The sequence below is a fragment of the Lissotriton helveticus genome, chromosome 1_1 (genome assembly GCF_964261635.1).
Source record: "Lissotriton helveticus chromosome 1_1, aLisHel1.1, whole genome shotgun sequence".
Classification (NCBI taxonomy): Eukaryota; Metazoa; Chordata; class Amphibia; order Caudata; family Salamandridae; genus Lissotriton; species Lissotriton helveticus.
In genome coordinates this window covers 992,393,748-992,682,105 of record NC_136057.1, presented here as the reverse complement: position 1 = coordinate 992,682,105, position 288,358 = coordinate 992,393,748, and positions in this window count along the sequence as shown.

Below are 288,358 nucleotides of genomic sequence, written 5' to 3'. Positions count from 1 at the left end.
AGGCTCCTCCTATACCCCTCCTCTCAGACCACACCCAATCTGACTAGGCTCCTCCTATACCCCTCCTCTCAGACCCCACCCAATCTGACTAGACTCCTCCTATACCCCTCCTTTCAGACCCCTCCTCTCTGACCCCACCCAATCTGTCTAGGCTCCTCCAATACCCCTCCTCTCTGACACCACCCAATCTGACTAGGCTCCTCCTATACCCCTCCTCTCTGACTAGGCTCCTCCTATACCCCTCCTCTCTGACCCCACCCAATCTGACTAGGCTCCTCCTATACCCCTCCTCTCAGACCCCTCCTCTCTGACACCACCCAATCTGACTAGGCCCCTCCTATACCCCTCTGACCAGGCTCCTCTTATACCCCTCCTCTCTGACACCACCCAATCTGACTAGACTCCTCCTATACCCCTCCGCTCCCCACCCAATCTGACTAGGCTCCTCCTATACCCCTCCTCTCTGACCCCACCCAATCTGACTAGGCTCCTCCTATACCCCTCCTCTCTGACCCCACCCAATCTGTCTAGGCTCCTCCACCCTCTCTGACCCCACCCAATCTGTCTAGGCTCCTCCTATACCCCTCCTCTCTGACTAGGCTCCTCCTATACGCCTCCTTTCTGAACCCACCACCCAATCTGACTGGGCTCCTCCTATACCCCGCCTCCTCTACCCCTCCTCTCAGACCCCACCCAATCTGACTAGGCTCCTCCTATACCCCTCCTCTCTGACTAGGCTCCTCCTATACCCCTCCTCTCTGACACCACCCAATCTGACTAGGCCCCTCCTCTCAGACCCCTCCTCTCTGACCCCACCCAATCTGTCTAGGCTCCTCCTATACCCCTCCTCTCTGACCCCACCCAATCTGACTAGGCTCCTCTTATACCCCTCCTCTCTGACACCACCCAATCTGACTAGGCTCCTCCTATACCCCTCCTTTCTGACCCCACCACCCAATCTGACTAGACTCCTCCTATACCCCTCCTCTCTGACCCCACCCAATCTGTCTAGGCTCCTCCTATACCCCTCCGACTAGGCTCCTCTATAGCCCTCCACTCTAACCCCACCCACCACGACTAGGCTCCTCCTATATCCCTCCTCTCTGACCCCATCCAATCTGACTGGGTTCCTCATATACCCCTCCTCTCTGACTAGGCTCCTCCTATACCCATCCTCTCTGACCCCACCCAATCTGACTAAGCTCCTCCTATACCCCTCCTCTCTGACTAGGCTCCTCCTATACCCCTCCTCTGCTGACCACACCCGACTACGCTCCTCCTATACCCCTCCTCTCTGACACCACCCAATCTGACTAGGCTCTTCCTAAACCCCTCCTCTCTGACCCTACCCACCACCCAATCTGACTCGGCTCCTCCTATACCCATCCTCTCAGAACCCACCCAATCTGACTAGGCTCCTCCTATACCCCTCCTCTCTGACCCCACCCAATAGGCTCCTCCTATACCCCGCCTCCTCTCTGACTAGGCTCCTCCTATACCCCTCCTCTCTGACACCACCCAATCTGACTAGGCTCCTCCTATTCCCCTCCTCTCTGACACCACCCAATCTGACTAGGCTCCTCCTATACCCCTCCTCTCAGACCCCACCCAATCTGACTAGGCTCCTCCTATATCCTCTCAACCCCTCCTCTCTGACCCCACCCTATCTGTCTAGGCTCCTCCTATACCCCTCCTCTCTGACACCACCCAATCTGACTAGGCTCCTCCTATACCCCTCCTCTCTGACTAGGCTCCTCCTATACCCCTCCTCTCTGACCCCACCCACCACCCAATCTGACTAGGCTCCTCCTATACCCCTCCTCTCTGACTAGGCTCCTCCTATACCCCTCCTCTCTGACCCCACCCACCACCCAATCTGACTAGGCTCCTCCTATACCCATCCTCTCAGACCCCTCCTCTCTGACCCCACCCAATCTGTCTAGGCTCCTCCTATACCCCTCCTCTCTGACACCACCCAATCTGACTAGGCTCCTCCTATACCCCTCCTCTCTGACTAGGCTCCTCCTATACCCCTCCTTTCTGACCCCACCCACCACCCAATCTGACTAGGCTCCTCCTATACCCCTCCTCTCTGACCCCACCCAATCTGACTAGGCTCCTCCTATACCCCGCCTCCTCTCTGACTAGGCTCCTCCTATACCCCTCCTCTCAGACCCCACCCAATCTGACTAGGCTCCTCCTATACCCCTCCTCTCAGACCCCTCGTCTCTGACCCCACCCAATCTGTCTAGGTTCCTCCTATACCCCTCCTCTCTGACACCAACCAATCTGACTAGGCTCCTCCTATACCCCTCCTCTCTGACTAGGCTCCTTCTATACCCCTCCTCTCTGACACCATTCAATCTGACTAGGCTCCTCCTATACCCCTCCTCTCTGACTAGGCTCCTCCTATACCCCTCCTCTCTGACCCCACCCACCACTTAATCTGACTAGGCTCCTCCTATACCCATCCTCTCAGAACCCACCCAATCTGACTAGGCTCCTCCTATACCCCTCCTCTCTGACACCACCCATTCTGACTAGGCTCCTCCTATACCCCTCCTCTCTGACTAGGCTCCTCTATAGCCCTCCTCTCTGACCCCACCCACCACCCAATCTGACTAGGCTCCTACTATACCCATCCTCTCAGAACCCACCCAATCTGACTAGGCTCCTCCTATTCCCCTCCACTCAGACACCACCCAATCTGACTAGGCTCCTCCTATACCCCTCCTCTCAGACCCCACCCAATCTGACTAGGCTCCTCCTATACCCCTCCTCTCTGACCCCACCCACCACCCAATCTGACTAGGCTCCTCCTATACCCCTCCTCTCTGACTAGGCTCCTCCTATACCCCTCCTCTCTGACCCCACCCACCACCCAATCTGACTAGGCTCCTCCTATACCCATCCTCTCTGACCCCACCCAATCTGTCTAGGCTCCTCCTATTCCCCTCCTCTCTGACACCACCCAATCTGACTAGGCTCCTCCTATACCCCCTCCTCTCAGACCCCACCCAATCTGACTAGGCTCCTCCTATACCCCGCCTCCTCTCTGACTAGGCTCCTCCTATACCCCTCCTCTCAGACCCCACCCAATCTGACTAGGCTCCTCCTATACCCCTCCTCTCAGACCCCTCCTCTCTGACCCCACCCAATCTGTCTAGGTTCCTCCTATACCCCTCCTCTCTGACACCAACCAATCTGACTAGGCTCCTCCTATACCCCTCCTCTCTGACTAGGCTCCTTCTATACCCCTCCTCTCTGACACCATTCAATCTGACTAGGCTCCTCCTATACCCCTCCTCTCTGACTAGGCTCCTCCTATACCCCTCCTCTCTGACCCCACCCACCACTTAATCTGACTAGGCTCCTCCTATACCCATCCTCTCAGAACCCACCCAATCTGACTAGGCTCCTCCTATACCCCTCCTCTCTGACACCACCCATTCTGACTAGGCTCCTCCTATACCCCTCCTCTCTGACTAGGCTCCTCTATAGCCCTCCTCTCTGACCCCACCCACCACCCAATCTGACTAGGCTCCTACTATACCCATCCTCTCAGAACCCACCCAATCTGACTAGGCTCCTCCTATTCCCCTCCACTCAGACACCACCCAATCTGACTAGGCTCCTCCTATACCCCTCCTCTCAGACCCCACCCAATCTGACTAGGCTCCTCCTATACCCCTCCTCTCTGACCCCACCCACCACCCAATCTGACTAGGCTCCTCCTATACCCCTCCTCTCTGACTAGGCTCCTCCTATACCCCTCCTCTCTGACCCCACCCACCACCCAATCTGACTAGGCTCCTCCTATACCCATCCTCTCTGACCCCACCCAATCTGTCTAGGCTCCTCCTATTCCCCTCCTCTCTGACACCACCCAATCTGACTAGGCTCCTCCTATACCCCCTCCTCTCAGACCCCACCCAATCTGACTAGGCTCCTCCTATACCCCTCCTCTCAGAAGCCATCCAATCTCAATAGGATCCTCCTATACCCCTCCTCTCAGACCCCTCCTCTCTGACCCCACCCAATCTGACTAGGCTCCTCCTATACCCCTCCTCTCTGACTAGGCTCCTCCTATACCCCTCCTCTCTGACTAGGCTCCTCCTATACCCCTCCTCTCTGACCCCCACCCACCACCCACCACCCAATCTGACTAGGCTCCTCCTATACCCATCCTCTCAGACCCCTCCTCTCTGACCCCACCCAATCTGTCTAGGCTCCTCCTATACCCCTCCTCTCTGACACCACCCAATCTGACTAGGCTCCTCCTATACCCCTCCTCTCTGACTAGGCTCCTCCTATACCCCTCCTTTCTGACCCCACCCACCACCCAATCTGACTAGGCTCCTCCTATACCCCTCCTCTCTGACCAGGCTCCTCCTATACCCCGCCTCCTCTCTGACTAGGCTCCTCCTATACCCCTCCTCTCAGACCCCACCCAATCTGACTAGGCTCCTCCTATACCCCTCCTCTCAGACCCCCCCTCTCTGACCAGGCTCCTCCTATACCCCTCCTCTCAGACCCCTCCTCTCTGACCAGGCTCCTCCTATACCCCGCCTCCTCTCTGACTAGGCTCCTCCTATACCCCTCCTCTCAGACCCCACCCAATCTGACTAGGCTCCTCCTATACCCCTCCTCTCAGACCCCTCCTCTCTCACCCCACCCAATCTGTCTAGGTTCCTCCTATACCCCTCCTCTCTGACACCACCCAATCTGACTAGGCTCCTCCTATACCCCTCTTATCTGACTAGGCTCCTCCTATACCCCTCCTCTCTGACACCATCCAATCTGACTAGGCTCCTCCTATACCCCTCCTCTCTGACTAGGCTCCTCCTATACCCCTCCTCTCTGACCCCACCAACCACTTAATCTGACTAGGCTCCTCCTATACCCATCCTCTCAGAACCCACCCAATCTGACTAGGCTCCTCCTATACCCCTCCTCTCTGACACCACCCATTCTGACTAGGCTCCTCCTATACCCATCCTCTCTGACCCCATCCAATCTGACTCGGTTCCTCCTATACCCCGCCTCCTCTCTGACTAGGCTCCTCCTATACCCCTCCTCTTTGACACCACCCAATCTGACTAGGCTCCTCCTATACCCCTCCTCTCTGACCCCACCCAATCTGACTAGGCCCCCTCCTATACCCCTCCTCTCTGACCCCACCCAATCTGACTAGGCCCCCTCCTATACCCCTCCTCTCTGACCCACCCAATCTGACTAGGCTCCTCTTATACCCATCCTCTCTGACCCCACCCAATCTGACTAGGCTCCTCCTATACCTCTCCTCTCTGACCCCACCAACCACTTAATCTGACTAGGCTCCTCCTATACCCATCCTCTCAGAACCCACCCAATCTGACTAGGCTCCTCCTATACCCCTCCTCTCTGACACCACCCATTCTGACTAGGCTCCTCCTATACCCCTCCTCTCTGACTAGGCTCCTCTATAGCCCTCCTCTCTGACCCCACCCAATCTGACTAGGCTCCTCCTATACCCATCCTCTCTGACCCCACCCAATCTGTCTAGGCTCCTCCTATACCCCTCCTCTCTGACTAGGCTCCTCCTATACCCCTCCTCTCTGACCCCACCCACCACCCAATCTGACTAGGCTCCTCCTATACCCATCCTCTCTGACCCCACCCAATCTGACTAGGCTCCTCCTATACCCATCCTCTCAGAACCCACCCAATCTGACTAGGCTCCTCCTATACCCCTCCTCTCTGACTAGGCTCCTCCTATACCCCTCCTCTCAGACCCCTCCTCTCTGACCCCACCCAATCTGACTAGGCTCCTCCTATACCCCTCCTCTCTGACTAGGCTCCTCCTATACCCATCCTCTCAGAACCCACCCAATCTGACTAGGCTCCTCCTATACCCCTCCTCTCTGACACCACCCAATCTGTCTAGGCTCCTCCTATACCCCTCCTCTCTGACTAGGCTCCTCCTATACCCCTCCTCTCTGACCCCACCCACCACCCATTCTGACTAGGCTCCTCCTATACCCATCCTCTCTGACCCCATCCAATCTGACTCGGTTCCTCCTATACCCCGCCTCCTCTCTGACTAGGCTCCTCCTATACCCCTCCTCTTTGACACCACCCAATCTGACTAGGCTCCTCCTATACCCCTCCTCTCTGACACCACCCAATCTGACTAGGCCCCCTCCTATACCCCTCCTCTCTGACCCCACCCAATCTGACTAGGCCCCTCCTAAACCCCTCCTCTCTGACCCACCCAATCTGACTAGGCTCCTCTTATACCCATCCTCTCTGACCCCACCCAATCTGACTAGGCTCCTCCTATACCCCGCCTCCTCTCTGACTAGGCTCCTCCTATACCTCTCCTCTCTGACCCCACCAACCACTTAATCTGACTAGGCTCCTCCTATACCCATCCTCTCAGAACCCACCCAATCTGACTAGGCTCCTCCTATACCCCTCCTCTCTGACTAGGCTCCTCCTATACCCCTCCTCTCTGACTAGGCTCCTCCTATACGCCTCCTTTCTGACCCCACCCACCACCCAATCTGACTAGGCTCCTCCTATACCCCTCCTCTCTGACCCCAACCCAATCTGACTAGGCTCCTCCTATACCCCTCCTCTCTGACTAGGCTCCTCCTATACCCCTCCTCTCTGACCCCACCAACCACTTAATCTGACTAGGCTCCTCCTATACCCATCCTCTCAGAACCCACCCAATCTGACTAGGCTCCTCCTATAGCCCTCCTCTCTGACCCCACCCAATCTGGGCTCCTACTATACCCATCCTCTCAGAACCCACCCAATCTGACTAGGCTCCTCCTATACCCCGCCTCCTCTCTAGGCTCCTCCTATACCCCTCCTCTCTGACACCACCCAATCTGACTAGGCTCCTCCTATACCCCTCCTCTCTGACTAGGCTCCTCCTATACCCCTCCTCTCTGACACCACCCAATCTGACTAGGCCCCTCCTCTCAGACCCCTCCTCTCTGACCCCACCCAATCTGTCTAGGCTCCTCTTATACCCCTCCTCTCTGACACCACCCAATCTGACTAGGCTCCTCCTATACCCCTCCTTTCTGACCCCACCCAATCTGACTAGACTCCTCCTATACCCCTCCTCTCTGACCCCACCCAATCTGTCTAGGCTCCTCCTATACCCCTCCTCTCTGACACCACCCAATCTGACTAGGCTCCTCCTATACCCATCCTCTCAGAACCCACCCAATCTGACTAGGCTCCTCCTATACCCCTCCTCTCTGACTAGGCTCCTCCTATACCCCTCCTTTCTGACCCCACCCAATCTGACTAGACTCCTCCTATACCCCTCCTCTCTGACCCCACCCAATCTGTCTAGGCTCCTCCTATACCCCTCCTTTCTGACCCCACCCAATCTGACTAGACTCCTCCTATACCCCTCCTCTCAGAACCCACCCAATCTGTCTAGCCTCCTCCCCCTCTCTGACCCCACCCAATCTGACTGGGCTCCTCCTATACCCCGCCTCCTCTACCCCTCCTCTCATACCCCACCCAATCTGACTAGGCTCCTCCTATACCCCTCCGACACCACCCAATCTGACTAGGCTCCTCCTATACCCCTCCTTTCTGACCCCACCACCCAATCTGACTAGACTCCTCCTATACCCCTCCTCTCTGACCCCACCCACCACCCAATCTGACTTGGCTCCTCCTATACCCATCCTCTCAGACCCCTCCTCTCTGACCCCACCCAATCTGTCTAGGCTCCTCCTATACCCCTCCGACTAGGCTCCTCTATAGCCCTCCACTCTAACCCCACCCACCACGACTAGGCTCCTCCTATATCCCTCCTCTCTGACCCCATCCAATCTGACTGGGTTCCTCATATACCCCTCCTCTCTGACTAGGCTTCTCCTATACCCCTCCTCTGCTGACCACACCCGACTACGCTCCTCCTATACCCCTCCTCTCTGACCCTACCCACCACCCAATCTGACTAGGCTCCTCCTATACCCCTCCTCTCTGACCCTACCCACCATCATCTCTGACCAGGCTCCTCCTGAACTCTTCCTATGTGACCACACCCATTCTGAGTTCGCTCCTCCTACACACAACACCTGTTACTCTTTCACCTGTCTCTGTTCAGGCCACACCTATTTTACTTATCAACCAATCTGCTATCCCTTATTCGGTTGACATGATTCCACTCTCACACAACACACATTTTACTTACCAATTGGCCATTTAGGCCCACCTCCAACTAACCTCTGCTCTGCCACCATCAGTCACCTGGTGCCGAACACGGGATTTGAACCCTGGTTGCCTGGATGGAATGCAGGAACTTACCCACTGTACCACACTGGTTTCCATGTAAGAAGCTTATCAAATTGTCCTTATGTCATGGTCATCCTTTTCATGTGCAATGGAAGCTGCAGGGAATGACACCAAGGCCTGTATGTTGCTTATAGTTACTACTGCAATCCTACATGCCAACAAAGAGCTATAGCTCAAAGGTAAGTCTTGTACCTTTGGTGTGGACAGTCCTCACAGGCCAGGGTTCGAATCCTGCCAAAGCTGTAGAATTATTCCAAGGTGGGAAATTTTCAAACGGGGATTTTTTTTTTTGCTAAGTTTTTTTTATACTTTCTAAAAGAATAGAAACGTGGGCACTCTTTTTGGCACGTGTGTCCCAAAATTTCAAATGTTTTCCCTCATGACCTTCTACCAACTGCCCTATTTCTCAAGTAGATCTTCCTTTATGGAAGCTGCAAGGAATGACACCAAGGCCTGTATGTTGCTTATAGTTACTACTGCAATCTTTCATACCAACAATGAGCTATAGCTCAAAGGTATGTCTTCTACCTTTGGTGTGGACAGCCCTCACAGACCAGGGTTCGAATCCTGCCAATGCTGTAGAATTATTCCACAGTGGGAAATTTTCAAACAGGGATTTTTTTCTTCTTTGCTAAGTTTTTTTATACTTTCTAAAAGAATAGAAAAGTGGGCACTCTTTTTGGCACGTGTGTCCCAAAATTTCAAATGTTTTCCCTCATGACCTTCTACCAACTGCCCTATTTCTCAAGTAGATCTTCCTTTATGGAAGCTGCAAGGAATGACACCAAGGCCTGTATGTTGCTTATAGTTACTACTGCAATCTTTCATACCAACAATGAGCTATAGCTCAAAGGTAACTCTTGTACCTTTGGTGTGGACAGCCCTCACAGGCCAGGGTTCAAATGCTGTAGAATTATTCCATGGTGGGAAATTTTCAAACAGGGATTTTTTTCTTTTTTGCTAAGTTTTTTTATACTTTCTAAAAGAATAGAAAAGTGGGCACTCTTTTTGGCACGTGTGTCCCAAAATTTCAAATGTTTTCCCTCATGACCTTCTACCAACCGCTCTATTTCTCAAGTAGATCTTCCTTTATGGAAGCTGCAGGAAATGACACCAAGGCCTGTATGTTGCTTATAGTTACTACTGCAATCCTCCATACCAACAAGGAGCTATAGCTCAAAGGTAAGTCTCGTACCTTTGGGGTAGACAGCCCTCACAGGCCAGGGTTCGAATCCTGACCAAGGTGGGAAATTTTCAAACGGGGATTTTTTTATTGTTTGCTAATTTTATTATACTTTTTAAAAGAATAGAAAAGTGGGCACTCTTTTTGGCACGTGTGTCCCAAAATTTCAAATGTTTTCCCTCATGACCTTCTACCAACTGCCCTATTTCTCAAGTAGATCTTCCTTTATGGAAGCTGCAAGGAATGACACCAAGGCCTGTATGTTGCTTATAGTTACTACTGCAATCTTTCATGACAACAATGAGCTATAGCTCGAAGGTAACTCTTGTACCTTTGGTGTGGACAGCCCTCACAGGCCAGGGTTCGAATCCTGCCAATGCTGTAGAATTATTCCATGGTGGGAAATTTTCAAACAGGTATTTTTTTCTTTTTTGCTAAGTTTTTTGATACTTTCTAAAAGAATAGAAAAGTGGGCACTCTTTTTGGCACGTGTGTCCCAAAATTTCAAATGTTTTCCCTCATGACCTTCTACCAACTGCCCTATTTCTCAAGTAGATCTTCCTTTATGGAAGCTGCAAGGAATGACACCAAGGTCTGTATGTTGCTTATAGTTACTACTGCAATCTTTCATACCAACAATGAGCTATAGCTCAAAGGTAACTCTTGTACATTTGGTGTGGACAGCCCTCACAGGCCAGGGTTCGAATCCTGCCAATGCTGTAGAATTATTCCATGGTGGGAAATTTTCAAACAGGGATTTTTTTCTATTTTGCTAAGTTTTTTTATACTTTCTAAAAGAATAGAAAAGTGGGCACTCTTTTTGGCACGTGTGTCCCAAAATTTCAAATGTTTTCCCTCATGACCTTCTACCAACCGCTCTATTTCTCAAGTAGATCTTCCTTTATGGAAGCTGCAGGAAATGACACCAAGGCCTGTATGTTGCTTATAGTTACTACTGCAATCCTCCATACCAACAAGGAGCTATAGCTCAAAGGTAAGTCTCGTTCCTTTGGGGTGGACAACCCTCACAGGCCAGGGTTCGAATCCTGACAAAGCTGTAGAATTATTCCAAGGTGGGAAATTTTCAAACAGGATTTTTTTCTTGTTTGCTAATTTTATTATACTTTTTAAAAGAATAGAAAAGTGGGCACTCTTTTTGGCACGTGTGTCCCAAAATTTCAAATGTTTTCCCTCATGACCTTCTACCAACTGCCCTATTTCTCAAGTAGATGTTCCTTTATGGAAGCTGCAAGGAATGACACCAAGGCCTGTATGTTGCTTATAGTTACTACTGCAAACCTCCATACCAGCAAGGAGCTATAGCTCAAAGGTAACTCTTGTACCTTTGGTGTGGACAGCCCTCACAGGCCAGGGTTCGAATCCGGCCAATGCTGTAGAATTATTCCACGGTGGGAAATTTTCAAACAGGTATTTTTTTCTTTTTTGCTAAGTTTTTTGATACTTTCTAAAAGAATAGAAAAGTGGGCACTCTTTTTGGCAGGTGTGTCCCAAAATTTCAAATGTTTTCCCTCATGACCTTCTACCAACCGCTCTATTTCTCAAGTAGATCTTCCTTTATGGAAGCTGCAGGGAATGACACCAAGGCCTGTATGTTGCTTATAGTTACTACTGCAATCCTCCATACCAACAATGCGCTATAGCTCAAAGGTAAGTCTCGTACCTTTGGGGTGGACAGCCCTCACAGGCCAGGGTTCGAATCCTGACAAAGCTGTAGAATTATTCCAAGGTGGGAAATTTTCAAACAGGATTTTTTTCTTGTTTGCTAATTTTATTATACTTTTTAAAAGAATAGAAAAGTGGGCACTCTTTTTGGCACGTGTGTCCCAAAATTTCAAATGTTTTCCCTCATGACCTTCTACCAACTGCCCTATTTATCAAGTAGATCTTCCTTTATGGAAGCTGCAAGGAATGACACCAAGGCCTGTATGTTGCTTATAGTTACTACTGCAAACCTCCATACCAGCAAGGAGGTATAGCTCAAAGGTAACTCTTGTACCTTTGGTGTGGACAGCCCTCACAGGCCAGGGTTCGAATCCTGCCAATGCTGTAGAATTATTCCAAGGTGGGAAATTTTCAAACGGGGATTTTTTTCTTTTTTGCTAATTTTTTTATACTTTTTAAAAGAATAGAAAAGTGGGCACTCTTTTTGGCACGTGTGTCCCAAAATTTCAAATGTTTTCCCTCATGACCTTCTACCAACCGCCCTATTTCTCAAGTAGATGCAATAGGGACAAGGCCGTATCTTCCTTTATCAATGTCTTAATTCTTTGTCCTTTAAGTTTGGTGAATTGAAGAGTGCAATTGTGGTATTGGGGGTTATAACTGAGCACAAGAATGCGAGGTAGGTGCTACACTTATTGTAAAATAGGTTGGATGATGGTGATTTTTCATTTTGGTGTGAGCCACTCGCTCAAATCAGGGGTTTGGTGCCAGTGAGCTTGGATAGAAATAAAGGTCAAGTACGAGCTCTGGCTAATGAAATGATGGGTCAAGTTTGAGGCAAGCTAGAGTCCATTTATTAATTGCAATAAGAAGCTAGAAAGATTGTTTTCTTTAAGAGACAGACAAGGGCAGAGTCAAGCCTTTGTTCTAGTAGGTCTGCCTCATGCCTGCTGCAGGATTTGAAGGAATGGACCTCCACAGCAGTGCGATGTGCTGGGCTGGGCCGCGCTGGGCTGGGCCACGCTGGGCTGGGCCTGCCCTGGCACTGTGGATTTAATCACCCACCTCCTTCCTTTGAGGAACATTCATGAACGCCCACAAACGCCCTTGTTCTGTATACAGGCTGACAGCAGGCAATTTGGGACCCTGCTAAATAAGGGTGATGTCCCCATGTACTTCCTTCGAGTGGCAAAATCCTTCGTCTAAGGCAGGTTGGCTTTTTAAAAATTTGGTTGAAGACCATATGTTGGAGGCGGTATCACGGCACAAACCGCCGACCGTCTCAGAAGAAAGTATGCATGAGAGGACATTATTTGCATAGGACAGCCCTCTTCTCAGTCCCATTCTTATGCTGCAGTTGCCATGAAGTGTTACCAGAGGGCAGCAGTGTGAACAAAAGAGCACACTGAGGCTTTTCTTCTGCTTGCTAACATGATTCTTGTCCATAGTGGTCTTGCAGGGCCTAAGGAGTGTAGTACTGCGATGACTGAGGGGATGAGGAATGGCTGGCCTGTATTTGTGGTGAAGGGGGAATATTTGGAAGGTAAACAGCAAGATGAAAGCATCGAAGAATATATGTTTGCTGAGTGATTGAGTCTGTGTGTCACTTGTCTATTTGAAGGGACATGTGAGAAAGGAACAGCAGCACCATAGACTTCAGATGGGAGAGCAAGCAAGGATGAATATTTCCCTCAAATCCAAATACTTACTGCACCTCAAAGATGACAAGTGCGATATGATGTTCTGCAATTGTAAGGATTTACCATGTGTGGTGCATAAATATGCATGGTTAGTGAGGGTTTTCCTAGAATGTCAGTAGCGCACCCTTTGTGAGTATCATTAGGCTGGGAAATGTCAGGCACTCCTTTGGGGGTATGAGGCCAAGAAAACATTTGGGAAGTTTGCTCCAGTCATCTGTAGGATCCAAAGACACTGGGGAATCATTACAGAGGGAGCCAGGCTGCACAAAATGTGGTCACAGTTGGACAGAAATCTTTAGCAGGGTCTTTTGACTACCCCCAATGTGGGACCAGGGCCGTGATACCTCTGTGTCTCTGAAACTTATTTTGACCTCTGGACACCACCATCTCAATACCCCTCAAATGTTCCTTCCTGGTACCCCGGCTTTGGTAGTGCATCAACCAGGTTTCAATCGTTTGAGTGACCACAAACACCCTTCCTATGTGCCTTCCATTTACATTTAGTCAGTAACCCAGCTGCTTCGTTCGCTGTTCAATCTCAAGTGACAGTTGGATGCACATTGCAGGGGTATACAGGCATTTACCGTACTGTACAGCCCCTCTCAGTACAGCCAGACTATACTTCTTAAAATCATAAATACATGTTTTGCCCAACAGTAAGGCCAGGCCTTTCCTCTGTAGTTCATAGCCAACGTAAGCAGGAAAAAATAAACTGAAGAGCATGCCAAAATTCTCTACAGACACTGTCAATCCTCACACTTCTGCCTATTTGCATGCCGAGGTTATTCACTAAGACCCACTAAACCAATTGCCAACAGTAGCCTCTCCCTGCCTCATTGGTATGCTCCGATGCCACCTTTATTTTGCAAATGTTAGTGCTCTCAGATTTCATAGCGTGATTCGCTATAGCCTCTGTTTTTAACAGAAATGTCCTAAAGATACCTACACCAATCTGCAGGGTGGGGAGGAGGGGGGCTGCTGCTGCTGGCAGTAACATTGTTGGGCACCACACCTGCAAAATTACAGCCACATGCTCCTTGTTGTACCTTTCAATACCATAACTGCAGCAGAATTGTATGGTGACCCCTGTTGGTAATAGAAACTGTGAAACAGCTTTTTGCCTCCCACCCCATTGCCCCTAACCATTTAGGGTACACCCCATGAGGGAGGATCAGAGCAATAAATACTAATGGCAGCCCCCCAAAAAGTACCTGGAAGCCATGCCATTCTGTGAACCTCATCGCCCTTCACGTTACGCCCAAGCACCTTTTAATACTGCTCCCCCAAATTTTGCCTGCCCCCCCCAACAGAAATCAGAGAGTATAGGGGGTGCAGTAAAAAAATTATTTGTAGTTCCCCACCATAAGTCTGAGCCAATTTAATCATCCCATCTGAGGGCTAAGTAACCACTTCATGAGCACCCACTTTTGGCCCCATACTGCTCTGTCCACTCCTCTACCTCAGGATCCTCCTCCATCTATGATCCCTTCTTAGTCCCTCAGACCCTACACCTATTCCTCTGCTCCCACCTAATCTGCCCAGGCTCACCCTTTACCCCTCCTCTCTGACCCCATTCAATCTGACTAGGCTTATCCCGAACCCCTCTTTTCAGACCCCACCCAATGTGACTAGGCTCCTCCTATACCACTCCACTCTGACCCCACCCAATCTGACTAGGCTCTTCCTATACCCCTCCTCTCTGACCCCACCCAATCTGACTAGGCTCCTCCTATACCCCTCCTCTCTGACCCCACCCAATCTGACTAGGCTCCACCTATACCCCTCCTCTCTGACACCACCCAATCTGACTAGGTTCCTCCTATACCCCTCCTCTCGGACTAGGCTCCTCCTATACCCCTCCTCTCTGACCCCACCCACCACCCAATCTGACTAGGCTCCTCCTATACCCATCCTCTCAGAACCTACCCAATCTGACTAGGCTCCTCCTATACCCCTCCTCTCAGACCCCTCCTCTCTGACCCCACCCAATCTGTCTAGGCTCCTCCTATACCCCTCCTCTCTGACCCCACCCAATCTGACTAGGCTTCTCCTATACCCTGCCTGCTCTCTGACTAGGCTCCTCCTATACCCCCTCCTCTCTGACCACACCCAATCTGACTAGGCTCCTCCTATACCCATCCTCTCAGACCCCACCCACCACCCACCACCCAATCTGACTCGGCTCCTCCTATACCCATCCTCTCAGAACCCACCCAATCTGACTAGGCTCCTCCTATACCCCTCCTCTCTGACCCCACCCAATAGGCTCCTCCTATACCCCGCCTCCTCTCTGACTAGGCTCCTCCTATACCCCTCCTCTCTGACACCACCCAATCTGACTAGGCTCCTCCTATTCCCCTCCTCTCTGACACCACCCAATCTGACTAGGCTCCTCCTATACCCCTCCTCTCAGACCCCACCCAATCTGACTAGGCTCCTCCTATACCCCTCCTCTCAGACCCCTCCTCTCTGACCCCACCCAATCTGTCTAGGCTCCTCCTATACCCCTCCTCTCTGACACCACCCAATCTGACTAGGCTCCTCCTATACCCCTCCTCTCTGACTAGGCTCCTCCTATACCCCTCCTCTCTGACCCCACCCACCACCCAATCTGACTAGGCTCCTCCTATACCCCTCCTCTCTGACTAGGCTCCTCCTATACCCCTCCTCTCTGACCCCACCCACCACCCAATCTGACTAGGCTCCTCCTATACCCATCCTCTCAGACCCCTCCTCTCTGACCCCACCCAATCTGTCTAGGCTCCTCCTATACCCCTCCTCTCTGACACCACCCAATCTGACTAGGCTCCTCCTATACCCCTCCTCTCTGACTAGGCTCCTCCTATACCCCTCCTTTCTGACCCCACCCACCACCCAATCTGACTAGGCTCCTCCTATACCCCTCCTCTCTGACCCCACCCAATCTGACTAGGCTCCTCCTATACCCCGCCTCCTCTCTGACTAGGCTCCTCCTATACCCCTCCTCTCAGACCCCACCCAATCTGACTAGGCTCCTCCTATACCCCTCCTCTCAGACCCCTCCTCTCTGACCCCACCCAATCTGTCTAGGTTCCTCCTATACCCCTCCTCTCTGACACCAACCAATCTGACTAGGCTCCTCCTATACCCCTCCTCTCTGACTAGGCTCCTCCTATACCCCTCCTCTCTGACACCATTCAATCTGACTAGGCTCCTCCTATACCCCTCCTCTCTGACTAGGCTCCTCCTATACCCCTCCTCTCTGACCCCACCCACCACTTAATCTGACTAGGCTCCTCCTATACCCATCCTCTCAGAACCCACCCAATCTGACTAGGCTCCTCCTATACCCCTCCTCTCTGACACCACCCATTCTGACTAGGCTCCTCCTATACCCCTCCTCTCTGACTAGGCTCCTCTATAGCCCTCCTCTCTGACCCCACCCACCACCCAATCTGACTAGGCTCCTACTATACCCATCCTCTCAGAACCCACCCAATCTGACTAGGCTCCTCCTATTCCCCTCCACTCAGACACCACCCAATCTGACTAGGCTCCTCCTATACCCCTCCTCTCAGACCCCACCCAATCTGACTAGGCTCCTCCTATACCCCTCCTCTCTGACCCCACCCACCACCCAATCTGACTAGGCTCCTCCTATACCCCTCCTCTCTGACTAGGCTCCTCCTATACCCCTCCTCTCTGACCCCACCCACCACCCAATCTGACTAGGCTCCTCCTATACCCATCCTCTCTGACCCCACCCAATCTGTCTAGGCTCCTCCTATTCCCCTCCTCTCTGACACCACCCAATCTGAGTAGGCTCCTCCTATACCCCTCCTCTCAGACCCCACCCAATCTGACTAGGCTCCTCCTATACCCCTCCTCTCAGACCCCTCCTCTCTGACCCCACCCAATCTGACTAGGCTCCTCCTATACCCCTCCTCTCTGACTAGGCTCCTCCTATACCCCTCCTCTCTGACACCACCCAATCTGACTAGGCTCCTCCTATACCCCTCCTCTCAGACCCCACCCAATCTCAATAGGACCCTCCTATACCCCTCCTCTCAGACCCCTCCTCTCTGACCCCACCCAATCTGACTAGGCTCCTCCTATACCCCTCCTCTCTGACTAGGCTCCTCCTATACCCCTCCTCTCTGACCCCCACCCACCACCCAATCTGACTAGGCTCCTCCTATACCCATCCTCTCAGACCCCTCCTCTCTGACCCCACCCAATCTGTCTAGGCTCCTCCTATACCCCTCCTCTCTGACACCACCCAATCTGACTAGGCTCCTCCTATACCCCTCCTCTCTGACTAGGCTCCTCCTATACCCCTCCTTTCTGACCCCACCCACCACCCAATCTGACTAGGCTCCTCCTATACCCCTCCTCTCTGACCAGGCTCCTCCTATACCCCGCCTCCTCTCTGACTAGGCTCCTCCTATACCCCTCCTCTCAGACCCCACCCAATCTGACTAGGCTCCTCCTATACCCCTCCTCTCAGACCCCTCCTCTCTGACCCCACCCAATCTGTCTAGGTTCCTCCTATACCCCTCCTCTCTGACACCACCCAATCTGACTAGGCTCCTCCTATACCCCTCTTATCTGACTAGGCTCCTCCTATACCCCTCCTCTCTGACACCATCCAATCTGACTAGGCTCCTCCTATACCCCTCCTCTCTGACTAGGCTCCTCCTATACCCCTCCTCTCTGACCCCACCAACCACTTAATCTGACTAGGCTCCTCCTATACCCATCCTCTCAGAACCCACCCAATCTGACTAGGCTCCTCCTATACCCCTCCTCTCTGACACCACCCATTCTGACTAGGCTCCTCCTATACCCCTCCTCTCTGACTAGGCTCCTCTATAGCCCTCCTCTCTGACCCCACCCACCACCCAATCTGACTAGGCTCCTACTATACCCATCCTCTCAGAACCCACCCAATCTGACTAGGCTCCTCCTATACCCATCCTCTCTGACCCCATCCAATCTGACTGGGTTCCTCCTATACCCCGCCTCCTCTCTGACTAGGCTCCTCCTATACCCCTCCTCTTTGACACCACCCAATCTGACTAGGCTCCTCCTATACCCCTCCTCTCTGACACCACCCAATCTGACTAGGCCCCCTCCTATACCCCTCCTCTCTGACCCCACCCAATCTGACTAGGCCCCTCCTATACCCCTCCTCTCTGACCCCACCCAATCTGACTAGGCTCCTCTTATACCCATCCTCTCTGACCCCACCCAATCTGACTAGGCTCCTCCTATACCCCGCCTCCTCTCTGACTAGGCTCCTCCTATACCTCTCCTCTGCTGACCCCACCCAATCTGACTAGGCTCCTCCTATACCCCTCCTCTTTGACACCACCCAATCTGACTAGGCTCCTCCTATACCCCGCCTCCTCTCTGACTAGGCTCCTCCTATACCTCTCCTCTGCTGACCCCACCCAATCTGACTAGGCTCCTCCTATACCCCTCCTCTCTGACACCACCCAATCTGACTAGGCTCCTCCTATACCCTGCCTCCTCTCTCACTAGGCTCCTCCTATACCCCTCCTCTCTGACCCCACCCAATCTGTCTAGGCTCCTCCTATACCCCTCCTCTCTGACTAGGCTCCTCCTATACCCCTCCTCTCTGTCCCCACCCACCACCCAATAGGCTCCTCCTATACCCCTCCTCTCTGACACCACCCAATCTGTCTAGGCTCCTCCTATACCCCTCCTCTCTGACTAGGCTCCTCCTATACCCCTCCTCTCTGACACCACCCACCACCCAATTTGACTAGGCTCCTCCTATACCCCTCCTCTCAGACCCCTCCCAATCTGTCTAGGCTCCTCCTATACCCCTCCGACACCACCCAATCTGACTAGGCTCCTCCTATACCCCTCCTTTCTGACCCCCACCCACCACCCAATCTGACTAGGCTCCTCCTATACCCTGCCTCCTCTCTGACTAGGCTCCTCCTATACCCCTCCTCTCTGACACCACCCAATCTGACTAGGCTCCTCCTATACCCCTCCTCTCAGACCCCACCCAATCTGACTAGGCTCCTCCTATACCCCTCCTTTCAGACCCCTCCTCATCTGTCTAGGCTCCTCCAATACCCCTCCTCTCTGACACCACCCAATCTGACTAGGCTCCTCCTATACCCCTCCTCTCTGACTAGGCTCCTCCTATACCCCTCCTCTCAGACCCCTCCTCTCTGACCCCTCCCAATCTGTCTAGGCTCCTCCTATACCCCTCCTCTCAGACCCCTCCTCTCTGACCCCACCCAATCTGACTAGGCTCCTCCTATACCCCTCCTCTCTGACTAGGCTCCTCCTATACCCCTCCTCTCTGACCCCCACCCACCACCCAATCTGACTAGGCTCCTCCTATACCCATCCTCTCAGACCCCTCCTCTCTGACCCCACCCAATCTGTCTAGGCTCCTCCTATACCCCTCCTCTCTGACACCACCCAATCTGACTAGGCTCCTCCTATACCCCTCCTCTCTGACTAGGCTCCTCCTATACCCCTCCTTTCTGACCCCACCCACCACCCAATCTGACTAGGCTCCTCCTATACCCCTCCTCTCTGACCAGGCTCCTCCTATACCCCGCCTCCTCTCTGACTAGGCTCCTCCTATACCCCTCCTCTCAGACCCCACCCAATCTGACTAGGCTCCTCCTATACCCCTCCTCTCAGACCCCTCCTCTCTGACCCCACCCAATCTGTCTAGGCTCCTCCTATACCCCTCCTCTCTGACTAGGCTCCTCCTATACCCCTCCTCTCTGACTAGGCTCCTCCTATACCCCTCCTCTCTGACCCCACCCACCACCCAATAGGCTCCTCCTATACCCCTCCACTCTGACTAGGCTCCTCCTATACCCCTCCTCTCTGACACCACCCACCACCCAATCTGACTAGGCTCCTCCTATACCCCTCCTCTCAGACCCCTCCCAATCTGTCTAGGCTCCTCCTATACCCCTCTGACACCACCCAATCTGACTAGGCTCCTCCTATACCCCTCCTTTCTGACCACCACCCACCACCCACCACCCAATCTGACTAGGCTCCTCCTATACCCTGCCTCCTCTCTGACTAGGCTCCTCCTATACCCCTCCTCTCTGACACCACCCAATCTGACTAGGCTCCTCCTATACCCCTCCTCTCAGACCCCAACCAATCTGACTAGGCTCCTCCTATACCCCTCCTTCCAGACCCCTCCTCATCTGTCTAGGCTCCTCCAATACCCCTCCTCTCTGACACCACCCAATCTGACTAGGCTCCTCCTATACCCCTCCTCTCTGACTAGGCTCCTCCTATACCCCTCCTCTCAGACCCCTCCTCTCTGACCCCACCCAATCTGTCTAGGCTCCTCCTATACCCCTCCTCTCAGACCCCTCCTCTCTGACACCACCCAATCTGACTAGGCCCCTCCTATACCCCTCCGACCAGGCTCCTCTTATACCCCTCCTCTCTGACACCACCCAATCTGACTAGGCTCCTCCTATACCCCTCCCCTCTCTGACTAGGCTCCTCCTATACCCCTCCTTTCTGACCCCACCCACCACCCACCACCCAATCTGACTAGGCCCCTCCTATACCCCTCCGACCAGGCTCCTCTTATACCCCTCCTCTCTGACACCACCCAATCTGACTAGGCTCCTCCTATACCCCTCCCCTCTCTGACTAGGCTCCTCCTATACCCCTCCTCTCAGACCCCTCCTCTCTGACCCCACCCAATCTGTCTAGGCTCCTCCTATACCCCTCCGACCAGGCTCCTCCTATACCCCTCCTCTCTGACTAGGCTCCTCCTATACCCCTCCGCTCTGACCCCCACCCAATCTGACTAGGCTCCTCCTATACCCCTCCTCTCTGACCCCACCCAATCTGACTAGGTGCCTCCTATACCCCTCCTCTCAGACCCCACCCAATCTGTCTAGGCTCCTCCTATACCCCTCCTCTCTGACTAGGCTCCTCCTATACGCCTCCTTTCTGACCCCACCCACCACCCAATCTGACTGGGCTCCTCCTATACCCCGCCTCCTCTCTGACTAGGCTCCTCCTATACCCCTCCTCTCTGACACCACCCAATCTGACTAGGCCCCTCCTCTCAGACCCCTCCTCTCTGACCCCACCCAATCTGACTAGGCTCCTCCTATACCCCTCCTCTCTGACTAGGCCCCTCCTCTCAGACCCCTCCTCTCTGACCCCACCCAATCTGTCTAGGCTCCTCCTATACCCCTCCTCTCTGACCCCACCCAATCTGACTAGGCTCCTCCTATACCCCTCCTCTCTGACTAGGCTCCTCTATAGCCCTCCTCTCTGACCCCACCCACCACCCAATCTGACTAGGCTCCTACTATACCCATCCTCTCAGAACCCACCCAATCTGACTAGGCTCCTCCTATACCCATCCTCTCTGACCCCATCCAATCTGACTGGGTTCCTCCTATACCCCGCCTCCTCTCTGACTAGGCTCCTCCTATACCCCTCCTCTTTGACACCACCCAATCTGACTAGGCTCCTCCTATACCCCTCCTCTCTGACACCACCCAATCTGACTAGGCCCCCTCCTATACCCCTCCTCTCTGACCCCACCCAATCTGACTAGGCCCCTCCTATACCCCTCCTCTCTGACCCCACCCAATCTGACTAGGCTCCTCTTATACCCATCCTCTCTGACCCCACCCAATCTGACTAGGCTCCTCCTATACCCCGCCTCCTCTCTGACTAGGCTCCTCCTATACCTCTCCTCTGCTGACCCCACCCAATCTGACTAGGCTCCTCCTATACCCCTCCTCTTTGACACCACCCAATCTGACTAGGCTCCTCCTATACCCCGCCTCCTCTCTGACTAGGCTCCTCCTATACCTCTCCTCTGCTGACCCCACCCAATCTGACTAGGCTCCTCCTATACCCCTCCTCTCTGACACCACCCAATCTGACTAGGCTCCTCCTATACCCTGCCTCCTCTCTCACTAGGCTCCTCCTATACCCCTCCTCTCTGACCCCACCCAATCTGTCTAGGCTCCTCCTATACCCCTCCTCTCTGACTAGGCTCCTCCTATACCCCTCCTCTCTGTCCCCACCCACCACCCAATAGGCTCCTCCTATACCCCTCCTCTCTGACACCACCCAATCTGTCTAGGCTCCTCCTATACCCCTCCTCTCTGACTAGGCTCCTCCTATACCCCTCCTCTCTGACACCACCCACCACCCAATCTGACTAGGCTCCTCCTATACCCCTCCTCTCAGACCCCTCCCAATCTGTCTAGGCTCCTCCTATACCCCTCCGACACCACCCAATCTGACTAGGCTCCTCCTATACCCCTCCTTTCTGACCCCCACCCACCACCCAATCTGACTAGGCTCCTCCTATACCCTGCCTCCTCTCTGACTAGGCTCCTCCTATACCCCTCCTCTCTGACACCACCCAATCTGACTAGGCTCCTCCTATACCCCTCCTCTCAGACCCCACCCAATCTGACTAGGCTCCTCCTATACCCCTCCTTTCAGACCCCTCCTCATCTGTCTAGGCTCCTCCAATACCCCTCCTCTCTGACACCACCCAATCTGACTAGGCTCCTCCTATACCCCTCCTCTCTGACTAGGCTCCTCCTATACCCCTCCTCTCAGACCCCTCCTCTCTGACCCCTCCCAATCTGTCTAGGATCCTCCTATACCCCTCCTCTCAGACCCCTCCTCTCTGACCCCACCCAATCTGACTAGGCTCCTCCTATACCCCTCCTCTCTGACTAGGCTCCTCCTATACCCCTCCTTTCTGACCCCCACCCACCACCCAATCTGACTAGGCTCCTCCTATACCCTGCCTCCTCTCTGACTAGGCTCCTCCTATACCCCTCCTCTCTGACACCACCCAATCTGACTAGGCTCCTCCTATACCCCTCCTCTCAGACCCCACCCAATCTGACTAGGCTCCTCCTATACCCCTCCTTTCAGACCCCTCCTCATCTGTCTAGGCTCCTCCAATACCCCTCCTCTCTGACACCACCCAATCTGACTAGGCTCCTCCTATACCCCTCCTCTCTGACTAGGATCCTCCTATACCCCTCCTCTCAGACCCCTCCTCTCTGACCCCACCCAATCTGTCTAGGCTCCTCCTATACCCCTCCTCTCTGACACCACCCAATCTGACTAGGCTCCTCCTATACCCCTCCTCTCTGACTAGGCTCCTCCTATACCCCTCCTTTCTGACCCCACCCACCACCCAATCTGACTAGGCTCCTCCTATACCCCTCCTCTCTGACCAGGCTCCTCCTATACCCCGCCTCCTCTCTGACTAGGCTCCTCCTATACCCCTCCTCTCAGACCCCACCCAATCTGACTAGGCTCCTCCTATACCCCTCCTCTCAGACCCCTCCTCTCTGACCCCACCCAATCTGTCTAGGTTCCTCCTATACCCCTCCTCTCTGACACCACCCAATCTGAATAGGCTCCTCCTATACCCCTCTTATCTGACTAGGCTCCTCCTATACCCCTCCTCTCTGACACCATCCAATCTGACTAGGCTCCTCCTATACCCCTCCTCTCTGACTAGGCTCCTCCTATACCCCTCCTCTCTGACCCCACCAACCACTTAATCTGACTAGGCTCCTCCTATACCCATCCTCTCAGAACCCACCCAATCTGACTAGGCTCCTCCTATACCCCTCCTCTCTGACACCACCCATTCTGACTAGGCTCCTCCTATACCCCTCCTCTCTGACTAGGCTCCTCTATAGCCCTACTCTCTGACCCCACCCACCACCCAATCTGACTAGGCTCCTACTATACCCATCCTCTCAGAACCCACCCAATCTGACTAGGCTCCTCCTATACCCATCCTCTCTGACCCCATCCAATCTGACTGGGTTCCTCCTATACCCCGCCTCCTCTCTGACTAGGCTCCTCCTATACCCCTCCTCTTTGACACCACCCAATCTGACTAGGCTCCTCCTATACCCCTCCTCTCTGACACCACCCAATCTGACTAGGCCCCCTCCTATACCCCTCCTCTCTGACCCCACCCAATCTGACTAGGCCCCTCCTATACCCCTCCTCTCTGACCCCACCCAATCTGACTAGGCTCCTCTTATACCCATCCTCTCTGACCCCACCCAATCTGACTAGGCTCCTCCTATACCCCGCCTCCTCTCTGACTAGGCTCCTCCTATACCTCTCCTCTGCTGACCCCACCCAATCTGACTAGGCTCCTCCTATACCCCTCCTCTTTGACACCACCCAATCTGACTAGGCTCCTCCTATACCCTGCCTCCTCTCTCACTAGGCTCCTCCTATACCCCTCCTCTCAGACCCCTCCTCTCTGACCCCACCCAATCTGTCTAGGCTCCTCCTATACCCCTCCTCTCTGACTAGGCTCCTCCTATACCCCTCCTCTCTGACTAGGCTCCTCCTATACCCCTCCTCTCTGACCCCACCCACCACCCAATAGGCTCCTCCTATACCCCTCCACTCTGACTAGGCTCCTCCTATACCCCTTCTCTCTGACACCACCCACCACCCAATCTGACTAGGCTCCTCCTATACCCCTCCTCTCAGACCCCTCCCAATCTGTCTAGGCTCCTCCTATACCCCTCTGACACCACCCAATCTGACTAGGCTCCTCCTATACCCCTCCTTTCTGACCACCACCCACCACCCACCACCCAATCTGACTAGGCTCCTCCTATACCCTGCCTCCTCTCTGACTAGGCTCCTGCTATACCCCTCCTCTCTGACACCACCCAATCTGACTAGGCTCCTCCTATACCCCTCCTCTCAGACCCCACCCAATCTGACTAGGCTCCTCCTATACCCCTCCTTCCAGACCCCTCCTCATCTGTCTAGGCTCCTCCAATACCCCTCCTCTCTGACTAGGCTCCTCCTATACCCCTCCTCTCTGACCCCACCCACCACCCAATAGGCTCCTCCTATACCCCTCCACTCTGACTAGGCTCCTCCTATACCCCTCCTCTATGACACCACCCACCACCCAATCTGACTAGGCTCCTCCTATACCCCTCCTCTCAGACCCCTCCCAATCTATCTAGGCTCCTCCTATACCCCTCTGACACCACCCAATCTGACTAGGCTCCTCCTATACCCCTCCTTTCTGACCACCACCCACCACCCACCACCCAATCTGACTAGGCTCCTCCTATACCCTGCCTCCTCTCTGACTAGGCTCCTCCTATACCCCTCCTCTCTGACACCACCCAATCTGACTAGGCTCCTCCTATACCCCTCCTCTCAGACCCCACCCAATCTGACTAGGCTCCTCCTATACCCCTCCTTCCAGACCCCTCCTCATCTGTCTAGGCTCCTCCAATACCCCTCCTCTCTGACACCACCCAATCTGACTAGGCTCCTCCTATATCCCTCCTCTCTGACTAGGCTCCTCCTATACCCCTCCTCTCAGACCCCTCCTCTCTGACCCCACCCAATCTGTCTAGGCTCCTCCTATACCCCTCCTCTCAGACCCCTCCTCTCTGACACCACCCAATCTGACTAGGCCCCTCCTATACCCCTCCGACCAGGCTCCTCTTATACCCCTCCTCTCTGACACCACCCAATCTGACTAGGCTCCTCCTATACCCCTCCCCTCTCTGACTAGGCTCCTCCTATACCCCTCCTTTCTGACCCCACCCACCACCCACCACCCAATCTGACTAGGCCCCTCCTATACCCCTCCGACCAGGCTCCTCTTATACCCCTCCTCTCTGACACCACCCAATCTGACTAGGCTCCTCCTATACCCCTCCCCTCTCTGACTAGGCTCCTCCTATACCCCTCCTCTCAGACCCCTCCTCTCTGACCCCACCCAATCTGTCTAGGCTCCTCCTATACCCCTCCGACCAGGCTCCTCCTATACCCCTCCTCTCTGACTAGGCTCCTCCTATACCCCTCCGCTCTGACCCCCACCCAATCTGACTAGGCTCCTCCTATACCCCTCCTCTCTGACCCCACCCAATCTGACTAGGTGCCTCCTATACCCCTCCTCTCAGACCCCACCCAATCTGTCTAGGCTCCTCCTATACCCCTCCTCTCTGACTAGGCTCCTCCTATACGCCTCCTTTCTGACCCCACCCACCACCCAATCTGACTGGGCTCCTCCTATACCCCGCCTCCTCTCTGACTAGGCTCCTCCTATACCCCTCCTCTCTGACCCCACCCAATCTGACTAGGCCCCTCCTCTCAGACCCCTCCTCTCTGACCCCACCCAATCTGACTAGGCTCCTCCTATACCCCTCCTCTCTGACTAGGCCCCTCCTCTCAGACCCCTCCTCTCTGACCCCACCCAATCTGACTAGGCTCCTCTTATACCCCTCCTCTCTGACACCACCCAATCTGACTAGGCTCTTCCTATACCCCTCCTTTCTGACCCCACCACCCAATCTGACTAGACTCCTCCTATACCCCTCCTCTCTGACCCCACCCAATCTGTCTAGGCTCCTCCTATACCCCTCCTCTCTGACACCACCCAATCTGACTAGGCTCCTCCTATACCCCCTCCTCTCTGACTAGGCTCCTCCCATACCCCTCCGACTAGGCTCCTCTATAGCCCTCCACTAACCCCACCCACCACGACTAGGCTCCTCCTATACCCATCCTCTCTGACCCCACCCAATCTGACTAAGCTCCTCCTATACCCCTCCTCTCTGACTAGGCTCCTCCTATACCCCTCCTCTGCTGACCACACCCGACTACGCCCCTCCACTCTGACACCACCCAATCTGACTAGGCTCTTCCTAAACCCCTCCTCTCTGACCCTACCCACCACCCAATCTGACTAGGCTCCTCCTATACCCCTCCTCTCTGACTAGGCTCCTCCTATACCCCTCCTCTCTGACTAGGCTCCTCCTATACCCCTCCTCTCTGACCCCACCCACCACCCAATAGGCTCCTCCTATACCCCCTCCTCTCTGACACCACCCAATCTGTCTAGGCTCCTCCTATACCCCTCCTCTCTGACTAGGCTCCTCCTATTCCCCTCCCACCCAATCTGACTAGGCTCCTCCTATACCCCTCCGACACCACCCAATCTGACTAGGCTCCTCCTATACTCCTCCTTTCTGACCCCCACCCACCACCCAATCTGACCCCCACCCACCACCCAATCTGACCCCCACCCACCACCCAATCTGACCCCCACCCACCACCCAATCTGACCCCCACCCACCACCCAATCTGACCCCCACCACCACCCAATCTGACTAGGCTCCTCCTATACCCATCCTCTCAGAACCCACCCAATCTGACTAGGCTCCTCCTATACCCCTCCTCTCTGACTAGGCTCCTCCTATACCCCTCTGACCCCCACCCACCACCCAATCTGACTAGGCTCCTCCTATACCCATCCTCTCAGACCCCTCCTCTCTGACCCCACCCAATCTGTCTAGGATCTCTATATTCTCAGTAGGCGTAGGTTGAACGGTTTGTATAGAAGGTAAACCCCTCAGGCTCATGTCATCTAGATCACTCTGCAGATCAAGAGTGTCTTCCGGAATATCGTTTGTGGCGTCCGGAGGGTGACATATTACCCGATCCGAACTGGAAGACATTGGTATTATTGAACTGTTATCTGGGGTTCTAGCTTGGGCCATTGGGCCCAACGAAGATCTCCTTACCCAGTCTATTTCTTGGGATATTCTACGTTCCAAAACCTGAATTTCCTCGATCAGGAGGGATCCCGCTTTGGCAAAGTAGGTGTCGATTGGGCCTTTGACCGCTCCAGCCGCGGCAAGCAGGGATGTTTTGCTCCTGGTTTCCCGTGTACACATTACGGAAAATATTCAGGAGTGTCAAAATGCAGGCGAAAGAGAAGAGGCCCGGACCGGACTCTCACGTACTCTAACGGCCTCAAACGGCCCAGTCTTTGCCCTGTCTTCGCCCGGGCTGCGTCCCGCGCTGCGGGAGGCGGAAGTTTAGATATAGGGGGCGTGGGGGGCGGGCCAGCAGGGAGAGCGGACCGGAAGCTCTTCCTTGGTCTTGCAGGGACTTCTGGGTGATGAAGTCCCCGCACACTCGCAGCCCCGCTGGCGCCTCGCACCCACTGCCGCCTTACCTCCACAAGATGGCCCTGGAGTGACTGTGTCCACCGCTCCCTCGAAGCGGCACCCGCGGAGCGGGTGCTGCGAGATGTAGGCTGAGAGCAGGGACGCTGATGACGCTATTGACTGTTCGCAGGAATACCGCTGTGGCTTGGAACTTGATACAGGAACTGGTGCTCAGGCAGAAGTAAGTCTCCCACCCGTTTCAGGGCTAGTCGCCGTTTAAAAAGCCTCGTGTGGGGGGCGGGGGGCGGGCCAGCAGGGAGAGCGGACCGGAAGCTCTTCCTTGGTCTTGCAGGGACTTCTGGGTGATTAAGTCCCCGCACACTCGCAGCCCCGCTGGCGCCTCGCACCCACTGCCGCCTTACCTCCACAAGATGGCCCTGGAGTGACTGTGTCCACCGCTCCCTCGAAGCGGCACCCGCGGAGCGGGTGCTGCGAGATGTAGGCTGAGAGCAGGGACGCTGATGACGCTATTGACTGTTCGCAGGAATACCGCTGTGGCTTGGAACTTGATACAGGAACTGGTGCTCAGGCAGAAGTAAGTCTCCCACCCGTTTCAGGGCTAGTCGCCGTTTAAAAAGCCTCGTGTGGGGGGCGGGGGGCGGGCCAGCAGGGAGAGCGGACCGGAAGCTCTTCCTTGGTCTTGCAGGGACTTCTGGGTGATGAAGTCCCCGCACACTCGCAGCCCCGCTGGCGCCTCGCACCCACTGCCGCCTTACCTCCACAAGATGGCCCTGGAGTGACTGTGTCCACCGCTCCCTCGAAGCGGCACCCGCGGAGCGGGTGCTGCGAGATGTAGGCTGAGAGCAGGGACGCTGATGACGCTATTGACTGTTCGCAGGAATACCGCTGTGGCTTGGAACTTGATACAGGAACTGGTGCTCAGGCAGAAGTAAGTCTCCCACCCGTTTCAGGGCTAGTCGCCGTTTAAAAAGCCTCGTGTGGGGGGCGGGGGGCGGGCCAGCAGGGAGAGCGGACCGGAAGCTCTTCCTTGGTCTTGCAGGGACTTCTGGGTGATGAAGTCCCCGCACACTCGCAGCCCCGCTGGCGCCTCGCACCCACTGCCGCCTTACCTCCACAAGATGGCCCTGGAGTGACTGTGTCCACCGCTCCCTCGAAGCGCCACCCGCGGAGCGGGTGCTGCGAGATGTAGGCTGAGAGCAGGGACGCTGATGACGCTATTGACTGTTCGCAGGAATACCGCTGTGGCTTGGAACTTGATACAGGAACTGGTGCTCAGGCAGAAGTAAGTCTCCCACCCGTTTCAGGGCTAGTCGCCGTTTAAAAAGCCTCATGTGGGGGGCGGGGGGCGGGCCAGCAGGGAGAGCGGACCGGAAGCTCTTCCTTGGTCTTGCAGGGACTTCTGGGTGATGAAGTCCCCGCACACTCGCAGCCCCGCTGGCGCCTCGCACCCACTGCCGCCTTACCTCCACAAGATGGCCCTGGAGTGACTGTGTCCACCGCTCCCTCGAAGCGGCACCCGCGGAGCGGGTGCTGCGAGATGTAGGCTGAGAGCAGGGACGCTGATGACGCTATTGACTATTCGCAGGAATACCGCTGTGGCTTGGAACTTGATACAGGAACTGGTGCTCAGGCAGAAGTAAGTCTCCCACCCGTTTCAGGGCTAGTCGCCGTTTAAAAAGCCTCGTGTGGGGGGCGGGGGGCGGGCCAGCAGGGAGAGCGGACCGGAAGCTCTTCCTTGGTCTTGCAGGGACTTCTGGGTGATTAAGTCCCCGCACACTCGCAGCCCCGCTGGCGCCTCGCACCCACTGCCGCCTTACCTCCACAAGATGGCCCTGGAGTGACTGTGTCCACCGCTCCCTCGAAGCGGCACCCGCGGAGCGGGTGCTGCGAGATGTAGGCTGAGAGCAGGGACGCTGATGACGCTATTGACTATTCGCAGGAATACCGCTGTGGCTTGGAACTTGATACAGGAACTGGTGCTCAGGCAGAAGTAAGTCTCCCACCCGTTTCAGGGCTAGTCGCCGTTTAAAAAGCCTCGTGTGGGGGGCGGGGGGCGGGCCAGCAGGGAGAGCGGACCGGAAGCTCTTCCTTGGTCTTGCAGGGACTTCTGGGTGATGAAGTCCCCGCACACTCGCAGCCCCGCTGGCGCCTCGCACCCACTGCCGCCTTACCTCCACAAGATGGCCCTGGAGTGACTGTGTCCACCGCTCCCTCGAAGCGGCACCCGCGGAGCGGGTGCTGCGAGATGTAGGCTGAGAGCAGGGACGCTGATGACGCTATTGACTGTTCGCAGGAATACCGCTGTGGCTTGGAACTTGATACAGGAACTGGTGCTCAGGCAGAAGTAAGTCTCCCACCCGTTTCAGGGCTAGTCGCCGTTTAAAAAGCCTCGTGTGGGGGGCGGGGGGCGGGCCAGCAGGGAGAGCGGACCGGAAGCTCTTCCTTGGTCTTGCAGGGACTTCTGGGTGATGAAGTCCCCGCACACTCGCAGCCCCGCTGGCGCCTCGCACCCACTGCCGCCTTACCTCCACAAGATGGCCCTGGAGTGACTGTGTCCACCGCTCCCTCGAAGCGCCACCCGCGGAGCGGGTGCTGCGAGATGTAGGCTGAGAGCAGGGACGCTGATGACGCTATTGACTGTTCGCAGGAATACCGCTGTGGCTTGGAACTTGATACAGGAACTGGTGCTCAGGCAGAAGTAAGTCTCCCACCCGTTTCAGGGCTAGTCGCCGTTTAAAAAGCCTCGTGTGGGGGGCGGGGGGCGGGCCAGCAGGGAGAGCGGACCGGAAGCTCTTCCTTGGTCTTGCAGGGACTTCTGGGTGATGAAGTCCCCGCACACTCGCAGCCCCGCTGGCGCCTCGCACCCACTGCCGCCTTACCTCCACAAGATGGCCCTGGAGTGACTGTGTCCACCGCTCCCTCGAAGCGGCACCCGCGGAGCGGGTGCTGCGAGATGTAGGCTGAGAGCAGGGACGCTGATGACGCTATTGACTATTCGCAGGAATACCGCTGTGGCTTAGAACTTGATACAGGAACTGGTGCTCAGGCAGAAGTAAGTCTCCCACCCGTTTCAGGGCTAGTCGCCGTTTAAAAAGCCTCGTGTGGGGGGCGGGGGGCGGGCCAGCAGGGAGAGCGGACCGGAAGCTCTTCCTTGGTCTTGCAGGGACTTCTGGGTGATGAAGTCCCCGCACACTCGCAGCCCCGCTGGCGCCTCGCACCCACTGCCGCCTTACCTCCACAAGATGGCCCTGGAGTGACTGTGTCCACCGCTCCCTCGAAGCGGCACCCGCGGAGCGGGTGCTGCGAGATGTAGGCTGAGAGCAGGGACGCTGATGACGCTATTGACTGTTCGCAGGAATACCGCTGTGGCTTGGAACTTGATACAGGAACTGGTGCTCAGGCAGAAGTAAGTCTCCCACCCGTTTCAGGGCTAGTCGCCGTTTAAAAAGCCTCGTGTGGGGGGCGGGGGGCGGGCCAGCAGGGAGAGCGGACCGGAAGCTCTTCCTTGGTCTTGCAGGGACTTCTGGGTGATGAAGTCCCCGCACACTCGCAGCCCCGCTGGCGCCTCGCACCCACTGCCGCCTTACCTCCACAAGATGGCCCTGGAGTGACTGTGTCCACCGCTCCCTCGAAGCGGCACCCGCGGAGCGGGTGCTGTGAGATGTAGGCTGAGAGCAGGGATGCTGATGACGCTATTGACTATTCGCAGGAATACCGCTGTGGCTTGGAACTTGATACAGGAACTGGTGCTCAGGCAGAAGTAAATCATCCCATCTGAGGGCTAAGTAACCACTTCATGAGCACCCACTTTTGGCCCCATACTGCTCTGTCCACTCCTCTGCCTCAGGATCCTCCTCCATCTATGATCCCTTCTTAGTCCCTCAGACCCTACACCTATTCCTCTGCTCCCACCTAATCTGCCCAGGCTCACCCTTTACCCCTCCTCTCTGACCCCATTCAATCTGACTAGGCTTATCCTGAACCCCTCTTTTCAGACCCCACCCAATGTGACTAGGCTCCTCCTATACCACTCCACTCTGACCCCACCCAATCTGACTAGGCTCTTCCTATACCCCTCCTCTCTGACCCCACCCAATCTGACTAGGCTCCTCCTATACCCCTCCTCTCTGACCCCACCCAATCTGACTAGGCTCCACCTATACCCCTCCTCTCTGACACCACCCAATCTGACTAGGTTCCTCCTATACCCCTCCTCTCGGACTAGGCTCCTCCTATACCCCTCCTCTCTGACCCCACCCACCACCCAATCTGACTAGGCTCCTCCTATACCCATCCTCTCAGAACCTACCCAATCTGACTAGGCTCCTCCTATACCCCTCCTCTCAGACCCCTCCTCTCTGACCCCACCCAATCTGTCTAGGCTCCTCCTATACCCCTCCTCTCTGACCCCACCCAATCTGACTAGGCTCCTCCTATACCCTGCCTCCTCTCTGACTAGGCTCCTCCTATACCCCCTCCTCTCTGACCACACCCAATCTGACTAGGCTCCTCCTATACCCATCCTCTCAGACCCCACCCACCACCCACCACCCAATCTGACTCGGCTCCTCCTATACCCATCCTCTCAGAACCCACCCAATCTGACTAGGCTCCTCCTATACCCCTCCTCTCTGACCCCACCCAATAGGCTCCTCCTATACCCCGCCTCCTCTCTGACTAGGCTCCTCCTATACCCCTCCTCTCTGACACCACCCAATCTGACTAGGCTCCTCCTATTCCCCTCCTCTCTGACACCACCCAATCTGACTAGGCTCCTCCTATACCCCTCCTCTCAGACCCCACCCAATCTGACTAGGCTCCTCCTATACCCCTCCTCTCAGACCCCTCCTCTCTGACCCCACCCTATCTGTCTAGGCTCCTCCTATACCCCTCCTCTCTGACACCACCCAATCTGACTAGGCTCCTCCTATACCCCTCCTCTCTGACTAGGCTCCTCCTATACCCCTCCTCTCTGACCCCACCCACCACCCAATCTGACTAGGCTCCTCCTATACCCCTCCTCTCTGACTAGGCTCCTCCTATACCCCTCCTCTCTGACCCCACCCACCACCCAATCTGACTAGGCTCCTCCTATACCCATCCTCTCAGACCCCTCCTCTCTGACCCCACCCAATCTGTCTAGGCTCCTCCTATACCCCTCCTCTCTGACACCACCCAATCTGACTAGGCTCCTCCTATACCCCTCCTCTCTGACTAGGCTCCTCCTATACCCCTCCTTTCTGACCCCACCCACCACCCAATCTGACTAGGCTCCTCCTATACCCCTCCTCTCTGACCCCACCCAATCTGACTAGGCTCCTCCTATACCCCGCCTCCTCTCTGACTAGGCTCCTCCTATACCCCTCCTCTCAGACCCCACCCAATCTGACTAGGCTCCTCCTATACCCCTCCTCTCAGACCCCTCCTCTCTGACCCCACCCAATCTGTCTAGGTTCCTCCTATATCCCTCCTCTCTGACACCAACCAATCTGACTAGGCTCCTCCTATACCCCTCCTCTCTGACTAGGCTCCTTCTATACCCCTCCTCTCTGACACCATTCAATCTGACTAGGCTCCTCCTATACCCCTCCTCTCTGACTAGGCTCCTCCTATACCCCTCCTCTCTGACCCCACCCACCACTTAATCTGACTAGGCTCCTCCTATACCCATCCTCTCAGAACCCACCCAATCTGACTAGGCTCCTCCTATACCCCTCCTCTCTGACACCACCCATTCTGACTAGGCTCCTCCTATACCCCTCCTCTCTGACTAGGCTCCTCTATAGCCCTCCTCTCTGACCCCATCCACCACCCAATCTGACTAGGCTCCTACTATACCCATCCTCTCAGAACCCACCCAATCTGACTAGGCTCCTCCTATTCCCCTCCACTCAGACACCACCCAATCTGACTAGGCTCCTCCTATACCCCTCCTCTCAGACCCCACCCAATCTGACTAGGCTCCTCCTATACCCCTCCTCTCTGACCCCACCCACCACCCAATCTGACTAGGCTCCTCCTATACCCCTCCTCTCTGACTAGGCTCCTCCTATACCCCTCCTCTCTGACCCCACCCACCACCCAATCTGACTAGGCTCCTCCTATACCCATCCTCTCTGACCCCACCCAATCTGTCTAGGCTCCTCCTATTCCCCTCCTCTCTGACACCACCCAATCTGACTAGGCTCCTCCTATACCCCCTCCTCTCAGACCCCACCCAATCTGACTAGGCTCCTCCTATACCCCTCCTCTCAGACCCCTCCTCTCTGACCCCACCTAATCTGGCTAGGCTCCTCCTATACCCCTCCTCTCTGACTAGGCTCCTCCTATACCCCTCCTCTCTGACACCACCCAATCTGACTAGGCTCCTCCTATACCCCTCCTCTCAGACCCCACCCAATCTCAATAGGATCCTCCTATACCCCTCCTCTCAGACCCCTCCTCTCTGACCCCACCCAATCTGACTAGGCTCCTCCTATACCCCTCCTCTCTGACTAGGCTCCTCCTATACCCCTCCTCTCTGACTAGGCTCCTCCTATACCCCTCCTCTCTGACCCCCACCCACCACCCAATCTGACTAGTCTCCTCCTATACCCATCCTCTCAGACCCCTCCTCTCTGACCCCACCCAATCTGTCTAGGCTCCTCCTATACCCCTCCTCTCTGACACCACCCAATCTGACTAGGCTCCTCCTATACCCCTCCTCTCTGACTAGGCTCCTCCTATACCCCTCCTTTCTGACCCCACCCACCACCCAATCTGACTAGGCTCCTCCTATACCCCTCCTCTCTGACCAGGCTCCTCCTATACCCCGCCTCCTCTCTGACTAGGCTCCTCCTATACCCCTCCTCTCAGACCCCACCCAATCTGACTAGGCTCCTCCTATACCCCTCCTCTCAGACCCCTCCTCTCTGACCAGGCTCCTCCTATACCCCTCCTCTCAGACCCCTCCTCTCTGACCAGGCTCCTCCTATACCCCGCCTCCTCTCTGACTAGGCTCCTCCTATACCCCTCCTCTCAGACCCCACCCAATCTGACTAGGCTCCTCCTATACCCCTCCTCTCAGACCCCTCCTCTCTGACCCCACCCAATCTGTCTAGGTTCCTCCTATACCCCTCCTCTCTGACACCACCCAATCTGACTAGGCTCCTCCTATACCCCTCTTATCTGACTAGGCTCCTCCTATACCCCTCCTCTCTGACACCATCCAATCTGACTAGGCTCCTCCTATACCCCTCCTCTCTGACTAGGCTCCTCCTATACCCCTCCTCTCTGACCCCACCAACCACTTAATCTGACTAGGCTCCTCCTATACCCATCCTCTCAGAACCCACCCAATCTGACTAGGCTCCTCCTATACCCCTCCTCTCTGACACCACCCATTCTGACTAGGCTCCTCCTATACCCCTCCTCTCTGACTAGGCTCCTCTATAGCCCTCCTCTCTGACCCCACCCAATCTGACTAGGCTCCTACTATACCCATCCTCTCAGAACCCACCCAATCTGACTAGGCTCCTCCTATACCCATCCTCTCTGACCCCATCCAATCTGACTGGGTTCCTCCTATACCCCGCCTCCTCTCTGACTAGGCTCCCCCTATACCCCTCCTCTTTGACACCACCCAATCTGACTAGGCTCCTCCTATACCCCTCCTCTCTGACACCACCCAATCTGACTAGGCCCCCTCCTATACCCCTCCTCTCTGACCCCACCCAATCTGACTAGGCCCCTCCTATACCCCTCCTCTCTGACCCCACCCAATCTGACTAGGCTCCTCTTATACCCATCCTCTCTGACCCCACCCAATCTGACTAGGCTCCTCCTATACCCCGCCTCCTCTCTGACTAGGCTCCTCCTATACCTCTCCTCTGCTGACCCCACCCAATCTGACTAGGCTCCTCCTATACCCCTCCTCTTTGACACCACCCAATCTGACTAGGCTCCTCCTATACCCCGCCTCCTCTCTGACTAGGCTCCTCCTATACCTCTCCTCTGCTGACCCCACCCAATCTGACTAGGCTCCTCCTATACCCCTCCTCTTTGACACCACCCAATCTGACTAGGCTCCTCCTATACCCCTCCTCTCTGACACCACCCAATCTGACTAGGCTCCTCCTATACCCTGCCTCCTCTCTCACTAGGCTCCTCCTATACCCCTCCTCTCAGACCCCTCCTCTCTGACCCCACCCAATCTGTCTAGGCTCCTCCTATACCCCTCCTCTCTGACTAGGCTCCTCCTATACCCCTCCTCTCTGACCCCACCCACCACCCAATAGGCTCCTCCTATACCCCTCCTCTCTGACACCACCCAATCTGTCTAGGCTCCTCCTATACCCCTCCTCTCTGACTAGGCTCCTCCTATACCCCTCCTTTCTGACACCACCCACCACCCAATCTGACTAGGCTCCTCCTATACCCCTCCTCTCAGACCCCTCCCAATCTGTCTAGGCTCCTCCTATACCCCTCCAACACCACCCAATCTGACTAGGCTCCTCCTATACCCCTCCTTTCTGACCCCCACCCACCACCCAATCTGACTAGGCTCCTCCTATACCCTGCCTCCTCTCTGACTAGGCTCCTCCTATACCCCTCCTCTCTGACACCACCCAATCTGACTAGGCTCCTCCTATACCCCTCCTCTCTGACTAGGCTCCTCCTATACCCCTCCTCTCAGACCCCTCCTCTCTGACCCCACCCAATCTGTCTAGGCTCCTCCTATACCCCTCCTCTCAGACCCCTCCTCTCTGACACCACCCAATCTGACTAGGCCCCTCCTATACCCCTCCGACCAGGCTCCTCTTATACCCCTCCTCTCTGACACCACCCAATCTGACTAGGCTCCTCCTATACCCTCCCCTCTCTGACTAGGCTCCTCCTATACCCCTCCTTTCTGACCCCACCCACCACCCAATCTGACTAGGCTCCTCCTATACCCCTCCGCTCTGACCCCCACCCAATCTGACTAGGCTCCTCCTATACCCCTCCTCTCTGACCCCACCCAATCTGACTAGGTGCCTCCTATACCCCTCCTCTCAGACACCTCCTCTCTGACCCCACCCAATCTGTCTAGGCTCCTCCTATACCCCTCCTCTCTGACTAGGCTCCTCCTATACGCCTCCTTTCTGACCCCACCCACCACCCAATCTGACTGGGCTCCTCCTATACCCCGCCTCCTCTCTGACTAGGCTCCTGCTATACCCCTCCTCTCTGACACCACCCAATCTGACTAGGCCCCTCCTCTCAGACCCCTCCTCTCTGACCCCACCCAATCTGTCTAGGCTCCTCTTATACCCCTCCTCTCTGACACCACCCAATCTGACTAGGCTCCTCCTATACCCCTCCTCTCTGACCCCACCCAATCTGACTAGGCTCCTCTTATACCCCTCCTCTCTGACACCACCCAATCTGACTAGGCTCCTCCTATACCCCTCCTTTCTGACCCCACCTAATCTGACTAGACTCCTCCTATACCCCTCCTCTCTGACCCCACCCAATCTGTCTAGGCTCCTCCTATACCCCTCCTCTCTGACACCACCCAATCTGACTAGGCTCCTCCTATACCCCCTCCTCTCTGACTAGGCTCCTCCCATACCCCTCCGACTAGGCTCCTCTATAGCCCTCCACTAACCCCACCCACCACGACTAGGCTCCTCCTATACCCATCCTCTCTGACCCCACCCAATCTGACTAAGCTCCTCCTATACCCCTCCTCTCTGACTAGGCTCCTCCTATGCTGACCACACCCGACTACGCTCCTCCTATACCCCTCCTCTCTGACACCACCCAATCTGACTAGGCTCTTCCTAAACCCCTCCTCTCTGACCCTACCCACCACCTAATCTGACTAGGCTCCTCCTATACCCCTCCTCTCTGACTAGGCTCCTCCTATACCCCTCCTCTCTGACCCCACCCCCCACCCAATAGGCTCCTCCTATACCCCTCCTCTCTGACACCACCCAATCTGTCTAGGCTCCTCCTATACCCCTCCTCTCTGACTAGGCTCCTCCTATACCCCTCCTCTCTGACACCACCCACCACCCAATCTGACTAGGCTCCTCCTATACCCCTCCTCTCTGACTAGGCTCCTCCTATTCCCCTCCCACCCAATCTGACTAGGCTCCTCCTATACCCCTCCGACACCACCCAATCTGACTAGGCTCCTCCTATACCCCTCCTTTCTGACCCCCACCCACCACCCAATCTGACTAGGCTCCTCCTATACCCTGCCTCCTCTCTGACTAGGCTCCTCCTATACCCCTCCTCTCTGACTAGGCTCCTCCTATACCCCTCCTCTCTGACTAGGCTCCTCCTATACCCCTCCTCTCTGACCCCCACCCACCACCCAATCTGACTAGGCTCCTCCTATACCCATCCTCTCAGACCCCTCCTCTCTGACCCCACCCAATCTGTCTAGGCTCCTCCTATACCCCTCCTCTCTGACTAGGCTCCTCCTATACCCCTCCTCTCTGACACCACCCACCACCCAATCTGACTAGGCTCCTCCTATACCCCTCCTCTCTGACTAGGCTCCTCCTATTCCCCTCCCACCCAATCTGACTAGGCTCCTCCTATACCCCTCCTCTCAGACCCCACCCAATCTGACTAGGCTCCTCCTATACCCCTCCTCTCAGACCCCACCCAATCTGACTAGACTCCTCCTATACCCCTCCTTTCAGACCCCTCCTCTCTGACCCCACCCAATCTGTCTAGGCTCCTCCAATACCCCTCCTCTCTGACACCACCCAATCTGACTAGGCTCCTCCTATACCCCTCCTCTCTGACTAGGCTCCTCCTATACCCCTCCTCTCTGACCCCACCCAATCTGACTAGGCTCCTCCTATACCCCTCCTCTCAGACCCCTCCTCTCTGACACCACCCAATCTGACTAGGCCCCTCCTATACCCCTCTGACCAGGCTCCTCTTATACCCCTCCTCTCTGACACCACCCAATCTGACTAGGCTCCTCCTATACCCCTCCGCTCCCCACCCAATCTGACTAGGCTCCTCCTATACCCCTCCTCTCTGACCCCACCCAATCTGACTAGGCTCCTCCTATACCCCTCCTCTCTGACCCCACCCAATCTGTCTAGGCTCCTCCACCCTCTCTGACCCCACCCAATCTGTCTAGGCTCCTCCTATACCCCTCCTCTCTGACTAGGCTCCTCCTATACGCCTCCTTTCTGAACCCACCACCCAATCTGACTGGGCTCCTCCTATACCCCGCCTCCTCTACCCCTCCTCTCAGACCCCACCCAATCTGACTAGGCTCCTCCTATACCCCTCCTCTCTGACTAGGCTCCTCCTATACCCCTCCTCTCTGACACCACCCAATCTGACTAGGCCCCTCCTCTCAGACCCCTCCTCTCTGACCCCACCCAATCTGTCTAGGCTCCTCCTATACCCCTCCTCTCTGACCCCACCCAATCTGACTAGGCTCCTCTTATACCCCTCCTCTCTGACACCACCCAATCTGACTAGGCTCCTCCTATACCCCTCCTTTCTGACCCCACCACCCAATCTGACTAGACTCCTCCTATACCCCTCCTCTCTGACCCCACCCAATCTGTCTAGGCTCCTCCTATACCCCTCCGACTAGGCTCCTCTATAGCCCTCCACTCTAACCCCACCCACCACGACTAGGCTCCTCCTATATCCCTCCTCTCTGACCCCATCCAATCTGACTGGGTTCCTCATATACCCCTCCTCTCTGACTAGGCTCCTCCTATACCCATCCTCTCTGACCCCACCCAATCTGACTAAGCTCCTCCTATACCCCTCCTCTCTGACTAGGCTCCTCCTATACCCCTCCTCTGCTGACCACACCCGACTACGCTCCTCCTATACCCCTCCTCTCTGACACCACCCAATCTGACTAGGCTCTTCCTAAACCCCTCCTCTCTGACCCTACCCACCACCCAATCTGACTCGGCTCCTCCTATACCCATCCTCTCAGAACCCACCCAATCTGACTAGGCTCCTCCTATACCCCTCCTCTCTGACCCCACCCAATAGGCTCCTCCTATACCCCGCCTCCTCTCTGACTAGGCTCCTCCTATACCCCTCCTCTCTGACACCACCCAATCTGACTAGGCTCCTCCTATTCCCCTCCTCTCTGACACCACCCAATCTGACTAGGCTCCTCCTATACCCCTCCTCTCAGACCCCACCCAATCTGACTAGGCTCCTCCTATACCCCTCCTCTCAGACCCCTCCTCTCTGACCCCACCCTATCTGTCTAGGCTCCTCCTATACCCCTCCTCTCTGACACCACCCAATCTGACTAGGCTCCTCCTATACCCCTCCTCTCTGACTAGGCTCCTCCTATACCCCTCCTCTCTGACCCCACCCACCACCCAATCTGACTAGGCTCCTCCTATACCCCTCCTCTCTGACTAGGCTCCTCCTATACCCCTCCTCTCTGACCCCACCCACCACCCAATCTGACTAGGCTCCTCCTATACCCCTCCTCTCTGACTAGGCTCCTCCTATACCCCTCCTCTCTGACACCACCCAATCTGACTAGGCTCCTCCTATTCCCCTCCTCTCTGACACCACCCAATCTGACTAGGCTCCTCCTATACCCCTCCTCTCAGACCCCACCCAATCTGACTAGGCTCCTCCTATACCCATCCTCTCAGACCCCTCCTCTCTGACCCCACCCAATCTGTCTAGGCTCCTCCTATACCCCTCCTCTCTGACACCACCCAATCTGACTAGGCTCCTCCTATACCCCTCCTCTCTGACTAGGCTCCTCCTATACCCCTCCTTTCTGACCCCACCCACCACCCAATCTGACTAGGCTCCTCCTATACCCCTCCTCTCTGACCCCACCCAATCTGACTAGGCTCCTCCTATACCCCGCCTCCTCTCTGACTAGGCTCCTCCTATACCCCTCCTCTCAGACCCCACCCAATCTGACTAGGCTCCTCCTATACCCCTCCTCTCAGACCCCTCCTCTCTGACCCCACCCAATCTGTCTAGGTTCCTCCTATACCCCTCCTCTCTGACACCAACCAATCTGACTAGGCTCCTCCTATACCCCTCCTCTCTGACTAGGCTCCTTCTATACCCCTCCTCTCTGACACCATTCAATCTGACTAGGCTCATCCTATACCCCTCCTCTCTGACTAGGCTCCTCCTATACCCCTCCTCTCTGACTAGGCTCCTCCTATACCCCTCCTCTCTGACACCACCCATCACCCAATCTGACTAGGCTCCTCCTATACCCCTCCTCTCTGACTAGGCTCCTCCTATTCCCCTCCCACCCAATCTGACTAGGCTCCTCCTATACCCCTCCTCTCAGACCCCACCCAATCTGACTAGGCTCCTCCTATACCCCTCCTCTCAGACCCCACCCAATCTGACTAGACTCCTCCTATACCCCTCCTTTCAGACCCCTCCTCTCTGACCCCACCCAATCTGTCTAGGCTCCTCCAATACCCCTCCTCTCTGACACCACCCAATCTGACTAGGCTCCTCCTATACCCCTCCTCTCTGACTAGGCTCCTCCTATACCCCTCCTCTCTGACCCCACCCAATCTGACTAGGCTCCTCCTATACCCCTCCTCTCAGACCCCTCCTCTCTGACACCACCCAATCTGACTAGGCCCCTCCTATACCCCTCTGACCAGGCTCCTCTTATACCCCTCCTCTCTGACACCACCCAATCTGACTAGACTCCTCCTATACCCCTCCGCTCCCCACCCAATCTGACTAGGCTCCTCCTATACCCCTCCTCTCTGACCCCACCCAATCTGACTAGGCTCCTCCTATACCCCTCCTCTCTGACCCCACCCAATCTGTCTAGGCTCCTCCACCCTCTCTGACCCCACCCAATCTGTCTAGGCTCCTCCTATACCCCTCCTCTCTGACTAGGCTCCTCCTATACGCCTCCTTTCTGAACCCACCACCCAATCTGACTGGGCTCCTCCTATACCCCGCCTCCTCTACCCCTCCTCTCAGACCCCACCCAATCTGACTAGGCTCCTCCTATACCCCTCCTCTCTGACTAGGCTCCTCCTATACCCCTCCTCTCTGACACCACCCAATCTGACTAGGCCCCTCCTCTCAGACCCCTCCTCTCTGACCCCACCCAATCTGTCTAGGCTCCTCCTATACCCCTCCTCTCTGACCCCACCCAATCTGACTAGGCTCCTCTTATACCCCTCCTCTCTGACACCACCCAATCTGACTAGGCTCCTCCTATACCCCTCCTTTCTGACCCCACCACCCAATCTGACTAGACTCCTCCTATACCCCTCCTCTCTGACCCCACCCAATCTGTCTAGGCTCCTCCTATACCCCTCCGACTAGGCTCCTCTATAGCCCTCCACTCTAACCCCACCCACCACGACTAGGCTCCTCCTATATCCCTCCTCTCTGACCCCATCCAATCTGACTGGGTTCCTCATATACCCCTCCTCTCTGACTAGGCTCCTCCTATACCCATCCTCTCTGACCCCACCCAATCTGACTAAGCTCCTCCTATACCCCTCCTCTCTGACTAGGCTCCTCCTATACCCCTCCTCTGCTGACCACACCCGACTACGCTCCTCCTATACCCCTCCTCTCTGACACCACCCAATCTGACTAGGCTCTTCCTAAACCCCTCCTCTCTGACCCTACCCACCACCCAATCTGACTCGGCTCCTCCTATACCCATCCTCTCAGAACCCACCCAATCTGACTAGGCTCCTCCTATACCCCTCCTCTCTGACCCCACCCAATAGGCTCCTCCTATACCCCGCCTCCTCTCTGACTAGGCTCCTCCTATACCCCTCCTCTCTGACACCACCCAATCTGACTAGGCTCCTCCTATTCCCCTCCTCTCTGACACCACCCAATCTGACTAGGCTCCTCCTATACCCCTCCTCTCAGACCCCACCCAATCTGACTAGGCTCCTCCTATACCCCTCCTCTCAGACCCCTCCTCTCTGACCCCACCCTATCTGTCTAGGCTCCTCCTATACCCCTCCTCTCTGACACCACCCAATCTGACTAGGCTCCTCCTATACCCCTCCTCTCTGACTAGGCTCCTCCTATACCCCTCCTCTCTGACCCCACCCACCACCCAATCTGACTAGGCTCCTCCTATACCCCTCCTCTCTGACTAGGCTCCTCCTATACCCCTCCTCTCTGACCCCACCCACCACCCAATCTGACTAGGCTCCTCCTATACCCATCCTCTCAGACCCCTCCTCTCTGACCCCACCCAATCTGTCTAGGCTCCTCCTATACCCCTCCTCTCTGACACCACCCAATCTGACTAGGCTCCTCCTATACCCCTCCTCTCTGACTAGGCTCCTCCTATACCCCTCCTTTCTGACCCCACCCACCACCCAATCTGACTAGGCTCCTCCTATACCCCTCCTCTCTGACCCCACCCAATCTGACTAGGCTCCTCCTATACCCCGCCTCCTCTCTGACTAGGCTCCTCCTATACCCCTCCTCTCAGACCCCACCCAATCTGACTAGGCTCCTCCTATACCCCTCCTCTCAGACCCCTCCTCTCTGACCCCACCCAATCTGTCTAGGTTCCTCCTATACCCCTCCTCTCTGACACCAACCAATCTGACTAGGCTCCTCCTATACCCCTCCTCTCTGACTAGGCTCCTTCTATACCCCTCCTCTCTGACACCATTCAATCTGACTAGGCTCCTCCTATACCCCTCCTCTCTGACTAGGCTCCTCCTATACCCCTCCTCTCTGACCCCACCCACCACTTAATCTGACTAGGCTCCTCTTATACCCATCCTCTCAGAACCCACCCAATCTGACTAGGCTCCTCCTATACCCCTCCTCTCTGACACCACCCATTCTGACTAGGCTCCTCCTATACCCCTCCTCTCTGACTAGGCTCCTCTATAGCCCTCCTCTCTGACCCCACCCACCACCCAATCTGACTAGGCTCCTACTATACCCATCCTCTCAGAACCCACCCAATCTGACTAGGCTCCTCCTATTCCCCTCCACTCAGACACCACCCAATCTGACTAGGCTCCTCCTATACCCCTCCTCTCAGACCCCACCCAATCTGACTAGGCTCCTCCTATACCCCTCCTCTCTGACCCCACCCACCACCCAATCTGACTAGGCTCCTCCTATACCCCTCCTCTCTGACTAGGCTCCTCCTATACCCCTCGTCTCTGACCCCACCCACCACCCAATCTGACTAGGCTCCTCCTATACCCATCCTCTCTGACCCCACCCAATCTGTCTAGGCTCCTCCTATTCCCCTCCTCTCTGACACCACCCAATCTGACTAGGCTCCTCCTATACCCCCTCCTCTCAGACCCCACCCAATCTGACTAGGCTCCTCCTATACCCCGCCTCCTCTCTGACTAGGCTCCTCCTATACCCCTCCTCTCAGACCCCACCCAATCTGACTAGGCTCCTCCTATACCCCTCCTCTCAGACCCCTCCTCTCTGACCCCACCCAATCTGTCTAGGTTCCTCCTATACCCCTCCTCTCTGACACCAACCAATCTGACTAGGCTCCTCCTATACCCCTCCTCTCTGACACCACCCAATCTGACTAGGCTCCTCCTATACCCTGCCTCCTCTCTCACTAGGCTCCTCCTATACCCCTCCTCTCAGACCCCTCCTCTCTGACCCCACCCAATCTGTCTAGGCTCCTCCTATACCCCTCCTCTCTGACTAGGCTCCTCCTATACCCCTCCTCTCTGACCCCACCCACCACCCAATAGGCTCCTCCTATACCCCTCCTCTCTGACACCACCCAATCTGTCTAGGCTCCTCCTATACCCCTCCTCTCTGACTAGGCTCCTCCTATACCCCTCCTCTCTGACACCACCCACCACCCAATCTGACTAGGCTCCTCCTATACCCCTCCTCTCAGACCCCTCCCAATCTGTCTAGGCTCCTCCTATACCCCTCCAACACCACCCAATCTGACTAGGCTCCTCCTATACCCCTCCTTTCTGACCCCCACCCACCACCCAATCTGACTAGGCTCCTCCTATACCCTGCCTCCTCTCTGACTAGGCTCCTCCTATACCCCTCCTCTCTGACACCACCCAATCTGACTAGGCTCCTCCTATACCCCTCCTCTCTGACTAGGCTCCTCCTATACCCCTCCTCTCAGACCCCTCCTCTCTGACCCCACCCAATCTGTCTAGGCTCCTCCTATACCCCTCCTCTCAGACCCCTCCTCTCTGACACCACCCAATCTGACTAGGCCCCTCCTATACCCCTCCAACCAGGCTCCTCTTATACCCCTCCTCTCTGACACCACCCAATCTGACTAGGCTCCTCCTATACCCTCCCCTCTCTGACTAGGCTCCTCCTATACCCCTCCTTTCTGACCCCACCCACCACCCAATCTGACTAGGCTCCTCCTATACCCCTCCGCTCTGACCCCCACCCAATCTGACTAGGCTCCTCCTATACCCCTCCTCTCTGACCCCACCCAATCTGACTAGGTGCCTCCTATACCCCTCCTCTCAGACACCTCCTCTCTGACCCCACCCAATCTGTCTAGGCTCCTCCTATACCCCTCCTCTCTGACTAGGCTCCTCCTATACGCCTCCTTTCTGACCCCACCCACCACCCAATCTGACTGGGCTCCTCCTATACCCCGCCTCCTCTCTGACTAGGCTCCTCCTATACCCCTCCTCTCTGACACCACCCAATCTGACTAGGCCCCTCCTCTCAGACCCCTCCTCTCTGACCCCACCCAATCTGTCTAGGCTCCTCTTATACCCCTCCTCTCTGACACCACCCAATCTGACTAGGCTCCTCCTATACCCCTCCTCTCTGACCCCACCCAATCTGACTAGGCTCCTCTTATACCCCTCCTCTCTGACACCACCCAATCTGACTAGGCTCCTCCTATACCCCTCCTTTCTGACCCCACCTAATCTGACTAGACTCCTCCTATACCCCTCCTCTCTGACCCCACCCAATCTGTCTAGGCTCCTCCTATACCCCTCCTCTCTGACACCACCCAATCTGACTAGGCTCCTCCTATACCCCCTCCTCTCTGACTAGGCTCCTCCCATACCCCTCCGACTAGGCTCCTCTATAGCCCTCCACTAACCCCACCCACCACGACTAGGCTCCTCCTATACCCATCCTCTCTGACCCCACCCAATCTGACTAAGCTCCTCCTATACCCCTCCTCTCTGACTAGGCTCCTCCTATGCTGACCACACCCGACTACGCTCCTCCTATACCCCTCCTCTCTGACACCACCCAATCTGACTAGGCTCTTCCTAAACCCCTCCTCTCTGACCCTACCCACCACCTAATCTGACTAGGCTCCTCCTATACCCCTCCTCTCTGACTAGGCTCCTCCTATACCCCTCCTCTCTGACCCCACCCCCCACCCAATAGGCTCCTCCTATACCCCTCCTCTCTGACACCACCCAATCTGTCTAGGCTCCTCCTATACCCCTCCTCTCTGACTAGGCTCCTCCTATACCCCTCCTCTCTGACACCACCCACCACCCAATCTGACTAGGCTCCTCCTATACCCCTCCTCTCTGACTAGGCTCCTCCTATTCCCCTCCCACCCAATCTGACTAGGCTCCTCCTATACCCCTCCGACACCACCCAATCTGACTAGGCTCCTCCTATACCCCTCCTTTCTGACCCCCACCCACCACCCAATCTGACTAGGCTCCTCCTATACCCTGCCTCCTCTCTGACTAGGCTCCTCCTATACCCCTCCTCTCTGACTAGGCTCCTCCTATACCCCTCCTCTCTGACTAGGCTCCTCCTATACCCCTCCTCTCTGACCCCCACCCACCACCCAATCTGACTAGGCTCCTCCTATACCCATCCTCTCAGACCCCTCCTCTCTGACCCCACCCAATCTGTCTAGGCTCCTCCTATACCCCTCCTCTCTGACTAGGCTCCTCCTATACCCCTCCTCTCTGACACCACCCACCACCCAATCTGACTAGGCTCCTCCTATACCCCTCCTCTCTGACTAGGCTCCTCCTATTCCCCTCCCACCCAATCTGACTAGGCTCCTCCTATACCCCTCCTCTCAGACCCCACCCAATCTGACTAGGCTCCTCCTATACCCCTCCTCTCAGACCCCACCCAATCTGACTAGACTCCTCCTATACCCCTCCTTTCAGACCCCTCCTCTCTGACCCCACCCAATCTGTCTAGGCTCCTCCAATACCCCTCCTCTCTGACACCACCCAATCTGACTAGGCTCCTCCTATACCCCTCCTCTCTGACTAGGCTCCTCCTATACCCCTCCTCTCTGACCCCACCCAATCTGACTAGGCTCCTCCTATACCCCTCCTCTCAGACCCCTCCTCTCTGACACCACCCAATCTGACTAGGCCCCTCCTATACCCCTCTGACCAGGCTCCTCTTATACCCCTCCTCTCTGACACCACCCAATCTGACTAGGCTCCTCCTATACCCCTCCGCTCCCCACCCAATCTGACTAGGCTCCTCCTATACCCCTCCTCTCTGACCCCACCCAATCTGACTAGGCTCCTCCTATACCCCTCCTCTCTGACCCCACCCAATCTGTCTAGGCTCCTCCACCCTCTCTGACCCCACCCAATCTGTCTAGGCTCCTCCTATACCCCTCCTCTCTGACTAGGCTCCTCCTATACGCCTCCTTTCTGAACCCACCACCCAATCTGACTGGGCTCCTCCTATACCCCGTCTCCTCTACCCCTCCTCTCAGAGCCCACCCAATCTGACTAGGCTCCTCCTATACCCCTCCTCTCTGACTAGGCTCCTCCTATACCCCTCCTCTCTGACACCACCCAATCTGACTAGGCCCCTCCTCTCAGACCCCTCCTCTCTGACCCCACCCAATCTGTCTAGGCTCCTCCTATACCCCTCCTCTCTGACCCCACCCAATCTGACTAGGCTCCTCTTATACCCCTCCTCTCTGACACCACCCAATCTGACTAGGCTCCTCCTATACCCCTCCTTTCTGACCCCACCACCCAATCTGACTAGACTCCTCCTATACCCCTCCTCTCTGACCCCACCCAATCTGTCTAGGCTCCTCCTATACCCCTCCGACTAGGCTCCTCTATAGCCCTCCACTCTAACCCCACCCACCACGACTAGGCTCCTCCTATATCCCTCCTCTCTGACCCCATCCAATCTGACTGGGTTCCTCATATACCCCTCCTCTCTGACTAGGCTCCTCCTATACCCATCCTCTCTGACCCCACCCAATCTGACTAAGCTCCTCCTATACCCCTCCTCTCTGACTAGGCTCCTCCTATACCCCTCCTCTGCTGACCACACCCGACTACGCTCCTCCTATACCCCTCCTCTCTGACACCACCCAATCTGACTAGGCTCTTCCTAAACCCCTCCTCTCTGACCCTACCCACCACCCAATCTGACTCGGCTCCTCCTATACCCATCCTCTCAGAACCCACCCAATCTGACTAGGCTCCTCCTATACCCCTCCTCTCTGACCCCACCCAATAGGCTCCTCCTATACCCCGCCTCCTCTCTGACTAGGCTCCTCCTATACCCCTCCTCTCTGACACCACCCAATCTGACTAGGCTCCTCCTATTCCCCTCCTCTCTGACACCACCCAATCTGACTAGGCTCCTCCTATACCCCTCCTCTCAGACCCCACCCAATCTGACTAGGCTCCTCCTATACCCCTCCTCTCAGACCCCTCCTCTCTGACCCCACCCTATCTGTCTAGGCTCCTCCTATACCCCTCCTCTCTGACACCACCCAATCTGACTAGGCTCCTCCTATACCCCTCCTCTCTGACTAGGCTCCTCCTATACCCCTCCTCTCTGACCCCACCCACCACCCAATCTGACTAGGCTCCTCCTATACCCCTCCTCTCTGACTAGGCTCCTCCTATACCCCTCCTCTCTGACCCCACCCACCACCCAATCTGACTAGGCTCCTCCTATACCCATCCTCTCAGACCCCTCCTCTCTGACCCCACCCAATCTGTCTAGGCTCCTCCTATACCCCTCCTCTCTGACACCACCCAATCTGACTAGGCTCCTCCTATACCCCTCCTCTCTGACTAGGCTCCTCCTATACCCCTCCTTTCTGACCCCACCCACCACCCAATCTGACTAGGCTCCTCCTATACCCCTCCTCTCTGACCCCACCCAATCTGACTAGGCTCCTCCTATACCCCGCCTCCTCTCTGACTAGGCTCCTCCTATACCCCTCCTCTCAGACCCCACCCAATCTGACTAGGCTCCTCCTATACCCCTCCTCTCAGACCCCTCCTCTCTGACCCCACCCAATCTGTCTAGGTTCCTCCTATACCCCTCCTCTCTGACACCAACCAATCTGACTAGGCTCCTCCTATACCCCTCCTCTCTGACTAGGCTCCTTCTATACCCCTCCTCTCTGACACCATTCAATCTGACTAGGCTCCTCCTATACCCCTCCTCTCTGACTAGGCTCCTCCTATACCCCTCCTCTCTGACTAGGCTCCTCCTATACCCCTCCTCTCTGACACCACCCATCACCCAATCTGACTAGGCTCCTCCTATACCCCTCCTCTCTGACTAGGCTCCTCCTATTCCCCTCCCACCCAATCTGACTAGGCTCCTCCTATACCCCTCCTCTCAGACCCCACCCAATCTGACTAGGCTCCTCCTATACCCCTCCTCTCAGACCCCACCCAATCTGACTAGACTCCTCCTATACCCCTCCTTTCAGACCCCTCCTCTCTGACCCCACCCAATCTGTCTAGGCTCCTCCAATACCCCTCCTCTCTGACACCACCCAATCTGACTAGGCTCCTCCTATACCCCTCCTCTCTGACTAGGCTCCTCCTATACCCCTCCTCTCTGACCCCACCCAATCTGACTAGGCTCCTCCTATACCCCTCCTCTCAGACCCCTCCTCTCTGACACCACCCAATCTGACTAGGCCCCTCCTATACCCCTCTGACCAGGCTCCTCTTATACCCCTCCTCTCTGACACCACCCAATCTGACTAGACTCCTCCTATACCCCTCCGCTCCCCACCCAATCTGACTAGGCTCCTCCTATACCCCTCCTCTCTGACCCCACCCAATCTGACTAGGCTCCTCCTATACCCCTCCTCTCTGACCCCACCCAATCTGTCTAGGCTCCTCCACCCTCTCTGACCCCACCCAATCTGTCTAGGCTCCTCCTATACCCCTCCTCTCTGACTAGGCTCCTCCTATACGCCTCCTTTCTGAACCCACCACCCAATCTGACTGGGCTCCTCCTATACCCCGCCTCCTCTACCCCTCCTCTCAGACCCCACCCAATCTGACTAGGCTCCTCCTATACCCCTCCTCTCTGACTAGGCTCCTCCTATACCCCTCCTCTCTGACACCACCCAATCTGACTAGGCCCCTCCTCTCAGACCCCTCCTCTCTGACCCCACCCAATCTGTCTAGGCTCCTCCTATACCCCTCCTCTCTGACCCCACCCAATCTGACTAGGCTCCTCTTATACCCCTCCTCTCTGACACCACCCAATCTGACTAGGCTCCTCCTATACCCCTCCTTTCTGACCCCACCACCCAATCTGACTAGACTCCTCCTATACCCCTCCTCTCTGACCCCACCCAATCTGTCTAGGCTCCTCCTATACCCCTCCGACTAGGCTCCTCTATAGCCCTCCACTCTAACCCCACCCACCACGACTAGGCTCCTCCTATATCCCTCCTCTCTGACCCCATCCAATCTGACTGGGTTCCTCATATACCCCTCCTCTCTGACTAGGCTCCTCCTATACCCATCCTCTCTGACCCCACCCAATCTGACTAAGCTCCTCCTATACCCCTCCTCTCTGACTAGGCTCCTCCTATACCCCTCCTCTGCTGACCACACCCGACTACGCTCCTCCTATACCCCTCCTCTCTGACACCACCCAATCTGACTAGGCTCTTCCTAAACCCCTCCTCTCTGACCCTACCCACCACCCAATCTGACTCGGCTCCTCCTATACCCATCCTCTCAGAACCTACCCAATCTGACTAGGCTCCTCCTATACCCCTCCTCTCTGACCCCACCCAATAGGCTCCTCCTATACCCCGCCTCCTCTCTGACTAGGCTCCTCCTATACCCCTCCTCTCTGACACCACCCAATCTGACTAGGCTCCTCCTATTCCCCTCCTCTCTGACACCACCCAATCTGACTAGGCTCCTCCTATACCCCTCCTCTCAGACCCCACCCAATCTGACTAGGCTCCTCCTATACCCCTCCTCTCAGACCCCTCCTCTCTGACCCCACCCTATCTGTCTAGGCTCCTCCTATACCCCTCCTCTCTGACACCACCCAATCTGACTAGGCTCCTCCTATACCCCTCCTCTCTGACTAGGCTCCTCCTATACCCCTCCTCTCTGACCCCACCCACCACCCAATCTGACTAGGCTCCTCCTATACCCCTCCTCTCTGACTAGGCTCCTCCTATACCCCTCCTCTCTGACCCCACCCACCACCCAATCTGACTAGGCTCCTCCTATACCCATCCTCTCAGACCCCTCCTCTCTGACCCCACCCAATCTGTCTAGGCTCCTCCTATACCCCTCCTCTCTGACACCACCCAATCTGACTAGGCTCCTCCTATACCCCTCCTCTCTGACTAGGCTCCTCCTATACCCCTCCTTTCTGACCCCACCCACCACCCAATCTGACTAGGCTCCTCCTATACCCCTCCTCTCTGACCCCACCCAATCTGACTAGGCTCCTCCTATACCCCGCCTCCTCTCTGACTAGGCTCCTCCTATACCCCTCCTCTCAGACCCCACCCAATCTGACTAGGCTCCTCCTATACCCCTCCTCTCAGACCCCTCCTCTCTGACCCCACCCAATCTGTCTAGGTTCCTCCTATACCCCTCCTCTCTGACACCAACCAATCTGACTAGGCTCCTCCTATACCCCTCCTCTCTGACTAGGCTCCTTCTATACCCCTCCTCTCTGACACCATTCAATCTGACTAGGCTCCTCCTATACCCCTCCTCTCTGACTAGGCTCCTCCTATACCCCTCCTCTCTGACCCCACCCACCACTTAATCTGACTAGGCTCCTCCTATACCCATCCTCTCAGAACCCACCCAATCTGAATAGGCTCCTCCTATACCCCTCCTCTCTGACACCACCCATTCTGACTAGGCTCCTCCTATACCCCTCCTCTCTGACTAGGCTCCTCTATAGCCCTCCTCTCTGACCCCACCCACCACCCAATCTGACTAGGCTCCTACTATACCCATCCTCTCAGAACCCACCCAATCTGACTAGGCTCCTCCTATTCCCCTCCACTCAGACACCACCCAATCTGACTAGGCTCCTCCTATACCCCTCCTCTCAGACCCCACCCAATCTGACTAGGCTCCTCCTATACCCCTCCTCTCTGACCCCACCCACCACCCAATCTGACTAGGCTCCTCCTATACCCCTCCTCTCTGACTAGGCTCCTCCTATACCCCTCCTCTCTGACCCCACCCACCACCCAATCTGACTAGGCTCCTCCTATACCCATCCTCTCTGACCCCACCCAATCTGTCTAGGCTCCTCCTATTCCCCTCCTCTCTGACACCACCCAATCTGACTAGGCTCCTCCTATACCCCCTCCTCTCAGACCCCACCCAATCTGACTAGGCTCCTCCTATACCCCGCCTCCTCTCTGACTAGGCTCCTCCTATACCCCTCCTCTCAGACCCCACCCAATCTGACTAGGCTCCTCCTATACCCTGTGGTATATAAATAAATAATACCGGATCTATTTTTGAATGAATGAATGAATAACAGATAGCTCAATAAAATAAGAGTCAAGATTCGAGGTAGTAGGAGTTTCTGCAGGTTTATTACAGCATAAGGACAGGATCAGGACAACCTGCATAGAATGACCCAGCAGCTGCTGGGGCTTGGTCTGGGATGAGCGCGCTAACTTTTAATAACAATACATGGACTTATATACATAGCGCGAACACATAGCATTACATTGCAGTAGGCGTAGCAGTGGGTGGAGCAGTCGCGAAAGATAACAGTAAAAAGAGGTGTAACTGGGAGTATACTTAGGCATGTGATGCAAACGTAACAGAATATGTCATGAATGGGGCGGAAACATTGGAGGGGGCTACCTAAGGAGCCGGGACCTCTAACCTAATGGTGCGCGAAAACTGGCAATGACGTATTACTAGGAGAAGCTGGGGGCTATGAACTCTGTGCTAGGAGCAGAGACTAGAGTCTGGAGGGTCGGAGCGACATGTACCTAAACCCTATCTGGTATCTGGTGTTTAGGGAACATGTTGATATAAACTAGAAGTCATGAGGGGAAAAGCTAACTTGACTCTAAGACTGGACCATACATTATTCTACATGAAGTGCGTGATGAAGAATACTAAATGACCAGTAAATGCAGTATTTCTCTAACGTGGAGCCGAATAGGCTAGACAATGACGGAAACTATTGATGCAGTTCAGTAGCTTAGGAATGCAGAGAAGGAGGACTGAACTGATAGCTGGAACTATAACATACTTTTGGCAGACTCAGAGGCAGAGCCAAGCTGCACCGGGCACTGCGAGGCAGGAAGTAAGTGAAAGGTCGAGGATACAGGTGGGGGCTGTATCGCTCCTCAGCGAGGCTTTCAGGAGACAGGAGCTGAATCTGATGTCCGGGCCCTTTTGAGGCCTGGAAACGGGGACTTTATAATGGAATAACGTGCACACTGAGAAACGTGGCAGCGTAGCTTTACATAGGCCTGATATTCGTATTATTCACGAGGACTGGAAACTAACATACTAGAGGTGGACACAACTGGAATTGCGTCATTAATCGGACATGGGGAATAACATATGCATATTGGTCATGCACACATAACATATGATGGATGAGGCGTAGGGACACAGAACATGGCAAAATTTACTTTTCCACATTCCCTCCTTGTCACTACGTTTCATCAGGAAACATCAATTTTCATGATACCATCTATCATTTCATACAGTACCATTTGCTCGTCTCGAATTGTCTTGGAACGGGATTTAGAACGGGGCTTGGGACTAGGAATACAAGAGGTAGCACACATGCTGCAAATCGCAGGGCCACATTGTATACAGAGGCAGCAGCTAAATATGATCGCTACTGCAATACCTAAAAAGGACAGGACTTTCCATCCCCATGCGGAAATTATATTCCAGAACCAACCGGACCATGTCCAGGTGCCTGGATCTTGATGTAACAGATGGGCAATTTTATGGAGTCTGGTTATAGCTGAATAGACAGACGGCGCGTTATTTGGAATGAAAATGCAGCAACTAGATCCGATGACTCTACAGGCCCCGCCCCTATCGGCCAGTATGACGTCAAGGACGAGACGATTTTGCAAAACGACAAATCTCATAGCAGATTGTTCTTCGGTTAGGTTACCTAGAGCAGAGGCAGTCTCATTTACTACAGCTTCAAGGGTTCTTGTTAACCTACGGATCAGTTTACTATTCTGGACAGGTCCTACAAAGAAGAAGAAACCTTTATTGAAATCTGTATACTGTTCTAGAGTAGTTTCAGTATAATCGACAATTGGGGACTCCCTTCTATGTCTAATGTGTACTAGATGTGTGTTTCTGTGATAATCAGATGGGGCTAGGAAAACAGGTGGCAGTAGGAAAGCAATGTAACAGGTTCCCTCCCAATCGAGGGGCAGACGGACATATGCGGTTTGACCACAAATAAAATAAGAATGGCGTGAAGCTTTAAAAATAGATTTCCTACTGTCACTATACTTGACAACAGTAGTACATTCACTATGTCCTACGTGTACGGAACCATAATTACGGACACATAATTCGCCTTTGACAGGTAGTACTGAAATAGCAGGTAAGTCTGGAGTAGTATCAGACTGAACATTCAGGACCATGAAATTCGACGAATAATTACCTAAATTATATACTTCATTTTCTAGATCTAAACCTGTTCTGTGGGGGAGACCTTGCTTGTCTGGGAAACATGTACTGTTAAGAAAAGACATATCTGTTGAGGATGACGTTAACGTGGACCATGCTCCACACGAACCATTATGTGAGAATGGATAAGGAAAGAGTGGCAGAACTCCCTTCGGTGTCTGGAAAGGGGGGAGTCGACCACACACCCAACAATTAGTGGCATTGCTGGTCTGGTGTGAGTAATGTAACATACGGATAAATGAGTTGTTGCGCATAGCGAGGCGGTATGAATATTCGTGAGGAGGCAGATCACTAAACGTGTGCTCTACTGTAGCATTAGCAGACATATTTACATGAGGAACTGGAAAATACAGATAGAATGCATAGCTGGTGCAGGAAATCAAAATGCTGATGAATAATATGAAACTCAGAAAAACGATACATCGGTTTGCGTTTAGACTGACTCTCTCACTATGGGGGTCTATTTTATACATGTCAGAAACAGTCTAACCGTTTCACCTAGGGGAGGACTTATACAATCAAACTGACTGACTTATTTTACTAGACCTGAGCTTTAACTTATACTCCTGCTGCGGAGTTTTCTCTAACCAGGGAGGGGTTGTAATAATGTCTTTTGCGGGACAGTCCTTAAGAGCAATATTCTGGCAGTCTTTCAAATCCTGGGAAATGTTTTTAGAGACTGGTTTCAATCCTTTAAAAAGTTTAATATGAGAAAGGTGGATCCATCCTTTTCTGCCTTCCAACTTGACGGCAGTACGGGTGGTCAAGAGGACCTGACGTGGCTCCTTCCAACGAGGCTCCAGCGGACTTGATCTGTCGAAATTCCGGACCATCACTAGGGAACCTGGAACGATCTCGTGCGGTGCCACCTCGGTATTGTCTGGAAATGCGGCGGCAACCTGTGAACGACATGAGTTGAGGGCAGACATCAAGGAAGCTAGGTAATCTGTCAGCATATTACATGAAACATCGGTAATACTTCGGGGTCTAGGAGTACCCCACATGTTAGGGGGGCGGCCGAATACGACCTCATACGGGGACAGACCTGATCTAGAATGTGCGACCATGCGCATATAAAACAAAGCGACTGGCAGAGCTACTAGCCAGTCCACACCTTTTTCTTTACAAACTTTGGCAATACGGATTTTCAGGGTCTGATTATGTCTCTCGACCAGACCGGCTGCTTCAGGATGGCGTACACAATGGAACTTCCACTGGTACCCTAACAAAAGGGAAACGTGCTTCATTAACTCTGAGGAGAATGGCTGACCGTTATCAGAATATACGACTCTAGGGAGTCCATACCTAGGGAAAAATTCACGAACCAACTGTTTGGCAGTGGTCGCGGCTGTGTAATCTGGGACTGGATATGCTTCTGTCCATCTGGACAAAGCGCATACAACTACAAGGACATACTTGAAACCTCGACATCGCTCCATCTGAATATAATCCATCTGGAGGACTTCAAAAGGGTGGTCAGGGGGCTGGAAACCACCTTGTTCCACCGGGACACTTTTACCTGGATTAAACTGACAACATATCATACAGGTACGGACTTTCTGCTTGGCTGCAGCTCGTAAATGCTTGTTGAACCAAATGTTCTGGATACTGTCTAACATAGCTTTTTCTCCTAAATGTGCTGGACTATGTGCGGTATTGATAATGACTTGAACCATAGAATCGGGGAGAAACCATGTGGCTCTACCCTTCGTTAACCATCCTTGATCTGTCTGGACCCCTCCTTGTTCAGACCATTTCTTGATTTCATCGGGGGTAGCATGTAACTGGATATCTATGACATCTTGTGTAGGGTCCTTAACTGTCATGCATGTAGTCAGGTCTGGAATATGTGTCAGGTTAACTGGAATGTCTGGAGTCTGTGCTGTAAGCTTGGCTGTGCGGTCTGCTAGATCATTACCTTGGGAAATAATGTCAGTAACTTTCGTATGTGCTTTGCACTTCATGATAGCGATAGATGTCGGTAAATGTATGGCATCTAACAGGGCTTGAATAAGGAGACCATGCTGAATCTTGGTTCCATGAGAAGTCATAAAACCTCTCTCCTCCCAGAGCACTCCGAAGTCGTGTACAACTCCGAATGCGTAACGTGAATCTGTGTAAACATTAACTTTCAGGTTCTTGGCATGTATACAGGCTTGTGTCAGAGCGACTAGCTCTGCTGCTTGAGCAGACAGGGTATCAATACGGTGTGTTTCAATAACTTCGGTGTCAGTAGTCACTGCATACGCGGCGACTAGTTCTCCTGTACTAGTTCTCATACATGAACCATCCACATAAAGTGTCAGGTCAGGATCTGGTAACGGAATGTCTGTCAGGTCTTGTCTTGGCTTTGTCGTAATGTTAACAACTTCCACACAGTCATGTGTGTCAGGGTTCAAACTGACTGATGGTAACAGTGTAGCAGGATTCAGGACGTTGCAGCGTCTAATTTCTATGTGTGGCTGGAACAGTGTCAATTCATAACCTGTTAAACGTGCAATTGTCAAGTGCTGTGTTTGTGTTCGGTTTAAAAGAACTTCTACTGAATGTGGGACTTGTACGGTCAGGGAATGCCCTAAAACTATGGAATCACTTTGTCTGATAGCTAGTGCTGTGGCTGCAACTGACTTGAGGCACGCAGGCAACGCCTGGGCGACTGGATCTAATGTGCTCGAAAAATAAGCACAGGGCTTGTATTGTCCTGCTTGATCTTGTGTGAGAACAGATAATGCTGTACCTTCGCGTTCAGTAACGAAAAGTGTAAAAGGCTTACTGTAGTTCGGTGTGGCTAGAACTGGAGCTTGACATAGGGCTTTCTTTAACTCATTGAAACTAAGTGTATGGTCAGATGTCCAAGGGAGGACAGTCGATACGGCTGCCTCCTGTGTCGTTAACTGTATCAGTGGCTTAGCTAGAAATGCATACTGGGGAATCCATTGTCTACAATAAGAAGTAAGGCCGATAAAGGCACGTACCTCCTTCTGGGTTCTGGGCTGGGGAAGACTCGCTATTAACTGGATACGGTCAGGTGTCAACTGCCTACCCCTCTTGGACAGTAAGTGTCCTAAGTATACCACTTGCTGGACACAGAATTGAAGCTTCGAAGGGGACACCTTGTGCCCCATCTCGGCTAGAAAATACAAAACTGTCAGTGACGCTCGCTCGCAGTCACGTTCAGAACGGGCTGTGATCAGTAGATCATCGACATACTGGAGCAGGGCAGTGTCAGTTGGCATGTGAATATTATCAAGTTGTCTCTTAAGTGCTTGACTGTAAATACTAGGACTTTCTGTGAAACCTTGAGGAGCGCGTGTAAACATATAGCTCCTTCCATTTAAACAAAGTCCGAAAAGAAACTGGCTGTCTGGATGAATTGGAACACTAAAAAATGCATTCTTGAGGTCTATGACAGTGAAAAACATGGCTTCGGAATCAATAGCAGTTAACAGGGAAGAAATATCTGGGACAACTGGGTACTGCGGAATAATACATTTATTAATCTCTCGTAAATCAATCACTAATCGATATACTGGGGGTGCATTTGGATCAGTACGTTTCATGACTGGAATGATCGGAGAATTACATACATTGGAGTCAGTTTCTACAACTACTCCTTGAGCCATGAGCTCGTCAATAATTTTGGATAAGGCTGCTACAGCCTCGGGTGGCAATCTGTACTGTCTGATTCGTGGTAGCACTACACCTGGTTTGAGAGTCACACGATGGGGTGTGATTTGCATGTAACCTACATCAGTGTGACCTTGCGCCCATAAGTGCTGTGGAACATTAGACAATCTTGAATCAAAATCTCGTAATACATAGTGACCCTTAAAGTCACGTAGGAACAGACGTATTCCCTCTGGGGAACAGCAAATAACTGCACCTAACTCTTTCAGTGTCTTAATGCCTAACAGATTTTCCGGACATGACTTAGTAAGTAACAGATCAGTAGTACGGGACAATGGACCTACTTCTAGAGTAACTGGCTTTGATATCTCGTTAACGATGGGTTTTCCTGAAAATCCAAGGGAAACATTTCTTGAGCCTGAGAGCGGAGCCCCTGGGACTTCGGCATGACTAATTGTGGTCCTACTTGCCCCTGTATCGATCAAAAACTTTCTGTCTTTCCCTAATACTTGACTGTGAACATAGGGACCTTCTTGATCTACAGGTATCTCGATGAGAGGCAAGCCTACCTCCCTCTCTAGGCTGTTTCATGAATATGGCTGGTACTCTGGATACTCGGACTGTGCATACTGGTACATCTGTGATGTGACATGCTGTGTTGCAGCAATGGGCTGCGGTGCGGGAACTGTATGTTGTGCATTCTGTGACTGAGGAATCTGTGAAACTTGTTCTTGTCTAGGCGGACGTGGTCTTTCTTTAGTCTTACCAGTAGCTATGTTATGTTTCAGAACTGCACACTCGTTTATAAAATGACCTGGCTGTTTACAATAATTGCAGTTCCCTTTAACGGGAGCTGCAGGATGACTGGCTTGATTCGGACCCCTCTTCTGACTGTCTTGAGGAACAGATTGTGCAACTAGCACTTTCATTTTCGTGTCTTTCATACGTTTTCTCTCGTGTTCTTGCTCTTCCCTGATTCTATTCTGGTGGTACTGGAGCATCTGGAGCATCTGGGACGGAGTATTTGCTTGCCAGGTGCTTTCGACTTTCAAAACTCGATTTTTAATTTGTGGACTTGAATTCTCGACTAATTTGGTAACGAAAAGGTGAGGGTATGACTCACTACTTGTCTTGAGACCACTATTGATACTGAAACATTTCTCAAATCTAGAATAAAAATCACTAATATCTTCGTCTTGTTTCTGTTTACAGGCTGAGATTGCATCCCAGTCTTCTTTTCTCGTTGTCAATAATCTGGGTAAAACTTGAATCAATAATTCTGGTAATTCTTTACATTTATCTCCAAGACCGGTACCTGGTACTCGTGCCTTGTCTTCAGCTTCTAGGACTGCCCAATCGATCTTTTTCTCTCCCACCTCCCATTCCTTTTCCTTTAGCTTTTCATACACCCCTGCGGGTAGCAGGACCTTTAACATTTTAATGATATCTGGGTAAGTGTATTCTCCCATACGGAGCATGTCTTTTAATTCTCTATGGAACCCTGCTGGATCTTTGTCATGACAGGGAATTAATTTCTTCATTTCAAGAAGTTCCATCTTTGAAATCGGAGTGTATACAAACACTCGTTGCATTTCGCCACCCGTCCCTCTGACTGGGTGGACTTCTCGTAACGGATTCTGTCTGTCTATGTAGAATGATTTACTTTCTGGGGGTGAGACATGAACAAAATGCGGGTTCAGGAACGTTCTATATTTGTGGCGCTGTTCTAGAATGACACTAATTAAATCGGTACCTAGACCTCTCCATCTATACTGGAGTAACTCGTTCAGGACATCGTGTAACGGGCCTGGATCAGAATGTTGACCCTCATACAGAGTAATGAGGTACTGAATCATATACATTCCCACCAGTCGTTGCTCGGCTGGGGGCAGTTTCAGAAACATTTGTGCCACTATTTCGTCTGGAAAAGTGGTAGAATCAGTAATCCATCGGACTGCTGATCGGGCTAGTTCTTGTTCATGCATGGTACTTAATTCACTATAACCGATTCGTGATTTCAGAATGTGATCGGTAGCTTGAAATACTTGTTCTAGGGAACCTTGTTCTGGTGCTTGATGAAAAATAGACTTGGGTTCTAGGCGTAAATGGCGATCTGGAAATCTGGATTTTCCTACATACGCTATTCTGGCGGGATTCTCGTTCTCTTCCTCTTCAGGATCAGAGATACTTTCTTTCTCGCTTACTTGTGCTGCTTTACGCTGTTCGTGTATCTTTATTATTTCTTTACGGATTTTCTTGTACATACTCTCCATAGCACTAATGGTCTTGTGCTTACCCTCGGCTATATTATCACTCCACCTTGTCAGGATTCTCATTTCGGCGGAATCTTTAGACGGGTAATCTTGTTCTCTTATTAGACAATTGATCAGGAACTTTAATATCATGAGCTGGATCTCGGCTTTCCTTTGCGACATAATCTCGCCAATACTTTCTGGATCATCCCCTGTACGGATGAAACGATATATTCTGTCTAGATCTTCTTTCATATTCGGTAAGGTGACTAGATACTCGGTCACCCTCCTTACGCGTACGGAATATAAAACCATATTATACTCGCCTGGGACTGCGTCATAGACACATTCGCCAAGGGCTTGTCTGATTTCTGTGACAGACTTATTACTTTTAGGAGTACGCTGTGATGCTTGAGCATGTAATTCGAGTAATGTTAAACGCTTGTGTGGCGGCGGGGTTTGAGGAGTAGCTCCTCCTGCGGCCCCTAGACTGGAGTCGTCTACTGAGGCTCTACGTCCTGGCAGAGTGGGAAATGGAACTGTAGGCTGGACCGGGGGTACCGTAACAGGTACTCCGGTGTCTGGAGGAGCGGGAAGTGCCTGATTTGCAGGGACTGGCGGAGCGCGAACAGGATTCGCATATTCTGGGACTGTGTCGTCCAAATAGGACGAAATAAAAATATCAGCTGCGGTCTGTTTGTGACGTAGCTTAGTCGGAACTAATGGTGGCGGGAAATTACTGGATGCCTCTGGGGTCGCTTTTGGCAAGCCCTCGGCAAGGAGAGGATACATACCCTTAATGAGGGCATGCCTCTGTCTGTCTGACTGTTCGGTTTTGACTTGTTCACCTATCTCGATTAATTCTCTTTCTTGGGCTCGTTCCTGGGATTCTCTACTTAACTCCGACTTTCTGACTTCCTTTTCGGTTCTTCTATGCGCTTCTTTACGCCATAACTCGATGGCATCTTTCTGTGACTGTCTGGCTTTCTTTTTCCATAATGCTTCTTCTACTCGCATGATACATTCGGCATCCCATGTACCCGATACGGGCCATCTATACTTTTCTTCTAACTGTTTGGTATACTCTACCCATAAATCTAGATATAATATGGCGCTTATGCCATGTTTCTGATACATAAAATGACCTGGACTGTCCCTGGGCGGGACAGGAACTGCTTCTTCTAATAAACCCTTTCTAGTTTTTAACTGACGTAACTTGGAAAAGAGCGGCATTGTAAACTTGAATCAGAACACAATACAATACACAAAGAACAATAACAATTGGGAAAACAATTCAGGCATACCACGATATTGGAAATACATTGAACAACATCATAACATAACAGTTCGGACAGAATACTACCTGAAAATACTGAGAACAGAAACAGAACAGATTTTCTCGAGAACGGAACAGACTAGAGTTACTGGATGCACTGCTGTAACAGTACGGAACATACCGGTCCCATAAAGGGACGCATCAAGACCCGTATCCACCTAGGTGAACACTTCGTTTGTGAGTCTGGGCACCACCAACCCACGGACCAGGAGTCAATTTAGATTGGTCCTGTCTAGATACTACCCCAGCAATGGTACTCACCGGGCAGCACGGAACGGAAGGCCTCGGACGGGACTGGACTGCTACAACGACGAACTTCGGACTTCGGACTTCAGTTACGGGTGGGCCTCCGGATACCTCGGACCTTGGACTCTCGGCTTGGGCTCTGGTCGGGACTCGCCGCGTTCCTCCACCGTCTCGTTCGGATGCTGGACCGCCTCCTCCGTCTCCTCCGTGGGCCTGAGGGATACTTGAGCAGAAATATCTGCCACTGCGCAGAAGAGTTCCGTCACGACTGCAGAGGGTCAGGGGGTCGGCGTGGCTTCACCGACGCGTGGGGAAAGGGCAAGTCCCTATTCGGGCGCCATTATGTGGTATATAAATAAATAATACCGGATCTATTTTTGAATGAATGAATGAATAAAAGATAGCTCAATAAAATAAGAGTCAAGATTCGAGGTAGTAGGAGTTTCTGCAGGTTTATTACAGCATAAGGACAGGATCAGGACAACCTGCATAGAATGACCCAGCAGCTGCTGGGGCTTGGTCTGGGATGAGCGCGCTAACTTTTAATAACAATACATGGACTTATATACATAGCGCGAACACATAGCATTACATTGCAGTAGGCGTAGCAGTGGGTGGAGCAGTCGCGAAAGATAACAGTAAAAAGAGGTGTAACTGGGAGTATACTTAGGCATGTGATGCAAACGTAACAGAATATGTCATGAATGGGGCGGAAACATTGGAGGGGGCTACCTAAGGAGCCGGGACCTCTAACCTAATGGTGCGCGAAAACTGGCAATGACGTATTACTAGGAGAAGCTGGGGGCTATGAACTCTGTGCTAGGAGCAGAGACTAGAGTCTGGAGGGTCGGAGCGACATGTACCTAAACCCTATCTGGTATCTGGTGTTTAGGGAACATGTTGATATAAACTAGAAGTCATGAGGGGAAAAGCTAACTTGACTCTAAGACTGGACCATACATTATTCTACATGAAGTGCGTGATGAAGAATACTAAATGACCAGTAAATGCAGTATTTCTCTAACGTGGAGCCGAATAGGCTAGACAATGACGGAAACTATTGATGCAGTTCAGTAGCTTAGGAATGCAGAGAAGGAGGACTGAACTGATAGCTGGAACTATAACATACTTTTGGCAGACTCAGAGGCAGAGCCAAGCTGCACCGGGCACTGCGAGGCAGGAAGTAAGTGAAAGGTCGAGGATACAGGTGGGGGCTGTATCGCTCCTCAGCGAGGCTTTCAGGAGACAGGAGCTGAATCTGATGTCCGGGCCCTTTTGAGGCCTGGAAACGGGGACTTTATAATGGAATAACGTGCACACTGAGAAACGTGGCAGCGTAGCTTTACATAGGCCTGATATTCGTATTATTCACGAGGACTGGAAACTAACATACTAGAGGTGGACACAACTGGAATTGCGTCATTAATCGGACATGGGGAATAACATATGCATATTGGTCATGCACACATAACATATGATGGATGAGGCGTAGGGACACAGAACATGGCAAAATTTACTTTTCCACAACCCCTCCTCTCAGACCCCTCCTCTCTGACCCCACCCAATCTGTCTAGGTTCCTCCTATACCCCTCCTCTCTGACACCAACCAATCTGACTAGGCTCCTCCTATACCCCTCCTCTCTGACTAGGCTCCTTCTATACCCCTCCTCTCTGACACCATTCAATCTGACTAGGCTCCTCCTATACCCCTCCTCTCTGACTAGGCTCCTCCTATACCCCTCCTCTCTGACCCCACCCACCACTTAATCTGACTAGGCTCCTCCTATACCCATCCTCTCAGAACCCACCCAATCTGACTAGGCTCCTCCTATACCCCTCCTCTCTGACACCACCCATTCTGACTAGGCTCCTCCTATACCCCTCCTCTCTGACTAGGCTCCTCTATAGCCCTCCTCTCTGACCCCACCCACCACCCAATCTGACTAGGCTCCTACTATACCCATCCTCTCAGAACCCACCCAATCTGACTAGGCTCCTCCTATTCCCCTCCACTCAGACACCACCCAATCTGACTAGGCTCCTCCTATACCCCTCCTCTCAGACCCCACCCAATCTGACTAGGCTCCTCCTATACCCCTCCTCTCTGACCCCACCCACCACCCAATCTGACTAGGCTCCTCCTATACCCCTCCTCTCTGACTAGGCTCCTCCTATACCCCTCCTCTCTGACCCCACCCACCACCCAATCTGACTAGGCTCCTCCTATACCCATCCTCTCTGACCCCACCCAATCTGTCTAGGCTCCTCCTATTCCCCTCCTCTCTGACACCACCCAATCTGACTAGGCTCCTCCTATACCCCCTCCTCTCAGACCCCACCCAATCCGACTAGGCTCCTCCTATACCCCTCCTCTCAGAAGCCACCCAATCTCAATAGGATCCTCCTATACCCCTCCTCTCAGACCCCTCCTCTCTGACCCCACCCAATCTGACTAGGCTCCTCCTATACCCCTCCTCTCTGACTAGGCTCCTCCTATACCCCTCCTCTCTGACCCCCACCCACCACCCAATCTGACTAGGCTCCTCCTATACCCATCCTCTCAGACCCCTCCTCTCTGACCCCACCCAATCTGTCTAGGCTCCTCCTATACCCCTCCTCTCTGACACCACCCAATCTGACTAGGCTCCTCCTATACCCCTCCTCTCTGACTAGGCTCCTCCTATACCCCTCCTTTCTGACCCCACCCACCCTGACTAGGCTCCTCCTATACCCCTCCTCTCTGACCAGGCTCCTCCTATACCCCGCCTCCTCTCTGACTAGGCTCCTCCTATACCCCTCCTCTCAGACCCCACCCAATCTGACTAGGCTCCTCCTATACCCCTCCTCTCAGACCCCTCCTCTCTGACCAGGCTCCTCCTATACCCCGCCTCCTCTCTGACTAGGCTCCTCCTATACCCCTCCTCTCAGACCCCACCCAATCTGACTAGGCTCCTCCTATACCCCTCCTCTCAGACCCCTCCTCTCTCACCCCACCCAATCTGTCTAGGTTCCTCCTATACCCCTCCTCTCTGACACCACCCAATCTGACTAGGCTCCTCCTATACCCCTCTTATCTGACTAGGCTCCTCCTATACCCCTCCTCTCTGACACCATCCAATCTGACTAGGCTCCTCCTATACCCCTCCTCTCTGACTAGGCTCCTCCTATACCCCTCCTCTCTGACCCCACCAACCACTTAATCTGACTAGGCTCCTCCTATACCCATCCTCTCAGAACCCACCCAATCTGACTAGGCTCCTCCTATACCCCTCCTCTCTGACACCACCCATTCTGACTAGGCTCCTCCTATACCCCTCCTCTCTGACTAGGCTCCTCTATAGCCCTCCTCTCTGACCCCACCCAATAGGCTCCTCCTATACCCCGCCTCCTCTCTGACTAGGCTCCTCCTATACCCCTCCTCTTTGACACCACCCAATCTGACTAGGCTCCTCCTATACCCATCCTCTCTGACCCCATCCAATCTGACTCGGTTCCTCATATACCCCGCCTCCTCTCTGACTAGGCTCCTCCTATACCCCTCCTCTTTGACACCACCCAATCTGACTAGGCTCCTCCTATACCCCTCCTCTCTGACACCACCCAATCTGACTAGGCCCCCTCCTATACCCCTCCTCTCTGACCCCACCCAATCTGACTAGGCTCCTCTTATACCCATCCTCTCTGACCCCACCCAATCTGACTAGGCTCCTCCTATACCCCGCCTCCTCTCTGACTAGGCTCCTCCTATACCTCTCCTCTGCTGACCCCACCCAATCTGACTAGGCTCCTCCTATACCCCTCCTCTTTGACACCACCCAATCTGACTAGGCTCCTCCTATACCCCGCCTCCTCTCTGACTAGGCTCCTCCTATACCTCTCCTCTGCTGACCCCACCCAATCTGACTAGGCTCCTCCTATACCCCTCCTCTCTGACACCACCCAATCTGACTAGGCTCCTCCTATACCCCTCCTCTCTGACACCACCCAATCTGACTAGGCTCCTCCTATACCATGCCTCCTCTCTCACTAGGCTCCTCCTATACCCCTCCTCCTATACCCCTCCTCTCTGACACCACCCAATCTGACTAGGCTCCTCCTATACCCCTCCTCTCTGACACCACCCAATCTGACTAGGCTCCTCCTATACCATGCCTCCTCTCTCACTAGGCCCCTCCTATACCCCTCCTCTCTGACTAGGCTCCTCCTATACCCCTCCTCTCTGACCCCACCCACCACCCAATAGGCTCCTCCTATACCCCTCCTCTCTGACACCACCCAATCTGTCTAGGCTCCTCCTATACCCCTCCTCTCTGACTAGGCTCCTCCTATACCCCTCCTCTCTGACACCACCCACCACCCAATCTGACTAGGCTCCTCCTATACCCCTCCTCTCAGACCCCTCCCAATCTGTCTAGGCTCCTCCTATACCCCTCCTTTCTGACCCCCACCCACCACCCAATCTGACTAGGCTCCTTCTATACCCTGCCTCCTCCTATACCCCTCCTCTCTGACACCACCCAATCTGACTAGGCTCCTCCTATACCCTCCCCTCTCTGACTAGGCTCCTCCTATACCCCTCCTCTCTGACACCACCCACCACCCAATAGGCTCCTCCTATACCCCTCCTCTCTGACACCACCCAATCTGTCTAGGCTCCTCCTATACCCCTCCTCTCTGACTAGGCTCCTCCTATACCCCTCCTCTCTGACACCACCCACCACCCAATCGGACTAGGCTCCTCCTATACCCCTCCTCTCTGACTAGGCTCCTCCTATACCCCTCCTCTCTGACCCCACCCAATCTGACTAGGCTCCTCCTATACCCTGCCTCTTCTCTGACTAGGCTCCTCCTATACCCCCTCCTCTCAGACCCCACCCACCACCCAATCTGACTCGGCTCCTCCTATACCCATCCTCTCAGACCCCTCCTCTCTGACCCCACCCAATCTGTCTAGGCTCCTCCTATACCCCTCCTCTCTGACTAGGCTCCTCCTATACCCCTCCTCTCTGACTAGGCTCCTCCTATACCCCTCCTCTCTGACTAGGCTCCTCCTATTCCCCTCCCACCCAATCTGACTAGGCTCCTCCTATACCCCTCCTCTCAGACCCCACCCAATCTGACTAGGCTCCTCCTATACCCCTCCTCTCAGGCTCCTCCTATTCCCCTCCCACCCAATCTGACTAGGCTCCTCCTATACCCCTCCTCTCAGACCCCACCCAATCTGACTAGACTCCTCCTATACCCCTCCTTTCAGACCCCTCCTCTCTGACCCCACCTAATCTGTCTAGGCTCCTCCAATACCCCTCCTCTCTGACACCACCCAATCTGACTAGGCTCCTCCTATACCCCTCCTCTCTGACTAGGCTCCTCCTATTCCCCTCCCACCCAATCTGACTAGGCTCCTCCTATACCCCTCCTCTCTGACCCCACCCAATCTGACTAGGCTCCTCCTATACCCCTCCTCTCTGACTAGGCTCCTCCTATACCCCTCCTCTCTGACTAGGCTTCTCCTATACCCCTCCTCTCAGACCCCACCCAATCTGACTAGGCTCCTCCTATACCCATCCTCTCAGACCCCTCCTCTCTGACCCCACCCAATCTGTCTAGGCTCCTCCTATACCCCTCCTCTCTGACTAGGCTCCTCCTATACCCCTCCTCTCTGACACCACCCACCACCCAATCTGACTAGGCTCCTCCTATACCCCTCCTCTCTGACCCCTCCTCTCTGACCCCACCCAATCTGTTTAGGCTCCTCCTATACCCCTCCTCTCTGACACCACCCAATCTGACTAGGCTCCTCCTATACCCCTCCTCTCTGACTAGGCTCCTCCTATACCCCTCCTTTCTGACCCCACCCACCCTGACTAGGCTCCTCCTATACCCCTCCTCTCTGACCAGGCTCCTCCTATACCCCGCCTCCTCTCTGACTAGGCTCCTCCTATACCCCTCCTCTCAGACCCCACCCAATCTGACTAGGCTCCTCCTATACCCCTCCTCTCAGACCCCTCCTCTCTGACCAGGCTCCTCCTATACCCCGCCTCCTCTCTGACTAGGCTCCTCCTATACCCCTCCTCTCAGACCCCACCCAATCTGACTAGGCTCCTCCTATACCCCTCCTCTCAGACCCCTCCTCTCTCACCCCACCCAATCTGTCTAGGTTCCTCCTATACCCCTCCTCTCTGACACCACCCAATCTGACTAGGCTCCTCCTATACCCCTCTTATCTGACTAGGCTCCTCCTATACCCCTCCTCTCTGACACCATCCAATCTGACTAGGCTCCTCCTATACCCCTCCTCTCTGACTAGGCTCCTCCTATACCCCTCCTCTCTGACCCCACCAACCACTTAATCTGACTAGGCTCCTCCTATACCCATCCTCTCAGAACCCACCCAATCTGACTAGGCTCCTCCTATACCCCTCCTCTCTGACACCACCCATTCTGACTAGGCTCCTCCTATACCCCTCCTCTCTGACTAGGCTCCTCTATAGCCCTCCTCTCTGACCCCACCCAATAGGCTCCTCCTATACCCCGCCTCCTCTCTGACTAGGCTCCTCCTATACCCCTCCTCTTTGACACCACCCAATCTGACTAGGCTCCTCCTATACCCATCCTCTCTGACCCCATCCAATCTGACTCGGTTCCTCATATACCCCGCCTCCTCTCTGACTAGGCTCCTCCTATACCCCTCCTCTTTGACACCACCCAATCTGACTAGGCTCCTCCTATACCCCTCCTCTCTGACACCACCCAATCTGACTAGGCCCCCTCCTATACCCCTCCTCTCTGACCCCACCCAATCTGACTAGGCTCCTCTTATACCCATCCTCTCTGACCCCACCCAATCTGACTAGGCTCCTACTATACCCCGCCTCCTCTCTGACTAGGCTCCTCCTATACCTCTCCTCTGCTGACCCCACCCAATCTGACTAGGCTCCTCCTATACCCCTCCTCTTTGACACCACCCAATCTGACTAGGCTCCTCCTATACCCCGCCTCCTCTCTGACTAGGCTCCTCCTATACCTCTCCTCTGCTCACCCCACCCAATCTGACTAGGCTCCTCCTATACCCCTCCTCTCTGACACCACCCAATCTGACTAGGCTCCTCCTATACCCCTCCTCTCTGACACCACCCAATCTGACTAGGCTCCTCCTATACCATGCCTCCTCTCTCACTAGGCTCCTCCTATACCCCTCCTCCTATACCCCTCCTCTCTGACACCACCCAATCTGACTAGGCTCCTCCTATACCCCTCCTCTCTGACACCACCCAATCTGACTAGGCTCCTCCTATACCATGCCTCCTCTCTCACTAGGCCCCTCCTATACCCCTCCTCTCTGACTAGGCTCCTCCTATACCCCTCCTCTCTGACCCCACCCACCACCCAATAGGCTCCTCCTATACCCCTCCTCTCTGACACCACCCAATCTGTCTAGGCTCCTCCTATACCCCTCCTCTCTGACTAGGCTCCTCCTATACCCCTCCTCTCTGACACCACCCACCACCCAATCTGACTAGGCTCCTCCTATACCCCTCCTCTCAGACCCCTCCCAATCTGTCTAGGCTCCTCCTATACCCCTCCTTTCTGACCCCCACCCACCACCCAATCTGACTAGGCTCCTTCTATACCCTGCCTCCTCCTATACCCCTCCTCTCTGACACCACCCAATCTGACTAGGCTCCTCCTATACCCTCCCCTCTCTGACTAGGCTCCTCCTATACCCCTCCTCTCTGACACCACCCACCACCCAATAGGCTCCTCCTATACCCCTCCTCTCTGACACCACCCAATCTGTCTAGGCTCCTCCTATACCCCTCCTCTCTGACTAGGCTCCTCCTATACCCCTCCTCTCTGACACCACCCACCACCCAATCGGACTAGGCTCCTCCTATACCCCTCCTCTCTGACTAGGCTCCTCCTATACCCCTCCTCTCTGACCCCACCCAATCTGACTAGGCTCCTCCTATACCCTGCCTCTTCTCTGACTAGGCTCCTCCTATACCCCCTCCTCTCAGACCCCACCCACCACCCAATCTGACTCGGCTCCTCCTATACCCATCCTCTCAGACCCCTCCTCTCTGACCCCACCCAATCTGTCTAGGCTCCTCCTATACCCCTCCTCTCTGACTAGGCTCCTCCTATACCCCTCCTCTCTGACTAGGCTCCTCCTATACCCCTCCTCTCTGACTAGGCTCCTCCTATTCCCCTCCCACCCAATCTGACTAGGCTCCTCCTATACCCCTCCTCTCAGACCCCACCCAATCTGACTAGGCTCCTCCTATACCCCTCCTCTCAGGCTCCTCCTATTCCCCTCCCACCCAATCTGACTAGGCTCCTCCTATACCCCTCCTCTCAGACCCCACCCAATCTGACTAGACTCCTCCTATACCCCTCCTTTCAGACCCCTCCTCTCTGACCCCACCTAATCTGTCTAGGCTCCTCCAATACCCCTCCTCTCTGACACCACCCAATCTGACTAGGCTCCTCCTATACCCCTCCTCTCTGACTAGGCTCCTCCTATTCCCCTCCCACCCAATCTGACTAGGCTCCTCCTATACCCCTCCTCTCTGACCCCACCCAATCTGACTAGGCTCCTCCTATACCCCTCCTCTCTGACTAGGCTCCTCCTATACCCCTCCTCTCAGGCTTCTCCTATACCCCTCCTCTCAGACCCCACCCAATCTGACTAGGCTCCTCCTATACCCATCCTCTCAGACCCCTCCTCTCTGACCCCACCCAATCTGTCTAGGCTCCTCCTATACCCCTCCTCTCTGACTAGGCTCCTCCTATACCCCTCCTCTCTGACACCACCCACCACCCAATCTGACTAGGCTCCTCCTATACCCCTCCTCTCTGACTAGGCTCCTCCTATTCCCCTCCCACCCAATCTGACTAGGCTCCTCCTATACCCCTCCTCTCAGACCCCACCCAATCTGACTAGGCTCCTCCTATACCCCTCCTCTCAGACCCCACCCAATCTGACTAGGCTCCTCCTATACCCCTCCTCTCAGACCCCACCCAATCTGACTAGACTCCTCCTATACCCCTCCTTTCAGACCCCTCCTCTCTGACCCCACCTAATCTGACTAGGCTCCTCCTATACCCCTCCTCTCTGACTAGGCTCCTCCTATACCCCTCCTCTCTGACTAGGCTCCTCCTATACCCCTCCTCTCTGACCCCACCCAATCTGACTAGGCTCCTCCTATACCCCCTCCTCTCAGACCCCTCCTCTCTGAGGCCACCCAATCTGACTAGGCCCCTCCTATACCCCTCTGACCAGGCTCCTCCTATACCCCTCCGCTCCCCACCCAATCTGACTAGGCTCCTCCTATACCCCTCCTCTCTGACCCCACCCAATCTGACTAGGCTCCTCCAATACCCCTCCTCTCTGACTAGGCTCCTCCTATACCCCTCCTCTCTGACACCACCCAATCTGACTAGGCCCCCTCCTATACCCCTCCTCTCTGACCCCACCCAATCTGACTAGGCTCCTCCTATACCCCGCCTCCTCTCTGACTAGGCTCCTCCTATACCTCTCCTCTGCTGACCCCACCCAATCTGACTAGGCTCCTCCTATACCCCTCCTCTCAGACCCCTCCTCTCTGACACCACCCAGTCTGACTAGGCCCCTCCTATACCCCTCTGACCAGGCTCCTCCTATACCCCTCCGCTCCCCACCCAATCTGACTAGGCTCCTCCTATACCCCTCCTCTCTGACCCCACCCAATCTGACTAGGCTCCTCCAATACCCCTCCTCTCTGACCCCACCCAATCTGTCTAGGCTCCTCCCCCCTCTCTGACCCCACCCAATCTGTCTAGGCTCCTCCTATACCCCTCCTTTCTGAACCCACCACCCAATCTGACTGGGCTCCTCCTATACCCCGCCTCCTCTACCCCTCCTCTCATACCCCACCCAATCTGACTAGGCTCCTCCTATACCCCTCCTCTCTGACTAGGCTCCTCCTATACCCCTCCTCTCTGACACCACCCAATCTGACTAGGCTCCTCCTATACCCCTCCTTTCTGACCCCACCACCCAATCTGACTAGACTCCTCCTATACCCCTCCTCTCTGACCCCATCCAATCTGACTGGGTTCCTCATATACCCCTCCTCTCTGACTAGGCTCCTCCTATACCCATCCTCTCTGACCCCACCCAATCTGACTAAGCTCCTCCTATACCCCTCCTCTCTGACTAGGCTCCTCCTATACCCCTCCTCTCTGACCCTACCCACCACCCAATCTGACTAGGCTTCTCCTATACCCCTCCTCTCTGACCCTACCCACCATCATCTCTGACCAGGCTCCTCCTGAACTCTTCCTATGTGACCACACCCATTCTGAGTTCGCTCCTCCTACACACAACACCTGTTACTCTTTCACCTGTCTCTGTTCAGGCCACACCTATTTTACTTATCAACCAATCTGCTATCCCTTATTCGGTTGACATGATTCCACTCTCACACAACACACAGACACATTTTACTTACCAATTGGCCATTTAGGCCCACCTCCAACTAACCTCTGCTCTGCCACCATCAGTCACCTGGTGCCGAACACAGGATTTGAACCCTGGTTGCCTGGATGGAATGCAGGAACTTACCCACTGTACCACACTGGTTTCCATGTAAGAAGCTTATCAAATTGTCCTTATGTCATGGTCATCCTTTTCATGTGCAATGGAAGCTGCAGGGAATGACACCAAGGCCTGTATGTTGCTTATAGTTACTACTGCAATCCTACATGCCAACAAAGAGCTATAGCTCAAAGGTAAGTCTTGTACCTTTGGTGTGGACAGTCCTCACAGGCCAGGGTTCGAATCCTGCCAAAGCTGTAGAATTATTCCAAGGTGGGAAATTTTCAAACGGGGATTTTTTTTTTGCTAAGTTTTTTTTATACTTTCTAAAAGAATAGAAACGTGGGCACTCTTTTTGGCACGTGTGTCCCAAAATTTCAAATGTTTTCCCTCATGACCTTCTACCAACTGCCCTATTTCTCAAGTAGATCTTCCTTTATGGAAGCTGCAAGGAATGACACCAAGGCCTGTATGTTGCTTATAGTTACTACTGCAATCTTTTATACCAACAATGAGCTATAGCTCAAAGGTATGTCTTCTACCTTTGGTGTGGACAGCCCTCACAGACCAGGGTTCGAATCCTGCCAATGCTGTAGAATTATTCCACAGTGGGAAATTTTCAAACAGGGATTTTTTTCTTCTTTGCTAAGTTTTTTTATACTTTCTAAAAGAATAGAAAAGTGGGCACTCTTTTTGGCACGTGTGTCCCAAAATTTCAAATGTTTTCCCTCATGACCTTCTACCAACTGCCCTATTTCTCAAGTAGATCTTCCTTTATGGAAGCTGCAAGGAATGACACCAAGGCCTGTATGTTGCTTATAGTTACTACTGCAATCTTTCATACCAACAATGAGCTATAGCTCAAAGGTAACTCTTGTACCTTTGGTGTGGACAGCCCTCACAGGCCAGGGTTCGAATCCTGCAAATGCTGTAGAATTATTCCATGGTGGGAAATTTTCAAACAGGGATTTTTTTCTTTTTTGCTAAGTTTTTTTATACTTTCTAAAAGAATAGAAAAGTGGGCACTCTTTTTGGCACGTGTGTCCCAAAATTTCAAATGTTTTCCCTCATGACCTTCTACCAACCGCTCTATTTCTCAAGTAGATCTTCCTTTATGGAAGCTGCAGGAAATGACACCAAGGCCTGTATGTTGCTTATAGTTACTACTGCAATCCTCCATACCAACAAGGAGCTATAGCTCAAAGGTAAGTCTCGTACCTTTGGGGTAGACAGCCCTCACAGGCCAGGGTTCGAATCCTGACAAATCTGTAGAATTATTCCAAGGTGGGAAATTTTCAAACGGGGATTTTTTTATTGTTTGCTAATTTTATTATACTTTTTAAAAGAATAGAAAAGTGGGCACTCTTTTTGGCACGTGTGTCCCAAAATTTCAAATGTTTTCCCTCATGACCTTCTACCAACTGCCCTATTTCTCAAGTAGATCTTCCTTTATGGAAGCTGCAAGGAATGACACCAAGGCCTGTATGTTGCTTATAGTTACTACTGCAATCTTTCATGCCAACAATGAGCTATAGCTCGAAGGTAACTCTTGTACCTTTGGTGTGGACAGCCCTCACAGGCCAGGGTTCGAATCCTGCCAATGCTGTAGAATTATTCCATGGTGGGAAATTTTCAAACAGGTATTTTTTTCTTTTTTGCTAAGTTTTTTGATACTTTCTAAAAGAATAGAAAAGTGGGCACTCTTTTTGGCACGTGTGTCCCAAAATTTCAAATGTTTTCCCTCATGACCTTCTACCAACTGCCCTATTTCTCAAGTAGATCTTCCTTTATGGAAGCTGCAAGGAATGACACCAAGGTCTGTATGTTGCTTATAGTTACTACTGCAATCTTTCATACCAACAATGAGCTATAGCTCAAAGGTAACTCTTGTACCTTTGGTGTGGACAGCCCTCACAGGCCAGGGTTCGAATCCTGCCAATGCTGTAGAATTATTCCATGGTGGGAAATTTTCAAACAGGGATTTTTTTCTATTTTGCTAAGTTTTTTTATACTTTCTAAAAGAATAGAAAAGTGGGCACTCTTTTTGGCACGTGTGTCCCAAAATTTCAAATGTTTTCCCTCATGACCTTCTACCAACCGCTCTATTTCTCAAGTAGATCTTCCTTTATGGAAGCTGCAGGAAATGACACCAAGGCCTGTATGTTGCTTATAGTTACTACTGCAATCCTCCATACCAACAAGGAGCTATAGCTCAAAGGTAAGTCTCGTTCCTTTGGGGTGGACAACCCTCACAGGCCAGGGTTCGAATCCTGACAAAGCTGTAGAATTATTCCAAGGTGGGAAATTTTCAAACGGGATTTTTTTCTTGTTTGCTAATTTTATTATACTTTTTAAAAGAATAGAAAAGTGGGCACTCTTTTTGGCACGTGTGTCCCAAAATTTCAAATGTTTTCCCTCATGACCTTCTACCAACTGCCCTATTTCTCAAGTAGATGTTCCTTTATGGAAGCTGCAAGGAATGACACCAAGGCCTGTATGTTGCTTATAGTTACTACTGCAAACCTCCATACCAGCAAGGAGCTATAGCTCAAAGGTAACTCTTGTACCTTTGGTGTGGACAGCCCTCACAGGCCAGGGTTCGAATCCGGCCAATGCTGTAGAATTATTCCATGGTGGGAAATTTTCAAACAGGTATTTTTTTCTTTTTTGCTAAGTTTTTTGATACTTTCTAAAAGAATAGAAAAGTGGGCACTCTTTTTGGCACGTGTGTCCCAAAATTTCAAATGTTTTCCCTCATGACCTTCTACCAACCGCTCTATTTCTCAAGTAGATCTTCCTTTATGGAAGCTGCAGGGAATGACACCAAGGCCTGTATGTTGCTTATAGTTACTACTGCAATCCTCCATACCAACAATGCGCTATAGCTCAAAGGTAAGTCTCGTACCTTTGGGGTGGACAGCCCTCACAGGCCAGGGTTCGAATCCTGACAAAGCTGTAGAATTATTCCAAGGTGGGAAATTTTCAAACAGGATTTTTTTCTTGTTTGCTAATTTTATTATACTTTTTAAAAGAATAGAAAAGTGGGCACTCTTTTTGGCACGTGTGTCCCAAAATTTCAAATGTTTTCCCTCATGACCTTCTACCAACTGCCCTATTTATCAAGTAGATCTTCCTTTATGGAAGCTGCAAGGAATGACACCAAGGCCTGTATGTTGCTTATAGTTACTACTGCAAACCTCCATACCAGCAAGGAGGTATAGCTCAAAGGTAACTCTTGTACCTTTGGTGTGGACAGCCCTCACAGGCCAGGGTTCGAATCCTGCCAATGCTGTAGAATTATTCCAAGGTGGGAAATTTTCAAACGCGGATTTTTTTCTTTTTTGCTAATTTTTTTATACTTTTTAAAAGAATAGAAAAGTGGGCACTCTTTTTGGCACGTGTGTCCCAAAATTTCAAATGTTTTCCCTCATGACCTTCTACCAACTGCCCTATTTCTCAAGTAGATCTTCCTTTATGGAAGCTGCAAGGAATGACACCAAGGCCTGTATGTTGCTTATAGTTACTACTGCAAACCTCCATACCAGCAAGGAGCTATAGCTCAAAGGTAACTCTTGTACCTTTGGTGTGGACAGCCCTCACATGCCAGGGTTCGAATCCTGCCAATGCTGTAGAATAATTCCATGGTGGGAAATTTTCAAACAGGTATTTTTTTCTTTTTTGCTAAGTTTTTTGATACTTTCTAAAAGAATAGAAAAGTGGGCACTCTTTTTGGCACGTGTGTCCCAAAATTTCAAATGTTTTCCCTCATGACCTTCTACCAACCGCCCTATTTCTCAAGTAGATGCAATAGGGACAAGGCCGTATCTTCCTTTATCAATGTCTTAATTCTTTGTCCTTTAAGTTTGGTGAATTGAAGAGTGCAATTGTGGTATTGGGGGTTATAACTGAGCACAAGAATGCGAGGTAGGTGCTACACTTATTGTAAAATAGGTTGGATGATGGTGATTTTTCATTTTGGTGTGAGCCACTCGCTCAAATCAGGGGTTTGGTGCCAGTGAGCTTGGATAGAAATAAAGGTCAAGTACGAGCTCTGGCTAATGAAATGATGGGTCAAGATTGAGGCAAGCTAGAGTCCATTTATTAATTGCAATAAGAAGCTAGAAAGATTGTTTTCTTTAAGAGACAGACAAGGGCAGAGTCAAGCCTTTGTTCTAGTAGGTCTGCCTCATGCCTGCTGCAGGATTTGAAGGAATGGACCTCCACAGCAGTGCGATGTGCTGGGCTGGGCCGCGCTGGGCTGGGCCACGCTGGGCTGGGCCTGCCCTGGCACTGTGGATTTAATCACCCACCTCCTTCCTTTGAGGAACATTCATGAACGCCCACAAACGCCCTTGTTCTGTATACAGGCTGACAGCAGGCAATTTGGGACCCTGCTAAATAAGGGTGATGTCCCCATGTACTTCCTTCGAGTGGCAAAATCCTTCGTCTAAGGCAGGTTGGCTTTTTAAAAATTTGGTTGAAGACCATATGTTGGAGGCGGTATCACGGCACAAACCGCCGACCGTCTCAGAAGAAAGTATGCATGAGAGGACATTATTTGCATAGGACAGCCCTCTTCTCAGTTCCATTCTTATGCTGCAGTTGCCATGAAGTGTTACTAGAGGGCAGCAGTGTGAACAAAAGAGCACACTGAGGCTTTTCTTCTGCTTGCTAACATGATTCTTGTCCATGGTGGTCTTGCAGGGCCTAAGGAGTGTAGTACTGCGATGACTGAGGGGATGAGGAATGGCTGGCCTGTATTTGTGGTGAAGGGGGAATATTTGGAAGGTAAACAGCAAGATGAAAGCATCGAAGAATATATGTTTGCTGAGTGATTGAGTCTGTGTGTCACTTGTCTATTTGAAGGGACATGTGAGAAAGGAACAGCAGCACCATAGACTTCAGATGGGAGAGCAAGCAAGGATGAATATTTCCCTCAAATCCAAATACTTACTGCACCTCAAAGATGACAAGTGCGATATGATGTTCTGCAATTGTAAGGATTTACCATGTGTGGTGCATAAATATGCATGGTTAGTGAGGGTTTTCCTAGAATGTCAGTAGCGCACCCTTTGTGAGTATCATTAGGCTGGGAAATGTCAGGCACTCCTTTGGGGGTATGAGGCCAAGAAAACATTTGGGAAGTTTGCTCCAGTCATCTGTAGGATCCAAAGACACTGGGGAATCATTACAGAGGGAGCCAGGCTGCACAAAATGTGGTCACAGTTGGACAGAAATCTTTAGCAGGGTCTTTTGACTACCCCCAATGTGGGACCAGGGCCGTGATACCTCTGTGTCTCTGAAACTTATTTTGACCTCTGGACACCACCATCTCAATACCCCTCAAATGTTCCTTCCTGGTACCCCAGCTTTGGTAGTGCATCAACCAGGTTTCAATCATTTGAGTGACCACAAACACCCTTCCTATGTGCCTTCCATTTACATTTAGTCAGTAACCCAGCTGCTTCGTTCGCTGTTCAATCTCAAGTGACAGTTGGATGCACATTGCAGGGGTATACAGGCATTTACCGTACTGTACAGCCCCTCTCAGTACAGCCAGACTATACTTCTTAAAATCATAAATACATGTTTTGCCCAACAGTAAGGCCAGGCCTTTCCTCTGTAGTTCATAGCCAACGTAAGCAGGAAAAAATAAACTGAAGAGCATGCCAAAATTCTCTACAGACACTGTCAATCCTCACACTTCTGCCTATTTGCATGCCGAGGTTATTCACTAAGACCCACTAAACCAATTGCCAACAGTAGCCTCTCCCTGCCTCATTGGTATGCTCCGATGCCACCTTTATTTTGCAAATGTTAGTGCTCTCAGATTTCATAGCGTGATTCGCTATAGCCTCTGTTTTTAACAGAAATGTCCTAAAGATACCTACACCAATCTGCAGGGTGGGGAGGAGGGGGGCTGCTGCTGCTGGCAGTAACATTGTTGGGCACCACACCTGCAAAATTACAGCCACATGCTCCTTGTTGTACCTTTCAATACCATAACTGCAGCAGAATTGTATGGTGACCCCTGTTGGTAATAGAAACTGTGAAACAGCTTTTTGCCTCCCACCCCATTGCCCCTAACCATTTAGGGTACACCCCATGAGGGAGGATCAGAGCAATAAATACTAATGGCAGCCCCCCAAAAAGTACCTGGAAGCCATGCCATTCTGCGAACCTCATCGCCCTTCACGTTACGCCCAAGCACCTTTTAATACTGCTCCCCCAAATTTTGCCTGCCCCCCCCAACAGAAATCAGAGAGTATAGGGGGTGCAGTAAAAACATTATTTGTAGTTCCCCACCATAAGTCTGAGCCAATTTAATCATCCCATCTGAGGGCTAAGTAACCACTTCATGAGCACCCACTTTTGGCCCCATACTGCTCTGTCCACTCCTCTGCCTCAGGATCCTCCTCCATCTATGATCCCTTCTTAGTCCCTCAGACCCTACACCTATTCCTCTGCTCCCACCTAATCTGCCCAGGCTCACCCTTTACCCCTCCTCTCTGACCCCATTCAATCTGACTAGGCTTATCCCGAACCCCTCTTTTCAGACCCCACCCAATGTGACTAGGCTCCTCCTATACCACTCCACTCTGACCCCACCCAATCTGACTAGGCTCTTCCTATACCCCTCCTCTCTGACCCCACCCAATCTGTCTAGGCTCCTCCTATACCCCTCCTCTCTGACACCACCCAATCTGACTAGGCTCCTCCTATACCCCTCCTCTCTGACTAGGCTCCTCCTATACCCCTCCTCTCTGACCCCACCCACCACCCAATCTGACTAGGCTCCTCCTATACCCCTCCTCTCTGACTAGGCTCCTCCTATACCCCTCCTCTCTGACCCCACCCAATCTGACTAGGCTCCTCCTATACCCCTCCTCTCTGACTAGGCTCCTCCTATACCCCTCCTCTCTGACCCCACCCACCACCCAATCTGACTAGGCTCCTCCTATACCCCTCCTCTCTGACTAGGCTCCTCCTATACCCCTCCTCTCTGACCCCACCCACCACCCAATCTGACTAGGCTCCTCCTATACCCCTCCTCTCTGACTAGGCTCCTCCTATACCCCTCCTCTCTGACCCCACCCACCACCCAATCTGACTAGGCTCCTCCTATACCATTCCTCTCAGACCCCTCCTCTCTGACCCCACCCAATCTGTCTAGGCTCCTCCTATACCCCTCCTCTCTGACACCACCCAATCTGACTAGGCTCCTCCTATACCCCTCCTCTCTGACTAGGCTCCTCCTATACCCCTCCTCTCTGACCCCACCCACCACCCAATCTGACTAGGCTCCTCCTATACCCCTCCTCTCTGACTAGGCTCCTCCTATACCCCTCCTCTCTGACCCCACCCACCACCCAATCTGACTAGGCTCCTCCTATACCCATCCTCTCAGACCCCTCCTCTCTGACCCCACCCAATCTGTCTAGGCTCCTCCTATACCCCTCCTCTCTGACACCACCCAATCTGACTAGGCTCCTCCTATACCCCTCCTCTCTGACTAGGCTCCTCCTATACCCCTCCTTTCTGACCCCACCCACCACCCAATCTGTCTAGGCTCCTCCTATACCCCTCCTCTCTGACCCCACCCAATCTGACTAGGCTCCTCCTATACCCCGCCTCCTCTCTGACTAGGCTCCTCCTATACCCCTCCTCTCAGACCCCACCCAATCTGACTAGGCTCCTCCTATACCCCTCCTCTCAGACCCCTCCTCTCTGACCCCACCCAATCTGTCTAGGTTCCTCCTATACCCCTCCTCTCTGACACCAACCAATCTGACTAGGCTCCTCCTATACCCCTCCTCTCTGACTAGGCTCCTCCTATACCCCTCCTCTCTGACACCATTCAATCTGACTAGGCTCCTCCTATACCCCTCCTCTCTGACTAGGCTCCTCCTATACCCCTCCTCTCTGACCCCACCCACCACTTAATCTGACTAGGCTCCTCCTATACCCATCCTCTCAGAACCCACCCAATCTGACTAGGCTCCTCCTATACCCCTCCTCTCTGACACCACCCATTCTGACTAGGCTCCTCCTATACCCCTCCTCTCTGACTAGGCTCCTCTATAGCCCTCCTCTCTGACCCCACCCACCACCCAATCTGACTAGGCTCCTACTATACCCCTCCTCTCAGACCCCACCCAATCTGACTAGGCTCCTCCTATACCCCTCCTCTCAGACCCCACCCAATCTGACTAGGCTCCTCCTATACCCCTCCTCTCTGACCCCACCCACCACCCAATCTGACTAGGCTCCTCCTATACCCCTCCTCTCTGACTAGGCTCCTCCTATACCCCTCCTCTCTGACCCCACCCACCACCCAATCTGACTAGGCTCCTCCTATACCCATCCTCTCTGACCCCACCCAATCTGTCTAGGCTCCTCCTATTCCCCTCCTCTCTGACACCACCCAATCTGACTAGGCTCCTCCTATACCCCTCCTCTCAGACCCCACCCAATCTGACTAGGCTCCTCCTATACCCCTCCTCTCAGACCCCTCCTCTCTGACCCCACCCAATCTGACTAGGCTCCTCCTATACCCCTCCTCTCTGACTAGGCTCCTCCTATACCCCTCCTCTCTGACACCACCCAATCTGACTAGGCTCCTCCTATACCCCTCCTCTCAGACCCCACCCAATCTCAATAGGACCCTCCTATACCCCTCCTCTCAGACCCCTCCTCTCTGACCCCACCCAATCTGACTAGGCTCCTCCTATACCCCTCCTCTCTGACTAGGCTCCTCCTATACCCCTCCTCTCTGACCCCCACCCACCACCCAATCTGACTAGGCTCCTCCTATACCCATCCTCTCAGACCCCTCCTCTCTGACCCCACCCAATCTGTCTAGGCTCCTCCTATACCCCTCCTCTCTGACACCACCCAATCTGACTAGGCTCCTCCTATACCCCTCCTCTCTGACTAGGCTCCTCCTATACCCCTCCTTTCTGACCCCACCCACCACCCAATCTGACTAGGCTCCTCCTATACCCCTCCTCTCTGACCAGGCTCCTCCTATACCCCGCCTCCTCTCTGACTAGGCTCCTCCTATACCCCTCCTCTCAGACCCCACCCAATCTGACTAGGCTCCTCCTATACCCCTCCTCTCAGACCCCTCCTCTCTGACCCCACCCAATCTGTCTAGGTTCCTCCTATACCCCTCCTCTCTGACACCACCCAATCTGACTAGGCTCCTCCTATACCCCTCTTATCTGACTAGGCTCCTCCTATACCCCTCCTCTCTGACACCATCCAATCTGACTAGGCTCCTCCTATACCCCTCCTCTCTGACTAGGCTCCTCCTATACCCCTCCTCTCTGACCCCACCAACCACTTAATCTGACTAGGCTCCTCCTATACCCATCCTCTCAGAACCCACCCAATCTGACTAGGCTCCTCCTATACCCCTCCTCTCTGACACCACCCATTCTGACTAGGCTCCTCCTATACCCCTCCTCTCTGACTAGGCTCCTCTATAGCCCTCCTCTCTGACCCCACCCACCACCCAATCTGACTAGGCTCCTACTATACCCATCCTCTCAGAACCCACCCAATCTGACTAGGCTCCTCCTATACCCATCCTCTCTGACCCCATCCAATCTGACTGGGTTCCTCCTATACCCCGCCTCCTCTCTGACTAGGCTCCTCCTATACCCCTCCTCTTTGACACCACCCAATCTGACTAGGCTCCTCCTATACCCCTCCTCTCTGACACCACCCAATCTGACTAGGCCCCCTCCTATACCCCTCCTCTCTGACCCCACCCAATCTGACTAGGCCCCTCCTATACCCCTCCTCTCTGACCCCACCCAATCTGACTAGGCTCCTCTTATACCCATCCTCTCTGACCCCACCCAATCTGACTAGGCTCCTCCTATACCCCGCCTCCTCTCTGACTAGGCTCCTCCTATACCTCTCCTCTGCTGACCCCACCCAATCTGACTAGGCTCCTCCTATACCCCTCCTCTTTGACACCACCCAATCTGACTAGGCTCCTCCTATACCCCGCCTCCTCTCTGACTAGGCTCCTCCTATACCTCTCCTCTGCTGACCCCACCCAATCTGACTAGGCTCCTCCTATACCCCTCCTCTCTGACACCACCCAATCTGACTAGGCTCCTCCTATACCCTGCCTCCTCTCTCACTAGGCTCCTCCTATACCCCTCCTCTCAGACCCCTCCTCTCTGACCCCACCCAATCTGTCTAGGCTCCTCCTATACCCCTCCTCTCTGACTAGGCTCCTCCTATACCCCTCCTCTCTGACTAGGCTCCTCCTATACCCCTCCTCTCTGACCCCACCCACCACCCAATAGGCTCCTCCTATACCCCTCCACTCTGACTAGGCTCCTCCTATACCCCTCCTCTCTGACACCACCCACCACCCAATCTGACTAGGCTCCTCCTATACCCCTCCTCTCAGACCCCTCCCAATCTGTCTAGGCTCCTCCTATACCCCTCTGACGCCACCCAATCTGACTAGGCTCCTCCTATACCCCTCCTTTCTGACCACCACCCACCACCCACCACCCAATCTGACTAGGCTCCTCCTATACCCTGCCTCCTCTCTGACTAGGCTCCTCCTATACCCCTCCTCTCTGACACCACCCAATCTGACTAGGCTCCTCCTATACCCCTCCTCTCAGACCCCACCCAATCTGACTAGGCTCCTCCTATACCCCTCCTTCCAGACCCCTCCTCATCTGTCTAGGCTCCTCCAATACCCCTCCTCTCTGACACCACCCAATCTGACTAGGCTCCTCCTATACCCCTCCTCTCTGACTAGGCTCCTCCTATACCCCTCCTCTCAGACCCCTCCTCTCTGACCCCACCCAATCTGTCTAGGCTCCTCCTATACCCCTCCTCTCAGACCCCTCCTCTCTGACACCACCCAATCTGACTAGGCCCCTCCTATACCCCTCCGACCAGGCTCCTCTTATACCCCTCCTCTCTGACACCACCCAATCTGACTAGGCTCCTCCTATATCCCTCCCCTCTCTGACTAGGCTCCTCCTATACCCCTCCTTTCTGACCCCACCCACCACCCACCACCCAATCTGACTAGGCCCCTCCTATACCCCCCGACCAGGCTCCTCTTATACCCCTCCTCTCTGACACCACCCAATCTGACTAGGCTCCTCCTATACCCCTCCCCTCTCTGACTAGGCTCCTCCTATACCCCTCCTCTCAGACCCCTCCTCTCTGACCCCACCCAATCTGTCTAGGCTCCTCCTATACCCCTCCGACCAGGCTCCTCCTATACCCCTCCTCTCTGACTAGGCTCCTCCTATACCCCTCCGCTCTGACCCCCACCCAATCTGACTAGGCTCCTCCTATACCCCTCCTCTCTGACCCCACCCAATCTGTCTAGGCTCCTCCTATACCCCTCCGACCAGGCTCCTCCTATACCCCTCCTCTCTGACTAGGCTCCTCCTATACCCCTCCGCTCTGACCCCCACCCAATCTGACTAGGCTCCTCCTATACCCCTCCTCTCTGACCCCACCCAATCTGACTAGGTGCCTCCTATACCCCTCCTCTCAGACCCCACCCAATCTGTCTAGGCTCCTCCTATACCCCTCCTCTCTGACTAGGCTCCTCCTATACGCCTCCTTTCTGACCCCACCCACCACCCAATCTGACTGGGCTCCTCCTATACCCCGCCTCCTCTCTGACTAGGCTCCTCCTATACCCCTCCTCTCTGACACCACCCAATCTGACTAGGCCCCTCCTCTCAGACCCCTCCTCTCTGACCCCACCCAATCTGACTAGGCTCCTCCTATACCCCTCCTCTCTGACTAGGCCCCTCCTCTCAGACCCCTCCTCTCTGACCCCACCCAATCTGTCTAGGCTCCTCCTATACCCCTCCTCTCTGACCCCACCCAATCTGACTAGGCTCCTCCTATACCCCTCCTCTCTGACTAGGCTCCTCTATAGCCCTCCTCTCTGACCCCACCCACCACCCAATCTGACTAGGCTCCTACTATACCCATCCTCTCAGAACCCACCCAATCTGACTAGGCTCCTCCTATACCCATCCTCTCTGACCCCATCCAATCTGACTGGGTTCCTCCTATACCCCGCCTCCTCTCTGACTAGGCTCCTCCTATACCCCTCCTCTTTGACACCACCCAATCTGACTAGGCTCCTCCTATACCCCTCCTCTCTGACACCACCCAATCTGACTAGGCCCCCTCCTATACCCCTCCTCTCTGACCCCACCCAATCTGACTAGGCCCCTCCTATACCCCTCCTCTCTGACACCACCCAATCTGACTAGGCTCCTCCTATACCCTGCCTCCTCTCTCACTAGGCTCCTCCTATACCCCTCCTCTCTGACCCCACCCAATCTGTCTAGGCTCCTCCTATACCCCTCCTCTCTGACTAGGCTCCTCCTATACCCCTCCTCTCTGTCCCCACCCACCACCCAATAGGCTCCTCCTATACCCCTCCTCTCTGACACCACCCAATCTGTCTAGGCTCCTCCTATACCCCTCCTCTCTGACTAGGCTCCTCCTATACCCCTCCTTTCTGACACCACCCACCACCCAATCTGACTAGGCTCCTCCTATACCCCTCCTCTCAGACCCCTCCCAATCTGTCTAGGCTCCTCCTATACCCCTCCGACACCACCCAATCTGACTAGGCTCCTCCTATACCCCTCCTTTCTGACCCCCACCCACCACCCAATCTGACTAGGCTCCTCCTATACCCTGCCTCCTCTCTGACTAGGCTCCTCCTATACCCCTCCTCTCTGACACCACCCAATCTGACTAGGCTCCTCCTATACCCCTCCTCTCAGACCCCACCCAATCTGACTAGGCTCCTCCTATACCCCTCCTTTCAGACCCCTCCTCATCTGTCTAGGCTCCTCCAATACCCCTCCTCTCTGACACCACCCAATCTGACTAGGCTCCTCCTATACCCCTCCTCTCTGACTAGGCTCCTCCTATACCCCTCCTCTCAGACCCCTCCTCTCTGACCCCTCCCAATCTGTCTAGGCTCCTCCTATACCCCTCCTCTCAGACCCCTCCTCTCTGACCCCACCCAATCTGACTAGGCTCCTCCTATACCCCTCCTCTCTGACTAGGCTCCTCCTATACCCCTCCTCTCTGACCCCCACCCAATCTGACTAGGCTCCTCCTATACCCATCCTCTCAGACCCCTCCTCTCTGACCCCACCCAATCTGTCTAGGCTCCTCCTATACCCCTCCTCTCTGACACCACCCAATCTGACTAGGCTCCTCCTATACCCCCTCCTCTCTGACTAGGCTCCTCCTATACCCCTCCTTTCTGACCCCACCCACCACCCAATCTGACTAGGCTCCTCCTATACCCCTCCTCTCTGACCAGGCTCCTCCTATACCCCGCCTCCTCTCTGACTAGGCTCCTCCTATACCCCTCCTCTCAGACCCCACCCAATCTGACTAGGCTCCTCCTATACCCCTCCTCTCTGACCCCACCCAATCTGTCTAGGTTCCTCCTATACCCCTCCTCTCTGACACCACCCAATCTGACTAGGCTCCTCCTATACCCCTCCTCTCTGACTAGGCTCCTCCTATACCCCTCCTTTCTGACCCCACCCACCACCCAATCTGACTAGGCTCCTCCTATACCCCTCCTCTCTGACCAGGCTCCTCCTATACCCCGCCTCCTCTCTGACTAGGCTCCTCCTATACCTCTCCTCTGCTGACCCCACCCAATCTGACTAGGCTCCTCCTATACCCCTCCTCTCTGACACCACCCAATCTGACTAGGCTCCTCCTATACCCTGCCTCCTCTCTCACTAGGCTCCTCCTATACCCCTCCTCTCTGACCCCACCCAATCTGTCTAGGCTCCTCCTATACCCCTCCTCTCTGACTAGGCTCCTCCTATACCCCTCCTCTCTGTCCCCACCCACCACCCAATAGGCTCCTCCTATACCCCTCCTCTCTGACACCACCCAATCTGTCTAGGCTCCTCCTATACCCCTCCTCTCTGACTAGGCTCCTCCTATACCCCTCCTCTCTGACACCACCCACCACCCAATCTGACTAGGCTCCTCCTATACCCCTCCTCTCAGACCCCTCCCAATCTGTCTAGGCTCCTCCTATACCCCTCCGACACCACCCAATCTGACTAGGCTTCTCCTATACCCCTCCTTTCTGACCCCCACCCACCACCCAATCTGACTAGGCTCCTCCTATACCCTGCCTCCTCTCTGACTAGGCTCCTCCTATACCCCTCCTCTCTGACACCACCCAATCTGACTAGGCTCCTCCTATACCCCTCCTCTCAGACCCCACCCAATCTGACTAGGCTCCTCCTATACCCCTCCTTTCAGACCCCTCCTCATCTGTCTAGGCTCCTCCAATACCCCTCCTCTCTGACACCACCCAATCTGACTAGGCTCCTCCTATACCCCTCCTCTCTGACTAGGCTCCTCCTATACCCCTCCTCTCAGACCCCTCCTCTCTGACCCCTCCCAATCTGTCTAGGCTCCTCCTATACCCCTCCTCTCAGACCCCTCCTCTCTGACCCCACCCAATCTGACTAGGCTCCTCCTATACCCCTCCTCTCTGACTAGGCTCCTCCTATACCCCTCCTCTCTGACCCCCACCCAATCTGACTAGGCTCCTCCTATACCCATCCTCTCAGACCCCTCCTCTCTGACCCCTCCCAATCTGTCTAGGCTCCTCCTATACCCCTCCTCTCAGACCCCACCCAATCTGACTAGGCTCCTCCTATACCCCTCCTCTCTGACACCACCCAATCTGACTAGGCTCCTCCTATACCCCTCCTCTCAGACCCCACCCAATCTGACTAGGCTCCTCCTATACCCCTCCTTTCAGACCCCTCCTCATCTGTCTAGGCTCCTCCAATACCCCTCCTCTCTGACACCACCCAATCTGACTAGGCTCCTCCTATACCCCTCCTCTCTGACTAGGCTCCTCCTATACCCCTCCTCTCAGACCCCTCCTCTCTGACCCCTCCCAATCTGTCTAGGCTCCTCCTATACCCCTCCTCTCAGACCCCTCCTCTCTGACCCCACCCAATCTGACTAGGCTCCTCCTATACCCCTCCTCTCTGACTAGGCTCCTCCTATACCCCTCCTCTCTGACCCCCACCCAATCTGACTAGGCTCCTCCTATACCCATCCTCTCAGACCCCTCCTCTCTGACCCCACCCAATCTGTCTAGGCTCCTCCTATACCCCTCCTCTCTGACACCACCCAATCTGACTAGGCTCCTCCTATACCCCCTCCTCTCTGACTAGGCTCCTCCTATACCCCTCCTTTCTGACCCCACCCACCACCCAATCTGACTAGGCTCCTCCTATACCCCTCCTCTCTGACCAGGCTCCTCCTATACCCCGCCTCCTCTCTGACTAGGCTCCTCCTATACCCCTCCTCTCAGACCCCACCCAATCTGACTAGGCTCCTCCTATACCCCTCCTCTCTGACCCCACCCAATCTGTCTAGGTTCCTCCTATACCCCTCCTCTCTGACACCACCCAATCTGACTAGGCTCCTCCTATACCCCTCCTCTCTGACTAGGCTCCTCCTATACCCCTCCTTTCTGACCCCACCCACCACCCAATCTGACTAGGCTCCTCCTATACCCCTCCTCTCTGACCAGGCTCCTCCTATACCCCGCCTCCTCTCTGACTAGGCTCCTCCTATACCTCTCCTCTGCTGACCCCACCCAATCTGACTAGGCTCCTCCTATACCCCTCCTCTCTGACACCACCCAATCTGACTAGGCTCCTCCTATACCCTGCCTCCTCTCTCACTAGGCTCCTCCTATACCCCTCCTCTCTGACCCCACCCAATCTGTCTAGGCTCCTCCTATACCCCTCCTCTCTGACTAGGCTCCTCCTATACCCCTCCTCTCTGTCCCCACCCACCACCCAATAGGCTCCTCCTATACCCCTCCTCTCTGACACCACCCAATCTGTCTAGGCTCCTCCTATACCCCTCCTCTCTGACTAGGCTCCTCCTATACCCCTCCTCTCTGACACCACCCACCACCCAATCTGACTAGGCTCCTCCTATACCCCTCCTCTCAGACCCCTCCCAATCTGTCTAGGCTCCTCCTATACCCCTCCGACACCACCCAATCTGACTAGGCTCCTCCTATACCCCTCCTTTCTGACCCCCACCCACCACCCAATCTGACTAGGCTCCTCCTATACCCTGCCTCCTCTCTGACTAGGCTCCTCCTATACCCCTCCTCTCTGACACCACCCAATCTGACTAGGCTCCTCCTATACCCCTCCTCTCAGACCCCACCCAATCTGACTAGGCTCCTCCTATACCCCTCCTTTCAGACCCCTCCTCATCTGTCTAGGCTCCTCCAATACCCCTCCTCTCTGACACCACCCAATCTGACTAGGCTCCTCCTATACCCCTCCTCTCTGACTAGGCTCCTCCTATACCCCTCCTCTCAGACCCCTCCTCTCTGACCCCTCCCAATCTGTCTAGGCTCCTCCTATACCCCTCCTCTCAGACCCCTCCTCTCTGACCCCACCCAATCTGACTAGGCTCCTCCTATACCCCTCCTCTCTGACTAGGCTCCTCCTATACCCCTCCTCTCTGACCCCCACCCAATCTGACTAGGCTCCTCCTATACCCATCCTCTCAGACCCCTCCTCTCTGACCCCTCCCAATCTGTCTAGGCTCCTCCTATACCCCTCCTCTCAGACCCCTCCTCTCTGACCCCACCCAATCTGACTAGGCTCCTCCTATACCCCTCCTCTCTGACTAGGCTCCTCCTATACCCCTCCTCTCTGACACCACCCAATCTGTCTAGGCTCCTCCTATACCCCTCCTCTCTGACTAGGCTCCTCCTATACCCCTCCTCTCTGACACCACCCACCACCCAATCTGACTAGGCTCCTCCTATACCCCTCCTCTCAGACCCCTCCCAATCTGTCTAGGCTCCTCCTATACCCCTCCGACACCACCCAATCTGACTAGGCTCCTCCTATACCCCTCCTTTCTGACCCCCACCCACCACCCAATCTGACTAGGCTCCTCCTATACCCTGCCTCCTCTCTGACTAGGCTCCTCCTATACCCCTCCTCTCTGACACCACCCAATCTGACTAGGCTCCTCCTATACCCCTCCTCTCAGACCCCACCCAATCTGACTAGGCTCCTCCTATACCCCTCCTTTCAGACCCCTCCTCATCTGTCTAGGCTCCTCCAATACCCCTCCTCTCTGACACCACCCAATCTGACTAGGCTCCTCCTATACCCCTCCTCTCTGACTAGGCTCCTCCTATACCCCTCCTCTCAGACCCCTCCTCTCTGACCCCTCCCAATCTGTCTAGGCTCCTCCTATACCCCTCCTCTCAGACCCCTCCTCTCTGACCCCACCCAATCTGACTAGGCTCCTCCTATACCCCTCCTCTCTGTCTAGGCTCCTCCTATACCCCTCCTCTCAGACCCCTCCTCTCTGACCCCACCCAATCTGTCTAGGCTCCTCCTATACCCCTCCTCTCTGACCCCCACCCAATCTGACTAGGCTCCTCCTATACCCATCCTCTCAGACCCCTCCTCTCTGACCCCACCCAATCTGACTAGGCTCCTCCTATACCCCCTCCTCTCTGACTAGGCTCCTCCTATACCCCTCCTTTCTGACCCCACCCACCACCCAATCTGACTAGGCTCCTCCTATACCCCTCCTCTCTGACCAGGCTCCTCCTATACCCCGCCTCCTCTCTGACTAGGCTCCTCCTATACCCCTCCTCTCAGACCCCACCCAATCTGACTAGGCTCCTCCTATACCCCTCCTCTCAGACCCCTCCTCTCTGACCCCACCCAATCTGTCTAGGTTCCTCCTATACCCCTCCTCTCTGACACCACCCAATCTGACTAGGCTCCTCCTATACCCCTCCTCTCTGACTAGGCTCCTCCTATACCCCTCCGACCAGGCTCCTCCTATACCCCGCCTCCTCTCTGACTAGGCTCCTCCTATACCCCTCCTCTCAGACCCCACCCAATCTGACTAGGCTCCTCCTATACCTCTCCTCTCAGACCCCTCCTCTCTGACCCCACCCAATCTGTCTAGGTTCCTCCTATAACCCTCCTCTCTGACACCACCCAATCTGACTAGGCTCCTCCTATACCCCTCTTATCTGACTAGGCTCCTCCTCCTATACCCCTCCTCTCTGACACCATCCAATCTGACTAGGCTCCTCCTATACCCCTCCTCTCTGACTAGGCTCCTCCTATACCCCTCCTCTCTGACCCCACCAACCACTTAATCTGACTAGGCTCCTCCTATACCCATCCTCTCAGAACCCACCCAATCTGACTAGGCTCCTCCTATACCCCTCCTCTCTGACTAGGCTCCTCCTATACCCCTCCTCTCTGACCCCACCAACCACTTAATCTGACTAGGCTCCTCCTATACCCATCCTCTCAGAACCCACCCAATCTGACTAGGCTCCTCCTATACCCCTCCTCTCTGACTAGGCTCCTCCTATACCCCTCCTCTCTGACCCCCACCCACCACCCAATCTGACTAGGCTCCTCCTATACCCATCCTCTCAGACCCCTCCTCTCTGACCCCACCCAATCTGTCTAGGCTCCTCCTATACCCCTCCTCTCTGACACCACCCAATCTGACTAGGCTCCTCCTATACCCCTCCTCTCTGACTAGGCTCCTCCTATACCCCTCCTTTCTGACCCCACCACCCAATCTGACTAGGCTCCTCCTATACCCCTCCTCTCTGACCAGGCTCCTCCTATACCCCGCCTCCTCTCTGACTAGGCTCCTCCTATACCCCTCCTCTCAGACCCCACCCAATCTGACTAGGCTCCTCCTATACCCCTCCTCTCAGACCCCTCCCAATCTGTCTAGGTTCCTCCTATACCCCTCCTCTCTGACACCACCCAATCTGACTAGGCTCCTCCTATACCCCTCCTCTCTGACACCATCCAATCTGACTAGGCTCCTCCTATACCCATTCTCTCAGACCCCTCCTCTCTGACCCCACCCAATCTGTCTAGGCTCCTCCTATACCCATCCTCTCAGAACCCACCCAATCTGACTAGGCTCCTCCTATACCCATCCTCTCAGAACCCACCCAATCTGACTAGGCTCCTCCTATACCCCTCCTCTCTGACTAGGCTCCTCCTATACCCCTCCTCTCTGACCCCACCCAATCTGACTAGGCTCCTCCTATACCCCTCCTCTCAGACCCCACCCAATCTGTCTAGGCTCCTCCTATACCCCTCCTCTCTGACACCACCCAATCTGACTAGGCTCCTCCTATACCCCTCCTCTCAGACCCCACCCAATCTGACTAGGCTCCTCCTATACCCCTCCTCTCAGACCCCACCCAATCTGACTAGGCTCCTCCTATACCCCTCCTCTCAGACCCCACCCAATCTGACTAGGCTCCTCCTATACCCCTCCAAATCTGTCTAGGCTCCTCCCCCCTCTCTGACCCCACCCAATCTGACTAGGCTCCTCCTATACGCCTCCTTTCTGAACCCACCACCCAATCTGACTGGGCTCCTCCTATACCCCGCCTCCTCTACCCCTCCTCTCAGACCCCACCCAATCTGACTAGGCTCCTCCTATATCCCTCCAACTACACTCCTCCTATACCCCTCCTCTCTGACACCACCCAATCTGACTAGGCCCCTCCTCTCTGACCCCACCCAATCTTTCTAGGCTCCTCCTATACCCCTCCTCTCTGACACCACCCAATCTGACTAGGCTCCTCCTATACCCCCTCCTCTCTGACTAGGCTTCTCCCATACCCCTCCGACTAGGCTCCTCTATAGCCCTCCACTCTAACCCCACCCACCACGACTAGGCTCCTCCTATATCCCTCCTCTCTGACCCTATCCAATCTGACTGGGTTCCTCATATACCCATCCTCTCTGACTAGGCTCCTCATATACCCATCCTCTCTGACTAGGCTCCTCCTATACCCCTCCTCTGCTGACCACACCCGACTACGCTCCTCCTATACCCCTCCTCTCTGACACCACCCAATCTGACTAGGCTCTTCCTAAACCCCTCTGACCCTACCCACCATCCTCTCTGACCAGGCTCCTCCTGAACTCTTCCTATGTGACCACACCCATTCTGAGTTCGCTCCTCCTACACACAACACCTGTTACTCTTTCACCTGTCTCTGTTCAGGCCACACCTATTTTACTTATCAACCAATCTGCTATCCCTTATTCGGTTGACATGATTCCACTCTCACACAACACACAGACACATTTTACTTACCAATTGGCCATTTAGGCCCACCTCCAACTAACCTCTGCTCTGCCACCATCAGTCACCTGGTGCCGAACACGGGATTTGAACCCTGGTTGCCTGGATGGAAGGCAGGAACTTACCCACTGTACCACACTGGTTTCCATGTAAGAAGCTTATCAAATTGTCCTTATGTCATGGTCATCCTTTTCATGTGCAATGGAAGCTGCAGGGAATGACACCAAGGCCTGTATGTTGCTTATAGTTACTACTGCAATCCTCCATGCCAGCAAAGAGCTATAGCTCAAAGGTAAGTCTTGTACCTTTGGTGTGGACAGTCCTCACAGGCCAGGGTTCGAATCCTGCCAAAGCTGTAGAATTATTCCAAGGTGGGAAATTTTCAAACGGGGATTTTTTTTTTTGCTAAGTTTTTTTTATACTTTCTAAAAGAATAGAAACGTGGGCACTCTTTTTGGCACGTGTGTCCCAAAATTTCAAATGTTTTCCCTCATGACCTTCTACCAACTGCCCTATTTCTCAAGTAGATCTTCCTTTATGGAAGCTGCAAGGAATGACACCAAGGCCTGTATGTTGCTTATAGTTACTACTGCAATCTTTCATACCAACAATGAGCTATAGCTCAAAGGTATGTCTTCTACCTTTGGTGTGGACAGCCCTCACAGACCATGGTTTGAATCCTGCCAATGCTGTAGAATTATTCCACAGTGGGAAATTTTCAAACAGGGATTTTTTTCTTTTTTGCTAAGTTTTTTTATACTTTCTAAAAGAATAGAAAAGTGGGCACTCTTTTTGGCACGTGTGTCCCAAAATTTCAAATGTTTTCCCTCATGACCTTCTACCAACTGCCCTATTTCTCAAGTAGATCTTCCTTTATGGAAGCTGCAAGGAATGACACCAAGGCCTGTATGTTGCTTATAGTTACTACTGCAATCTTTCATACCAACAATGAGCTATAGCTCAAAGGTAACTCTTGTACCTTTGGTGTGGACAGCATTCACAGGCCAGGGTTCGAATCCTGCCAATGCTGTAGAATTATTCCATGGTGGGAAATTTTCAAACAGGGATTTTTTTCTTTTTTGCTAAGTTTTTTTATACTTTCTAAAAGAATAGAAAAGTGGGCACTCTTTTTGGCACGTGTGTCCCAAAATTTCAAATGTTTTCCCTCATGACCTTCTACCAACCGCTCTATTTCTCAAGTAGATCTTCCTTTATGGAAGCTGCAGGAAATGACACCAAGGCCTGTATGTTGCTTATAGTTACTACTGCAATCCTCCTACCAACAAGGAGCTATAGCTCAAAGGTAAGTCTCGTACCTTTGGGGTAGTCAGCCCTCACAGGCCAGGGTTCAAATCCTGACAAAGCTGTAGAATTATTCCAAGGTGGGAAATTTTCAAACGGGGATTTTTTTCTTGTTTGCTAATTTTATTATACTTTTTAAAAGAATAGAAAAGTGGGCACTCTTTTTGGCACGTGTGTCCCAAAATTTCAAATGTTTTCCCTCATGACCTTCTACCAACTGCCCTATTTCTCAAGTAGATCTTACTTTATGGAAGCTGCAAGGAATGACACCAAGGCCTGTATGTTGCTTATAGTTACTACTGCAATCTTTCATGCCAACAATGAGCTATAGCTCGAAGGTAACTCTTGTACCTTTGGTGTGGACAGCCCTCACAGACCAGGGTTCGAATCCTGCCAATGCTGTAGAATTATTCCATGGTGGGAAATTTTCAAACAGGTCTTTTTTTCTTTTTTGCTAAGTTTTTTGATACTTTCTAAAAGAATAGAAAAGTGGGCACTCTTTTTGGCACGTGTGTCCCAAAATTTCAAATGTTTTCCCTCATGACCTTCTACCAACTGCCCTATTTCTCAAGTAGATCTTCCTTTATGGAAGCTGCAAGGAATGACACCAAGGCCTGTATGTTGCTTATAGTTACTACTGCAATCTTTCATACCAACAATGAGCTATAGCTCAAAGGTATGTCTTCTACCTTTGGTGTGGACAGCCTTCACAGACCAGGGTTCGAATCCTGCCAATGCTGTAGAATTATTCCACGGTGGGAAATTTTCAAACAGGGATATTTTTCTTTTTTGCTAAGTTTTTTTATACTTTCTAAAAGAATAGAAAAGTGGGCACTCTTTTTGGCACGTGTGTCCCAAAATTTCAAATGTTTTCCCTCATGACCTTCTACCAACTGCCCTATTTCTCAAGTAGATCTTCCTTTATGGAAGCTGCAAGGAATGACACCAAGGCCTGTATGTTGCTTATAGTTACTACTGCAATCTTTCATACCAACAATGAGCTATAGCTCAAAGGTATGTCTTCTACCTTTGGTGTGGACAGCCTTCACAGACCAGGGTTCGAATCCTGCCAATGCTGTAGAATTATTCCACGGTGGGAAATTTTCAAACAGGGATATTTTTCTTTTTTGCTAAGTTTTTTTATACTTTCTAAAAGAATAGAAAAGTGGGCACTCTTTTTGGCACGTGTGTCCCAAAATTTCAAATGTTTTCCCTCATGACCTTCTACCAACTGCCCTATTTCTCAAGTAGATCTTCCTTTATGGAAGCTGCAAGGAATGACACCAAGGTCTGTATGTTGCTTATAGTTACTACCGCAATCTTTCATTACAACAATTAGCTATAGCTCAAAGGTAACTCTTGTACCTTTGGTGTGGACAGCCCTCACAGGCCAGGGTTTGAATCCTGCCAATGCTGTAGAATTATTCCATGGTGGGAAATTTTCAAACAGAGATTTTTTTCTTTTTTGCTAAGTTTTTTTATACTTTCTAAAAGAATAGAAAAATGGGCACTCTTTTTGGCACGTGTGTCCCAAAATTTCAAATGTTTTCCCTCATGACCTTCTACCAACCGCTCTATTTCTCAAGTAGATCTTCCTTTATGGAAGCTGCAGGAAATGACACCAAGGCCTGTATGTTGCTTATAGTTACTACTGCAATCCTCCATACCAGCAAGGAGCTATAGCTCAAAGGTAAGTCTCGTACCTTTGGTGTGAACAGCCTTCACAGGCCAGGGTTCGAATCCTGACAAAGCTGTAGAATTATTCCAAGGTGGGAAATTTTCAAACGGGGATTTTTTTCTTTTTTGCTAATTTTTTTATACTTTTTAAAAGAATAGAAAAGTGGGCACTCTTTTTGGCACGTGTGTCCCAAAATTTCAAATGTTTTCCCTCATGACCTTCTACCAACTGCCCTATTTCTCAAGTAGATCTTCCTTTATGGAAGCTGCAAGGAATGACACCAAGGCCTGTATGTCGCTTATAGTTACTACTGCAAACCTTCATACCAGCAAGGAGCTATAGCTCAAAGGTAACTCTTGTACCTTTGGTGTGGACAGCCCTCACAGGCCAGGGTTCGAATCCTGCCAATGCTGTAGAATTATTCCATGGTGGGAAATTTTCAAACAGGTATTTTTTTCTTTTTTGCTAAGTTTTTTGATACTTTCTAAAAGAATAGAAAAGTGGGCACTCTTTTTGGCACGTGTGTCCCAAAATTTCAAATGTTTTCCCTCATGACCTTCTACCAACTGCCCTATTTCTCAAGTAGATCTTCCTTTATGGAAGCTGCAAGGAATGACACCAAGGCCTGTATGTTGCTTATAGTTACTACTGCAAACCTCCATACCAGCAAGGAGCTTTAGCTCAAAGGTAACTCTTGTACCTTTGGTGTGGACAGCCCTCACAGGCCAGGGTTCGAATCCTGCCAATGCTGTAGAATTATTCCAAAGTGGGAAATTTTCAAACGGGGATTGTTTTCTTTTTTGCTAATTTTTTATACTTTTTAAAAGAATAGAAAAGTGGGCACTCTTTTTGGCACGTGTGTCCCAAAATTTCAAATGTTTTCCCTCATGACCTTCTACCAACCGCCCTATTTCTCAAGTAGATGCAATAGGGACAAGGCCGTATCTTCCTTTATCAATGTCTTAATTCTTTGTCCTTTAAGTTTGGTGAATTGAAGAGTGCAATTGTGGTATTGGGGGTTATAACTGAGCACAAGAATGCGAGGTAGGTGCTACACTTATTGTAAAATAGGTTGGATGATGGTGATTTTTCATTTTGGTGTGAGCCACTCGCTCAAATCAGGGGTTTGGTGCCAGTGAGCTTGGATAGAAATAAAGGTCAAGTATGAGCTCTGGCTAATGAAATGATGGGTCAAGTTTGAGGCAAGCTAGAGTCCATTTATTAATTGCAATAAGAAGCTAGAAAGATTGTTTTCTTTAAGAGACAGACAAGGGCAGAGTCAAGCCTTTGTTCTAGTAGGTCTGCCTCATGCCTGCTGCAGGATTTGAAGGAATGGACCTCCACAGCAGTGCGATGTGCCGGGCTGGGCCGCGCTGGGCTGGGCCACGCTGGGCTGGGCCTGCCCTGGCACTGTGGATTTAATCACCCACCTCCTTCCTTTGAGGAACATTCATGAACGCCCACAAACGCCCTTGTTCTGTATACAGGCTGACAGCAGGCAATTTGGGACCCTGCTAAATAAGGGTGATGTCCCCATGTACTTCCTTCGAGTGGCAAAATCCTTCGTCTAATGCAGGTTGGCTTTTTAAAAATTTGGTTGAAGACCATATGTTGGAGGCGGTATCACGGCACAAACCGCCGACCGTCTCAGAAGAAAGTATGCATGAGAGGACATTATTTGCATAGGACAGCCCTCTTCTCAGTCCCATTCTTATGCTGCAGTTGCCATGAAGTGTTACTAGAGGGCAGCAGTGTGAACAAAAGAGCACACTGAGGCTTTTCTTCTGCTTGCTAACATGATTCTTGTCCATGGTGGTCTTGCAGGGCCTTAGGTGTGTAGGACTGCGATGACTGAGGGGATGAGGAATGGCTGGCCTGTATTTGTGGTGAAGGGGGAATATTTGGAAGGTAAACAGCAAGATGAAAGCATCGAAGAATATATGTTTGCTGAGTGATTGAGTCTGTGTGTCACTTGTCTATTTGAAGGGAGATGTGAGAAAGGAACAGCAGCACCATAGACTTCAGATGGGAGAGCAAGCAAGGATGAATATTTCCCTCAAATCCAAATACTTACTGCACCTCAAAGATGACAAGTGCGATATGATGTTCTGCAATTGTAAGGATTTACCATGTGTGGTGCATAAATATGCATGGTTAGTGAGGGTTTTCCTAGAATGTCAGTAGCGCACCCTTTGTGAGTATCATTAGGCTGGGAAATGTCAGGCACTCCTTTGGGGGTATGAGGCCAAGAAAACATTTGGGAAGTTTGCTCCAGTCATCTGTAGGATCCAAAGACACTGGGGAATCATTACAGAGGGAGCCAGGCTGCACAAAATGTGGTCACAGTTGGACAGAAATCTTTAGCAGGGTCTTTTGACTACCCCCAATGTGGGACCAGGGCCGTGATACCTCTGTGTCTCTGAAACTTATTTTGACCTCTGGACACCACCATCTCAATACCCCTCAAATGTTCCTTCCTGGTACCCCAGCTTTGGTAGTGCATCAACCAGGTTTCAATTGTTTGAGTGACCACAAACACCCTTCCTATGTGCCTTCCATTTACATTTAGTCAGTAACCCAGCTGCTTCGTTCGCTGTTCAATCTCAAGTGACAGTTGGATGCACATTGCAGGGGTATACAGGCATTTACCGTACTGTACAGCCCCTCTCAGTACAGCCAGACTATACTTCTTAAAATCATAAATACATGTTTTGCCCAACAGTAAGGCCAGGCCTTTCCTCTGTAGTTCATAGCCAACGTAAGCAGGAAAAAATAAACTGAATAGCATTCCAAAATTCTCTACATACACTGTCAATCCTCACACTTCTGCCTATTTGCATGCCGAGGTTATTCACTAAGACCCACTAAACCAATTGCCAACAGTAGCCTCTCCCTGCCTCATTGGTATGCTCCGATGCCACCTTTATTTTGCAAATGTTAGTGCTCTCAGATTTCATAGCGTGATTCGCTATAGCCTCTGTTTTTAACAGAAATGTCCTAAAGATACCTACACCAATCTGCAGGGTGGGGAGGAGGGGGGCTGCTGCTGCTGGCAGTAACATTTTTGGGCACCACACATGCAAAATTACAGCCACATGCTCCTTGTTGTACCTTTCAATACCATAACTGCAGCAGAATTGTATGGTGACCCCTGTTGGTAATAGAAACTGTGAAACAGCTTTTTGCCTCCCACCCCATTGCCCCTAACCATTTAGGGTACACCCCATGAGGGAGGATCAGAGCAATAAATACTAATGGCAGCCCCCCAAAAAGTACCTGGAAGCCATGCCATTCTGTGAACCTCATCGCCCTTCACGTTACGCCCAAGCACCTTTTAATACTGCTCCCCCAAATTTTGCCTGCCCCCCCCAACAGAAATCAGAGAGTATAGGGGGTGCAGTAAAAAAATTATTTGTAGTTCCCCACCATAAGTCTGAGCCAATTTAATCATCCCATCTGAGGGCTAAGTAACCACTTCATGAGCACCCACTTTTGGCCCCATACTGCTCTGTCCACTCCTCTGCCTCAGGATCCTCCTCCATCTATGATCCCTTCTTAGTCCCTCAGACCCTACACCTATTCCTCTGCTCCCACCTAATCTGCCCAGGCTCACCCTTTACCCCTCCTCTCTGACCCCATTCAATCTGACTAGGCTTAACCTGAACCCCTCTTTTCAGACCCCACCCAATGTGACTAGGCTCCTCCTATACCACTCCACTCTGACCCCACCCAATCTGACTAGGCTCTTCCTATACCCCTCCTCTCTGACCCCACCCAATCTGACTAGGCTCCTCCTATACCCCTCCTCTCTGACCCCACCCAATCTGACTAGGCTCCACCTATACCCCTCCTCTCTGACACCACCCAATCTGACTAGGTTCCTCCTATACCCCTCCTCTCGGACTAGGCTCCTCCTATACCCCTCCTCTCTGACCCCACCCACCACCCAATCTGACTAGGCTCCTCCTATACCCATCCTCTCAGAACCTACCCAATCTGACTAGGCTCCTCCTATACCCCTCCTCTCAGACCCCTCCTCTCTGACCCCACCCAATCTGTTTAGGCTCCTCCTATACCCCTCCTCTCTGACCCCACCCAATCTGACTAGGCTCCTCCTATACCCTGCCTCCTCTCTGACTAGGCTCCTCCTATACCCCCTCCTCTCTGACCACACCCAATCTGACTAGGCTCCTCCTATACCCCTCCTCTCTGACCCCACCCAATAGGCTCCTCCTATACCCCGCCTCCTCTCTGACTAGGCTCCTCCTATACCCCTCCTCTCAGACCCCTCCTCTCTGACCCCACCCAATCTGTCTAGGCTCCTCCTATACCCCTCCTCTCTGACACCACCCAATCTGACTAGGCTCCTCCTATACCCCTCCTCTCTGACTAGGCTCCTCCTATACCCCTCCTCTCTGACCCCACCCACCACCCAATCTGACTAGGCTCCTCCTATACCCCTCCTCTCTGACTAGGCTCCTCCTATACCCCTCCTCTCTGACCCCACCCACCACCCAATCTGACTAGGCTCCTCCTATACCCATCCTCTCAGACCCCTCCTCTCTGACCCCACCCAATCTGTCTAGGCTCCTCCTATACCCCTCCTCTCTGACACCACCCAATCTGACTAGGCTCCTCCTATACCCCTCCTCTCTGACTAGGCTCCTCCTATACCCCTACTTTCTGACCCCACCCACCACCCAATCTGACTAGGCTCCTCCTATACCCCTCCTCTCTGACCCCACCCAATCTGACTAGGCTCCTCCTATACCCCGCCTCCTCTCTGACTAGGCTCCTCCTATACCCCTCCTCTCAGACCCCACCCAATCTGACTAGGCTCCTCCTATACCCCTCCTCTCAGACCCCTCCTCTCTGACCCCACCCAATCTGTCTAGGTTCCTCCTATACCCCTCCTCTCTGACACCACCCAATCTGACTAGGCTCCTCCTATACCCCTCCTCTCTGACTAGGCTCCTCCTATACCCCTCCTCTCTGACACCATTCAATCTGACTAGGCTCCTCCTATACCCCTCCTCTCTGACTAGGCTCCTCCTATACCCCTCCTCTCTGACCCCACCCACCACTTAATCTGACTAGGCTCCTCCTATACCCATCCTCTCAGAACCCACCCAATCTGACTAGGCTCCTCCTATACCCCTCCTCTCTGACACCACCCATTCTGACTAGGCTCCTCCTATACCCCTCCTCTCTGACTAGGCTCCTCTATAGCCCTCCTCTCTGACCCCACCCACCACCCAACACCCAATCTGACTAGGCTCCTACTATACCCATCCTCTCAGAACCCACCCAATCTGACTAGGCTCCTCCTATTCCCCTCCACTCAGACACCACCCAATCTGACTAGGCTCCTCCTATATCCCTCCTCTCTGACACCACCCATTCTGACTAGGCTCCTCCTATACCCCTCCTCTCTGACTAGGCTCCTCTATAGCCCTCCTCTCTGACCCCACCCACCACCCAATCTGACTAGGCTCCTACTATACCCATCCTCTCAGAACCCACCCAATCTGACTAGGCTCCTCCTATTCCCCTCCACTCAGACACCACCCAATCTGACTAGGCTCCTCCTATACCCCTCCTCTCAGACCCCACCCAATCTGACTAGGCTCCTCCTATACCCCTCCTCTCTGACCCCACCCACCACCCAATCTGACTAGGCTCCTCCTATACCCCTCCTCTCTGACCCCACCCACCACCCAATCTGACTAGGCTCCTCCTATACCCATCCTCTCAGACCCCTCCTCTCTGACCCCACCCAATCTGTCTAGGCTCCTCCTATTCCCCTCCTCTCTGACACCACCCAATCTGACTAGGCTCCTCCTATACCCCTCCTCTCAGACCCCACCCAATCTGACTAGGCTCCTCCTATACCCCTCCTCTCAGACCCCTCCTCTCTGACCCCACCCAATCTGACTAGGCTCCTCCTATACCCCTCCTCCCTGACTAGGCTCCTCCTATACCCCTCCTCTCTGACACCACCCAATCTGACTAGGCTCCTCCTATACCCCTCCTCTCAGACCCCTCCTCTCTGACCCCACCCAATCTGACTAGGCTCCTCCTATACCCCTCCTCCCTGACTAGGCTCCTCCTATACCCCTCCTCTCTGACACCACCCAATCTGACTAGGCTCCTCCTATACCCCTCCTCTCAGACCCCACCCAATCTGACTAGGCTCCTCCTATACCCCTCCTCTCAGACCCCACCCAATCTGAATAGGCTCCATCTATACCCCTCCTCTCAGACCCGGCTCCTCCTATACCCCTCCTCTCTGACTAGGCTCCTCCTATACCCCTCCTCTCTGACTAGGCTCCTCCTATACCCCTCCTCTCTGACCCCCACCCAATCTGACTAGGCTCCTCCTATACCCATCCTCTCAGACCCCTCCTCTCTGACCCCACCCAATCTGTCTAGGCTCCTCCTATACCCCTCCTTTCTGACACCACCCAATCTGACTAGGCTCCTCCTATACCCCTCCTTTCTGACCCCACCCACCACCCAATCTGACTAGGCTCCTCCTATACCCCTCCTCTCTGACCAGGCTCCTCCTATACCCCGCCTCCTCTCTGACTAGGCTCCTCCTATACCCCTCCTCTCAGACCCCACCCAATCTGACTAGGCTCCTCCTATACCCCTCCTCTCTGACACCACCCAATCTGTCTAGGTTTCTCCTATACCCCTCCTCTCTGACACCACCCAATCTGACTAGGCTCCTCCTATACCCCTCCTCTCTGACTAGGCTCCTCTATAGCCCTCCTCTCTGACCCCACCCACCACCCAACACCCAATCTGACTAGGCTCCTACTATACCCATCCTCTCAGAACCCACCCAATCTGACTAGGCTCCTCCTATTCCCCTCCACTCAGACACCACCCAATCTGACTAGGCTCCTCCTATATCCCTCCTCTCTGACACCACCCATTCTGACTAGGCTCCTCCTATACCCCTCCTCTCTGACTAGGCTCCTCTATAGCCCTCCTCTCTGACCCCACCCACCACCCAATCTGACTAGGCTCCTACTATACCCATCCTCTCAGAACCCACCCAATCTGACTAGGCTCCTCCTATTCCCCTCCACTCAGACACCACCCAATCTGACTAGGCTCCTCCTATACCCCTCCTCTCAGACCCCACCCAATCTGACTAGGCTCCTCCTATACCCCTCCTCTCTGACCCCACCCACCACCCAATCTGACTAGGCTCCTCCTATACCCCTCCTCTCTGACCCCACCCACCACCCAATCTGACTAGGCTCCTCCTATACCCATCCTCTCAGACCCCTCCTCTCTGACCCCACCCAATCTGTCTAGGCTCCTCCTATTCCCCTCCTCTCTGACACCACCCAATCTGACTAGGCTCCTCCTATACCCCTCCTCTCAGACCCCACCCAATCTGACTAGGCTCCTCCTATACCCCTCCTCTCAGACCCCTCCTCTCTGACCCCACCCAATCTGACTAGGCTCCTCCTATACCCCTCCTCCCTGACTAGGCTCCTCCTATACCCCTCCTCTCTGACACCACCCAATCTGACTAGGCTCCTCCTATACCCCTCCTCTCAGACCCCTCCTCTCTGACCCCACCCAATCTGACTAGGCTCCTCCTATACCCCTCCTCCCTGACTAGGCTCCTCCTATACCCCTCCTCTCTGACACCACCCAATCTGACTAGGCTCCTCCTATACCCCTCCTCTCAGACCCCACCCAATCTGACTAGGCTCCTCCTATACCCCTCCTCTCAGACCCCACCCAATCTGAATAGGCTCCATCTATACCCCTCCTCTCAGACCCGGCTCCTCCTATACCCCTCCTCTCTGACTAGGCTCCTCCTATACCCCTCCTCTCTGACTAGGCTCCTCCTATACCCCTCCTCTCTGACCCCCACCCAATCTGACTAGGCTCCTCCTATACCCATCCTCTCAGACCCCTCCTCTCTGACCCCACCCAATCTGTCTAGGCTCCTCCTATACCCCTCCTTTCTGACACCACCCAATCTGACTAGGCTCCTCCTATACCCCTCCTTTCTGACCCCACCCACCACCCAATCTGACTAGGCTCCTCCTATACCCCTCCTCTCTGACCAGGCTCCTCCTATACCCCGCCTCCTCTCTGACTAGGCTCCTCCTATACCCCTCCTCTCAGACCCCACCCAATCTGACTAGGCTCCTCCTATACCCCTCCTCTCTGACACCACCCAATCTGTCTAGGTTTCTCCTATACCCCTCCTCTCTGACACCACCCAATCTGACTAGGCTCCTCCTATACCCCTCCTCTCTGACTAGGCTCCTCTATAGCCCTCCTCTCTGACCCCACCCACCACCCAACACCCAATCTGACTAGGCTCCTACTATACCCATCCTCTCAGAACCCACCCAATCTGACTAGGCTCCTCCTATTCCCCTCCACTCAGACACCACCCAATCTGACTAGGCTCCTCCTATATCCCTCCTCTCTGACACCACCCATTCTGACTAGGCTCCTCCTATACCCCTCCTCTCTGACTAGGCTCCTCTATAGCCCTCCTCTCTGACCCCACCCACCACCCAATCTGACTAGGCTCCTACTATACCCATCCTCTCAGAACCCACCCAATCTGACTAGGCTCCTCCTATTCCCCTCCACTCAGACACCACCCAATCTGACTAGGCTCCTCCTATACCCCTCCTCTCAGACCCCACCCAATCTGACTAGGCTCCTCCTATACCCCTCCTCTCTGACCCCACCCACCACCCAATCTGACTAGGCTCCTCCTATACCCCTCCTCTCTGACCCCACCCACCACCCAATCTGACTAGGCTCCTCCTATACCCATCCTCTCAGACCCCTCCTCTCTGACCCCACCCAATCTGTCTAGGCTCCTCCTATTCCCCTCCTCTCTGACACCACCCAATCTGACTAGGCTCCTCCTATACCCCTCCTCTCAGACCCCACCCAATCTGACTAGGCTCCTCCTATACCCCTCCTCTCAGACCCCTCCTCTCTGACCCCACCCAATCTGACTAGGCTCCTCCTATACCCCTCCTCCCTGACTAGGCTCCTCCTATACCCCTCCTCTCTGACACCACCCAATCTGACTAGGCTCCTCCTATACCCCTCCTCTCAGACCCCTCCTCTCTGACCCCACCCAATCTGACTAGGCTCCTCCTATACCCCTCCTCCCTGACTAGGCTCCTCCTATACCCCTCCTCTCTGACACCACCCAATCTGACTAGGCTCCTCCTATACCCCTCCTCTCAGACCCCACCCAATCTGACTAGGCTCCTCCTATACCCCTCCTCTCAGACCCCACCCAATCTGAATAGGCTCCATCTATACCCCTCCTCTCAGACCCGGCTCCTCCTATACCCCTCCTCTCTGACTAGGCTCCTCCTATACCCCTCCTCTCTGACTAGGCTCCTCCTATACCCCTCCTCTCTGACCCCCACCCAATCTGACTAGGCTCCTCCTATACCCATCCTCTCAGACCCCTCCTCTCTGACCCCACCCAATCTGTCTAGGCTCCTCCTATACCCCTCCTTTCTGACACCACCCAATCTGACTAGGCTCCTCCTATACCCCTCCTTTCTGACCCCACCCACCACCCAATCTGACTAGGCTCCTCCTATACCCCTCCTCTCTGACCAGGCTCCTCCTATACCCCGCCTCCTCTCTGACTAGGCTCCTCCTATACCCCTCCTCTCAGACCCCACCCAATCTGACTAGGCTCCTCCTATACCCCTCCTCTCTGACACCACCCAATCTGTCTAGGTTTCTCCTATACCCCTCCTCTCTGACACCACCCAATCTGACTAGGCTCCTCCTATACCCCTCTTATCTGACTAGGCTCCTCCTATACCCCTCCTCTCTGACACCACCCAATCTGACTAGGCTCCTCCTATACCCATCCTCTCAGAACCCACCCAATCTGACTAGGCTCCTCCTATACCCCTCCTCTCTGACACCACCCATTCTGACTAGGCTCCTCCTATACCCCTCCTCTCTGACTAGGCTCCTCTATACCCCTCCTCTCTGACCCCACCCACCACCCAATCTGACTAGGCTCCTACTATACCCATCCTCTCAGAACCTACCCAATCTGACTAGGCTCCTCCTATACCCCTCCTCTCTGACCCCACCCACCACCCAATCTGACTAGGCTCCTACTATACCCATCCTCTCAGAACCCACCCAATCTGACTAGGCTCCTCCTATACCCCTCCTCTCTGACTAGGCTCCTCCTATACCCCTCCTCTCAGACCCCACCCAATCTGACTAGGCTCCTCCTATACCCCTCCTCTCTGACCCCCACCCAATCTGACTAGGCTCCTCCTATACCCCTCCTCTCAGACCCCTCCTCTCTGACCCCACCCAATCTGTCTAGGCTCCTCCTATACCCCTCCTCTCTGACACCACCCAATCTGACTAGGCTCCTCCTATACCCCTCCTCTCTGACACCACCCAATCTGACTAGGCCCCCTCCTATACCCCTCCTCTCTGACCCCACCCAATCTGACTAGGCCCCTCCTATACCCCTCCTCTCTGACCCCACCCAATCTGACTAGGCTCCTCTTATACCCATCCTCTCTGACCCCACCCAATCTGACTAGGCTCCTCCTATACCCCTCCTCTTTGACACCACCCAATCTGACTAGGCTCCTCCTATACCCCTCCTCTCTGACACCACCCAATCTGACTAGGCTCCTCCTATACCCTGCCTCCTCTCTCACTAGGCTCCTCCTATACCCCTCCTCTCAGACCCCTCCTCTCTGACCCCACCCAATCTGTCTAGGCTCCTCCTATACCCCTCCTCTCTGACTAGGCTCCTCCTATACGCCTCCTTTCTGACCCCACCCACCACCCAATCTGACTGGGCTCCTCCTATACCCCTCCTCTCAGACCCCTCCTCTCTGACCCCACCCAATCTGTCTAGGCTCCTCCTATACCCCTCCTCTCTGACACCACCCAATCTGACTAGGCTCCTCCTATACCCCTCCTCTCTGACTAGGCTCCTCCTATACCCCTCCTCTCTGACCCCACCCACCACCCAATCTGACTAGGCTCCTCCTATACCCCTCCTCTCTGACTAGGCTCCTCCTATACCCCTCCTCTCTGACCCCACCCACCACCCAATCTGACTAGGCTCCTCCTATACCCATCCTCTCAGAACCTACCCAATCTGACTAGGCTCCTCCTATACCCCTCCGACACCACCCAATCTGTCTAGGCTCCTCCTATACCCCTCCTCTCTGACTAGGCTCCTCCTATACCCCTCCTCTCTGACTAGGCTCCTCCTATTCCCCTCCCACCCAATCTGACTAGGCTTCTCCTATACCCCTCCGACACCACCCAATCTGACTAGGCTCCTCCTATACCCCTCCTTTCTGACCCCCACCACCCAATCTGACTAGGCTCCTCCTATACCCTGCCTCCTCTCTGACTAGGCTCCTCCTATACCCCTCCTCTCTGACACCACCCAATCTGACTAGGCTCCTCCTATACCCCTCCTCTCAGACCCCACCCAATCTGACTAGGCTCCTCCTATACCCATCCTTTCAGACCCCTCCTCTCTGACCCCACCCAATCAATCTAGGCTCCTCCTATACCCCTCCTCTCTGACTAGGCTCCTCCTATACCCCTCCTCTCAGACCCCTCCTCTCTGACACCACCCAATCTGTCTAGGCTCCTCCTATACCCCTCCTCTCAGACCCCTCCTCTCTGACACCACCCAATCTGACTAGGCCCCTCCTATACCCCTCCGACCAGGCTCCTCTTATACCCCTCCTCTCTGACACCACCCAATCTGACTAGGCTCCTCCTATACCCCTCCCCGACTAGGCTCCTCCTATACCCCTCCTTTCTGACCCCACCCACCACCCAATCTGACTAGGCTCCTCCTATACCCCTCCGCTCCGACCCCACCCAATCTGACTAGGTGCCTCCTATACCCCTCCTCTCAGACCCCACCCAATCTGTCTAGGCTCCTCCCCCCTCTCTGACCCCACCCAATCTGTCTAGGCTCCTCCTATACCCCTCCTCTCTGACTAGGCTCCTCCTATACCCCTCCTCTCAGACCCCACCCAATCTGACTAGGCTCCTCCTATACCCCTCCTCTCAGACCCCATCCAATCTGACTGGGTTCCTCCTATACCCCTCCTCTCTGACCCCACCCACCACCCAATCTGACTAGGCTCCTCCTATACCCCTCCTTTCTGACCCCACCCACCACCCAATCTGACTAGGCTCCTCCTATACCCCTCCTCTCTGACCCCACCCAATCTGACTAGGTGCCTCCTATACCCCTCCTCTCAGACCCCACCCAATCTGTCTAGGCTCCTCCCCCCTCTCTGACCCCACCCAATCTGTCTAGGCTCCTCCTATACCCCTCCTCTCTGACTAGGCTCCTCCTATACCCCTCCTCTCAGACCCCACCCAATCTGACTAGGCTCCTCCTATACCCCTCCTCTCAGACCCCATCCAATCTGACTGGGTTCCTCCTATACCCCTCCTCTCTGACCCCACCCACCACCCAATCTGACTAGGCTCCTCCTATACCCCTCCTCTTTGACACCACCCAATCTGACTAGGCTCCTCCTATACCCCTCCTCTCTGACACCACCCAATCTGACTAGGCCCCCTCCTATACCCCTCCTCTCTGACCCCACCCAATCTGACTAGGCCCCTCCTATACCCCTCCTCTCTGACCCCACCCAATCTGACTAGGCTCCTCTTATACCCATCCTCTCTGACCCCACCCAATCTGACTAGGCTCCTCCTATACCCCTCCTCTTTGACACCACCCAATTTGACTAGGCTCCTCCTATACCCCTCCTCTCTGACACCACCCAATCTGACTAGGCTCCTCCTATACCCTGCCTCCTCTCTCACTAGGCTCCTCCTATACCCCTCCTCTCAGACCCCTCCTCTCTGACCCCACCCAATCTGTCTAGGCTCCTCCTATACCCCTCCTCTCTGACTAGGCTCCTCTATAGCCCTCCTCTCTGACCCCACCCACCACCCAACACCCAATCTGACTAGGCTCCTACTATACCCATCCTCTCAGAACCCACCCAATCTGACTAGGCTCCTCCTATTCCCCTCCACTCAGACACCACCCAATCTGACTAGGCTCCTCCTATACCCCTCCTCTCTGACACCACCCATTCTGACTAGGCTCCTCCTATACCCCTCCTCTCTGACTAGGCTCCTCTATAGCCCTCCTCTCTGACCCCACCCACCACCCAATCTGACTAGGCTCCTACTATACCCATCCTCTCAGAACCCACCCAATCTGACTAGGCTCCTCCTATTCCCCTCCACTCAGACACCACCCAATCTGACTAGGCTCCTCCTATACCCCTCCTCTCAGACCCCACCCAATCTGACTAGGCTCCTCCTATACCCCTCCTCTCTGACCCCACCCACCACCCAATCTGACTAGGCTCCTCCTATACCCCTCCTCTCTGACCCCACCCACCACCCAATCTGACTAGGCTCCTCCTATACCCATCCTCTCAGACCCCTCCTCTCTGACCCCACCCAATCTGTCTAGGCTCCTCCTATTCCCCTCCTCTCTGACACCACCCAATCTGACTAGGCTCCTCCTATACCCCTCCTCTCAGACCCCACCCAATCTGACTAGGCTCCTCCTATACCCCTCCTCTCAGACCCCTCCTCTCTGACCCCACCCAATCTGACTAGGCTCCTCCTATACCCCTCCTCCCTGACTAGGCTCCTCCTATACCCCTCCTCTCTGACACCACCCAATCTGACTAGGCTCCTCCTATACCCCTCCTCTCAGACCCCTCCTCTCTGACCCCACCAACCACTTAATCTGACTAGGCTCCTCCTATACCCATCCTCTCAGAACCCACCCAATCTGACTAGGCTCCTCCTATACCCCTCCTCTCTGACACCACCCATTCTGACTAGGCTCCTCCTATACCCCTCCTCTCTGACTAGGCTCCTCTATAGCCCTCCTCTCTGACCCCACCCACCACCCAATCTGACTAGGCTCCTACTATACCCATCCTCTCAGAACCCACCCAATCTGACTAGGCTCCTCCTATACCCATCCTCTCTGACCCCATCCAATCTGACTGGGTTCCTCCTATACCCCGCCTCCTCTCTGACTAGGCTCCTCCTATACCCCTCCTCTTTGACACCACCCAATCTGACTAGGCTCCTCCTATACCCCTCCTCTCTGACACCACCCAATCTGACTAGGCCCCCTCCTATACCCCTCCTCTCTGACCCCACCCAATCTGACTAGGCCCCTCCTATACCCCTCCTCTCTGACCCCACCCAATCTGACTAGGCTCCTCTTATACCCATCCTCTCTGACCCCACCCAATCTGACTAGGCTCCTCCTATACCCCGCCTCCTCTCTGACTAGGCTCCTCCTATACCTCTCCTCTGCTGACCCCACCCAATCTGACTAGGCTCCTCCTATACCCCTCCTCTTTGACACCACCCAATCTGACTAGGCTCCTCCTATACCCCGCCTCCTCTCTGACTAGGCTCCTCCTATACCTCTCCTCTGCTGACCCCACCCAATCTGACTAGGCTCCTCCTATACCCCTCCTCTCTGACACCACCCAATCTGACTAGGCTCCTCCTATACCCTGCCTCCTCTCTCACTAGGCTCCTCCTATACCCCTCCTCTCTGACCCCACCCAATCTGTCTAGGCTCCTCCTATACCCCTCCTCTCTGACTAGGCTCCTCCTATACCCCTCCTCTCTGTCCCCACCCACCACCCAATAGGCTCCTCCTATACCCCTCCTCTCTGACACCACCCAATCTGTCTAGGCTCCTCCTATACCCCTCCTCTCTGACTAGGCTCCTCCTATACCCCTCCTCTCTGACACCACCCACCACCCAATCTGACTAGGCTCCTCCTATACCCCTCCTCTCAGACCCCTCCCAATCTGTCTAGGCTCCTCCTATACCCCTCCGACACCACCCAATCTGACTAGGCTCCTCCTATACCCCTCCTTTCTGACCCCCACCCACCAGCCAATCTGACTAGGCTCCTCCTATACCCTGCCTCCTCTCTGACTAGGCTCCTCCTATACCCCTCCTCTCTGACACCACCCAATCTGACTAGGCTCCTCCTATACCCCTCCTCTCAGACCCCACCCAATCTGACTAGGCTCCTCCTATACCCCTCCTTTCAGACCCCTCCTCATCTGTCTAGGCTCCTCCAATACCCCTCCTCTCTGACACCACCCAATCTGACTAGGCTCCTCCTATACCCCTCCTCTCTGACTAGGCTCCTCCTATACCCCTCCTCTCAGACCCCTCCTCTCTGACCCCTCCCAATCTGTCTAGGCTCCTCCTATACCCCTCCTCTCAGACCCCTCCTCTCTGACCCCACCCAATCTGACTAGGCTCCTCCTATACCCCTCCTCTCTGACTAGGCTCCTCCTATACCCCTCCTCTCTGACCCCCACCCACCACCCAATCTGACTAGGCTCCTCCTATACCCATCCTCTCAGACCCCTCCTCTCTGACCCCACCCAATCTGTCTAGGCTCCTCCTATACCCCTCCTCTCTGACACCACCCAATCTGACTAGGCTCCTCCTATACCCCTCCTCTCTGACTAGGCTCCTCCTATACCCCTCCTTTCTGACCCCACCCACCACCCAATCTGACTAGGCTCCTCCTATACCCCTCCTCTCTGACCAGGCTCCTCCTATACCCCGCCTCCTCTCTGACTAGGCTCCTCCTATACCCCTCCTCTCAGACCCCACCCAATCTGACTAGGCTCCTCCTATACCCCTCCTCTCAGACCCCTCCTCTCTGACCCCACCCAATCTGTCTAGGTTCCTCCTATACCCCTCCTCTCTGACACCACCCAATCTGACTAGGCTCCTCCTATACCCCTCTTATCTGACTAGGCTCCTCCTATACCCCTCCTCTCTGACACCATCCAATCTGACTAGGCTCCTCCTATACCCCTCCTCTCTGACTAGGCTCCTCCTATACCCCTCCTCTCTGACCCCACCAACCACTTAATCTGACTAGGCTCCTCCTATACCCATCCTCTCAGAACCCACCCAATCTGACTAGGCTCCTCCTATACCCCTCCTCTCTGACACCACCCATTCTGACTAGGCTCCTCCTATACCCCTCCTCTCTGACTAGGCTCCTCTATATCCCTCCTCTCTGACCCCACCCACCACCCAATCTGACTAGGCTCCTACTATACCCATCCTCTCAGAACCCACCCAATCTGACTAGGCTCCTCCTATACCCATCCTCTCTGACCCCATCCAATCTGACTGGGTTCCTCCTATACCCCGCCTCCTCTCTGACTAGGCTCCTCCTATACCCCTCCTCTTTGACACCACCCAATCTGACTAGGCTCCTCCTATACCCCTCCTCTCTGACACCACCCAATCTGACTAGGCCCCCTCCTATACCCCTCCTCTCTGACCCCACCCAATCTGACTAGGCCCCTCCTATACCCCTCCTCTCTGACCCCACCCAATCTGACTAGGCTCCTCTTATACCCATCCTCTCTGACCCCACCCAATCTGACTAGGCTCCTCCTATACCCCGCCTCCTCTCTGACTAGGCTCCTCCTATACCTCTCCTCTGCTGACCCCACCCAATCTGACTAGGCTCCTCCTATACCCCTCCTCTTTGACACCACCCAATCTGACTAGGCTCCTCCTATACCCCGCCTCCTCTCTGACTAGGCTCCTCCTATACCTCTCCTCTGCTGACCCCACCCAATCTGACTAGGCTCCTCCTATACCCCTCCTCTTTGACACCACCCAATCTGACTAGGCTCCTCCTATACCCTGCCTCCTCTCTCACTAGGCTCCTCCTATACCCCTCCTCTCAGACCCCTCCTCTCTGACCCCACCCAATCTGTCTAGGCTCCTCCTATACCCCTCCTCTCTGACTAGGCTCCTCCTATACCCCTCCTCTCTGACTAGGCTCCTCCTATACCCCTCCTCTCTGACCCCACCCACCACCCAATAGGCTCCTCCTATACCCCTCCACTCTGACTAGGCTCCTCCTATACCCCTCCTCTCTGACACCACCCACCACCCAATCTGACTAGGCTCCTCCTATACCCCTCCTCTCAGACCCCTCCCAATCTGTCTAGGCTCCTCCTATACCCCTCTGACACCACCCAATCTGACTAGGCTCCTCCTATACCCCTCCTTTCTGACCCCCACCCACCACCCACCACCCAATCTGACTAGGCTCCTCCTATACCCTGCCTCCTCTCTGACTAGGCTCCTCCTATACCCCTCCTCTCTGACACCACCCAATCTGACTAGGCTCCTCCTATACCCCTCCTCTCAGACCCCACCCAATCTGACTAGGCTCCTCCTATACCCCTCCTTCCAGACCCCTCCTCATCTGTCTAGGCTCCTCCAATACCCCTCCTCTCTGACACCACCCAATCTGACTAGGCTCCTCCTATACCCCTCCTCTCTGACTAGGCTCCTCCTATACCCCTCCTCTCAGACCCCTCCTCTCTGACCCCACCCAATCTGTCTAGGCTCCTCCTATACCCCTCCTCTCAGACCCCTCCTCTCTGACACCACCCAATCTGACTAGGCCCCTACTATACCCCTCCGACCAGGCTCCTCTTATACCCCTCCTCTCTGACACCACCCAATCTGACTAGGCTCCTCCTATACCCCTCCCCTCTCTGACTAGGCTCCTCCTATACCCCTCCTTTCTGACCCCACCCACCACCCACCACCCAATCTGACTAGGCCCCTCCTATACCCCTCCGACCAGGCTCCTCTTATACCCCTCCTCTCTGACACCACCCAATCTGACTAGGCTCCTCCTATACCCCTCCCCTCTCTGACTAGGCTCCTCCTATACCCCTCCTCTCAGACCCCTCCTCTCTGACCCCACCCAATCTGTCTAGGCTCCTCCTATACCCCTCCGACCAGGCTCCTCCTATACCCCTCCTCTCTGACTAGGCTCCTCCTATACCCCTCCGCTCTGACCCCCACCCAATCTGACTAGGCTCCTCCTATACCCCTCCTCTCTGACCCCACCCAATCTGACTAGGTGCCTCCTATACCCCTCCTCTCAGACCCCACCCAATCTGTCTAGGCTCCTCCTATACCCCTCCTCTCTGACTAGGCTCCTCCTATACGCCTCCTTTCTGACCCCACCCACCACCCAATCTGACTGGGCTCCTCCTATACCCGCCTCCTCTCTGACTAGGCTCCTCCTATACCCCTCCTCTCTGACACCACCCAATCTGACTAGGCCCCTCCTCTCAGGCCCCTCCTCTCTGACCCCACCCAATCTGACTAGGCTCCTCCTATACCCCTCCTCTCTGACTAGGCCCCTCCTCTCAGACCCCTCCTCTCTGACCCCACCCAATCTGTCTAGGCTCCTCCTATACCCCTCCTCTCTGACTAGGCTCCTCCTATACGCCTCCTTTCTGACCCCACCCACCACCCAATCTGACTGGGCTCCTCCTATACCCCGCCTCCTCTCTGACTAGGCTCCTCCTATACCCCTCCTCTCTGACACCACCCAATCTGACTAGGCCCCTCCTCTCAGGCCCCTCCTCTCTGACCCCACCCAATCTGACTAGGCTCCTCCTATACCCCTCCTCTCTGACTAGGCCCCTCCTCTCAGACCCCTCCTCTCTGACCCCACCCAATCTGACTAGGCTCCTCTTATACCCCTCCTCTCTGACACCACCCAATCTGACTAGGCTACTCCTATACCCCTCCTTTCTGACCCCACCACCCAATCTGACTAGACTCCTCCTATACCCCTCCTCTCTGACGCCACCCAATCTGTCTAGGCTCCTCCTATACCCCTCCTCTCTGACACCACCCAATCTGACTAGGCTCCTCCTATACCCCCTCCTCTCTGACTAGGCTCCTCCCATACCCCTCCGACTAGGCTCCTCTATAGCCCTCCACTAACCCCACCCACCACGACTAGGCTCCTCCTATACCCATCCTCTCTGACCCCACCCAATCTGACTAAGCTCCTCCTATACCCCTCCTCTCTGACTAGGCTCCTCCTATACCCCTCCTCTGCTGACCACACCCGACTACGCCCCTCCACTCTGACACCACCCAATCTGACTAGGCTCTTCCTAAACCCCTCCTCTCTGACCCTACCCACCACCCAATCTGACTAGGCTCCTCCTATACCCCTCCTCTCTGACTAGGCTCCTCCTATACCCCTCCTCTCTGACTAGGCTCCTCCTATACCACTCCTCTCTGACCCCACCCACCACCCAATAGGCTCCTCCTATACCCCCTCCTCTCTGACACCACCCAATCTGTCTAGGCTCCTCCTATACCCCTCCTCTCTGACTAGGCTCCTCCTATTCCCCCTCCCACCCAATCTGACTAGGCTCCTCCTATACCCCTCCGACACCACCCAATCTGACTAGGCTCCTCCTATACCCCTCCTCTCTGACCCCACCCACCACCCAATAGGCTCCTCCTATACCCCTCCTCTCTGACTAGGCTCCTCCTATACACCTCCTTTCTGACCCCACCCACCACCCAATCTGACTGGGCTCCTCCTATACCCCGCCTCCTCTCTGACTAGGCTCCTCCTATACCCCTCCTCTCTGACACCACCCAATCTGACTAGGCCCCTCCTCTCAGACCCCTCCTCTCTGACCCCACCCAATCTGACTAGGCTCCTCCTATACCCCTCCTCTCTGGCTAGGCCCCTCCTCTCAGACCCCTCCTCTCTGACCCCACCCAATCTGTCTAGGCTCCTCCTATACCCCTCCTCTCTGACCCCACCCAATCTGACTAGGCTCCTCTTATACCCCTCCTCTCTGACACCACCCAATCTGACTAGGCTCCTCCTATACCCCTACTTTCTGACCCCACCACCCAATCTGACTAGACTCCTCCTATACCCCTCCTCTCTGACCCCACCCAATCTGTCTAGGCTCCTCCTATACCCCTCCTCTCTGACACCACCCAATCTGACTAGGCTCCTCCTATACCCCCTCCTCTCTGACTAGGCTCCTCCCATACCCCTCCGACTAGGCTCCTCTATAGCCCTCCACTAACCCCACCCACCACGACTAGGCTCCTCCTATACCCATCCTCTCTGACCCCACCCAATCTGACTAAGCTCCTCCTATACCCCTCCTCTCTGACTAGGCTCCTCCTATACCCCTCCTCTGCTGACCACACCCGACTACGCCCCTCCACTCTGACACCACCCAATCTGACTAGGCTCTTCCTAAACCCCTCCTCTCTGACCCTACCCACCACCCAATCTGACTAGGCTCCTCCTATACCCCTCCTCTCTGACTAGGCTCCTCCTATACCCCTCCTCTCTGACTAGGCTCCTCCTATACCCCTCCTCTCTGACCCCACCCACCACCCAATAGGCTCCTCCTATACCCCCTCCTCTCTGACACCACCCAATCTGTCTAGGCTCCTCCTATACCCCTCCTCTCTGACTAGGCTCCTCCTATTCCCCTCCCACCCAATCTGACTAGGCTCCTCCTATACCCCTCCGACACCACCCAATCTGACTAGGCTCCTCCTATACCCCTCCTCTCTGACCCCACCCACCACCCAATAGGCTCCTCCTATACCCCTCCTCTCTGACTAGGCTCCTCCTATACGCCCCCTTTCTGACCCCACCCACCACCCAATCTGACTGGGCTCCTCCTATACCCCGCCTCCTCTCTGACTAGGCTCCTCCTATACCCCTCCTCTCTGACACCACCCAATCTGACTAGGCCCCTCCTCTCAGACCCCTCCTCTCTGACCCCACCCAATCTGACTAGGCTCCTCCTATACCCCTCCTCTCTGACTAGGCCCCTCCTCTCAGACCCCTCCTCTCTGACCCCACCCAATCTGTCTAGGCTCCTCCTATACCCCTCCTCTCTGACACCACCCAATCTGACTAGGCTCCTCCTCTACCCCCTCCTCTCTGACTAGGCTCCTCCCATACCCCTCCGACTAGGCTCCTCTATAGCCCTCCACTAACCCCACCCACCACGACTAGGCTCCTCCTATACCCATCCTCTCTGACCCCACCCAATCTGACTAGGCTCCTCCTATACCCCTCCTCTCTGACACCACCCAATCTGACTAGGCTCCTCCTATACCCCTCCTCTCTGACTAGGCTCCTCTATAGCCCTCCTCTCTGACCCCACCCACCACCCAATCTGACTAGGCTCCTCCTATACCCCTCCTCTCAGACCCCTCCTCTCTGACCCCTCCCAATCTGTCTAGGCTCCTCCTATACCCCTCCTCTCAGACCCCTCCTCTCTGACCCCACCCAATCTGACTAGGCTCCTCCTATACCCCTCCTCTCTGACTAGGCTCCTCCTATACCCCTCCTCTCTGACCCCCACCCACCACCCAATCTGACTAGGCTCCTCCTATACCCATCCTCTCAGACCCCTCCTCTCTGACCCCACCCAATCTGTCTAGGCTCCTCCTATACCCCTCCTCTCTGACACCACCCAATCTGACTAGGCTCCTCCTATACCCCTCCTCTCTGACTAGGCTCCTCCTATACCCCTCCTTTCTGACCCCACCCACCACCCAATCTGACTAGGCTCCTCCTATACCCCTCCTCTCTGACCAGGCTCCTCCTATACCCCGCCTCCTCTCTGACTAGGCTCCTCCTATACCCCTCCTCTCAGACCCCACCCAATCTGACTAGGCTCCTCCTATACCCCTCCTCTCAGACCCCTCCTCTCTGACCCCACCCAATCTGTCTAGGTTCCTCCTATACCCCTCCTCTCTGACACCACCCAATCTGACTAGGCTCCTCCTATACCCCTCTTATCTGACTAGGCTCCTCCTATACCCCTCCTCTCTGACACCATCCAATCTGACTAGGCTCCTCCTATACCCCTCCTCTCTGACTAGGCTCCTCCTATACCCCTCCTCTCTGACCCCACCAACCACTTAATCTGACTAGGCTCCTCCTATACCCATCCTCTCAGAACCCACCCAATCTGACTAGGCTCCTCCTATACCCCTCCTCTCTGACACCACCCATTCTGACTAGGCTCCTCCTATACCCCTCCTCTCTGACTAGGCTCCTCTATATCCCTCCTCTCTGACCCCACCCACCACCCAATCTGACTAGGCTCCTACTATACCCATCCTCTCAGAACCCACCCAATCTGACTAGGCTCCTCCTATACCCATCCTCTCTGACCCCATCCAATCTGACTGGGTTCCTCCTATACCCCGCCTCCTCTCTGACTAGGCTCCTCCTATACCCCTCCTCTTTGACACCACCCAATCTGACTAGGCTCCTCCTATACCCCTCCTCTCTGACACCACCCAATCTGACTAGGCCCCCTCCTATACCCCTCCTCTCTGACCCCACCCAATCTGACTAGGCCCCTCCTATACCCCTCCTCTCTGACCCCACCCAATCTGACTAGGCTCCTCTTATACCCATCCTCTCTGACCCCACCCAATCTGACTAGGCTCCTCCTATACCCCGCCTCCTCTCTGACTAGGCTCCTCCTATACCTCTCCTCTGCTGACCCCACCCAATCTGACTAGGCTCCTCCTATACCCCTCCTCTTTGACACCACCCAATCTGACTAGGCTCCTCCTATACCCCGCCTCCTCTCTGACTAGGCTCCTCCTATACCTCTCCTCTGCTGACCCCACCCAATCTGACTAGGCTCCTCCTATACCCCTCCTCTTTGACACCACCCAATCTGACTAGGCTCCTCCTATACCCTGCCTCCTCTCTCACTAGGCTCCTCCTATACCCCTCCTCTCAGACCCCTCCTCTCTGACCCCACCCAATCTGTCTAGGCTCCTCCTATACCCCTCCTCTCTGACTAGGCTCCTCCTATACCCCTCCTCTCTGACTAGGCTCCTCCTATACCCCTCCTCTCTGACCCCACCCACCACCCAATAGGCTCCTCCTATACCCCTCCACTCTGACTAGGCTCCTCCTATACCCCTCCTCTCTGACACCACCCACCACCCAATCTGACTAGGCTCCTCCTATACCCCTCCTCTCAGACCCCTCCCAATCTGTCTAGGCTCCTCCTATACCCCTCTGACACCACCCAATCTGACTAGGCTCCTCCTATACCCCTCCTTTCTGACCCCCACCCACCACCCACCACCCACCACCCAATCTGACTAGGCTCCTCCTATACCCTGCCTCCTCTCTGACTAGGCTCCTCCTATACCCCTCCTCTCTGACACCACCCAATCTGACTAGGCTCCTCCTATACCCCTCCTCTCAGACCCCACCCAATCTGACTAGGCTCCTCCTATACCCCTCCTTCCAGACCCCTCCTCATCTGTCTAGGCTCCTCCAATACCCCTCCTCTCTGACACCACCCAATCTGACTAGGCTCCTCCTATACCCCTCCTCTCTGACTAGGCTCCTCCTATACCCCTCCTCTCAGACCCCTCCTCTCTGACCCCACCCAATCTGTCTAGGCTCCTCCTATACCCCTCCTCTCAGACCCCTCCTCTCTGACACCACCCAATCTGACTAGGCCCCTACTATACCCCTCCGACCAGGCTCCTCTTATACCCCTCCTCTCTGACACCACCCAATCTGACTAGGCTCCTCCTATACCCCTCCCCTCTCTGACTAGGCTCCTCCTATACCCCTCCTTTCTGACCCCACCCACCACCCACCACCCAATCTGACTAGGCCCCTCCTATACCCCTCCGACCAGGCTCCTCTTATACCCCTCCTCTCTGACACCACCCAATCTGACTAGGCTCCTCCTATACCCCTCCCCTCTCTGACTAGGCTCCTCCTATACCCCTCCTCTCAGACCCCTCCTCTCTGACCCCACCCAATCTGTCTAGGCTCCTCCTATACCCCTCCGACCAGGCTCCTCCTATACCCCTCCTCTCTGACTAGGCTCCTCCTATACCCCTCCGCTCTGACCCCCACCCAATCTGACTAGGCTCCTCCTATACCCCTCCTCTCTGACCCCACCCAATCTGACTAGGTGCCTCCTATACCCCTCCTCTCAGACCCCACCCAATCTGTCTAGGCTCCTCCTATACCCCTCCTCTCTGACTAGGCTCCTCCTATACGCCTCCTTTCTGACCCCACCCACCACCCAATCTGACTGGGCTCCTCCTATACCCGCCTCCTCTCTGACTAGGCTCCTCCTATACCCCTCCTCTCTGACACCACCCAATCTGACTAGGCCCCTCCTCTCAGGCCCCTCCTCTCTGACCCCACCCAATCTGACTAGGCTCCTCCTATACCCCTCCTCTCTGACTAGGCCCCTCCTCTCAGACCCCTCCTCTCTGACCCCACCCAATCTGTCTAGGCTCCTCCTATACCCCTCCTCTCTGACTAGGCTCCTCCTATACGCCTCCTTTCTGACCCCACCCACCACCCAATCTGACTGGGCTCCTCCTATACCCCGCCTCCTCTCTGACTAGGCTCCTCCTATACCCCTCCTCTCTGACACCACCCAATCTGACTAGGCCCCTCCTCTCAGGCCCCTCCTCTCTGACCCCACCCAATCTGACTAGGCTCCTCCTATACCCCTCCTCTCTGACTAGGCCCCTCCTCTCAGACCCCTCCTCTCTGACCCCACCCAATCTGACTAGGCTCCTCTTATACCCCTCCTCTCTGACACCACCCAATCTGACTAGGCTCCTCCTATACCCCTCCTTTCTGACCCCACCACCCAATCTGACTAGACTCCTCCTATACCCCTCCTCTCTGACGCCACCCAATCTGTCTAGGCTCCTCCTATACCCCTCCTCTCTGACACCACCCAATCTGACTAGGCTCCTCCTATACCCCCTCCTCTCTGACTAGGCTCCTCCCATACCCCTCCGACTAGGCTCCTCTATAGCCCTCCACTAACCCCACCCACCACGACTAGGCTCCTCCTATACCCATCCTCTCTGACCCCACCCAATCTGACTAAGCTCCTCCTATACCCCTCCTCTCTGACTAGGCTCCTCCTATACCCCTCCTCTGCTGACCACACCCGACTACGCCCCTCCACTCTGACACCACCCAATCTGACTAGGCTCTTCCTAAACCCCTCCTCTCTGACCCTACCCACCACCCAATCTGACTAGGCTCCTCCTATACCCCTCCTCTCTGACTAGGCTCCTCCTATACCCCTCCTCTCTGACTAGGCTCCTCCTATACCACTCCTCTCTGACCCCACCCACCACCCAATAGGCTCCTCCTATACCCCCTCCTCTCTGACACCACCCAATCTGTCTAGGCTCCTCCTATACCCCTCCTCTCTGACTAGGCTCCTCCTATTCCCCCTCCCACCCAATCTGACTAGGCTCCTCCTATACCCCTCCGACACCACCCAATCTGACTAGGCTCCTCCTATACCCCTCCTCTCTGACCCCACTCACCACCCAATAGGCTCCTCCTATACCCCTCCTCTCTGACTAGGCTCCTCCTATACACCTCCTTTCTGACCCCACCCACCACCCAATCTGACTGGGCTCCTCCTATACCCCGCCTCCTCTCTGACTAGGCTCCTCCTATACCCCTCCTCTCTGACACCACCCAATCTGACTAGGCCCCTCCTCTCAGACCCCTCCTCTCTGACCCCACCCAATCTGACTAGGCTCCTCCTATACCCCTCCTCTCTGACTAGGCCCCTCCTCTCAGACCCCTCCTCTCTGACCCCACCCAATCTGTCTAGGCTCCTCCTATACCCCTCCTCTCTGACCCCACCCAATCTGACTAGGCTCCTCTTATACCCCTCCTCTCTGACACCACCCAATCTGACTAGGCTCCTCCTATACCCCTACTTTCTGACCCCACCACCCAATCTGACTAGACTCCTCCTATACCCCTCCTCTCTGACCCCACCCAATCTGTCTAGGCTCCTCCTATACCCCTCCTCTCTGACACCACCCAATCTGACTAGGCTCCTCCTATACCCCCTCCTCTCTGACTAGGCTCCTCCCATACCCCTCCGACTAGGCTCCTCTATAGCCCTCCACTAACCCCACCCACCACGACTAGGCTCCTCCTATACCCATCCTCTCTGACCCCACCCAATCTGACTAAGCTCCTCCTATACCCCTCCTCTCTGACTAGGCTCCTCCTATACCCCTCCTCTGCTGACCACACCCGACTACGCCCCTCCACTCTGACACCACCCAATCTGACTAGGCTCTTCCTAAACCCCTCCTCTCTGACCCTACCCACCACCCAATCTGACTAGGCTCCTCCTATACCCCTCCTCTCTGACTAGGCTCCTCCTATACCCCTCCTCTCTGACTAGGCTCCTCCTATACCCCTCCTCTCTGACCCCACCCACCACCCAATAGGCTCCTCCTATACCCCCTCCTCTCTGACACCACCCAATCTGTCTAGGCTCCTCCTATACCCCTCCTCTCTGACTAGGCTCCTCCTATTCCCCTCCCACCCAATCTGACTAGGCTCCTCCTATACCCCTCCGACACCACCCAATCTGACTAGGCTCCTCCTATACCCCTCCTCTCTGACCCCACCCACCACCCAATAGGCTCCTCCTATACCCCTCCTCTCTGACTAGGCTCCTCCTATACGCCCCCTTTCTGACCCCACCCACCACCCAATCTGACTGGGCTCCTCCTATACCCCGCCTCCTCTCTGACTAGGCTCCTCCTATACCCCTCCTCTCTGACACCACCCAATCTGACTAGGCCCCTCCTCTCAGACCCCTCCTCTCTGACCCCACCCAATCTGACTAGGCTCCTCCTATACCCCTCCTCTCTGACTAGGCCCCTCCTCTCAGACCCCTCCTCTCTGACCCCACCCAATCTGTCTAGGCTCCTCCTATACCCCTCCTCTCTGACACCACCCAATCTGACTAGGCTCCTCCTCTACCCCCTCCTCTCTGACTAGGCTCCTCCCATACCCCTCCGACTAGGCTCCTCTATAGCCCTCCACTAACCCCACCCACCACGACTAGGCTCCTCCTATACCCATCCTCTCTGACCCCACCCAATCTGACTAGGCTCCTCCTATACCCCTCCTCTCTGACACCACCCAATCTGACTAGGCTCCTCCTATACCCCTCCTCTCTGACTAGGCTCCTCCTATACCCCTCCTCTGCTGACCACACCCGACTACGCCCCTCCACTCTGACACCACCCAATCTGACTAGGCTCTTCCTAAACCCCTCCTCTCTGACCCTACCCATCACCCAATCTGACTAGGCTCCTCCTATACCCCTCCTCTCTGACTAGGCTCCTCCTATACCCCTCCTCTCTGACCCCACCCACCAATAGGCTCCTCCTATACCCCCTCCTCTCTGACACCACCCAATCTGTCTAGGCTCCTCCTATACCCCTCCTCTCTGACTAGGCTCCTCCTATTCCCCTTCCACCCAATCTGACTAGGCTCCTCCTATACCCCTCCTCTCTGCCTAGGCTCCTCCTATACCCCTCCTCTCTGACCCCACCCACCACCCAATAGGCTCCTCCTATACCCCCTCCTCTCTGACACCACCCAATCTGACTAGACTCCTCCTATACCCCTCCTCTCTGACACCACCCAATCTGACTAGGCCCCTCCTCTCAGACCCCTCCTCTCTGACCCCACCCAATCTGACTAGGCTCCTCCTATACCCCTCCTCTCTGACTAGGCCCCTCCTCTCAGACCCCTCCTCTCTGACCCCACCCAATCTGTCTAGGCTCCTCCTATACCCCTCCTCTCTGACCACACCCAATCTGACTAGGCTCCTCTTATACCCCTCCTCTCTGACACCACCCAATCTGACTAGGCTCCTCCTATACCCCTCCTTTCTGACCCCACCACCCAATCTGACTAGACTCCTCCTATACCCCTCCTCTCTGACCCCACCCAATCTGTCTAGGCTCCTCCTATACCCCTCCTCTCTGACTAGGCTCCTCCCATACCCCTCCGACTAGGCTCCTCTATAGCCCTCCACTAACCCCACCCACCACGACTAGGCTCCTCCTATACCCATCCTCTCTGACCCCACCCAATCTGACTAGGCTCCTCCTATACCCCTCCAACACCACCCAATCTGACTAGGCTCCTCCTATACCCCTCCTTTCTGACCCCACCACCCAATCTGACTAGACTCCTCCTATACCCCTCCTCTCTGACCCCACCCAATCTGTCTAGGCTCCTCCTATACCCCTCCTCTCTGACACCACCCAATCTGACTAGGCTCCTCCTCTACCCCCTCCTCTCTGACTAGGCTCCTCCCATACCCCTCCGACTAGGCTCCTCTATAGCCCTCTACTAACCCCACCCACCACGACTAGGCTCCTCCTATACCCATCCTCTCTGACCCCACCCAATCTGACTAGGCTCCTCCTATACCCCTCCTCTCTGACACCACCCAATCTGACTAGGCTCCTCCTATACCCCTCCTCTCTGACTAGGCTCCTCCTATACCCCTCCTCTGCTGACCACACCCGACTACGCCCCTCCACTCTGACACCACCCAATCTGACTAGGCTCTTCCTAAACCCCTCCTCTCTGACCCTACCCATCACCCAATCTGACTAGGCTCCTCCTATACCCCTCCTCTCTGACTAGGCTCCTCCTATACCCCTCCTCTCTGACCCCACCCACCAATAGGCTCCTCCTATACCCCCTCCTCTCTGACACCACCCAATCTGTCTAGGCTCCTCCTATACCCCTCCTCTCTGACTAGGCTCCTCCTATTCCCCTCCCACCCAATCTGACTAGGCTCCTCCTATACCCCTCCTCTCTGCCTAGGCTCCTCCTATACCCCTCCTCTCTGACCCCACCCACCACCCAATAGGCTCCTCCTATACCCCCTCCTCTCTGACACCACCCAATCTGACTAGGCTCCTCCTATACCCCTCCTCTCTGACACCACCCAATCTGACTAGGCCCCTCCTCTCAGACCCCTCCTCTCTGACCCCACCCAATCTGACTAGGCTCCTCCTATACCCCTCCTCTCTGACTAGGCCCCTCCTCTCAGACCCCTCCTCTCTGACCCCACCCAATCTGTCTAGGCTCCTCCTATACCCCTCCTCTCTGACCACACCCAATCTGACTAGGCTCCTCTTATACCCCTCCTCTCTGACACCACCCAATCTGACTAGGCTCCTCCTATACCCCTCCTTTCTGACCCCACCACCCAATCTGACTAGACTCCTCCTATACCCCTCCTCTCTGACCCCACCCAATCTGTCTAGGCTCCTCCTATACCCCTCCTCTCTGACTAGGCTCCTCCCATACCCCTCCGACTAGGCTCCTCTATAGCCCTCCACTAACCCCACCCACCACGACTAGGCTCCTCCTATACCCATCCTCTCTGACCCCACCCAATCTGACTAGGCTCCTCCTATACCCCTCCAACACCACCCAATCTGACTAGGCTCCTCCTATACCCCTCCTCTCTGACCCCACCCAATCTCTCTAGGCTCCTCCAATACCCCTCCTCTCTGACACCACCCAATCTGACTAGGCTCCTCCTATACCCCTCCTCTCTGACTAGGCTCCTCCTATACCCCTCCTCTGCTGACCACACCCGACTACGCCCTTCCACTCTGACACCACCCAATCTGACTAGGCTCTTCCTAAACCCCTCCTCTCTGACCCTACCCACCACCCAATCTGACTAGGCTCCTCCTATACCCCTCCTCTCTGACTAGGCTCCTCCTATACCCCTCCTCTCTGACCCCACCCACCAATAGGCTCCTCCTATACCCCCTCCTCTCTGACACCACCCAATCTGTCTAGGCTCCTCCTAAACCCCTCCTCTCTGACTAGGCTCCTCCTATTCCCCTCCCACCCAATCTGACTAGGCTCCTCCTATACCCCTCCTCTCTGACCCCACCCAATCTGACTAAGCTCCTCCTATACCCCTCCTCTCTGACTAGGCTCCTCCTATACCCCTCCTCTGCTGACCACACCCGACTACGCCCCTCCACTCTGACACCACCCAATCTGACTAGGCTCTTCCTAAACCCCTCCTCTCTGACCCTACCCACCACCCAATCTGACTAGGCTCCTCCTATACCCCTCCTCTCTGACTAGGCTCCTCCTATACCCCTCCTCTCTGACCCCACCCACCACCCAATAGGCTCCTCCTATACCCCCTCCTCTCTGACACCACCCAATCTGTCTAGGCTCCTCCTATACCCCTCCTCTCTGACTAGGCTCCTCCTATTCCCCTCCCACCCAATCTGACTAGGCTCCTCCTATACCCCTCCGACACCACCCAATCTGACTAGGCTCCTCCTATACCCCTCCTCTCTGACCCCACCCACCACCCAATAGGCTCCTCCTATACCCCTCCTCTCTGACTAGGCTCCTCCTATACGCCTCCTTTCTGACCCCACCCACCACCCAATCTGACTGGGCTCCTCCTATACCCCGCCTCCTCTCTGACTAGGCTCCTCCTATACCCCTCCTCTCTGACACCACCCAATCTGACTAGGCCCCTCCTCTCAGACCCCTCCTCTTTGACCCCACCCAATCTGACTAGGCTCCTCCTATACCCCTCCTCTCTGACTAGGCCCCTCCTCTCAGACCCCTCCTCATCTGTCTAGGCTCCTCCTATACCCCTCCTCTCTGACCACACCCAATCTGACTAGGCTCCTCTTATACCCCTCCTCTCTGACACCACCCAATCTGACTAGGCTCCTCCTATACCCCTCCTTTCTGACCCCACCACCCAATCTGACTAGACTCCTCCTATACCCCTCCTCTCTGACCCCACCCAATCTGTCTAGGCTCCTCCTATACCCCTCCTCTCTGACACCACCCAATCTGACTAGGCTCCTCCTCTACCCCCTCCTCTCTGACTAGGCTCCTCCCATACCCCTCCGACTAGGCTCCTCTATAGCCCTCCACTAACCCCACCCACCACGACTAGGCTCCTCCTATACCCATCCTCTCTGACCCCACCCAATCTGACTAGGCTCCTCCTATACCCCTCCTCTCTGACACCACCCAATCTGACTAGGCTCCTCCTATACCCCTCCTCTCTGACTAGGCTCCTCCTATAACCCTCCTCTGCTGACCACACCCAACTACGCCCCTCCACTCTGACACCACCCAATCTGACTAGGCTCTTCCTAAACCCCTCCTCTCTGACCCTACCCATCACCCAATCTGACTAGGCTCCTCCTATACCCCTCCTCTCTGACTAGGCTCCTCCTATACCCCTCCTCTCTGACCCCACCCACCAATAGGCTCCTCCTATACCCCCTCCTCTCTGACACCACCCAATCTGTCTAGGCTCCTCCTATACCCCTCCTCTCTGACTAGGCTCCTCCTATTCCCCTCCCACCCAATCTGACTAGGCTCCTCCTATACCCCTCCTCTCTGCCTATGCTCCTCCTATACCCCTCCTCTCTGACCCCACCCAATCTGTCTAGGCTCCTCCTATACCCCTCCTCTCTGACCACACCCAATCTGACTAGGCTCCTCTTATACCCCTCCTCTCTGACACCACCCAATCTGACTAGACTCCTCCTATACCCCTCCTTTCTGACCCCACCACCCAATCTGACTAGACTCCTCCTATACCCCTCCTCTCTGACCCCACCCAATCTGTCTAGGCTCCTCCTATACCCCTCCTCTCTGACTAGGCTCCTCCCATACCCCTCCGACTAGGCTCCTCTATAGCCCTCCACTAACCCCACCCACCACGACTAGGCTCCTCCTATACCCATCCTCTCTGACCCCACCCAATCTGACTAGGCTCCTCCTATACCCCTCCAACACCACCCAATCTGACTAGGCTCCTCCTATACCCCTCCTCTCTGACCCCACCCAATCTCTCTAGGCTCCTCCAATACCCCTCCTCTCTGACACCACCCAATCTGACTAGGCTCCTCCTATACCCCTCCTCTCTGACTAGGCTCCTCCTATACCCCTCCTCTGCTGACCACACCCGACTACGCCCCTCCACTCTGACACCACCCAATCTGACTAGGCTCTTCCTAAACCCCTCCTCTCTGACCCTACCCACCACCCAATCTGACTAGGCTCCTCCTATACCCCTCCTCTCTGACTAGGCTCCTCCTATACCCCTCCTCTCTGACTAGGCTCCTCCTATACCCCTCCTCTCTGACCCCACCCACCAATAGGCTCCTCCTATACCCCCTCCTCTCTGACACCACCCAATCTGTCTAGGCTCCTCCTATACCCCTCCTCTCTGACTAGGCTCCTCCTATTCCCCTCCCACCCAATCTGACTAGGCTCCTCCTATACCCCTCCTCTCTGACCCCACCCAATCTGACTAAGCTCCTCCTATACCCCTCCTCTCTGACTAGGCTCCTCCTATACCCCTCCTCTGCTGACCACACCCGACTACGCCCCTCCACTCTGACACCACCCAATCTGACTAGGCTCTTCCTAAACCCCTCCTCTCTGACCCTACCCACCACCCAATCTGACTAGGCTCCTCCTATACCCCTCCTCTCTGACTAGGCTCCTCCTATACCCCTCCTCTCTGACCCCACCCACCACCCAATAGGCTCCTCCTATACCCCCTCCTCTCTGACACCACCCAATCTGTCTAGGCTCCTCCTATACCCCTCCTCTCTGACTAGGCTCCTCCTATTCCCCTCCCACCCAATCTGACTAGGCTCCTCCTATACCCCTCCGACACCACCCAATCTGACTAGGCTCCTCCTATACCCCTCCTCTCTGACCCCACCCACCACCCAATAGGCTCCTCCTATACCCCTCCTCTCTGACTAGGCTCCTCCTATACGCCTCCTTTCTGACCCCACCCACCACCCAATCTGACTGGGCTCCTCCTATACCCCGCCTCCTCTCTGACTAGGCTCCTCCTATACCCCTCCTCTCTGACACCACCCAATCTGACTAGGCTCCTCCTATACCCCTCCTCTCAGACCCCACCCAATCTGACTAGGCTCCTCCTATACCCCTCCTTCCAGACCCCTCCTCATCTGTCTAGGCTCCTCCAATACCCCTCCTCTCTGACACCACCCAATCTGACTAGGCTCCTCCTATACCCCTCCTCTCTGACTAGGCTCCTCCTATACCCCTCCTCTCAGACCCCTCCTCTCTGACCCCACCCAATCTGTCTAGGCTCCTCCTATACCCCTCCTCTCAGACCCCTCCTCTCTGACACCACCCAATCTGACTAGGCCCCTACTATACCCCTCCGACCAGGCTCCTCTTATACCCCTCCTCTCTGACACCACCCAATCTGACTAGGCTCCTCCTATACCCCTCCCCTCTCTGACTAGGCTCCTCCTATACCCCTCCTTTCTGACCCCACCCACCACCCACCACCCAATCTGACTAGGCCCCTCCTATACCCCTCCGACCAGGCTCCTCTTATACCCCTCCTCTCTGACACCACCCAATCTGACTAGGCTCCTCCTATACCCCTCCCCTCTCTGACTAGGCTCCTCCTATACCCCTCCTCTCAGACCCCTCCTCTCTGACCCCACCCAATCTGTCTAGGCTCCTCCTATACCCCTCCGACCAGGCTCCTCCTATACCCCTCCTCTCTGACTAGGCTCCTCCTATACCCCTCCGCTCTGACCCCCACCCAATCTGACTAGGCTCCTCCTATACCCCTCCTCTCTGACCCCACCCAATCTGACTAGGTGCCTCCTATACCCCTCCTCTCAGACCCCACCCAATCTGTCTAGGCTCCTCCTATACCCCTCCTCTCTGACTAGGCTCCTCCTATACGCCTCCTTTCTGACCCCACCCACCACCCAATCTGACTGGGCTCCTCCTATACCCGCCTCCTCTCTGACTAGGCTCCTCCTATACCCCTCCTCTCTGACACCACCCAATCTGACTAGGCCCCTCCTCTCAGGCCCCTCCTCTCTGACCCCACCCAATCTGACTAGGCTCCTCCTATACCCCTCCTCTCTGACTAGGCCCCTCCTCTCAGACCCCTCCTCTCTGACCCCACCCAATCTGTCTAGGCTCCTCCTATACCCCTCCTCTCTGACTAGGCTCCTCCTATACGCCTCCTTTCTGACCCCACCCACCACCCAATCTGACTGGGCTCCTCCTATACCCCGCCTCCTCTCTGACTAGGCTCCTCCTATACCCCTCCTCTCTGACACCACCCAATCTGACTAGGCCCCTCCTCTCAGGCCCCTCCTCTCTGACCCCACCCAATCTGACTAGGCTCCTCCTATACCCCTCCTCTCTGACTAGGCCCCTCCTCTCAGACCCCTCCTCTCTGACCCCACCCAATCTGACTAGGCTCCTCTTATACCCCTCCTCTCTGACACCACCCAATCTGACTAGGCTCCTCCTATACCCCTCCTTTCTGACCCCACCACCCAATCTGACTAGACTCCTCCTATACCCCTCCTCTCTGACCCCACCCAATCTGTCTAGGCTCCTCCTATACCCCTCCTCTCTGACACCACCCAATCTGACTAGGCTCCTCCTATACCCCCTCCTCTCTGACTAGGCTCCTCCCATACCCCTCCGACTAGGCTCCTCTATAGCCCTCCACTAACCCCACCCACCACGACTAGGCTCCTCCTATACCCATCCTCTCTGACCCCACCCAATCTGACTAAGCTCCTCCTATACCCCTCCTCTCTGACTAGGCTCCTCCTATACCCCTCCTCTGCTGACCACACCCGACTACGCCCCTCCACTCTGACACCACCCAATCTGACTAGGCTCTTCCTAAACCCCTCCTCTCTGACCCTACCCACCACCCAATCTGACTAGGCTCCTCCTATACCCCTCCTCTCTGACTAGGCTCCTCCTATACCCCTCCTCTCTGACTAGGCTCCTCCTATACCACTCCTCTCTGACCCCACCCACCACCCAATAGGCTCCTCCTATACCCCCTCCTCTCTGACACCACCCAATCTGTCTAGGCTCCTCCTATACCCCTCCTCTCTGACTAGGCTCCTCCTATTCCCCCTCCCACCCAATCTGACTAGGCTCCTCCTATACCCCTCCGACACCACCCAATCTGACTAGGCTCCTCCTATACCCCTCCTCTCTGACCCCACCCACCACCCAATAGGCTCCTCCTATACCCCTCCTCTCTGACTAGGCTCCTCCTATACACCTCCTTTCTGACCCCACCCACCACCCAATCTGACTGGGCTCCTCCTATACCCCGCCTCCTCTCTGACTAGGCTCCTCCTATACCCCTCCTCTCTGACACCACCCAATCTGACTAGGCCCCTCCTCTCAGACCCCTCCTCTCTGACCCCACCCAATCTGACTAGGCTCCTCCTATACCCCTCCTCTCTGACTAGGCCCCTCCTCTCAGACCCCTCCTCTCTGACCCCACCCAATCTGTCTAGGCTCCTCCTATACCCCTCCTCTCTGACCCCACCCAATCTGACTAGGCTCCTCTTATACCCCTCCTCTCTGACACCACCCAATCTGACTAGGCTCCTCCTATACCCCTACTTTCTGACCCCACCACCCAATCTGACTAGACTCCTCCTATACCCCTCCTCTCTGACCCCACCCAATCTGTCTAGGCTCCTCCTATACCCCTCCTCTCTGACACCACCCAATCTGACTAGGCTCCTCCTATACCCCCTCCTCTCTGACTAGGCTCCTCCCATACCCCTCCGACTAGGCTCCTCTATAGCCCTCCACTAACCCCACCCACCACGACTAGGCTCCTCCTATACCCATCCTCTCTGACCCCACCCAATCTGACTAAGCTCCTCCTATACCCCTCCTCTCTGACTAGGCTCCTCCTATACCCCTCCTCTGCTGACCACACCCGACTACGCCCCTCCACTCTGACACCACCCAATCTGACTAGGCTCTTCCTAAACCCCTCCTCTCTGACCCTACCCACCACCCAATCTGACTAGGCTCCTCCTATACCCCTCCTCTCTGACTAGGCTCCTCCTATACCCCTCCTCTCTGACTAGGCTCCTCCTATACCCCTCCTCTCTGACCCCACCCACCACCCAATAGGCTCCTCCTATACCCCCTCCTCTCTGACACCACCCAATCTGTCTAGGCTCCTCCTATACCCCTCCTCTCTGACTAGGCTCCTCCTATTCCCCTCCCACCCAATCTGACTAGGCTCCTCCTATACCCCTCCGACACCACCCAATCTGACTAGGCTCCTCCTATACCCCTCCTCTCTGACCCCACCCACCACCCAATAGGCTCCTCCTATACCCCTCCTCTCTGACTAGGCTCCTCCTATACGCCCCCTTTCTGACCCCACCCACCACCCAATCTGACTGGGCTCCTCCTATACCCCGCCTCCTCTCTGACTAGGCTCCTCCTATACCCCTCCTCTCTGACACCACCCAATCTGACTAGGCCCCTCCTCTCAGACCCCTCCTCTCTGACCCCACCCAATCTGACTAGGCTCCTCCTATACCCCTCCTCTCTGACTAGGCCCCTCCTCTCAGACCCCTCCTCTCTGACCCCACCCAATCTGTCTAGGCTCCTCCTATACCCCTCCTCTCTGACACCACCCAATCTGACTAGGCTCCTCCTCTACCCCCTCCTCTCTGACTAGGCTCCTCCCATACCCCTCCGACTAGGCTCCTCTATAGCCCTCCACTAACCCCACCCACCACGACTAGGCTCCTCCTATACCCATCCTCTCTGACCCCACCCAATCTGACTAGGCTCCTCCTATACCCCTCCTCTCTGACACCACCCAATCTGACTAGGCTCCTCCTATACCCCTCCTCTCTGACTAGGCTCCTCCTATACCCCTCCTCTGCTGACCACACCCGACTACGCCCCTCCACTCTGACACCACCCAATCTGACTAGGCTCTTCCTAAACCCCTCCTCTCTGACCCTACCCATCACCCAATCTGACTAGGCTCCTCCTATACCCCTCCTCTCTGACTAGGCTCCTCCTATACCCCTCCTCTCTGACCCCACCCACCAATAGGCTCCTCCTATACCCCCTCCTCTCTGACACCACCCAATCTGTCTAGGCTCCTCCTATACCCCTCCTCTCTGACTAGGCTCCTCCTATTCCCCTCCCACCCAATCTGACTAGGCTCCTCCTATACCCCTCCTCTCTGCCTAGGCTCCTCCTATACCCCTCCTCTCTGACCCCACCCACCACCCAATAGGCTCCTCCTATACCCCCTCCTCTCTGACACCACCCAATCTGACTAGACTCCTCCTATACCCCTCCTCTCTGACACCACCCAATCTGACTAGGCCCCTCCTCTCAGACCCCTCCTCTCTGACCCCACCCAATCTGACTAGGCTCCTCCTATACCCCTCCTCTCTGACTAGGCCCCTCCTCTCAGACCCCTCCTCTCTGACCCCACCCAATCTGTCTAGGCTCCTCCTATACCCCTCCTCTCTGACCACACCCAATCTGACTAGGCTCCTCTTATACCCCTCCTCTCTGACACCACCCAATCTGACTAGGCTCCTCCTATACCCCTCCTTTCTGACCCCACCACCCAATCTGACTAGACTCCTCCTATACCCCTCCTCTCTGACCCCACCCAATCTGTCTAGGCTCCTCCTATACCCCTCCTCTCTGACTAGGCTCCTCCCATACCCCTCCGACTAGGCTCCTCTATAGCCCTCCACTAACCCCACCCACCACGACTAGGCTCCTCCTATACCCATCCTCTCTGACCCCACCCAATCTGACTAGGCTCCTCCTATACCCCTCCAACACCACCCAATCTGACTAGGCTCCTCCTATACCCCTCCTTTCTGACCCCACCACCCAATCTGACTAGACTCCTCCTATACCCCTCCTCTCTGACCCCACCCAATCTGTCTAGGCTCCTCCTATACCCCTCCTCTCTGACACCACCCAATCTGACTAGGCTCCTCCTCTACCCCCTCCTCTCTGACTAGGCTCCTCCCATACCCCTCCGACTAGGCTCCTCTATAGCCCTCTACTAACCCCACCCACCACGACTAGGCTCCTCCTATACCCATCCTCTCTGACCCCACCCAATCTGACTAGGCTCCTCCTATACCCCTCCTCTCTGACACCACCCAATCTGACTAGGCTCCTCCTATACCCCTCCTCTCTGACTAGGCTCCTCCTATACCCCTCCTCTGCTGACCACACCCGACTACGCCCCTCCACTCTGACACCACCCAATCTGACTAGGCTCTTCCTAAACCCCTCCTCTCTGACCCTACCCATCACCCAATCTGACTAGGCTCCTCCTATACCCCTCCTCTCTGACTAGGCTCCTCCTATACCCCTCCTCTCTGACCCCACCCACCAATAGGCTCCTCCTATACCCCCTCCTCTCTGACACCACCCAATCTGTCTAGGCTCCTCCTATACCCCTCCTCTCTGACTAGGCTCCTCCTATTCCCCTCCCACCCAATCTGACTAGGCTCCTCCTATACCCCTCCTCTCTGCCTAGGCTCCTCCTATACCCCTCCTCTCTGACCCCACCCACCACCCAATAGGCTCCTCCTATACCCCCTCCTCTCTGACACCACCCAATCTGACTAGGCTCCTCCTATACCCCTCCTCTCTGACACCACCCAATCTGACTAGGCCCCTCCTCTCAGACCCCTCCTCTCTGACCCCACCCAATCTGACTAGGCTCCTCCTATACCCCTCCTCTCTGACTAGGCCCCTCCTCTCAGACCCCTCCTCTCTGACCCCACCCAATCTGTCTAGGCTCCTCCTATACCCCTCCTCTCTGACCACACCCAATCTGACTAGGCTCCTCTTATACCCCTCCTCTCTGACACCACCCAATCTGACTAGGCTCCTCCTATACCCCTCCTTTCTGACCCCACCACCCAATCTGACTAGACTCCTCCTATACCCCTCCTCTCTGACCCCACCCAATCTGTCTAGGCTCCTCCTATACCCCTCCTCTCTGACTAGGCTCCTCCCATACCCCTCCGACTAGGCTCCTCTATAGCCCTCCACTAACCCCACCCACCACGACTAGGCTCCTCCTATACCCATCCTCTCTGACCCCACCCAATCTGACTAGGCTCCTCCTATACCCCTCCAACACCACCCAATCTGACTAGGCTCCTCCTATACCCCTCCTCTCTGACCCCACCCAATCTCTCTAGGCTCCTCCAATACCCCTCCTCTCTGACACCACCCAATCTGACTAGGCTCCTCCTATACCCCTCCTCTCTGACTAGGCTCCTCCTATACCCCTCCTCTGCTGACCACACCCGACTACGCCCCTCCACTCTGACACCACCCAATCTGACTAGGCTCTTCCTAAACCCCTCCTCTCTGACCCTACCCACCACCCAATCTGACTAGGCTCCTCCTATACCCCTCCTCTCTGACTAGGCTCCTCCTATACCCCTCCTCTCTGACCCCACCCACCAATAGGCTCCTCCTATACCCCCTCCTCTCTGACACCACCCAATCTGTCTAGGCTCCTCCTAAACCCCTCCTCTCTGACTAGGCTCCTCCTATTCCCCTCCCACCCAATCTGACTAGGCTCCTCCTATACCCCTCCTCTCTGACCCCACCCAATCTGACTAAGCTCCTCCTATACCCCTCCTCTCTGACTAGGCTCCTCCTATACCCCTCCTCTGCTGACCACACCCGACTACGCCCCTCCACTCTGACACCACCCAATCTGACTAGGCTCTTCCTAAACCCCTCCTCTCTGACCCTACCCACCACCCAATCTGACTAGGCTCCTCCTATACCCCTCCTCTCTGACTAGGCTCCTCCTATACCCCTCCTCTCTGACCCCACCCACCACCCAATAGGCTCCTCCTATACCCCCTCCTCTCTGACACCACCCAATCTGTCTAGGCTCCTCCTATACCCCTCCTCTCTGACTAGGCTCCTCCTATTCCCCTCCCACCCAATCTGACTAGGCTCCTCCTATACCCCTCCGACACCACCCAATCTGACTAGGCTCCTCCTATACCCCTCCGACACCACCCAATCTGACTAGGCTCCTCCTATACCCCTCCTCTCTGACCCCACCCACCACCCAATAGGCTCCTCCTATACCCCTCCTCTCTGACTAGGCTCCTCCTATACGCCTCCTTTCTGACCCCACCCACCACCCAATCTGACTGGGCTCCTCCTATACCCCGCCTCCTCTCTGACTAGGCTCCTCCTATACCCCTCCTCTCTGACACCACCCAATCTGACTAGGCCCCTCCTCTCAGACCCCTCCTCTTTGACCCCACCCAATCTGACTAGGCTCCTCCTATACCCCTCCTCTCTGACTAGGCCCCTCCTCTCAGACCCCTCCTCATCTGTCTAGGCTCCTCCTATACCCCTCCTCTCTGACCACACCCAATCTGACTAGGCTCCTCTTATACCCCTCCTCTCTGACACCACCCAATCTGACTAGGCTCCTCCTATACCCCTCCTTTCTGACCCCACCACCCAATCTGACTAGACTCCTCCTATACCCCTCCTCTCTGACCCCACCCAATCTGTCTAGGCTCCTCCTATACCCCTCCTCTCTGACACCACCCAATCTGACTAGGCTCCTCCTCTACCCCCTCCTCTCTGACTAGGCTCCTCCCATACCCCTCCGACTAGGCTCCTCTATAGCCCTCCACTAACCCCACCCACCACGACTAGGCTCCTCCTATACCCATCCTCTCTGACCCCACCCAATCTGACTAGGCTCCTCCTATACCCCTCCTCTCTGACACCACCCAATCTGACTAGGCTCCTCCTATACCCCTCCTCTCTGACTAGGCTCCTCCTATACCCCTCCTCTGCTGACCACACCCAACTACGCCCCTCCACTCTGACACCACCCAATCTGACTAGGCTCTTCCTAAACCCCTCCTCTCTGACCCTACCCATCACCCAATCTGACTAGGCTCCTCCTATACCCCTCCTCTCTGACTAGGCTCCTCCTATACCCCTCCTCTCTGACCCCACCCACCAATAGGCTCCTCCTATACCCCCTCCTCTCTGACACCACCCAATCTGTCTAGGCTCCTCCTATACCCCTCCTCTCTGACTAGGCTCCTCCTATTCCCCTCCCACCCAATCTGACTAGGCTCCTCCTATACCCCTCCTCTCTGCCTATGCTCCTCCTATACCCCTCCTCTCTGACCCCACCCAATCTGTCTAGGCTCCTCCTATACCCCTCCTCTCTGACCACACCCAATCTGACTAGGCTCCTCTTATACCCCTCCTCTCTGACACCACCCAATCTGACTAGGCTCCTCCTATACCCCTCCTTTCTGACCCCACCACCCAATCTGACTAGACTCCTCCTATACCCCTCCTCTCTGACCCCACCCAATCTGTCTAGGCTCCTCCTATACCCCTCCTCTCTGACTAGGCTCCTCCCATACCCCTCCGACTAGGCTCCTCTATAGCCCTCCACTAACCCCACCCACCACGACTAGGCTCCTCCTATACCCATCCTCTCTGACCCCACCCAATCTGACTAGGCTCCTCCTATACCCCTCCAACACCACCCAATCTGACTAGGCTCCTCCTATACCCCTCCTCTCTGACCCCACCCAATCTCTCTAGGCTCCTCCAATACCCCTCCTCTCTGACACCACCCAATCTGACTAGGCTCCTCCTATACCCCTCCTCTCTGACTAGGCTCCTCCTATACCCCTCCTCTGCTGACCACACCCGACTACGCCCCTCCACTCTGACACCACCCAATCTGACTAGGCTCTTCCTAAACCCCTCCTCTCTGACCCTACCCACCACCCAATCTGACTAGGCTCCTCCTATACCCCTCCTCTCTGACTAGGCTCCTCCTATACCCCTCCTCTCTGACTAGGCTCCTCCTATACCCCTCCTCTCTGACCCCACCCACCAATAGGCTCCTCCTATACCCCCTCCTCTCTGACACCACCCAATCTGTCTAGGCTCCTCCTATACCCCTCCTCTCTGACTAGGCTCCTCCTATTCCCCTCCCACCCAATCTGACTAGGCTCCTCCTATACCCCTCCTCTCTGACCCCACCCAATCTGACTAAGCTCCTCCTATACCCCTCCTCTCTGACTAGGCTCCTCCTATACCCCTCCTCTGCTGACCACACCCGACTACGCCCCTCCACTCTGACACCACCCAATCTGACTAGGCTCTTCCTAAACCCCTCCTCTCTGACCCTACCCACCACCCAATCTGACTAGGCTCCTCCTATACCCCTCCTCTCTGACTAGGCTCCTCCTATACCCCTCCTCTCTGACCCCACCCACCACCCAATAGGCTCCTCCTATACCCCCTCCTCTCTGACACCACCCAATCTGTCTAGGCTCCTCCTATACCCCTCCTCTCTGACTAGGCTCCTCCTATTCCCCTCCCACCCAATCTGACTAGGCTCCTCCTATACCCCTCTGACACCACCCAATCTGACTAGGCTCCTCCTATACCCCTCCTCTCTGACCCCACCCACCACCCAATAGGCTCCTCCTATACCCCTCCTCTCTGACTAGGCTCCTCCTATACGCCTCCTTTCTGACCCCACCCACCACCCAATCTGACTGGGCTCCTCCTATACCCCGCCTCCTCTCTGACTAGGCTCCTCCTATACCCCTCCTCTCTGACACCACCCAATCTGACTAGGCCCCTCCTCTCAGACCCCTCCTCTTTGACCCCACCCAATCTGACTAGGCTCCTCCTATACCCCTCCTCTCTGACTAGGCCCCTCCTCTCAGACCCCTCCTCATCTGTCTAGGCTCCTCCTATACCCCTCCTCTCTGACCACACCCAATCTGACTAGGCTCCTCTTATACCCCTCCTCTCTGACACCACCCAATCTGACTAGGCTCCTCCTATACCCCCTCCTCTCTGACACCACCCAATCTGTCTAGGCTCCTCCTATACCCCTCCTCTCTGACTAGGCTCCTCCTATTCCCCTCCCACCCAATCTGACTAGGCTCCTCCTATACCCCTCCTCTCTGACCCCACCCAATCTGACTAAGCTCCTCCTATACCCCTCCTCTCTGACTAGGCTCCTCCTATACCCCTCCTCTGCTGACCACACCCGACTACGCCCCTCCACTCTGACACCACCCAATCTGACTAGGCTCTTCCTAAACCCCTCCTCTCTGACCCTACCCACCACCCAATCTGACTAGGCTCCTCCTATACCCCTCCTCTCTGACTAGGCTCCTCCTATACCCCTCCTCTCTGACCCCACCCACCACCCAATAGGCTCCTCCTATACCCCCTCCTCTCTGACACCACCCAATCTGTCTAGGCTCCTCCTATACCCCTCCTCTCTGACTAGGCTCCTCCTATTCCCCTCCCACCCAATCTGACTAGGCTCCTCCTATACCCCTCCGACACCACCCAATCTGACTAGGCTCCTCCTATACCCCTCCTCTCTGACCCCACCCACCACCCAATAGGCTCCTCCTATACCCCTCCTCTCTGACTAGGCTCCTCCTATACGCCTCCTTTCTGACCCCACCCACCACCCAATCTGACTGGGCTCCTCCTATACCCCGCCTCCTCTCTGACTAGGCTCCTCCTATACCCCTCCTCTCTGACACCACCCAATCTGACTAGGCCCCTCCTCTCAGACCCCTCCTCTTTGACCCCACCCAATCTGACTAGGCTCCTCCTATACCCCTCCTCTCTGACTAGGCCCCTCCTCTCAGACCCCTCCTCATCTGTCTAGGCTCCTCCTATACCCCTCCTCTCTGACCACACCCAATCTGACTAGGCTCCTCTTATACCCCTCCTCTCTGACACCACCCAATCTGACTAGGCTCCTCCTATACCCCTCCTTTCTGACCCCACCACCCAATCTGACTAGACTCCTCCTATACCCCTCCTCTCTGACCCCACCCAATCTGTCTAGGCTCCTCCTATACCCCTCCTCTCTGACACCACCCAATCTGACTAGGCTCCTCCTCTACCCCCTCCTCTCTGACTAGGCTCCTCCCATACCCCTCCGACTAGGCTCCTCTATAGCCCTCCACTAACCCCACCCACCACGACTAGGCTCCTCCTATACCCATCCTCTCTGACCCCACCCAATCTGACTAGGCTCCTCCTATACCCCTCCTCTCTGACACCACCCAATCTGACTAGGCTCCTCCTATACCCCTCCTCTGCTGACCACACCCAACTACGCCCCTCCACTCTGACACCACCCAATCTGACTAGGCTCTTCCTAAACCCCTCCTCTCTGACCCTACCCATCACCCAATCTGACTAGGCTCCTCCTATACCCCTCCTCTCTGACTAGGCTCCTCCTATACCCCTCCTCTCTGACCCCACCCACCAATAGGCTCCTCCTATACCCCCTCCTCTCTGACACCACCCAATCTGTCTAGGCTCCTCCTATACCCCTCCTCTCTGACTAGGCTCCTCCTATTCCCCTCCCACCCAATCTGACTAGGCTCCTCCTATACCCCTCCTCTCTGCCTAGGCTCCTCCTATACCCCTCCTCTCTGACCCCACCCAATCTGTCTAGGCTCCTCCTATACCCCTCCTCTCTGACCACACCCAATCTGACTAGGCTCCTCTTATACCCCTCCTCTCTGACACCACCCAATCTGACTAGGCTCCTCCTATACCCCTCCTTTCTGACCCCACCACCCAATCTGACTAGACTCCTCCTATACCCCTCCTCTCTGACCCCACCCAATCTGTCTAGGCTCCTCCTATACCCCTCCTCTCTGACTAGGCTCCTCCCATACCCCTCCGACTAGGCTCCTCTATAGCCCTCCACTAACCCCACCCACCACGACTAGGCTCCTCCTATACCCATCCTCTCTGACCCCACCCAATCTGACTAGGCTCCTCCTATACCCCTCCAACACCACCCAATCTGACTAGGCTCCTCCTATACCCCTCCTCTCTGACCCCACCCAATCTCTCTAGGCTCCTCCAATACCCCTCCTCTCTGACACCACCCAATCTGACTAGGCTCCTCCTATACCCCTCCTCTCTGACTAGGCTCCTCCTATACCCCTCCTCTGCTGACCACACCCGACTACGCCCCTCCACTCTGACACCACCCAATCTGACTAGGCTCTTCCTAAACCCCTCCTCTCTGACCCTACCCACCACCCAATCTGACTAGGCTCCTCCTATACCCCTCCTCTCTGACTAGGCTCCTCCTATACCCCTCCTCTCTGACTAGGCTCCTCCTATACCCCTCCTCTCTGACTAGGCTCCTCCTATACCCCTCCTCTCTGACCCCACCCAATCTGTCTAGGCTCCTCCTATACCCCTCCTCTCTGACTGGGCTCCTCCTATACCCCGCCTCCTCTCTGACTAGGCTCCTCCTATACCCCTCCTCTCTGACACCACCCAATCTGACTAGGCCCCTCCTCTCAGACCCCTCCTCTTTGACCCCACCCAATCTGACTAGGCTCCTCCTATACCCCTCCTCTCTGACTAGGCCCCTCCTCTCAGACCCCTCCTCTCTGACCACACCCAATCTGACTAGGCTCCTCTTATACCCCTCCTCTCTGACACCACCCAATCTGACTAGGCTCCTCCTATACCCCCTCCTCTCTGACCCCACCCAATCTGTCTAGGCTCCTCCTATACCCCTCCTCTCTGACTAGGCTCCTCCTATTCCCCTCCCACCCAATCTGACTAGGCTCCTCCTATACCCCTCCTCTCTGACCCCACCCAATCTGACTAAGCTCCTCCTATACCCCTCCTCTCTGACTAGGCTCCTCCTATACCCCTCCTCTGCTGACCACACCCGACTACGCCCCTCCACTCTGACACCACCCAATCTGACTAGGCTCTTCCTAAACCCCTCCTCTCTGACCCTACCCACCACCCAATCTGACTAGGCTCCTCCTATACCCCTCCTCTCTGACTAGGCTCCTCCTATACCCCTCCTCTCTGACCCCACCCACCACCCAATAGGCTCCTCCTATACCCCCTCCTCTCTGACACCACCCAATCTGTCTAGGCTCCTCCTATACCCCTCCTCTCTGACTAGGCTCCTCCTATTCCCCTCCCACCCAATCTGACTAGGCTCCTCCTATACCCCTCCGACACCACCCAATCTGACTAGGCTCCTCCTATACCCCTCCTCTCTGACCCCACCCACCACCCAATAGGCTCCTCCTATACCCCTCCTCTCTGACTAGGCTCCTCCTATACGCCTCCTTTCTGACCCCACCCACCACCCAATCTGACTGGGCTCCTCCTATACCCCTCCTCTCTGACACCACCCAATCTGACTAGGCCCCTCCTCTCAGACCCCTCCTCTTTGACCCCACCCAATCTGACTAGGCTCCTCCTATACCCCTCCTCTCTGACTAGGCCCCTCCTCTCAGACCCCTCCTCATCTGTCTAGGCTCCTCCTATACCCCTCCTCTCTGACCACACCCAATCTGACTAGGCTCCTCTTATACCCCTCCTCTCTGACACCACCCAATCTGACTAGGCTCCTCCTATACCCCTCCTTTCTGACCCCACCACCCAATCTGACTAGACTCCTCCTATACCCCTCCTCTCTGACCCCACCCAATCTGTCTAGGCTCCTCCTATACCCCCCCTCTCTGACACCACCCAATCTGACTAGGCTCCTCCTCTACCCCCTCCTCTCTGACTAGGCTCCTCCCATACCCCTCCGACTAGGCTCCTCTATAGCCCTCCACTAACCCCACCCACCACGACTAGGCTCCTCCTATACCCATCCTCTCTGACCCCACCCAATCTGACTAGGCTCCTCCTATACCCCTCCTCTCTGACACCACCCAATCTGACTAGGCTCCTCCTATACCCCTCCTCTGCTGACCACACCCAACTACGCCCCTCCACTCTGACACCACCCAATCTGACTAGGCTCTTCCTAAACCCCTCCTCTCTGACCCTACCCATCACCCAATCTGACTAGGCTCCTCCTATACCCCTCCTCTCTGACTAGGCTCCTCCTATACCCCTCCTCTCTGACCCCACCCACAGGCTCCTCCTATACCCCCTCCTCTCTGACACCACCCAATCTGTCTAGGCTCCTCCTATACCCCTCCTCTCTGACTAGGCTCCTCCTATACCCCACCCACCACCCTATCTGAGTTGGCCCCTCCTATACCCCTCCTCTCTGACCCCACCCAATCTGACTAGGCTCCTCCTATACCCCTCCTCTCTGCCTAGGCTCCTCCTATACCCCTCCTCTCTGACCCCACCCAATCTGTCTAGGCTCCTCCTATACCCCTCCTCTCTGACCCCACCCACCACCCAATAGGCTCCTCCTATACCCCTCCTCTCTGACTAGGCTCCTCCTATACGCCTCCTTTCTGACCCCACCCACCACCCAATCTGACTGGGCTCCTCCTATACCCCGCCTCCTCTCTGACTAGGCTCCTCCTATACCCCTCCTCTCTGACACCACCCAATCTGACTAGGCCCCTCCTCTCAGACCCCTCCTCTTTGACCCCACCCAATCTGACTAGGCTCCTCCTATACCCCTCCTCTCTGACTAGGCCCCTCCTCTCAGACCCCTCCTCATCTGTCTAGGCTCCTCCTATACCCCTCCTCTCTGACCACACCCAATCTGACTAGGCTCCTCTTATACCCCTCCTCTCTGACACCACCCAATCTGACTAGGCTCCTCCTATACCCCTCCTTTCTGACCCCACCACCCAATCTGACTAGACTCCTCCTATACCCCTCCTCTCTGACCCCACCCAATCTGTCTAGGCTCCTCCTATACCCCTCCTCTCTGACACCACCCAATCTGACTAGGCTCCTCCTCTACCCCCTCCTCTCTGACTAGGCTCCTCCCATACCCCTCCGACTAGGCTCCTCTATAGCCCTCCACTAACCCCACCCACCACGACTAGGCTCCTCCTATACCCATCCTCTCTGACCCCACCCAATCTGACTAGGCTCCTCCTATACCCCTCCTCTCTGACACCACCCAATCTGACTAGGCTCCTCCTATACCCCTCCTCTGCTGACCACACCCAACTACGCCCCTCCACTCTGACACCACCCAATCTGACTAGGCTCCTCCTATACCCCTCCTTTCTGACCCCACCACCCAATCTGTCTAGGCTCCTCCCATACCCCTCCGACTAGGCTCCTCTATAGCCCTCCACTAACCCCACCCACCACGACTAGGCTCCTCCTATACCCATCCTCTCTGACCCCACCCAATCTGACTAGGCTCCTCCTATACCCCTCCAACACCACCCAATCTGACTAGGCTCCTCCTATACCCCTCCTCTCTGACCCCACCCAATCTCTCTAGGCTCCTCCAATACCCCTCCTCTCTGACCCTACCCACCACCCAATCTGACTAGGCTCCTCCTATACCCCTCCTCTCTGACTAGGCTCCTCCTATACCCCTCCTCTCTGACTAGGCTCCTCCTATACCCCTCCTCTCTGACCCCACCCAATCTGTCTAGGCTCCTCCTATACCCCTCCTCTCTGACTAGGCTCCTCCTATTCCCCTCCCACCCAATCTGACTAGGCTCCTCCTATACCCCTCCTCTCTGACCCCACCCAATCTGACTAAGCTCCTCCTATACCCCTCCTCTCTGACTAGGCTCCTCCTATACCCCTCCTCTGCTGACCACACCCGACTACGCCCCTCCACTCTGACACCACCCAATCTGACTAGGCTCTTCCTAAACCCCTCCTCTCTGACCCTACCCACCACCCAATCTGACTAGGCTCCTCCTATACCCCTCCTCTCTGACTAGGCTCCTCCTATACCCCTCCTCTCTGACCCCACCCACCACCCAATAGGCTCCTCCTATACCCCCTCCTCTCTGACACCACCCAATCTGTCTAGGCTCCTCCTATACCCCTCCTCTCTGACTAGGCTCCTCCTATTCCCCTCCCACCCAATCTGACTAGGCTCCTCCTATACCCCTCCGACCCCACCCACCACCCAATAGGCTCCTCCTATACCCCTCCTCTCTGACTAGGCTCCTCCTATACGCCTCCTTTCTGACCCCACCCACCACCCAATCTGACTGGGCTCCTCCTATACCCCGCCTCCTCTCTGACTAGGCTCCTCCTATACCCCTCCTCTCTGACACCACCCAATCTGACTAGGCCCCTCCTCTCAGACCCCTCCTCTTTGACCCCACCCAATCTGACTAGGCTCCTCCTATACCCCTCCTTTCTGACCCCACCACCCAATCTGACTAGACTCCTCCTATACCCCTCCTCTCTGACCCCACCCAATCTGTCTAGGCTCCTCCTATACCCCTCCTCTCTGACCCCACCCAATCTGTCTAGGCTCCTCCTATACCCCTCCTCTCTGACACCACCCAATCTGACTAGGCTCCTCCTCTACCCCCTCCTCTCTGACTAGGCTCCTCCCATACCCCTCCGACTAGGCTCCTCTATAGCCCTCCACTAACCCCACCCACCACGACTAGGCTCCTCCTATACCCCTCCTCTGCTGACCACACCCAACTACGCCCCTCCACTCTGACCCTACCCATCACCCAATCTGACTAGGCTCCTCCTATACCCCTCCTCTCTGACCCCACCCACCAATAGGCTCCTCCTATACCCCCTCCTCTCTGACACCACCCAATCTGTCTAGGCTCCTCCTATACCCCTCCTCTCTGACTAGGCTCCTCCTATTCCCCTCCCACCCAATCTGACTAGGCTCCTCCTATACCCCTCCTCTCTGCCTAGGCTCCTCCTATACCCCTCCTCTCTGACCCCACCCACCACCCACCACCCACCACCCACCACCCAATAGGCTCCTCCTATACCCCCTCCTCTCTGACACCACCCAATCTGACTAGGCTCCTCCTATACCCCTCCTTTCTGACCCCCACCCACCACCCAATCTGACCCCCACCCACCACCCAATTTGACTAGGCTCCTCCTATACCCCTCCTCTCTGACTAGGCTCCTCCTATACCCCTCTGACCCCCACCCAATCTGACTAGGCTCCTCCTATACCCCCTCCTCTCAGGCTCCTCCTATACCCCTCCTCTCTGACACCACCCACCACCCAATCTGACTAGGCTCCTCCTATACCCCTCCGACTAGGCTCCTCCTATACCCCTCCAACACCACCCAATCTGACTAGGCTCCTCCTATACCCCTCCTCTCTGACTAGGCTCCTCCTATACCCCTCCTCTCTGACCCCACCCAATCTGACTAGGCTCCTCCTATACCCCTCCTCTCAAACCCCACCCAATCTGACTAGGCTCCTCCTATACCCCTCCTCTCAGACCCCACCCAATCTGACTAGGCTCCTCCTATACCCCTCCTCTCAGACCCCACCCAATCTGACTAGGCTCCTCCTATACCCCTCCTCTCTGACCCCACCCAATCTGTCTAGGCTCCTCCCCCCTCTCTGACCCCACCCAATCTGACTAGGCTCCTCCTATATTCCTCCTTTCTGAACCCACCACCCAATCTGACTGGGCTCCTCCTATACCCCGCCTCCTCTACCCCTCCTCTCAGACCCCACCCAATCTGACTAGGCTCCTCCTATACCCCTCCAACTAGGCTCCTCCTATACCCCTCCTCTCTGACACCACCCAATCTGACTAGGCCCCTCCTCTCAGACCCCTCCCAATCTTTCTAGGCTCCTCCTATACCCCTCCTCTCTGACACCACCCAATCTGACTAGGCTCCTCCTATACCCCCTCCTCTCTGACTAGGCTCCTCCCATACCCCTCCGACTAGGCTCCTCTATAGCCCTCCACTCTAACCCCACCCACCACAACTAGGCTCCTCCTATATCCCTCCTCTCTGACCCCATCCAATCTGACTGGGTTCCTCATATACCCCTCCTCTCTGACTAGGCTCCTCCTATACCCCTCCTCTGCTGACCACACCCGACTACGCTCCTCCTATACCCCTCCTCTCTGACACCACCCAATCTTACTAGGCTCTTCCTAAACCCCTCTGACCCTACCCACCATCCTCTCTGACCAGGCTCCTCCTATACCCCTCCTCTCTGACCCTCCCCACCATCCTCTCTGACCAGGCTCCTCCTGAACTCTTCCTATGTGACCACACCCATTCTGAGTTCGCTCCTCCTACACACAACACCTGTTACTCTTTCACCTGTCTCTGTTCAGGCCACACCTATTTTACTTATCAACCAATCTGCTATCCCTTATTCGGTTGACATGATTCCACTCTCACACAACACACAGACACATTTTGCTTACCAATTGGCCATTTAGGCCCACCTCCAACTAACCTCTGCTCTGCCACCATCAGTCACCTGGTGCCGAACACGGGATTTGAACCCTGGTTGCCTGGATGGAAGGCAGGAACTTACCCACTGTACCACACTGGTTTCCATGTAAGAAGCTTATCAAATTGTCCTTATGTCATGGTCATCCTTTTCATGTGCAATGGAAGCTGCAGGGAATGACACCAAGGCCTGTATGTTGCTTATAGTTACTACTGCAATCCTCCATGCCAGCAAAGAGCTATAGCTCAAAGGTAAGTCTTGTACCTTTGGTGTGGACAGTCCTCACAGGCCAGGGTTCGAATCCTGCCAAAGCTGTAGAATTATTCCAAGGTGGGAAATTTTCAAACGGGGATTTTTTTTTTTGCTAAGTTTTTTTTATACTTTCTAAAAGAATAGAAACGTGGGCACTCTTTTTGGCACGTGTGTCCCAAAATTTCAAATGTTTTCCCTCATGACCTTCTACCAACTGCCCTATTTCTCAAGTAGATCTTCCTTTATGGAAGCTGCAAGGAATGACACCAAGGCCTGTATGTTGCTTATAGTTCCTACTGCAATCTTTCATACCAACAATGAGCTATAGCTCAAAGGTATGTCTTCTACCTTTGGTGTGGACAGCCCTCACAGACCAGGGTTTGAATCCTGCCAATGCTGTAGAATTATTCCACAGTGGGAAATTTTCAAACAGGGATTTTTTTCTTTTTTGCTAAGTTTTTTTATACTTTCTAAAAGAATAGAAAAGTGGGCACTCTTTTTGGCACGTGTGTCCCAAAATTTCAAATGTTTTCCCTCATGACCTTCTACCAACTGCCCTATTTCTCAAGTAGATCTTCCTTTATGGAAGCTGCAAGGAATGACACCAAGGCCTGTATGTTGCTTATAGTTACTACTGCAATCATTCATACCAATAATGAGCTATAGCTCAAAGGTAACTCTTGTACATTTGGTGTGGACAGCCCTCACAGGCCAGGGTTTGAATCCTGCCAATGCTGTAGAATTATTCCATGGTGGGAAATTTTCAAACAGGGATTTTTTTCTTTTTTGCTAAGTTTTTTTATACTTTCTAAAAGAATAGAAAAGTGGGCACTCTTTTTGGCACGTGTGTCCCAAAATTTCAAATGTTTTCCCTCATGACATTCTACCAACCGCTCTATTTCTCAAGTAGATCTTCCTTTATGGAAGCTGCAGGAAATGACACCAAGGCCTGTATGTTGCTTATAGTTACTACTGCAATCCTCCATACCAACAAGGAGCTATAGCTCAAAGGTAAGTCTCCTACCTTTGGGGTGGACAGCCCTCACAGGCCAGGGTTCGAATCCTGACAAAGCTATAGAATTATTCCAAGGTGGGAAATTTTCAAACGTGGATTTTTTTCTTGTTTGCTAATTTTATTATACTTTTTAAAAGAATAGAAAAGTGGGCACTCTTTTTGGCACGTGTGTCCCAAAATTTCTATTTGTTTTCCCTCATGACCTTCTACCAACTGCCCTATTTCTCAAGTAGATCTTCCTTTATGGAAGCTGCAAGGAATGACACCAAGGCCTGTATGTTGCTTATAGTTACTACTGCAATCTTTCATGCCAACAATGAGCTATAGCTCGAAGGTAACTCTTGTACCTTTGGTGTGGACAGCCCTCACAGGCCAGGGTTCGAATCCTGCCAATGCTGTAGAATTATTCCAAGGTGGGAAATTTTCAAACAGGTATTTTTTTCTTTTTTGATAAGTTTTTTGATACTTTCTAAAAGAATAGAAAAGTGGGCACTCTTTTTGGCACGTGTGTCCCAAAATTTCAAATGTTTTCCCTCATGACCTTCTACCAACTGCCCTATTTCTCAAGTAGATCTTCCTTTATGGAAGCGGCAAGGAATGACACCAAGGCCTGTATGCTGCTTATAGTTACTACTGCAATCTTTCATACCAACAATGAGCTATAGCTCAAAGGTATGTCTTCTACCTTTGGTGTGGACAGCCCTCACAGACCAGGGTTCGAATCCTGCCAATGCTGTAGAATTATTCCACGGTGGGAAATTTTCAAACAGGGATATTTTTCTTTTTTGCTAAGTTTTTTTATACTTTCTAAAAGAATAGAAAAGTGGGCACTCTTTTTGGCACGTGTGTCCCAAAATTTCAAATGTTTTCCCTCATGACCTTCTACCAACTGCCCTATTTCTCAAGTAGATCTTCCTTTATGGAAGCTGCAAGGAATGACACCAAGGTCTGTATGTTGCTTATAGTTACTACTGCAATCTTTCATACCAACAATGAGCTATAGCTCAAAGGTAACTCTTGTACCTTTGGTGTGGACAGCCCTCACAGGCCAGGGTTCGAATCCTGCCAATGCTGAAGAATTATTCCATGGTGGGAAATTTTCAAACAGGGATTTTTTTCTTTTTTGCTAAGTTTTTTTATACTTTCTAAAAGAATAGAAAAGTGGGCACTCTTTTTGGCACGTGTGTCCCAAAATTTCAAATGTTTTCCCTCATGACCTTCTACCAACCGCTCTATTTCTCAAGTAGATCTTCCTTTATGGAAGCTGCAGGAAATGACACCAAGGCCTGTATGTTGCTTATAGTTACTACTGCAATCCTCCATACCAACAAGGAGCTATAGCTCAAAGGTAAGTCTCGTACCTTTGGGGTGGACAGCCCTCACAGGCCAGGGTTCGAATCCTGACAAAGCTGTAGAATTATTCCAAGGTGGGAAATTTTCAAACGGGATTTTTTTCTTGTTTGCTAATTTTATTATACTTTTTAAAAGAATAGAAAAGTGGGCACTCTTTTTGGCACGTGTGTCCCAAAATTTCAAATGTTTTCCCTCATGACCTTCTACCAACTGCCCTATTTCTCAAGTAGATCTTCCTTTATGGAAGCTGCAAGGAATGACACCAAGGCCTGTAAGTTGCTTATAGTTACTACTGCAATCTCTCATACCAACAATGAGCTATAGCTCAAAGGTAACTCTTGTACCTTTGGTGTGGACAGCCTTCACAGGCCAGGGTTCGAATCCTGCCAATGCTGTAGAATTATTCCATGGTGGGAAATTTTCAAACAGGGATTTTTTTCTTTTTTGCTAAGTTTTTTTATACTTTCTAAAAGAATAGAAAAGTGGGCACTCTTTTTGGCACGTGTGTCCCAAAATTTCAAATGTTTTCCCTCATGACCTTCTACCAACCGCTCTATTTCTCAAGTAGATCTTCCTTTATGGAAGCTGCAGGAAATGACACCAAGGCCTGTATGTTGCTTATAGTTACTACTGCAATCCTCCATACCAACAAGGAGCTATAGCTCAAAGGTAAGTCTCGTACCTTTGGGGTAGACAGCCCTCACAGGCCAGGGTTCAAATCCTGACAAAGCTGTAGAATTATTCCAAGGTGGGAAATTTTCAAACGGGGAATTTTTTCTTGTTTGCTAATTTTATTATACTTTTTAAAAGAATAGAAAAGTGGGCACTCTTTTTGGCACGTGTGTCCCAAAATTTCAAATGTTTTCCCTCATGACCTTCTACCAACTGCCCTATTTCTCAAGTAGATCTTCCTTTATGGAAGCTGCAAGGAATGACACCAAGGCCTGTATGTTGCTTATAGTTACTACTGCAATCTTTCATGCCAACAATGAGCTATAGCTCGAAGGTAACTCTTGTACCTTTGGTGTGGACAGCCCTCACAGACCAGGGTTCGAATCCTGCCAATGCTGTAGAATTATTCCATGGTGGGAAATTTTCAAACAGGTATTTTTTTCTTTTTTGCTAAGTTTTTTGATACTTTCTAAAAGAATAGAAAAGTGGGCACTCTTTTTGGCACGTGTGTCCCAAAATTTCAAATGTTTTCCCTCATGACCTTCTACCAACTGCCCTATTTCTCAAGTAGATCTTCCTTTATGGAAGCTGCAAGGAATGACACCAAGGCCTGTATGTTGCTTATAGTTACTACTGCAATCTTTCATACCAACAATGAGCTATAGCTCAAAGGTATGTCTTCTACCTTTGGTGTGGACATCCTTCACAGACCAGGGTTTGAATCCTGCCAATGCTGTAGAATTATTCCACGGTGGGAAATTTTCAAACAGGGATATTTTTCTTTTTTGCTAAGTTTTTTTATACTTTCTAAAAGAATAGAAAAGTGGGCACTCTTTTTGGCACGTGTGTCCCAAAATTTCAAATGTTTTCCCTCATGACCTTCTACCAACTGCCCTATTTCTCAAGTAGATCTTCCTTTATGGAAGCTGCAAGGAATGACACCAAGGTCTGTATGTTGCTTATAGTTACTACTGCAATCTTTCATACCAACAATGAGCTATAGCTCAAAGGTAACTCTTGTACCTTTGGTGTGGACAGCCCTCACAGGCCAGGGTTCGAATCCTGCCAATGCTGTAGAATTATTCCATGGTGGGAAATTTTCAAACAGAGATTTTTTTCTTTTTTGCTAAGTTTTTTTATACTTTCTAAAAGAATAGAAAAATGGGCACTCTTTTTGGCACGTGTGTCCCAAAATTTCAAATTTTTTCCCTCATGACCTTCTACCAACCGCTCTATTTCTCAAGTAGATCTTCCTTTATGGAAGCAGCAGGAGATGACACCAAGGCCTGTATGTTGCTTATAGTTACTACTGCAATCCTCCATACCAGCAAGGAGCTATAGCTCAAAGGTAAGTCTCGTACCTTTGGGGTGGACAGCCCTCACAGGCCAGGGTTCGAATCCTGACAAAGCTGTAGAATTGGTGGGAAATTTTCAAACGGGATTTTTTTCTTGTTTGCTAATTTTATTATACTTTTTAAAAGAATAGAAAAGTGGGCACTCTTTTTGGCACGTGTGTCCCACAGGCCAGGGTTCGAATCCTGACATAGCTGTAGAATTATTCCAAGGTGGGAAATTTTCAAACGGGATTTTTTTCTTGTTTGCTAATTTTATTATACTTTTTAAAAGAATAGAAAAGTGGGCACTCTTTTTGGCATGTGTGTCCCAAAATTTCAAATGTTTTCCCTCATGACCTTCTACCAACTGCCCTATTTCTCAAGTAGATCTTCCTTTATGGAAGCTGCAAGGAATGACACCAAGGCCTGTATGTTGCTTATAGTTACTACTGCAAACCTCCATACCAGCAAGGAGCTATGTCTCAAAGGTAACTCTTGTACCTACGGTGTGGACAGCCCTCACAGGCCAGGGTTCGAATCCTGCCAATGCTGTAGAATTATTCCATGGTGGGAAATTTTCAAACAGGTATTTTTTTCTTTTTTGCTAAGTTTTTTGATACTTTCTAAAAGAATAGAAAAGTGGGCACTCTTTTTGGCATGTGTGTCCCAAAATTTCAAATGTTTTCCCTCATGACCTTCTACCAACCGCTCTATTTCTCAAGTAGATCTTCCTTTATGGAAGCTGCAGGGAATGACACCAAGGCCTGTATGTTGCTTATAGTTACTGCTGCAATCCTCCATACCAACAAGGAGCTATAGCTCAAAGGTAAGTCTCGTACCTTTGGGGTGGACAGCCCTCACAGGCCAGGGTTCGAATCCTGACAAAGCTGTAGAATTATTCCAAGGTGGGAAATTTTCAAACAGGATTTTTTTCTTGTTTGCTAATTTTATTATACTTTTTAAAAGAATAGAAAAGTGGGCACTCTTTTTGGCACGTGTGTCCCAAAATTTCAAATGTTTTCCCTCGTGACCTTCTACCAACTGCCCTATTTCTCAAGTAGATCTTCCTTTATGGAAGCTGCAAGGAATGACACCAAGGCCTGTATGTTACTTATAGTTACTACTGCAAACCTCCATACCAGCAAGGAGCTATAGCTCAAAGGTAACTCTTGTACCTTTGGTGTGGACAGCCCTCACAGGCCAGGGTTCGAATCCTGCCAATGCTGTAGAATTATTCCATGGTGGGAAATTTTCAAACAGGTATTTTTTTCTTTTTTGCTAAGTTTTTTGATACTTTCTAAAAGAATAGAAAAGTGGGCACTCTTTTTGGCACGTGTGTCCCAAAATTTCAAATGTTTTCCCTCATGACCTTCTACCAACTGCCCTATTTCTCAAGTAGATCTTCCTTTATGGAAGCTGCAAGGAATGACACCAAGGCCTGTATGTTGCTTATAGTTACTACTGCAAACCTCCATACCAGCAAGGAGCTTTAGCTCAAAGGTAACTCTTGTACCTTTGGTGTGGACAGCCCTCACAGGCCAGGGTTCGAATCCTGCCAATGCTGTAGAATTATTCCAAAGTGGGAAATTTTCAAACGGGGATTGTTTTCTTTTTTGCTAATTTTTTATACTTTTTAAAAGAATAGAAAAGTGGGCACTCTTTTTGGCATGTGTGTCCCAAAATTTCAAATGTTTTCCCTCATGACCTTCTACCAACCGCCCTATTTCTCAAGTAGATGCAATATTGACAAGGCCGTATCTTCCTTTATCAATGTCTTAATTCTTTGTCCTTTAAGTTTGGTGAATTGAAGAGTGCAATTGTGGTATTGGGGGTTATAACTGAGCACAAGAATGCGAGGTAGGTGCTACACTTATTGTAAAATAGGTTGGATGATGGTGATTTTTCATTTTGGTGTGAGCCACTCGCTCAAATCAGGGGTTTGGTGCCAGTGAGCTTGGATAGAAATAAAGGTCAAGTACGAGCTCTGGCTAATGAAATGATGGGTCAAGTTTGGTGTGGACAGCCCTCACAGGCCAGGGTTCGAATCCTGCCAATGCTGTAGAATTATTCCATGGTGGGAAATTTTCAAACAGGTATTTTTTTCTTTTTTGCTAAGTTTTTTGATACTTTCTAAAAGAATAGAAAAGTGGGCACTCTTTTTGGCATGTGTGTCCCAAAATTTCAAATGTTTTCCCTCATGACCTTCTACCAACCGCTCTATTTCTCAAGTAGATCTTCCTTTATGGAAGCTGCAGGGAATGACACCAAGGCCTGTATGTTGCTTATAGTTACTACTGCAATCCTCCATACCAACAAGGAGCTATAGCTCAAAGGTAAGTCTCGTACCTTTGGGGTGGACAGCCCTCACAGGCCAGGGTTCGAATCCTGACAAAGCTGTAGAATTATTCCAAGGTGGGAAATTTTCAAACAGGATTTTTTTCTTGTTTGCTAATTTTATTATACTTTTTAAAAGAATAGAAAAGTGGGCACTCTTTTTGGCACGTGTGTCCCAAAATTTCAAATGTTTTCCCTCGTGACCTTCTACCAACTGCCCTATTTCTCAAGTAGATCTTCCTTTATGGAAGCTGCAAGGAATGACACCAAGGCCTGTATGTTACTTATAGTTACTACTGCAAACCTCCATACCAGCAAGGAGCTATAGCTCAAAGGTAACTCTTGTACCTTTGGTGTGGACAGCCCTCACAGGCCAGGGTTCGAATCCTGCCAATGCTGTAGAATTATTCCATGGTGGGAAATTTTCAAACAGGTATTTTTTTCTTTTTTGCTAAGTTTTTTGATACTTTCTAAAAGAATAGAAAAGTGGGCACTCTTTTTGGCACGTGTGTCCCAAAATTTCAAATGTTTTCCCTCATGACCTTCTACCAACTGCCCTATTTCTCAAGTAGATCTTCCTTTATGGAAGCTGCAAGGAATGACACCAAGGCCTGTATGTTGCTTATAGTTACTACTGCAAACCTCCATACCAGCAAGGAGCTTTAGCTCAAAGGTAACTCTTGTACCTTTGGTGTGGACAGCCCTCACAGGCCAGGGTTCGAATCCTGCCAATGCTGTAGAATTATTCCAAAGTGGGAAATTTTCAAACGGGGATTGTTTTCTTTTTTGCTAATTTTTTATACTTTTTAAAAGAATAGAAAAGTGGGCACTCTTTTTGGCATGTGTGTCCCAAAATTTCAAATGTTTTCCCTCATGACCTTCTACCAACCGCCCTATTTCTCAAGTAGATGCAATATTGACAAGGCCGTATCTTCCTTTATCAATGTCTTAATTCTTTGTCCTTTAAGTTTGGTGAATTGAAGAGTGCAATTGTGGTATTGGGGGTTATAACTGAGCACAAGAATGCGAGGTAGGTGCTACACTTATTGTAAAATAGGTTGGATGATGGTGATTTTTCATTTTGGTGTGAGCCACTCGCTCAAATCAGGGGTTTGGTGCCAGTGAGCTTGGATAGAAATAAAGGTCAAGTACGAGCTCTGGCTAATGAAATGATGGGTCAAGTTTGAGGCAAGCTAGAGTCCATTTATTAATTGCAATAAGAAGCTAGAAAGATTGTTTTCTTTAAGAGACAGACAAGGGCAGAGTCAAGCCTTTGTTCTAGTAGGTCTGCCTCATGCCTGCTGCAGGATTTGAAGGAATGGACCTCCACAGCAGTGCGATGTGCCGGGCTGGGCCGCGCTGGGCTGGGCCACGCTGGGCTGGGCCTGCCCTGGCACTGTGGATTTAATCACCCACCTCCTTCCTTTGAGGAACATTCATGAACGCCCACAAACACCCTTGTTCTGTATACAGGCTGACAGCAGGCAATTTGGGACCCTGCTAAATAAGGGTGATGTCCCCATGTACTTCCTTCGAGTGGCAAAATCCTTCGTCTAATGCAGGTTGGCTTTTTAAAAATTTGAAGTGTTACTAGAGGGCAGCAGTGTGAACAAAAGAGCACACTGAGGCTTTTCTTCTGCTTGCTAACATGATTCTTGTCCATGGTGGTCTTGCAGGGCCTTAGGTGTGTAGGACTGCGATGACTGAGGGGATGAGGAATGGCTGGCCTGTATTTGTGGTGAAGGGGGAATATTTGGAAGGTAAACAGCAAGATGAAAGCATCGAAGAATATATGTTTGCTGAGTGATTGAGTCTGTGTGTCACTTGTCTATTTGAAGGGACATGTGAGAAAGGAACAGCAGCACCATAGACTTCAGATGGGAGAGCAAGCAAGGATGAATATTTCCCTCAAATCCAAATACTTACTGCACCTCAAAGATGACAAGTGCGATATGATGTTCTGCAATTGTAAGGATTTACCATGTGTGGTGCATAAATATGCATGGTTAGTGAGGGTTTTCCTAGAATGTCAGTAGCGCACCCTTTGTGAGTATCATTAGGCTGGGAAATGTCAGGCACTCCTTTGGGGGTATGAGGCCAAGAAAACATTTGGGAAGTTTGCTCCAGTCATCTGTAGGATCCAAAGACACTGGGGAATCATTACAGAGGGAGCCAGGCTGCACAAAATGTGGTCACAGTTGGACAGAAATCTTTAGCAGGGTCTTTTGACTACCCCCAATGTGGGACCAGGGCCGTGATACCTCTGTGTCTCTGAAACTTATTTTGACCTCTGGACACCACCATCTCAATACCCCTCAAATGTTCCTTCCTGGTACCCCAGCTTTGGTAGTGCATCAACCAGGTTTCAATCGTTTGAGTGACCACAAACACCCTTCCTATGTGCCTTCCATTTACATTTAGTCAGTAACCCAGCTGCTTCGTTCGCTGTTCAATCTCAAGTGACAGTTGGATGCACATTGCAGGGGTATACAGGCATTTACCGTACTGTATAGCCCCTCTCAGTACAGCCAGACTATACTTCTTAAAATCATAAATACATGTTTTGCCCAACAGTAAGGCCAGGCCTTTCCTCTGTAGTTCATAGCCAACGTAAGCAGGAAAAAATAAACTGAATAGCATTCCAAAATTCTCTACATACACTGTCAATCCTCACACTTCTGCCTATTTGCATGCCGAGGTTATTCACTAAGACCCACTAAACCAATTGCCAACAGTAGCCTCTCCCTGCCTCATTGGTATGCTCCGATGCCACCTTTATTTTGCAAATGTTAGTGCTCTCAGATTTCATAGCGTGATTCGCTATAGCCTCTGTTTTTAACAGAAATGTCCTAAAGATACCTACACCAATCTGCAGGGTGGGGAGGAGGGGGGCTGCTGCTGCTGGCAGTAACATTTTTGGGCACCACACCTGCAAAATTACAGCCACATGCTCCTTGTTGTACCTTTCAATACCATAACTGCAGCAGAATTGTATGGTGACCCCTGTTGGTAATAGAAACTGTGAAACAGCTTTTTGCCTCCCACCCCATTGCCCCTAACCATTTAGGGTACACCCCATGAGGGAGGATCAGAGCAATAAATACTAATGGCAGCCCCCCAAAAAGTACCTGGAAGCCATGCCATTCTGTGAACCTCATCGCCCTTCACGTTACGCCCAAGCACCTTTTAATACTGCTCCCCCAAATTTTGCCTGCCCCCCCCCAACAGAAATCAGAGAGTATAGGGGGTGCAGTAAAAAAATTATTTGTAGTTCCCCACCATAAGTCTGAGCCAATTTAATCATCCCATCTGAGGGCTAAGTAACCACTTCATGAGCACCCACTTTTGGCCCCATACTGCTCTGTCCACTCCTCTGCCTCAGGATCCTCCTCCATCTATGATCCCTTCTTAGTCCCTCAGACCCTACACCTATTCCTCTGCTCCCACCTAATCTGCCCAGGCTCACCCTTTACCCCTCCTCTCTGACCCCATTCAATCTGACTAGGCTTAACCTGAACCCCTCTTTTCAGACCCCACCCAATGTGACTAGGCTCCTCCTATACCACTCCACTCTGACACCACCCAATCTGACTAGGTTCCTCCTATACCCCTCCTCTCGGACTAGGCACCTCCTATACCCCTCCTCTCTGACCCCACCCACCACCCAATCTGACTAGGCTCCTCCTATACCCCTCCTCTCAGACCCCTCCTCTCTGACCCCACCCAATCTGTCTAGGCTCCTCCTATACCCCTCCTCTCTGACCCCACCCAATCTGACTAGGCTCCTCCTATACCCTGCCTCCTCTCTGACTAGGCTCCTCCTATACCCCCTCCTCTCTGACCACACCCAATCTGACTAGGCTCCTCCTATACCCCTCCTCTCTGACCCCACCCAATAGGCTCCTCCTATACCCCTCCTCTCAGACCCCACCCAATCTGTCTAGGTTCCTCCTATACCCCTCCTCTCTGACACCACCCAATCTGACTAGGCTCCTCCTATACCCCTCCTCTCTGACTAGGCTCCTCCTATACCCCTCCTCTCTGACCCCACCCACCACTTAATCTGACTAGGCTCCTCCTATACCCCTCCTCTCTGACACCACCCATTCTGACTAGGCTCCTCCTATACCCCTCCTCTCTGACACCACCCATTCTGACTAGGCTCCTCCTATACCCCTCCTCTCAGAACCCACCCAATCTGACTAGGCTCCTCCTATACCCCTCCTCTCTGACACCACCCATTCTGACTAGGCTCCTCCTATACCCCTCCTCTCTGACTAGGCTCCTCTATAGCCCTCCTCTCTGACCCCACCCACCACCCAACACCCAATCTGACTAGGCTCCTACTATACCCATCCTCTCAGAACCCACCCAATCTGACTAGGCTCCTCCTATACCCCTCCTCTCTGACACCACCCATTCTGACTAGGCTCCTCCTATACCCCTCCTCTCTGACTAGGCTCCTCTATAGCCCTCCTCTCTGACCCCACCCACCACCCAACACCCAACACCCAATCTGACTAGGCTCCTACTATACCCATCCTCTCAGAACCTACCCAATCTGACTAGGCTCCTCCTATTCCCCTCCACTCAGACACCACCCAATCTGACTAGGCTCCTCCTATACCCCTCCTCTCAGACCCCACCCAATCTGACTAGGCTCCTCCTATACCCCTCCTCTCTGACCCCACCCAATCTGACTAGGCTCCTCCTATACCCCTCCTCTCTGACCCCCCCCAATCTGACTAGGCTCCTCCTATACCCCTCCTCTCTGACCCCACCCAATCTGACTAGGCTCCTCTTATACCCATCCTCTCTGACACCACCCAATCTGACTAGGCTCCTCCTATACCCCTCCTCTCTGACTAGGCTCCTCCTATACCCCTCCTCTCTGACACCACCCAATCTGACTAGGCTCCTCCTATACCTCTCCTCTCTGACTAGGCTCCTCCTATACCCCTCCTCTCTGACTAGGCTCCTCCTATACCCCTCCTCTCTGACTAGGCTCCTCCTATTCCCCTCCCACCCAATCTGACTAGGCTCCTCCTATACCCCTCCGACACCACCCAATCTGACTAGGCTCCTCCTATACCCTGCCTCCTCTCTGACTAGGCTCCTCCTATACCCCTCCTCTCTGACACCACCCAATCTGACTAGGCTCCTCCTATACCCCTCCTCTCAGACCCCACCCAATAGGCTCCTCCTATACCCCTCCTCTCAGACCCCACCCAATCTGTCTAGGTTCCTCCTATACCCATCCTTTCAGACCCCTCCTCTCTGACCCCACCCAATCTGTCTAGGCTCCTCCTATACCCCTCCTCTCTGACCCCCACCCAATCTGTCTAGGCTCCTCCTATACCCCTCCTTTCTGACCCCACCACCCAATCTGACTAGGCTCCTCCTATACCCCTCCGCTCTGACCCCGACCCAATCTGACTAGGCTCCTCCTATACCCCTCCTCTCTGACTAGGTGCCTCCTATACCCCTCCTCTCAGACCCCACCCAATCTGACTAGGCTCCTCCTATACCCCTCCTCTCAGACCCCTCCTCTCTGACCCCACCCAATCTGACTGGGCTCCTCCTATACCCCGCCTCCTCTCTGACTAGACTCCTCCTATACCCCTCCTCTCTGACACCACCCAATCTGACTAGGCTCCTCCCATACCCCTCTGACTAGGCTCCTCTATAGCCCTCCACTCTAACCCCACCCACCACGACTAGGCTCCTCCTATATCCCTCCTCTCTGACCCCATCCAATCTGACTAGGCTCCTCCTATACCCCTCCTCTCTGACTAGGCTGCTCCTATACACCTCCTCTCAGACCCCACCCAATCTGACTAGGCTCCTCCTAGACCCCTCCTCTCTGACCCCACCCAATCTGTCTAGGCTCCTCCCCCCCTCTCTGACCCCACCTAATCTGACTGGGCTCCTCCTATACCCCGCCTCCTCTCTGACTAGGCTCCTCCTATACCCCTCCTCTCTGACTAGGCTCCTCCTATACCCCTCCTCTCTGACTAGGCTCCTCCTATACCCCTCCTCTCTGACCCCACCCAATCTGACTAGGCCCCTCCTCTCAGACCCCTCCTCTCTGACCCCACCCAATCTGACTAGGCTCCTCCTATACCCCTCCTCTCTGACCCCACCCAATCTGACTAGGCTCCTCCTATACCCCTCCTTTCTGACCCCACCACCCAATCTGACTAGACTCCTCCTATACCCCTCCTCTCTGACCCCACCCAATCTGACTAGGCTCCTCCTATATCCCTCCTCTCTGACCCCATCCAATCTGACTGGGTTCCTCATTACCCCTCCTCTCTGACTAGGCTCCTCCTATACCCATCCTCTCTGACCCCACCCAATCTGACTAGGCTCCTCCTATACCCCTCCTCTGCTGACCACACCCGACTACGCTCCTCCTATACCCCTCCTCACCACCCAATCTGACTAGGCTCCTCCTATACCCCTCCTCTCTGACCAGGCTCCTCCTGAACTCTTCCTATGTGACCACACCCATTCTGAGTTCGCTCCTCCTACACACAACACCTGTTACTCTTTCACCTGTCTCTGTTCAGGCCACACCTATTTTACTTCTCAACCAATCTGCTATCCCTTATTCGGTTGACATGATTCCACTCTCACACAACACACAGACACATTTTACTTACCAAATGGCCATTTAGGCCCACCTCCAACTTACCTCTGCTCTGCCACCATCAGTCACCTGGTGCCGAACCCGGGATTTGAACCCTGGTTGCCTGGAAGGCAGGAACTTACCCACTGTACCACACTGGTTTCCATGTAAGAAGCTTATCAAATTGTCCTTATGTCATGGTCATCCTTTTCATGTGCAATGGAAGCTGCAGGGAATGACACCAAGGCCTGTATGTTGCTTATAGTTACTACTGCAATCCTCCATACCAACAAAGAGCTATAGGTCAAAGGTAAGTCTTGTACCTTTGGTGTGGACAGTCCTCACAGGCCAGGGTTCGAATCCTGCCAAAGCTGTAGAATTATTCCAAGGTGGGAAATTTTCAAACTGGGTTTTTTTTTTTTGCTAAGTTTTTTTTATACTTTCTAAAAGAATAGAAACGTGGGCACTCTTTTTGGCACGTGTGTCCCAAAATTTCAAATGTTTTCCCTCATGACCTTCTACCAACTGCCCTATTTCTCAAGTAGATCTTCCTTTATGGAAGCTGCAAGGAATGACACCAAGGCCTGTATGTTGCTTATAGTTACTACTGCAATCTTTCATACCAACAATGAGCTATAGCTCAAAGGTATGTCTTCTACCTTTGGTGTGGACAGCCCTCACAGGCCAGGGTTCGAATCCTGACAAAGCTATAGAATATTCCAAGGTGGGAAATTTTCAAACGTGGATTTTTTTCTTGTTTGCTAATTTTATTATACTTTTTAAAAGAATAGAAAAGTGGGCACTCTTTTTGGCACGTGTGTCCCAAAATTTCAAATGTTTTCCCTCATGACCTTCTACCAACTGCCCTATTTCTCAAGTAGATCTTCCTTTATGGAAGCTGCAAGGAATGACACCAAGGCCTGTATGTTGCTTATAGTTACTACTGCAATCTTTCATGCCAACAATGAGCTATAGCTCGAAGGTAATTCTTGTACCTTTGGTGTAGACAGCCCTCACAGGCCAGGGTTCGAATCCTGCCAATGCTGTAGAATTATTCCAAGGTGGGAAATTTTCAAACAGGTATTTTTTTCTTTTTTGCTAAGTTTTTTGATACTTTCTAAAAGAATAGAAAAGTGGGCACTCTTTTTGGCACGTGTGTCCCAAAATTTCAAATGTTTTCCCTCATGACCTTCTACCAACTGCCCTATTTCTCAAGTAGATCTTCCTTTATGGAAGCTGCAAGGAATGACACCAAGGCCTGTATGTTGCTTATAGTTACTACTGCAATCTTTCATACCAACAATGAGCTATAGCTCAAAGGTATGTCTTCTACCTTTGGTGTGGACAGCCCTCACAGACCAGGGTTCGAATCCTGCCAATGCTGTAGAATTATTCCACGGTGGGAAATTTTCAAACAGGGATATTTTTCTTTTTTGCTAAGTTTTTTTATACTTTCTAAAAGAATAGAAAAGTGGGCACTCTTTTTGGCACGTGTGTCCCAAAATTTCAAATGTTTTCCCTCATGACCTTCTACCAACTGCCCTATTTCTCAAGTAGATCTTCCTTTATGGAAGCTGCAAGGAATGACACCAAGGTCTATATGTTGCTTATAGTTACTACTGCAATCTTTCATACCAACAATGAGCTATAGCTCAAAGGTAACTCTTGTACCTTTGGTGTGGACCGCCCTCACAGGCCAGGGTTCGAATCCTGCCAATGCTGAAGAATTATTCCATGGTGGGAAATTTTCAAACAGGGATTTTTTTCTTTTTTGCTAAGTTTTTTTATACTTTCTAAAAGAATAGAAAAGTGGGCACTCTTTTTGGCACGTGTGTCCCAAAATTTCAAATGTTTTCCCTCATGACCTTCTACCAACCGCTCTATTTCTCAAGTAGATCTTCCTTTATGGAAGCTGCAGGAAATGACACCAAGGCCTGTATGTTGCTTATAGTTACTACTGCAATCCTCCATACCAACAAGGAGCTATAGCTCAAAGGTAAGTCTCGTACCTTTGGGGTGGACAGCCCTCACGGGCCAGGGTTCGAATCCTGACAAAGCTGTAGAATTATTCCAAGGTGGGAAATTTTCAAACGGGATTTTTTTCTTGTTTGCTAATTTTATTATACTTTTTAAAAGAATAGAAAAGTGGGCACTCTTTTTGGCACGTGTGTCCCAAAATTTCAAATGTTTTCCCTCATGACCTTCTACCAACTGCCCTATTTCTCAAGTAGATCTTCCTTTATGGAAGCTGCAAGGAATGACACCAAGGCCTGTATGTTGCTTATAGTTACTACTGCAAACCTCCATACCAGCAAGGAGCTATAGCTCAAAGGTAACTCTTGTACCTTTGGTGTGGACAGCCCTCACAGACCAGGGTTCGAATCCTGCCAATGCTGTAGAATTATTCCATGGTGGGAAATTTTCAAACAGGTATTTTTTTCTTTTTTGCTAAGTTTTTTGATACTTTCTAAAAGAATAGAAAAGTGGGCACTCTTTTTGGCACGTGTGTCCCAAAATTTCAAATGTTTTCCCTCATGACCTTCTACCAACCGCTCTATTTCTCAAGTAGATCTTCCTTTATGGAAGCTGCAGGGAATGACACCAAGGCCTGTATGTTGCTTATAGTTACTACTGCAATCCTCCATACCAACAAGGAGCTATAGCTCAAAGGTAAGTCTCGTACCTTTGGGGTGGACAGCCCTCACAGGCCAGGGTTCGAATCCTGACAAAGCTGAAGAATTATTCCAAGGTGGGAAATTTTCAAACGGGGATTTTTTTCTTTTTTGCTAATTTTTTTATACTTTTTAAAAGAATAGAAAAGTGGGCACTCTTTTTGGCACGTGTGTCCCAAAATTTCAAATGTTTTCCCTCATGACCTACTACCAACCGCCCTATTTCTCAAGTAGATGCAATAGGGACAAGGCCGTATCTTCCTTTATCAATGTCTTAATTCTTTGTCCTTTAAGTTTGGTGAATTGAAGAGTGCAATTGTGGTATTGGGGGTTATAACTGAGCACAAGAATGTGAGGTAGGTGCTACACTTATTGTAAAATAGGTTGGATGATGGTGATTTTTCATTTTGGTGTGAGCCACTCGCTCAAATCAGGGGTTTGGTGCCAGTGAGCTTGGATAGAAATAAAGGTCAAGTACGAGCTCTGGCTAATGAAATGATGGGTCAAGTTTGAGGCAAGCTAGAGTCCATTTATTAATTGCAATAAGAAGCTAGAAAGATTGTTTTCTTTAAGAGACAGACAAGGGCAGAGTCAAGCCTTTGTTCTAGTAGGTCTGCCTCATGCCTGCTGCAGGATTTGAAGGAATGGACCTCCACAGCAGTGCGATGTGCCGGGCTGGGCCGCGCTGGGCTGGGCCACGCTGGGCTGGGCCTGCCTGGCACTGTGGATTTAATCACCCACCTCCTTCCTTTGAGGAACATTCATGAACGCCCACAAACGCCCTTGTTCTGTATACAGGCTGACAGCAGGCAATTTGGGACCCTGCTAAATAAGGGTGATGTCCCCATGTACTTCCTTCGAGTGGCAAAATCCTTCGTCTAAGGCAGGTTGGCTTTTTTAAAATTTGGTTGAAGACCATATGTTGGAGGCGGTATCACGGCACAAACCGCCGACCGTCTCAGAAGAAAGTATGCATGAGAGGACATTATTTGCATAGGACAGCCCTCTTCTCAGTCCCATTCTTATGCTGCAGTTGCCATGAAGTGTTACTAGAGGGCAGCAGTGTGAACAAAAGAGCACACTGAGGCTTTTCTTCTGCTTGCTGACATGATTCTTGTCCATGGTGGTCTTGCAGGGCCTAAGGAGTGTAGGACTGCGATGACTGAGGGGATGAGGAATGGCTGGCCTGTATTTGTGGTGAAGGGGGAATATTTGGAAGGTAAACAGCAAGATGAAAGCATCGAAGAATATATGTTTGCTGAGTGATTGAGTCTGTGTGTCACTTGTCTATTTGAAGGGACATGTGAGAAAGGAACAGCAGCACCATAGACTTCAGATGGGAAAGCAAGCAAGGATGAATATTTCCCTCAAATCCAAATACTTACTGCACCTCAAAGATGACAAGTGCGATATGATGTTCTGCAATTGTAAGGATTTACCATGTGTGGTGCATAAATATGCATGGTTAGTGAGGGTTTTCCTAGAATGTCAGTAGCGCACCCTTTGTGAGTATCATTAGGCTGGGAAATGTCAGGCACTCCTTTGGGGGTATGAGGCCAAGAAAACATTTGGGAAGTTTGCTCCAGTCATCTGTAGGATCCAAAGACACTGGGGAATCATTACAGAGGGAGCCAGGCTGCACAAAATGTGGTCACAGTTGGACAGAAATCTTTAGCAGGGTCTTTTGACTACCCCCAATGTGGGACCAGGGCCGTGATACCTCTGTGTCTCTGAAACTTATTTTGACCTCTGGACACCACCATCTCAATACCCCTCAAATGTTCCCTCCTGGTACCCCAGCTTTGGTAGTGCATCAACCAGGTTTCAATCGTTTGAGTGACCACAAACACCCTTCCTATGTGCCTTCCATTTACATTTAGTCAGTAACCCAGCTGCTTCGTTCGCTGTTCAATCTCAAGTGACAGTTGGATGCACATTGCAGGGGTATACAGGCATTTACCGTACTGTACAGCCCCTCTCAGTACAGCCAGACTATACTTCTTAAAATCATAAATACATGTTTTGCCCAACAGTAAGGCCAGGCCTTTCCTCTGTAGTTCATAGCCAACGTAAGCAGGAAAAAATAAACTGAAGAGCATGCCAAAATTCTCTACAGACACTGTCAATCCTAACACTTCTGCCTATTTGCATGCCGAGGTTATTCACTAAGACCCACTAAACCAATTGCCAACAGTAGCCTCTCCCTGCCTCATTGGTATGCTCCGATGCCACCTTTATTTTGCAAATGTTAGTGCTCTCAGATTTCATAGCGTGATTCGCTATAGCCTCTGTTTTTAACAGAAATGTCCTAAAGATACCTACACCAATCTGCAGGGTGGGGAGGAGGGGGGCTGCTGCTGCTGGCAGTAACATTTTTGGGCACCACACCTGCAAAATTACAGCCACATGCTCCTTGTTGTACCTTTCAATACCATAACTGCAGCAGAATTGTATGGTGACCCCTGTTGGTAATAGAAACTGTGAAACAGCTTTTTGCCTCCCACCCCATTGCCCCTAACCATTTAGGGTACACCCCATGAGGGAGGATCAGAGCAATAAATACTAATGGCAGCCCCCCAAAAAGTACCTGGAAGCCATGCCATTCTGTGAACCTCATCGCCCTTCACGTTACGCCCAAGCACCTTTTAATACTGCTCCCCCAAATTTTGCCTGCCCCCCCAACAGAAATCAGAGAGTATAGGGGGTGCAGTAAAAAAATTATTTGTAGTTCCCCACCATAAGTCTGAGCCAATTTAATCATCCCATCTGAGGGCTAAGTAACCACTTCATGAGCACCCACTTTTGGCCCCATACTGCTCTGTCCACTCCTCTGCCTCAGGATCCTCCTCCATCTATGATCCCTTCTTAGTCCCTCAGACCCTACACCTATTCCTCTGCTCCCACCTAATCTGCCCAGGCTCACCCTTTACCCCTCCTCTCTGACCCCATTCAATCTGACTAGGCTTATCCTGAACCCCTCTTTTCAGACCCCACCCAATGTGACTAGGCTCCTCCTATACCACTCCACTCTGACCCCACCCAATCTGACTAGGCTCTTCCTATACCCCTCCTCTCTGACCCCACCCAATCTGACTAGGCTCCTCCTATACCCCTCCTCTCTGACCCCACCCAATCTGACTAGGCTCCACCTATACCCCTCCTCTCTGACACCACCCAATCTGACTAGGTTCCTCCTATACCCCTCCTCTCGGACTAGGCTCCTCCTATACCCCTCCTCTCTGACCCCACCCACCACCCAATCTGACTAGGCTCCTCCTATACCCATCCTCTCAGAACCTACCCAATCTGACTAGGCTCCTCCTATACCCCTCCTCTCAGACCCCTCCTCTCTGAACCCACCCAATCTGTCTAGGCTCCTCCTATACCCCTCCTCTCTGACCCCACCCAATCTGACTAGGCTCCTCCTATACCCTGCCTCCTCTCTGACTAGGCTCCTCCTATACCCCCTCCTCTCTGACCACACCCAATCTGACTAGGCTCCTCCTATACCCATCCTCTCAGACCCCACCCACCACCCACCACCCAATCTGACTCGGCTCCTCCTATACCCATCCTCTCAGAACCCACCCAATCTGACTAGGCTCCTCCTATACCCCCTCCTCTCTGACCACACCCAATCTGACTAGGCTCCTCCTATACCCATCCTCTCAGACCCCACCCACCACCCACCACCCAATCTGACTCGGCTCCTCCTATACCCATCCTCTCAGAACCCACCCAATCTGACTAGGCTCCTCCTATACCCCTCCTCTCTGACCCCACCCAATAGGCTCCTCCTATACCCCGCCTCCTCTCTGACTAGGCTCCTCCTATACCCCTCCTCTCTGACACCACCCAATCTGACTAGGCTCCTCCTATTCCCCTCCTCTCTGACACCACCCAATCTGACTAGGCTCCTCCTATACCCCTCCTCTCAGACCCCACCCAATCTGACTAGGCTCCTCCTATACCCCTCCTCTCAGACCCCTCCTCTCTGACCCCACCCAATCTGTCTAGGCTCCTCCTATACCCCTCCTCTCTGACACCACCCAATCTGACTAGGCTCCTCCTATACCCCTCCTCTCTGACTAGGCTCCTCCTATACCCCTCCTCTCTGACCCCACACACCACCCAATCTGACTAGGCTCCTCCTATACCCCTCCTCTCTGACTAGGCTCCTCCTATACCCCTCCTCTCTGACCCCACCCACCACCCAATCTGACTAGGCTCCTCCTATACCCATCCTCTCAGACCCCTCCTCTCTGACCCCACCCAATCTGTCTAGGCTCCTCCTATACCCCTCCTCTCTGACACCACCCAATCTGACTAGGCTCCTCCTATACCCCTCCTCTCTGACTAGGCTCCTCCTATACCCCTCCTTTCTGACCCCACCCACCACCCAATCTGACTAGGCTCCTCCTATACCCCTCCTCTCTGACCCCACCCAATCTGACTAGGCTCCTCCTATACCCCGCCTCCTCTCTGACTAGGCTCCTCCTATACCCCTCCTCTCAGACCCCACCCAATCTGACTAGGCTCCTCCTATACCCCTCCTCTCAGACCCCTCCTCTCTGACCCCACCCAATCTGTCTAGGTTCCTCCTATACCCCTCCTCTCTGACACCACCCAATCTGACTAGGCTCCTCCTATACCCCTCCTCTCTGACTAGGCTCCTCCTATACCCCTCCTCTCAGAACCCACCCAATCTGACTAGGCTCCTCCTATACCCATCCTCTCAGAACCCACCCACCACTTCAGGTTCAGGTTTTAATGTCTTTATTTCGATGATAAAATCATAAAAGACAAATTTTAACAATCATTTAAAACAATTTCATTATCCCTACATAAAACAGAAAATATTATAAAATAGTTACTTCTATATATAATCAACGATCTAGACTCTATTTAGAATCCACAGTTTAAAAAGTTATTAAACCTTTGTTAGAAGTGAACAAGACATTAAGTTTTAACAATTCTTAGAAATTAAGTTTAACAATTCTTAAAAATATATTTGGCATTTGCTGAAAAGTACTATGCAATTTACACACTATTATTTAATCATGTGGCGGTTGAATTCCTTCTTGCCCTAATTACCCATGCCCAGCCTAAATATTTGGCCAAACATGTCACAGTGAAATCAGTTGTATTTGTTTTTAAGGCCCATATTGCATCCGAGGATTTTTTGCATTTCATGCGTTTAAAAATGGGTTTTAGCCGTTTTAGACGGGGTTCTCTATATTGGGGGCAGGCGAACAAAAAATGGCCCTCTGTTTCCTTACACCCGGGGCAGTAACTACAAAGATTGGTAGTATTGTTGCACCAGGATGAGGTAAAGGAATTAAGGGGTAAAGAGCCCACCCGAAATTGGTGGAACAATTTTCTGTCCAGTGGCCTGGAGATAAGATCCCAGTATATCTCACGAGCCGGATCCAATTTGAATCTTAAAAAACGCCCCGTTAAATCATCAAAGCTTGATGCATGTGCCAACGAGTGACGAGTTGAGGCCCAAAATAAACTCTTAAATTCCTTTTTCGGGGGGAAATTGTTAATACTTGGCGAGACCCACAGATGGCTAAGACCCATATCACAAAGGCTCTTTTTCACCGATTGAAGCCAGGGTATTCGCTCTGAGCGCCCAATTGCCTTCACCTCAGTTAGCTCCTTTGCAAAGAGTGCCAACTCCTCCGTAGTCCACAAACGCCTCCAGGTGGACACTACTCTATACCTTGCCATGTCTGTTATTGGCAGGCAACCCATGTCATGACAAAGAGGGGTTAGTGGAGTTGATTGGGGAAGCCCCACTAGGTTGTGAAGAAACCTACACTGGGTTTTATACAAGCTTGAGAGATCCATAAAACCCCATAGCTCAGCCCCATAGAGTGTTGCAGCATTAATTTTAACATCATAGATTTGTAATGCAGGGGCAACCCTTTTGGTGATAGATTTCTTTTGCTCTCGCAGGAGACAGCCAGTCAGTTGGGCCAATTTTAACTGCTGAGTCTCTATTTGTGGCTTCCAAGACAAACGGTAATCCAGAGTGACCCCCAGATACGTCATCGTGTCAACTTGATCCAGGTTAACCCCGTTAAGTTGAACACTACTGCGTATTGTTTTTTTCCTGGAGAAAACCATAAATTTAGTTTTCCCTACATTTATTTGGAGGTCATTTTGGTGACAGAATTCCTCAAAGTGATTTAGAGCCCTCTGCAGACCCCCCCTCGTCCTTGATAAGAGGAGGGTGTCGTCCGCAAAGATCAACATTGGGAATTTAGTCCCCGCCAGGGACGGTGCATCCGTGTTGATAGACCCGAAGAATTTCACTACCTGATCTATGAAGAGTAAGAATAGGGTGGGTGCGAGAACGCACCCCTGACGGACTCCTCGTGATACTCGGAATGGGTCCGTAACTTGCCCTTGTGCCCCCCATCTAACCCTAGCGAAATTATCTTCGTGTAGTCTAATAATAATTTCCACTAATTCCCCCGGCATTCCTAGGTCCCTTAATACCCGCCATAATTTTTCCCTCGGCACCAAATCAAAAGCCGATTTCAGGTCTATAAAAGCAGCAAAAATGGTACCACCACCGAGTGTGACAGTCTTCCAAAAAATCATACAAAACCTCAAGACCTGGTCAATGGTACTTATACCAGATCTGAAGCCCGCCTGTAATGGGGACAATATTCCTTCAAGCTCCATCCACCCAAGAACCCTCACCAAAATCATTCGAGCAAACACTTTTTGAAAGCAGTCAATTAAGCTGATTGGGCGGTAGTTCCCAGGGTTTGATCTATCGCCCTTTTTGTGTATGGGGAGGATCTCCGCCCCTTTCCAGGTCTTGGGGATGCGAGCACCTCCTGCTATGGTATTGGCTATACTAGTTAAGTAGGGTACCCAAAGGCCTATATTTGCTTTGAATAGGTCTGCCGGAATTTGGTCCAAACCAGGTGCCTTCCCCCTCTTTGTTAACCCTAATGCATACTCCACTTCTGCTTCAGTAAAAGACAGGGTCGTAGTGCTGGGAATTATTACCATCAGCATAGAAGGTCTGGGTAAGGAGTCTACGGCTACTGGGCAAAATTGGGTAGAGTAATATTTAATCCAGTCTTCCGGGCATACATGGTTAGACGGAGTACGAAACTCACCATCCTTTCCACTTTTGACTATATCCCAGAATTTAGTCTGGTCGTTTGATTTACTGGCGTCTAGAAGATCCGACCAGAACTCATCTTCCCATTCCTTTTTAGCCACCCATTGCACCCTTTTATACCTTTTCCTGGCCTCTTTAACTGCACCAGAATCTCTAGATTTAACTTGCTCAATGAGATATCTATGGGCCTCTCTACATTCTCTATTGTACCATTTTGCTCTTAGGGGATTCGAGTGCCCACTGTTTGACTTACATGGCTTTGATAAAATAATTATAAGTTCAGAAAAACATTTGTCATGTAAGCCCATCATCTTATTTAGTTCGCCCTGACCCCGCTCAACTCCAACGGTCCTCATGTTGTTTAAGGCGTTTGTCACCACATTTTCAATGTCGGCCTGTATCGTTACATCATTTGAAATTAGTGACCACTTCACTCTCCTCCGATCATTTGCCAAGGTTACAACCCCAAGCCCCCTTGGATCAGGTTCCCCTAATCTTATCTGATCAAACATTTTAAATTTCAGGGACAGGGGGTTATGGTCACTTTCTGGACGTACTATGATTTCCATGTCATCAATTACACTCCAATATTCCATTTTTATAAAGATGTAATCAATCCGACTTTTCCTCACACCATTGTCAAAAGTGGGTTTAGCTTCAGTGTCCGATTTGGTGCGTCCATTCACTGCCCTTAGTCCCCAAGTAAGACAAAAAGCTGTCCAGTTCAGGTCGGCATCCGTTGCTTTGACTGGAATTTTGTTGGAAAGTTCGGGGATCATCCATGTGGCGTCTTCCTCAAACCCCCAGTTATCCTCCGGCAGATACAATGGCTCAATCGTACAATTGATATCCCCTGCTATAATGATTAGTGAGGCTTTATTCCAGCCCGTTAATAGCGTGTCTAAAGCACCAATCAACTTGGGGCTTCGGCCGCCAGGGAGGCCTCTGGAATATATATTAATAATAAGCATGTCCTGCCCCCCTGCTTTGCTCAGCCTAATAGCCAGTATGTCAGGATTGTCTATATACAATTCGGCAGCTGAAAAACACCAGGCCTGTTTTACCCATGTGGTTAATCCCCCAGACGCCCGCCCCTTTGTACCTTTTATTGCAGGTTTAGAAAAGTTTAAGTATCCAGCCATATAAAATGGAGCTGTAGCCCACGTCTCCTGCAGCAATACGACCTCGTGGTTGCCTATAAACCCCAACCAATCCTCCGATTCCAAGCGTGACTTGGCTCCAGCAACATTCCAAGACACCATGTATGAGTTTAGTGAATCTATCTCTGCATGATTGTTACTGACAGGGATAGAGGAATGGGGGCTCAGTGGATCAGTATCTGTTGGTCCAATTTCTTCTATATTAGAAGTGGTAATATTAGTCCCCACATGCTCCCTCTGCATCCTGGGATTATGGAGCGTGAACAGTTGCTCCTTTGCTAGTTGTTGGATATGGGTGGGAGGGGTGAACACTCCTTCAACTTCCACTGATACTAAGTTAGGTAACTGGGTCGTTGCACATAGTCAGTCCACCCATTCTAGGTCTGACAGTGCCTCAAATTGGTTGTGAAGGGGAGGATAATATTGGGGGTAGTGTGTTGCGGGCTCTCGGGGTCTTCCCCCTTTAACTTTCCATGGGTTGTGACCCATATAATTAGTTTGGTGTATATGGGGGTAGAAGTAGCCAAGGTGTAAGGTCTGAACGTCACCCAGACGGGCGAATCTGGCTTTCCTCTGGATTCTGTCTACTACCCAGTGATCTCTGAATGAAACTAAAATACAGTCCCCTTCCAAATCTTTTTCGCCCTTTCCTACCCATTCTACTCTCCTTACATAGAGGATTTCGGTAGGGGATGACGGGGGAAGTGGGCGATGTTTATTCAGCCAGAATGTGACCTTATTTCGCAAATCCATTTGAGATTCTTTAGAACCCTCTCTAAGGGGGGCCACTCCTGTTAGTACAATAGTATATTGTGACGCTTCTGGGGGCAGATTAACTCTCAATGGGTTTCGTGTGATTCTATTATTAGTCCTCTTATTCCTGTCTGTATATGGGGTTTTATTATCCCTTCCCAATGCAGGAGTGTATACCGGGGTGTTTTTTTCCTGATTTGATGCACCATTCTCTCGTTCTTTTTTTCCCTGAACAGTATTGGCTGCCAATGGATGTTTGGCCTTCGGTGTTTCTTTGACCGGGACTCTACTAGCAGGTGGTATTTTTACCCCCGTTTGTTGTTTCTTGTTTGTATTAGTAGTTGGTGTCACCACCGGATTGATTTTGGTTATCCCCGTATTTACAGTTGTTCCCCCAGTTGGATTTGGGCCCCTCAACTTTATACCAGTAGGTATTAGATTTTGTAGGAGGTCCATATTAATATTAATAGCTGCTTCTAAGACATCTATTTTAGCGGACATTATCCTAGTATTCTCTATAACCGGAAGCAATAAAGATTTAACCATTGCTTCCATTTTTGCCAACAGGGCATCATCACTGCTAAAACAGGTTGGACAAGTGTTTGACGACCCAGAGTGGGCCAGTGATGGGCAGTACACTAATGGGGGTCCTTGAGTAGACTGGGAGTGGGAGGAGCTATTTGCGTGATCTAATTTAATTTGTTTCTGCATCATGACCCCCTGTGGACTTGAAACATGTTTTCTTTTTCGTGAAGCCTGCTTAGGAATTACAGGTAGCGGGACGGGGGTACTGGGTAGGGTAAGGACATGTACTTGCGGGTTTCCTGGCGAAGTACACTTATCATTCTCACTAAGTAGGCTATCCCCATCTGTACTAGTCAAACTATAGTCAGGGTTCAGATCCATATTTTCTTGTGATCTATGTGTTATAGCTTCGACCCCATCCTCATGGACTATTATGTCAGCGTTTGATGTAGAAATGCAGTTAAACGCTGCATTGGTTAGTGGGCTTTTAGCACAGGCCAGAGCACCTAGTGAGGAGCGTTTCCCAGTAACTAGGTCCAGGGACAATCTATGCTCAACCTGTTCAATTTCTTTTTCTAGTATTCCTGTGGCTCTGGTAATAAACGCATCTAGGGGGCCTGAAACAACACCCTGTGAAGTTTGAATATGCACCAGTCGTTGTTTACCAGATCTCAGGGCCATATTTATGTGCAGATGTTAGAGCCTCTGGGTACAGTTTGTCAAAGGTATCTAAATATAAAAATAAAATAAAATGGACCAGGGCTCTTGGCCCAACCCAACCTCGTCCGGCCCCGGACGGCCACAGACGGTCCCGCCCTTGTCCCGGGCTTCTCCCGGCGCACTCCCGCGCGCTCCCGCGCAGCGGGAAGGACTACTCCTCTTAAAGAAGCACAAGGGTGACCTAGGGGGCGTGTCCGGCAGGGAGAGGAGCCCAGCTGTCAACGGGCGCGCGGGGACTCCTGGGAGTTTGAGTCCACCCGCTCTACCCTCGCAGCCCTGCCGGTGTCTACACGAAGCCCCTAGCGAGTATCCCACAGCCGCCTGAGTCCGCGAAGCGGGACCCGCGCAGCGGGTCCGGCGAGCAGGAACGGCTCAGCAGGCTGGATTCAGAAGGTGCAAAGGTCCGTGGCGAGGCAAGGATTCCCGGTGAGGTTTTCCACTCCTGTGCGGGCTGGAGGCGCTTAAATGTTGTTAGGTTGGGGGCGTGGCCGGCAGGGAGAGGAGCCCAGCTGTCAACGGGCGCGCGGGGACTCCTGGGAGTTTGAGTCCACCCGCTCTACCCTCGCAGCCCTGCCGGTGTCTACACGAAGCCCCTAGCGAGTATCCCACAGCCGCCTGAGTCCGCGAAGCGGGACCCGCGCAGCGGGTCCGGCGAGCAGGAACGGCTCAGCAGGCTGGATTCAGAAGGTGCAAAGGTCCGTGGCGAGGCAAGGATTCCCGGTGAGGTTTTCCACTCCTGTGCGGGCTGGAGGCGCTTAAATGTTGTTAGGTTGGGGGCGTGGCCGGCAGGGAGAGGAGCCCAGCTGTCAACGGGCGCGCGGGGACTCCTGGGAGTTTGAGTCCACCCGCTCTACCCTCGCAGCCCTGCCGGTGTCTACACGAAGCCCCTAGCGAGTATCCCACAGCCGCCTGAGTCCGTGAAGCGGGACCCGCGCAGCGGGTCCGGCGAGCAGGAATGGCTCAGCAGGCTGGATTCAGAAGGTGCAAAGGTCCGTGGCGAGGCAAGGATTCCCACCCACCACTTAATCTGACTAGGCTCCTCCTATACCCATCCTCTCAGAACCCACCCAATCTGACTAGGCTCCTCCTATACCCCTCCTCTCTGACACCACCCATTCTGACTAGGCTCCTCCTATACCCCTCCTCTCTGACTAGGCTCCTCTATAGCCCTCCTCTCTGACCCCACCCACCACCCAATCTGACTAGGCTCCTACTATACCCATCCTCTCAGAACCCACCCAATCTGACTAGGCTCCTCCTCCTCCCCTCCACTCAGACACCACCCAATCTGACTAGGCTCCTCCTGGACTTTTTTCAATAATGATATGGTAGTTTAGTAACTCAACTACCTCAATATCTCAATTTCGTTTTTAATAGTAGTGACCAGTCAATTTTTTATATTAAAAGCCAAGTTCCTCTGGCTGAGTCATTATATTTTAGATTTCCTTTTTTCATTTCTGGACACTTCTGCATTCACCAGAAGTAGCCTCGGGTGAGGCAGGCATACTGCACGTTAATCGTTGACCCTATGACGATGCCAAGACTCCTGATGGGGCGGATGAAAAGATATACCGCTATAACAACTCCAGGATGTCTATGAGGGTTTTCGATCAAAACTAATGTTTTTTTTGCAGATACCAGTGTCCGTTCTCTTTTGATTATCAATCCTCCTATACCCCTCCTCTCAGACCCCACCCAATCTGACTAGGCTCCTCCTATACCCCTCCTCTCTGACCCCACCCACCACCCAATCTGACTAGGCTCCTCCTATACCCCTCCTCTCTGACCCCACCCACCACCCAATCTGACTAGGCTCCTCCTATACCCATCCTCTCAGACCCCTCCTCTCTGACCCCACCCAATCTGTCTAGGCTCCTCCTATTCCCCTCCTCTCTGACACCACCCAATCTGACTAGGCTCCTCCTATACCCCTCCTCTCAGACCCCACCCAATCTGACTAGGCTCCTCCTATACCCCTCCTCTCAGACCCCTCCTCTCTGACCCCACCCAATCTGACTAGGCTCCTCCTATACCCCTCCTCTCTGACTAGGCTCCTCCTATACCCCTCCTCTCTGACACCACCCAATCTGACTAGGCTCCTCCTATACCCCTCCTCTCTGACTAGGCTCCTCCTATACCCCTCCTCTCTGACTAGGCTCCTCCTATACCCCTCCTCTCTGACACCACCCAATCTGACTAGGCCCCTCCTCTCAGACCCCTCCTCTCTGACCCCACCCAATCTGAATAGGCTCCTCCTATACCCCTCCTCTCAGACCCCTCCTCTCTGACCAGGCTCCTCCTATACCCCTCCTCTCTGACTAGGCTCCTCCTATACCCCGCCTCCTCTCTGACTAGGCTCCTCCTATACCTCTCCTCTGCTGACCCCACCCAATCTGACTAGGCTCCTCCTATACCCCTCCTCTTTGACACCACCCAATCTGACTAGGCTCCTCCTATACCCCTCCTCTCTGACACCACCCAATCTGACTAGGCTCCTCCTATACCCTGCCTCCTCTGTCACTAGGCTCCTCCTATACCCCTCCTCTCAGACCCCTCCTCTCTGACCCCACCCAATCTGTCTAGGCTCCTCCTATACCCCTCCTCTCTGACTAGGCTCCTCCTATACCCCTCCTCTCTGACCCCACCCACCACCCAATAGGCTCCTCCTATACCCCTCCTCTCTGACACCACCCAATCTGTCTAGGCTCCTCCTATACCCCTACTCTCTGACTAGGCTCCTCCTATACCCCTCCTCTCTGACACCACCCACCACCCAATCTGACTAGGCTCCTCCTATACCCCTCCTCTCTGACTAGGCTCCTCCTATTCCCCTCCCACCCAATCTGACTAGGCTCCTCCTCTACCCCTCCCAATCTGTCTAGGCTCCTCCTATACCCCTCTGACACCACCCAATCTGACTAGGCTCCTCCTATACCCCTCCTTTCTGACCCCCACCCACCACCCAATCTGACTAGGCTCCTCCTATACCCCTCCTCTTTGACACCACCCAATCTGACTAGGCTCCTCCTATACCCCTCCTCTCTGACTAGGCTCCTCCTATACCCCTCCTCTCTGACACCACCCAATCTGACTAGGCTCCTCCTATACCCCTCCTCTCAGACCCCTCCTCTCTGACCCCACCCAATCTGACTAGGCTCCTCCTATACCCCTCCTCCCTGACTAGGCTCCTCCTATACCCCTCCTCTCTGACACCACCCAATCTGACTAGGCTCCTCCTATACCCTGCCTCCTCTCTCACTAGGCTCCTCCTATACCCCTCCTCCCAGACCCCACCCAATCTGTCTAGGCTCCTCCTATACCCCTCCTCTCTGACTAGGCTCCTCCTATACCCCTCCTCTCTGAATAGGCTCCTCCTATACCCCTCCTCTCTGACTAGGCTCCTCCTATACCCCTCCTCTCTGACCCCCACCCAATCTGACTAGGCTCCTCCTATACCCATCCTCTCAGACCCCTCCTCTCTGACCCCACCCAATCTGTCTAGGCTCCTCCTATACCCCTCCTCTCTGACACCACCCAATCTGACTAGGCTCCTCCTATACCCCTCCTCTCTGACTAGGCTCCTCCTATACCCCTCATTTCTGACCCCACCCACCACCCAATCTGACTAGGCTCCTCCTATACCCCTCCGACCAGGCTCCTCCTTTACCCCGCCTCCTCTCTGACTAGGCTCCTCCTATACCCCTCCTCTCAGACCCCACCCAATCTGACTAGGCTCCTCCTATACCCCTCCTCTCTGACACCACCCAATCTGTCTAGGTTCCTCCTATACCCCTCCTCTCTGACACCAGCCAATCTGACTAGGCTCCTCCTATACCCCTCTTATCTGACTAGGCTCCTCCTATACCCCTCCTCTCTGACTAGGCTCCTCCTATACCCCTCCTCTCTGACCCCCACCCAATCTGACTAGGCTCCTCCTATACCCATCCTCTCAGACCCCTCCTCTCTGACCCCACCCAATCTGTCTAGGCTCCTCCTATACCCCTCCTCTCTGACTAGGCTCCTCCTATACCCCTCCTCTCAAACCCCTCCTCTATGACCCCACCCAATCTGTCTAGGCTCCTCCTATACCCCTCCTCTCAGACCCCTCCTCTCTGACACCACCCAATCTGACTAGGCCCCTCCTATACCCCTCCGACCAGGCTCCTCTTATACCCCTCCTCTCTCACACCACCCAATCTGACTAGGCTCCTCCTATACCCCTCCCCTCTCTGACTAGGCTCCTCCTATACCCCTCCTTTCTGACCCCACCCACCACCCAATCTGACTAGGCTCCTCCTATACCCCTTCGCTCTGACCCCCACCCAATCTGACTAGGCTCCTCCTATACCCCTCCTCTCTGACCCCTCCTCTCTGACCCCACCCAATCTGACTAGGTGCCTCCTATACCCCTCCTCTCAGACCCCTCCTCTCTGACCCCACCCAATCTGTCTAGGCTCCTCCCCCCTCTCTGACCCCACCCAATCTGTCTAGGCTCCTCCTATACCCCTCCTCTCTGACTAGGCTCCTCCTATACCCCTCCTCTCAGACCCCACCCAATCTGACTAGGCTCCTCCTATACCCCTCCTCTCAGACCCCTCCTCTCTGACCCCACTCAATCTGTCTAGGCTCCTCCCCCCTCTCTGACCCCACCCAATCTGTCTAGGCTCCTCCTATACCCCTCCTCTCTGACTAGGCTCCTCCTATACGCCACTACTTTCTGAACCCACCACCCAATCTGACTGGGCTCCTCATATACCCCGCCTCCTCTCTGACTAGGCTCCTCCTATACCCCTCCTCTCAGACCCCACCCAATCTGACTAGGCTCCTCCTATACCCCTCCTCTCTGACTAGGCTCCTCCTATACCCCTCCTCTCTGACCCCACCCAATCTGACTAGGCCCCTCCTCTCAGACCCCTCCTCTCTGACCCCACCCAATCTGTCTAGGCTCCTCCTATACCCCTCCTCTCTGACTAGGCTCCTCCTATACGCCTCCTTTCTGAACCCACCACCCAATCTGACTGGGCTCCTCCTATACCCCGCCTCCTCTCTGACTAGGCTCCTCCTATACCCCTCCTCTCAGACCCCACCCAATCTGACTAGGCTCCTCCTATACCCCTCCTCTCTGACTAGGCTCCTCCTATACCCCTCCTCTCTGACCCCACCCAATCTGACTAGGCCCCTCCTCTCAGACCCCTCCTCTCTGACCCCACCCAATCTGTCTAGGCTCCTCCTATACCCCTCCTCTCTGACCCCACCCAATCTGACTAGGCTCCTCTTATACCCCTCCTCTCTGACACCACCCAATCTGACTAGGCTCCTCCTATACCCCTCCTTTCTGACCCCACCACCCAATCTGACTAGACTCCTCCTATACCCCTCCTCTCTGACCCCACCCAATCTGTCTAGGCTCCTCCTATACCCCTCCTCTCTGACACCACCCAATCTGACTAGGCTCCTCCTATACCCCCTCCTCTCTGACTAGGCTCCTCCCATACCCCTCTGACTAGGCTCCTCTATAGCCCTCCACTCTAACCCCACCCACCATGACTAGGCTCCTCCTATATCCCTCCTCTCTGACCCCATCCAATCTGACTGGGTTAATCATATACCCCTCCGACACCACCCAATCTGACTAGGCTCCTCCTATACCCCTCCTCTCAGACCCCACCCAATCTGACTAGGCTCCTCCTATACCCCTCCTTTCAGACCCCTCCTCTCTGACCCCACCCAATCTGTCTAGGCTCCTCCAATACCCCTCCGACACCACCCAATCTGACTAGGCTCCTCCTATACCCCTCCTCTCTGACCCCACCCAATCTGACTAGGCTCCTCCTATACCCCTCCTCTCAGACCCCTCCTCTCTGACCCCACCCAATCTGTCTAGGCTCCTCCTATACCCCTCCTCTCAGACCCCTCCTCTCAGACCCCACCCAATCTGACTAGGCTCCTCCTATACCCCTCCTCTCTGACCCCACCCAATCTGTCTAGGCTCCTCCCCCCTCTCTGACCCCACCCAATCTGTCTAGGCTCCTCCTATACCCCTCCTCTCTGACTAGGCTCCTCCTATATGCCTCCTTTCTGACCCCACCACCCAATCAGACTGGGCTCCTCCTATACCCCGCCTCCTCTCTGACTAGGCTCCTCCTATACCCCTCCTCTCAGACCCCACACAATCTGACTAGGCTCCTCCTATACCCCTCCTCTCTGACCCCACCCAATCTGACTAGGCTCCTCTTATACCCCTCCTCTCTGACACCACCCAATCTGACTAGGCTCCTCCTATACCCCCTCCTCTCTGACTAGGCTCCTCCCATACCCCTCCGACTAGGCTCCTCTATAGCCCTCCACTCTAACCCCACCCAATCTGTCTAGGCTCCTCCTATACCCCTCCTCTCTGACTAGGCTCCTCTATAGCCCTCCTCTCTGACCCCACCCACCACCCAACACCCAATCTGACTAGGCTCCTACTATACCCATCCTCTCAGAACCCACCCAATCTGACTAGGCTCCTCCTATTCCCCTCCACTCAGACACCACCCAATCTGACTAGGCTCCTCCTATACCCCTCCTCTCTGACACCACCCATTCTGACTGGGTTAATCATATACCCCTCCGACACCACCCAATCTGACTAGGCTCCTCCTATACCCCTCCTCTCAGACCCCACCCAATCTGACTAGGCTCCTCCTATACCCCTCCTTTCAGACCCCTCCTCTCTGACCCCACCCAATCTGTCTAGGCTCCTCCAATACCCCTCCGACACCACCCAATCTGACTAGGCTCCTCCTATACCCCTCCTCTCTGACCCCACCCAATCTGACTAGGCTCCTCCTATACCCCTCCTCTCAGACCCCTCCTCTCTGACCCCACCCAATCTGTCTAGGCTCCTCCTATACCCCTCCTCTCAGACCCCTCCTCTCAGACCCCACCCAATCTGACTAGGCTCCTCCTATACCCCTCCTCTCTGACCCCACCCAATCTGTCTAGGCTCCTCCCCCCTCTCTGACCCCACCCAATCTGTCTAGGCTCCTCCTATACCCCTCCTCTCTGACTAGGCTCCTCCTATACGCCTCCTTTCTGACCCCACCACCCAATCAGACTGGGCTCCTCCTATACCCCGCCTCCTCTCTGACTAGGCTCCTCCTATACCCCTCCTCTCAGACCCCACACAATCTGACTAGGCTCCTCCTATACCCCTCCTCTCTGACCCCACCCAATCTGACTAGGCTCCTCTTATACCCCTCCTCTCTGACACCACCCAATCTGACTAGGCTCCTCCTATACCCCCTCCTCTCTGACTAGGCTCCTCCCATACCCCTCCGACTAGGCTCCTCTATAGCCCTCCACTCTAACCCCACCCAATCTGTCTAGGCTCCTCCTATACCCCTCCTCTCTGACTAGGCTCCTCTATAGCCCTCCTCTCTGACCCCACCCACCACCCAACACCGAATCTGACTAGGCTCCTACTATACCCATCCTCTCAGAACCCACCCAATCTGACTAGGCTCCTCCTATTCCCCTCCACTCAGACACCACCCAATCTGACTAGGCTCCTCCTATACCCCTCCTCTCTGACACCACCCATTCTGACTAGGCTCCTCCTATACCCCTCCTCTCTGACTAGGCTCCTCTATAGCCCTCCTCTCTGACCCCACCCACCACCCAATCTGACTAGGCTCCTACTATACCCATCCTCTCAGAACCCACCCAATCTGACTAGGCTCCTCCTATTCCCCTCCACTCAGACACCACCCAATCTGACTAGGCTCCTCCTATACCCCTCCTCTCAGACCACACCCAATCTGACTAGGCTCCTCCTATACCCCTCCTCTCTGACCCCACCCACCACCCAATCTGACTAGGCTCCTCCTATACCCCTCCTCTCTGACCCCACCCACCACCCAATCTGACTAGGCTCCTCCTATACCCATCCTCTCAGACCCCTCCTCTCTGACCCCACCCAATCTGTCTAGGCTCCTCCTATTCCCCTCCTCTCTGACACCACCCAATCTGACTAGGCTCCTCCTATACCCCTCCTCTCTGACCCCACCCACCACCCAATCTGACTAGGCTCCTCCTATACCCCTCCTCTCTGACCCCACCCACCACCCAATCTGACTAGGCTCCTCCTATACCCATCCTCTCAGACCCCTCCTCTCTGACCCCACCCAATCTGTCTAGGCTCCTCCTATTCCCCTCCTCTCTGACACCACCCAATCTGACTAGGCTCCTCCTATACCCCTCCTCTCAGACCCCACCCAATCTGACTAGGCTCCTCCTATACCCCTCCTCTCAGACCCGACCCAATCTGACTAGGCTCCTCCTATACCCCTCCTCTCAGACCCCTCCTCTCTGACCCCACCCAATCTGTCTAGGCTCCTCCTATACCCCTCCTCTCAGACCCCACCCAATCTGTCTAGGCTCCTCCTATTCCCCTCCTCTCTGACACCACCCAATCTGACTAGGCTCCTCCTATACCCCTCCTCTCAGACCCCACCCAATCTGACTAGGCTCCTCCTATACCCCTCCTCTCTGACCCCACCCAATCTGACTAGGCTCCTCCTATACCCCTCCTCTCAGACCCCTCCTCTCTGACCCCACCCAATCTGTCTAGGCTCCTCCTATACCCCTCCTCTCAGACCCCACCCAATCTGACTAGGCTCCTCCTATACCCCGCCTCCTCTCTGACTAGGCTCCTCCTATACCCCTCCTCTCAGACCCCACCCAATCTGACTAGGCTCCTCCTATACCCCTCCTCTCTGACCCCACCCAATCTGACTAGGCTCCTCCTATACGCCTCCTTTCTGACCCCACCACCCAATCAGACTGGGCTCCTCCTATACCCCGCCTCCTCTCTGACTAGGCTCCTCCTATACTCCTCCTCTCAGACCCCACCCAATCTGACTAGGCTCCTCCTATACCCCTCCTCTCTGACCCCACCCAATCTGACTAGGCTCCTCTTATACCCCTACTCTCTGACACCACCCAATCTGACTAGGCTCCTCCTATACCCCCTCCTCTCTGACTAGGCTCCTCCCATACCCCTCCGACTAGGCTCCTCTATAGCCCTCCACTCTAACCCCACCCAATCTGTCTAGGCTCCTCCTATACCCCTCCTCTCTGACTAGGCTCCTCTATAGCCCTCCTCTCTGACCCCACCCACCACCCACCACCCAATCTGACTAGGCTCCTACTATACCCCTCCTCTCAGACCCCACCCAATCTGACTAGGCTCCTCCTATACCCCCTCCTCTCTGACCCCACCCACCACCCAATCTGACTAGGCTCCTCCTATACCCCTCCTCTCTGACCCCACCCACCACCCAATCTGACTAGGCTCCTCCTATACCCATCCTCTCAGACCCCTCCTCTCTGACCCCACCCAATCTGTCTAGGCTCCTCCTATTCCCCTCCTCTCTGACACCACCCAATCTGACTAGGCTCCTCCTATACCCCTCCTCTCAGACCCCACCCAATCTGACTAGGCTCCTCCTATACCCCTCCTCTCAGACCCCTCCACTCTGACCCCACCCAATCTGACTAGGCTCCTCCTATACCCCTCCTCCCTGACTAGGCTCCTCCTATACCCCTCCTCTCTGACACCACCCAATCTGACTAGGCTCCTCCTATACCCCTCCTCTCAGACCCCACCCAATCTGAATAGGCTCCTCCTATACCCCTCCTCTCTGACTAGGCTCCTCCTGAACCCATCCTTTCTGACCCCCACCCACCACCCAATCTGACTAGGCTCCTCCTATACCCCACCCACCACCCAATCTGACTAGGCTCCTACTATACCCCTCCTCTCTGACACCACCCAATCTGACTAGGCTCCTCATATACCCCTCCTCTCTGACCCCCACCCAATCTGACTAGGCTCCTCCTATACCCCTCCTCTCAGACCCGGCTCCTCCTATACCCCTCCTCTCTGACCCCACCCACCACCCAATCTGACTAGGCTCCTACTATACCCATCCTCTCAGAACCCACCCAATCTGACTAGGCTCCTCATATACCCCTCCTCCCTGACCCCCACCCAATCTGACTAGGCTCCTCCTATACCCCTCCTCTCAGACCCCTCCTCTCTGACCCCACCCAATCTGTCTAAGCTCCTCCTATACCCCTCCTCTCTGACACCACCCAATCTGACTAGGCTCCTCCTATACCCCTCCTCTCTGAAACCACCCAATCTGACTAGGCCCCCTCCTATACCCCTCCTCTCTGACCCCACCCAATCTGACTAGGCCCCTCCTATACCCCTCCTCTTTGACACCACCCAATCTGACTAGGCTCCTCCTATACCCCTCCTCTCTGACTAGGCTCCTCCTATACCCCTCCTCTCTGACACCACCCAATCTGACTAGGCTCCTCCTATACCCCTCCTCTCTGACACCACCCAATCTGACTCCCAATCTGACTAGGCTCCTCCTATACCCTGTCTCCTCTCTCACTAGGCTCCTCCTATACCCCTCCTCTCAGACCCCTCCTCTCTGACCCCACCCAATCTGTCTAGGCTCCTCCTATACCCCTCCTCTCTGACTAGGCTCCTCCTATACGCCTCCTTTCTGACCCCACCCACCACCCAATCTGACTGGGCTCCTCCTATACCCCTCCTCTCAGACCCCTCCTCTCTGACCCCACCCAATCTGTCTAGGCTCCTCCTATACCCCTCCTCTCTGACACCACCCAATCTGTCTAGGCTCCTCCTATACCCCTCCTCTCTGACTAGGCTCCTCCTATACCCCTCCTCTCTGACCCCACCCACCACCCAATCTGACTAGGCTCCTCCTATACCCCTCCTCTCTGACTAGGCTCCTCCTATACCCCTCCTCTCTGACCCCACCCACCACCCAATCTGACTAGGCTCCTCCTATACCCCATCCTCTCAGAACCTACCCAATCTGACTAGGCTCCTCCTATACCCCTCCTCTCTGACTAGGCTCCTCCTATACCCCTCCTCTCTGACTAGGCTCCTCCTATTCCCCTCCCACCCAATCTGACTAGGCTCCTCCTATAACCCTCCGACACCACCCAATCTGACTAGGCTCCTCCTATACCCCTCCTTTCTGACCCCCACCACCCAATCTGACTAGGCTCCTCCTATACCCTGCCTCCTCTCTGACTAGGCTCCTCCTATACCCCTCCTCTCTGACACCACCCAATCTGACTAGGCTCCTCCTATACCCCTCCTCTCAGACCCCTCCTCTCTGACCCCACCCAATCTGTCTAGGCTCCTCCTATACCCCTTCTCTCTGACTAGGCTCCTCCTATACCCCTCCTCTCAGACCCCTCCTCTCTGACCCCACCCAATCTGTCTAGGCTCCTCCTATACCCCTCCTCTTAGACCCCTCCTCTCTGACCCCACCCAATCTGACTAGGCCCCTCCTATACCCCTCCGACCAGGCTCCTCTTATACCCCTCCTCTCTGACACCACCCAATCTGACTAGGCTCCTCCTATACCCCTCCCCGACTAGGCTCCTCCTATACCCCTCCCACCACCCAATCTGACTAGGCTCCTCCTATACCCCTCCGACCCCCACCCAATCTGACTAGGCTCCTCCTATACCCCTCCTCTCTGACCCCACCCAATCTGACTAGGCTCCTCCTATACCCCTCCTTTCAGACCCCTCCTCTCTGACCCCACCCAATCTGTCTAGGCTCCTCCAATACCCCTCCGACACCACCCAATCTGACTAGGCTCCTCCTATTCCCCTCCTCTCTGACCCCACCCAATCTGTCTCGGCTCCTCCTATACCCCTCCGACCCCACCCAATCTGACTATGTGCCTCCTATACCCCTCCTCTCAGACCCCACCCAATCTGTCTAGGCTCCTCCCCCTCTCTGACCCCACCCAATCTGTCTAGGCTCCTCCTATACCCCTCCTCTCTGACTAGGTTCCTCCTATACCCCTCCTCTCAGACCCCTCCTCTCTGACCCCACCCAATCTGTCTAGGCTCCTCCTATACCCCTCCCCGACTAGGCTCCTCCTATACCCCTCCTCTCAGACCCCTCCTCTCTGACCCCACCCAATCTGTCTAGGCTCCTCCTATACCCCTCCTCTTAGACCCCTCCTCTCTGACCCCACCCAATCTGACTAGGCCCCTCCTATACCCCTCCGACCAGGCTCCTCCTATACCCCTCCTCTCTGACTAGGTTCCTCCTATACCCCTCCCCGACTAGGCTCCTCCTATACCCCTCCTTTCTGACCCCACCCACCACCCACCACCCAATCTGACTAGGCTCCTCCTATACCCCTCCGCTCTGACCCCCACCCAATCTGACTAGGCTCCTCCTATACCCCTCCGACCCCACCCAATCTGACTATGTGCCTCCTATACCCCTCCTCTCAGACCCCACCCCATCTGTCTAGGCTCCTCCCCCTCTCTGACCCCACCCAATCTGTCTAGGCTCCTCCTATACCCCTCCTCTCTGACTAGGCTCCTCCTATACCCCACCCAATCTGACTAGGCTCCTCCTATACCCCTCCTCTCTGACTAGGCTCCTCCTATACCCCACCCAATCTGACTAGGCTCCTCCTATACCCCTCCTCTCAGACCCCATCCAATCTGACTGGGTTCCTCCTATACCCCTCCTCTCTGACTAGGCTCCTCCTATACCCCTCCTCTCTGACACCACCCAATCTGACTAGGCTCCTCCTATACCCCTCCTCTCAGACCCCACCCAATCTGACTAGGCTCCTCCTATACCCATCCTTTCAGACCCCTCCTCTCTGACCCCACCCAATCTGTCTAGGCTCCTCCTATACCCCTCCTCTCTGACTAGGCTCCTCCTATACCCCTCCTCTCTGACACCACCCAATCTGACTAGGCTCCTCCTATACCCCTCCTCTCAGACCCCATCCAATCTGACTAGGCTCCTCCTATACCCATCCTTTCAGACCCCTCCTCTCTGACCCCACCCAATCTGTCTAGGCTCCTCCTATACCCCTCAGACCCCTCCTAATCTGTCTAGGCTCCTCCTATACCGCTCCTCTCAGACCCCTCCTCTCTGACACCACCCAATCTGACTAGGCCCCTCCTATACCCCTCCGACCAGGCTCCTCTTATACCCCTCCTCTCTGACCCTACCCACCACCCAATCTGACTAGGCTCCTCCTATACCCCTCCTCTCTGACTAGGCTCCTCCTATACCCCTCCTCTCTGACCCCACCCAATCTGACTAGGCTCCTCCTATACCCCTCCTCTCTGACTAGGCTCCTCCTATACCCCTCCCACCCAATCTGACTAGGCTCCTCCTATACCCCTCCGACACCACCCAATCTGTCTAGGCTCCTCCTATACCCCTCCTCTCGGACTAGGCTCCTCCTATACCCCTCCCACCCAATCTGACTAGGCTCCTCCTATACCCCTCCTCTCTGACCCCACCCAATCTGACTAGGCTCCTCCTATACCCCTCCTCTCAGACCCCTCCTCTCTGACCCCACCCAATCTGTCTAGGCTCCTCCTATACCCCTTCTCTCTGACCCCATCCAATCTGACTGGGTTCCTCATTACCCCTCCGACTAGGCTCCTCCTATACCCCTCCTCTCTGACTAGGCTCCTCCTATACCCCTCCTCTCTGACTAGGCTCCTCCTATACCCCTCCTCTCTGACCCAATCTGACTAGGCTCCTCCTATACCCATCCTCTCTGACACCAACCAATCTGACTAAGCCCCTCCTATACCCAACTATGCACCTCCTCTCTGACCCTACCCACCACCCAATCTGACTAGGCTCCTCCTATACCACTCCTCTCTGACCCTACCCACCACCCAATCTGACTAGGCTTCTCCTATACCCCTCCTCTCTGACCCTACCCACCATCCTCTCTGACCAGGCTCCTCCTGAACTCTTCCTATGTGACCACACCCATTCTGAGTTCGCTCCTCCTACACACAACACCTGTTACTCTTTCACCTGTCTCTGTTCAGGCCACACCTATTTTACTTATCAACCAATCTGCTATCCCTTATTCGGTTGACATGATTCCACTCTCACACAACACACAGACACATTTTACTTACCAAATGGCCATTTAGGCCCACCTCCAACTTACCTCTGCTCTGCCACCATCAGTCACCTGGTGCTGAACCCGGGATTAGAACCCTGGTTGCCTGGATGGAAGGCAGGAACTTACCCACTGTACCACACTGGTTTCCATGTAAGAAGCTTATCAAATTGTCCTTATGTCATGGTCATCCTTTTCATGTGCAATGGAAGCTGCAGGGAATGATACCAAGGCCTGTATGTTGCTTATAGTTACTACTGCAATCCTCCATACCAACAAAGAGCTATAGCTCAAAGGTAAGTCTTGTACCTTTGGTGTGGACAGTCCTCACAGGCCAGGGTTCAAATCCTGCCGAAGCTGTAGAATTATTCCAAGGTGGGAAATTTTCAAACTGGGATTTTTTTTTTTGCTAAGTTGTTTTTTATACTTTCTAAAAGAATAGAAACGTGGGCACTCTTTTTGGCACGTGTGTCCCAAAATTTCAAATGTTTTCCCTCATGACCTTCTACCAACTGCCCTATTTCTCAAGTAGATCTTCCTTTATGGAAGCTGCAAGGAATGACACCAAGGCCTGTATGTTGCTTATAGTTACTACTGCAATCTTTCATACCAACAATGAGCTATAGCTCAAAGGTATGTCTTCTACCTTTGGTGTGGACAGCCCTCACAGACCAGGGTTTGAATCCTGCCAATGCTGTAGAATTATTCCACGGTGGGAAATTTTCAAACAGGGATTTTTTTCTTTTTTGCTAAGTTTTTTTATACTTTCTAAAAGAATAGAAAAGTGGGCACTCTTTTTGGCACGTGTGTCCCAAAATTTCAAATGTTTTCCCTCATGACCTTCTACCAACCGCTCTATTTCTCAAGTAGATCTTCCTTTATGGAAGCTGCAGGAAATGACACCAAGGCCTGTATGTTGCTTATAGTTACTACTGCAATCCTCCATACCAACAAGGAGCTATAGCTCAAAGGTAAGTCTCCTACCTTTGGGGTGGACAGCCCTCACAGGCCAGGGTTCGAATCCTGACAAAGCTGTAGAATTATTCCAAGGTGGGAAATTTTCAAACGTGGATTTTTTTCTTGTTTGCTAATTTTATTATACTTTTTAAAAGAATAGAAAAGTGGGCACTCTTTTTGGCACGTGTGTCCCAAAATTTCAAATGTTTTCCCTCATGACCTTCTACCAACTGCCCTATTTCTCAAGTAGATCTTCCTTTATGGAAGCTGCAAGGAATGACACCAAGGCCTGTATGTTGCTTATAGTTACTACTGCAATCTTTCATGCCAACAATGAGCTATAGCTCGAAGGTAACTCTTGCACCTTTGGTGTGGACAGCTCTCACAGGCCAGGGTTCAAATCCTGCCAATGCTGTAGAATTATTCCATGGTGGGAAATTTTCAAACAGGGATTTTTTTCTTTTTTGCTAAGTTTTTTTATACTTTCTAAAAGAATAGAAAAGTGGGCACTCTTTTTGGCACGTGTGTCCCAAAATTTCAAATGTTTTCCCTCATGACCTTCTACCAACTGCCCTATTTCTCAAGTAGATCTTCCTTTATGGAAGCTGCAAGGAATGACACCAAGGCCTGTATGTTGCTTATAGTTACTACTGCAATCTTTCACACCAACAATGAGCTATAGCTCAAAGGTATGTCTTCTACCTTTGGTGTGGACAGCCCTCACAGACCAGGGTTCGAATCCTGCCAATGCTGTAGAATTATTCCACGGTGGGAAATTTTCAAACAGGGATATTTTTCTTTTTGCTAAGTTTTTTTATACTTTCTAAAAGAATAGAAAAGTGGGCACTCTTTTTGGCACGTGTGTCCCAAAATTTCAAATGTTTTCCCTCATGACCTTCTACCAACTGCCCTATTTCTCAAGTAGATCTTCCTTTATGGAAGCTGCAAGGAATGACACCAAGGTCTGTATGTTGCTTATAGTTACTACTGCAATCTTTCATACCAACAATGAGCAATAGCTCAAAGGTAACTCTTGTAGCTTTGGTGTGGACAGCCCTCACAGGCCAGGGTTCAAATCCTGCCAATGCTGTAGAATTATTCCATGGTGGGAAATTTTCAAACAGGGATTTTTTTCTTTTTTGCTAAGTTTTTTTATACTTTCTAAAAGAATAGAAAAGTGGGCACTCTTTTTGGCACGTGTGTCCCAAAATTTCAAATGTTTTCCCTCATGACCTTCTACCAACCGCTCTATTTCTCAAGTAGATCTTTCTTTATGGAAGCTGCAGGAAATGACACCAAGGCCTGTATGTTGCTTATAGTTACTACTGCAATCCTCCATGCCAACAAGGAGCTATAGCTCAAAGGTAAGTCTCGTACCTTTGGGGTGGACATCCCTCACAGGCCAGGGTTCGAATCCTGACAAAGCTGTAGAATTATTCCAAGGTGGGAAATTTTCAAACGGGATATTTTTCTTGTTTGCTAATTTTATTATACTTTTTAAAAGAATAGAAAAGTGGGCACTCTTTTTGGCACGTGTGTCCCAAAATTTCAAATGTTTTCCCTCATGACCTTCTACCAACTGCCCTATTTCTCAAGTAGATCTTCCTTTATGGAAGCTGCAAGGAATGACACCAAGGCCTGTATGTTGCTTATAGTTACTACTGCAAACCTCCATACCAGCAAGGAGCTATAGCTCAAAGGTAACTCTTGTACCTTTGGTGTGGACATCCCTCACAGGCCAGGGTTCGAATCCTGCCAATGCTGTAGAATTATTCCATGGTGGGAAATTTTCAAACAGGTATTTTTTTCTTTTTTGCTAAGTTTTTTGATACTTTCTAAAAGAATAGAAAAGTGGGCACTCTTTTTGGCACGTGTGTCCCAAAATTTCAAATGTTTTCCCTCATGACCTTCTACCAACTGCCCTATTTCTCAAGTAGATCTTCCTTTATGGAAGCTGCAAGGAATGACACCAAGGCCTGTATGTTGCTTATAGTTACTACTGCAATCCTCCATACCAACAAGGAGCTATAGCTCAAAGGTAAGTCTCGTACCTTTGGGGTGGACAGCCCTCACAGGCCAGGGTTCGAATCCTGACAAAGCTGTAGAATTATTCCAAGGTGGGAAATTTTCAAACGGGGATTTTTTTCTTTTTTGCTAATTTTTTTATGTTTTTTAAAAGAATAGAAAAGTGGGCACTCTTTTTGGCACGTGTGTCCCAAAATTTCAAATGTTTTCCCTCATGACCTTCTACCAACCGCCCTATTTCTCAAGTAGATGCAATAGGGACAAGGCCGTATCTTCCTTTATCAATGTCTTAATTCTTTGTCCTTTAAGTTTTGTGAATTGAAGAGTGCAATTGTGGTATTGGGGGTTATAACTGAGCACAAGAATGCGAGGTAGGTGCTACACTTATTGTAAAATAGGTTGGATGATGGTGATTTTTCATTTTGGTGTGAGCCACTCGCTCAAATCAGGGGTTTGGTGCCAGTGAGCTTGGATAGAAATAAAGGTCAAGTACGAGCTCTGGCTAATGAAATGATGGGTCAAGTTTGAGGCAAGCTAGAGTCCATTTATTAATTGCAATAAGAAGCTAGAAAGATTGTTTTCTTTAAGAGACAGACAAGGGCAGAGTCAAGCCTTTGTTCTAGTAGGTCTGCCTCATGCCTGCTGCAGGATTTGAAGGAATGGACCTCCACAGCAGTGCGATGTGCCGGGCTGGGCCGCGCTGGGCTGGGCCACGCTGGGCTGGGCCTGCCCTGGCACTGTGGATTTAATCACCCACCTCCTTCCTTTGAGGAACATTCATGAACGCCCACAAACGCCCTTGTTCTGTATACAGGCTGACAGCAGGCAATTTGGGACCCTGCTAAATAAGGGTGATGTCCCCATGTACTTCCTTCGAGTGGCAAAATCCTTCGTCTAAGGCAGGTTGGCTTTTTTAAAATTTGGTTGAAGACCATATGTTGGAGGCGGTATCACGGCACAAACCGCCGACCGTCTCAGAAGAAAGTATGCATGAGAGGACATTATTTGCATAGGACAGCCCTCTTCTCAGTCCCATTCTTATGCTGCAGTTGCCATGAAGTGTTACTAGAGGACAGCAGTGTGAACAAAAGAGCACACTGAGGCTTTTCTTCTGCTTGCTGACATGATTCTTGTCCATGGTGGTCTTGCATGGCCTAAGGAGTGTAGGACTGCGATGACTGAGGGGATGAGGAATGGCTGGCCTGTATTTGTGGTGAAGGGGGAATATTTGGAAGGTAAACAGCAAGATGAAAGCATCAAAGAATATATGTTTGCTGAGTGATTGAGTCTGTGTGTCACTTGTCTATTTGAAGGGACATGTGAGAAAGGAACAGCAGCACCATAGACTTCAGATGGGAGAGCAAGCAAGGATGAATATTTCCCTCAAATCCAAATACTTACTGCACCTCAAAGATGACAAGTGCGATATGATGTTCTGCAATTGTAAGGATTTACCATGTGTGGTGCATAAATATGCATGGTTAGTGAGGGTTTTCCTAGAATGTCAGTAGCGCACCCTTTGTGAGTATCATTAGGCTGGGAAATGTCAGGCACTCCTTTGGGGGTATGAGGCCAAGAAAACATTTGGGAAGTTTGCTCCAGTCATCTGTAGGATCCAAAGACACTGGGGAATCATTACAGAGGGAGCCAGGCTGCACAAAATGTGGTCACAGTTGGACAGAAATCTTTAGCAGGGTCTTTTGACTACCCCCAATGTGGGACCAGGGCCGTGATACCTCTGTGTCTCTGAAACTTATTTTGACCTCTGGACACCACCATCTCAATACCCCTCAAATGTTCCCTCCTGGTACCCCAGCTTTGGTAGTGCATCAACCAGGTTTCAATCGTTTGAGTGACCACAAACACCCTTCCTATGTGCCTTCCATTTACATTTAGTCAGTAACCCAGCTGCTTCGTTCGCTGTTCAATCTCAAGTGACAGTTGGATGCACATTGCAGGGGTATACAGGCATTTACCGTACTGTACAGCCCCTCTCAGTACAGCCAGACTATACTTCTTAAAATCATAAATACATGTTTTGCCCAACAGTAAGGCCAGGCCTTTCCTCTGTAGTTCATAGCCAACGTAAGCAGGAAAAAATAAACTGAAGAGCATGCCAAAATTCTCTACAGACACTGTCAATCCTCACACTTCTGCCTATTTGCATGCCGAGGTTATTCACTAAGACCCACTAAACCAATTGCCAACAGTAGCCTCTCCCTGCCTCATTGGTATGCTCCGATGCCACCTTTATTTTGCAAATGTTAGTGCTCTCAGATTTCATAGCGTGATTCGCTATAGCCTCTGTTTTTAACAGAAATGTCCTAAAGATACCTACACCAATCTGCAGGGTGGGGAGGAGGGGGGCTGCTGCTGCTGGCAGTAACATTTTTGGGCACCACACCTGCAAAATTACAGCCACATGCTCCTTGTTGTACCTTTCAATACCATAACTGCAGCAGAATTGTATGGTGACCCCTGTTGGTAATAGAAACTGTGAAACAGTTTTTTGCCTCCCACCCCATTGCCCCTAACCATTTAGGGTACACCCCATGAGGGAGGATCAGAGCAATAAATACTAATGGCAGCCCCCCAAAAAGTACCTGGAAGCCATGCCATTCTGTGAACCTCATCGCCCTTCACGTTACGCCCAAGCACCTTTTAATACTGCTCCCCCAAATTTTGCCTGCCCCCCCAACAGAAATCAGAGAGTATAGGGGGTGCAGTAAAAAAATTATTTGTAGTTCCCCACCATAAATCTGAGCCAATTTAATCATCCCATCTGAGGGCTAAGTAACCACTTCATGAGCACCCACTTTTGGCCCCATACTGCTCTGTCCACTCCTCTGCCTCAGGATCCTCCTCCATCTATGATCCCTTCTTAGTCCCTCAGACCCTACACCTATTCCTCTGCTCCCACCTAATCTGCCCAGGCTCACCCTTTACCCCTCCTCTCTGACCCCATTCAATCTGACTAGGCTTATCCTGAACCCCTCTTTTCAGACCCCACCCAATGTGACGAGGCTCCTCCTATACCACTCCACTCTGACCCCACCCAATCTGACTAGGCTCTTCCTATACCCCTCCTCTCTGACCCCACCCAATCTGACTAGGCTCCTCCTATACCCCTCCTCTCTGACCCCACCCAATCTGACTAGGCTCCACCTATACCCCTCCTCTCTGACACCACCCAATCTGACTAGGTTCCTCCTATACCCCTCCTCTCGGACTAGGCTCCTCCTATACCCCTCCTCTCTGACCCCACCCACCACCCAATCTGACTAGGCTCCTCCTATACCCATCCTCTCAGAACCTACCCAATCTGACTAGGCTCCTCCTATACCCCTCCTCTCAGACCCCTCCTCTCTGACCCCACCCAATCTGTCTAGGCTCCTCCTATACCCCTCCTCTCTGACCCCACCCAATCTGACTAGGCTCCTCCTATACCCTGCCTCCTCTCTGACTAGGCTCCTCCTATACCCCCTCCTCTCTGACCACACCCAATCTGACTAGGCTCCTCCTATACCCATCCTCTCAGACCCCACCCACCACCCACCACCCAATCTGACTCGGCTCCTCCTATACCCATCCTCTCAGAACCCACCCAATCTGACTAGGCTCCTCCTATACCCCCTCCTCTCTGACCACACCCAATCTGACTAGGCTCCTCCTATACCCATCCTCTCAGACCCCACCCACCACCCACCACCCAATCTGACTCGGCTCCTCCTATACCCATCCTCTCAGAACCCACCCAATCTGACTAGGCTCCTCCTATACCCCTCCTCTCTGACCCCACCCAATAGGCTCCTCCTATACCCCGCCTCCTCTCTGACTAGGCTCCTCCTATACCCCTCCTCTCTGACACCACCCAATCTGACTAGGCTCCTCCTATTCCCCTCCTCTCTGACACCACCCAATCTGACTAGGCTCCTCCTATACCCCTCCTCTCAGACCCCACCCAATCTGACTAGGCTCCTCCTATACCCCTCCTCTCAGACCCCTCCTCTCTGACCCCACCCAATCTGTCTAGGCTCCTCCCATACCCCTCCTCTCTGACACCACCAAATCTGACTAGGCTCCTCCTATACCCCTCCTCTCTGACTAGGCTCCTCCTATACCCCTCCTCTCTGACCCCACCCACCACCCAATCTGACTAGGCTCCTCCTATACCCCTCCTCTCTGACTAGGCTCCTCCTATACCCCTCCTCTCTGACCCCACCCACCACCCAATCTGACTAGGCTCCTCCTATACCCATCCTCTCAGACCCCTCCTCTCTGACCCCACCCAATCTGTCTAGGCTCCTCCTATACCCCTCCTCTCTGACACCACCCAATCTGACTAGGCTCCTCCTATACCCCTCCTCTCTGACTAGGCTCCTCCTATACCCCTCCTCTCTGACTAGGCTCCTCCTATACCCCTCCTCTCTGACTAGGCTCCTCCTATACCCCTCCTCTCTGACCCCACCCAATCTGACTAGGCTCCTCCTATACCCCTCCTCTCAGACCCCTCCTCTCTGACCCCACCCAATCTGTCTAGGTTCCTCCTATACCCCTCCTCTCTGACACCACCCAATCTGACTAGGCTCCTCCTATACCCCTCCTCTCTGACTAGGCTCCTCCTATACCCCTCCTCTCAGAACCCATCCAATCTGACTAGGCTCCTCCTATACCCATCCTCTCAGAACCCACCCACCACTTAATCTGACTAGGCTCCTCCTATACCCATCCTCTCAGAAGCCACCCAATCTGACTAGGCTCCTCCTATACCCCTCCTCTCTGACACCACCCATTCTGACTAGGCTCCTCCTATACCCCTCCTCTCTGACTAGGCTCCTCTATAGCCCTCCTCTCTGACCCCACCCACCACCCAATCTGACTAGGCTCCTACTATACCCATCCTCTCAGAACCCACCCAATCTGACTAGGCTCCTCCTATTCCCCTCCACTCAGACACCACCCAATCTGACTAGGCTCCTCCTATACCCCTCCTCTCAGACCCCACCCAATCTGACTAGGCTCCTCCTATACCCCTCCTCTCTGACCCCACCCACCACCCAATCTGACTAGGCTCCTCCTATACCCCTCCTCTCTGACCCCACCCACCACCCAATCTGACTAGGCTCCTCCTATACCCATCCTCTCAGACCCCTCCTCTCTGACCCCACCCAATCTGTCTAGGCTCCTCCTATTCCCCTCCTCTCTGACACCACCCAATCTGACTAGACTCCTCCTATACCCCTCCTCTCAGACCCCACCCAATCTGACTAGGCTCCTCCTATACCCCTCCTCTCAGACCCCTCCTCTCTGACCCCACCCAATCTGACTAGGCTCCTCCTATACCCCTCCTCTCTGACTAGGCTCCTCCTATACCCCTCCTCTCTGACACCACCCAATCTGACTAGGCTCCTCCTATACCCCTCCTCTCTGACTAGGCTCCTCCTATACCCCTCCTCTCTGACTAGGCTCCTCCTATACCCCTCCTCTCTGACACCACCCAATCTGACTAGGCCCCTCCTCTCAGACCCCTCCTCTCTGACCCCACCCAATCTGAATAGGCTCCTCCTATACCCCTCCTCTCAGACCCATCCTCTCTGACCAGGCTCCTCCTATACCCCTCCTCTCTGACTAGGCTCCTCCTATACCCCGCCTCCTCTCTGACTAGGCTCCTCCTATACCTCTCCTCTGCTGACCCCACCCAATCTGACTAGGCTCCTCCTATACCCCTCCTCTTTGACACCACCCAATCTGACTAGGCTCCTCCTATACCCCTCCTCTCTGACACCACCCAATCTGACTAGGCTCCTCCTATACCCTGCCTCCTCTCTCACTAGGCTCCTCCTATACCCCTCCTCTCAGACCCCTCCTCTCTGACCCCACCCAATCTGTCTAGGCTCCTCCTATACCCCTCCTCTCTGACTAGGCTCCTCCTATACCCCTCCTCTCTGACTAGGCTCCTCCTATACCCCTCCTCTCTGACACCACCCAATCTGACTAGGCCCCTCCTCTCAGACCCCTCCTCTCTGACCCCACCCAATCTGAATAGGCTCCTCCTATACCCCTCCTCTCAGACCCCTCCTCTCTGACCAGGCTCCTCCTATACCCCTCCTCTCTGACTAGGCTCCTCCTATACCCAGCCTCCTCTCTGACTAGGCTCCTCCTATACCTCTCCTCTGCTGACCCCACCCAATCTGACTAGGCTCCTCCTATACCCCTCCTCTTTGACACCACCCAATCTGACTAGGCTCCTCCTATACCCCTCCTCTCTGACACCACCCAATCTGACTAGGCTCCTCCTATACCCTGCCTCCTCTCTCACTAGGCTCCTCCTATACCCCTCCTCTCAGACCCCTCCTCTCTGACCCCACCCAATCTGTCTAGGCTCCTCCTATACCCCTCCTCTCTGACTAGGCTCCTCCTATACCCCTCCTCTCTGACCCCACCCACCACCCAATAGGCTCCTCCTATACCCCTCCTCTCTGACACCACCCAATCTGTCTAGGCTCCTCCTATACCCCTACTCTCTGACTAGGCTCCTCCTATACCCCTCCTCTCTGACACCACCCACCACCCAATCTGACTAGGCTCCTCCTATACCCCTCCTCTCTGACTAGGCTCCTCCTATTCCCCTCCCACCCAATCTGACTAGGCTCCTCCTCTACCCCTCCCAATCTGTCTAGGCTCCTCCTATACCCCTGTGACACCACCCAATCTGACTAGGCTCCTCCTATACCCCTCCTTTCTGACCCCCACCCACCACCCAATCTGACTAGGCTCCTCCTATACCCCTCCTCTTTGACACCACCCAATCTGACTAGGCTCCTCCTATACCCCTCCTCTCTGACTAGGCTCCTCCTATACCCCTCCTCTCTGACACCACCCAATCTGACTAGGCTCCTCCTATACCCCTCCTCTCAGACCCCTCCTCTCTGACCCCACCCAATCTGACTAGGCTCCTCCTATACCCCTCCTCCCTGACTAGGCTCCTCCTATACCCCTCCTCTCTGACACCACCCAATCTGACTAGGCTCCTCCTATACCCTGCCTCCTCTCTCACTAGGCTCCTCCTATACCCCTCCTCTCAGACCCCACCCAATCTGTCTAGGCTCCTCCTATACCCCTCCTCTCTGACTAGGCTCCTCCTATACCCCTCCTCTCTGACCCCACCCACCACCCAATAGGCTCCTCCTATACCCCTCCTCTCTGACACCACCCAATCTGTCTAGGCTCCTCCTATACCCCTCCTCTCTGACTAGGCTCCTCCTATACCCCTCCTCTCTGACACCACCCACCACCCAATCTGACTAGGCTCCTCCTATACCCCTCCTCTCTGACTAGGCTCCTCCTATTCCCCTCCCACCCAATCTGACTAGGCTCCTCCTCTACCCCTCCTCTCAGACCCCTCCCAATCTGTCTAGGCTCCTCCTATACCCCTCCGACACCACCCAATCTGACTAGGCTCCTCCTATACCCCTCCTTTCTGACCCCCACCCACCACCCAATCTGACTAGGCTCCTCCTATACCCTGCCTCCTCTCTCACTAGGCTCCTCCTATACCCCTCCTCTCAGACCCCTCCTCTCTGACCCCACCCAATCTGTCTAGGCTCCTCCTATACCCCTCCTCTCTGACTAGGCTCCTCCTATACCCCTCCTCTCTGACCCCACCCACCACCCAATAGGCTCCTCCTATACCCCTCCTCTCTGACCCCACCCAATCTGTCTAGGCTCCTCCTATACCCCTCCTCTCTGACTAGGCTCCTCCTATACCCCTCCTCTCTGACTAGGCTCCTCCTATACCCCTCCTCTCTGACACCACCCACCACCCAATCTGACTAGGCTCCTCCTATACCCCTCCTCTCTGACTAGGCTCCTCCTATTCCCCTCCCACCCAATCTGACTAGGCTCCTCCTCTACCCCTCCTCTCAGACCCCTCCCAATCTGTCTAGGCTCCTCCTATACCCCTCTGACACCACCCAATCTGACTAGGCTCCTCCTATACCCCTCCTTTCTGACCCCCACCCACCACCCAATCTGACTAGGCTCCTCCTATACCCCACCCACCACCCAATCTGACTAGGCTCCTCCTATACCCCTCCTCTCTGACACCACCCAATCTGACTAGGCTCCTCCTATACCCCTCCTTTCAGACCCCTCCTCTCTGACTAGGCTCCTCCTATACCCCTCCTCTCTGACACCACCCACCACCCAATCTGACTAGGCTCCTCCTATACCCCTCCTCTCTGACTAGGCTCCTCCTATTCCCCTCCCACCCAATCTGACTAGGCTCCTCCTCTACCCCTCCTCTCAGACCCCTCCCAATCTGTCTAGGCTCCTCCTATACCCCTCCGACACCACCCAATCTGACTAGGCTCCTCCTATACCCCTCCTTTCTGACCCCCACCCACCACCCACCACCCAATCTGACTAGGCTCCTCCTATACCCCTCCTCTCAGACCCCACCCAATCTGACTAGGCTCCTCCTATAACCCTCCTCTCAGACCCCTCCTCTCTGACCCCACCCAATCTGACTAGGCTCCTCCTATACCCCTCCTCCCTGACTAGGCTCCTCCTATACCCCTCCTCTCTGACACCACCCAATCTGACTAGGCTCCTCCTATACCCCTCCTCTCAGACCCCTCCTCTCTGACCCCACCCAATCTGACTAGGCTCCTCCTATACCCCTCCTCCCTGACTAGGCTCCTCCTATACCCCTCCTCTCTGACACCACCCAATCTGACTAGGCTCCTCCTATACCCCTCCTCTCAGACCCCACCCAATCTGACTAGGCTCCTCCTGTACCCCTCCTCTCAGACCCCTCCTCTCTGACCCCACCCATTCTGACTAGGCTCCTCCTATACCCCTCCTCCCTGACTAGGCTCCTCCTATACCCCTCCTCTCTGACACCACCCAATCTGACTAGGCTCCTCCTATACCCCTCCTCCCTGACTAGGCTCCTCCTATACCCCTCCTCTCTGACACCACCCAATCTGACTAGGCTCCTCCTATACCCCTCCTCTCAGACCCCACCCAATCTGACTAGGCTCCTCCTATACCCCTCCTCTCAGACCCCACCCAATCTGAATAGGCTCCTCCTATACCCCTCCTCTCAGACCCCTCCTCTCTGACCAGGCTCCTCCTATACCCCTCCTCTCTGAATAGGCTCCTCCTATACCCCTCCTCTCTGACTAGGCTCCTCCTATACCCCTCCTCTCTGACCCCCACCCAATCTGACTAGGCTCCTCCTATACCCATCCTCTCAGACCCCTCCTCTCTGACCCCACCCAATCTGTCTAGGCTCCTCCTATACCCCTCCTCTCTGACACCACCCAATCTGACTAGGCTCCTCCTATACCCCTCCTCTCTGACTAGGCTCCTCCTATACCCCTCCTTTCTGAATCTGACTAGGCTCCTCCTATACCCCTCTGACCAGGCTCCTCCTATACCCCGCCTCCTCTCTGACTAGGCTCCTCCTATACCCCTCCTCTCAGACCCTACCCAATCTGACTAGGCTCCTCCTATACCCCTCCTCTCTGACACCACCCAATCTGACTAGGCTCCTCCTATACCCCTCTTATCTGACTAGGCTCCTCCTATACCCCTCCTCTCTGACTAGGCTCCTCCTATACCCCTCCTCTCTGACCCCCACCCAATCTGACTAGGCTCCTCCTATACCCATCCTCTCAGACCCCTCCTCTCTGACCCCACCCAATCTGTCTAGGCTCCTCCTATACCCCTCCTCTCTGACTAGGCTCCTCCTATACCCCTCCTCTCAGACCCCTCCTCTCTGACCCCACCCAATCTGTCTAGGCTCCTCCTATACCCCTCCTCTCAGACCCCTCCTCTCTGACACCACCCAATCTGACTAGGCCCCTCCTATACCCCTCCGACCAGGCTCCTCATATACCCCTCCTCTCTGACACCACCCAATCTGACTAGGCTCCTCCTATACCCCTCTTATCTGACTAGGCTCCTCCTATACCCCTCCTTTCTGACCCCACCCACCACCCAATCTGACTAGGCTCCTCCTATACCCCTCCGCTCTGACCCCCACCCAATCTGACTAGGCTCCTCCTATACCCCTCCTCTCTGACCCCACCCAATCTGACTAGGTGCCTCCTATACCCCTCCTCTCAGACCCCTCCTCTCTGACCCCACCCAATCTGTCTAGGCTCCTCCCCCCTCTCTGACCCCACCCAATCTGACTAGGCCCCTCCTCTCAGACCCCTCCTCTCTGACCCCACCCAATCTGTCTAGGCTCCTCCTATACCCCTCCTCTCTGACTAGGCTCCTCCTATACGCCTCCTTTCTGAACCCACCACCCAATCTGACTGGGCTCCTCCTATACCCCGCCTCCTCTCTGACTAGGCTCCTCCTATACCCCTCCTCTCAGACCCCACCCAATCTGACTAGGCTCCTCCTATACCCCTCCTCTCTGACTAGGCTCCTCCTATACCCCTCCTCTCTGACCCCACCCAATCTGACTAGGCCCCTCCTCTCAGACCCCTCCTCTCTGACCCCACCCAATCTGACTAGGCTCCTCCTATACCCCTCCTCCCTGACTAGGCTCCTCCTATACCCCTCCTCTCTGACACCACCCAATCTGACTAGGCTCCTCCTATACCCCTCCTCTCAGACCCCTCCTCTCTGACCCCACCCAATCTGACTAGGCTCCTCCTATACCCCTCCTCCCTGACTAGGCTCCTCCTATACCCCTCCTCTCTGACACCACCCAATCTGACTAGGCTCCTCCTATACCCCTCCTCTCAGACCCCACCCAATCTGACTAGGCTCCTCCTGTACCCCTCCTCTCAGACCCCTCCTCTCTGACCCCACCCATTCTGACTAGGCTCCTCCTATACCCCTCCTCCCTGACTAGGCTCCTCCTATACCCCTCCTCTCTGACACCACCCAATCTGACTAGGCTCCTCCTATACCCCTCCTCCCTGACTAGGCTCCTCCTATACCCCTCCTCTCTGACACCACCCAATCTGACTAGGCTCCTCCTATACCCCTCCTCTCAGACCCCACCCAATCTGACTAGGCTCCTCCTATACCCCTCCTCTCAGACCCCACCCAATCTGAATAGGCTCCTCCTATACCCCTCCTCTCAGACCCCACCCAATCTGACTAGGCTCCTCCTATAACCCTCCTCTCAGACCCCTCCTCTCTGACCCCACCCAATCTGACTAGGCTCCTCCTATACCCCTCCTCCCTGACTAGGCTCCTCCTATACCCCTCCTCTCTGACACCACCCAATCTGACTAGGCTCCTCCTATACCCCTCCTCTCAGACCCCTCCTCTCTGACCCCACCCAATCTGACTAGGCTCCTCCTATACCCCTCCTCCCTGACTAGGCTCCTCCTATACCCCTCCTCTCTGACACCACCCAATCTGACTAGGCTCCTCCTATACCCCTCCTCTCAGACCCCACCCAATCTGACTAGGCTCCTCCTGTACCCCTCCTCTCAGACCCCTCCTCTCTGACCCCACCCATTCTGACTAGGCTCCTCCTATACCCCTCCTCCCTGACTAGGCTCCTCCTATACCCCTCCTCTCTGACACCACCCAATCTGACTAGGCTCCTCCTATACCCCTCCTCCCTGACTAGGCTCCTCCTATACCCCTCCTCTCTGACACCACCCAATCTGACTAGGCTCCTCCTATACCCCTCCTCTCAGACCCCACCCAATCTGACTAGGCTCCTCCTATACCCCTCCTCTCAGACCCCACCCAATCTGAATAGGCTCCTCCTATACCCCTCCTCTCAGACCCCTCCTCTCTGACCAGGCTCCTCCTATACCCCTCCTCTCTGAATAGGCTCCTCCTATACCCCTCCTCTCTGACTAGGCTCCTCCTATACCCCTCCTCTCTGACCCCCACCCAATCTGACTAGGCTCCTCCTATACCCCTCCTCTCAGACCCCTCCTCTCTGACACCACCCAATCTGACTAGGCCCCTCCTATACCCCTCCGACCAGGCTCCTCATATACCCCTCCTCTCTGACACCACCCAATCTGACTAGGCTCCTCCTATACCCCTCTTATCTGACTAGGCTCCTCCTATACCCCTCCTTTCTGACCCCACCCACCACCCAATCTGACTAGGCTCCTCCTATACCCCTCCGCTCTGACCCCCACCCAATCTGACTAGGCTCCTCCTATACCCCTCCTCTCTGACCCCACCCAATCTGACTAGGTGCCTCCTATACCCCTCCTCTCAGACCCCTCCTCTCTGACCCCACCCAATCTGTCTAGGCTCCTCCCCCCTCTCTGACCCCACCCAATCTGACTAGGCCCCTCCTCTCAGACCCCTCCTCTCTGACCCCACCCAATCTGTCTAGGCTCCTCCTATACCCCTCCTCTCTGACTAGGCTCCTCCTATACGCCTCCTTTCTGAACCCACCACCCAATCTGACTGGGCTCCTCCTATACCCCGCCTCCTCTCTGACTAGGCTCCTCCTATACCCCTCCTCTCAGACCCCACCCAATCTGACTAGGCTCCTCCTATACCCCTCCTCTCTGACTAGGCTCCTCCTATACCCCTCCTCTCTGACCCCACCCAATCTGACTAGGCCCCTCCTCTCAGACCCCTCCTCTCTGACCCCACCCAATCTGACTAGGCTCCTCCTATACCCCTCCTCCCTGACTAGGCTCCTCCTATACCCCTCCTCTCTGACACCACCCAATCTGACTAGGCTCCTCCTATACCCCTCCTCTCAGACCCCTCCTCTCTGACCCCACCCAATCTGACTAGGCTCCTCCTATACCCCTCCTCCCTGACTAGGCTCCTCCTATACCCCTCCTCTCTGACACCACCCAATCTGACTAGGCTCCTCCTATACCCCTCCTCTCAGACCCCACCCAATCTGACTAGGCTCCTCCTGTACCCCTCCTCTCAGACCCCTCCTCTCTGACCCCACCCATTCTGACTAGGCTCCTCCTATACCCCTCCTCCCTGACTAGGCTCCTCCTATACCCCTCCTCTCTGACACCACCCAATCTGACTAGGCTCCTCCTATACCCCTCCTCCCTGACTAGGCTCCTCCTATACCCCTCCTCTCTGACACCACCCAATCTGACTAGGCTCCTCCTATACCCCTCCTCTCAGACCCCACCCAATCTGACTAGGCTCCTCCTATACCCCTCCTCTCAGACCCCACCCAATCTGAATAGGCTCCTCCTATACCCCTCCTCTCAGACCCCACCCAATCTGACTAGGCTCCTCCTATAACCCTCCTCTCAGACCCCTCCTCTCTGACCCCACCCAATCTGACTAGGCTCCTCCTATACCCCTCCTCCCTGACTAGGCTCCTCCTATACCCCTCCTCTCTGACACCACCCAATCTGACTAGGCTCCTCCTATACCCCTCCTCTCAGACCCCTCCTCTCTGACCCCACCCAATCTGACTAGGCTCCTCCTATACCCCTCCTCCCTGACTAGGCTCCTCCTATACCCCTCCTCTCTGACACCACCCAATCTGACTAGGCTCCTCCTATACCCCTCCTCTCAGACCCCACCCAATCTGACTAGGCTCCTCCTGTACCCCTCCTCTCAGACCCCTCCTCTCTGACCCCACCCATTCTGACTAGGCTCCTCCTATACCCCTCCTCCCTGACTAGGCTCCTCCTATACCCCTCCTCTCTGACACCACCCAATCTGACTAGGCTCCTCCTATACCCCTCCTCCCTGACTAGGCTCCTCCTATACCCCTCCTCTCTGACACCACCCAATCTGACTAGGCTCCTCCTATACCCCTCCTCTCAGACCCCACCCAATCTGACTAGGCTCCTCCTATACCCCTCCTCTCAGACCCCACCCAATCTGAATAGGCTCCTCCTATACCCCTCCTCTCAGACCCCTCCTCTCTGACCAGGCTCCTCCTATACCCCTCCTCTCTGAATAGGCTCCTCCTATACCCCTCCTCTCTGACTAGGCTCCTCCTATACCCCTCCTCTCTGACCCCCACCCAATCTGACTAGGCTCCTCCTATACCCATCCTCTCAGACCCCTCCTCTCTGACCCCACCCAATCTGTCTAGGCTCCTCCTATACCCCTCCTCTCTGACACCACCCAATCTGACTAGGCTCCTCCTATACCCCTCCTCTCTGACTAGGCTCCTCCTATACCCCTCCTTTCTGACCCCACCCAATCTGACTAGGCTCCTCCTATACCCCTCTGACCAGGCTCCTCCTATACCCCGCCTCCTCTCTGACTAGGCTCCTCCTATACCCCTCCTCTCAGACCCTACCCAATCTGACTAGGCTCCTCCTATACCCCTCCTCTCTGACACCACCCAATCTGACTAGGCTCCTCCTATACCCCTCTTATCTGACTAGGCTCCTCCTATACCCCTCCTCTCTGACTAGGCTCCTCCTATACCCCTCCTCTCTGACCCCCACCCAATCTGACTAGGCTCCTCCTATACCCATCCTCTCAGACCCCTCCTCTCTGACCCCACCCAATCTGTCTAGGCTCCTCCTATACCCCTCCTCTCTGACTAGGCTCCTCCTATACCCCTCCTCTCAGACCCCTCCTCTCTGACCCCACCCAATCTGTCTAGGCTCCTCCTATACCCCTCCTGTCAGACCCCTCCTCTCTGACACCACCCAATCTGACTAGGCCCCTCCTATACCCCTCCGACCAGGCTCCTCATATACCCCTCCTCTCTGACACCACCCAATCTGACTAGGCTCCTCCTATACCCCTCTTATCTGACTAGGCTCCTCCTATACCCCTCCTTTCTGACCCCACCCACCACCCAATCTGACTAGGCTCCTCCTATACCCCTCCGCTCTGACCCCCACCCAATCTGACTAGGCTCCTCCTATACCCCTCCTCTCTGACCCCACCCAATCTGACTAGGTGCCTCCTATACCCCTCCTCTCAGACCCCTCCTCTCTGACCCCACCCAATCTGTCTAGGCTCCTCCCCCCTCTCTGACCCCACCCAATCTGACTAGGCCCCTCCTCTCAGACCCCTCCTCTCTGACCCCACCCAATCTGTCTAGGCTCCTCCTATACCCCTCCTCTCTGACTAGGCTCCTCCTATACGCCTCCTTTCTGAACCCACCACCCAATCTGACTGGGCTCCTCCTATACCCCGCCTCCTCTCTGACTAGGCTCCTCCTATACCCCTCCTCTCAGACCCCACCCAATCTGACTAGGCTCCTCCTATACCCCTCCTCTCTGACTAGGCTCCTCCTATACCCCTCCTCTCTGACCCCACCCAATCTGACTAGGCTCCTCCTATACCCCTCCTCCCTGACTAGGCTCCTCCTATACCCCTCCTCTCTGACACCACCCAATCTGACTAGGCTCCTCCTATACCCCTCCTCTCAGACCCCACCCAATCTGACTAGGCTCCTCCTGTACCCCTCCTCTCAGACCCCACCCATTCTGACTAGGCTCCTCCTATACCCCTCCTCCCTGACTAGGCTCCTCCTATACCCCTCCTCTCTGACACCACCCAATCTGACTAGGCTCCTCCTATACCCCTCCTCCCTGACTAGGCTCCTCCTATACCCCTCCTCTCTGACACCACCCAATCTGACTAGGCTCCTCCTATACCCCTCCTCTCAGACCCCACCCAATCTGACTAGGCTCCTCCTATACCCCTCCTCTCAGACCCCACCCAATCTGAATAGGCTCCTCCTATACCCCTCCTCTCAGACCCCTCCTCTCTGACCCCACCCAATCTGTCTAGGTTCCTCCTATACCCCTCCTCTCAGACCCCACCCAATCTGACTAGGCTCCTCCTATACCCCTCCTCTCAGACCCCACCCAATCTGACTAGGCTCCTCCTATACCCTGCCTCCTCTCTGACTAGGCTCCTCCTATACCCCCTCCTCTCTGACCACACCCAATCTGACTAGGCTCCTCCTATACCCATCCTCTCAGACCCCACCCACCACCCAATCTGACTAGGCTCCTCCTATACCCATCCTCTCAGACCCCACCCACCACCCAATCTGACTCGGCTCCTCCTATACCCATCCTCTCAGAACCCACCCAATCTGACTAGGCTCCTCCTATACCCCTCCTCTCTGACCCCACCCAATATGCTCCTCCTATACCCCGCCTCCTCTCTGACTAGGCTCCTCCTATACCCCTCCTCTCTGACACCACCCAATCTGACTAGGCTCCTCCTATACCCCTCCTCTCAGACCCCACCCAATCTGACTAGGCTCCTCCTATTCCCCTCCTCTCTGACATCACCCAATCTGACTAGGCTCCTCCTATACCCCTCCTCTCAGACCCCACCCAATCTGACTAGGCTCCTCCTATACCCCTCCTCTCAGACCCCTCCTCTCTGACCCCACCCAATCTGTCTAGGCTCCTCCTATACCCCTCCTCTCTGACACCACCCAATCTGACTAGGCTCCTCCTATACCCCTCCTCTCTGACCCCACCCACCACCCAATCTGACTAGGCTCCTCCTATACCCCTCCTCTCTGACTAGGCTCCTCCTATACCCCTCCTCTCTGACCCCACCCACCACCCAATCTGACTAGGCTCCTCCTATACCCATCCTCTCCTCTCTGACCCCACCCAATCTGTCTAGGCTCCTCCTATACCCCTCCTCTCTGACACCACCCAATCTGACTAGGCTCCTCCTATACCCCTCCTCTCTGACTAGGCTCCTCCTATACCCCTCCTCTCAGACCCCACCCAATCTGACTAGGCTCCTCCTCTCAGACCCCTCCTCTCTGACACCACCCAATCTGACTAGGCTCTTCCTATACCCCTCCTCTCTGACTAGGCTCCTCCTATACCCCTCCTCTCTGACCCCACCCAATCTGACTAGGCTCCTCCTATACCCCTCCTCTTTGACACCACCCAATCTGACTAGGCTCCTCCTATACCCCTCCTCTCTGACACCACCCAATCTGACTAGACTCCTCCTATTCCCCTCCCACCCAATCTGACTAGGCTCCTCCTATACCCCTCCGACACCACCAAATCTGACTAGGCTCCTCCTATACCCCTCCTTTCTGACCCCCACCACCCAATCTGACTAGGCTCCTCCTATACCCTGCCTCCTCTCTGACTAGGCTCCTCCTAGACCCCTCCTCTCTGACTAGGCTCCTCCTATTCCCCCTCCCACCCAATCTGACTAGGCTCCTCCTATACCCCTCCGACACCACCCAATCTGACTAGGCTCCTCCTATACCCCTCCTTTCTGACCCCCACCCACCACGACTAGGCTCCTCCTATACCCTGCCTCCTCTCTGACTAGGCTCCTCCTATACCCCTCCTCTCTGACACCACCCAATCTGACTAGGCTCCTCCTATACCCCTCCGCTCTGACCCCCACCCAATCTGACTAGGCTCCTCCTATACCCCTCCTCTCTGACTAGGCTCCTCCTATACCCCTCCTCTCTGACCCCACCCACCACCCAATAGGCTCCTCCTATACCCCTCCTCCTCTCTGACACCACCCAATCTGTCTAGGCTCCTCCTATACCCTGCCTCCTCTCTGACTAGGCTCCTCCTATACCCTGCCTCCTCTCTGACTAGGCTCCTCCTATACCCCTCCGACTAGGCTCCTCTATAGCCCTCCACTCTAACCCCACCCACCACAACTAGGCTCCTCCTATATCCTCCTCTGCTGACCACACCCGACTACGCTCCTCCTATACCCCTCCTCTCTGACTAGGCTCTTCCTAAACCCCTCCTCTCTGACCCTACCCACCACCCAATCTGACTAGGCTCCTCCTATACCCCTCCTCTCAGACCCCATCCAATCTGACTGGGTTCCTCATATACCCCTCCTATCTGACTAGGCTCCTCCTATACCCATCCTCTCTGACACCACCCAATCTGACTAAGCTCCTCCTATACCCCTCCTCTCTAACTAGGCTCCTCCTATACCCCTCCTGACCACACCCGACTACGCTCCTCCTATACCCCTCCTCTCTGACTAGGCTCTTCCTAAACCCCTCCTCTTTGACCCTACCCACCACCCAATCTGACTAGGGTCCTCCTATACCCCTCCTCTCTGACCCTACCCACCATCCTCTCTGACCAGGCTCCTCCTGAACTCTTCCTATGTGACCACACCCATTCTGAGTTCGCTCCTCCTACACACAACACCTGTTACTCTTTCACCTGTCTCTGTTCAGGCCACACCTATTTTACTTATCAACCAATCTGCTATCCCTTATTCGGTTGACATGATTCCACTCTCACACAACACACAGACACATTTTACTTACCAATTGGCCATTTAGGCCCACCTCCAACTAACCTCTGCTCTGCCACCATCAGTCACCTGGTGCCAAACCCGGGATTTGAACCCTGGTTGCCTTGATGGAAGGCAGGAACTTACCCACTGTACCACACTGGTTTCCATGTAAGAAGCTTATCAAATTGTCCTTATGTCATGGTCATCCTTTTCATGTGCAATGGAAGCTGCAGGGAATGACACCAAGGCCTGTATGTTGCTTATAGTTACTACTGCAATCCTCCATGCCAACAAAGATCTATAGCTCAAAGGTAAGTCTTGTACCTTTGGTGTGGACAGCCCTCACAGACCAGGGTTCGAATCCTGCCAATGCTGTAGAATTATTCCACGGTGGGAAATTTTCAAACTGGGATTTTTGTCTTTTTTGCTAAGTTTTTTTATACTTTCTAAAAGAATAGAAAAGTGGGCACTCTTTTTGGCACGTGTGTCCCAAAATTTCAAATGTTTTCCCTCATGACCTTCTACCAACTGCCCTATTTCTCAAGTAGATCTTCCTTTATGGAAGCTGCAAGGAATGACACCAAGGCCTGTATGTTGCTTATAGTTACTACTGCAATCTTTCATACCAACAATGAGCTATAGCTCAAAGGTATGTCTTCTACCTTTGGTGTGGACAGCCCTCACAGACCAGGGTTCGAATCCTGCCAATGCTGTAGAATTATTCCACGGTGGGAAACTTTCAAACAGGGATTTTTTTCTTTTTTGCTAAGTTTTTTTATACTTTCTAAAAGAATAGAAAAGTGGGCACTCTTTTTGGCACGTGTGTCCCAAAATTTCAAATGTTTTCCCTCATGACCTTCTACCAACTGCCCTATTTCTCAAGTAGATCTTCCTTTATGGAAGCTGCAAGGAATGACACCAAGGCCTGTATGTTGCTTATAGTTACTACTGCAATCTTTCATACCAACAATGAGCTATACCTCAAAGGTAACTCTTGTACCTTTGGTGTGGACAGCCCTCACAGACCAGGGTTCGAATCCTGCCAATGCTGTAGAATTATTCCACTGTGGGAAACTTTCAAACAGGGATTTTTTTCTTGTTTGCTAAGTTTTTTTATACTTTCTAAAAGAATAGAAAAGTGGGCACTCTTTTTGGCACGTGTGTCCCAAAATTTCAAATGTTTTCCCTCATGACCTTCTACCAACTGCCCTATTTCTCAAGTAGATCTTCCTTTATGGAAGCTGCAAGGAATGACACCAAGGCCTGTATGTTGCTTATAGTTACTACTGCAATCTTTCATACCAACAATGAGCTATAGCTCAAAGGTAACTCGTGTACCTTTGGTGTGGACAGCCCTCACAGGCCAGGGTTCGAATCCTGCCAATGCTGTAGAATTATTCCAAGGTGGGAAATTTTCAAACGGGGATTTTTTTCTTGTTTGCTAATTTTATTATACCTTTTAAAAGAATAGAAAAGTGGGCACTCTTTTTGGCACGTGTGTCCCAAAATTTCAAATGTTTTCCCTCGTGACCTTCTACCAACTGCCCTATTTCTCAAGTAGATCTTCCTTTATGGAAGCTGCAGGAAATGACACCAAGGCCTGTATGTTGCTTATAGTTACTACTGCAATCCTACATACCAACAAGGAGCTATAGCTCAAAGGTAAGTCTCGTACCTTTGGGGTAGACAGCCCTCACAGGCCAGGGTTCGAATCCTGACAAAGCTGTAGAATTATTCCAAGGTGGGAAATTTTCAAACGGGGATTTTTTTCTTGTTTGCTAATTTTATTATACCTTTTAAAAGAATAGAAAAGTGGGCACTCTTTTTGGCACGTGTGTCCCAAAATTTCAAATGTTTTCCCTCGTGACCTTCTACCAACTGCCCTATTTCTCAAGTAGATCTTCCTTTATGGAAGCTGCAAGGAATGACAAAAAGGCCTGTATGTTGCTTATAGTTACTACTGCAATCTTTCATGCCAACAATGAGCTATAGCTCGAAGGTAACTCTTGTACATTTGGTGTGGACAGCCCTCACAGGCCAGGGTTCAAATCCTGCCAATGCTGTAGAATTATTCCATGGTGGGAAATTTTCAAACAGGTATTTTTTTCTTTTTTGCTAAGTTTTTTGATACTTTCTAAAAGAATAGAAAAGTGGGCACTCTTTTTGGCACGTGTGTCCCAAAATTTCAAATGTCTTCCCTCATGACCTTCTACCAACTGCCCTATTTCTCAAGTAGATCTTCCTTTATGGAAGCTGCAAGGAATGACACCAAGGTCTGTATGTTGCTTATAGTTACTACTGCAATCTTTCATACCAACAATGAGCTATAGCTCAAAGGTAACTCTTGTACCTTTGGTGTGGACAGCCCTCACAGGCCAGGGTTCGAATCCTGCCAATGCTGTAGAATTATTCCATGGTGGGAAATTTTCAAACAGGGATTTTTTTCTTTTTTGCTAAGTTTTTTTATACTTTCTAAAAGAATAGAAAAGTGGGCACTCTTTTTGGCACGTGTGTCCCAAAATTTCAAATGTTTTCCCTCATGACCTTCTACCAACCGCTCTATTTCTCAAGTAGATCTTCCTTTATGGAAGCTGCAGGAAATGACACCAAGGCCTGTATGTTGCTTATAGTTACTACTGCAATCCTCCATACCAACAAGGAGCTATAGCTCAAAGGTAAGTCTCGTACCTTTGGGGTGGACAGCCCTCACAGGCCAGGGTTCGAATCCTGACAAAGCTGTAGAATTATTCCAAGGTGGGAAATTTTCAAACGGGATATTTTTCTTGTTTGCTAATTTTATTATACTTTTTAAAAGAATAGAAAAGTGGGCACTCTTTTTGGCACGTGTGTCCCAAAATTTCAAATGTTTTCCCTCATGACCTTCTACCAACTGCCCTATTTCTCAAGTAGATCTTCCTTTATGGAAGCTGCAAGGAATGACACCAAGGTCTGTATGTTGCTTATAGTTACTACTGCAAACCTCCATACCAGCAAGGAGCTATAGCTCAAAGGTAACTCTTGTACCTTTGGTGTGGACAGCCCTCACAGGCCAGGGTTCGAATCCTGCCAATGCTGTAGAATTATTCCATGGTGGGAAATTTTCAAACAGGTATTTTTTTCTTTTTTGCTAAGTTTTTTGATACTTTCTAAAAGAATAGAAAAGTGGGCACTCTTTTTGGCACGTGTGTCCCAAAATTTCAAATGTTTTCCCTCATGACCTTCTACCAACCGCTCTATTTCTCAAGTAGATCTTCCTTTATGGAAGCTGCAGGGAATGACACCAAGGCCTGTATGTTGCTTATAGTTACTACTGCAAACCTCCATACCAGCAAGGAGCTATAGCTCAAAGGTAACTCTTGTACCTTTGGTGTGGACAGCCCTCACAGGCCAGGGTTCGAATCCTGCCAATGCTGTAGAATTATTCCATGGTGGGAAATTTTCAAACAGGTATTTTTTTCTTTTTTGCTAAGTTTTTTGATACTTTCTAAAAGAATAGAAAAGTGGGCACTCTTTTTGGCACGTGTGTCCCAAAATTTCAAATGTTTTCCCTCATGACCTTCTACCAACCGCTCTATTTCTCAAGTAGATCTTCCTTTATGGAAGCTGCAGGGAATGACACCAAGGCCTGTATGTTGCTTATAGTTACTACTGCAATCCTCCATACCAACAATGAGCTATAGCTCAAAGGTAAGTCTCGTACCTTTGGGGTGGACAGCCCTCACAGGCCAGGGTTTGAATCCTGACAAAGCTGTAGAATTATTCCAAGGTGGGAAATTTTCAAACAGGGATTTTTTTCTTTTTTGCTAAGTTTTTTTATACTTTCTAAAAGAATAGAAAAGTGGGCACTCTTTTTGGCACGTGTGTCCCAAAATTTCAAATGTTTTCCCTCATGACCTTCTACCAACCGCTCTATTTCTCAAGTAGATCTTCCTTTATGGAAGCTGCAGGAAATGACACCAAGGCCTGTATGTTGCTTATAGTTACTACTGCAATCCTCCATACCAACAAGGAGCTATAGCTCAAAGGTAAGTCTCGTACCTTTGGGGTGGACAGCCCTCACAGGCCAGGGTTCGAATCCTGACAAAGCTGTAGAATTATTCCAAGGTGGGAAATTTTCAAACGGGATATTTTTCTTGTTTGCTAATTTTATTATACTTTTTAAAAGAATAGAAAAGTGGGCACTCTTTTTGGCACGTGTGTCCCAAAATTTCAAATGTTTTCCCTCATGACCTTCTACCAACCGCTCTATTTCTCAAGTAGATCTTCCTTTATGGAAGCTGCAGGAAATGACACCAAGGCCTGTATGTTGCTTATAGTTACTACTGCAATCCTCCATACCAACAAGGAGCTATAGCTCAAAGGTAAGTCTCGTACCTTTGGGGTGGACAGCCCTCACAGGCCAGGGTTCGAATCCTGACAAAGCTGTAGAATTATTCCAAGGTGGGAAATTTTCAAACGGGATATTTTTCTTGTTTGCTAATTTTATTATACTTTTTAAAAGAATAGAAAAGTGGGCACTCTTTTTGGCACGTGTGTCCCAAAATTTCAAATGTTTTCCCTCATGACCTTCTACCAACTGCCCTATTTCTCAAGTAGATCTTCCTTTATGGAAGCTGCAAGGAATGACACCAAGGTCTGTATGTTGCTTATAGTTACTACTGCAAACCTCCATACCAGCAAGGAGCTATAGCTCAAAGGTAACTCTTGTACATTTGGTGTGGACAGCCCTCACAGGCCAGGGTTCGAATCCTGCCAATGCTGTAGAATTATTCCATGGTGGGAAATTTTCAAACAGGTATTTTTTTCTTTTTTGCTAAGTTTTTTGATACTTTCTAAAAGAATAGAAAAGTGGGCACTCTTTTTGGCACGTGTGTCCCAAAATTTCAAATGTTTTCCCTCATGACCTTCTACCAACCGCTCTATTTCTCAAGTAGATCTTCCTTTATGGAAGCTGCAGGGAATGACACCAAGGCCTGTATGTTGCTTATAGTTACTACTGCAATCCTCCATACCAACAATGAGCTATAGCTCAAAGGTAAGTCTCGTACCTTTGGGGTGGACAGCCCTCACAGGCCAGGGTTTGAATCCTGACAAAGCTGTAGAATTATTCCAAGGTGGGAAATTTTCAAACAGGATTTTTTTCTTGTTTGCTAATTTTATTATACTTTTTAAAAGAATAGAAAAGTGGGCACTCTTTTTGGCACGTGTGTCCCATAATTTCAAATGTTTTCCCTCATGACCTTCTACCAACTGCCCTATTTCTCAAGTAGATCTTCCTTTATGGAAGCTGCAAGGAATGACACCAAGGCCTGTATGTTGCTTATAGTTACTACTGCAAACCTCCATACCAGCAAGGAGCTATCGCTCAAAGGTAACTCTTGTACCTTTGGTGTGGACAGCCCTCACAGGCCAGGGTTCGAATCCTGCCAATGCTGTAGAATTATTCCAAGGTGGGAAATTTTCAAACGGGGATTTTTTTCTTTTTTGCTAATTTTTTTATACTTTTTAAAAGAATAGAAAAGTGGGCACTCTTTTTGGCACGTGTGTCCCAAAATTTCAAATGTTTTCCCTCATGACCTTCTACCAACTGCCCTATTTCTCAAGTAGATCTTCCTTTATGGAAGCTGCAAGGAATGACACCAAGGCCTGTATGTTGCTTATAGTTACTACTGCAAACCTCCATACCAGCAAGGAGCTATAGCTCAAAGGTAACTCTTGTACCTTTGGTGTGGACAGCCCTCACAGGCCAGGGTTCGAATCCTGCCAATGCTGTAGAATTATTCCATGGTGGGAAATTTTCAAACAGGTATTTTTTTCTTTTTTGCTAAGTTTTTTGATACTTTCTAAAAGAATAGAAAAGTGGGCACTCTTTTTGGCACGTGTGTCCCAAAATTTCAAATGTTTTCCCTCATGACCTTCTACCAACCGCTCTATTTCTCAAGTAGATCTTCCTTTATGGAAGCTGCAGGGAATGACACCAAGGCCTGTATGTTGCTTATAGTTACTACTGCAATCCTCCATACCAACAAGGAGCTATAGCTCAAAGGTAAGTCTCGTACCTTTGGGGTGGACAGCCCTCACAGGCCAGGGTTCGAATCCTGCCAATGCTGTAGAATTATTCCACAGTGGGAAATTTTCAAACAGGGATTTTTTTCTTTTTTGCTAAGTTTTTTTATACTTTCTAAAAGAATAGAAAAGTGGGCACTCTTTTTGGCACGTGTGTCCCAAAATTTCAAATGTTTTCCCTCATGACCTTCTACCAACTGCCCTATTTCTCAAGTAGATCTTCCTTTATGGAAGCTGCAAGGAATGACACCAAGGCCTGTATGTTGCTTATAGTTACTACTGCAATCTTTCATACCAACAATGAGCTATAGCTCAAAGGTAACTCTTGTACCTTTGGTGTGGACACCCCTCACAGGCCAGGGTTCGAATCCTGCCAATGCTGTAGAATTATTCCATGGTGGGAAATTTTCAAACAGGGATTTTTTTCTTTTTTGCTAAGTTTTTTTATACTTTCTAAAAGAATAGAAAAGTGGGCACTCTTTTTGGCACGTGTGTCCCAAAATTTCAAATGTTTTCCCTCATGACCTTCTACCAACCGCTCTATTTCTCAAGTAGATCTTCCTTTATGGAAGCTGCAGGAAATGACACCAAGGCCTGTATGTTGCTTATAGTTACTACTGCAATCCTCCATACCAACAAGGAGCTATAGCTCAAAGGTAAGTCTCGTACCTTTGGGGTAGACAGCCCTCACAGGCCAGGGTTCGAATCCTGACAAAGCTGTAGAATTATTCCAAGGTGGGAAATTTTCAAACGGGGATTTTTTTCTTGTTTGCTAATTTTATTATACTTTTTAAAAGAATAGAAAAGTGGGCACTCTTTTTGGCACGTGTGTCCCAAAATTTCAAATGTTTTCCCTTATGACCTTCTACCAACTGCCCTATTTCTCAAGTAGATCTTCCTTTATGGAAGCTGCAAGGAATGACACCAAGGCCTGTATGTTGCTTATAGTTACTACTGCAATCTTTCATGCCAACAATGAGCTATAGCTCGAAGGTAACTCTTGTACCTTTGGTGTGGACAGCCCTCACAGGCCAGGGTTCGAATCCTGCCAATGCTGTAGAATTATTCCATGGTGGGAAATTTTCAAACAGGTATTTTTTTCTTTTTTGCTAAGTTTTTTGATACTTTCTAAAAGAATAGAAAAGTGGGCACTCTTTTTGGCACGTGTGTCCCAAAATTTCAAATGTTTTCCCTCATGACCTTCTACCAACTGCCCTATTTCTCAAGTAGATCTTCCTTTATGGAAGCTGCAAGGAATGACACCAAGGCCTGTATGTTGCTTATAGTTACTACTGCAATCTTTCATACCAACAATGAGCTATAGCTCAAAGGTATGTCTTCTACCTTTGGTGTGGACAGCCTTCACAGACCAGGGTTCGAATCCTGCCAATGCTGTAGAATTATTCCACGGTGGGAAATTTTCAAACAGGGATTTTTTTCTTTTTTGCTAAGTTTTTTTATACTTTCTAAAAGAATAGAAAAGTGGGCACTCTTTTTGGCACGTGTGTCCCAAAATTTCAAATGTTTTCCCTCATGACCTTCTACCAACCGCTCTATTTGTCAAGTAGATCTTCCTTTATGGAAGCTGCAGGAAATGACACCAAGGCCTGTATGTTGCTTATAGTTACTACTGCAATCCTCCATACCAACAAGGAGCTATAGCTCAAAGGTAAGTCTCGTACCTTTGGGGTGGACAGCCCTCACAGGCCAGGGTTCGAATCCTGACAAAGCTGTAGAATTATTCCAAGGTGGGAAATTTTCAAACGGGATTTTTTTCTTGTTTACTAATTTTATTATACTTTTTAAAAGAATAGAAAAGTGGGCACTCTTTTTGGCACGTGTGTCCCAAAATTTCAAATGTTTTCCCTCATGACCTTCTACCAACTGCCCTATTTCTCAAGTAGATCTTCCTTTATGGAAGCTGCAAGGAATGACACCAAGGCCTGTATGTTGCTTATAGTTACTACTGCAAACCTCTATACCAGCAAGGAGCTATAGCTCAAAGGTATCTCTTGTACCTTTGGTGTGGACAGCCCTCACAGGCCAGGGTTCGAATCCTGCCAATGCTGTAGAAATATTCCATGGTGGGAAATTTTCAAACAGGTATTTTTTTCTTTTTTGCTAAGTTTTTTGATACTTTCTAAAAGAATAGAAAAGTGGGCACTCTTTTTGGCACGTGTGTCCCAAAATTTCAAATGTTTTCCCTCATGACCTTCTACCAACCGCTCTATTTCTCAAGTAGATCTTCCTTTATGGAAGCTGCAGGGAATGACACCAAGGCCTGTATGTTGCTTATAGTTACTACTGCAATCCTCCATACCAACAATGAGCTATAGCTCAAAGGTAAGTCTCGTACCTTTGGGGTGGACAGCCCTCACAGACCAGGGTTCGAATCCTGACAAAGCTGTAGAATTATTCCAAGGTGGGAAATTTTCAAACAGGATTTTTTTCTTGTTTGCTAATTTTATTATACTTTTTAAAAGAATAGAAAAGTGGGCACTCTTTTTGGCACGTGTGTCCCATAATTTCAAATGTTTTCCCTCATGACCTTCTACCAACTGCCCTATTTCTCAAGTAGATCTTCCTTTATGGAAGCTGCAAGGAATGACACCAAGGCCTGTATGTTGCTTATAGTTACTACTGCAAACCTCCATACCAGCAAGGAGCTATAGCTCAAAGGTAACTCTTGTACCTTTGGTGTTGACAGCCCTCACAGGCCAGGGTTTGAATCCTGCCAATGCTGTAGAATTATTCCAAGGTGGGAAATTTTCAAACGGGGATTTTTTTCTTTTTTGCTAATTTTTTTATACTTTTTAAAAGAATAGAAAAGTGGGCACTCTTTTTGGCACGTGTGTCCCAAAATTTCAAATGTTTTCCCTCATGACCTTCTACCAACTGCCCTATTTCTCAAGTAGATCTTCCTTTATGGAAGCTGTAAGGAATGACACCAAGGCCTGTATGTTGCTTATAGTTACTACTGCAAACCTCCATACCAGCAAGGAGCTATAGCTCAAAGGTAACTCTTGTACCTTTGGTGTGGACAGCCCTCACAGGCCAGGGTTCAAATCCTGCCAATGCTGTAGAATTATTCCATGGTGGGAAATTTTCAAACAGGTATTTTTTTCTTTTTTGCTAAGTTTTTTGATACTTTCTAAAAGAATAGAAAAGTGGGCACTCTTTTTGGCACGTGTGTCCCAAAATTTCAAATGTTTTCCCTCATGACCTTCTACCAACCGCTCTATTTCTCAAGTAGATCTTCCTTTATGGAAGCTGCAGGGAATGACACCAAGGCCTGTATGTTGCTTATAGTTACTACTGCAATCCTCCATACCAACAATGAGCTATAGCTCAAAGGTAAGTCTCGTACCTTTGGTGTGGACAGCCCTCACAGGCCAGGGTTCGAATCCTGCCAATGCTGTAGAATTATTCCATGGTGGGAAATTTTCAAACAGGGATTTTTTTCTTTTTTGCTAAGTTTTTTTATACTTTCTAAAAGAATAGAAAAGTGGGCACTCTTTTTGGCACGTGTGTCCCAAAATTTCAAATGTTTTCCCTCATGACCTTCTACCAACCGCTCTATTTCTCAAGTAGATCTTCCTTTATGGAAGCTGCAGGAAATGACACCAAGGCCTGTATGTTGCTTATAGTTACTACTGCAATCCTCCATACCAACAAGGAGCTATAGCTCAAAGGTAAGTCTCGTACCTTTGGGGTAGACAGCCCTCACAGGCCAGGGTTCGAATCCTGACAAAGCTGTAGAATTATTCCAAGGTGGGAAATTTTCAAACGGGGATTTTTTTCTTGTTTGCTAATTTTATTATACTTTTTAAAAGAATAGAAAAGTGGGCACTCTTTTTGGCACGTGTGTCCCAAAATTTCAAATGTTTTCCCTCATGACCTTCTACCAACTGCCCTATTTCTCAAGTAGATCTTCCTTTATGGAAGCTGCAAGGAATGACACCAAGGCCTGTATGTTGCTTATAGTTACTACTGCAATCTTTCATGCCAACAATGAGCTATAGCTCGAAGATAACTCTTGTACCTTTGGTGTGGACAGCCCTCACAGGCCAGGGTTCGAATCCTGCCAATGCTGTAGAATTATTCCATGGTGGGAAATTTTCAAACAGGTATTTTTTTCTTTTTTGCTAAGTTTTTTGATACTTTCTAAAAGAATAGAAAAGTGGGCACTCTTTTTGGCACGTGTGTCCCAAAATTTCAAATGTTTTCCCTCATGACCTTCTACCAACTGCCCTATTTCTCAAGTAGATCTTCCTTTATGGAAGCTGCAAGGAATGACACCAAGGCCTGTATGTTGCTTATAGTTACTACTGCAATCTTTCATACCAACAATGAGCTATAGCTCAAAGTTATGTCTTCTACCTTTGGTGTGGACAGCCCTCACAGACCAGGGTTCGAATCCTGCCAATGCTGTAGAATTATTCCACGGTGGGAAACTTTCAAACAGGGATTTTTTTCTTTTTTGCTAAGTTTTTTTATACTTTCTAAAAGAATAGAAAAGTGGGCACTCTTTTTGGCACGTGTGTCCCAAAATTTCAAATGTTTTCCCTCATGACCTTCTACCAACTGCCCTATTTCTCAAGTAGATCTTCCTTTATGGAAGCTGCAAGGAATGACACCAAGGCCTGTATGTTGCTTATAGTTACTACTGCAATCTTTCATACCAACAATGAGCTATACCTCAAAGGTAACTCTTGTACCTTTGGTGTGGACAGCCCTCACAGACCAGGGTTCGAATCCTGCCAATGCTGTAGAATTATTCCACGGTGGGAAACTTTCAAACAGGGATTTTTTTCTTGTTTGCTAAGTTTTTTTATACTTTCTAAAAGAATAGAAAAGTGGGCACTCTTTTTGGCACGTGTGTCCCAAAATTTCAAATGTTTTCCCTCATGACCTTCTACCAACTGCCCTATTTCTCAAGTAGATCTTCCTTTATGGAAGCTGCAAGGAATGACACCAAGGCCTGTATGTTGCTTATAGTTACTACTGCAATATTTCATACCAACAATGAGCTATAGCTCAAAGGTAACTCGTGTACCTTTGGTGTGGACAGCCCTCACAGGCCAGGGTTCGAATCCTGCCAATGCTGTAGAATTATTCCAAGGTGGGAAATTTTCAAACGGGGATTTTTTTCTTGTTTGCTAATTTTATTATACCTTTTAAAAGAATAGAAAAGTGGGCACTCTTTTTGGCACGTGTGTCCCAAAATTTCAAATGTTTTCCCTCGTGACCTTCTACCAACTGCCCTATTTCTCAAGTAGATCTTCCTTTATGGAAGCTGCAGGAAATGACACCAAGGCCTGTATGTTGCTTATAGTTACTACTGCAATCCTACATACCAACAAGGAGCTATAGCTCAAAGGTAAGTCTCGTACCTTTGGGGTAGACAGCCCTCACAGGCCAGGGTTCGAATCCTGACAAAGCTGTAGAATTATTCCAAGGTGGGAAATTTTCAAACGGGGATTTTTTTCTTGTTTGCTAATTTTATTATACCTTTTAAAAGAATAGAAAAGTGGGCACTCTTTTTGGCACGTGTGTCCCAAAATTTCAAATGTTTTCCCTCGTGACCTTCTACCAACTGCCCTATTTCTCAAGTAGATCTTCCTTTATGGAAGCTGCAAGGAATGACAAAAAGGCCTGTATGTTGCTTATAGTTACTACTGCAATCTTTCATGCCAACAATGAGCTATAGCTCGAAGGTAACTCTTGTACATTTGGTGTGGACAGCCCTCACAGGCCAGGGTTCAAATCCTGCCAATGCTGTAGAATTATTCCATGGTGGGAAATTTTCAAACAGGTATTTTTTTCTTTTTTGCTAAGTTTTTTGATACTTTCTAAAAGAATAGAAAAGTGGGCACTCTTTTTGGCACGTGTGTCCCAAAATTTCAAATGTCTTCCCTCATGACCTTCTACCAACTGCCCTATTTCTCAAGTAGATCTTCCTTTATGGAAGCTGCAAGGAATGACACCAAGGTCTGTATGTTGCTTATAGTTACTACTGCAATCTTTCATACCAACAATGAGCTATAGCTCAAAGGTAACTCTTGTACCTTTGGTGTGGACAGCCCTCACAGGCCAGGGTTCGAATCCTGCCAATGCTGTAGAATTATTCCATGGTGGGAAATTTTCAAACAGGGATTTTTTTCTTTTTTGCTAAGTTTTTTTATACTTTCTAAAAGAATAGAAAAGTGGGCACTCTTTTTGGCACGTGTGTCCCAAAATTTCAAATGTTTTCCCTCATGACCTTCTACCAACCGCTCTATTTCTCAAGTAGATCTTCCTTTATGGAAGCTGCAGGAAATGACACCAAGGCCTGTATGTTGCTTATAGTTACTACTGCAATCCTCCATACCAACAAGGAGCTATAGCTCAAAGGTAAGTCTCGTACCTTTGGGGTGGACAGCCCTCACAGGCCAGGGTTCGAATCCTGACAAAGCTGTAGAATTATTCCAAGGTGGGAAATTTTCAAACGGGATATTTTTCTTGTTTGCTAATTTTATTATACTTTTTAAAAGAATAGAAAAGTGGGCACTCTTTTTGGCACGTGTGTCCCAAAATTTCAAATGTTTTCCCTCATGACCTTCTACCAACTGCCCTATTTCTCAAGTAGATCTTCCTTTATGGAAGCTGCAAGGAATGACACCAAGGTCTGTATGTTGCTTATAGTTACTACTGCAAACCTCCATACCAGCAAGGAGCTATAGCTCAAAGGTAACTCTTGTACCTTTGGTGTGGACAGCCCTCACAGGCCAGGGTTCGAATCCTGCCAATGCTGTAGAATTATTCCATGGTGGGAAATTTTCAAACAGGTATTTTTTCTTTTTTGCTAAGTTTTTTGATACTTTCTAAAAGAATAGAAAAGTGGGCACTCTTTTTGGCACGTGTGTCCCAAAATTTCAAATGTTTTCCCTCATGACCTTCTACCAACCGCTCTATTTCTCAAGTAGATCTTCCTTTATGGAAGCTGCAGGGAATGACACCAAGGCCTGTATGTTGCTTATAGTTACTACTGCAAACCTCCATACCAGCAAGGAGCTATAGCTCAAAGGTAACTCTTGTACCTTTGGTGTGGACAGCCCTCACAGGCCAGGGTTCGAATCCTGCCAATGCTGTAGAATTATTCCATGGTGGGAAATTTTCAAACAGGTATTTTTTTCTTTTTTGCTAAGTTTTTTGATACTTTCTAAAAGAATAGAAAAGTGGGCACTCTTTTTGGCACGTGTGTCCCAAAATTTCAAATGTTTTCCCTCATGACCTTCTACCAACCGCTCTATTTCTCAAGTAGATCTTCCTTTATGGAAGCTGCAGGGAATGACACCAAGGCCTGTATGTTGCTTATAGTTACTACTGCAATCCTCCATACCAACAATGAGCTATAGCTCAAAGGTAAGTCTCGTACCTTTGGGGTGGACAGCCCCCACAGGCCAGGGTTTGAATCCTGACAAAGCTGTAGAATTATTCCAAGGTGGGAAATTTTCAAACAGGGATTTTTTTCTTTTTTGCTAAGTTTTTTTATACTTTCTAAAAGAATAGAAAAGTGGGCACTCTTTTTGGCACGTGTGTCCCAAAATTTCAAATGTTTTCCCTCATGACCTTCTACCAACCGCTCTATTTCTCAAGTAGATCTTCCTTTATGGAAGCTGCAGGAAATGACACCAAGGCCTGTATGTTGCTTATAGTTACTACTGCAATCCTCCATACCAACAAGGAGCTATAGCTCAAAGGTAAGTCTCGTACCTTTGGGGTGGACAGCCCTCACAGGCCAGGGTTCGAATCCTGACAAAGCTGTAGAATTATTCCAAGGTGGGAAATTTTCAAACAGGATATTTTTCTTGTTTGCTAATTTTATTATACTTTTTAAAAGAATAGAAAAGTGGGCACTCTTTTTGGCACGTGTGTCCCAAAATTTCAAATGTTTTCCCTCATGACCTTCTACCAACCGCTCTATTTCTCAAGTAGATCTTCCTTTATGGAAGCTGCAGGAAATGACACCAAGGCCTGTATGTTGCTTATAGTTACTACTGCAATCCTCCATACCAACAAGGAGCTATAGCTCAAAGGTAAGTCTCGTACCTTTGGGGTGGACATCCCTCACAGGCCAGGGTTCGAATCCTGACAAAGCTGTAGAATTATTCCAAGGTGGGAAATTTTCAAACGGGATATTTTTCTTGTTTGCTAATTTTATTATACTTTTTAAAAGAATAGAAAAGTGGGCACTCTTTTTGGCACGTGTGTCCCAAAATTTCAAATGTTTTCCCTCATGACCTTCTACCAACTGCCCTATTTCTCAAGTAGATCTTCCTTTATGGAAGCTGCAAGGAATGACACCAAGGTCTGTATGTTGCTTATAGTTACTACTGCAAACCTCCATACCAGCAAGGAGCTATAGCTCAAAGGTAACTCTTGTACATTTGGTGTGGACAGCCCTCACAGGCCAGGGTTCGAATCCTGCCAATGCTGTAGAATTATTCCATGGTGGGAAATTTTCAAACAGGTATTTTTTTCTTTTTTGCTAAGTTTTTTGATACTTTCTAAAAGAATAGAAAAGTGGGCACTCTTTTTGGCACGTGTGTCCCAAAATTTCAAATGTTTTCCCTCATGACCTTCTACCAACCGCTCTATTTCTCAAGTAGATCTTCCTTTATGGAAGCTGCAGGGAATGACACCAAGGCCTGTATGTTGCTTATAGTTACTACTGCAATCCTCCATACCAACAATGAGCTATAGCTCAAAGGTAAGTCTCGTACCTTTGGGGTGGACAGCCCCCACAGGCCAGGGTTTGAATCCTGACAAAGCTGTAGAATTATTCCAAGGTGGGAAATTTTCAAACAGGGATTTTTTTCTTTTTTGCTAAGTTTTTTTATACTTTCTAAAAGAATAGAAAAGTGGGCACTCTTTTTGGCACGTGTGTCCCAAAATTTCAAATGTTTTCCCTCATGACCTTCTACCAACCGCTCTATTTCTCAAGTAGATCTTCCTTTATGGAAGCTGCAGGAAATGACACCAAGGCCTGTATGTTGCTTATAGTTACTACTGCAATCCTCCATACCAACAAGGAGCTATAGCTCAAAGGTAAGTCTCGTACCTTTGGGGTGGACAGCCCTCACAGGCCAGGGTTCGAATCCTGACAAAGCTGTAGAATTATTCCAAGGTGGGAAATTTTCAAACGGGATATTTTTCTTGTTTGCTAATTTTATTATACTTTTTAAAAGAATAGAAAAGTGGGCACTCTTTTTGGCACGTGTGTCCCAAAATTTCAAATGTTTTCCCTCATGACCTTCTACCAACTGCCCTATTTCTCAAGTAGATCTTCCTTTATGGAAGCTGCAAGGAATGACACCAAGGTCTGTATGTTGCTTATAGTTACTACTGCAAACCTCCATACCAGCAAGGAGCTATAGCTCAAAGGTAACTCTTGTACATTTGGTGTGGACAGCCCTCACAGGCCAGGGTTCGAATCCTGCCAATGCTGTAGAATTATTCCATGGTGGGAAATTTTCAAACAGGTATTTTTTTCTTTTTTGCTAAGTTTTTTGATACTTTCTAAAAGAATAGAAAAGTGGGCACTCTTTTTGGCACGTGTGTCCCAAAATTTCAAATGTTTTCCCTCATGACCTTCTACCAACCGCTCTATTTCTCAAGTAGATCTTCCTTTATGGAAGCTGCAGGGAATGACACCAAGGCCTGTATGTTGCTTATAGTTACTACTGCAATCCTCCATACCAACAATGAGCTATAGCTCAAAGGTAAGTCTCGTACCTTTGGGGTGGACAGCCCTCACAGGCCAGGGTTTGAATCCTGACAAAGCTGTAGAATTATTCCAAGGTGGGAAATTTTCAAACAGGATTTTTTTCTTGTTTGCTAATTTTATTATACTTTTTAAAAGAATAGAAAAGTGGGCACTCTTTTTGGCACGTGTGTCCCATAATTTCAAATGTTTTCCCTCATGACCTTCTACCAACTGCCCTATTTCTCAAGTAGATCTTCCTTTATGGAAGCTGCAAGGAATGACACCAAGGCCTGTATGTTGCTTATAGTTACTACTGCAAACCTCCATACCAGCAAGGAGCTATAGCTCAAAGGTAACTCTTGTACCTTTGGTGTGGACAGCCCTCACAGGCCAGGGTTCGAATCCTGCCAATGCTGTAGAATTATTCCAAGGTGGGAAATTTTCAAACGGGGATTTTTTTCTTTTTTGCTAATTTTTTTATACTTTTTAAAAGAATAGAAAAGTGGGCACTCTTTTTGGCACGTGTGTCCCAAAATTTCAAATGTTTTCCCTCATGACCTTCTACCAACTGCCCTATTTCTCAAGTAGATCTTCCTTTATGGAAGCTGCAAGGAATGACACCAAGGCCTGTATGTTGCTTATAGTTACTACTGCAAACCTCCATACCAGCAAGGAGCTATAGCTCAAAGGTAACTCTTGTACCTTTGGTGTGGACAGCCCTCACAGGCCAGGGTTCGAATCCTGCCAATGCTGTAGAATTATTCCATGGTGGGAAATTTTCAAACAGGTATTTTTTTCTTTTTTGCTAAGTTTTTTGATACTTTCTAAAAGAATAGAAAAGTGGGCACTCTTTTTGGCACGTGTGTCCCAAAATTTCAAATGTTTTCCCTCATGACCTTCTACCAACTGCCCTATTTCTCAAGTAGATCTTCCTTTATGGAAGCTGCAAGGAATGACACCAAGGCCTGTATGTTGCTTATAGTTACTACTGCAATCTTTCATACCAACAATGAGCTATAGCTCAAAGGTAACTCTTGTACCTTTGGTGTGGACAGCCCTCACAGGCCAGGGTTCGAATCCTGCCAATGCTGTAGAATTATTCCATGGTGGGAAATTTTCAAACAGGGATTTTTCTCTTTTTTGCTAAGTTTTTTTATACTTTCTAAAAGAATAGAAAAGTGGGCACTCTTTTTGGCACGTGTGTCCCAAAATTTCAAATGTTTTCCCTCATGACCTTCTACCAACCGCTCTATTTCTCAAGTAGATCTTCCTTTATGGAAGCTGCAGGAAATGACACCAAGGCCTGTATGTTGCTTATAGTTACTACTGCAATCCTCCATACCAACAAGGAGCTATAGCTCAAAGGTAAGTCTCGTACCTTTGGGGTAGACAGCCCTCACAGGCCAGGGTTCGAATCCTGACAAAGCTGTAGAATTATTCCAAGGTGGGAAATTTTCAAACGGGGATTTTTTTCTTGTTTGCTAATTTTATTATACTTTTTAAAAGAATAGAAAAGTGGGCACTCTTTTTGGCACGTGTGTCCCAAAATTTCAAATGTTTTCCCTCATGACCTTCTACCAACTGCCCTATTTCTCAAGTAGATCTTCCTTTATGGAAGCTGCAAGGAATGACACCAAGGCCTGTATGTTGCTTATAGTTACTACTGCAATCTTTCATGCCAACAATGAGCTATAGCTCGAAGGTAACTCTTGTACCTTTGGTGTGGACAGCCCTCACAGGCCAGGGTTCGAATCCTGCCAATGCTGTAGAATTATTCCATGGTGGGAAATTTTCAAACAGGTATTTTTTTCTTTTTTGCTAAGTTTTTTGATACTTTCTAAAAGAATAGAAAAGTGGGCACTCTTTTTGGCACGTGTGTCCCAAAATTTCAAATGTTTTCCCTCATGACCTTCTACCAACTGCCCTATTTCTCAAGTAGATCTTCCTTTATGGAAGCTGCAAGGAATGACACCAAGGCCTGTATGTTGCTTATAGTTACTACTGCAATCTTTCATACCAACAATGAGCTATAGCTCAAAGGTATGTCTTCTACCTTTGGTGTGGACAGCCTTCACAGACCAGGGTTCGAATCCTGCCAATGCTGTAGAATTATTCCACGGTGGGAAATTTTCAAACAGGGATTTTTTTCTTTTTTGCTAAGTTTTTTTATACTTTCTAAAAGAATAGAAAAGTGGGCACTCTTTTTGGCACGTGTGTCCCAAAATTTCAAATGTTTTCCCTCATGACCTTCTACCAACCGCTCTATTTGTCAAGTAGATCTTCCTTTATGGAAGCTGCAGGAAATGACACCAAGGCCTGTATGTTGCTTATAGTTACTACTGCAATCCTCCATACCAACAAGGAGCTATAGCTCAAAGGTAAGTCTCGTACCTTTGGGGTGGACAGCCCTCACAGGCCAGGGTTCGAATCCTGACAAAGCTGTAGAATTATTCCAAGGTGGGAAATTTTCAAACGGGATTTTTTTCTTGTTTACTAATTTTATTATACTTTTTAAAAGAATAGAAAAGTGGGCACTCTTTTTGGCACGTGTGTCCCAAAATTTCAAATGTTTTCCCTCATGACCTTCTACCAACTGCCCTATTTCTCAAGTAGATCTTCCTTTATGGAAGCTGCAAGGAATGACACCAAGGCCTGTATGTTGCTTATAGTTACTACTGCAAACCTCTATACCAGCAAGGAGCTATAGCTCAAAGGTATCTCTTGTACCTTTGGTGTGGACAGCCCTCACAGGCCAGGGTTCGAATCCTGCCAATGCTGTAGAATTATTCCATGGTGGGAAATTTTCAAACAGGTATTTTTTTCTTTTTTGCTAAGTTTTTTGATACTTTCTAAAAGAATAGAAAAGTGGGCACTCTTTTTGGCACGTGTGTCCCAAAATTTCAAATGTTTTCCCTCATGACCTTCTACCAACCGCTCTATTTCTCAAGTAGATCTTCCTTTATGGAAGCTGCAGGGAATGACACCAAGGCCTGTATGTTGCTTATAGTTACTACTGCAATCCTCCATACCAACAATGAGCTATAGCTCAAAGGTAAGTCTCGTACCTTTGGGGTGGACAGCCCTCACAGACCAGGGTTCGAATCCTGACAAAGCTGTAGAATTATTCCAAGGTGGGAAATTTTCAAACAGGATTTTTTTCTTGTTTGCTAATTTTATTATACTTTTTAAAAGAATAGAAAAGTGGGCACTCTTTTTGGCACGTGTGTCCCATAATTTCAAATGTTTTCCCTCATGACCTTCTACCAACTGCCCTATTTCTCAAGTAGATCTTCCTTTATGGAAGCTGCAAGGAATGACACCAAGGCCTGTATGTTGCTTATAGTTACTACTGCAAACCTCCATACCAGCAAGGAGCTATAGCTCAAAGGTAACTCTTGTACCTTTGGTGTTGACAGCCCTCACAGGCCAGGGTTTGAATCCTGCCAATGCTGTAGAATTATTCCAAGGTGGGAAATTTTCAAACGGGGATTTTTTTCTTTTTTGCTAATTTTTTTATACTTTTTAAAAGAATAGAAAAGTGGGCACTCTTTTTGGCACGTGTGTCCCAAAATTTCAAATGTTTTCCCTCATGACCTTCTACCAACTGCCCTATTTCTCAAGTAGATCTTCCTTTATGGAAGCTGTAAGGAATGACACCAAGGCCTGTATGTTGCTTATAGTTACTACTGCAAACCTCCATACCAGCAAGGAGCTATATCTCAAAGGTAACTCTTGTACCTTTGGTGTGGACAGCCCTCACAGGCCAGGGTTCAAATCCTGCCAATGCTGTAGAATTATTCCATGGTGGGAAATTTTCAAACAGGTATTTTTTTCTTTTTTGCTAAGTTTTTTGATACTTTCTAAAAGAATAGAAAAGTGGGCACTCTTTTTGGCACGTGTGTCCCAAAATTTCAAATGTTTTCCCTCATGACCTTCTACCAACCGCTCTATTTCTCAAGTAGATCTTCCTTTATGGAAGCTGCAGGGAATGACACCAAGGCCTGTATGTTGCTTATAGTTACTACTGCAATCCTCCATACCAACAATGAGCTATAGCTCAAAGGTATGTCTTCTACCTTTGGTGTGGACAGCCTTCACAGACCAGGGTTCGAATCCTGCCAATGCTGTAGAATTATTCCACGGTGGGAAATTTTCAAACAGGGATTTTTTTCTTTTTTGCTAAGTTTTTTTATACTTTCTAAAAGAATAGAAAAGTGGGCACTCTTTTTGGCACGTGTGTCCCAAAATTTCAAATGTTTTCCCTCATGACCTTCTACCAACCGCTCTATTTGTCAAGTAGATCTTCCTTTATGGAAGCTGCAGGAAATGACACCAAGGCCTGTATGTTGCTTATAGTTACTACTGCAATCCTCCATACCAACAAGGAGCTATAGCTCAAAGGTAAGTCTCGTACCTTTGGGGTGGACAGCCCTCACAGGCCAGGGTTCGAATCCTGACAAAGCTGTAGAATTATTCCAAGGTGGGAAATTTTCAAACGGGATTTTTTTCTTGTTTACTAATTTTATTATACTTTTTAAAAGAATAGAAAAGTGGGCACTCTTTTTGGCACGTGTGTCCCAAAATTTCAAATGTTTTCCCTCATGACCTTCTACCAACTGCCCTATTTCTCAAGTAGATCTTCCTTTATGGAAGCTGCAAGGAATGACACCAAGGCCTGTATGTTGCTTATAGTTACTACTGCAAACCTCTATACCAGCAAGGAGCTATAGCTCAAAGGTATCTCTTGTACCTTTGGTGTGGACAGCCCTCACAGGCCAGGGTTCGAATCCTGCCAATGCTGTAGAATTATTCCATGGTGGGAAATTTTCAAACAGGTATTTTTTTCTTTTTTGCTAAGTTTTTTGATACTTTCTAAAAGAATAGAAAAGTGGGCACTCTTTTTGGCACGTGTGTCCCAAAATTTCAAATGTTTTCCCTCATGACCTTCTACCAACCGCTCTATTTCTCAAGTAGATCTTCCTTTATGGAAGCTGCAGGGAATGACACCAAGGCCTGTATGTTGCTTATAGTTACTACTGCAATCCTCCATACCAACAATGAGCTATAGCTCAAAGGTAAGTCTCGTACCTTTGGGGTGGACAGCCCTCACAGACCAGGGTTCGAATCCTGACAAAGCTGTAGAATTATTCCAAGGTGGGAAATTTTCAAACAGGATTTTTTTCTTGTTTGCTAATTTTATTATACTTTTTAAAAGAATAGAAAAGTGGGCACTCTTTTTGGCACGTGTGTCCCATAATTTCAAATGTTTTCCCTCATGACCTTCTACCAACTGCCCTATTTCTCAAGTAGATCTTCCTTTATGGAAGCTGCAAGGAATGACACCAAGGCCTGTATGTTGCTTATAGTTACTACTGCAAACCTCCATACCAGCAAGGAGCTATAGCTCAAAGGTAACTCTTGTACCTTGGGTGTTGACAGCCCTCACAGGCCAGGGTTTGAATCCTGCCAATGCTGTAGAATTATTCCAAGGTGGGAAATTTTCAAACGGGGATTTTTTTCTTTTTTGCTAATTTTTTTATACTTTTTAAAAGAATAGAAAAGTGGGCACTCTTTTTGGCACGTGTGTCCCAAAATTTCAAATGTTTTCCCTCATGACCTTCTACCAACTGCCCTATTTCTCAAGTAGATCTTCCTTTATGGAAGCTGTAAGGAATGACACCAAGGCCTGTATGTTGCTTATAGTTACTACTGCAAACCTCCATACCAGCAAGGAGCTATAGCTCAAAGGTAACTCTTGTACCTTTGGTGTGGACAGCCCTCACAGGCCAGGGTTCAAATCCTGCCAATGCTGTAGAATTATTCCATGGTGGGAAATTTTCAATCAGGTATTTTTTTCTTTTTTGCTAAGTTTTTTGATACTTTCTAAAAGAATAGAAAAGTGGGCACTCTTTTTGGCACGTGTGTCCCAAAATTTCAAATGTTTTCCCTCATGACCTTCTACCAACCGCTCTATTTCTCAAGTAGATCTTCCTTTATGGAAGCTGCAGGGAATGACACCAAGGCCTGTATGTTGCTTATAGTTACTACTGCAATCCTCCATACCAACAATGAGCTATAGCTCAAAGGTAAGTCTCGTACCTTTGGTGTGGACAGCCCTCACAGGCCAGGGTTCGAATCCTGCCAATGCTGTAGAATTATTCCATGGTGGGAAATTTTCAAACAGGGATTTTTTTCTTTTTTGCTAAGTTTTTTTATACTTTCTAAAAGAATAGAAAAGTGGGCACTCTTTTTGGCACGTGTGTCCCAAAATTTCAAATGTTTTCCCTCATGACCTTCTACCAACCGCTCTATTTCTCAAGTAGATCTTCCTTTATGGAAGCTGCAGGAAATGACACCAAGGCCTGTATGTTGCTTATAGTTACTACTGCAATCCTCCATACCAACAAGGAGCTATAGCTCAAAGGTAAGTCTCGTACCTTTGGGGTAGACAGCCCTCACAGGCCAGGGTTCGAATCCTGACAAAGCTGTAGAATTATTCCAAGGTGGGAAATTTTCAAACGGGGATTTTTTTCTTGTTTGCTAATTTTATTATACTTTTTAAAAGAATAGAAAAGTGGGCACTCTTTTTGGCACGTGTGTCCCAAAATTTCAAATGTTTTCCCTCATGACCTTCTACCAACTGCCCTATTTCTCAAGTAGATCTTCCTTTATGGAAGCTGCAAGGAATGACACCAAGGCCTGTATGTTGCTTATAGTTACTACTGCAATCTTTCATGCCAACAATGAGCTATAGCTCGAAGATAACTCTTGTACCTTTGGTGTGGACAGCCCTCACAGGCCAGGGTTCGAATCCTGCCAATGCTGTAGAATTATTCCATGGTGGGAAATTTTCAAACAGGTATTTTTTTCTTTTTTGCTAAGTTTTTTGATACTTTCTAAAAGAATAGAAAAGTGGGCACTCTTTTTGGCACGTGTGTCCCAAAATTTCAAATGTTTTCCCTCATGACCTTCTACCAACTGCCCTATTTCTCAAGTAGATCTTCCTTTATGGAAGCTGCAAGGAATGACACCAAGGCCTGTATGTTGCTTATAGTTACTACTGCAATCTTTCATACCAACAATGAGCTATAGCTCAAAGGTATGTCTTCTACCTTTGGTGTGGACAGCCTTCACAGACCAGGGTTCGAATCCTGCCAATGCTGTAGAATTATTCCACGGTGGGAAATTTTCAAACAGGGATTTTTTTCTTTTTTGCTAAGTTTTTTTATACTTTCTAAAAGAATAGAAAAGTGGGCACTCTTTTTGGCACGTGTGTCCCAAAATTTCAAATGTTTTCCCTCATGACCTTCTACCAACCGCTCTATTTGTCAAGTAGATCTTCCTTTATGGAAGCTGCAGGAAATGACACCAAGGCCTGTATGTTGCTTATAGTTACTACTGCAATCCTCCATAGCAACAAGGAGCTATAGCTCAAAGGTAAGTCTCGTACCTTTGGGGTGGACAGCCCTAACAGGCCAGGGTTCGAATCCTGACAAAGCTATAGAATTATTCCAAGGTGGGAAATTTTCAAACGGGATTTTTTTCTTGTTTACTAATTTTATTATACTTTTTAAAAGAATAGAAAAGTGGGCACTCTTTTTGGCACGTGTGTCCCAAAATTTCAAATGTTTTCCCTCATGACCTTCTACCAACTGCCCTATTTCTCAAGTAGATCTTCCTTTATGGAAGCTGCAAGGAATGACACCAAGGCCTGTATGTTGCTTATAGTTACTACTGCAAACCTCTATACCAGCAAGGAGCTATAGCTCAAAGGTATCTCTTGTACCTTTGGTGTGGACAGCCCTCACAGGCCAGGGTTCGAATCCTGCCAATGCTGTAGAATTATTCCATGGTGGGAAATTTTCAAACAGGTATTTTTTTCTTTTTTGCTAAGTTTTTTGATACTTTCTAAAAGAATAGAAAAGTGGGCACTCTTTTTGGCACGTGTGTCCCAAAATTTCAAATGTTTTCCCTCATGACCTTCTACCAACCGCTCTATTTCTCAAGTAGATCTTCCTTTATGGAAGCTGCAGGGAATGACACCAAGGCCTGTATGTTGCTTATAGTTACTACTGCAATCCTCCATACCAACAATGAGCTATAGCTCAAAGGTAAGTCTCGTACCTTTGGGGTGGACAGCCCTCACAGACCAGGGTTCGAATCCTGACAAAGCTGTAGAATTATTCCAAGGTGGGAAATTTTCAAACAGGATTTTTTTCTTGTTTGCTAATTTTATTATACTTTTTAAAAGAATAGAAAAGTGGGCACTCTTTTTGGCACGTGTGTCCCATAATTTCAAATGTTTTCCCTCATGACCTTCTACCAACTGCCCTATTTCTCAAGTAGATCTTCCTTTATGGAAGCTGCAAGGAATGACACCAAGGCCTGTATGTTGCTTATAGTTACTACTGCAAACCTCCATACCAGCAAGGAGCTATAGCTCAAAGGTAACTCTTGTACCTTTGGTGTTGACAGCCCTCACAGGCCAGGGTTTGAATCCTGCCAATGCTGTAGAATTATTCCAAGGTGGGAAATTTTCAAACGGGGATTTTTTTCTTTTTTGCTAATTTTTTTATACTTTTTAAAAGAATAGAAAAGTGGGCACTCTTTTTGGCACGTGTGTCCCAAAATTTCAAATGTTTTCCCTCATGACCTTCTACCAACTGCCCTATTTCTCAAGTAGATCTTCCTTTATGGAAGCTGTAAGGAATGACACCAAGGCCTGTATGTTGCTTATAGTTACTACTGCAAACCTCCATACCAGCAAGGAGCTATATCTCAAAGGTAACTCTTGTACCTTTGGTGTGGACAGCCCTCACAGGCCAGGGTTCAAATCCTGCCAATGCTGTAGAATTATTCCATGGTGGGAAATTTTCAAACAGGTATTTTTTTCTTTTTTGCTAAGTTTTTTGATACTTTCTAAAAGAATAGAAAAGTGGGCACTCTTTTTGGCACGTGTGTCCCAAAATTTCAAATGTTTTCCCTCATGACCTTCTACCAACCGCTCTATTTCTCAAGTAGATCTTCCTTTATGGAAGCTGCAGGGAATGACACCAAGGCCTGTATGTTGCTTATAGTTACTACTGCAATCCTCCATACCAACAATGAGCTATAGCTCAAAGGTATGTCTTCTACCTTTGGTGTGGACAGCCTTCACAGACCAGGGTTCGAATCCTGCCAATGCTGTAGAATTATTCCACGGTGGGAAATTTTCAAACAGGGATTTTTTTCTTTTTTGCTAAGTTTTTTTATACTTTCTAAAAGAATAGAAAAGTGGGCACTCTTTTTGGCACGTGTGTCCCAAAATTTCAAATGTTTTCCCTCATGACCTTCTACCAACCGCTCTATTTGTCAAGTAGATCTTCCTTTATGGAAGCTGCAGGAAATGACACCAAGGCCTGTATGTTGCTTATAGTTACTACTGCAATCCTCCATACCAACAAGGAGCTATAGCTCAAAGGTAAGTCTCGTACCTTTGGGGTGGACAGCCCTCACAGGCCAGGGTTCGAATCCTGACAAAGCTGTAGAATTATTCCAAGGTGGGAAATTTTCAAACGGGATTTTTTTCTTGTTTACTAATTTTATTATACTTTTTAAAAGAATAGAAAAGTGGGCACTCTTTTTGGCACGTGTGTCCCAAAATTTCAAATGTTTTCCCTCATGACCTTCTACCAACTGCCCTATTTCTCAAGTAGATCTTCCTTTATGGAAGCTGCAAGGAATGACACCAAGGCCTGTATGTTGCTTATAGTTACTACTGCAAACCTCTATACCAGCAAGGAGCTATAGCTCAAAGGTATCTCTTGTACCTTTGGTGTGGACAGCCCTCACAGGCCAGGGTTCGAATCCTGCCAATGCTGTAGAATTATTCCATGGTGGGAAATTTTCAAACAGGTATTTTTTTCTTTTTTGCTAAGTTTTTTGATACTTTCTAAAAGAATAGAAAAGTGGGCACTCTTTTTGGCACGTGTGTCCCAAAATTTCAAATGTTTTCCCTCATGACCTTCTACCAACCGCTCTATTTCTCAAGTAGATCTTCCTTTATGGAAGCTGCAGGGAATGACACCAAGGCCTGTATGTTGCTTATAGTTACTACTGCAATCCTCCATACCAACAATGAGCTATAGCTCAAAGGTAAGTCTCGTACCTTTGGGGTGGACAGCCCTCACAGACCAGGGTTCGAATCCTGACAAAGCTGTAGAATTATTCCAAGGTGGGAAATTTTCAAACAGGATTTTTTTCTTGTTTGCTAATTTTATTATACTTTTTAAAAGAATAGAAAAGTGGGCACTCTTTTTGGCACGTGTGTCCCATAATTTCAAATGTTTTCCCTCATGACCTTCTACCAACTGCCCTATTTCTCAAGTAGATCTTCCTTTATGGAAGCTGCAAGGAATGACACCAAGGCCTGTATGTTGCTTATAGTTACTACTGCAAACCTCCATACCAGCAAGGAGCTATAGCTCAAAGGTAACTCTTGTACCTTGGGTGTTGACAGCCCTCACAGGCCAGGGTTTGAATCCTGCCAATGCTGTAGAATTATTCCAAGGTGGGAAATTTTCAAACGGGGATTTTTTTCTTTTTTGCTAATTTTTTTATACTTTTTAAAAGAATAGAAAAGTGGGCACTCTTTTTGGCACGTGTGTCCCAAAATTTCAAATGTTTTCCCTCATGACCTTCTACCAACTGCCCTATTTCTCAAGTAGATCTTCCTTTATGGAAGCTGTAAGGAATGACACCAAGGCCTGTATGTTGCTTATAGTTACTACTGCAAACCTCCATACCAGCAAGGAGCTATAGCTCAAAGGTAACTCTTGTACCTTTGGTGTGGACAGCCCTCACAGGCCAGGGTTCAAATCCTGCCAATGCTGTAGAATTATTCCATGGTGGGAAATTTTCAATCAGGTATTTTTTTCTTTTTTGCTAAGTTTTTTGATACTTTCTAAAAGAATAGAAAAGTGGGCACTCTTTTTGGCACGTGTGTCCCAAAATTTCAAATGTTTTCCCTCATGACCTTCTACCAACCGCTCTATTTCTCAAGTAGATCTTCCTTTATGGAAGCTGCAGGGAATGACACCAAGGCCTGTATGTTGCTTATAGTTACTACTGCAATCCTCCATACCAACAATGAGCTATAGCTCAAAGGTAAGTCTCGTACCTTTGGTGTGGACAGCCCTCACAGGCCAGGGTTCGAATCCTGCCAATGCTGTAGAATTATTCCATGGTGGGAAATTTTCAAACAGGGATTTTTTTCTTTTTTGCTAAGTTTTTTTATACTTTCTAAAAGAATAGAAAAGTGGGCACTCTTTTTGGCACGTGTGTCCCAAAATTTCAAATGTTTTCCCTCATGACCTTCTACCAACCGCTCTATTTCTCAAGTAGATCTTCCTTTATGGAAGCTGCAGGAAATGACACCAAGGCCTGTATGTTGCTTATAGTTACTACTGCAATCCTCCATACCAACAAGGAGCTATAGCTCAAAGGTAAGTCTCGTACCTTTGGGGTAGACAGCCCTCACAGGCCAGGGTTCGAATCCTGACAAAGCTGTAGAATTATTCCAAGGTGGGAAATTTTCAAACGGGGATTTTTTTCTTGTTTGCTAATTTTATTATACTTTTTAAAAGAATAGAAAAGTGGGCACTCTTTTTGGCACGTGTGTCCCAAAATTTCAAATGTTTTCCCTCATGACCTTCTACCAACTGCCCTATTTCTCAAGTAGATCTTCCTTTATGGAAGCTGCAAGGAATGACACCAAGGCCTGTATGTTGCTTATAGTTACTACTGCAATCTTTCATGCCAACAATGAGCTATAGCTCGAAGATAACTCTTGTACCTTTGGTGTGGACAGCCCTCACAGGCCAGGGTTCGAATCCTGCCAATGCTGTAGAATTATTCCATGGTGGGAAATTTTCAAACAGGTATTTTTTTCTTTTTTGCTAAGTTTTTTGATACTTTCTAAAAGAATAGAAAAGTGGGCACTCTTTTTGGCACGTGTGTCCCAAAATTTCAAATGTTTTCCCTCATGACCTTCTACCAACTGCCCTATTTCTCAAGTAGATCTTCCTTTATGGAAGCTGCAAGGAATGACACCAAGGCCTGTATGTTGCTTATAGTTACTACTGCAATCTTTCATACCAACAATGAGCTATAGCTCAAAGGTATGTCTTCTACTTTTGGTGTGGACAGCCTTCACAGACCAGGGTTCGAATCCTGCCAATGCTGTAGAATTATTCCACGGTGGGAAATTTTCAAACAGGGATTTTTTTCTTTTTTGCTAAGTTTTTTTATACTTTCTAAAAGAATAGAAAAGTGGGCACTCTTTTTGGCACGTGTGTCCCAAAATTTCAAATGTTTTCCCTCATGACCTTCTACCAACCGCTCTATTTGTCAAGTAGATCTTCCTTTATTGAAGCTGCTGGAAATGACACCAAGGCCTGTATGTTGCTTATAGTTACTACTGCAATCCTCCATACCAACAAGGAGCTATAGCTCAAAGGTAAGTCTCGTACCTTTGGGGTGGACAGCCCTCACAGGCCAGGGTTCGAATCCTGACAAAGCTGTAGAATTATTCCAAGGTGGGAAATTTTCAAACGGGATTTTTTTCTTGTTTACTAATTGTATTATACTTTTTAAAAGAATAGAAAAGTGGGCACTCTTTTTGGCACGTGTGTCCCAAAATTTCAAATGTTTTCCCTCATGACCTTCTACCAACTGCCCTATTTCTCAAGTAGATCTTCCTTTATGGAAGCTGCAAGGAATGACACCAAGGCCTGTATGTTGCTTATAGTTACTACTGCAAACCTCCATACCAGCAAGGAGCTATAGCTCAAAGGTAACTCTTGTACCTTTGGTGTGGACAGCCCTCACAGGCCAGGGTTCGAATCCTGCCAATGCTGTAGAATTATTCCAAGGTGGGAAATTTTCAAACGGGGATTTTTTTCTTTTTTGCTAATTTTTTTATACTTTTTAAAAGAATAGAAAAGTGGGCACTCTTTTTGGCACGTGTGTCCCAAAATTTCAAATGTTTATCCTCATGACCTTCTACCAACCGCCCTATTTCTCAAGTAGATGCAATAGGGACAAGGCCGTATCTTCCTTTATCAATGTCTTAATTCTTTGTCCTTTAAGTTTGGTGAATTGAAGAGTGCAATTGTGGTATTGGGGGTTATAACTGAGCACAAGAATGCGAGGTAGGTGCTACACTTATTGTAAAATAGGTTGGATGATGGTGATTTTTCATTTTGGTGTGAGCCACTCGCTCAAATCAGGGGTTTGGTGCCAGTGAGCTTGGATAGAAATAAAGGTCAAGTACGAGCTCTGGCTAATGAAATGATGGGTCAAGTTTGAGGCAAGCTAGAGTCCATTTATTAATTGCAATAAGAAGCTAGAAAGATTGTTTTCTTTAAGAGACAGACAAGGGCAGAGTCAAGCCTTTGTTCTAGTAGGTCTGCCTCATGCCTGCTGCAGGATTTGAAGGAATGGACCTCCACAGCAGTGCGATGTGCTGGGCTGGGCCGCGCTGGGCTGGGCCACGCTGGGCTGGGCCTGCCCTGGCACTGTGGATTTAATCACCCACCTCCTTCCTTTGAGGAACATTCATGAACGCCCACAAACGCCCTTGTTCTGTATACAGGCTGACAGCAGGCAATTTGGGACCCTGCTAAATAAGGGTGATGTCCCCATGTACTTCCTTCGAGTGGCAAAATCCTTCGTCTAAGGCAGGTTGGCTTTTTAAAAATTTGGTTGAAGACCATATGTTGGAGGCGGTATCACGGCACAAACCGCCGACCGTCTCAGAAGAAAGTATGCATGAGAGGACATTATTTGCATAGGACAGCCCTCTTCTCAGTCCCATTCTTATGCTGCAGTTGCCATGAAGTGTTACTAGAGGGCAGCAGTGTGAACAAAAGAGCACACTGAGGCTTTTCTTCTGCTTGCTAACATGATTCTTGTCCATGGTGGTCTTGCAGGGCCTAAGGAGTGTAGGACTGCGATGACTGAGGGGATGAGGAATGGCTGGCCTGTATTTGTGGTGAAGGGGGAATATTTGGAAGGTAAACAGCAAGATGAAAGCATCGAAGAATATATGTTTGCTGAGTGATTGAGTCTGTGTGTCACTTGTCTATTTGAAGGGACATGTGAGAAAGGAACAGCAGCACCATAGACTTCAGATGGGAGAGCAAGCAAGGATGAATATTTCCCTCAAATCCAAATACTTACTGCACCTCAAAGATGACAAGTGCGATATGATGTTCTGCAATTGTAAGGATTTACCATGTGTGGTGCATAAATATGCATGGTTAGTGAGGGTTTTCCTAGAATGTCAGTAGCGCACCCTTTGTGAGTATCATTAGGCTGGGAAATGTCAGGCACTCCTTTGGGGGTATGAGGCCAAGAAAACATTTGGGAAGTTTGCTCCAGTCATCTGTAGGATCCAAAGACACTGGGGAATCATTACAGAGGGAGCCAGGCTGCACAAAATGTGGTCACAGTTGGACAGAAATCTTTAGCAGGGTCTTTTGACTACCCCCAATGTGGGACCAGGGCCGTGATACCTCTGTGTCTCTGAAACTTATTTTGACCTCTGGACACCACCATCTCAATACCCCTCAAATGTTCCTTCCTGGTACCCCAGCTTTGGTAGTGCATCAACCAGGTTTCAATCGTTTGAGTGACCACAAACACCCTTCCTATGTGCCTTCCATTTACATTTAGTCAGTAACCCAGCTGCTTCGTTCGCTGTTCAATCTCAAGTGACAGTTGGATGCACATTGCAGGGGTATACAGGCATTTACCGTACTGTACAGCCCCTCTAAGTACAGCCAGACTATACTTCTTAAAATCATAAATATATGTTTTGCCCAACAGTAAGGCCAGGCCTTTCCTCTGTAGTTCATAGCCAACGTAAGCAGGAAAAAATAAACTGAAGAGCATGCCAAAATTCTCTACAGACACTGTCAATCCTCACACTTCTGCCTATTTGCATGCCGAGGTTATTCACTAAGACCCACTAAACCAATTGCCAACAGTAGCCTCTCCCTGCCTCATTGGTATGCTCCGATGCCACCTTTATTTTGCAAATGTTAGTGCTCTCAGATTTCATAGCGTGATTCGCTATAGCCTCTGTTTTTAACAGAAATGTCCTAAAGATACCTACACCAATCTGCAGGGTGGGGAGGAGGGGGGCTGCTGCTGCTGGCAGTAACATTTTTGGGCACCACACCTGCAAAATTACAGCCACATGCTCCTTGTTGTACCTTTCAATACCATAACTGCAGCAGAATTGTATGGTAAACCCTGTTGGTAATAGAAACTGTGAAACAGCTTTTTGCCTCCCACCCCATTGCCCCTAACCATTTAGGGTACACCCCATGAGGGAGGATCAGAGCAATAAATACTAATGGCAGCCCCCCAAAAAGTACCTGGAAGCCATGCCATTCTGTGAACCTCATCGCCCTTCACGTTACGCCCAAGCACCTTTTAATACTGCTCCCCCAAATTTTGCCTGCCCCCCCCAACAGAAATCAGAGAGTATAGGGGGTGCAGTAAAAAAATTATTTGTAGTTCCCCACCATAAGTCTGAGCCAATTTAATCATCCCATGTGAGGGCTAAGTAACCACTTCATGAGCACCCACTTTTGGCCCCATACTGCTCTGTCCACTCCTCTGCCTCAGGATCCTCCTCCATCTATGATCCCTTCTTAGTCCCTCAGACCCTACACCTATTCCTCTGCTCCCACCTAATCTGCCCAGGCTCACCCTTAACCCTCCTCTCTGACCCCATTCAATCTGACTAGGCTTATCCTGAACCCCTCTTTTCAGACCCCACCCAATGTGACTAGGCTCCTCCTATACCACTCCACTCTGACCCCACCCAATCTGACTAGGCTCTTCCTATACCCCTCCTCTCTGACCCCACCCAATCTGACTAGGCTCCTCCTATACCCCTCCTCTCTGACCCCACCCAATCTGACTAGGCTCCACCTATACCCCTCCTCTCTGACACCACCCAATCTGACTAGGTTCCTCCTATACCCCTCCTCTCGGACTAGGCTCCTCCTATACCCCTCCTCTCTGACCCCACCCACCACCCAATCTGACTAGGCTCCTCCTATACCCATCCTCTCAGAACCTACCCAATCTGACTAGGCTCCTCCTATACCCCTCCTCTCAGACCCCTCCTCTCTGACCCCACCCAATCTGTCTAGGCTCCTCCTATACCCCTCCTCTCTGACCCCACCCAATCTGACTAGGCTCCTCCTATACCCTGCCTCCTCTCTGACTAGGCTCCTCCTATACCCCCTCCTCTCTGACCACACCCAATCTGACTAGGCTCCTCCTATACCCATCCTCTCAGACCCCACCCACCACCCACCACCCAATCTGACTCGGCTCCTCCTATACCCATCCTCTCAGAACCCACCCAATCTGACTAGGCTCCTCCTATACCCTGCCTCCTCTCTGACTAGGCTCCTCCTATACCCCCTCCTCTCTGACCACACCCAATCTGACTAGGCTCCTCCTATACCCATCCTCTCAGACCCCACCCACCACCCACCACCCAATCTGACTCGGCTCCTCCTATACCCCTCCTCTCTGACCCCACCCAATAGGCTCCTCCTATACCCCGCCTCCTCTCTGACTAGGCTCCTCCTATACCCCTCCTCTCTGACACCACCCAATCTGACTAGGCTCCTCCTATTCCCCTCCTCTCAGACCCCACCCAATCTGACTAGGCTCCTCCTATACCCCTCCTCTCAGACCCCTCCTCTCTGACCCCACCCAATCTGTCTAGGCTCCTCCTATACCCCTCCTCTCTGACCCCACCCAATCTGACTAGGCTCCTCCTATACCCTGCCTCCTCTCTGACTAGGCTCCTCCTATACCCCCTCCTCTCTGACCACACCCAATCTGACTAGGCTCCTCCTATACCCATCCTCTCAGACCCCACCCACCACCCACCACCCAATCTGACTCGGCTCCTCCTATACCCATCCTCTCAGAACCCACCCAATCTGACTAGGCTCCTCCTATACCCCTCCTCTCTGACCCCACCCAATAGGCTCCTCCTATACCCCGCCTCCTCTCTGACTAGGCTCCTCCTATACCCCTCCTCTCTGACACCACCCAATCTGACTAGGCTCCTCCTATACCCCTCCTCTCAGACCCCACCCAATCTGACTAGGCTCCTCCTATACCCCTCCTCTCAGACCCCTCCTCTCTGACCCCACCCAATCTGTCTAGGCTCCTCCTATACCCCTCCTCTCTGACACCACCCAATCTGACTAGGCTCCTCCTATACCCCTCCTCTCTGACTAGGCTCCTCCTATACCCCTCCTCTCTGACCCCACCCACCACCCAATCTGACTAGGCTCCTCCTATACCCCTCCTCTCTGACTAGGCTCCTCCTATACCCCTCCTCTCTGACCCCACCCACCACCCAATCTGACTAGGCTCCTCCTATACCCATCCTCTCAGACCCCTCCTCTCTGACCCCACCCAATCTGTCTAGGCTCCTCCTATACCCCTCCTCTCTGACACCACCCAATCTGACTAGGCTCCTCCTATTCCCCTCCTCTCTGACTAGGCTCCTCCTATACCCCTCCTTTCTGACCCCACCCACCACCCAATCTGACTAGGCTCCTCCTATACCCCTCCTCTCTGACCCCACCCAATCTGACTAGGCTCCTCCTATACCCCGCCTCCTCTCTGACTAGGCTCCTCCTATACCCCTCCTCTCAGACCCCACCCAATCTGACTAGGCTCCTCCTATACCCCTCCTCTCAGACCCCTCCTCTCTGACCCCACCCAATCTGTCTAGGTTCCTCCTATACCCCTCCTCTCTGACACCAACCAATCTGACTAGGCTCCTCCTATACCCCTCCTCTCTGACTAGGCTCCTCCTATACCCCTCCTCTCTGACACCATTCAATCTGACTAGGCTCCTCCTATACCCCTCCTCTCTGACTAGGCTCCTCCTATACCCCTCCTCTCTGACCCCACCCACCACTTAATCTGACTAGGCTCCTCCTATACCCATCCTCTCAGAACCCACCCAATCTGACTAGGCTCCTCCTATACCCCTCCTCTCTGACACCACCCATTCTGACTAGGCTCCTCCTATACCCCTCCTCTCTGACTAGGCTCCTCTATAGCCCTCCTCTCTGACCCCACCCACCACCCAATCTGACTAGGCTCCTACTATACCCATCCTCTCAGAACCCACCCAATCTGACTAGGCTCCTCCTATTCCCCTCCACTCAGACACCACCCAATCTGACTAGGCTCCTCCTATACCCCTCCTCTCAGACCCCACCCAATCTGACTAGGCTCCTCCTATACCCCTCCTCTCTGACCCCACCCACCACCCAATCTGACTAGGCTCCTCCTATACCCCTCCTCTCTGACTAGGCTCCTCCTATACCCCTCCTCTCTGACCCCACCCACCACCCAATCTGACTAGGCTCCTCCTATACCCATCCTCTCTGACCGCACCCAATTTGTCTAGGCTCCTCCTATTCCCCTCCTCTCTGACACCACCCAATCTGACTAGGCTCCTCCTATACCCCTCCTCTCAGACCCCACCCAATCTGACTAGGCTCCTCCTATACCCCTCCTCTCAGACCCCTCCTCTCTGACCCCACCCAATCTGACTAGGCTCCTCCTATACCCCTCCTCTCTGACTAGGCTCCTCCTATACCCCTCCTCTCTGACACCACCCAATCTGACTAGGCTCCTCCTATACCCCTCCTCTCAGACCCCACCCAATCTCAATAGGATCCTCCTATACCCCTCCTCTCAGACCCCTCCTCTCTGACCCCACCCAATCTGACTAGGCTCCTCCTATACCCCTCCTCTCTGACTAGGCTCCTCCTATACCCCTCCTCTCTGACCCCCACCCACCACCCAATCTGACTAGGCTCCTCCTATACCCATCCTCTCAGACCCCTCCTCTCTGACCCCACCCAATCTGTCTAGGCTCCTCCTATACCCCTCCTCTCTGACACCACCCAATCTGACTAGGCTCCTCCTATACCCCTCCTCTCTGACTAGGCTCCTCCTATACCCCTCCTTTCTGACCCCACCCACCACCCAATCTGACTAGGCTCCTCCTATACCCCTCCTCTCTGACCAGGCTCCTCCTATACCCCGCCTCCTCTCTGACTAGGCTCCTCCTATACCCCTCCTCTCAGACCCCACCCAATCTGACTAGGCTCCTCCTATACCCCTCCTCTCAGACCCCTCCTCTCTGACCCCACCCAATCTGTCTAGGTTCCTCCTATACCCCTCCTCTCTGACACCACCCAATCTGACTAGGCTCCTCCTATACCCCTCTTATCTGACTAGGCTCCTCCTATACCCCTCCTCTCTGACACCATCCAATCTGACTAGGCTCCTCCTATACCCCTCCTCTCTGACTAGGCTCCTCCTATACCCCTCCTCTCTGACCCCACCAACCACTTAATCTGACTAGGCTCCTCCTATACCCATCCTCTCAGAACCCACCCAATCTGACTAGGCTCCTCCTATACCCCTCCTCTCTGACACCACCCATTCTGACTAGGCTCCTCCTATACCCCTCCTCTCTGACTAGGCTCCTCTATAGCCCTCCTCTCTGACCCCACCCACCACCCAATCTGACTAGGCTCCTACTATACCCATCCTCTCAGAACCCACCCAATCTGACTAGGCTCCTCCTATACCCATCCTCTCTGACCCCATCCAATCTGACTGGGTTCCTCCTATACCCCGCCTCCTCTCTGACTAGGCTCCTCCTATACCCCTCCTCTTTGACACCACCCAATCTGACTAGGCTCCTCCTATACCCCTCCTCTCTGACACCACCCAATCTGACTAGGCCCCCTCCTATACCCCTCCTCTCTGACCCCACCCAATCTGACTAGGCCCCTGCTATACCCCTCCTCTCTGACCCCACCCAATCTGACTAGGCTCCTCTTATACCCATCCTCCCTGACCCCACCCAATCTGACTAGGCTCCTCCTATACCCCGCCTCCTCTCTGACTAGGCTCCTCCTATACCTCTCCTCTGCTGACCCCACCCAATCTGACTAGGCTCCTCCTATACCCCTCCTCTTTGACACCACCCAATCTGACTAGGCTCCTCCTATACCCTGCCTCCTCTCTGACTAGGCTCCTCCTATACCTCTCCTCTGCTGACCCCACCCAATCTGACTAGGCTCCTCCTATACCCCTCCTCTCTGACACCACCCAATCTGACTAGGCTCCTCCTATACCCTGCCTCCTCTCTCACTAGGCTCCTCCTATACCCCTCCTCTCAGACCCCTCCTCTCTGACCCCACCCAATCTGTCTAGGCTCCTCCTATACCCCTCCTCTCTGACCCCACCCAATCTGACTAGGCTCCTCCTATACCCTGCCTCCTCTCTGACTAGGCTCCTCCTATACCCCCTCCTCTCTGACCACACCCAATCTGACTAGGCTCCTCCTATACCCATCCTCTCAGACCCCACCCACCACCCACCACCCAATCTGACTCGGCTCCTCCTATACCCATCCTCTCAGAACCCACCCAATCTGACTAGGCTCCTCCTATACCCTGCCTCCTCTCTGACTAGGCTCCTCCTATACCCCCTCCTCTCTGACCACACCCAATCTGACTAGGCTCCTCCTATACCCATCCTCTCAGACCCCACCCACCACCCACCACCCAATCTGACTCGGCTCCTCCTATACCCCTCCTCTCTGACCCCACCCAATAGGCTCCTCCTATACCCCGCCTCCTCTCTGACTAGGCTCCTCCTATACCCCTCCTCTCTGACACCACCCAATCTGACTAGGCTCCTCCTATTCCCCTCCTCTCAGACCCCACCCAATCTGACTAGGCTCCTCCTATACCCCTCCTCTCAGACCCCTCCTCTCTGACCCCACCCAATCTGTCTAGGCTCCTCCTATACCCCTCCTCTCTGACCCCACCCAATCTGACTAGGCTCCTCCTATACCCTGCCTCCTCTCTGACTAGGCTCCTCCTATACCCCCTCCTCTCTGACCACACCCAATCTGACTAGGCTCCTCCTATACCCATCCTCTCAGACCCCACCCACCACCCACCACCCAATCTGACTCGGCTCCTCCTATACCCATCCTCTCAGAACCCACCCAATCTGACTAGGCTCCTCCTATACCCCTCCTCTCTGACCCCACCCAATAGGCTCCTCCTATACCCCGCCTCCTCTCTGACTAGGCTCCTCCTATACCCCTCCTCTCTGACACCACCCAATCTGACTAGGCTCCTCCTATACCCCTCCTCTCAGACCCCACCCAATCTGACTAGGCTCCTCCTATACCCCTCCTCTCAGACCCCTCCTCTCTGACCCCACCCAATCTGTCTAGGCTCCTCCTATACCCCTCCTCTCTGACACCACCCAATCTGACTAGGCTCCTCCTATACCCCTCCTCTCTGACTAGGCTCCTCCTATACCCCTCCTCTCTGACCCCACCCACCACCCAATCTGACTAGGCTCCTCCTATACCCCTCCTCTCTGACTAGGCTCCTCCTATACCCCTCCTCTCTGACCCCACCCACCACCCAATCTGACTAGGCTCCTCCTATACCCATCCTCTCAGACCCCTCCTCTCTGACCCCACCCAATCTGTCTAGGCTCCTCCTATACCCCTCCTCTCTGACACCACCCAATCTGACTAGGCTCCTCCTATTCCCCTCCTCTCTGACTAGGCTCCTCCTATACCCCTCCTTTCTGACCCCACCCACCACCCAATCTGACTAGGCTCCTCCTATACCCCTCCTCTCTGACCCCACCCAATCTGACTAGGCTCCTCCTATACCCCGCCTCCTCTCTGACTAGGCTCCTCCTATACCCCTCCTCTCAGACCCCACCCAATCTGACTAGGCTCCTCCTATACCCCTCCTCTCAGACCCCTCCTCTCTGACCCCACCCAATCTGTCTAGGTTCCTCCTATACCCCTCCTCTCTGACACCAACCAATCTGACTAGGCTCCTCCTATACCCCTCCTCTCTGACTAGGCTCCTCCTATACCCCTCCTCTCTGACACCATTCAATCTGACTAGGCTCCTCCTATACCCCTCCTCTCTGACTAGGCTCCTCCTATACCCCTCCTCTCTGACCCCACCCACCACTTAATCTGACTAGGCTCCTCCTATACCCATCCTCTCAGAACCCACCCAATCTGACTAGGCTCCTCCTATACCCCTCCTCTCTGACACCACCCATTCTGACTAGGCTCCTCCTATACCCCTCCTCTCTGACTAGGCTCCTCTATAGCCCTCCTCTCTGACCCCACCCACCACCCAATCTGACTAGGCTCCTACTATACCCATCCTCTCAGAACCCACCCAATCTGACTAGGCTCCTCCTATTCCCCTCCACTCAGACACCACCCAATCTGACTAGGCTCCTCCTATACCCCTCCTCTCAGACCCCACCCAATCTGACTAGGCTCCTCCTATACCCCTCCTCTCTGACCCCACCCACCACCCAATCTGACTAGGCTCCTCCTATACCCCTCCTCTCTGACTAGGCTCCTCCTATACCCCTCCTCTCTGACCCCACCCACCACCCAATCTGACTAGGCTCCTCCTATACCCATCCTCTCTGACCCCACCCAATTTGTCTAGGCTCCTCCTATTCCCCTCCTCTCTGACACCACCCAATCTGACTAGGCTCCTCCTATACCCCTCCTCTCAGACCCCACCCAATCTGACTAGGCTCCTCCTATACCCCTCCTCTCAGACCCCTCCTCTCTGACCCCACCCAATCTGACTAGGCTCCTCCTATACCCCTCCTCTCTGACTAGGCTCCTCCTATACCCCTCCTCTCTGACACCACCCAATCTGACTAGGCTCCTCCTATACCCCTCCTCTCAGACCCCACCCAATCTCAATAGGATCCTCCTATGCCCCTCCTCTCAGACCCCTCCTCTCTGACCCCACCCAATCTGACTAGGCTCCTCCTATACCCCTCCTCTCTGACTAGGCTCCTCCTATACCCCTCCTCTCTGACCCCCACCCACCACCCAATCTGACTAGGCTCCTCCTATACCCATCCTCTCAGACCCCTCCTCTCTGACCCCACCCAATCTGTCTAGGCTCCTCCTATACCCCTCCTCTCTGACACCACCCAATCTGACTAGGCTCCTCCTATACCCCTCCTCTCTGACTAGGCTCCTCCTATACCCCTCCTTTCTGACCCCACCCACCACCCAATCTGACTAGGCTCCTCCTATACCCCTCCTCTCTGACCAGGCTCCTCCTATACCCCGCCTCCTCTCTGACTAGGCTCCTCCTATACCCCTCCTCTCAGACCCCACCCAATCTGACTAGGCTCCTCCTATACCCCTCCTCTCAGACCCCTCCTCTCTGACCCCACCCAATCTGTCTAGGTTCCTCCTATACCCCTCCTCTCTGACACCACCCAATCTGACTAGGCTCCTCCTATACCCCTCTTATCTGACTAGGCTCCTCCTATACCCCTCCTCTCTGACACCATCCAATCTGACTAGGCTCCTCCTATACCCCTCCTCTCTGACTAGGCTCCTCCTATACCCCTCCTCTCTGACCCCACCAACCACTTAATCTGACTAGGCTCCTCCTATACCCATCCTCTCAGAACCCACCCAATCTGACTAGGCTCCTCCTATACCCCTCCTCTCTGACACCACCCATTCTGACTAGGCTCCTCCTATACCCCTCCTCTCTGACTAGGCTCCTCTATAGCCCTCCTCTCTGACCCCACCCACCACCCAATCTGACTAGGCTCCTACTATACCCATCCTCTCAGAACCCACCCAATCTGACTAGGCTCCTCCTATACCCATCCTCTCTGACCCCATCCAATCTGACTGGGTTCCTCCTATACCCCGCCTCCTCTCTGACTAGGCTCCTCCTATACCCCTCCTCTTTGACACCACCCAATCTGACTAGGCTCCTCCTATACCCCTCCTCTCTGACACCACCCAATCTGACTAGGCCCCCTCCTATACCCCTCCTCTCTGACCCCACCCAATCTGACTAGGCCCCTGCTATACCCCTCCTCTCTGACCCCACCCAATCTGACTAGGCTCCTCTTATACCCATCCTCCCTGACCCCACCCAATCTGACTAGGCTCCTCCTATACCCCGCCTCCTCTCTGACTAGGCTCCTCCTATACCTCTCCTCTGCTGACCCCACCCAATCTGACTAGGCTCCTCCTATACCCCTCCTCTTTGACACCACCCAATCTGACTAGGCTCCTCCTATACCCCGCCTCCTCTCTGACTAGGCTCCTCCTATACCTCTCCTCTGCTGACCCCACCCAATCTGACTAGGCTCCTCCTATACCCCTCCTCTCTGACACCACCCAATCTGACTAGGCTCCTCCTATACCCTGCCTCCTCTCTCACTAGGCTCCTCCTATACCCCTCCTCTCAGACCCCTCCTCTCTGACCCCACCCAATCTGTCTAGGCTCCTCCTATACCCCTCCTCTCTGACTAGGCTCCTCCTATACCCCTCCTCTCTGACCCCACCCACCACCCAATAGGCTCCTCCTATACCCCTCCTCTCTGACACCACCCAATCTGTCTAGGCTCCTCCTATACCCCTCCTCTCTGACTAGGCTCCTCCTATACCCCTCCTCTCTGACACCACCCACCACCCAATCTGACTAGGCTCCTCCTATACCCCTCCTCTCAGACCCCTCCCAATCTGTCTAGGCTCCTCCTATACCCCTCCGACACCACCCAATCTGACTAGGCTCCTCCTATACCCCTCCTTTCTGACCCCCACCCACCACCCAATCTGACTAGGCTCCTCCTATACCCTGCCTCCTCTCTGACTAGGCTCCTCCTATACCCCTCCTCTCTGACACCACCCAATCTGACTAGGCTCCTCCTATACCCCTCCTCTCAGACCCCACCCAATCTGACTAGGCTCCTCCTATACCCCTCCTTTCAGACCCCTCCTCATCTGTCTAGGCTCCTCCAATACCCCTCCTCTCTGACACCACCCAATCTGACTAGGCTCCTCCTATACCCCTCCTCTCTGACTAGGCTCCTCCTATACCCCTCCTCTCAGACCCCTCCTCTCTGACCCCACCCAATCTGTCTAGGCTCCTCCTATACCCCTCCTCTCAGACCCCTCCTCTCTGACCCCACCCAATCTGACTAGGCTCCTCCTATACCCCTCCTCTCTGACTAGGCTCCTCCTATACCCCTCCTCTCTGACCCCCACCCACCACCCAATCTGACTAGGCTCCTCCTATACCCATCCTCTCAGACCCCTCCTCTCTGACCCCACCCAATCTGTCTAGGCTCCTCCTATACCCCTCCTCTCTGACACCACCCAATCTGACTAGGCTCCTCCTATACCCCTCCTCTCTGACTAGGCTCCTCCTATACCCCTCCTTTCTGACCCCACCCACCACCCAATCTGACTAGGCTCCTCCTATACCCCTCCTCTCTGACCAGGCTCCTCCTATACCCCGCCTCCTCTCTGACTAGGCTCCTCCTATACCCCTCCTCTCAGACCCCACCCAATCTGACTAGGCTCCTCCTATACCCCTCCTCTCAGACCCCTCCTCTCTGACCCCACCCAATCTGTCTAGGTTCCTCCTATACCCCTCCTCTCTGACACCACCCAATCTGACTAGGCTCCTCCTATACCCCTCTTATCTGACTAGGCTCCTCCTATACCCCTCCTCTCTGACACCATCCAATCTGACTAGGCTCCTCCTATACCCCTCCTCTCTGACTAGGCTCCTCCTATACCCCTCCTCTCTGACCCCACCAACCACTTAATCTGACTAGGCTCCTCCTATACCCATCCTCTCAGAACCCACCCAATCTGACTAGGCTCCTCCTATACCCCTCCTCTCTGACACCACCCATTCTGACTAGGCTCCTCCTATACCCCTCCTCTCTGACTAGGCTCCTCTATAGCCCTCCTCTCTGACCCCACCCACCACCCAATCTGACTAGGCTCCTACTATACCCATCCTCTCAGAACCCACCCAATCTGACTAGGCTCCTCCTATACCCATCCTCTCTGACCCCATCCAATCTGACTGGGTTCCTCCTATACCCCGCCTCCTCTCTGACTAGGCTCCTCCTATACCCCTCCTCTTTGACACCACCCAATCTGACTAGGCTCCTCCTATACCCCTCCTCTCTGACACCACCCAATCTGACTAGGCCCCCTCCTATACCCCTCCTCTCTGACCCCACCCAATCTGACTAGGCCCCTCCTATACCCCTCCTCTCTGACCCCACCCAATCTGACTAGGCTCCTCTTATACCCATCCTCTCTGACCCCACCCAATCTGACTAGGCTCCTCCTATACCCCGCCTCCTCTCTGACTAGGCTCCTCCTATACCTCTCCTCTGCTGACCCCACCCAATCTGACTAGGCTCCTCCTATACCCCTCCTCTTTGACACCACCCAATCTGACTAGGCTCCTCCTATACCCCGCCTCCTCTCTGACTAGGCTCCTCCTATACCTCTCCTCTGCTGACCCCACCCAATCTGACTAGGCTCCTCCTATACCCCTCCTCTCTGACACCACCCAATCTGACTAGGCTCCTCCTATACCCTGCCTCCTCTCTCACTAGGCTCCTCCTATACCCCTCCTCTCTGACTAGGCTCCTCCTATACCCCTCCTCTCTGACTAGGCTCCTCCTATACCCCTCCTCTCTGACCCCACCCACCACCCAATAGGCTCCTCCTATACCCCTCCTCTCTGACACCACCCAATCTGTCTAGGCTCCTCCTATACCCCTCCTCTCTGACTAGGCTCCTCCTATACCCCTCCTCTCTCACACCACCCACCACCCAATCTGACTAGGCTCCTCCTATACCCCTCCTCTCAGACCCCTCCCAATCTGTCTAGGCTCCTCCTATACCCCTCCGACACCACCCAATCTGACTAGGCTCCTCCTATACCCCTCCTTTCTGACCCCCACCCACCACCACCCAATCTGACTAGGCTCCTCCTATACCCTGCCTCCTCTCTGACTAGGCTCCTCCTATACCCCTCCTCTCTGACACCACCCAATCTGACTAGGCTCCTCCTATACCCCTCCTCTCAGACCCCACCCAATCTGACTAGGCTCCTTCTATACCCCTCCTTTCAGACCCCTCCTCATCTGTCTAGGCTCCTCCAATACCCCTCCTCTCTGACACCACCCAATCTGACTAGGCTCCTCCTATACCCCTCCTCTCTGACTAGGCTCCTCCTATACCCCTCCTCTCAGACCCCTCCTCTCTGACCCCACCTAATCTGTCTAGGCTCCTCCTATACCCCTCCTCTCAGACCCCTCCTCTCTGACACCACCCAATCTGACTAGGCCCCTCCTATACCCCTCCGACCAGGCTCCTCTTATACCCCTCCTCTCTGACACCACCCAATCTGACTAGGCTCCTCCTATACCCCTCCCCTCTCTGACTAGGCTCCTCCTATACCCCTCCTTTCTGACCCCACCCACCACCCAATCTGACTAGGCTCCTCCTATACCCCTCCGCTCTGACCCCCACCCAATCTGACTAGGCTCCTCCTATACCCCTCCTCTCTGACCCCACCCAATCTGACTAGGTGCCTCCTATACCCCTCCTCTCAGACCCCTCCTCTCTGACCCCACCCAATCTGTCTAGGCTCCTCCTATACCCCTCCTCTCTGACTAGGCTCCTCCTATACGCCTCCTTTCTGACCCCACCCCCACCCAATCTGACTGGGCTCCTCCTATACCCCGCCTCCTCTCTGACTAGGCTCCTCCTATACCCCTCCTCTCTGACACCACCCAATCTGACTAGGCCCCTCCTCTCAGACCCCTCCTCTCTGACCCCACCCAATCTGACTAGGCTCCTCCTATACCCCTCCTCTCTGACTAGGCTCCTCCTATACCCCTCCTCTCTGACACCACCCAATCTGACTAGGCCCCTCCTCTCAGACCCCTCCTCTCTGACCCCACCCAATCTGTCTAGGCTCCTCCTATATCCCTCCTCTCTGACCCCACCCAATCTGACTAGGCTCCTCCTATACCCCGCCTCCTCTCTGACTAGGCTCCTCCTATACCCCTCCTCTCTGACCCCACCCAATCTGACTAGGCTCCTCCTATACCCCTCCTCTCTGACCCCACCCAATCTGTCTAGGCTCCTCCTATACCCCTCCTCTCTGACACCACCCAATCTGACTAGGCTCCTCCTATACCCCCTCCTCTCTGACTAGGCTCCTCCCATACCCCTCCGACTAGGCTCCTCTATAGCCCTCCACTAACCCCACCCACCACAACTAGGCTCCTCCTATACCCATCCTCTCTGACCCCACCCAATCTGACTAAGCTCCTCCTATACCCCTCCTCTCTGACTAGGCTCCTCCTATACCCCTCCTCTGCTGACCACACCCGACTACGCTCCTCCTATACCCCTCCTCTCTGACACCACCCAATCTGACTAGGCTCTTCCTAAACCCCTCCTCTCTGACCCTACCCACCACCCAATCTGACTAGGCTCCTCCTATACCCCTCTTCTCTGACCCCACCCACCACCCAATAGGCTCCTCCTATACCCCTCCTCTCTGACACCACCCAATCTGTCTAGGCTCCTCCTATACCCCTCCTCTCTGACTAGGCTCCTCCTATACCCCTCCTCTCTGACACCACCCACCACCCAATCTGACTAGGCTCCTCCTATTCCCCTCCCACCCAATCTGACTAGGCTCCTCCTATACCCCTCCGACACCACCCAATCTGACTAGGCTCCTCCTATACCCCTCCTCTCTGACACCACCCAATCTGACTAGGCCCCCTCCTATACCCCTCCTCTCTGACCCCACCCAATCTGACTAGGCCCCTCCTATACCCCTCCTCTCTGACCCCACCCAATCTGACTAGGCTCCTCTTATACCCATCCTCTCTGACCCCACCCAATCTGACTAGGCTCCTCCTATACCCCGCCTCCTCTCTGACTAGGCTCCTCCTATACATCTCCTCTGCTGACCCCACCCAATCTGACTAGGCTCCTCCTATACCCCTCCTCTTTGACACCACCCAATCTGACTAGGCTCCTCCTATACCCCGCCTCCTCTCTGACTAGGCTCCTCCTATACCTCTCCTCTGCTGACCCCACCCAATCTGACTAGGCTCCTCCTATACCCCTCCTCTCTGACACCACCCAATCTGACTAGGCTCCTCCTATACCCTGCCTCCTCTCTCACTAGGCTCCTCCTATACCCCTCCTCTCAGACCCCTCCTCTCTGACCCCACCCAATCTGTCTAGGCTCCTCCTATACCCCTCCTCCTCTCTGACTAGGCTCCTCCTATACCCCTCCTCTCTGACTAGGCTCCTCCTATACCCCTCCTCTCTGACCCCACCCACCACCCAATAGGCTCCTCCTATACCCCTCCTCTCTGACACCACCCAATCTGTCTAGGCTCCTCCTATACCCCTCCTCTCTGACTAGGCTCCTCCTATACCCCTCCTCTCTGACACCACCCACCACCCAATCTGACTAGGCTCCTCCTTTACCCCTCCTCTCAGACCCCTCCCAATCTGTCTAGGCTCCTCCTATACCCCTCCGACACCACCCAATCTGACTAGGCTCCTCCTTTACCCCTCCTTTCTGACCCCCACCCACCACCACCCAATCTGACTAGGCTCCTCCTATACCCTGCCTCCTCTCTGACTAGGCTCCTCCTATACCCCTCCTCTCTGACACCACCCAATCTGACTAGGCTCCTCCTATACCCCTCCTCTCAGACCCCACCCAATCTGACTAGGCTCCTCCTATACCCCTCCTTTCAGACCCCTCCTCATCTGTCCAGGCTCCTCCAATACCCCTCCTCTCTGACACCACCCAATCTGACTAGGCTCCTCCTATACCCCTCCTCTCTGACTAGGCTCCTCCTATACCCCTCCTCTCAGACCCCACCCAATCTGTCTAGGCTCCTCCTATACCCCTCCTCTCAGACCCCTCCCAATCTGTCTAGGCTCCTCCTATACCCCTCCGACACCACCCAATCTGACTAGGCTCCTCCTATACCCCTCCTTTCTGACCCCCACCCACCACCCAATCTGACTAGGCTCCTCCTATACCCTGTCTCCTCTCTGACTAGGCTCCTCCTATACCCCTCCTCTCTGACACCACCCAATCTGACTAGGCCCCTCCTATACCCCTCCGACCAGGCTCCTCTTATACCCCTCCTCTCTGACACCACCCAATCTGACTAGGCTCCTCCTATACCCCTCCCCTCTCTGACTAGGCTCCTCCTATACCCCTCCTTTCTGACCCCACCCACCACCCAATCTGACTAGGCTCCTCCTATACCCCTCCGCTCTGACCCCCACCCAATCTGACTAGGCTCCTCCTATACCCCTCCTCTCTGACCCCACCCAATCTGACTAGGTGCCTCCTATACCCCTCCTCTCAGACCCCTCCTCTCTGACCCCACCCAATCTGTCTAGGCTCCTCCTATACCCCTCCTCTCTGACTAGGCTCCTCCTATACGCCTCCTTTCTGACCCCACCCCCACCCAATCTGACTGGGCTCCTCCTATACCCCGCCTCCTCTCTGACTAGGCTCCTCCTATACCCCTCCTCTCTGACACCACCCAATCTGACTAGGCCCCTCCTCTCAGACCCCTCCTCTCTGACCCCACCCAATCTGTCTAGGCTCCTCCTATACCCCTCCTCTCTGACTAGGCTCCTCCTATACCCCTCCTCTCTGACACCACCCAATCTGACTAGGCCCCTCCTCTCAGACCCCTCCTCTCTGACCCCACCCAATCTGACTAGGCTCCTCCTTTTCCCCTCCTCTCTGACACCACCCAATCTGACTAGGCTCCTCCTATACCCCTCCTTTCTGACCCCACCACCCAATCTGACTAGACTCCTCCTATACCCCTCCTCTCTGACCCCACCCAATCTGTCTAGGCTCCTCCTATACCCCTCCTCTCTGACACCACCCAATCTGACTAGGCTCCTCCTATACCCCCTCCTCTCTGACTAGGCTCCTCCCATACCCCTCCGACTAGGCTCCTCTATAGCCCTCCACTAACCCCACCCACCACAACTAGGCTCCTCCTATACCCCTCCTCTGCTGACCACACCCGACTACGCTCCTCCTATACCCCTCCTCTCTGACACCACCCAATCTGACTAGGCTCTTCCTAAACCCCTCCTCTCTGACCCTACCCACCACCCAATCTGACTAGGCTCCTCCTGTACCCCTCCTCTCTGACTAGGCTCCTCCTATACCCCTCCTCTCTGACCCCACCCACCACCCAATAGGCTCCTCCTATACCCCTCCTCTCTGACACCACCCAATCTGTCTAGGCTCCTCCTATACCCCTCCTCTCTGACTAGGCTCCTCCTATACCCCTCCTCTCTGACTAGGCTCCTCCTATACCCCTCCTCTCTGACCCCCACCACCCAATCTGACTAGGCTCCTCCTATACCCATCCTCTCAGACCCCTCCTCTCTGACCCCACCCAATCTGTCTAGGCTCCTCCTATACCCCTCCTCTCTGACTAGGCTCCTCCTATACCCCTCCTCTCTGACACCATCCACCACCCAATCTGACTAGGCTCCTCCTATACCCCTCCTCTCTGACTAGGCTCCTCCTATTCCCCTCCTCTCAGACCCCACCCAATCTGACTAGGCTCCTCCTATACCCCTCCAACACCACCCAATCTGACTAGGCTCCTCCTATACCCCTCCTCTCAGACCCCACCCAATCTGACTAGGCTCCTCCTATACCCCTCCTCTCTGACACCACCCAATCTGACTAGGCTCCTCCTATACCCCTCCTCTCTGACTAGGCTCCTCCTATACCCCTCCTTTCTGACCCCACCCACCACCCAATCTGACTAGGCTCCTCCTATACCCCTCCTCTCTGACCAGGCTCCTCCTATACCCCGCCTCCTCTCTGACTAGGCTCCTCCTATACCCCTCCTCTCAGACCCCACCCAATCTGACTAGGCTCCTCCTATACCCCTCCTCTCAGACCCCTCCTCTCTGACCCCACCCAATCTGTCTAGGTTCCTCCTATACCCCTCCTCTCTGACACCACCCAATCTGACTAGGCTCCTCCTATACCCCTCTTATCTGACTAGGCTCCTCCTATACCCCTCCTCTCTGACACCATCCAATCTGACTAGGCTCCTCCTATACCCCTCCTCTCTGACTAGGCTCCTCCTATACCCCTCCTCTCTGACCCCACAAACCACTTAATCTGACTAGGCTCCTCCTATACCCATCTTCTCAGAACCCACCCAATCTGACTAGGCTCCTCCTATACCCCTCCTCTCTGACACCACCCATTCTGACTAGGCTCCTCCTATACCCCTCCTCTCTGACTAGGCTCCTCTATAGCCCTCCTCTCTGACCCCACCCACCACCCAATCTGACTAGGCTCCTACTATACCCATCCTCTCAGAACCCACCCAATCTGACTAGGCTCCTCCTATACCCATCCTCTCTGACCCCATCCAATCTGACTGGGTTCCTCCTATACCCTGCCTCCTCTCTGACTAGGCTCCTCCTATACCCCTCCTCTTTGACACCACCCAATCTGACTAGGCTCCTCCTATACCCCTCCTCTCTGACACCACCCAATCTGACTAGGCCCCCTCCTATACCCCTCCTCTCTGACCCCACCCAATCTGACTAGGCCCCTCCTATACCCCTCCTCTCTGACCCCACCCAATCTGACTAGGCTCCTCTTATACCCATCCTCTCTGACCCCACCCAATCTGACTAGGCTCCTCCTATACCCCGCCTCCTCTCTGACTAGGCTCCTCCTATACCTCTCCTCTGCTGACCCCACCCAATCTGACTAGGCTCCTCCTATACCCCTCCTCTTTGACACCACCCAATCTGACTAGGCTCCTCCTATACCCCGCCTCCTCTCTGACTAGGCTCCTCCTATACCTCTCCTCTGCTGACCCCACCCAATCTGACTAGGCTCCTCCTATACCCCTCCTCTCTGACACCACCCAATCTGACTAGGCTCCTCCTATACCCTGCCTCCTCTCTCACTAGGCTCCTCCTATACCCCTCCTCTCTGACTAGGCTCCTCCTATACCCCTCCTCTCTGACTAGGCTCCTCCTATACCCCTCCTCTCTGACCCCACCCACCACCCAATAGGCTCCTCCTATACCCCTCCTCTCTGACACCACCCAATCTGTCTAGGCTCCTCCTATACCCCTCCTCTCTGACTAGGCTCCTCCTATACCCCTCCTCTCTCACACCACCCACCACCCAATCTGACTAGGCTCCTCCTATACCCCTCCTCTCAGACCCCTCCCAATCTGTCTAGGCTCCTCCTATACCCCTCCGACACCACCCAATCTGACTAGGCTCCTCCTATACCCCTCCTTTCTGACCCCCACCCACCACCACCCAATCTGACTAGGCTCCTCCTATACCCTGCCTCCTCTCTGACTAGGCTCCTCCTATACCCCTCCTCTCTGACACCACCCAATCTGACTAGGCTCCTCCTATACCCCTCCTCTCAGACCCCACCCAATCTGACTAGGCTCCTCCTATACCCCTCCTTTCAGACCCCTCCTCATCTGTCTAGGCTCCTCCAATACCCCTCCTCTCTGACACCACCCAATCTGACTAGGCTCCTCCTATACCCCTCCTCTCTGACTAGGCTCCTCCTATACCCCTCCTCTCAGACCCCTCCTCTCTGACCCCACCCAATCTGTCTAGGCTCCTCCTATACCCCTCCTCTCAGACCCCTCCTCTCTGACACCACCCAATCTGACTAGGCCCCTCCTATACCCCTCCGACCAGGCTCCTCTTATACCCCTCCTCTCTGACACCACCCAATCTGACTAGGCTCCTCCTATACCCCTCCCCTCTCTGACTAGGCTCCTCCTATACCCCTCCTTTCTGACCCCACCCACCACCCAATCTGACTAGGCTCCTCCTATACCCCTCCGCTCTGACCCCCACCCAATCTGACTAGGCTCCTCCTATACCCCTCCTCTCTGACCCCCACCCAATCTGACTAGGCTCCTCCTATACCCCTCCTCTCTGACCCCACCCAATCTGACTAGGTGCCTCCTATACCCCTCCTCTCAGACCCCTCCTCTCTGACCCCACCCAATCTGTCTAGGCTCCTCCTATACCCCTCCTCTCTGACTAGGCTCCTCCTATACGCCTCCTTTCTGACCCCACCCCCACCCAATCTGACTGGGCTCCTCCTATACCCCGCCTCCTCTCTGACTAGGCTCCTCCTATACCCCTCCTCTCTGACACCACCCAATCTGACTAGGCCCCTCCTCTCAGACCCCTCCTCTCTGACCCCACCCAATCTGACTAGGCTCCTCCTATACCCCTCCTCTCTGACTAGGCTCCTCCTATACCCCTCCTCTCTGACACCACCCAATCTGACTAGGCCCCTCCTCTCAGACCCCTCTTCTCTGACCCCACCCAATCTGTCTAGGCTCCTCCTATATCCCTCCTCTCTGACCCCACCCAATCTGACTAGGCTCCTCCTATACCCCGCCTCCTCTCTGACTAGGCTCCTCCTATACCCCTCCTCTCTGACCCCACCCAATCTGACTAGGCTCCTCCTATACCCCTCCTCTCTGACCCCACCCAATCTGTCTAGGCTCCTCCTATACCCCTCCTCTCTGACACCACCCAATCTGACTAGGCTCCTCCTATACCCCCTCCTCTCTGACTAGGCTCCTCCCATACCCCTCCGACTAGGCTCCTCTATAGCCCTCCACTAACCCCACCCACCACAACTAGGCTCCTCCTATACCCATCCTCTCTGACCCCACCCAATCTGACTAAGCTCCTCCTATACCCCTCCTCTCTGACTAGGCTCCTCCTATACCCCTCCTCTGCTGACCACACCCGACTACGCTCCTCCTATACCCCTCCTCTCTGACCCTACCCACCACCCAATCTGACTAGGCTCCTCCTATACCCCTCCTCTCTGACCCCACCCACCACCCAATAGGCTCCTCCTATACCCCTCCTCTCTGACACCACCCAATCTGTCTAGGCTCCTCCTATACCCCTCCTCTCTGACACCACCCAATCTGTCTAGGCTCCTCCTATACCCCTCCTCTCTGACTAGGCTCCTCCTATACTCCTCCTCTCTGACACCACCCACCACCCAATCTGACTAGGCTCCTCCTATTCCCCTCCCACCCAATCTGACTAGGCTCCTCCTATACCCCTCCGACACCACCCAATCTGACTAGGCTCCTCCTATACCCCTCCTCTCTGACACCACCCAATCTGACTAGGCCCCCTCCTATACCCCTCCTCTCTGACCCCACCCAATCTGACTAGGCCCCTCCTATACCCCTCCTCTCTGACCCCACCCAATCTGACTAGGCTCCTCTTATACCAATCCTCTCTGACCCCACCCAATCTGACTAGGCTCCTCCTATACCCCGCCTCCTCTCTGACTAGGCTCCTCCTATACATCTCCTCTGCTGACCCCACCCAATCTGACTAGGCTCCTCCTATACCCCTCCTCTTTGACACCACCCAATCTGACTAGGCTCCTCCTATACCCCGCCTCCTCTCTGACTAGGCTCCTCCTATACCTCTCCTCTGCTGACCCCACCCAATCTGACTAGGCTCCTCCTATACCCCTCCTCTCTGACACCACCCAATCTGACTAGGCTCCTCCTATACCCTGCCTCCTCTCTCACTAGGCTCCTCCTATACCCCTCCTCTCAGACCCCTCCTCTCTGACCCCACCCAATCTGTCTAGGCTCCTCCTATACCCCTCCTCCTCTCTGACTAGGCTCCTCCTATACCCCTCCTCTCTGACTAGGCTCCTCCTATACCCCTCCTCTCTGACCCCACCCACCACCCAATAGGCTCCTCCTATACCCTTCCTCTCTGACACCACCCAATCTGTCTAGGCTCCTCCTATACCCCTCCTCTCTGACTAGGCTCCTCCTATACCCCTCCTCTCTGTCTAGGCTCCTCCTTTACCCCTCCTCTCAGACCCCTCCCAATCTGTCTAGGCTCCTCCTATACCCCTCCTCTCTGACACCACCCAATCTGACTAGGCTCCTCCTATACCCCTCCTCTCAGACCCCACCCAATCTGACTAGGCTCCTCCTATACCCCTCCTTTCAGACCCCTCCTCATCTGTCTAGGCTCCTCCAATACCCCTCCTCTCTGACACCACCCAATCTGACTAGGCTCCTCCTATACCCCTCCTCTCTGACTAGGCTCCTCCTATACCCCTCCTCTCAGACCCCTCCTCTCTGACCCCACCCAATCTGTCTAGGCTCCTCCTATACCCCTCCTCTCAGACCCCTCCTCTCTGACACCACCCAATCTGACTAGGCCCCTCCTATACCCCTCCGACCAGGCTCCTCTTATACCCCTCCTCTCTGACACCACCCAATCTGACTAGGCTCCTCCTATACCCCTCCCCTCTCTGACTAGGCTCCTCCTATACCCCTCCTTTCTGACCCCACCCACCACCCAATCTGACTAGGCTCCTCCTATACCCCTCCGCTCTGACCCCCACCCAATCTGACTAGGCTCCTCCTATACCCCTCCTCTCTGACCCCCACCCAATCTGACTAGGTGCCTCCTATACCCCTCCTCTCTGACCCCACCTCTCTGACCCCACCCAATCTGTCTAGGCTCCTCCTATACCCCTCCTCTCTGACTAGGCTCCTCCTATACGCCTCCTTTCTGACCCCACCCCCACCCAATCTGACTGGGCTCCTCCTATACCCCGCCTCCTCTCTGACTAGGCTCCTCCTATACCCCTCCTCTCTGACACCACCCAATCTGACTAGGCCCCTCCTCTCAGACCCCTCCTCTCTGACCCCACCCAATCTGACTAGGCTCCTCCTATACCCCTCCTCTCTGACTAGGCTCCTCCTATACCCCTCCTCTCTGACACCACCCAATCTGACTAGGCCCCTCCTCTCAGACCCCTCCTCTCTGACCCCACCCAATCTGTCTAGGCTCCTCCTATATCCCTCCTCTCTGACCCCACCCAATCTGACTAGGCTCCTCCTATACCCCGCCTCCTCTCTGACTAGGCTCCTCCTATACCCCTCCTCTCTGACCCCACCCAATCTGACTAGGCTCCTCCTATACCCCTCCTCTCTGACCCCACCCAATCTGTCTAGGCTCCTCCTATACCCCTCCTCTCTGACACCACCCAATCTGACTAGGCTCCTCCTATACCCCCTCCTCTCTGACTAGGCTCCTCCCATACCCCTCCGACTAGGCTCCTCTATAGCCCTCCACTAACCCCACCCACCACAACTAGGCTCCTCCTATACCCATCCTCTCTGACCCCACCCAATCTGACTAAGCTCCTCCTATACCCCTCCTCTCTGACTAGGCTCCTCCTATACCCCTCCTCTGCTGACCACACCCGACTACGCTCCTCCTATACCCCTCCTCTCTGACACCACCCAATCTGACTAGGCTCTTCCTAAACCCCTCCTCTCTGACCCTACCCACCACCCAATCTGACTAGGCTCCTCCTATACCCCTCCTCTCTGACCCCACCCACCACCCAATAGGCTCCTCCTATACCCCTCCTCTCTGACACCACCCAATCTGTCTAGGCTCCTCCTATACCCCTCCTCTCTGACTAGGCTCCTCCTATACCCCTCCTCTCTGACACCACCCACCACCCAATCTGACTAGGCTCCTCCTATTCCCCTCCCACCCAATCTGATTAGGCTCCTCCTATACCCCTCCGACACCACCCAATCTGACTAGGCTCCTCCTATACCCCTCCTCTCTGACACCACCCAATCTGACTAGGCCCCCTCCTATACCCCTCCTCTCTGACCCCACCCAATCTGACTAGGCCCCTCCTATACCCCTCCTCTCTGACCCCACCCAATCTGACTAGGCTCCTCTTATACCCATCCTCTCTGACCCCACCCAATCTGACTAGGCTCCTCCTATACCCCGCCTCCTCTCTGACTAGGCTCCTCCTATACATCTCCTCTGCTGACCCCACCCAATCTGACTAGGCTCCTCCTATACCCCTCCTCTTTGACACCACCCAATCTGACTAGGCTCCTCCTATACCCCGCCTCCTCTCTGACTAGGCTCCTCCTATACCTCTCCTCTGCTGACCCCACCCAATCTGACTAGGCTCCTCCTATACCCCTCCTCTCTGACACCACCCAATCTGACTAGGCTCCTCCTATACCCTGCCTCCTCTCTCACTAGGCTCCTCCTATACCCCTCCTCTCAGACCCCTCCTCTCTGACCCCACCCAATCTGTCTAGGCTCCTCCTATACCCCTCCTCCTCTCTGACTAGGCTCCTCCTATACCCCTCCTCTCTGACTAGGCTCCTCCTATACCCCTCCTCTCTGACCCCACCCACCACCCAATAGGCTCCTCCTATACCCCTCCTCTCTGACACCACCCAATCTGTCTAGGCTCCTCCTATACCCCTCCTCTCTGACTAGGCTCCTCCTATACCCCTCCTCTCTGACACCACCCACCACCCAATCTGACTAGGCTCCTCCTTTACCCCTCCTCTCAGACCCCTCCCAATCTGTCTAGGCTCCTCCTATACCCCTCCGACACCACCCAATCTGACTAGGCTCCTCCTTTACCCCTCCTTTCTGACCCCCACCCACCACCACCCAATCTGACTAGGCTCCTCCTATACCCTGCCTCCTCTCTGACTAGGCTCCTCCTATACCCCTCCTCTCTGACACCACCCAATCTGACTAGGCTCCTCCTATACCCCTCCTCTCAGACCCCACCCAATCTGACTAGGCTCCTCCTATACCCCTCCTTTCAGACCCCTCCTCATCTGTCCAGGCTCCTCCAATACCCCTCCTCTCTGACACCACCCAATCTGACTAGGCTCCTCCTATACCCCTCCTCTCTGACTAGGCTCCTCCTATACCCCTCCTCTCAGACTAGGCTCCTCCTATACCCCTCCTTTCTGACCCCACCCACCACCCAATCTGACTAGGCTCCTCCTATACCCCTCCTCTCTGACCCCACCCAATCTGACTAGGCTCCTCCTATACCCCGCCTCCTCTCTGACTAGGCTCCTCCTATACCCCTCCTCTCAGACCCCACCCAATCTGACTAGGCTCCTCCTATACCCCTCCTCTCAGACCCCTCCTCTCTGACCCCACCCAATCTGTCTAGGCTCCTCCTATACCCCTCCTCTCTGACTAGGCTCCTCCTATACGCCTCCTTTCTGACCCCACCCCCACCCAATCTGACTGGGCTCCTCCTATACCCCGCCTCCTCTCTGACTAGGCTCCTCCTATACCCCTCCTCTCTGACACCACCCAATCTGACTAGGCCCCTCCTCTCAGACCCCTCCTCTCTGACCCCACCCAATCTGACTAGGCTCCTCCTATACCCCTTCTCTCTGACTAGGCTCCTCCTATACCCCTCCTCTCTGACACCACCCAATCTGACTAGGCCCCTCCTCTCAGACCCCTCCTCTCTGACCCCACCCAATCTGTCTAGGCTCCTCCTATATCCCTCCTCTCTGACCCCACCCAATCTGACTAGGCTCCTCCTATACCCCGCCTCCTCTCTGACTAGGCTCCTCCTATACCCCTCCTCTCTGACCCCACCCAATCTGACTAGGCTCCTCCTATACCCCTCCTCTCTGACCCCACCCAATCTGTCTAGGCTCCTCCTATACCCCTCCTCTCTGACACCACCCAATCTGACTAGGCTCCTCCTATACCCCCTCCTCTCTGACTAGGCTCCTCCCATACCCCTCCGACTAGGCTCCTCTATAGCCCTCCACTAACCCCACCCACCACAACTAGGCTCCTCCTATACCCATCCTCTCTGACCCCACCCAATCTGACTAAGCTCCTCCTATACCCCTCCTCTCTGACTAGGCTCCTCCTATACCCCTCCTCTGCTGACCACACCCGACTACGCTCCTCCTATACCCCTCCTCTCTGACACCACCCAATCTGACTAGGCTCTTCCTAAACCCCTCCTCTCTGACCCTACCCACCACCCAATCTGACTAGGCTCCTCCTATACCCCTCTTCTCTGACCCCACCCACCACCCAATAGGCTCCTCCTATACCCCTCCTCTCTGACACCACCCAATCTGTCTAGGCTCCTCCTATACCCCTCCTCTCTGACTAGGCTCCTCCTATACCCCTCCTCTCTGACACCACCCACCACCCAATCTGACTAGGCTCCTCCTATTCCCCTCCCACCCAATCTGACTAGGCTCCTCCTATACCCCTCCGACACCACCCAATCTGACTAGGCTCCTCCTATACCCCTCCTCCCTGACACCACCCAATCTGACTAGGCCCCCTCCTATACCCCTCCTCTCTGACCCCACCCAATCTGACTAGGCCCCTCCTATACCCCTCCTCTCTGACCCCACCCAATCTGACTAGGCTCCTCTTATACCCATCCTCTCTGACCCCACCCAATCTGACTAGGCTCCTCCTATACCCCGCCTCCTCTCTGACTAGGCTCCTCCTATACATCTCCTCTGCTGACCCCACCCAATCTGACTAGGCTCCTCCTATACCCCTCCTCTTTGACACCACCCAATCTGACTAGGCTCCTCCTATACCCCGCCTCCTCTCTGACTAGGCTCCTCCTATACCTCTCCTCTGCTGACCCCACCCAATCTGACTAGGCTCCTCCTATACCCCTCCTCTCTGACACCACCCAATCTGACTAGGCTCCTCCTATACCCTGCCTCCTCTCTCACTAGGCTCCTCCTATACCCCTCCTCTCAGACCCCTCCTCTCTGACCCCACCCAATCTGTCTAGGCTCCTCCTATACCCCTCCTCCTCTCTGACTAGGCTCCTCCTATACCCCTCCTCTCTGACTAGGCTCCTCCTATACCCCTCCTCTCTGACCCCACCCACCACCCAATAGGCTCCTCCTATACCCCTCCTCTCTGACACCACCCAATCTGTCTAGGCTCCTCCTATACCCCTCCTCTCTGACTAGGCTCCTCCTATACCCCTCCTCTCTGACACCACCCACCACCCAATCTGACTAGGCTCCTCCTTTACCCCTCCTCTCAGACCCCTCCCAATCTGTCTAGGCTCCTCCTATACCCCTCCGACACCACCCAATCTGACTAGGCTCCTCCTTTACCCCTCCTTTCTGACCCCCACCCACCACCACCCAATCTGACTAGGCTCCTCCTATACCCTGCCTCCTCTCTGACTAGGCTCCTCCTATACCCCTCCTCTCTGACACCACCCAATCTGACTAGGCTCCTCCTATACCCCTCCTCTCAGACCCCACCCAATCTGACTAGGCTCCTCCTATACCCCTCCTTTCAGACCCCTCCTCATCTGTCCAGGCTCCTCCAATACCCCTCCTCTCTGACACCACCCAATCTGACTAGGCTCCTCCTATACCCCTCCTCTCTGACTAGGCTCCTCCTATACCCCTCCTCTCAGACCCCACCCAATCTGTCTAGGCTCCTCCTATACCCCTCCTCTCAGACCCCTCCCAATCTGTCTAGGCTCCTCCTATACCCCTCCGACACCACCCAATCTGACTAGGCTCCTCCTATACCCCTCCTTTCTGACCCCCACCCACCACCCAATCTGACTAGGCTCCTCCTATACCCTGTCTCCTCTCTGACTAGGCTCCTCCTATACCCCTCCTCTCTGACACCACCCAATCTGACTAGGCCCCTCCTATACCCCTCCGACCAGGCTCCTCTTATACCCCTCCTCTCTGACACCACCCAATCTGACTAGGCTCCTCCTATACCCCTCCCCTCTCTGACTAGGCTCCTCCTATACCCCTCCTTTCTGACCCCACCCACCACCCAATCTGACTAGGCTCCTCCTATACCCCTCCGCTCTGACCCCCACCCAATCTGACTAGGCTCCTCCTATACCCCTCCTCTCTGACCCCACCCAATCTGACTAGGTGCCTCCTATACCCCTCCTCTCAGACCCCTCCTCTCTGACCCCACCCAATCTGTCTAGGCTCCTCCTATACCCCTCCTCTCTGACTAGGCTCCTCCTATACGCCTCCTTTCTGACCCCACCCCCACCCAATCTGACTGGGCTCCTCCTATACCCCGCCTCCTCTCTGACTAGGCTCCTCCTATACCCCTCCTCTCTGACACCACCCAATCTGACTAGGCCCCTCCTCTCAGACCCCTCCTCTCTGACCCCACCCAATCTGTCTAGGCTCCTCCTATACCCCTCCTCTCTGACTAGGCTCCTCCTATACCCCTCCTCTCTGACACCACCCAATCTGACTAGGCCCCTCCTCTCAGACCCCTCCTCTCTGACCCCACCCAATCTGACTAGGCTCCTCCTTTTCCCCTCCTCTCTGACACCACCCAATCTGACTAGGCTCCTCCTATACCCCTCCTTTCTGACCCCACCACCCAATCTGACTAGACTCCTCCTATACCCCTCCTCTCTGACCCCACCCAATCTGTCTAGGCTCCTCCTATACCCCTCCTCTCTGACACCACCCAATCTGACTAGGCTCCTCCTATACCCCCTCCTCTCTGACTAGGCTCCTCCCATACCCCTCCGACTAGGCTCCTCTATAGCCCTCCACTAACCCCACCCACCACAACTAGGCTCCTCCTATACCCCTCCTCTGCTGACCACACCCGACTACGCTCCTCCTATACCCCTCCTCTCTGACACCACCCAATCTGACTAGGCTCTTCCTAAACCCCTCCTCTCTGACCCTACCCACCACCCAATCTGACTAGGCTCCTCCTGTACCCCTCCTCTCTGACTAGGCTCCTTCTATACCCCTCCTCTCTGACCCCACCCACCACCCAATAGGCTCCTCCTATACCCCTCCTCTCTGACACCACCCAATCTGTCTAGGCTCCTCCTATACCCCTCCTCTCTGACTAGGCTCCTCCTATACCCCTCCTCTCTGACTAGGCTCCTCCTATACCCCTCCTCTCTGACCCCCACCACCCAATCTGACTAGGCTCCTCCTATACCCATCCTCTCAGACCCCTCCTCTCTGACCCCACCCAATCTGTCTAGGCTCCTCCTATACCCCTCCTCTCTGACTAGGCTCCTCCTATACCCCTCCTCTCTGACACCATCCACCACCCAATCTGACTAGGCTCCTCCTATACCCCTCCTCTCTGACTAGGCTCCTCCTATTCCCCTCCTCTCAGACCCCACCCAATCTGACTAGGCTCCTCCTATACCCCTCCAACACCACCCAATCTGACTAGGCTCCTCCTATACCCCTCCTCTCAGACCCCACCCAATCTGACTAGGCTCCTCCTATACCCCTCCTCTCTGACACCACCCAATCTGACTAGGCTCCTCCTATACCCCTCCTCTCTGACTAGGCTCCTCCTATACCCCGCCTCCTCTCTGACTAGGCTCCTCCTATACCCCTCCTCTCAGACCCCACCCAATCTGACTAGGCTCCTCCTATACCCCTCCTCTCAGACCCCTCCTCTCTGACCCCACCCAATCTGTCTAGGTTCCTCCTATACCCCTCCTCTCTGACACCACCCAATCTGACTAGGCTCCTCCTATACCCCTCCTCTCTGACCAGGCTCCTCCTATACCCCGCCTCCTCTCTGACTAGGCTCCTCCTATACCCCTCCTCTCAGACCCCACCCAATCTGACTAGGCTCCTCCTATACCCCTCCTCTCAGACCCCTCCTCTCTGACCCCACCCAATCTGTCTAGGTTCCTCCTATACCCCTCCTCTCTGACACCACCCAATCTGACTAGGCTCCTCCTATACCCCTCTTATCTGACTAGGCTCCTCCTATACCCCTCCTCTCTGACACCATCCAATCTGACTAGGCTCCTCCTATACCCCTCCTCTCTGACTAGGCTCCTCCTATACCCCTCCTCTCTGACCCCACAAACCACTTAATCTGACTAGGCTCCTCCTATACCCATCCTCTCAGAACCCACCCAATCTGACTAGGCTCCTCCTATACCCCTCCTCTCTGACACCACCCATTCTGACTAGGCTCCTCCTATACCCCTCCTCTCTGACTAGGCTCCTCTATAGCCCTCCTCTCTGACCCCACCCACCACCCAATCTGACTAGGCTCCTACTATACCCATCCTCTCAGAACCCACCCAATCTGACTAGGCTCCTCCTATACCCATCCTCTCTGACCCCATCCAATCTGACTGGGTTCCTCCTATACCCCACCTCCTCTCTGACTAGGCTCCTCCTATACCCCTCCTCTTTGACACCACCCAATCTGACTAGGCTCCTCCTATACCCCTCCTCTCTGACACCACCCAATCTGACTAGGCCCCCTCCTATACCCCTCCTCTCTGACCCCACCCAATCTGACTAGGCCCCTCCTATACCCCTCCTCTCTGACCCCACCCAATCTGACTAGGCTCCTCTTATACCCATCCTCTCTGACCCCACCCAATCTGACTAGGCTCCTCCTATACCCCGCCTCCTCTCTGACTAGGCTCCTCCTATACCTCTCCTCTGCTGACCCCACCCAATCTGACTAGGCTCCTCCTATACCCCTCCTCTTTGACACCACCCAATCTGACTAGGCTCCTCCTATACCCCGCCTCCTCTCTGACTAGGCTCCTCCTATACCTCTCCTCTGCTGACCCCACCCAATCTGACTAGGCTCCTCCTATACCCCTCCTCTCTGACACCACCCAATCTGACTAGGCTCCTCCTATACCCTGCCTCCTCTCTCACTAGGCTCCTCCTATACCCCTCCTCTCTGACTAGGCTCCTCCTATACCCCTCCTCTCTGACTAGGCTCCTCCTATACCCCTCCTCTCTGACCCCACCCACCACCCAATAGGCTCCTCCTATACCCCTCCTCTCTGACACCACCCAATCTGTCTAGGCTCCTCCTATACCCCTCCTCTCTGACTAGGCTCCTCCTATACCCCTCCTCTCTCACACCACCCACCACCCAATCTGACTAGGCTCCTCCTATACCCCTCCTCTCAGACCCCTCCCAATCTGTCTAGGCTCCTCCTATACCCCTCCGACACCACCCAATCTGACTAGGCTCCTCCTATACCCCTCCTTTCTGACCCCCACCCACCACCACCCAATCTGACTAGGCTCCTCCTATACCCTGCCTCCTCTCTGACTAGGCTCCTCCTATACCCCTCCTCTCTGACACCACCCAATCTGACTAGGCTCCTCCTATACCCCTCCTCTCAGACCCCACCCAATCTGACTAGGCTCCTCCTATACCCCTCCTTTCAGACCCCTCCTCATCTGTCTAGGCTCCTCCAATACCCCTCCTCTCTGACACCACCCAATCTGACTAGGCTCCTCCTATACCCCTCCTCTCTGACTAGGCTCCTCCTATACCCCTCTTCTCAGACCCCTCCTCTCTGACCCCACCCAATCTGTCTAGGCTCCTCCTATACCCCTCCTCTCAGACCCCTCCTCTCTGACACCACCCAATCTGACTAGGCCCCTCCTATACCCCTCCGACCAGGCTCCTCTTATACCCCTCCTCTCTGACACCACCCAATCTGACTAGGCTCCTCCTATACCCCTCCCCTCTCTGACTAGGCTCCTCCTATACCCCTCCTTTCTGACCCCACCCCCCACCCAATCTGACTAGGCTCCTCCTATACCCCTCCGCTCTGACCCCCACCCAATCTGACTAGGCTCCTCCTATACCCCTCCTCTCTGACCCCCACCCAATCTGACTAGGCTCCTCCTATACCCCTCCTCTCTGACCCCACCCAATCTGACTAGGTGCCTCCTATACCCCTCCTCTCAGACCCCTCCTCTCTGACCCCACCCAATCTGTCTAGGCTCCTCCTATACCCCTCCTCTCTGACTAGGCTCCTCCTATACGCCTCCTTTCTGACCCCACCCCCACCCAATCTGACTGGGCTCCTCCTATACCCCGCCTCCTCTCTGACTAGGCTCCTCCTATACCCCTCCTCTCTGACACCACCCAATCTGACTAGGCCCCTCCTCTCAGACCCCTCCTCTCTGACCCCACCCAATCTGACTAGGCTCCTCCTATACCCCTCCTCTCTGACTAGGCTCCTCCTATACCCCTCCTCTCTGACACCACCCAATCTGACTAGGCCCCTCCTCTCAGACCCCTCTTCTCTGACCCCACCCAATCTGTCTAGGCTCCTCCTATATCCCTCCTCTCTGACCCCACCCAATCTGACTAGGCTCCTCCTATACCCCGCCTCCTCTCTGACTAGGCTCCTCCTATACCCCTCCTCTCTGACCCCACCCAATCTGACTAGGCTCCTCCTATACCCCTCCTCTCTGACCCCACCCAATCTGTCTAGGCTCCTCCTATACCCCTCCTCTCTGACACCACCCAATCTGACTAGGCTCCTCCTATACCCCCTCCTCTCTGACTAGGCTCCTCCCATACCCCTCCGACTAGGCTCCTCTATAGCCCTCCACTAACCCCACCCACCACAACTAGGCTCCTCCTATACCCATCCTCTCTGACCCCACCCAATCTGACTAAGCTCCTCCTATACCCCTCCTCTCTGACTAGGCTCCTCCTATACCCCTCCTCTGCTGACCACACCCGACTACGCTCCTCCTATACCCCTCCTCTCTGACCCTACCCACCACCCAATCTGACTAGGCTCCTCCTATACCCCTCCTCTCTGACCCCACCCACCACCCAATAGGCTCCTCCTATACCCCTCCTCTCTGACACCACCCAATCTGTCTAGGCTCCTCCTATACCCCTCCTCTCTGACACCACCCAATCTGTCTAGGCTCCTCCTATACCCCTCCTCTCTGACTAGGCTCCTCCTATACTCCTCCTCTCTGACACCACCCACCACCCAATCTGACTAGGCTCCTCCTATTCCCCTCCCACCCAATCTGACTAGGCTCCTCCTATACCCCTCCGACACCACCCAATCTGACTAGGCTCCTCCTATACCCCTCCTCTCTGACACCACCCAATCTGACTAGGCCCCCTCCTATACCCCTCCTCTCTGACCCCACCCAATCTGACTAGGCCCCTCCTATACCCCTCCTCTCTGACCCCACCCAATCTGACTAGGCTCCTCTTATACCCATCCTCTCTGACCCCACCCAATCTGACTAGGCTCCTCCTATACCCCGCCTCCTCTCTGACTAGGCTCCTCCTATACATCTCCTCTGCTGACCCCACCCAATCTGACTAGGCTCCTCCTATACCCCTCCTCTTTGACACCACCCAATCTGACTAGGCTCCTCCTATACCCCGCCTCCTCTCTGACTAGGCTCCTCCTATACCTCTCCTCTGCTGACCCCACCCAATCTGACTAGGCTCCTCCTATACCCCTCCTCTCTGACACCACCCAATCTGACTAGGCTCCTCCTATACCCTGCCTCCTCTCTCACTAGGCTCCTCCTATACCCCTCCTCTCAGACCCCTCCTCTCTGACCCCACCCAATCTGTCTAGGCTCCTCCTATACCCCTCCTCCTCTCTGACTAGGCTCCTCCTATACCCCTCCTCTCTGACTAGGCTCCTCCTATACCCCTCCTCTCTGACCCCACCCACCACCCAATAGGCTCCTCCTATACCCTTCCTCTCTGACACCACCCAATCTGTCTAGGCTCCTCCTATACCCCTCCTCTCTGACTAGGCTCCTCCTATACCCCTCCTCTCTGTCTAGGCTCCTCCTTTACCCCTCCTCTCAGACCCCTCCCAATCTGTCTAGGCTCCTCCTATACCCCTCCTCTCTGACACCACCCAATCTGACTAGGCTCCTCCTATACCCCTCCTCTCAGACCCCACCCAATCTGACTAGGCTCCTCCTATACCCCTCCTTTCAGACCCCTCCTCATCTGTCTAGGCTCCTCCAATACCCCTCCTCTCTGACACCACCCAATCTGACTAGGCTCCTCCTATACCCCTCCTCTCTGACTAGGCTCCTCCTATACCCCTCCTCTCAGACCCCTCCTCTCTGACCCCACCCAATCTGTCTAGGCTCCTCCTATACCCCTCCTCTCAGACCCCTCCTCTCTGACACCACCCAATCTGACTAGGCCCCTCCTATACCCCTCCGACCAGGCTCCTCTTATACCCCTCCTCTCTGACACCACCCAATCTGACTAGGCTCCTCCTATACCCCTCCCCTCTCTGACTAGGCTCCTCCTATACCCCTCCTTTCTGACCCCACCCACCACCCAATCTGACTAGGCTCCTCCTATACCCCTCCGCTCTGACCCCCACCCAATCTGACTAGGCTCCTCCTATACCCCTCCTCTCTGACCCCCACCCAATCTGACTAGGTGCCTCCTATACCCCTCCTCTCTGACCCCACCTCTCTGACCCCACCCAATCTGTCTAGGCTCCTCCTATACCCCTCCTCTCTGACTAGGCTCCTCCTATACGCCTCCTTTCTGACCCCACCCCCACCCAATCTGACTGGGCTCCTCCTATACCCCGCCTCCTCTCTGACTAGGCTCCTCCTATACCCCTCCTCTCTGACACCACCCAATCTGACTAGGCCCCTCCTCTCAGACCCCTCCTCTCTGACCCCACCCAATCTGACTAGGCTCCTCCTATACCCCTCCTCTTTGACTAGGCTCCTCCTATACCCCTCCTCTCTGACACCACCCAATCTGACTAGGCCCCTCCTCTCAGACCCCTCCTCTCTGACCCCACCCAATCTGTCTAGGCTCCTCCTATATCCCTCCTCTCTGACCCCACCCAATCTGACTAGGCTCCTCCTATACCCCGCCTCCTCTCTGACTAGGCTCCTCCTATACCCCTCCTCTCTGACCCCACCCAATCTGACTAGGCTCCTCCTATACCCCTCCTCTCTGACCCCACCCAATCTGTCTAGGCTCCTCCTATACCCCTCCTCTCTGACACCACCCAATCTGACTAGGCTCCTCCTATACCCCCTCCTCTCTGACTAGGCTCCTCCCATACCCCTCCGACTAGGCTCCTCTATAGCCCTCCACTAACCCCACCCACCACAACTAGGCTCCTCCTATACCCATCCTCTCTGACCCCACCCAATCTGACTAAGCTCCTCCTATACCCCTCCTCTCTGACTAGGCTCCTCCTATACCCCTCCTCTGCTGACCACACCCGACTACGCTCCTCCTATACCCCTCCTCTCTGACACCACCCAATCTGACTAGGCTCTTCCTAAACCCCTCCTCTCTGACTCTACCCACCACCCAATCTGACTAGGCTCCTCCTATACCCCTCCTCTCTGACCCCACCCACCACCCAATAGGCTCCTCCTATACCCCTCCTCTCTGACACCACCCAATCTGTCTAGGCTCCTCCTATACCCCTCCTCTCTGACTAGGCTCCTCCTATACCCCTCCTCTCTGACACCACCCACCACCCAATCTGACTAGGCTCCTCCTATTCCCCTCCCACCCAATCTGACTAGGCTCCTCCTATACCCCTCCGACACCACCCAATCTGACTAGGCTCCTCCTATACCCCTCCTCTCTGACACCACCCAATCTGACTAGGCCCCCTCCTATACCCCTCCTCTCTGACCCCACCCAATCTGACTAGGCCCCTCCTATACCCCTCCTCTCTGACCCCACCCAATCTGACTAGGCTCCTCTTATACCCATCCTCTCTGACCCCACCCAATCTGACTAGGCTCCTCCTATACCCCGCCTCCTCTCTGACTAGGCTCCTCCTATACATCTCCTCTGCTGACCCCACCCAATCTGACTAGGCTCCTCCTATACCCCTCCTCTTTGACACCACCCAATCTGACTAGGCTCCTCCTATACCCCGCCTCCTCTCTGACTAGGCTCCTCCTATACCTCTCCTCTGCTGACCCCACCCAATCTGACTAGGCTCCTCCTATACCCCTCCTCTCTGACACCACCCAATCTGACTAGGCTCCTCCTATACCCTGCCTCCTCTCTCACTAGGCTCCTCCTATACCCCTCCTCTCAGACCCCTCCTCTCTGACCCCACCCAATCTGTCTAGGCTCCTCCTATACCCCTCCTCCTCTCTGACTAGGCTCCTCCTATACCCCTCCTCTCTGACTAGGCTCCTCCTATACCCCTCCTCTCTGACCCCACCCACCACCCAATAGGCTCCTCCTATACCCCTCCTCTCTGACACCACCCAATCTGTCTAGGCTCCTCCTATACCCCTCCTCTCTGACTAGGCTCCTCCTATACCCCTCCTCTCTGACACCACCCACCACCCAATCTGACTAGGCTCCTCCTTTACCCCTCCTCTCAGACCCCTCCCAATCTGTCTAGGCTCCTCCTATACCCCTCCGACACCACCCAATCTGACTAGGCTCCTCCTTTACCCCTCCTTTCTGACCCCCACCCACCACCACCCAATCTGACTAGGCTCCTCCTATACCCTGCCTCCTCTCTGACTAGGCTCCTCCTATACCCCTCCTCTCTGACACCACCCAATCTGACTAGGCTCCTCCTATACCCCTCCTCTCAGACCCCACCCAATCTGACTAGGCTCCTCCTATACCCCTCCTTTCAGACCCCTCCTCATCTGTCCAGGCTCCTCCAATACCCCTCCTCTCTGACACCACCCAATCTGACTAGGCTCCTCCTATACCCCTCCTCTCTGACTAGGCTCCTCCTATACCCCTCCTCTCAGACCCCACCCAATCTGTCTAGGCTCCTCCTATACCCCTCCTCTCAGACCCCTCCCAATCTGTCTAGGCTCCTCCTATACCCCTCCGACACCACCCAATCTGACTAGGCTCCTCCTATACCCCTCCTTTCTGACCCCCACCCACCACCCAATCTGACTAGGCTCCTCCTATACCCTGCCTCCTCTCTGACTAGGCTCCTCCTATACCCCTCCTCTCTGACACCACCCAATCTGACTAGGCCCCTCCTATACCCCTCCGACCAGGCTCCTCTTATACCCCTCCTCTCTGACACCACCCAATCTGACTAGGCTCCTCCTATACCCCTCCCCTCTCTGACTAGTCTTCTCCTATACCCCTCCTTTCTGACCCCACCCACCACCCAATCTGACTAGGCTCCTCCTATACCCCTCCGCTCTGACCCCCACCCAATCTGACTAGGCTCCTCCTATACCCCTCCTCTCTGACCCCACCCAATCTGACTAGGTGCCTCCTATACCCCTCCTCTCAGACCCCTCCTCTCTGACCCCACCCAATCTGTCTAGGCTCCTCCTATACCCCTCCTCTCTGACTAGGCTCCTCCTATACGCCTCCTTTCTGACCCCACCCCCACCCAATCTGACTGGGCTCCTCCTATACCCCGCCTCCTCTCTGACTAGGCTCCTCCTATACCCCTCCTCTCTGACACCACCCAATCTGACTAGGCCCCTCCTCTCAGACCCCTCCTCTCTGACCCCACCCAATCTGTCTAGGCTCCTCCTATACCCCTCCTCTCTGACTAGGCTCCTCCTATACCCCTCCTCTCTGACACCACCCAATCTGACTAGGCCCCTCCTCTCAGACCTCTCCTCTCTGACCCCACCCAATCTGACTAGGCTCCTCCTTTTCCCCTCCTCTCTGACACCACCCAATCTGACTAGGCTCCTCCTATACCCCTCCTTTCTGACCCCACCACCCAATCTGACTAGACTCCTCCTATACCCCTCCTCTCTGACCCCACCCAATCTGTCTAGGCTCCTCCTATACCCCTCCTCTCTGACACCACCCAATCTGACTAGGCTCCTCCTATACTCCCTCCTCTCTGACTAGGCTCCTCCCATACCCCTCCGACTAGGCTCCTCTATAGCCCTCCACTAACCCCACCCACCACAACTAGGCTCCTCCTATACCCCTCCTCTGCTGACCACACCCAACTACGCTCCTCCTATACCCCTCCTCTCTGACACCACCCAATCTGACTAGGCTCTTCCTAAACCCCTCCTCTCTGACCCTACCCACCACCCAATCTGACTAGGCTCCTCCTTTACCCCTCCTCTCTGACTAGGCTCCTCCTATACCCCTCCTCTCTGACCCCACCCACCACCCAATAGGCTCCTCCTATACCCCTCCTCTCTGACACCACCCAATCTGTCTAGGCTCCTCCTATACCCCTCCTCTCTGACTAGGCTCCTCCTATACCCCTCCTCTCTGACTAGGCTCCTCCTATACCCCTCCTCTCTGACCCCCACCACCCAATCTGACTAGGCTCCTCCTATACCCATCCTCTCAGACCCCTCCTCTCTGACCCCACCCAATCTGTCTAGGCTCCTCCTATACCCCTCCTCTCTGACTAGGCTCCTCCTATACCCCTCCTCTCTGACACCACCCACCACCCAATCTGACTAGGCTCCTCCTATACCCCTCCTCTCTGACTAGGCTCCTCCTATTCCCCTCCTCTCAGACCCCACCCAATCTGACTAGGCTCCTCCTATACCCCTCCAACACCACCCAATCTGACTAGGCTCCTCCTATACCCCTCCTCTCAGACCCCACCCAATCTGACTAGGCTCCTCCTATACCCCTCCTCTCTGACACCACCCAATCTGACTAGGCTCCTCCTATACCCCTCCTCTCTGACTAGGCTCCTCCTATACCCCTCCTTTCTGACCCCACCCACCACCCAATCTGACTAGGCTCCTCCTATACCCCTCCTCTCTGACCAGGCTCCTCCTATACCCCGCCTCCTCTCTGACTAGGCTCCTCCTATACCCCTCCTCTCAGACCCCACCCAATCTGACTAGGCTCCTCCTATACCCCTCCTCTCAGACCCCTCCTCTCTGACCCCACCCAATCTGTCTAGGTTCCTCCTATACCCCTCCTCTCTGACACCACCCAATCTGACTAGGCTCCTCCTATACCCCTCTTATCTGACTAGGCTCCTCCTATACCCCTCCTCTCTGACACCATCCAATCTGACTAGGCTCCTCCTATACCCCTCCTCTCTGACTAGGCTCCTCCTATACCCCTCCTCTCTGACCCCACAAACCACTTAATCTGACTAGGCTCCTCCTATACCCATCCTCTCAGAACCCACCCAATCTGACTAGGCTCCTCCTATACCCCTCCTCTCTGACACCACCCATTCTGACTAGGCTCCTCCTATACCCCTCCTCTCTGACTAGGCTCCTCTATAGCCCTCCTCTCTGACCCCACCCACCCCCCAATCTGACTAGGCTCCTACTATACCCATCCTCTCAGAACCCACCCAATCTGACTAGGCTCCTCCTATACCCATCCTCTCTGACCCCATCCAATCTGACTGGGTTCCTCCTATACCCCGCCTCCTCTCTGACTAGGCTCCTCCTATACCCCTCCTCTTTGACACCACCCAATCTGACTAGGCTCCTCCTATACCCCTCCTCTCTGACACCACCCAATCTGACTAGGCCCCCTCCTATACCCCTCCTCCTTGACCCCACCCAATCTGACTAGGCCCCTCCTATACCCCTCCTCTCTGACCCCACCCAATCTGACTAGGCTCCTCTTATACCCATCCTCTCTGACCCCACCCAATCTGACTAGGCTCCTCCTATACCCCGCCTCCTCTCTGACTAGGCTCCTCCTATACCTCTCCTCTGCTGACCCCACCCAATCTGACTAGGCTCCTCCTATACCCCTCCTCTTTGACACCACCCAATCTGACTAGGCTCCTCCTATACCCCGCCTCCTCTCTGACTAGGCTCCTCCTATACCTCTCCTCTGCTGACCCCACCCAATCTGACTAGGCTCCTCCTATACCCCTCCTCTCTGACACCACCCAATCTGACTAGGCTCCTCCTATACCCTGCCTCCTCTCTCACTAGGCTCCTCCTATACCCCTCCTCTCTGACTAGGCTCCTCCTATACCCCTCCTCTCTGACTAGGCTCCTCCTATACCCCTCCTCTCTGACCCCACCCACCACCCAATAGGCTCCTCCTATACCCCTCCTCTCTGACACCACCCAATCTGTCTAGGCTCCTCCTATACCCCTCCTCTCTGACTAGGCTCCTCCTATACCCCTCCTCTCTCACACCACCCACCACCCAATCTGACTAGGCTCCTCCTATACCCCTCCTCTCAGACCCCTCCCAATCTGTCTAGGCTCCTCCTATACCCCTCCGACACCACCCAATCTGACTAGGCTCCTCCTATACCCCTCCTTTCTGACCCCCACCCACCACCACCCAATCTGACTAGGCTCCTCCTATACCCTGCCTCCTCTCTGACTAGGCTCCTCCTATACCCCTCCTCTCTGACACCACCCAATCTGACTAGGCTCCTCCTATACCCCTCCTCTCAGACCCCACCCAATCTGACTAGGCTCCTCCTATACCCCTCCTTTCAGACCCCTCCTCATCTGTCTAGGCTCCTCCAATACCCCTCCTCTCTGACACCACCCAATCTGACTAGGCTCCTCCTATACCCCTCCTCTCTGACTAGGCTCCTCCTATACCCCTCCTCTCAGACCCCTCCTCTCTGACCCCACCCAATCTGTCTAGGCTCCTCCTATACCCCTCCTCTCAGACCCCTCCTCTCTGACACCACCCAATCTGACTAGGCCCCTCCTATACCCCTCCGACCAGGCTCCTCTTATACCCCTCCTCTCTGACACCACCCAATCTGACTAGGCTCCTCCTATACCCCTCCCCTCTCTGACTAGGCTCCTCCTATACCCCTCCTTTCTGACCCCACCCACCACCCAATCTGACTAGGCTCCTCCTATACCCCTCCGCTCTGACCCCCACCCAATCTGACTAGGCTCCTCCTATACCCCTCCTCTCTGACCCCCACCCAATCTGACTAGGCTCCTCCTATACCCCTCCTCTCTGACCCCACCCAATCTGACTAGGTGCCTCCTATACCCCTCCTCTCAGACCCCTCCTCTCTGACCCCACCCAATCTGTCTAGGCTCCTCCTATACCCCTCCTCTCTGACTAGGCTCCTCCTATACGCCTCCTTTCTGACCCCTCCCCCACCCAATCTGACTGGGCTCCTCCTATACCCCGCCTCCTCTCTGACTAGGCTCCTCCTATACCCCTCCTCTCTGACACCACCCAATCTGACTAGGCCCCTCCTCTCAGACCCCTCCTCTCTGACCCCACCCAATCTGACTAGGCTCCTCCTATACCCCTCCTCTCTGACTAGGCTCCTCCTATACCCCTCCTCTCTGACACCACCCAATCTGACTAGGCCCCTCCTCTCAGACCCCTCTTCTCTGACCCCACCCAATCTGTCTAGGCTCCTCCTATATCCCTCCTCTCTGACCCCACCCAATCTGACTAGGCTCCTCCTATACCCCGCCTCCTCTCTGACTAGGCTCCTCCTATACCCCTCCTCTCTGACCCCACCCAATCTGACTAGGCTCCTCCTATACCCCTCCTCTCTGACCCCACCCAATCTGTCTAGGCTCCTCCTATACCCCTCCTCTCTGACACCACCCAATCTGACTAGGCTCCTCCTATACCCCCTCCTCTCTGACTAGGCTCCTCCCATACCCCTCCGACTAGGCTCCTCTATAGCCCTCCACTAACCCCACCCACCACAACTAGGCTCCTCCTATACCCATCCTCTCTGACCCCACCCAATCTGACTAAGCTCCTCCTATACCCCTCCTCTCTGACTAGGCTCCTCCTATACCCCTCCTCTGCTGACCACACCCGACTAAGCTCCTCCTATACCCCTCCTCTCTGACCCTACCCACCACCCAATCTGACTAGGCTCCTCCTATACCCCTCCTCTCTGACCCCACCCACCACCCAATAGGCTCCTCCTATACCCCTCCTCTCTGACACCACCCAATCTGTCTAGGCTCCTCCTATACCCCTCCTCTCTGACACCACCCAATCTGTCTAGGCTCCTCCTATACCCCTCCTCTCTGACTAGGCTCCTCCTATACTCCTCCTCTCTGACACCACCCACCACCCAATCTGACTAGGCTCCTCCTATTCCCCTCCCACCCAATCTGACTAGGCTCCTCCTATACCCCTCCGACACCACCCAATCTGACTAGGCTCCTCCTATACCCCTCCTCTCTGACACCACCCAATCTGACTAGGCCCCCTCCTATACCCCTCCTCTCTGACCCCACCCAATCTGACTAGGCCCCTCCTATACCCCTCCTCTCTGACCCCACCCAATCTGACTAGGCTCCTCTTATACCCATCCTCTCTGACCCCACCCAATCTGACTAGGCTCCTCCTATACCCCGCCTCCTCTCTGACTAGGCTCCTCCTATACATCTCCTCTGCTGACCCCACCCAATCTGACTAGGCTCCTCCTATACCCCTCCTCTTTGACACCACCCAATCTGACTAGGCTCCTCCTATACCCCGCCTCCTCTCTGACTAGGCTCCTCCTATACCTCTCCTCTGCTGACCCCACCCAATCTGACTAGGCTCCTCCTATACCCCTCCTCTCTGACACCACCCAATCTGACTAGGCTCCTCCTATACCCTGCCTCCTCTCTCACTAGGCTCCTCCTATACCCCTCCTCTCAGACCCCTCCTCTCTGACCCCACCCAATCTGTCTAGGCTCCTCCTATACCCCTCCTCCTCTCTGACTAGGCTCCTCCTATACCCCTCCTCTCTGACTAGGCTCCTCCTATACCCCTCCTCTCTGACCCCACCCACCACCCAATAGGCTCCTCCTATACCCTTCCTCTCTGACACCACCCAATCTGTCTAGGCTCCTCCTATACCCCTCCTCTCTGACTAGGCTCCTCCTATACCCCTCCTCTCTGACCCCACCCACCACCCAATAGGCTCCTCCTATACCCTTCCTCTCTGACACCACCCAATCTGACTAGGCTCCTCCTATACCCCTCCTCTCTGACCCCACCCACCACCCAATAGGCTCCTCCTATACCCCTCCTCTCTGACACCACCCAATCTGTCTAGGCTCCTCCTATACCCCTCCTCTCTGACACCACCCAATCTGTCTAGGCTCCTCCTATACCCCTCCTCTCTGACTAGGCTCCTCCTATACTCCTCCTCTCTGACACCACCCACCACCCAATCTGACTAGGCTCCTCCTATTCCCCTCCCACCCAATCTGACTAGGCTCCTCCTATACCCCTCCGACACCACCCAATCTGACTAGGCTCCTCCTATACCCCTCCTCTCTGACACCACCCAATCTGACTAGGCCCCCTCCTATACCCCTCCTCTCTGACCCCACCCAATCTGACTAGGCCCCTCCTATACCCCTCCTCTCTGACCCCACCCAATCTGACTAGGCTCCTCTTATACCCATCCTCTCTGACCCCACCCAATCTGACTAGGCTCCTCCTATACCCCGCCTCCTCTCTGACTAGGCTCCTCCTATACATCTCCTCTGCTGACCCCACCCAATCTGACTAGGCTCCTCCTATACCCCTCCTCTTTGACACCACCCAATCTGACTAGGCTCCTCCTATACCCCGCCTCCTCTCTGACTAGGCTCCTCCTATACCTCTCCTCTGCTGACCCCACCCAATCTGACTAGGCTCCTCCTATACCCCTCCTCTCTGACACCACCCAATCTGACTAGGCTCCTCCTATACCCTGCCTCCTCTCTCACTAGGCTCCTCCTATACCCCTCCTCTCAGACCCCTCCTCTCTGACCCCACCCAATCTGTCTAGGCTCCTCCTATACCCCTCCTCCTCTCTGACTAGGCTCCTCCTATACCCCTCCTCTCTGACTAGGCTCCTCCTATACCCCTCCTCTCTGACCCCACCCACCACCCAATAGGCTCCTCCTATACCCTTCCTCTCTGACACCACCCAATCTGTCTAGGCTCCTCCTATACCCCTCCTCTCTGACTAGGCTCCTCCTATACCCCTCCTCTCTGTCTAGGCTCCTCCTTTACCCCTCCTCTCAGACCCCTCCCAATCTGTCTAGGCTCCTCCTATACCCCTCCTCTCTGACACCACCCAATCTGACTAGGCTCCTCCTATACCCCTCCTCTCAGACCCCACCCAATCTGACTAGGCTCCTCCTATACCCCTCCTTTCAGACCCCTCCTCATCTGTCTAGGCTCCTCCAATACCCCTCCTCTCTGACACCACCCAATCTGACTAGGCTCCTCCTATACCCCTCCTCTCTGACTAGGCTCCTCCTATACCCCTCCTCTCAGACCCCTCCTCTCTGACCCCACCCAATCTGTCTAGGCTCCTCCTATACCCCTCCTCTCAGACCCCTCCTCTCTGACACCACCCAATCTGACTAGGCCCCTCCTATACCCCTCCGACCAGGCTCCTCTTATACCCCTCCTCTCTGACACCACCCAATCTGACTAGGCTCCTCCTATACCCCTCCGCTCTGACCCCCACCAAATCTGACTAGGCTCCTCCTATACCCCTCCTCTCTGACCCCCACCCAATCTGACTAGGCTCCTCCTATACCCCTCCTCTCTGACCCCACCCAATCTGACTAGGTGCCTCCTATACCCCTCCTCTCAGACCCCTCCTCTCTGACCCCACCCAATCTGTCTAGGCTCCTCCTATACCTCTCCTCTCTGACTAGGCTCCTCCTATACGCCTCCTTTCTGACCCCACCCCCACCCAATCTGACTGGGCTCCTCCTATACCCCGCCTCCTCTCTGACTAGGCTCCTCCTATACCCCTCCTCTCTGACACCACCCAATCTGACTAGGCCCCTCCTCTCAGACCCCTCCTCTCTGACCCCACCCAATCTGACTAGGCTCCTCCTATACCCCTCCTCTCTGACTAGGCTCCTCCTATACCCCTCCTCTCTGACACCACCCAATCTGACTAGGCCCCTCCTCTCAGACCCCTCCTCTCTGACCCCACCCAATCTGTCTAGGCTCCTCCTATATCCCTCCTCTCTGACCCCACCCAATCTGACTAGGCTCCTCCTATACCCCGCCTCCTCTCTGACTAGGCTCCTCCTATACCCCTCCTCTCTGACCCCACCCAATCTGTCTAGGCTCCTCCTATACCCCTCCTCTCTGACACCACCCAATCTGACTAGGCTCCTCCTATACCCCCTCCTCTCTGACTAGGCTCCTCCCATACCCCTCTGACTAGGCTCCTCTATAGCCCTCCACTAACCCCACCCACCACAACTAGGCTCCTCCTATACCCATCCTCTCTGACCCCACCCAATCTGACTAAGCTCCTCCTATACCCCTCCTCTCTGACTAGGCTCCTCCTATACCCCTCCTCTGCTGACCACACCCGACTACGCTCCTCCTATACCCCTCCTCTCTGACCCTACCCACCACCCAATCTGACTAGGCTCCTCCTATACCCCTCCTCTCTGACCCCACCCACCACCCAATAGGCTCCTCCTATACCCCTCCTCTCTGACACCACCCAATCTGTCTAGGCTCCTCCTATACCCCTCCTCTCTGACACCACCCAATCTGTCTAGGCTCCTCCTATACCCCTCCTCTCTGACTAGGCTCCTCCTATACTCCTCCTCTCTGACACCACCCACCACCCAATCTGACTAGGCTCCTCCTATTCCCCTCCCACCCAATCTGACTAGGCTCCTCCTATACCCCTCCGACACCACCCAATCTGACTAGGCTCCTCCTATACCCCTCCTCTCTGACACCACCCAATCTGACTAGGCCCCCTCCTATACCCCTCCTCTCTGACCCCACCCAATCTGACTAGGCCCCTCCTATACCCCTCCTCTCTGACCCCACCCAATCTGACTAGGCTCCTCTTATACCCATCCTCTCTGACCCCACCCAATCTGACTAGGCTCCTCCTATACCCCGCCTCCTCTCTGACTAGGCTCCTCCTATACATCTCCTCTGCTGACCCCACCCAATCTGACTAGGCTCCTCCTATACCCCTCCTCTTTGACACCACCCAATCTGACTAGGCTCCTCCTATACCCCGCCTCCTCTCTGACTAGGCTCCTCCTATACCTCTCCTCTGCTGACCCCACCCAATCTGACTAGGCTCCTCCTATACCCCTCCTCTCAGACCCCTCCTCTCTGACCCCACCCAATCTGTCTAGGCTCCTCCTATACCCCTCCTCCTCTCTGACTAGGCTCCTCCTATACCCCCTCCTCTCTGACTAGGCTCCTCCTATACCCCTCCTCTCTGACCCCACCCACCACCCAATAGGCTCCTCCTATACCCCTCCTCTCTGACCCCCACCCACCACCCAATCTGTCTAGGCTCCTCCTATACCCCTCCTTTCAGACCCCTCCTCATCTGTCTAGGCTCCTCCAATACCCTTCCTCTCTGACACCACCCAATCTGTCTAGGCTCCTCCTATACCCCTCCTCTCTGACTAGGCTCCTCCTATACCCCTCCTCTCTGTCTAGGCTCCTCCTTTACCCCTCCTCTCAGACCCCTCCCAATCTGTCTAGGCTCCTCCTATACCCCTCCTCTCTGACACCACCCAATCTGACTAGGCTCCTCCTATACCCCTCCTCTCAGACCCCACCCAATCTGACTAGGCTCCTCCTATACCCCTCCTTTCAGACCCCTCCTCATCTGTCTAGGCTCCTCCAATACCCCTCCTCTCTGACACCACCCAATCTGACTAGGCTCCTCCTATACCCCTCCTCTCTGACTAGGCTCCTCCTATACCCCTCCTCTCAGACCCCACCCAATCTGTCTAGGCTCCTCCTATACCCCTCCTCTCAGACCCCTCCCAATCTGTCTAGGCTCCTCCTATACCCCTCCGACACCACCCAATCTGACTAGGCTCCTCCTATACCCCTCCTTTCTGACCCCCACCCACCACCCAATCTGACTAGGCTCCTCCTATACCCTGCCTCCTCTCTGACTAGGCTCCTCCTATACCCCTCCTTTCTGACCCCCACCCACCACCCAATCTGACTAGGCCCCTCCTATACCCCTCCGACCAGGCTCCTCTTATACCCCTCCTCTCTGACACCACCCAATCTGACTAGGCTCCTCCTATACCCCGCCTCCTCTCTGACTAGGCTCCTCCTATACATCTCCTCTGCTGACCCCACCCAATCTGACTAGGCTCCTCCTATACCCCTCCTCTTTGACACCACCCAATCTGACTAGGCTCCTCCTATACCCCGCCTCCTCTCTGACTAGGCTCCTCCTATACCTCTCCTCTGCTGACCCCACCCAATCTGACTAGGCTCCTCCTATACCCCTCCTCTCTGACACCACCCAATCTGACTAGGCTCCTCCTATACCCTGCCTCCTCTCTCACTAGGCTCCTCCTATACCCCTCCTCTCAGACCCCTCCTCTCTGACCCCACCCAATCTGTCTAGGCTCCTCCTATACCCCTCCTCCTCTCTGACTAGGCTCCTCCTATACCCCTCCTCTCTGACCCCACCCACCACCCAATAGGCTCCTCCTATACCCTTCCTCTCTGACACCACCCAATCTGTCTAGGCTCCTCCTATACCTCTCCTCTCTGACTAGGCTCCTCCTATACCCCTCCTCTCTGTCTAGGCTCCTCCTTTACCCCTCCTCTCAGACCCCTCCCAATCTGTCTAGGCTCCTCCTATACCCCTCCTCTCTGACACCACCCAATCTGACTAGGCTCCTCCTATACCCCTCCTCTCAGACCCCACCCAATCTGACTAGGCTCCTCCTATACCCCTCCTTTCAGACCCCTCCTCATCTGTCTAGGCTCCTCCAATACCCCTCCTCTCTGACACCACCCAATCTGACTAGGCTCCTCCTATACCCCTCCTCTCTGACTAGGCTCCTCCTATACCCCTCCTCTCAGACCCCTCCTCTCTGACCCCACCCAATCTGTCTAGGCTCCTCCTATACCCCTCCTCTCAGACCCCTCCTCTCTGACACCACCCAATCTGACTAGGCCCCTCCTATACCCCTCCGACCAGGCTCCTCTTATACCCCTCCTCTCTGACACCACCCAATCTGACTAGGCTCCTCCTATACCCCTCCGCTCTGACCCCCACCCAATCTGACTAGGCTCCTCCTATACCCCTCCTCTCTGACCCCCACCCAATCTGACTAGGCTCCTCCTATACCCCTCCTCTCTGACCCCACCCAATCTGACTAGGTGCCTCCTATACCCCTCCTCTCAGACCCCTCCTCTCTGACCCCACCCAATCTGTCTAGGCTCCTCCTATACCTCTCCTCTCTGACTAGGCTCCTCCTATACGCCTCCTTTCTGACCCCACCCCCACCCAATCTGACTGGGCTCCTCCTATACCCCGCCTCCTCTCTGACTAGGCTCCTCCTATACCCCTCCTCTCTGACACCACCCAATCTGACTAGGCCCCTCCTCTCAGACCCCTCCTCTCTGACCCCACCCAATCTGACTAGGCTCCTCCTATACCCCTCCTCTCTGACTAGGCTCCTCCTATACCCCTCCTCTCTGACACCACCCAATCTGACTAGGCCCCTCCTCTCAGACCCCTCCTCTCTGACCCCACCCAATCTGTCTAGGCTCCTCCTATATCCCTCCTCTCTGACCCCACCCAATCTGACTAGGCTCCTCCTATACCCCGCCTCCTCTCTGACTAGGCTCCTCCTATACCCCTCCTCTCTGACCCCACCCAATCTGTCTAGGCTCCTCCTATACCCCTCCTCTCTGACACCACCCAATCTGACTAGGCTCCTCCTATACCCCCTCCTCTCTGACTAGGCTCCTCCCATACCCCTCTGACTAGGCTCCTCTATAGCCCTCCACTAACCCCACCCACCACAACTAGGCTCCTCCTATACCCATCCTCTCTGACCCCACCCAATCTGACTAAGCTCCTCCTATACCCCTCCTCTCTGACTAGGCTCCTCCTATACCCCTCCTCTCTGACCCCACCCAATCTGACTAGGTGCCTCCTATACCCCTCCTCTCAGACCCCTCCTCTCTGACCCCACCCAATCTGTCTAGGCTCCTCCTATACCTCTCCTCTCTGACTAGGCTCCTCCTATACGCCTCCTTTCTGACCCCACCCCCACCCAATCTGACTGGGCTCCTCCTATACCCCGCCTCCTCTCTGACTAGGCTCCTCCTATACCCCTCCTCTCTGACACCACCCAATCTGACTAGGCCCCTCCTCTCAGACCCCTCCTCTCTGACCCTACCCACCACCCAATCTGACTAGGCTCCTCCTATACCCCTCCTCTCTGACCCCACCCACCACCCAATAGGCTCCTCCTATACCCCTCCTCTCTGACACCACCCAATCTGTCTAGGCTCCTCCTATACCCCTCCTCTCTGACACCACCCAATCTGTCTAGGCTCCTCCTATACCCCTCCTCTCTGACTAGGCTCCTCCTATACTCCTCCTCTCTGACACCACCCACCACCCAATCTGACTAGGCTCCTCCTATTCCCCTCCCACCCAATCTGACTAGGCTCCTCCTATACCCCTCCGACACCACCCAATCTGACTAGGCTCCTCCTATACCCCTCCTCTCTGACACCACCCAATCTGACTAGGCCCCCTCCTATACCCCTCCTCTCTGACCCCACCCAATCTGACTAGGCCCCTCCTATACCCCTCCTCTCTGACCCCACCCAATCTGACTAGGCTCCTCTTATACCCATCCTCTCTGACCCCACCCAATCTGACTAGGCTCCTCCTATACCCCGCCTCCTCTCTGACTAGGCTCCTCCTATACATCTCCTCTGCTGACCCCACCCAATCTGACTAGGCTCCTCCTATACCCCTCCTCTTTGACACCACCCAATCTGACTAGGCTCCTCCTATACCCCGCCTCCTCTCTGACTAGGCTCCTCCTATACCTCTCCTCTGCTGACCCCACCCAATCTGACTAGGCTCCTTCTATACCCCTCCTCTCAGACCCCACCCAATCTGTCTAGGCTCCTCCTATACCCCTCCTCCTCTCTGACTAGGCTCCTCCTATGCCCCTCCTCTCTGACTAGGCTCCTCCTATACCCCTCCTCTCTGACCCCACCCACCACCCAATAGGCTCCTCCTATACCCCTCCTCTCTGACCCCCACCCACCACCCAATCTGTCTAGGCTCCTCCTATACCCCTCCTTTCAGACCCCTCCTCATCTGTCTAGGCTCCTCCAATACCCTTCCTCTCTGACACCACCCAATCTGTCTAGGCTCCTCCTATACCCCTCCTCTCTGACTAGGCTCCTCCTATACCCCTCCTCTC